Source organism: Lepus europaeus, chromosome 6, assembly GCF_033115175.1.
Source record: "Lepus europaeus isolate LE1 chromosome 6, mLepTim1.pri, whole genome shotgun sequence".
Lineage (NCBI taxonomy): Eukaryota > Metazoa > Chordata > Mammalia > Lagomorpha > Leporidae > Lepus > Lepus europaeus.
This window is the reverse complement of record NC_084832.1, coordinates 113,916,257-114,161,560: the sequence shown is the minus strand read 5'-3', so window position 1 is coordinate 114,161,560 and position 245,304 is coordinate 113,916,257. Positions and strand designations below refer to the sequence as shown.

At 40.8% G+C, this 245,304-nt stretch overlaps 1 protein-coding gene across 5 annotated transcripts; it reads left to right on the top strand.

Annotated features, from left to right (window-relative positions):
• Window positions 1-88,727: 88,727 nt before the first annotated feature.
• ABCC9 (ATP binding cassette subfamily C member 9) lies at window positions 88,728-242,785 on the top strand. 5 transcript variants are annotated; one of them, XM_062194922.1, is made up of 41 exons: window positions 88,728-88,811; window positions 89,944-90,048; window positions 92,920-92,975; window positions 95,003-95,164; window positions 98,086-98,227; window positions 104,210-104,331; window positions 127,047-127,213; window positions 128,209-128,451; window positions 131,255-131,449; window positions 134,146-134,298; window positions 134,748-134,903; window positions 136,736-136,870; window positions 139,167-139,329; window positions 143,843-143,883; window positions 144,787-144,929; window positions 150,593-150,701; window positions 156,739-156,846; window positions 162,903-162,975; window positions 165,385-165,490; window positions 177,955-177,993; window positions 179,296-179,397; window positions 181,318-181,402; window positions 183,365-183,445; window positions 192,526-192,663; window positions 192,808-192,933; window positions 198,481-198,577; window positions 198,937-199,166; window positions 199,774-199,922; window positions 200,136-200,205; window positions 202,174-202,331; window positions 205,748-205,840; window positions 213,786-213,888; window positions 224,555-224,656; window positions 225,361-225,481; window positions 226,642-226,772; window positions 227,850-227,928; window positions 230,049-230,157; window positions 231,359-231,462; window positions 233,959-234,092; window positions 237,109-237,171; window positions 241,327-242,785. In XM_062194922.1, exons 4-41 carry the CDS (start codon window positions 95,023-95,025, stop codon window positions 241,462-241,464), a joined length of 4,650 nt encoding a protein of 1,549 aa, XP_062050906.1. In that variant the 5' UTR covers window positions 88,728-88,811; window positions 89,944-90,048; window positions 92,920-92,975; window positions 95,003-95,022; the 3' UTR covers window positions 241,465-242,785. The 5 variants fall into 5 exon arrangements, with proteins under 5 accessions (XP_062050906.1, XP_062050903.1, XP_062050905.1 ...); XM_062194919.1 differs by lacking the exon at window positions 88,728-88,811 and adding an exon at window positions 89,425-89,599; XM_062194921.1 differs by lacking the exon at window positions 88,728-88,811 and adding an exon at window positions 89,425-89,603.
• The last annotated feature ends 2,519 nt before the right edge of the window (window positions 242,786-245,304 follow it).

Sequence of the window (245,304 nt, the reverse complement as noted above, 5' to 3'; positions counted from 1 at the left end):
ACTCATTCAATGTCCTACAGGCGCTTTAAACCCAGTATCTTTGGAAGCTCAACTCTCTGGGCCCAAACTGCTTTTGTCTCTGTAGCTCGTGTCTCGATCCCCAGCTACGCAGCCGCAGAAAACGCTTGGAAGTCAGCGTTGCTGTTCCTCTGCGAGGCAGTGCACACCTGTTGCCCTTAGACTTTTAATTTTTTTATCTGCTAAAAATCTTTTCCTTGCAGGAATTCTTGGTGAGGCTGTTACCCATATCTGTTACCTTGTAATACCCAAGCCGGTCCAAGTTACCTCAGCCTTCTGAACACAGCTGTGGTCTTGGGACAGCCAGTTGGACTCATTTCCAGAGATTCTGGAAAGAAAGGCTCTTCTTTCCGCGGTTCTGGGTGCTGAGGCTCTCATGAACCTGATATCTCAGAACAGGGGGCAGGAGGGTGCCGCTGGTCTCAAGTGGGCTGGGACACTGATGTGCACCCTGAGGTGAGCCTCCCTGCAGGACCCAGGCATGCAGGGAGAAGAGGCGACAATGCACCCATGATTCACAGACACACACGAGCATCTCTCTTTTCTATAGCTTTTGAAGCAGGTCAGCATAACACGCGTTTTGATTTTTACCACTTTTGCAAGCTTGTATCTGGCAGCGGAAGTCCGGCAGGCATGGAAGGTAGTGCATAGGCTTCTCTTCTCAGTGGGGGTAAGGGCCTTTCCCAAGGGGGCAGAATAAGCCTTGTGTGTCTGGGGTCCACAGAGAAGGAGAGAGAGAGACACAGACAGACAGAAACTGGAAATACACGTCTTTGCCCATGAAGTCACTGAGGGCCCAGCTCTCCCTGGGGCCGGCTTTGGGTGATGGTGTTTCACACAGATATGGGGAAGGAGAAGGGTGAGTGGACACAGCGTGGGGCCTGGACAAGGGGGCCGGCACCGTGAACCACCCAGCACCGCAGGCCAGGGGGCAACTTGCTCCCACACATTGGCTCCTTCGGTGGGGTCTTTGCAGGTGCAAAGTCCCAAAGACGTGGACCGTGATCTTTTGGTAACCTGATGGGGGAAGGTGCCTGCTCCTTGGTGCACACCCAAACCTCCTTTCCTGCCTCCCCTGCAGCAAGAATCTTGGTTCCCACTAATATTACACCTCCTGCTCCCCACGCCTCACGGAGGAGGCGTAGTGGGTCCCTGAATGCTTTGAGTCCTGAAGCATGTTGGTGACCTTGAAGCTGGCGACAGAACAAGTTACACCACTGTTGCTTATCCAATGGAATTTCAGAAGTTGCCATAAATGCTGCAAGACGGCACGCTCCTCCAAGGGAGGGACCGTTCCTTCCCTGTGCTCGTTTCGCCCAGAACAATGCATGGGTCATAGTACAAACCTTGTGAATGGCCTCTCACATTGCCTTCCCAGCCTCTGCCCACACGCCCTTTTTTATATATTTGCAATCCTGTGATAATAAAACATTTTGTATCTGTTGTGTTGTTAGTGCACGATATTTTGTTAGCCTTGACAATGGCAGATCCCCATCTTGGAGGAGGAGGGAGGGTGGGAGGGACAGAGGAAGAGAAAGTGTGTGTGTGGAGAAAGAGAGAGAAGTAGAAATGGAGTGCGTCAAGTTCAATCCAGGCAGTTCTGTCTGGGATGGATGTCTTAACCACTGTGTCAGAATGCTTGCCTGCTAGATGACTCTTTTTTTTTAAAAAAAAATGTATTTAAGGTCCACAAAGTTCATGTATTTCATCGATGCAGATTTAGGAACATAGTGATACTTCCATCCTATCCTCCTTCCCAGCCCTGTCTCACCCTTCCTTCTGCCTCTCCTGTTCCATCTCTTAATTTTTACAGTGATCTACTTGCAGTTTACTTTATATTCATAATATTAACCGTAGAACATTCTAGACTAAGAGCAGTACTGTGAAGGGCACAGAGGAATGATAAAGTGGGAAACTTGCAGTAGGTCACTGTGGCAGAAGTCAGACGATTCTGGTTGGACAGCGGAACTAGCTGAGAGTATAGAGTACCGCACTGGCCAGGTTATGTCACATTGAAGGTTAATGAGCTCAGCTTTCTCAAGGAAGGTAGTGAGCTGAATAGGACGTGACTCTCTTCATTCTTTCAGCGTTTTGACTGTGTGACTACCGGGTGTATCCTGATACACACTGAATATGAGGGAAAGTGTTCAAAATCTGGATACGTCATAAACACATAGCTAAAGAGAATCTCCAGCAGTCTCGGAGGGAGACCCAAGTGGTATTAAGATCTTTGGTCTAACTGTTGCGAGCTGGGGGTTGATACTAACTGAGGTAGAAAAACTATCAGGGGCCAGCGCTGTGGCACAGCAGGTTAAAGTCTTGGCCTGCAGCACCAGCATCCCATATCGGTACCAGTTGGAGTCCTGCCTGCACTATTTCCGATCCGGCTCCCTGCTAATGCACCTGGGAAAGCAGCAGAGGATGGGCCAAGTGCTTGGGCCCCTGAACCCTTGTGGGAGACCTGGAAGAAGCTCCTGGCTCCTGGCTTCAACCTTATCTAGCCCCAAGCGTTGTGGCCATTTAGGGAGTGATCCTGTGGATGGAAAATTTCTCTGTCTGTCTTTATCTCTCTCTGTAAATCTGCCTTTGAAATAAATAAAAATAAATCTTTAAAGTAAAGAAAAGCTATCAACTAAGTTTTGGAGACAGAATTAGGAATTCTGTTTTATGAGTTTCATGTTTTGTTGCAGGGGTTTGGAGTTGGTTCTTTGTCTCACGACGATGAAGAATTATGATGTGGACAATAAAAGATGGGTGAGTAAAGCAACTGAAAGTAGGTTTTATTGAGAAACAAAGACTTCTGCTTGTAAGAAGGGATCCCCAAATCCCCAAATCTTTAAAAAAAAAAAGATTTTTATTTATTTATTTATTTGAGAGGTAGAGTCACAGACAGTGAGATGGAGAGAGAGAGAGAAAGCTCTTCCTTCCATTGATCCACTCCCCAAATGGCCACAATGGCCAGAGAAGTGCTGATTGGAAGCCAGGAGCCAGGAGCTTCTTCCGGGTCTCTCACGATGAGGGTGCAGGAGCCCAAGGACTTGGGCCATCTTCTACTGCTTTCCCAGGCCATAGCAGAGAGCTGGATTGGAAGAGGGGCAGCTGGGACAAGAACCTGTGCTCATATGGGATACCAATGCCACAGGCGGAGGATTGACCTACTGCACCACGGAGCCAGCCCTGATCAATTCTTCTGTGGCATTCTGATCCCTGGGTTTTTACACGTGTTATCTCTTTTCATCTGCACAACAACCTTAATTGCTGGAAATCAACCCCAATTACAGACAAGAAAAGCCTGATACAGGCCGGAATAGGTGATAAGGAAGTGTTCCAGCTGGAACCCTCTGAGATGCAGTGACACAGGGGTGTAGTTTCGGATCAAAGGGTGGAGAGAGGGGGTAGTCTGAGCACAGTTTTGTCTCCAGATGTTGCCTGGGTGCAGAAGATTGCTGCTAGCCCAGTCACACAGAGCCTAATAGACAGGGGCCAGCCCCATTCCTGAAGGAATCCTCGGGAGAAGGAGGCTCCGGAAGGAGGGAGTTATCTAAAGGGGCTATCACTAAGTTGCCGTGCACCTGCTGTACACAGAATGGGACTGGATAGGCCTGTTGCTTTCAAGCATGTAGGAGTCTATGACCCTGGGAGGAAGCCCGAAATACCAGAGTGCCTCAGTTAACACAATGTCCATTTCTCCCACTGCCATAATGTGGGATGTGGGCAGGGTTCTGGAGGTCTTTCCATGGGATAAAAGGATTCTACAAGAAACAGTGTGTGCTTCACACGCCTTGTACCCAATGGCCTGTGTGTTCTCACTGATCTTGGGGCAAATTGCTTATATTCTAGAAGTGTACATTTTCTCATTCATCCCAGAAATATGATTCTAATACTGACCACAGCATAAGGTTGTTTTGAGGACTGAGTGACAATGCATCAAAAGCATTTAACATGGAAAATATCATATAACAAGGGTGCAATACATGGAGGTGTTAAAGTTTCCTATGTAACCCTAAAATGGTTAATTTATGAGCAGGTGCAAACTATCATACTTCATAAAAAGACAACAGAAGGTTTTGTTTTTTAGCACAGTGCCTAGAGAGGCCCTTTGGGTGGGAAAAATGGAAGCCATCGTATGGATAAAGTGGAATTGGAGCATCTGAAGGTGTTCTCCCTGCTCTGTTGTGGTCCATTAAAGCACCTGTGGCTTCCTGCCTACTGCTGTAGCCAGGCTTCCACACGGCCTCTGTCGGGGCCGCTTCTGAGTTAGGGGAGTGCAGTCCTCAGGGTCCCATCGAGCAGGTGGAATGGGACTGTGAATGCAGCAAAAGCAAGAACTCAGAAGTAGGAACGAGCAGGAGAAATGCAAGTCTCCTTGGAGTCCTGGGAGCAGTGGGGAACATCCAACTATTTGTAATATCAGAGTTTGGGAAAGTTTTATTTAAACTGTGAAGTGCGAGATAGACACAGTACGCTCAAGAACTTTGAGGACTTATTCTCAGCTGATAGCTTAGGTTACAACGATTAGTTTGATTCCAAACAGAATTGTGTTTGTGAATGATTGGCAGAAATGGTGTTACATCCTGATGTCCTCAGTGGACTTTGTTTTCCTGAAGGCATTTGGGTTTTGCCGAAGGATCAGTTGAAATGCTAAGGCTTAGAACCTGTGAGTGCTCCCTTTTGTGATAGGAGGGGCAAGTCAGTGAGGGCTCTCCTCATGAAGAGCAGCTCCCTCCTGCCTTATGCAGGTGGGGGCAATGTAGTCACCAAGGTCTTTATAAGAGGGAGGCAGGAGGCCTGCAGTCAGACGGGGAGGTTGTTTGGAAACAGGGGAATCAGAAAATGCCACGCTTTTAGCTTTAAAAGACCCAGCAAGGGAGCTGAAGCCAAGGGATGCAGGACAAGGTAAGGTGATGAGCCTCTGAAGGAACAGAGGCTGCCCAGGCCTTGGTTTGAGCCCAGTGACAGTGGTGTTGGGCTTGTGAGCTGTCGGTCTGTAGGAAAATGCACGTGAAGGGTTTGCAGCCCTGACCTTGGTGGTACTGTTACAGCAGTGGTACACTAACGTGCAGTGGGGTTCTGAGTGTTTGGCTAGGGGTGGGAGAGTGCAGAGGGGCGGTGTGGTGGCTGTCCACTGCCAGCCCATGGGGGCTGGTGTCCAGCCTGGGAGAGGAGGAGCCGTCGATGGAAGACGTAAGGTCTGTCGTTGTGAAAGAGAGCTTGAGGGGTGAGGGCAGACGCACCAGTGCTTAGGACTGGGAGCGAGACAGCGTGACACAGAGCAGGGCAATAGAGAGCTCGCGTCGCTCGTAGACCACGAGACTTCTGCTCTGCGTGGAGAGAAGCTACGGAAGCCATGATGGCTGGGGGCTGGGGGCACGGCGAATTCAGGAGAAGCCCCGGCACCTGTGGGATGGACGCGTTTGGGCCTCCGCAAAGACGAGAGCCGTGTTTCAGCAGAGGGCCAGTTCTTCCCGAGGAGGGAACGGGCGTTTGTGTGATCCTTGCTGTTTCTTCGTTTGGCCGAGAATCTTGATTTCAAGAGCGTCTTAAGAGCGGTTTTAAGAATCTTGATAGTGCAAATTGCTTTGCAGGATTAGTGTCCGTGGTGGTGGAGGTGCGTGGTCGGCCTTTGCTGCAGGCCTTTCCGAGGGGGAGTGGTTTTAGACCACAAATTGAAAGCGTGAGGATGTATCCTGACCACTAGGTGGCCCCATTCCCAGAGGCTGGAGAACCTATTGATTTCTACACCCCAAAGGGCTTTAACACATCGTAATGGTTTGCCAGGGCAATCACCTGGGGACTTGGAGGCTTTGGGTGTGTGTCTCTCTCAGGTTTATAGGGTTATATTAATAGAGACACTCCTCCTTTTGCTTTTTAAAATTTTTGTTTCAATTTTATTTAAGGTATAAAAGTTTCATGAATTTTATATATACAGATTTAGGAACACAGTGATAATTCCTATCCTACCCTCCACCCACCACACTCCCATCCTTCTTCTTCCTCCCTCTCCTATTCTTGATGTTAATTTTTACTAAGTTCTATTTTTAGTTAACTTTATACTCGTAAGATTAACCCTACATGGAGTAAAGAATTTAACAAATAATAGGAAAAAAAATACTGTCCCTCAACTGTAGAGACGTGGGCTGTAAGCAATCCTCGAATCTCAAAATGTCCATTTCACTCCTATACATTTTTTTTTTTTTTTGACAGGCTGAGTGGACAGAGAGAGAAAGGTCTTCCTTTGCCGTTGGTTCACCCTCCAATGGCTGCCGCGGCCAGCGCACCGCACTGATCCGAAGCCAGGAGCCAGGTGCTTCCTCCTGGTCTCCGATGAGGGTACAGGGCCCAAGCACTTGGGCCATCCTCCACTGCACTCCCTGGCCACAGCAGAGAGCTGGCCTGGAAGAGGGGCAACCAGAACAGAATCCGGCGCCCTGACTGGGACTAGAACCCGGGGTGCCGGCGCTGCAAGGCAGAAGATTAGCCTATTGAGCTGTGGCGCCAGCCTATACATTGCTTTTTAGGTACTGTATTAGTTACCACAGGTCAGAGAAAACATGCGGTATCTGTCTTTTTGGGACTGGCTTATTTCACTAAGTATAATGGTTTCCAGTTGGATCCATTTTGTTATAAAAGACAGGATTTTTTTAAATCATTGAGTAGTATTCCATAGTGTCTACACACCATCATTTCTTCATTTAGTTATCAGTTGATGGACATCAGAGTTGATCCCATACCTTAGCGTTGTGAATTGAGCTGCAATAAACATAAGGGTACAGATAACTCTTTCATATGCTGTTTGGACCAATTCCCAGGTCTCTCCTTTACTTTCCAGTGCTTGGTCACCTGTGCCATAAGTAGGGCCCTCTTATCTGTGAAGTCATGCTGTTCTAGATTACCTAAGAGGACTGCAATGAGGAAGAGGAAAGAACAGCATAGAAATTCTCTTTGACCAAAAGTTTGACTTCTTTCTCATCTTTAGAATGATGGAAGGACAGGGTTTATAAGGACTTAACACTGTCTTTTATTTTGTGTGTTGCTGGCTACAGTTCATTCACGCATCTCTTCAACATTTGTTGAGGGCCTATTCTGAGCAAAATCTGAACACTGTGGTGGGTTATATAAATCTAAAAAAAAAAAATCACAGGTCCAGTTAAAAGGATGTTAAGATTTCATGGGTGAAAATAGATCTGGGCCGGCGCCGCGGCTCACTAGGCTAATCCTCCTTGCGGTGCCGGCACACCGGGTTCTAGTCCCGGTCAGGGCACCGGATTCTGTCCCGGATGCCCCTCTTCCAGGCCAGCTCTCTGCTGTGGCCAGGGAGTGCAGTGGAGGATGGCCCAAGTGCTTGGGCCCTGCACCCCATGGGAGACCAGGAGAAGCACCTGGCTCCTGCCATCGGATCAGCGTGGTGCACCGGCCACGGCGGCCATTGGAGGGTGAACCAACGGCAAAGGAAGACCTTTCTCTCTGTCTCTCTCTCTCACTGTCCACTCTGCCTGTCAGAAAAAAAAAATAGATCTGTAACTTATTAAATATGACATGCTAAAATATATACTATAAACTATCTTCAACCTCACACCTTCATATAGATTTATTATTTCTACATGGGGTACATTATCTTTGATTCAACCAACATTTATAATACTTTTTTACATTAGGAGAATGAGTTTCCAAGAAATGGCAAAAATGTACTCTTTTTTTTTTTTTTTTTTGACAGGCAGAGTGGACAGTGAGAGAGAGAGACAGAGAGAAAGGTCTTCCTTTTGCCGTTGGTTCACCCTCCAATGGCCGCCGCGGTAGCGCGCTGCGGCCGGCGCACCGCGCTGTTCCGATGGCAGGAGCCAGGTGCTTCTCCTGGTCTCCCATGGGGTGCAGGGCCCAAGCACTTGGGCCATCCTCCACTGCACTCCCTGGCCACAGCAGAGAGCTGGCCTGGAAGAGGGGCAACCGGGACAGGATCGGTGCCCCAACCGGGACTAGAACCCGGTGTGCCGGCGCCGCAAGGCGGAGGATTAGCCTGTTGAGCCACGGCGCCGGCCAAAATGTACTCTTAAAACACTATTTTTTTTTCAAAAGGCAGAGTTTATTCTATCTGCTAATTCATTCTCCAAATGCCCACAACAACTAGGGCTGTGCCAGATCAAAGCCAAGACCCTAGAACTCAGTTAGGGTCTCCTGCTTAGGTCTCCGGGACCCAAGTACTTGAGTCATTATCTGCTACCCGCTCGGGTGCATATTAACAGGAAGTTAGAATCGGGAGCACAGTCAGGACTCGAACTTGATGTACATCAGCACTCTGATAAGGGATGCTGGCATCCCACATGTGTTCACCACCATGCCGAACACCTGCCCCAAATGCAGCCGTTTTAAATTTAGACCCGTATTCTCAGAATTTGGAGAAATAATGAATATTCATGACATTGTTCTGAAATACATTGGAAAGTTCAGGACATGGAGGGAAATGAAGAATCGTATTAGGTCCTCTTAATGCCCAATGATAATAAACTTACTTAGTTCTATTGTAATATTTTTTGAAACCACTGATAAGCTTGAAAAATTTTAGTGTATTATCCAGTTGTCCTTTCCTACGTTCAGTAAGTCTTCGGTTTGTTTTTGCTGTTGTCATTGGTTGAGGAAAGGCTCCCCTGTACTGTATTTTGCTCTCCTTTCACTCTTAATCCACACTTATTTTCCCTCCACTCTCACAAACACTTAACCCTAATGTGTTTGATTCGTGTCCTTGGCTGTGCATGTACGTGTGGGGGTAGCCTTGCCTTGTGCTTGCATTTTAAGTATGCTATGTACTATAAGAAAGCTCCTTTTCCCCCCGCACCTCTTTTTTTTTTAACTTCCATTTGTTTGAAAGGGAGAGCAACAGGGTGGTAGAGGGGAGACAGAGTTCTTCCAACTGCTCATTTATTCCCCAAGTGGCCATGATTGCCAGGAGCTGGGCATGCCATGTGTGAGACAGGGGCCAAGTACTAGGACCATCTTTTGCCTTTCTAGACATCCTAGCAGGAACCTGGATCTGACGTGAGGCAGTGGGGACTTGACCTGGCATTTTGATTTGGGATGCTGGTGTCACAAGCCACGGCTTAATCTGTTGTACCATACTGCTGGCCCTCACTTAATTTTGTCCTGAATGGGTGCACCAGTATAGCACAGGAGTAAGAATAGCAGATAAGCTCGAAGATTGCAAAAGCAGCAAGCCCCAGTGCCACGATCCTAAGCAGAGGCTGGGAAGATGGAAGGCCTCGGAGCTGGCCCGGAGCACTGGGCTGTTCCGGTAGACGGGGGGAGAAGAATCTCCAGGATGTGTGTGTCCGGGCAGAGGGGCCCGGCATGTCACACGCTGTGGCACTCCCAGTGCAGTGTGGGATCTCCAGGATGTGTGTGTCCGGGCAGAGGGGCCCGGGACGTCACACGCTGTGGCACTCCCAGTGCAGTGTGGGGCACAGCCAAGTGACTTCTTGAGGTTCCCTGATCAGGTGTCTTCATAGGGCGGGACATGAGAAGACAGGGAAACATTGAGGACGTTGTTGCCCACCTGACTCAAGATCCCACCTTGTCCCATTCCTACTCCTCCTCCTTTGCTTCCAACCCCAAGGTCAATGCCAGACTACTAGGTTTGGGTCTCCCCAGCAGTGAGACAGCTCCACCTCAGCACTGCCCCATGGGTCCATGGGGGAAAAGGGAACTGAGGGAGTTGATGTTTTCTCTGGCCTTGGACTCTGGGTTGTGCCCGGTCATTAAGTGGCTAATGGCTTAAGTCATTTGGGGCGGATTGCTTTACTCAGTTGCTCTGACATCTGGCCAGTCAGCTCTTGCTTCCCACTTCATTGATCTCCTGATGCAGTGAAATTGATCTTAGAATTCTGCTTGCCAGAATTCGGAGAGAATACATTGTTGTTGTTGAAACCACCGCATATGTGTAAAATTACAGCATCTGTAGGTAACTAATTCACCAGTGTTTGAGGCTTTTTGTGTCTGATCTCTAGTTTGCTTATATACCTTTGACTGATTCTGGTGTTCAACTACTACTAAGGGAATGGAAAGAATTAGGAAATTCTCCACTTTTTTCTTTTTAAATAAATGATAAAGGATTGGATTCTTGAAGGATTCTTTCTGGAAACATTGAGCAGAGTTTATTGGTATAATCACCCATTCCTGGAATTTTCTTTGTGTAAAGGATTTAATACAAATTCAATCTCAGATTTTAAAATATTTTTTTCCATTTCTATAAGGTGAACAAATTTCTTATGTTTCACATATAAATACTGAAGATCATAATGATCCTTTCCACCCTACCCTCTCTCCTACCCACGCTCCCACCCCTCCTCCTCCTTCCTTTGTTTCTTTTTCTTTTAATTTTTACAATGACCTACTTTCAAAATCAACCAGATTTTCATTTCTTGAGTCGGTTTTGGTAGTGTCTTTCTAGGAGTTTGTTTTTCAATGATTTACAAATATGTTTTTATTGAAGTTTTCTTAAAGGTGGGATTTTTAATATAAATATTCTGTTTGCCTTTTGCTGATTACCTTTTCTGAAATCATTTTTAAGTTGATGTCAGTTTGTGAGTCGCCTTACTTTTATCTTCTACATCGCTCATTATGTTTTCAGCAGTATATATTCTTGTGCTGCTTCCAGCTCACTTTTGTTCTATGGATGATTTTGTGTTTTCCCATTTCTGATTTCTCCTAGTTTTTTTTTTTTTTTTGACAGGCAGAGTTAGAGACAGAGAGAGAAAGGTCTTCCTTCCATTGGTATACTGTCCTAATGGCCGCCATGCCTGGCACTGCGCCCATCCAAAGCCAGAAGCCGGGTGCTTCCTCCAAGTCTCCCATGCGGGTGCAGGGCCCAAGCACTTGGGCCATCCTCCACTGCCTCCCTGGGCCACAGCAGAGAGCTGAACTGGAAGAGGAGCAACCAGGACTAGAACCCGGGGTGCCGGCGCTACAGGTGGAGGATTAGCCAAGTGAGCCACGGCACTGGCCTGCATTTTTTATTTACTAGAAAATCATGGGGGTAGAGAGAGAGGTGGGTGGGTGGGGAGAATCTTCCATCCACTGATTACTTTTTCCCCAAATGGCCACAAGAGACAGGTTTGTGCCAGGAGTTGAAAACTTGGTTTGGTCCCCCATGTGGATGGCAGGGAAACACATACTTCAGCCGTCACCTGTTGCTCCCAGGTTGCGCAGTAGCAAGAAGCTGGAATCGAGCAGAGAAAGGACTCCATTGGGGATGCAGGCTATTCCCTTACTGCTGCACCAAAGGCCTCCTCTCGTGGTAATGGTCAGATACTCCCTGGAGACGGCAGTCTGGTGAGTGTCCCTGATGGGTCAGTTGATTTCCTGTTACTCTCCTTTCCTCCCTCTCATTCTTAATGTCTCTCCTGTACCTTTTTCTTTTTCTTTTTTTTTTTTTTTGGACAGGCAGAGTAGATAGTGAGAGAGAGAGAGAGACAGAGAGAAAGGTCTTCCTTTTTGCCATTGGTTCACCCTCCAATGGCCGCTGCGGTTGACGCATCGCGTTGATCTGAAGCCAGGAGCCAGGTGCTTCTCCTGGTCTCCCATGGGGTGCAGGGCCCAAGGACTTGGGCCATTCTCCACTGCCTTCCCGGGCCACAGCAGAGAGCTGGCCTGGAAGAGGGGCAACCAGGACTAGAACCCGGTGTGCCGGCGCCGCAAGGTGGAGGATTAGCCTGTTAAGCCACGGCGCCGGCCTGTACCTTTCTGGGGATCCTGGAGCAGGTTTCCTGCTTAATACTCATCACAGGGGCCAGTGCTGTGGCGTAGCAGGTAAAGCTGCCACCTGCAGTGCCGGCAACCCATATGGGCGCTGGTTCTAGTCCCAGCTGCTCCACTTCCGATCCAGCTCTCTGCTATGGCTTGGGAAAGCAGTGGAAGATGGCCCAGGTCCTTGGGCCCCTGCACCTGCATGGGAGACCCGGAGGGGTCTCATGGCTCTGACTTTGGATGTGCGTAGCTCTGGCCATTGCAGCCACTGTGGAGTGAGCCGGTGGATGGAAGACTTTCTCTCTCTCTCTCTCTCTCTCTCTCTGCCTCTCCTCTCTCTGTGTAACTCTGACTCTCAAGTAAAGAAATACATCTTAAAATACTTGTTACAGCTCATTTCCTCTAGATATTTACAAAAACCTGGAGTTAGGAAGGGCCAAGGTTTTCGTGGCAAAATAGCAGGATAGGCAACCTAAATTTTGTTGGTTTTTCTTAGCAAGGTAAAATCTCGACTCCATTTCCACAAGGAAATCTTGCTTCGGAAGCAATGGCCTCAGTGTGATTGCTCGTTTGGCTTTGCCTGCTCCACTACAGGAAAACAAACTGAATTGTTGCCGCTAGGGCCTGCTTCCTGCCTTCCTTTGCAGGCCAGGGACAGGCATGCCTGCCCCGCAGGCTGTGGCCCTGCGCTTGCTTTGGCTCCTGCTGAAATGAACAGCAGCGGCATTGTCTTCTCTGACTCTGTGCCTGCTTGGCCTGCTTGATTCCCACTGCTTGTGGAAGCTCTCCCACCTACTTTGTGGTTTGAAATTTTAAATGTCTTCTAGTTGGGTCAAAAATAGCTTAAGTATTTGTTCCTCTTGACTCCTTGATTTTTGGGTGAATTCAGGAGAATTGAAGAATGCCTACTCTGTACCACTACTTTGAAACAATAAATCTTGATTTGAATTTGGTCACTATATTTTTTGCCTTTGCTTTTCTTTGATTTCTTTCTTACTCTACCTTCTTCATAGTGTCAGATATTCAGAACAATGTCTAAAACGACTGCACCAAATTACCCTCCCTCCTACTACAGTCTTTGATTTTCTTGCCCAATCCCGATGAGCGTGCCTCATTCAGAGTTAGCTTCCTTTAGTCCCTCTGTTCAAGCTGTGGGTCAGAAACAGCCTAGGTTCACCAGCACAGAGTTAGCTCTTCTATGTTGCATAAGCTGACGTCCAAATATTCTACCCAAATGAAGTTACCTGCTGTCTTCTAAAAAGCAGCAAAAATTAATCTCATTAATGACTGACTTTACCTTTTATCCTTTACCTGGTAGTTATGTATTTATCAGTACTTGCTAATGTCATAGCTTTCAAGGTTCTGCTCTGCAAGTTTAAAAATCATTTTTTGCATTTACATTGTAAATAGTTAGAAGGTACACAGGTATGTTTTGAGATACATGCATACTGTTGGAAACATTGAATCAAGCCAATTCCGGAAGCTGCTTCATGAGGCTGTTTTAAAGTATCCATTTGCAAGTCACGTCTTGCCTATACACTCATCCTTCTTTTCCTTTTTAAAAAGATTCTCTCATGCTCTGGCTTTCAAATAAGTGTGTGTGTGAGAGAGAGAGAGAGAGAGAGAGAGAAAGCGAGCACAAGTGCTTTGGAGCACTTTGACTACTGGTTCACTGCCCAGATGGCTGCAGTGTCCAGGGCTGGGCTAGGCAGAAGCCAGAAGATGGTTGTGATTCTCCCACATGGGTGGTAGGGGTCCAAACACTTGGGCCCATTTCCTCTGCCTTCCCAGGGTATTAGAAGGGATCTCGATCAGAAGTGGGGCAACTGGGATACGAACTTGGGTCCTTTTGGCATGCTGGTGTGGCAGGTGGTAGCTTTCCCCACTAGGCCACAATTCTGGCCTCCATTCATTATTCCTTTGTAAAAGCTTCTTTATTCTACACACATTGCATGTTGTGTATTATCTTGTGATTTCCTAGAACACAGGAGCTGTGCTTTCTTGAGCTTAGATTACTCACATCACATAAGTGGCTTCTTAAATAGTGGCCACCATTCTGTAACTTGAATTTAAATAAGTTGGGCTAACAACTATTTGTAGTTTACATATACAAAGAAACTATTTGATTTAGAGTTCTAGAGCTTGATAAGCTGATGGATCATAAAAACACATTGGATTCTGCCTGGCCTATTGAATGTTGGATTGAGATTGACATCAATGCATACTTCATTTCACTGCATATTCACGTAGTCCTAATAACTAGGTTTCTAGCACAGTGACTCACTGGATTGCTGTATCTATTATTACTGTCTATTTTTCAGCGAGAATATACTTTAGCATCTCAACAGTTCTAAGTTTTATTGCGGTATGCTGGGTATACAATGCTAGCACATATGTAAAAATTGCTCGTATTCCTGTATAGATTTTGCTGAATTTAGATATGTGCATAAACTTGTGATACTGTCATTAAAACTAAGGTAATAAATCTGTCACCTCAAAGTGTTCTGGTGTTTCGGTTTTGGTAGGAGCACTTAACAGGAGATTGATCTTAATATATTTTAAAGTGCATACTACCCTGTTAGTAACTACCTTGTATAAAAGGGTCCCAATACCTTCCTGTCCTTTTAGTATTTGTTAGATTTGTTACCTTTTTAAAAAAATCTAACAGCCATCCTAACGGGTATAGAGTGATCTCTCCTTGGAGTTTTGATCTGAATTTCTAGATGATGAGTGATGTCAAACACCTTTTTATGTTTATGTTTCCTTTGGAGAATTGTCTATTCAAATCATTTGCTCTTCCAAAAACTGTCATTTTTTTCCTAAAAGCCTTAAATATTTTAGATATTAACTCCTTATGAGATCCTTGGTTTGAAAATACTCTCTGCCCTTCGGTAGCTTGCCCTTTGATTCCTGAAGGTTTTCCTTGGCTGTCGGGCTTTCTAGTCTGATGTGGTCCTACCTGTCATTTTCTGGTTCTCTTGTCTGTGCTGTTGGTTCCAAATCCAATAAATCATTAACCACATCAATGTCAAGAGCCTATTTTCTTTGTAAAGTTTTATAATTCTATGTCTTACATTCAAGTTTTGAATTGATTTTGAGTTGATGCTTGTGTGGTAGAAGATAGCAGTCCAATTTAATTCTTGTGCATATGGAAAAGGCAATTTGTTGAAGAGAATAACCTTCCCACATTGTGTGTTCTCGGCACTCTGATTAAAGATCAGGAGATGATGAACAAAATTGGTGTAGTAAGCCTTTACCTGTCAATTACATCAAAGGTAAATAGATTGATTTCACCAACCAAAAGACCAAGAAATATCACATAGAGCAAAAAGAAAACAAAAGCTCAAGATGGTGCTATATGCTAGCTATAGGAGAGAAATTTTGGCTTTAAGGACACACATGGGACCAGGTGGGGAATGGGCACAAACACTCTATGCACATGGTAAACAATAGGGCAAGACTGGCTATGGGTCAGAGAAAAACAGGCTTTAGGAAAAAGCTGTCATAGGAGACAGAGAAGGTCATTATATAATGACAGTGTCAGGAAGACATAGGTACATGTATTGTTACACTTTATAACACCAGAACATCTAAATAAATAAAGCAAGTATTAATAGGACTCCAGGAAGAACTAGCATTTGCCATGGGATCTTTGGTTTTCTGTCTGAATGATCTATTCTTTTTTGCAAGCAGAGTAACCAATGAAGAAACATTGGACCTAAACCACACTTCAAATCAAATGAACTCAACAGACCTACACAGAAAACTTCATGCAATAGCAGCAGAATACATATTGTTCACATGGAATCTTCACTAGGAACAAACACGTGTTTGGCTATAAAATAAGTCTGAGAAAATGAAACAAAAAGAAATCCTACCAAGTAACTTTTCTAACAACTTTGGTATGAAATTAGAAGTCTTCTGTTAAAACAGAAGGAGGATGAAAAAATTCACAGGTGAGAATCAAGTAACACGGTCACTGAATAAAAATCAAAAGGCAGTAAAAATCCCTGAGATGAAGGAAAACTGAATGCATGATACACCAACACTTACAGTACAGAGTTAAGTATTACAAAGGGGGAAATGGTTAGGGTTAAATGCATACATCCTGCCGGTGCCATGGCTTAATAGGCTAATCCTCCACCTGCGGTGCCGGCACCCCAGGTTCTAGTCCCTGTTGGGGTGCCGGATTCTGTCCCGGTTGCCCCTCTTCCAGGTCAGCTCTCTGCTATGGCCCGGGAAGGCAGTGGAGGATGGCCCAAGTGCTTGGGCCCTGCACCCGCATGGGAGACCAGGAGAAGCACCTGGCTCCTGGCTTCAGATTAGTGTGATGCGCCGGTTGCAGTGCGCTGGCTGTGGCGGGCATTGGAGGGTGAACCAACGGCAAAGGAAGACCTTTCTCTCTGTCTCTCTCTCACTGTCCACTCTGCCTGTCAATAAATAAATTAATTAATTAATAAACAAATGCATACATCCTGAGAGAAGAAATCTATGAACCCAACTTTAAATCTCAAGAAAATAGGAAAATAGAACTAAGCTCAAAGTTAGTAGAAGAAAGGAGGTGATAAAGTCAGAATAGAAACACTAAAACTATAGTAAAAACAAAGAACTTGTTTTTTTCTTTATTTTAAATATTTATTTGAAAGTCAGAGTCACACAGAGAGAAAGGGAGAGGTCTTCCATACGCTGGTTCACTCCCCAGTTGGCCGCAACGGCCAGAGTTGTGCTGATCTGAAGCCAGGAGCCAGGAGTTTCTTCCTGGTCTCCCACATGGGTACGGGGGCCCAAGGACTTGGGCCATCTTCTACTGCTTTCCCAGGCCATAGCAGAGAGCTGGATTAGAAGTGGAGTAGCCGGGTCTCTAACCAGTGCCCATATCGGATGCCAGCACTTGAGGCTAGGGCATGAAGCAGTTGTGCCACAGTGCTGACCCCAACACACATTAATGTTTCTCAAACATTGTGGCATTGGCTTCATAAAATACCAGAATAAAGTCAATAAATTCCCAAATACTGGGATTTAATAACTATGAATATTTTCTTTTTTCATGACACATGATCTCAATCTTTATCACCAAATTCTTATGATGTAACTGGATATTAAAATTTTAAAGGTTACAAAATGTAAACAAATGTATACCCACTGGAGAATATAAAATGGAGGAAAATGTTATGACACTTGAATCCCATTGCCAGGTGTTAATTTGCAGACAACACCAATCAAAATATTTATTATCTGATCAAACATAGGAAATAACCAAATTTACGAGTCTTGCTTGCTAAAAGTTTAAATAGAAATTAACTTATTGCAATATGTGATTAGTGAGACTATATAGAAGGTATATTCAGTATAAAGGTGAGAAAGCGCTTAGGCTAACAAGCTGATACAAAAGTCAGTTTTCATCCACATGCCACCTAAATCAAATACATTTGATTCATTAATATTTATGAGTGACATGCCAAAATATATATAGAAATCATACTTCATTATGTTATATCCATCAACTTGGGGGGTTTGCTATTTTTATTTGCTCTTGGAAGGCCTAATAGAGAAGAAAATCAAATGACAAAATAAGTTAAGTTCCTACATTTAAAAACTACTCAGTGGAATTGTTGGAGCTCTTAAACAGCGATAGTTACACATAATCTTGTATTAAAAAAATTAATGAAAGAAAAGGCTGTTTATGTAAGATTAAGATTTTGTTCTTAACTCAGAATACTTTGATCCTTGCCAAAGCATTCAGAAAAAACTGCCAATGGCATTTCGTACACGGTTGGCAGTCTTAGTCATCCCTTCTCTCTCTATGGAAGAAACTCGGCGTGTCAGGGTTCTCCAGGGAAGTAAAACCGATGGGAGATTCATTCCAGGAAGCGGCCCATGCTTCCGTGGAGGTGGAGAAGATCTCTGTCAGCTGCATGCTGGAGGCTCAGAAAGACTGGGGATTTCCTTCAAGTTCAAATCCAATGTCCTGAGAATCAGGAGGCAATAACACAGAGAAGTCCCCTTCTGAGTGTTAAGACCAGAGAACAAGAAGCACTGATGTTTGAAAGGACAAGGTCTCAGCTCAAGCAGAGAGCACACTGACTGCTCCTCTGCCCGTCGGCTGTGTTTTTGGACCCTCAGTGTATTGGATTATGACCACTCTCATTGGTGAGGGCAGTCCTCTTCTCTCTCTGTTCGCCCATGCACAAGGTTTTTATTTATTTGAGAAGCAGAGTTACAGAGACAGAGAAAGGTCTTCCATCTTCTGGTTCACTTCTCAAATGGCTGCAATGGCTGGAGCTGGGCCGATCCAAAACCAGGAGCCAAGAGCTTCTTCTGGGTCTCCCACGTGGGTATAGGGTCCCAAGGACTTGGGCCATTTTCCACTGCTTTCCCAGGCCATAGTAGAGAGCTGAATTGGAAGAGGAGCAGCTGGGACTCAAACCAGCACCCATATGGGATGCTTGTGGTGTAGGCAGAGGCTTAGCCTACTATGCCACAGTGCTGTTCCCCAAGGGTGGTGTTTTAGGCTTTCTATTCAAATTCTAAATTGTTCTGGAAAACCGTCACAGACACACCCACAGCTAATGTTTTACCAGCTCTCTGGGTATTCTATAGCTTGATAAGAGCACATAAAATCAACTATTCACGTGGCATCCATCAGCATCTCTTTAACTCATAGTTAATCTTCAAAGACAATACCATGGTCCTAATTTGATTTCACATGTTACAAATACTCTAAACATGAACAAGAATATAGTGATCTCCCAAGATTGAGAGAAATTAATCTTTTATTCTATTACTTATATACAAGTACTACAGAGTAAAACTAATAATGCTTAATGTTGGTAAAAAGTGAAAACACCTTGCTTACATGTTAAGGCAACAAGAAGGGAAAGAAAATTAGAATATTATATATGTGTGTGTACATACATATATATAACTAATAAACTAAGTATGGTTGCAGTTCTTGCTGGTCATGTGGTTCTAGTAGGAATTTGGAATTATCTTCTGCTATGTGTTCTGTATTTACCTTGTCTGCAGTAAGTTCTCAGCTGGTTAGGGTTCTTTACCTGGTGAGGGACTCAAACCATTATTTCCCAAGGGTCTGGGACAATTCATAATCCTGCCTGGATTGTGTTGTAGTTTTGCACTGTTCTTAATCACATACCATTGTTCTTCATCTTATACCAAGATACTCTAAGGGCTCTCCTGTACTCCAGAGTAATCCTCTTTGTTTCCGTAATGAGTAGCAGTTTAATCTCGCCCTTGGTCATCAGGATCAATCACCCTAGACAACACCATAAACCCTGTGCTTGACTGTTCATTCAGAGGAATGAGACTCCTTAAAGTAGCCAGTGAGCTCATAACTTCAATTTCATTGAAATTATTATGCCTCTTGGTAACAGTCTCCTCCCTCTATAACTAAGACCTACAGGCCAGTAGAGTTCCTTCTCATGGGAACAGGAAGCAAACCTTTTATTAGTGGGTCACAAGGAGTTAGAGTGAGTAGGTCCATTCCCATTTCCACTCCTTAGTTCCTGGAGCCATGAATCCTGGCTACGGTGGAAACAACACTGCATATGGTATGATGGTTCATGGTATGTACAACTTTCTGCAGAAGCTTGGCTCAGCCCTGCAAAGCATTGCCAATGCCCAGTTCTTTGCACTGGCAGGCTTTTCTTTCAGCATTGTCCTTCAGGGATGTCCCTGAGAGGGGCTATAGTCCTGCAGCTGTCCTCTTTTCATTGGTGTCTGTATATGACGAAGAGCCATCTGTGAGCCAGACCTAAGCCTTTACATCCGTTCTCAACTGGTTGTAGAGAACAAGCCATAAGGGCACAGGTGCTGTCTGGGAAAGAAAAGGCAGAATAGCAGGGGAGGGATCATGGTGTTTGAACCACTTATTACCGTAACTTACTTATTCTAACAGGGCCTTTCTGGGCCTGAACACAAACATACCACTGGCATTTGATGCAGGAATGTTGCTGTGTGCGTTCAACTTCAAAGCATGGTGGATCAGATAACACCCAGCTCATGTTGGGAAGCTCAGATGACAAGTAAGTTGGTGGTTTATGGTTAAACATTGAGTCTCTACTAAGGTTCGGTAGCAGTGGGGACCTTTCTAAACAAGGAGAGTAGTTATTTGTGGATGATGGCAGAGCATCCTTCCAAAGTCCTACTGGCCTGCACTGTGATTCACCTGTCAGGACCTGCCTAAGACTGCCGATGGTGAAAGTTACTGGTAGCCGTCAAGCACCATTAGCTCTGCTGGATGCCATGGCCCAGGTGGCAGAGCAGCTTGTTCACAGTCTGGACCTGTAGCACATCTCTTCCCGTTCTGGGCCCTGTTCAAAACCAGCAGCTTTGCAAGCCACTCAGTAAATGGGAGTAACACACTTGGTGAAAATATGCTGCCTACCAAATCTGAAGAGATTCCCTGGGCGTGGTCTCGCTCTCTGGGTTGTAGGTAAACCCAGATGCAACAACTTAACCTTCACCTTAGAGGGGGTCTATCCTCATGTCCCATGTTACTAATCCCCCCCCCCCCCCGGGAACTTCACTGAGATTGAAGTCCCCTGAATTTTAGTCAGATTTAAGTCTCACCCTCTGACATGCTAATGTCTTGCCGCTGTCTGTAGTAGTTGCTGCCACCTGCTCATGAGGTCTGATCCCCACGCTGGCATTGGCTTCAGACCTGAGTGGTAGCTTGGTGGGATGAAGAAGGTAATCAAGATCCCTATGAACTAAAGAGGATGGAGGGCTGGAGAGTTGGTACATCGGCCTTCAGGAAGGTGTCCATTTTGAGTGCTTTGGGTTCTAGCACTAAACATATTTATTCTAAAATTCTGGATTGCCTCCATAAGTGACCACATTGTAACTTGCCTGTTTCCTTTGAAGTTTTGTTAATTTAGTCTAGACACCTTTTTAAAAAAAAGAAATGCAGAGAAGCCTTCCTTAGAGATAACCACACAATGTCATTATTGAATTATGTTCAAGTTTTGAATGACATGATGGGTTTTGTAATTCATTCACTTTCCCGAATAAAGCAAAATTGTGCAGTTTTTTTTTACCCATTTGGTATGTGTGTGTGTGCTTTTTTTTTTTTTTTTTTTTTGACAGGCAGAGTGGACAGTGAGAGAGAGACAGGGAGAAAGGTCTTCCTTTACCGTTGGTTCACCCTTCAATGGCCGCTGCGGCCGGTGCACTGTGCTGATCCGAAGCCAGGATCCAGGTTCCTTTCCTGGTCTCCCATGAGGGTACAGGGCCCAAGGACTTGGACCATCCTCCACTGCCTTCCCGGGCCACAGCAGAGAGCTGGACTGGAAGAGGAGCAATCGGGACAGAATCCGGTACCCCAACTGGGACTAGAACCCGGTGTGCCGGCGCCACAGGCAGAGGATTAGCCTATTGAGCTGCGGCACTGACCCATTTGGTCTTTCAGACATAAATCTTCTGGCCTCACACCATTTGGTGTGGGTGTTATCTCTTAGGTTTTAGATGAACAAAGAATTTTATTCAAAACTAACTTCTTTGGTAAGTGTTTGTGACTTGAAGGTGAAAGTTCAGTAACCTGGAAAAGGATTTTATTTTATTTAAAGATTAGTTTGGGGGCACAAGAGCATTCAGGAAGTGAGTTTTTAAACTTAAGGTGACGGAGTGGGCATTTAGCTTAGTGGTTAAAATCTGCAGATTCCATATCAGAGTGTCTGGGTTCAAGCTCTGGTGCTGATCGCAGCTCTGGTTCCCTGCTAATGTGTAATGGCAGGTGGTGGGTCAAGTGGTTGGGTTCCTGTTACCCAAGTGGGTGATCTGGATGAGGCTCCTGGCTCCTAGCTTCACCCTGGCTCAGTCCTGGCTGTTCCAGGCATTTGGGTGTAAGCCAGTAGATGAAAACTCTCTGCCCATCTTTTTCTAAAAATAAATATGTGTAAAAGGATCCCTTAGAATTTGCAGTAGAATAGCTTATATCCTGGAGCATTTTATTAACTACATGTACATGTGTGAAGTACATTTGGCATATGATTTATGGATATGTGTGCATATATAAACACACGCATGATTTTGAACTGAATACTTCTGTATTCCAAGTTTTATAATGACAATGTTGGTGAGCAAGGCAATTTGATTTGTGTGAGTAAAACGCAGTTACAGGTGGACTAATTAGGAGTTTTTAGGTTTTAATCTCAACAATATTTATCAGGCTCATATGAATTGTATATAGAAGACACTGACACAAGAGGCAGCTTTTGTCCTTAGGGAACCTCTGAAGGTGGGTGGAGGAATGCGAGTACCAACAGAAAAGTTGGAAATTTTGGATGTGTAAGGGGAAACAGATTACAGGTGGCTCTCCACGTGTGTCAGCGTATTCATTCAACTGCAGATTTGAAAATGAATTTTTGTAAGAGTTGCATCTGTACTGAACATGTGGTTTTCTTGTCATGGTTCTAAACAATAGATTAGGACATCTAATGACAGAGCATTTACCTAATTACGTTGTATTAAGTATTGTAAGTAATCTAGAGAGGATGTAAAGCATAAAAGAGGAGAGTGGACATTGAGTGTGGTGGTTACAATGCCATTTGGGATGCCTGCGTCTCATATCAGCATTCTGGGATCCCTCCTGATTCCCGATTCCTGCTAATGCACACGGTGGCAGGCAGCAGGTGGTGGATCAGGTACTTGAATTCCTGCACCCATGAGGGAGATCTGATTCAGTTCCAGGCTCCTGGCTTCAGCTGAGCACAGTCCTGGCTGTTACAGGTCTTTGGAGAGTGAACCAGAAGACGGGAGATTGCTATCAAGTAAATAAATTTTCACAGGAGTGTTACATGGGTCAGTATGTAGGTTGTATGTTAATACGATGACATTTTATATATCCATAGATACTGTAGATGTTGGTGTCTACAGGGGGGTGGATGTCCTAAATCCAGTTCCTGGGAATGCTGAAGGACAATGGCACAGCCAGTTCAGAGGGTCAGGAGAGATGCCAAAGAGCGGATGATCTTTCCAAATGGCCCTGCAGAGGAACGGGAGTGTTAACAGAGAGTGATGAATGGGACAGGAAAATGTGGATCAGAAACCACCAGGGTTTCTGTTGCAGTCTCCTCAGTACCTTTCTGTCTCTGATCCTCCTCCTACAAGGCCTTTTTTTCTGTGCTTCGTAATGTGACACAGGTGAAGTTAAGACCTTGTTTTTCTTTGCAACACAATGAAATACTAACATGGGCTGAAGAATGACGTAAAAATGAAATACAAATCTACCAGGAACTTCTGCATATGATTTTTTGCTTTCATTCTGCCATTCTTATTTCTATGATTCATACTTGGTTGCGTGAGGCCAAAGTTTGCCCATCACTGCACACCATAGCTGGCATAAAACAGAATCAATGAATGTTTACTGAATGGCTGAACAAGTGCAGAGAAGGAAGAGAAGAAAGCATTGGGATGTTTGCATTGTAATTTCTTCATTGATTTTTTTAAAAAATTAACCTCATGTCTTTAAATTTTAAAAAATTCTTACATTTATTTGGAAGGCAGACATATACACACCCCTGAGAAATCTCTGTTTGCTGATTCATCCCCCCACCAAGCCCTCAACAGTGGGGACTGGGTGTCAACAGGAGCCAGGAACTCCATCTGGGTCTGCAATGTGGGTGGTAGGGATACAAATACTTGGGCCATCACTGGCTGCTTCCCAGGGTGCACATGAAGGGTAAACTGGACTCCAGAGCAGAGCCAGGACTTGAATGCAGGCACTGCAGGTGGAATGCAGGCATTCCAAGTGGTGTCTTAACTGCTACATCAAATGCTTGCCTCTAACCTCAAGTCTTTCAAATTTGCCATTTGTTATCCCATAAACTAGTTGCAGAATAAAGCGTTGATGGCTGTGATGACCGTCTTTGTATTGATGCAGAGGCTTGACGCACAGAGGAAAGGGGTGGTTGAGAACCTGACTGTATCCTGCATCCCCTATCAGCGTGCCTGGGTTCAAGTACTAACTTCATTCCTTACTTGATTCCTCTGCTAACGTGTGCTCTGCGAAGTCATAGGTAATGCCTCATGTTATTCAGCTGCTGTCATTCACGTGGGATACCTGGCTTGTGCCTCTGGTTCTATCTGGCTCCTTCCTGGCCGTGGTGGGCATTTGTGCAGCGAACCACAGGATGGTTCTTGACATATCTTAGTCAAGTTTGTCCATTAATTTTAGCAAATGAATAAAATATTTTTGTGTTTATTCCAAAGAGATTATAAATAAGGGAAAGTATATAGAGGAAATGTTGAATATGATATTTTGTTTCAGCTCATAAATATTTGAATTGAATGATAATGTTTGGATTCCGGTCAGCTCATTGTCTATCAGAAATGAGAAGAGCGTGTACAACAGAGTTGTTAACTTTGGTCCCTGCTCTTCTCAGTGTTCCGTTTGCAGGCTGACCCCGCATAGCTCTGCTTTGTGGACAGTTTCCTGTGAAAAATGGCTTTCATTTGTTCATACCCAGCTTCATAGATGAGATTTTTCCTTCATTCCAATGTTGTCCTGTGGGAGGTTACATGAGGATATTTTCTGCTTATTTCACTAACTCCATACAGCTTTGAGTTGCTGTTACCTTATTCCCTGGAATTGCTTTTCCAATTTAATTGAGCTTTATAAATATATAGTTGAATCTACCAAGCCGGGTCTATTTAAGGAATCCTTCTATTTACTCTTTCTTAGTCTTGCCTTCCTTCTGTAGGGTACTACTTGATAGATGAGAATGTATGTATACATATAAGATAAAAAAAATATATATTTCTGCCTTTTCCTAGATACATGATAGTTTATACACACAATTTTCTACTGTATTTGAATATACCTTAGGGATGATTTTATAACATAATGAATGTGAATGTTCAATAAAATGATTATGGAAAAACATCTAAACTTAGATTTCAAATAAAATTAATGGCTAGGAAACTTTGGAAAGTATATGAGTGATTAACAAATGTTTGTATAACAGTTGTTTCTTATTACCAATTAATGGTTTTAATAAAGTAAATTTTAAGCAAACACGTGCTATAACAGGACACTCATCTGCCTATTTATAAATGTGCTTTAGTGCACTTGGTACATTTTTTAAAAATAGGGGTTTTGGGTTGATGAGTAATGTTACATTTTTGCAATAAGGAAAAAATATAATAGAATCTCTAGGTTAGTGTTGTCACATATAATGTCAGATTTCTGGAGAGTTTACTGATGATCTGAGGAAGATACCTTTTTTATTTCTTTACTGTAATTTCCAGTATGAATCATAGTGTAATTTTACTATCCAACAGTAGATGGCACTGTAAGTATGTACTCATTTTGGGCCAAATTATAATAAACTGTAACTCATAATTTGTATTTAATACTTAAAAAGTGTTTACTAAATATTGCTGAAAAAGAATGGACAATTTCCTGAGGCCTAGAAACCTGTTTCTGATTTACTCAGAACCTCTATTGAAAATTTGCTTGAAATAATATCAGTTAGAACGGTTAAGGGTTGGGTGTGTGTTTGATAAAAACGGTGTTAGTGGTACCACAACAGTGAAGTGTACACTTCGTTGTAATTCAGTGTCATGAGTAACTTTAGCAAGTTAGTATTTTAGCACGATTATCCGACACGCAGCCCATGTTCCTTAGGTACCGGCAAATGAACAGTCATCCTCCTTTTGAAAGAGCCTTTAATATTTTAAGAAAGAAATCAAAGGAGGTTCTGTGTCAGCATGAGGAGTTTGTTGGGCTTCCTTAAATTTATATCATGATTTTCAAACATTTATGTTGAGTTGTTGCTGGTGCTTTTTGAAAGTTGCCGATGACTGCATGGTAGCTAAATCCAATTTTCCATTCTCAGGCCTCGTTTTTGTCTGATGTAGCAGAAGTGTTTCATGTGGCCAACAGGTTCATCTTGACTCCTGATTAGCTCTTGGCTAACTTCTGTTTCTTAAGGGAGTGTGAGTATACTGTCTTGCTGATTTCATCCAGGTTTATAGCTTTAAAAACAAGTGAAGTTTCCACATTTAAACTGGAGTTCAAAAAAACGAAATTGTGTAGAGAGGAACTGCTGCCCTATTTCCAGGGTAGCCCAATGCAGAAAAAGAACACTGGTTGCTAATCAAGTTACCATTGAATTTCACAAAATCGTGGCGTGTGTGGGTTCTGAGGACCATCTCCATGGCAACCATGCACATTTAAAATATGCGGCCAGACCTCCTCTTTAAATTCCAGACATGTATCCCACTCCCTGTTTCCCAAGTCTACTTACATATTTACTACACATTGGAAATGCGCCCAGATGTTTATCCACACCCAAACCTCCACCACCACGGTCTTAGTTCTAGTAGTGTCCACTCCACATCCTTTCCCTGGCTAAGATGGAAAACATTGAAGGTGTTCCTGACTCCCTCATCTCCAACTGTCAGCTGTAGGTTTAACACATACCCAGAACCTGTTACCATCTCCTACCCCTTCCACTGTTGCTGCCTTCCATCGAGGCTTGAATTGGTGCAGTAGCCTTCCAACCATCTGTCAACGCCATTCTGACTGCCTGGCACCCCGCTTTCATTGGAGCTAAGCGGTCTTGTCCAAATGGCAGTTTATCTCATTCTGCTGCTGAGAACCCTGTAGACTTCAGTTCACTCAGTGAAAGTCAGTGCTTCGAGTACAGGCTAAGGCCGAATACAGCGAGACCCCCGTTGAGCTTGGCTCTTGCTTCTCTCCTCTGTCTCCACTCCAGCCACACTGGCCTCTCTTGCTGTTCGTTCAACAAAGCAGCAGAGGGCCAGGCCTTGGGTGGCATCATGAAGACCCCATATCCTGTCTCAGGGTGCCAGCTTAGAGTCCCTGCTCCTCTGCTCCAGTCCCCCTTCCTGCTAATGCGTGCCCTGGGAGGTAGCATGTGGCAGTTCAGGTAGATGGCTCCCTGCCACTCCAGGGGGACACCTGGGTGGAGTTTCAGCTCCTGCCTTTGGCCTGGCCCAGCTCTGGCTCTTGTGGGAATTTGGGTACTGAACCACCAGGGAGGATCTCTCTGCCTCTCTATGGGGGGAGCGGAGGGGTAAAAACCAACAACAAAAATAACTTCATAGAGGAGTCCCTGTCACAGGACTCTCCCAGGAGTACCAGCTGCTCCCTCCTCCTTGACCTGGCTCGCTCCCCTCCTTGTTCGCTTCACTTCACTTGCACTGAGGGGTGCATTGAAGCTTATGTTACTGTTCCTCTCTTTATCCCTGGCCCAGCATCCCATCTCTTAACCCACTCGGTTTTTTCCCCATTACATTTTTGATGTAATGGATCCATCAGATAGAAAAGTCATTTTACAAGGTTGTGGAAAAATGGAGTTGAAAATGCAAAAATTTTGAAATCCGTTCATCTTTTTGTTGTCCCATAATAGGCATTTGCCACAAATTATTGAAGATCTTTCATATGCATTTATAAACACTTATATTTATTTTATACAAAGTTGTACAGATGAACTCTATGGTATACTTAAATGGTAGAAAGCACTAATTATTTAGTAATTATTTCCTGAATCAAAGTATAAGTTTGACAGGAGTAGAGATTATGTGATTTTTGAATCTCTTCTCTATTGGTGCTTAAGAGTGCACATTCTAAGTTATCAATAAATGTTAAACGATGAATGAATAAATGAATAGTGGGCAGACTGTACACTACAATCTTCAGCATTTAGGGTGTCTCAAGGTTATCAGTATTCATTTAGAAACTATCATTCATATCTTTAAGGATGACTGATGGTCAGTTTTTTTCTCTTAAAGCTGATTGATGGGCACACTAGAATGACATTGGAAAATACTGCTTAAGTGGCCTAGTTAAAATAGAATGCACATAATTTAAGGTATGATCACTAGGTGCTTAATATTTGACCATCTGCTGCATAGGTAGACCACCTAGTGAGGAAGATAATGACGTTAATTGGGTGACATACACATGATCCTATGTCTTTTACACGTATATTATCATTTATTCTTTGCAGCTCTGTGGCATAGAAATGCTCTGATTTTGCAGACTTGGAGATGGTGGTTTGGGAACATAAAAGTATGTGAGCAGCATCATGTGTTTTCTGGTAGCTCAGTCAGGGTTCAAACCCAGGTTTAACTCCTAAGCTCATGGTCTGTTTGCGACACTCGACATCATCCTACCTCCCCTGTTATTGTCTTTAAAATTATTCTACTGGAAAGGCAAAAACACACAGAAATGGAGATAGGGAGCAATTGTCTATGTGTGGGTTCATCTCCCAGAAGCCAACAGCATGCTGAGCCAGGCCACTGCCTGGGTCAAGGGGTCGAGAACTCATTCTAGATCTTGCATGTGGGTGGCAAAGACTTGAGTACTTGGGGCATCATCTGTTGGCTCCCAGGTGTGCATTAGCAGGAAGCTGGAATTGGAAGCTTGAACCCAGGCACTCCAATATGGGATGTCAGTGTCTCAAGTGAGTCTCAATTACCACACCCTCCACCCTACCTCTTCCTTACATTTTAATGGGAAATTTATCTAAATATTAAACAAAATTAATCTGCTGTACCAATAACGTGTATAAGAAAAATCAGGAAGCCGAGTGATTTTGAACATTGATAGCCCAGAAATACTTCAACCACTCTACTCATTTGCAATCTGAACCCTCATCCAGGCTCTATTTTATTTTATATAAAAGTGGATTAAAAAGCAGGCCACTGTTAGGTCCCCCACGTATTCTAGATTTGGATAAATGAAGGCAGGTGTCTCAAGTGCTACTGTACATTTCCATCATCCCTTCCCAAAGAATGAAGCAATTTCATCCATACAATCAAATTGTCCTGACCAGCACATAGTCAAACTAACCACTCAGATGGCCAGTTTAGATTTTTGTTTTGATTCCCATAAAAAATGAACCTATCTCCTGTCCTAAATTTGGATGGGGGAAAAATAGAATGAGCTTCTTTCTGATGTGGACTCTTCTTCCGCTCCCAGACCCTGGCTGATAGGCTGAAAGGCCAGAGACATAGTGCAGGCAAGGGTCATGTGTTGTTATGAACCAGAATGAAATCGCCTAAGCACACAGGGGCTCCCTCACCTGGACCCCTGCTGAGCTAAGGACCACCCACAGCCCAATGCTCCCCACTCCCCTGTGGAGCAAACCCATTGGCAAAGCTGTAGCTCAGAGTCGCACAGAGTTCTTGGCGCTCTCATGCCCTGCTGTGTGTTGAGCGACTCTGTGGGCCTGGGGATGTTCCGCAGTGCTCTTATTTGGGGTCACATGTCTTGAGACAGCTGGGGAGTGTTAATGGCCAGGCCTCGGCGCTCAGGTCTGCACGTCCACTCTCGTCTTCTCAGAACAAGGGAAACTTCCTGGGACGTGGTTCTCACAACACAAAGGAGACACTAAAGCCTCGGAATAATCCTCAGTGGGAGAGGAGCTATTTTTCCATTTGGCTCGGGACCAAGGGCTGAAAAAAACGTGAAACCATTGATTACACATTTCTCCTTGTGGCCAAAAAGTAGGAATTATACAAACACACAGGAAGAACTTATTATGTTTTTCCCACATTCTTTCTTTTCCCCAGATATATTGTTTAAATTTGAAAAGTCCTATGAAGATCCCGTGGGAATGACGCTTCCCACATGAACGACTTCCTTGCATATAAAGAGATGCAATTCTGGCAGCGGAGGGGCCAAGGTTATGTAACACACCCCCAGAAGTCCTTCCACGCCTTTCTGTGAGGCAGGGGAGAAGGAATTGTACATTCCAGCCCCGATGAGTCGATGACAGATGGCTCTCTGCAACATTCAGGTTGGCATCCTCTTTGTGCCATTCCTGCGCAGGCCAACACGAAGGTCTAGTGAGTCCAAGGAACCAGCAACAAGGACTTGAGAGATGGGACAATGCCAGGCACACCAACGCCCGCGTATTGAGATCGGTAGTCTCGGAGCTAAGCTGCAAAGGCACATTACATTCAGGCTTTGCCATGAACTTTACGGTCTAGCAGAATGGGCCAGACTTTTTAACCAGGCGCCCCACAAACCAGAAGCAAGGATCATACCCAGGCACGGGCATCGTAGTGCAGTGAGCTATGCTGCCACTCGTAAATGCCAGGGTCCCACACTGGACAAAGGTTGGAGTCCTGGCTACCCCGGTTCCAATCCAGCTTCCTAGTAATGTTCTGAGAAGGAAGTGGGGCGTGGCCCAAGGACTCAGGTCCCTGCCAATCATGTAGGAGACAAGAACGGAGCTCCTTGTTTGAGTCAGGCCTCACTCAAGTCATTGTAGATATTTGGGGAATGAACCAGCAGATGGAGGGTCTCTCTCTTTCTCTGTCTGTCTCTATTGATCTCCCTCTCTCTGCCTCTGCAACCCTGCCTTTCAAATGAAAAATAAATAAATCTTAATGCATGTTACGATATAAAATTAGATGTTATACGTGCATGCATGTAAACCCACACAATTCACCTGTGTACAGATCCATATAAAATCACATCTGTTACATACACATGTATGTGGGTTATTCAAAAATTTGTGCAAAATTGACTAAAATGTGTATTTTGGTGGAAAAACATGAAATCCATGCCATTTTTTCATAATATGCATTTTCTATGAACTTGTAGAAGACCGTGTGTCTGCCTGCCTGCCTGCCTGCAGGTATTTGCATGATCATTGCAAAGACGGAAAAATCTCAAATCAACTTGGTGCCTGTCCTGGATTAGCAGTGTTTTTAATACCCTCTCGTGCTTACAGGAGAATACTAGAAACAAGCTCAGTTTCTGCTCCCTGGTTTATAAGATGTATTTAGCTGGAGCTTTCTGGGTTTATGTCTCGTTTCACAGTTTCCATAGCATTTGGAGAGAAAAGAAACTGCTTTTGAGGTCCTGTAGCTAAGACCACCTGTATGATTCCAAGGCACGGGGAAAGCAACCATTTATTGTCATTTTAATAACAGTGGTGACATTGATCCTTTGGTACAGTTCTGTGTTTTCCCTCCCAGAGATTGCTCCGTGCTATTTACATTAAGGTAAGAATGTCCTTTCCTTGGTGGTACAGCTGCCATGGGCCATGGCTGCAGACTTGCCGAAAGAGCTGCTTCACCTGTGGTGGCCTGGAATTCCTGGTAGTAGTTCCCAAGGGTCCTGGTGCTGCTCTGACTCCTGGTTTCTTACCACCCGGCTCCTTGTCTTTGATCCTCTGAGCTGTACCAGTAGCTTTCTGATAACCAACATTGCCTGTTGCTGCCATTGTTGTAGTTTTTGCTGCAGAGTTGCTAGCTAAACCAGGTGTCCTCGTCTCCTGTCCAGCTTGACATTGATCTCACAGCTTGATTTTCTACTTCACTATTGTTGATCATGGGGGCAGTGCAGTCCTCCACCTGGGTTTGCTAGAGCTCCCCTTTTACGTCTGGCTCCTGCAGGGGTCTGCTCAGGCAGTGAATAAGCAGCGTGTGCAGAGTGGATTCCGCTTGGCTCTTGATCATGTCTGAAAGCTATGCAATGACAGCGACCTCTCTCTCTGCCCAGCCCATCCTATGTGATGTGTACTTGACACTCCTCTTTAAATGCCCATGTGCCTTCAAAAACCTAAAAGTGCATCTGAAGACTCAAAACTAACAATGACAGAAAAGTGTTCAAACGTACTGCCTTTGTCAACCTTACCATTGAGTTTCTGTACCTGTGAGGTTCCAAAGTCTAGGGGAGGGGTTCTGGGTGGTGGATGGTGCCTTCATCCTGATTCGTCACATGGCTTTTTGTTCTAGAACTGTGAACACCTGTGTTATTCTAAGGGATTACAGATATTATCCTTCTAATTATAATGGTAGCATCAATATTTTAATATGATTGGATGCTTTTTTTTTCCTAAAGACTTATTTGTTTTTAAAAAGAGGCATACAGAGAGAGGGAGAGACAGACAGATCTTCTATCCAGTGGTTCATTGCACAGATGGGCACAACAGGCAGGGCTGGGCCAGTTCAAGGTCAGGAGATTCCTCCAGGTCTGCCTCATGAATGGCAGGGGCCCAAGTACTTGGACCATCTTCTGCCACTTTCCCAGGCCATTAGCAGGAGTCTGGATCAGAAGTGGAGCAGCTGAGACATGAATTGGTGCCGCTGTGGGGTGCCAGCATCACAGGTGGTGGTTTCACCTGCCATGACACGGCGCTGGCCATGGTTGGGTGTTTTATCTCCAAGAAACTCTGCTGTGATATTTACATTACACCACAGTTAATGCCACATCTTGGAAGAGGGAGGAAGCCACCACTTGCTAGTGTCGGGGTGAGCTGCAGGAAATTAGAGATTCGGTCCACATGGGCAACTGTGAGTAGAGTGGTCCTCACACAGGTCACAGAAGAGGGTCTGAATGCTTTACTGCAGAGGCTTTTACCATGTGTTGCAATGATTTCTATTTCAGTGTTTGGTAATGGGCTTTAGTAATTTGGCAGATACCATTTAGGCAAATGATGGGCTCTGAAAGGTAAAATGATATAGCCATTGCAAAATGAAATCCTTAGTTTCTAATGACCAGAAAAGCTCATTGAGCACATGCAATTTGAAGCAAACATTTGTTGACATTTACCATCACTGCCTGCATGGAAGTCAAATGACATGATCTATTGAAGGAGCACCGGCAGCTGCCTCAAAACAGCATCATTTGACAAAATCAGCTGTAATGGTCATTGATGCTACTTGTTCAGCTCAGATAACTTCTTAGTTTTTCATCCTGTTTTTGATTTTGCCAGTTGCCTTGTACATGCCTGAAAAGAGAAACAATAGTAGATGCTAACAACGTTTTTAAAGTAAATGATTTATTTATTAACAGAAATGAAAAGAACATTCATATGAGGCAATAAGAGACACTAAACCTTAATAATCTGATGTATGCTAGGTATTTAACAAATAAATAGGTATTTAAAATGCAATAGGGATTCTTTGATTTTTTTTTCCTTTTGTCAATCCTATTTTATTGACTTGAAAATTAAAAATTACACACTGAAAGATCTTAAGTTTTTTTCTTAGAAATTAAGATTCTCAACATGCAAATTAATTCCTAATTTAATCACTTTGTGGGTTCCTTTACGTATTTTTTTGCCAGTCATTGAGCAAAGAATTAAGATAGAATTTGTCTCTTTAAGGATTGTATCCAGGCTTGTTTTCATTCCTAGTTCCAAAAAAGTGTCATATTCTCTCTTGCTCTCTTATACATAATGTCAGACTTTAAATTATAAATCGATCTTAACAAACTAAGGTGAATAGGACTATGTTGGGCAATTTTCCTGCAAATTTAGTCAGAAAATGGCTAAAGTTGATAATTAACAGATAATTAATTTCATGATTAATGGCTCATGGTTCTTCCTGTATTACCTACTTAAACCTCCTGACAAAACTTCATCAAGATTTATTACTTGCCAAGATTTCTTACTTGCAGGAATATTAGCGAGTTAGGCTATGACAAAGGGGCCTAGAGTACCTAATTAAAAAAAAGCAAATTTAATGACGTGTAAAGGCAAGGATGCATTAGAGGAAAGCAACCAAGGGAAAGAGAATGGTGTTAGGGCACAAAAGGGAAAAATACAGGTTTTAATAGAAATCAAAGATTGCGGTGTGGCCACATTGTTCCCCAGTACCCTCAACCAAAGACAGAACTGAGAACCCAAAGGGAACTGCTAAGATTCTAAGGAATATCACCAAAACCCTACAGTTTGGAGAGAAGCTGGCATAGGAGGGGAGAAGACAGGGCGAGCAAAGAGCCCATGAATACATTAAGTAAGGTGAAGAGCGACTTCCCCTATAGCCCATCTGATGCCCTCAGGGGGCTTCCACAGACCGAAACTAAGATGGAGCAAGGGAGTGACAGTTCCAACAGGTCCCACACTGTCTGATGGATGATGTGTGGCAGAGGATAACTGACTGCATCTTGGAAGACAAAATGGGACCTAGGTCCTTAGCAAACATTACGTTGAGCTCCAGCTGGGTTCCTCTCCTTGAGATGACAGCAAGCATATAGACCATCTACTACTGCATTTGCAGATAACAGGGGGAGAGGTGGTATGGGGTAACTGGGAAGTGTAATTTTACTCCCTCCCAAGAAAAATTGCGAAACTGATTGCTTATGAAAATGTCCCTCGAGTGGACAAAGCTTTGGGGTTGGCTTCCGAATCCATTTCACATGGCCACATGACCAAAGGAAGAATTTTGGCATTCATTTTCCAAGTGTGTCAATACAACATGGCTGTGTTTTCCTAATCCCAAAGAGTATTAACACTGTTTCCCACAGTAGCTTTGACTTTTCTGATGTTTCATTCTAATCAAATTGTCATTATCATCCTTCTTGAGTAATGAGACATTCCCACGGTAGCAAAAACTGATGATTTTTTCAGATGGAGAAAGTATCGGAAACACATGAGAGGGAGAAGACAAACCAACAACTCGAACATTCTTGATACTGGAGAGGGAAGAACCTTGGCCAATTAACATGAATTTTACTTGGTGGAGAAGAAAGTGAGGGGAAGAAGGATGTACTCTTCATGGCTGCTTCCTGGGAGCTGAAAGAAAGGAAGCAAAAATCAAAAGACCACCAGCAATTCGGTTGTTGTCAATGCATCCTCAACTCATTCTTTCTCATTGCCCTTCTTCCAACGGAAGGAGCCTTTCAGATTAAGACTTTGTTACTAGTGGGTCTTTCTAGCAAAAGCAATATGGCAAGACAAATGGTTTTTTTCTTAACAGTCCTAGTAGAAGATGAAGCTAGGTGTCAAAAATGATTGGACAATAACCAGTGTTCTCCTCCTGGCCTTTCTCTTTGCTGCTGTAGCGATTTAAAGGCTAAACCTATGGGTAGTTTCCATCTCCACTGATGCAAATTCTTACCCATTTCTGTCACCAAAAGAACAGAAAGGGGCAGTGGCCGCAGAACTAGCTGTCAATATGTTCTTTTTATACAGGTTCTTTGTATAAACAAGTGCCTTCCTCAGGCCCATCATGTATGACTTACGGCTTCTTTAAAAACCACATGATGATACTGCATCCAAAATAAGTGTGCTACACAAAAGGCAAATGAATAGTTTAGCAAATGCTTCCTCTGTAAATGTTCTGAGATGTTGACTGCAACTCAACAGTTGTAGAATGATGATTTTTAAAAATAGAGGGATAGGCATATGGTACAGTGGTTAAGACCCTGTTTGGGCCATGGGCATCCCATGTCACAGTGCGTAGGTTTGAGTCTTAGATCTAATTCTGATTCCAGATTCCTGCTAATACACACCCGGCTAAGCAGTGAGGGGTGGCGCAAATACTTGGGTCCCTGCCACCCATGTGGGAGACTCAGATTGAATTCTGAGTTCATCTCTTGGACCTGGCCCAGTCCTGGGTGTTGCAGGCATCTGGGGAATGAAGCAGTAGATCTCTCTGCCTCTATTCTACCAATTCTCCCTCCCTCCCCTCCCTACCTCATGTCTCTGTGTCTCTGCTCTTCAAATAAATAAAAATAAGTAATTAAAAAATAAAGTATTAGAAAACAGTTTCAAAGATATAAACTTTATTTCTCTTATTTGACATGCAATTCCTCTTAATTATATTCCTTCATTTATATTGACAGATATTAGGGACTGTTAATTTCTGTTAGACACTGAGTATATATAAAGAGTGCTGAATAAAACAGAGTGTTTGAGCTCATGGAACTTCAAGTCTGCTGAGAGAAATGAAAATCAAATTGTCATGCAAATAACTATATAATTAACATTTGATAATTTCAATTATTCTAGATGTGTGAAATTTATTTGTATTGGTAGCTGTGCGTCTGAGATAAAATTGATTAAAATCTATTTCTACCTCATGTTGTATGGACCATCACTATTCCTTATTTTAAATTTAGGACAATGATATTCACCATGCATTATATTTTTTAAAGATTTATTTATTTGTAAGAGTTACACAGAGAGAGAAGGAGAGTCAGAGAGAGAAAAGTCTTCGATCTGCTGGCTCACTCCCCAGTTGGCCGCAGTGGCTGGAACTGTGCTGATCTGAGGCCAGGAGCTTCTTCCAGGTCTCCCATGTGGGTGCAGGGGCCCAAGGACTTTGGACCATCTTCCACTGCTTTCTCAGGTCATGGCAGAGAGCTGGATTGGAAGTGGAGCAGCTGGGACTTGAACCAGCGCCCATATGGGATGCTGGCACTGAAGGCAGCAGATTTATCTGCTACACCACAGTACTGGCCCCGGATCATCACTTTTCTTACCTGTCTAGGTACCATCATGTTTGTATCATCCCCTTAAGCCTGCTGAAGTTTTAAGTAGTGTATCTCAGGAGAACGCTCTCCCTCAGTCAACATCACGCTCCTTCCTTTTGATTTGACTATCTCAGAATCCAGCTGCCTGTGGCTTACCACAGAATCTTCAGGACATGTTGGCCAGGTCCTGCAGCTTCTTTGGGTGTAGAGTCCCTTTTCTTCCTCATTAGGATGTTTCAGCTGGATCATTATTGTCCTATTGGCCAAGAGTACAAGTGGCAGCAGGTCCTGACTGTGGCTCATACCCCGTTGCAGGGGACGATCTTTGCACTGCCTTCCAATAAAGGGGGAGCTGAGACATTAATAGGGAGGAGTAAGCACTTCTGAGGCTCACAAGACAGTGGAGTGTGGCTACTCAGGAATTTGAGATGTCCTGGGTCTCTGTGTTGGGATTCCATTCTTTTCCATTCAGGGCCTGATCTTGGCCACACAGAAGGCATAGTAGCAGCAGTGGGAGTTAAACTACTCTTATGTGCTGGCCTTGGTCCTCAACTTGTACTGCCTACAAACTAGACCATATCAGAATCTCCTGTAAGCTGCAAGGGGAGTCCTCTGGCTTACAGATTTAACTTTTAGTTGACAATTAATATCTTTGATCTGTTAATATTTGTCCAAAATATGACTGGAGTTTGACATCCGATTTTCCTTTCCATGTGGTTATTGCTTAACCTATGCTTCTCAAATGCCAGAGAGACCACACAGGCTCGTTAACTTTCACCAAAATGTTGTTTCTCTTTACTAATACTGAAAATTTTAAAAGTTGCATGGATGTGTTATACTAAGAATTATTTATGACCCAACCCCCAGTGCTAAAGTCTTCCTTACCAGATGACTGGTAGGTAATTCAACTCCAAACTGGATTTCTGAAACAAATTGTGTGTGGTTAGTTCCCAAGAAGTCTTTTGGAGGTTATGGAGCAGGAAGTTGAGTAGGAAAAGCTCTTGGGATCATTCTCTATGGAAGGGAGAGAGAAGAAAGAAAGATTGGGCACAGTGATAAACTGTGCTGTGCCATTGTCTCAGCAAAAGCCTCAAGTGACCCCATGTGGACTTCTGAAACTGGCATGGTTCTTAGGGAGGGGGCTAGGCTTCTGTGCCTCCGAGGCAGCCAGTCAGTGCACATGGCTGCCCTGAGAAGGAAGGCTGACCTTGGGAAAGGAAGGGTTCTTCAACAGAGGCACCCGTCAAAAAACTCTGAGACCTGGGGCTGTCTGCTGGGAGTACTTCCAGCATTTCTGGAGATAAATCCTTAACTCATGAAGGGTATAAAGGTGGTACATCGTTTCTGTTGATGACAGAGTGAGAAGCTTCTGGACTTAACCCATTTCATAAAGGAATCTGGGCAGAGGCACTGGAGTAGCTGGGGATATCTCCAGTATGCTCCCTGCTGAACCAGTCTCCAGCTCCTCTGCTGTAATTTCCTCATAATGGCAAAACAGTGTCTGTGTCCAAGAATTGATCTCCTCTTAGACTAGAAGATCCATTGTGATCTGCTAATGATCACCTCAAGGATACTTAAGGAGCTGCTATTGTAGCACAGCCAGTTAAGCTGCTGCCTGCAATGCCAGCATCCCATACTGGGGCACTGGTTCAAGTCCTGGATGCTCCGCTTCCAATCCAGTTCCCTGCTAATGTGCCTGAGACTGTAGCAGAAGATGGCCCAAGTACTTGAGCTATTACCATCCACACAGGAGACCCGGATGGAGTTCTGAGCTCCTAGTGGACGTTTGAAGAGTGATCCAGCAGATAGAAGATCTCTGTTCTTCCCTCTGTCTGTCACTTTGCCTTTCAAATAAATAAAATCTTTTTTTTTTTTAAAGAATGCTTAAACAGTTTTCAATCCTGGGAAGGAAGAACTTGTACATCCACCTTCTACCTTTCAATCTGTCTTGCCTTCTTTTCTGGTTGGCAGCTTTTTTTTGTGGCACATTTGGTGAAGTCTCTTCGCTCTGAGTTGTGGCATAGGTTCGTTGTCAGTGTACCAGGCTTGCTGTGTGACCTGTAAGTGGCATTTTGGAATTTAGAACTCTATTCAGCAAGTCTGACTCTGAAAGCAAGACTCGGTAGACAATAAACAAAAGAAATCGAATTTGGCAATCAGAGCTGAGAGGGAACATTATGGTTCCCTACTGCTCTGAAATCCACTGTCCCACAGGATGTAAAATCGCATAGAATCAGTTTAAATGAAGTGAACACACTTGTGCTTCAAGTTTTCTTAGTTGTGTAGTTGCTCCAATAGAAATGTTGCATACTTAATATGCATATATACTGGCCAATACACTTAAATTTAGACAATCATTTTTACCTCTGCATTGTTTTCTATGTGCGTTGCATCCTCTGTCCCATTGGTATGAACAGCATCCTATATGCCCTGCAATCCAGGATTGATTAGGTACAGTGTATTCCAAATAAGCCAGGTAAAATGCTTGGAGAGATTTGTAAGGCAACAAGCAGAAAGAAATGTTGAAAATGAAGTTTCCATTTGCAAAATGAAGGGTCCATTGAGAGAAAACATCAGTGAATTTGGATATGATGGAAATAGGATGACTTAAAGCAGTTTTCATGAATACATGGATATGAGATTAAAGAATGAGATACATTAGCCTCAGGGAAAGAGATAAAACTTTGACCAGATGAGAGAAGGAAATGGAGAGGGTATTCCGAGATCTTAGAACAAGTTGGTTTCTAAGAAAAAATTCTTCCCTACTTGCTGTTTTTAGATATCATTATTTGAGAATGAGGAAGGGAGAGAGAGCTTCAATCGGTTTTTTCACTCCCCCACATGTCCACAATGGGCAGGGCCAAAGCTGGGGTTGGGGAATACCATCCAGGTCTTCGATGTGGGTGACAGGAACGCAATTCTTTGAGCCATCATGCTGCCTCTCAGGATCTGCATCAGCAGGAAGCTGGAGTCAGATACGGAACTCAAATACTCCACCATGAGATGATAGCCATCTTAACTGGTGTCTTAAGCACTACACTAGATGTCCAGCCAACTCTTCCTGCTCTTTGAGTGCCTGTTTGCAAGTACTGAAGAGTGGATAGCAACCATTTTCTGGACTCCTGAAAGTGGCCTAGGAGACCATAAGCCTTGCAGAGAAGTTCTTTGTGAAATACTGAACCTTGGAGGTGGATTAGCTGTGATTGAGTGAGGTCATTGGACTGGTGGGCTTGAGGGTGCTCCTACGTAGTCCCAGTATCAGTTCTGTCCCAAACCTGACCTATGCAAACACACACACCCAGCTCATCCCCAGATATCAGAAACATTTCCCAGTCCATCTTAGATGAACCATTATCTAACATCTGCTTATATTCCACTGGCTAGAAATAGCCACAGGCCACACCTAGCTGTACAGGAGATGTAGCCTTTACCTGAAGAGTTTGCCATGTTGAATAAAAACCAAGGTTATTTTAAGAGAGAAAGGGAGAGTGGATATTAGTGTGCATAATAACCATCTCTGCCATGAATAACCTTTCCAATGGCATGATATTTACAACTGTGGAGGGTCTATTCTTGAGTATATAAAGCCTGAATAAGTACATTCTTGTGAGGCTGAGAATCATCTTTCAATGTAGTTGGAAGTGTGATGGCGGCTTTTGGTGGGAGAGGCTGGAGGATGGGACTGCATTACTGTCCAAGGTCTAGCTTTTGAGTGGTGGATTGGAAAGTGTATTTTGATTGCTAAAAATTGTAACTAGCCAAATGAATAGGAGCAGAAGTGTGTATCATGAATCAAGATTTGTTACTAATGCAATATTGAATTTATAATTCTTTAAATTAAAAACTGATTCTAAAATTGATTTGAGGGACAACATGGGTGAGAAAGCTATAAAAAATGGATAAAGGAGAACACAGGGAAAAGGTTGACTGTCGAATGTATTTTTACAGCACTTTAATTAAACAGTTTGGAAGGAGAGATCAGATCCTACTCACAAACCCATAGTGTCACAGGTTCATGAGAGAGAGCCTTTACAGATGTTATGGGGTTGGAGTTGGAAGGGATTCGGCATTCACCCTTCTGTGCTAAGGAGAGATGATTACTGTTACGCGTGTTCTGCCACTTTTCCCGTGACTTACCTAGGGGCTTCTAGGTGTAGGTGTGTGTGTGTGTGTGTGTGTAACACCATGTCATTATCACCTGCTGCAGCGGTTGTTGGTTGCCTGGTTTAACCTCTGTCCTTTCTCTGCCTCGACCTTGCTGGGAAGCCTCCATGCCGTGGAAGTGGAAGCCTGTAGCTTCTGGGAAATCGTCAGAGCGGACAGCTGCTGCAGGCCCTTTGGCCTTCCTGCCACTTCCTTCCTGCTGCTGCAGATGCAGACCTGGAGAAAGGAGTTGTAAACACGGAGAGTAGGAGCGCTCCGCTCCGGGAGTCCGCGGTGTCAGGCTGGGCCGTGCCGCTGGCCTTCCTTAAACCCTGGTACATTTAACCTTCCTCAGTAGGGTCTCGGTTACATACGCTAAACTCAGTCTTAATGAAGACACTGTCCACATCTTGGTTATATGCCAAGCGGTTTGAAGAAGCAGCCACAGGATCCTAGGAGCAGAATTTTAGGCAGAATGCACTGTTTTTATTAAATTCTGGTGGGGAAGATTCTTTGTCCTGTGTGTTGGAAAGCATGGTGTCCCTATGACACACATTCATTGTATTTTACTATTACATTCTTACACAAAGGGAAATTACTTCTTCGAAACTAATCTCTTTCAGCCTGAGAAATTTATAGCTTCTTAGACTAGCACATAAAAAAATTGTATTTAGAAATATAAAATGGTATTTACAAACCAAAATTGTTTGGGATGAATTAGTATGATAGTTAAATTTTTAATGTAGAAAGCCTGTCTGATGACAGTGAGACACAGAAAACTATGCCATCCCTAAATGTTTGTACTTCAGCAATGTTTTTGAAATTTTGTGTTATTTAGTGCAAGAAACAACCTTGTCTGATTTTTTTTCTATATGGATTACTATCCTGAAAGGTGGGAATCCTCCATTATACTTGTTATCTTGTCTATCTTTCCATACGTTCTTGTGATGAAACTGTTAATACATTGTCATACTGTAAACCAGTTGCCCATGTGAGTTAACTGCACCTGCCAGAACTTTGGCTGGCCCTCAAAGGAGTTTTTATAGATAATAGAAAGAAGACTAAGAATCGGTTATTTGCTTCCATAATTTAGGGCGGCATCGAGAGTCTCATTAAACCTTACTTAACCATGCAGCGCATGACCAGAATAGAAATTACCAGAGGTGTTTTCTTCCTCGGGGACGGAAGAGACAGAAATGCTTTTTTCCTTTATTTCCCTTCCCTGACTCCAATAGACAGCCACTTATGTGATGGAGAAGACATTTTAACATTTGTGTGTTCTTAACCTGACCCTGACTTTGGCTGACCTAAGGGATACTAACTGTCACATTTCCTCTCCTTTGCCCCTGAGGATGAATCTACTTTTGCCACATGGGTTTTTCTGAGCTTTGTGCAGTCACAAGGAAGGTAGAAAGGGGCAGGACAAATACAGTGCAAGACGGAGGAATGGGAGAAACGGGTGGAAAGCAAGGATGAGGCTCTGCATAAACTTCACAGTGTTTGTGAATTACAAGTGTAGACACTGAGATATTTTGAATGTACTGTTTGGTAGCTGGATTGTGTAATTGTGAGCTGTCATTCTTAGACTTCAATAAGGTCATGGACATAAGCCTCCTCACCCTTTAGAGAAGTCCCTGTGAAATAAACCCATTTTTCTTCACTACTGACAATCCACGGATAAAAGATGATTTCAGGATCTCTCTACTTCCGGGGATTCTGTCATGGCTGTCGAGAGCATTCGCGCATTAGCTGAGGCGATTTTCTCAAAAAATACTTCCTGTGCATTGTAACATTAATAAAATGATTCTTAGAAATATCGATTTCATCTTTTGAGTAGTACAAGACCTCTCGTGCCGGGAAGTTGATTTCTCTTCCTGTCACTGGTGCTTCACATGGAAAATCCTGTTCCAAATCCGATGCCAGTGAGAGAGGAGAGTGAGGGGATGGGAGAGATTGAAATGCGTTGTTTCACTCTGAGGGTCTGAGCCAACAGGCTGGGACTCAGAGTGAAACAGGGACAACTGGAAGATGGAGCTGCCTGCAACTGAGGGGGCTCGGGAGGAGAAGGGGGAAGTAAGGCCAGGCCTGGGGGTGTGTGGTGCAGTGGTGAGGGTCCTGCTCAGCATGCCTGTATCCTGTGTCAGAGTACCTCAGTTACGGTCTGGCTCTGCTGGCCAGTGCAGGTTCCTTCCAATGAGCACCCTGGGAGGCAGCAGGTGATGGCTCAAGTAGCTGGGTTCCCTGTGACCCATGTGGGAGACCTGGATTGAGTTCCAAGCTCCTGGCTTCAGCCTGACCCAGTCCTTGCTGTTGTGGGCATTTGAGAAGTGAACCACCAGATGGAACTCACTCTATCTTGTTTTCTCCCTGCCTTTCAGATAAATGAAGTCAATCAACAAACACATTTAAAAAACAAAGTAGAGACTGGAAGCAAGTGGCCAAATGTTTAGAGGAGAGTTCAGGATAATGTTCATTGCATAAAACAAGCTTTGCTAGCAGCTGTCACCAGCACTGAAGGATCATGGGATTCATGGAAGTTCGGTAGCTCTAGCCTGTGGCTTGCAGAATTCCTCAAAAGCACAGGGCACAACGTCCAGGATTGCTGTGATGTTGGAAACTGCAGAGTGGCTTCCTTCTAAGTGTATTTGATTGACAAAACTCATTCTTTGAAAGAATATAAAAGGTACTAGAGAATAATTGCACTTTCTAAAGCTAATTAAGTAATACAGTTTTATGATAAGATGTTTAAAAAAATTGTAGGGTCACTATAAAAGGCACATCCTAAGTTTAAAATGCATATTTAATAATTTATTTTCCACTCTGTGTATTCCAAAGCGTATTTGTAGGAGACTGGAGCACTTGCTCCTGCAGCAATGAATGAGAAGAATGCTACCTATGATGTGTGGAGATTTTTTTTTTATTTTTTTGTTTATTGTTTATTGTTTTTTTTATTTTTTTTATTTTTTGTTTTTTTTTGTGTAGAGATATTTTTAATGTGTGGATACTATAATCCTTTCTGTAGCTACTTTTTCTATTAGGTACTTTGTAGCTTTTTTTTTTTTTTCTTTTTGATAGTTTCATGAATATCTAGTATCTTAATTCAGCACTAGGGGGAGCAACGATGCAGAAGAAAAGTTATGAAAATGTGAATTTCACAATAATTAGAGAAATACCCAAAATCTTGAAAATTCAGACAGTATGGCTGAGAAGCAGGTAGGATATCTGATAGGAAGCGAGCGTGAGTGACTTCTCTAAGTTCCTGGCGAAACACCTTCTAAGTGAGGGTGGTGAGTGGAAGCTGGTGATGACGCTTGGGAACACTTGAAGTCTTTTTGAGGGAGCTTGTTCTAAGCCTGGGACTTGAGGTCTATCATTCAACAGCATCCAGGTGAACAGGGCCCATCACGCAGCAGGAATTCGCTGCCAGACTTGTCAATCAGCAGAGAGAAAGCAAGAATAGTTTTTGGCCACACACATTACAATATTGACCTGGATTCAATCAGACACCTGAAAGCGAATGACTGTTAGAATGAATGATAATCATATAATGCAGAGAGAACATGCCATGTTGTTTTACCCTGGGAACATTTTTGGGGAGGGGTTGTTTTGGAAAAGTTCAAGAACTTTTAAATGAAAGTCAAAAAAGTATGGGAAAATTGCAGTATTGAGGAGAGAAAAATAGGAACATGTCCTTGTGCTTCATGCAAGTTTTCACTGGACTCTGCCCCTAACAAAGTAAGGAGTTCCTAACACATTCCTCAAATCAGGAAACAGGCTCAGGTAATTAACTATCTGATCACTACAGCACACGTAATATTAAATATCAGAATTGATATAAATCATGGGGAACTTTATGTTTTGATTGAATACAGATATTCAAAAGTGTGTATTATTAAAGAGAAGCTTGTAAATTTTGGCTTTTTATCTTTAGAAGAAAAGTGAAGCATTCAAAAGAGAATTATTTACTGGGACCAGTGTTGTCACAGTAGGTTAAGCCTCCACCTGCGATGCTGGCATTCTCTATAAGCACTTGTTCTGGTTCCGGTTGCTCTACTTTTGATGCAGCTCCCTCTTAATGCACCTGAGAAAGCAGCAAAGATGGCCCAAGTACTTGGGACCCTGCACCCATGTGGGACATTGAAGTAGAGCTCTGGACTCCTGGTTTTAGCTTGGTCATCACTCAATGAGAAAGCATAGGTCATATGGTTCTTGACTCAGATTAAACGCTGTAGTAGCTCTAATGTTAACTTACTTGAACTGAGTTAATAAATACAAGGTTTTATTTTTAGAAGTTGCTGGTCTCTTAATCAAGTCCTTATAGTTCTTTGTGCCAGTGCAGACAGTGTTGATGTCACTTTGTTTGGACAGTTTTGTGATGGGAACCTGTTGATGTGGACAAGGGGATGAGCTATATTAACTCGGGTCCTGTGCTGCTTCCCTGGTGTTATCACCAGGGGAGACTTGCGCATTTATGGCTGAGAACACAGAATGCTGGGAATTTACCTTTTAAGCATGAAGAATGTCTCTTGTTTCTGCTCCTGCAGTGTGGCACACTCTGCCATTGGTTTATACAGTGGTGGGCTCCCACCACACCCCAAAGGGAAAGAGAAAAGTGATTGCCTTCCTGTGTGCAGCATTCCTGAAGCATGTAACTACCCTTTGCCCCCAGGCTGGAGGAGGCCCTAGACTCGTCTACTTAGAAATCTGAGAGGTTCTAAACATTGGAGAATGCCATTGACTCTTCATCTGGAGATTCTCGAGGGCAGGAACCCCATGATAAGAGCATGCAATGAAGCAGAGAGCCAGCAGGGGCCTGAGTGTCCTAGTGTGCCTGTGAAAGTCACGAGGGAGGAATGGAATGCTCACAGAAGGGTGTGTGTACCACTGCAGAGGGTCAGGGGGTGATGGACACTGGTTAAAAATGTCCCAAATGCCAACTGTATTGAGACTCCCACATCAGTGGAGACAATGGACATCAGAGTAAATCTGAGAATAAGCAACCTCTCACATCCCTTTGAAAGTCCCTGACCATGGATTTGTCTTTGGCCAGGAACCCCAATTCTAGGGGCCAGTGCAAAGGATGGCATTAGTGGCAGAGGCTTACGGGGAGGACCAGGATTAGAGGTGGCAGAGAAAATCGGTGAGACAGAGAAGGACCCTGTGGGAAGATGGCTTAAAACTGGGCAGTGCGTGTCTTTGTAAGATTAGCAGACGACTCTCGGCGGGTGGGATCAGATTCTTCACGGAGGGCTGAAGCATGGCATAGAGGTTAAAACACAGGCTGTAGAGCCAAACTCTTACCACTGAACCCTGGCTCCTCTGTGTGCTCATTTTGTGACCTTGTGAAATGAATGACCCTGGTACCAAGGGTTTTGAGAGACTTAAATGGATTAGGACAGTTGGTTGAATGTAAGAAATAATAAATACTGAATAAATTTTGAGTTTGTACAGAAGTTCCAATGCTTGATCCATGCCTATTTCCATGTTTATATGAAACATAAAATTGATTATTAACAAAATGACCTTTACTAGCTGTACAGGTTATGCAGTCCAAAAGCTTACTAAAACTAAGTGCATAGAAATAAATAATTACTACCCAAGAAGTTGTTGTTTGCAAACAAAATGGGAACCTTTTTACTTCTCAAATCAAACCCCAAAATGAGATTTAAAATTCCCCCTTTGCATTGAAACATGTGCTCATTGTACACACTGTTACTTGGAAGATGAAATGTTCGCTCTTCTGCATGGCTGCCAGACTCTTCAGATCTGGTCGCTGGCTCTGTCCTAGACAGTGGGAATATGATGGTGAGCAGAACAGAGGAAAAACTGCTCTTGTGGAGTGTAGGTTCTGGAAGCTAGCAGCTTTTACCATCCAGTGATACACATGTCAGTGTTACTCATCTAACCTATTCTGTGACAACTTCCATTCTCTTGCCTTTTTATGGGATCAGGTTTATTGCTTGGGTAAGCTCACACAAACACACATACACACACACACACGTTTACAGCAGGCAACCTCTTCTGTCCTACCCAGGTATAATTGCAAGCCTTTGTGCTCCAAGATGCCTTCCATGAACTGCTTATTCACAGATTCATCCTTTTAGCAAATATCTCCTGAACCCCTGTGAAGGCATGGTTCCATGCTCTTGGAGTAAAGTGATGAATGAGATAGACAAGCATCTGTCTCTCAAAGAAGTGGCATGCAAGTGGGAAGAAACAGAAGATAAAAAACAGTAACATCGACATTCGTGTCAGTGTTCAGAAAAGATCTTGTTGGTTGATAAAGTTGCCGGCGACCAGAACCTGCACTCCACCACGGCAGAGATGTTTGTCCAGCATTGCATGCCCCATGCCTTGCATAGTACCAGGAACACCACTGATTGTCATTAAACTCTGTTCTGGTGCCAACATGAATCCCTTGAAGAATCCTGGAAAGTAAGGCGAGGATATTCCAGGCAGAAGAGAGGTCTTTGAGGTGGAAGGGGGTTGGCATGGCTGAGGAACTCAAGGAAGGCCCAGGAGCCAGAGAAAGAGGGGCAGGAAGTCTGGGATAAGATAGGGAGCCTAGCTTTGGTGGACCCTGGCATGGAAGACCACAGGAAGTCACTAAAGATGGCGGGGAACTTGGGCATACTTTCCTCGTAAATGTGATTCTGTTTTCTGATTTCTAAATCCTCTTCTTAGGATTTGTTGTCTTAATATGGTTATTGTTTTCTGCCTATATTATTTTAAGAAATCTTACCTTCTTTGTATTTATTCTCTTTCTCCCACTTCTGATTTTACCACTTGTTTACTCATTATTTTCCCATATTTAATATGTGTACATACACTACAAAAATGATTTAAGTATTTCTTAAACTTCATACCACTGTATTTCATAGGATATAGTGTTATATGTTTATATGATATTTATATGTAGTGTTAATATAAAACAGTGTGTTTTTATCTTAATTTAGATTTGTCTGTTTTAAAATTTTTTCAATTTCTAAATATACAACTATTGGTTATTCTGTTTTAACTCTTAGTTTTGTTAAAATAAGAAAATATGAGTCCGAATGACACACATTATGTGGTATTTGTTGAAACTTATTTTTATAGCCTAATAAGAGATCAGTTTTTCTATGTATCCCAAATGTGTTTTAAAATATATTTCCTAATTATTATGTATATTTATGTGTAGTAAATCAACTATGCTAACTGTGATTGTTCACATCACCTACATTTTTAGTTACGTTTGTCCTGTCAACCACTGAAGAGCAGTTCTAAAGTTTACCATCATGGTTATAGATTTGTTACATTCTTGTAATTATGTCAGTCTTTGCTTTTCATATAATTGCAATTGATATATATCATTAGACACATCTACAAGTTCAGAACTCATTTCTCTGATGAGTTAGTCCTGTTACTACTGTTGTGTTGTCACACCTTCAAAATATAACAGTGCTTCTTCCCATCGAGTTATTTTGTCTGCTACCAATATCACCACATTAGCAGACGCCAACGCCATCATTCTCTTTGTGGATTTTTTTTTTTTTTGCATCTTGTGTTTTACTGTATGTTCTTTGCTCTATTCCCATTGGATAAAATTTTTTAAAAAGTTGCCTTTTATTCTTTTATTATTATAGGGTACAAATGCATTATTTTTATGCATTAAGTAGTTTATATCTTTACTTTGGTTTCAAGCAATATTAAGTTGATAAAACTTAGTTTGTACTCCTCTGCTTTCAATTCATATATCATTGCTTCCAAAATTCATCCTGTTTAAGCTCTCACATCCCCCCAACTAAGCATTTTTGCTGTGGAGTTTGCTTTGGTTTTTAGTTCATTGTGTTTTTTTTAGTCAATGAGAATTTAGTTAAGCCCACATTTGTTTACCCATTTTATGGTTGCTGTGTTCTCATTGTTGTGTCTCAGAACTTCCTTCTGAAGTCAATTTCTTTTTTCAGTAAAAATTTGTTAAAAAATCTTGCAGGCATTGTCTGAAAATGTCTTTATTTTATGCTCATTGAATGATATTTTAGTTTATGTTGACTGTAATTTTCTACTCTAAAACATATTTATTATATTTTGGAAAGGCTGACAACACTACCCCTCCTCCCACGTACACACAGGCAGACATTGGAGAGATACATTCTATCTGTTGGTTCACTTCCTAAATGTCTGCAATAGCCAGGGCTGGACCAAGCTGAAGCTGGGAGCCTGGAACTCAGTCCAGGTCACCCATATGGGTGGCAGGGACCCAACTACTTGGAGTCATTACCTTATGCCTCCCGTGGTATGTGTTAGCGGGAAGCTGGAATCGGAGCCGAGTTGGGGCTCCAACCCAGGCATACCGGTGTGGACCGTGGGCATCCCAAGGAGTGTCTTAATGGCTGTGCCAAGTGCTTGCCCCCAATTTTTTCCTTTGAGAATGTTGCATTGCTGTCCTCTGGACCTTGTCATTGCAATGACAGCACCTTCTGGCACTCTCACCTTTGTTTCTTTGTACATGGTCTATTTCTCATGCGGTTGCTTTTACGATGTTCTCTCTACATTTGTGCAATGTCTCTTTCACAGACATTGAAATTTCTTTGCCTTATATAAGAATTGTGTGCTGTTTCCTGTCTTTGCTGATACCTGTGAACCACTGGAGATGTTGCTTCAGATTTTCTCTCTTCACACCTCTCTGCCACCTTCTTGGGAACAATCCAATGTGTGTCAAATATTACCATTGTGTCCCTGTATCTCATAAATGTATTATACCATGTATCTCTAGTTTTCTCCTCTGTATCCTGGATAATTTATATATGCCATCAAGTTGTCTGTCTGCTACATGAAGTTATTGGTTACAATAATATTTCAGTTATTGTTTTGGTAGACTGTTTCCTGTTGAGTTTTGTAATTTTTTCCTAGAGCATTTGTCTGTAGAGGTGCTTGTTTATTTCCCAGTGGGAATTCCATGGGCGTGTGTTGGGTCCTTTCCTTATCAGCGGACTCGGGAGACGAGGATTCAGGGATGGTGTTTGCTGAGGAAGTGTGAGTGGAGTGGGGGAAGCAGGACACTGTAGGGTAGGAAGCCAGGCAGGGGTGTGAGTGGCACAGTGGTCTCAGCCTGATCCTGCAGAGGGGTCTGCAGAGTAGGTTATGCCTCAGAGTTGTTAGTGTGGAAGCCAGGGGGCTCATGAAGTGTGTGGGGTGGCAGGATGTTTTTGGAGGGTAGTTCTCTGACAAAGGAGATTCAGGAGGTGCTGGTTGTTGGATTGGAAAGCACAACAGGGAGGGAACCCTGCACCTTGTTCCCTAAAAATGGCTCCAGGAGATCTGGGTAATGGACTTGACATTGACATTATCTGCTACCATGCCTCCCTGGTATCATTTTGCATTTGAATCTGCCAGGGGGGTTCTGATACCATGTTGGTTTTTATGTCAACTGAAAAATGCAGGCTAGTTTCCCACTTAAAACTTACTGTCAACCAAGATACGAGTCAAAGTGAGATTGCAGGTAAGGTCCTGGGCTGCTGAGTCAGTTTTTTTCCTTTCTTTCATTTAAAAAATAAATTTGATAAGTAGAGAGACAGAGATACACATAGGTAGAGATCACGACCTTCCATCCCAGCTCAAACCTGGTTTCCCTTGTGAGTGGCAGGAACTCGGCTGCTTGAGTCATCACCACTGTCCCCCAGGATGTGCATTCGCAGGATGCTGGAAACCAGAGCAGAGCTCAGACTCAAACCCAGGCACTCTAGGATGGGATGTGAGTGTCCCAAGCAGTGTCCTAACCACTATGCCAAATGCCCACCCCCATAGGAATCTTGCATCTCTCTCTCTATAGCCTAATGAAATAATGTCTTTATCCTGCATCTAAGGTTTCCCGCAGGGGCCTGCATTGTGGTGTAGCAGGTTAAGCTGCCACCTGGGATGCCAGCATCCTATATGAGCACTGGTTCAAGTTCTGGCTGCTCCTTGCTAATGTGCCTGGGAAAGCAGGGGGAGATGGCCCAAATGCTTTGACTTCTGTCACCCAGGTGACCTGGGTGGAGTTCCTGGCTCCTGGCTTTGGCCTGGTCCAGTCCCAGCTGTCTTGGCCATCTGGCGAGTGAACCGGTAGAAGGAAGATACCTCTCTCTGCTTTTCCCTCTCTCTCTCTCTCTCTCTCTCTCTCTCTCTCTCTCTCTCTCTCTCTCTGTAACTCTGCCTTTTAAATAAATAAGCAAATCTCTTTAAAACTACAGTTTGCAATTTTGGGTGGACACAGGTTCAGACATTGCTTGGGGCTCACACATTCCATGTTGGAGCATAGTTCTAATTCTGACTCTGCTTCTGACCCGGCTTCCTGCTAATTCATCTCAGGAGGCAGCAGGTGATGACTTCAAGTCGTTGGGTCCCTGCCACCCATGTGGGATATCTGGAACGAGTTCTGGGTTCCTGGCTTTGGTCTGGCCCAATTCAGGCTGTTGGAGGCATTTGGGGAGTGAACAGTGGATGGACATGAAAATCAATTTTTAAAAGTTCTCAATTTTAATCGAACCTGTTTTACCTCTTATCTTTTCCACCTCTCCTTTTCAGATCCTCCCAGAAATATTGTTAAATCGAATTTATTCTGGCTTTAATTCTTTTATAGTCTCTGCTTAGCTTATATCAGTCCTTTTGTCTTAGTGTTGTTATTGAACTAAATGTTTCAGTGATGCTCAGCTTTGCAATGGTAGAAATTGAAGCAATATGCGTGGAGTTAGCTATTTATTGAATTAAGTGCAAATTCTGAACTTCATATGATCCATTGGTCAATTTACCTGGCATTTAAATGCACTCCCATGGTTTTGTTATATTTAGTAACAGTCACTATAACCAAAAGTGTTCGGTGCCATTAACACCAAAACAATGAGTTCCCTCTCTATGCTAGAAAAAGCTCAGGGAGTGACCCTACATTTTTTTTTAGATCTTATTTAGTTATTTGAGAGTTACAGAGAAAAACAGAGACAGAGAGGGAGAGAGAGAGTGTCTTCCATCTGCTGGTTCACTCAGCAAATAGCTGCAGTGGCCAGAACTGTGCTGATCCAAAGCCAGGAGACAGGAGCTTTTCAGTCTCCCACATGGGTGCAGGGGCCCAAGGACTTGGCCATCCTTTGCTACTTTACCAGGTGCATTAGCAGGGAGCAGGATCAGAAGTAGAGCAGCCAGGACTCAAACCGGTGCCCATATGCAATGCCGGTGCTGCAGGCCAGGGCTTTAACCCGCTATTCCACAGTGCCAGCCCCAACCCTAGAGGTTTTCACATTGGTCTGATGAGAGATTCTGGCTATGTCTGTATAAGTTCTCTTCGTGCTAATCCTTTGGTTTTCTGCTAACTTAATCCTTCCGTATTGGGTCTCCTGTCTCTTCCCTCTTTCCAATGAGGCGATTTTGTTTTGGTGGGAAGGAGTTCAGATTCAAAGTGGCAGTGACATTCCTGTCCTTCTCATCTGAGTTTGGACACTGGCAATCTTGCGAAACCTAGGTGGTGTGGCTGTGGAGGCAAGCGATGGAGGAAAGCTGGGGAGAGGGTACAGAGAGCGTGGGGGATCAGAGTCCTGGGAAGTGGAGTGGAGAGAAGTGGATATCCTCAAGGAGGCTAAGCAGGAAGCGCACATCAGCACCGCCAGCAGAAGAGCAGGTGAACGAGTCTGTGCTCAGATGTGCTTCCCTTCACTAGCATGAGAGTGAGTAGGGAAGCTCTTTGTTTTTTTTCCCTAGAAAATAATAAATGATTCTTAAAATAGTCGAAGGAAATGCTGAAATGCTACTTTGCTCAGTTTTCATTTTATCCCAAAGAAACTGCAAATTTCCATCTACTGAATAAGTGACCAGAAATCTGATTTTTTTCTCCTGTAAGGCTAGCATAAAGCATTGACAGAATCCTACCCTTCCAAACAGCTAGTGAAAATTTGTCTTATGTGTTAACAGCCCACATACAGCTGTCTGAGAAGTGTAGGGTCCCAGCAATGGAAGCATTTTCTTAAAAAAGTTTGATTCATGTGCTTGCAAGGCAGATTCACAGAGAGGGAAAACCAGAAAGAGATCTTCCATTCCCAGCAAGTAAAACTGAACAGGTGATTCACATGCTAACAGCAGGACTGCTAGTGAACTCTTCAAGCTACGGTTCCAAAATAGGAAGCGTGATTTTGTCATTCTTAAATACAAATAGTTGAACTAAAAACACTGTTAGTGTGACTGTTCCCATAATAGAATCAAATAGTTAGAAACCTCAAGACTATCTCTAGTGACTGTAATATGCTGATTATGCCTAATTTGAGCAAAAATCATGCATCAATAGTAGGTTGTGAAACCCACCATTTTTTCAGGCTGAATTCTGTAACTATTGTTAAAGACAGAACAAGATTTTTGGGGAATAACTGTTCACCCTTTAGGTAATAGTTACATTCAGGTTCTTGTAGGGGAAGTTAAGCAATTCTTCTATAAAAGTGATCAGCTTTTTCAGTTTCTTTGTGATAATAATTTCCCAATCCCTAGGAATTGGAGAAAGTGGTTATTTTTTAACCTTCACATGAACATGAAATACCTATGTACTGTATTGGAATTAGCCCTTCCATTTCTTTGATCATAGACCATGGTTAATCTACTGATCTTCAGATGCCTGAACCCACACCTTTGCCTACAGTATTTAGGTTCCCATTATCAGATCTTGCCTATCTGCTCACCCTTCCAGCCTCTCATTATCACTTCTTCAGATACATACTGATTGTATATATGTGTGTTTGTGTATACATATATGTTTGTGTATACACAAACATACGTATATATGTATACATATATATTTTACTTATGAGCAAAAGTATGCCACACTTGACTTTTTGTGACATGCTTCACTTAGCATAATAATTGGAACAAACCCTTAAGTAAAGGTAGCAGGTGTTTCAGCCTGCATTTATGAGTCTTGACCATCCTAAGTTTTAGAATATCTGCATAAATCGAGAAGATCAAGGGTGGGGCCAGAACGGAAAGGATCTGGTTTTCTACCACGAAAGAACTCGCTCTAAGGAAAGAGAAAAACACAGGACAGAAGTTGTTCAAATCCAGTGTGTTAGTGCAGAAGAGAGAGCATTGGCATTTGTCACTTAGGTTCCTGAGCAGTCTAGCCAGCCTCAGTCTGAGAGTAAGGAAGTTGTACTGAGAAAGTCAGCAAAGTTACAGCAAGTTGTTATTCTCCAGCCTTTATGAGACATTGAATCCTTCTGGGAAAAATGGTGTCAGTGATACAGGGACAGAATATTGGCAGCATTGACAGTAGCTCATTGTTGATAGGTGTGATGGTAGAGTGCTGGTTGCAGTCCCTTCTTTTCTCTGGGTGTTTTTACATCAGAGCCCCTGACTAGAAAGCAGAGCCCTTGGTCTTGGGCTACTTGGTATCACCTTTATGACTGCATGTAGGCAGTGACACTGTTAATGGGCACAACGGTATAAATGACACCCTTAAGTTGGGTACAATTACACGCATTGTCATGGTGATGTAGACCACAAGATAAGGGAATTTGCAGTATAGGTTCCCCCATGGAAATCAACAGAATGCTATTAGAACTTATGTGAAATACCTGCTGGATATAATTTAATTTATTTGGGAAGAACTTCTGTGGAATATTTATTGAGGAGTAAGTAGGATTGCAGATGTATTCTCTTCAAAAATTGTTTTTGTAATCTTTTTACAATCAAAAATACTGTGACTCAGGAAATGTTGGTTATATACAGCTTGCTAGGAAAAGTTCATGGCAAATAGAGTTTTAAAAATAATTTTGGTACAACAGAAGAAATGTGTACATACACACACACACATGTATAAGATTTGAGAGATGGGGTGAAGAAATGGGAGAGAGGGAAGGAGACAAGAAGGAGATATCTCATCTGCTCGTTTACTTCCCAAATGCCATGGTTCTGGCCAGAGCCAGGAACTCAGTACAGATACTGCCCATGGGTGAACCCAGGTATTTAAGGCATCACTGCTGCCTTCCAGGGTCTGAACTGGTGGGAATCTGGGGTCAGGAGTCCTAGCCAGGAGTCAAACCCAAGTACTCTGATGTGGGATGCCTACATTGTAACTGCTAAGCCAAACACGCACTCTTTTCTCAGCTTTTGAATGGAAGTCAAGCTCTTCTTAGCATGACCCTGCAGCCAGTGACTGAGCAGAACGATGCTACAAGGTGGCATAAGCAAGGGCTTGGCTGTGGGCAGTCTTTGCTCTGGAGCTCTCTGCCAGCTTGGCAGAAACTTGGTCAGGTCTATGTCATGGTTTGACTGCTCCCAGTCCTACTTCTTTCCTTTTGGGATGTTAACTCCGAGTAAACCTTTTGCACTCTTAACTGACCATGGATTCTACTTCTTAGTGAGTCCAGCAGGAAGGATGTTATCGGTTGAGTGAGATTTGTCTCCCCAAAACTTATGCAGCTGTTTAAATTCTGATTTTTAATGTCACTGGTTGATGAATGAAGGGTGGAAATTTGATCTAATTCTGAGTGTTAGGAGGTGGGGCCAATAGGAGGTCTGTAGGTCATGGGTGGCATGTCCTCAGCAGATGATTCACAAGAGGTTGACTATTATTGGAGTTCACTTTTAGCCTACATTCTCTCTCTCCTTCCTGGCTCACAAGTGATTGTGCCTCTGTGCATTAGACACCACACTACAGGGCCACTTGATCCTGTAACCCCCAACTGTAAGCTGAAATAAACCTTTGATTTACTAAAGATGCTCCTCTCAGGTTTTTTAGTTAAGGCAACAAAAAGCAGGCAAGGACAAAAAGATAGCCTGCACTGTCCTCATTCCCTCGAGGTCTGTGTTAGAATGTTCTACACAACATGAATCCTTCTGCCCTGAAACCCTTGTTCTTAATTGTTTCTCACATAGACAATCAAGTTGGTACTGAGAAAAGAGACCCAGTTTTGGATTCAGACTGCTGTGGGTTTGAATCCCAACTCTGCCTTACACAAAGAATATAAATTGGACCAAGTGTTGATTTCCTTTGAGCTGAATATTTTTCACCCTTCCAGTTTGGGGCTGAGGTAGAAACTGATGCCTCATTCAATAGAAAGATAGATGCTTACACTTGATGTGCAAGACAATTAAGCATACTCGTCCTTGATCCTGTGACTTATGTCCCATGTTTTTCTTTGGCTGCATGGATTTATGGTTCCATATCTTTTAAGTTTTTCTTGTCCTTTATAAGAAAAACTTACCACCAACATGTATTAAATGAATGAAGCATTATGCTTTCCTCTTCTAATTGTAAACAAATTTCATGCCCTGTTAAATCTGCTTGCAAACTTTGCCCTTTCCCCAGTGCCTTTCTGGCTGCACTGTGCTCCTTCGTGGTGCACTCTGGGCTGCTGCTGAGAGATGGCCTCCTTTATCGCCCTCCAGCCCAGCCATCCTGATGATCTTCCTGGACCACATATGATACTGGGATATTTTCCAATATTTACAACATCTGGGCAATTGCCATTGGCTTGTGCCTGGAGGTAGAGGGAAAGATAGTCCATGGGGCAATAGCTGAAAGTCACAGTAATCAGTGATTGCAATATTGCCACGCATCATCACATGTAGGAAATCTTCACAAAAGACATCTGCAAGGAGTATGTCAAAGATGTTAGGAAATAAATCAAAGCAAACTTGGTAAACAGCAACCAGAAAGAGTAAAAGCCCTTTATGGGAGGAGCTCCAGGACGAATCGGTTGTATCTTAGCTGATTTCAAAAAGTGCCAGTGCTTTACTGGCAGGAACACGAATCCCGATGGCCTGGTTGCTCTTGGTGGACTATTCGAAGATGGTCGTACCTTGTGAGGGGCATTGTGAATTGCTTCTAGGGTGGTTTAGAATCTGTCACAATGCTGTCACTTGTGATCCATATAACACCAGCTCCCAGACAAATAGGACTGATATTATCTTGAGCTCTTGAATTATTTTGATATTGATTTATTTGAAGTAGAGACATTGTTTTCAAGAAAAAACATGTAATATTTGTCTAATAGCAAAAATGCATTTAAACCCATTTGAGACCGTGGCTCTTGGTTTAATACATATTTCAGCTAAGTCCATCTGGTAGTATTTCTGGAGAATCTAGAGTGTTGCTGATTACTATCAGAAAGTGTAAGACTGTTTTCAGATAAGTGCTTCAGTGAAAACTGCTTCTGGAAGTGGAATATCAAAACTCTTCATTCTAACTTGAAGTAAAGGGAAAGACAATGTTTAGAGTGGTTACAGCATTTGAAGCCGATCTTTCCCCAGAATGAGCTTATGGTATTGTACCAGAAATAACTGTACTTATTTGCAAGTCTGTCCCAAAATGATGTTTCTGAGATTTATTTATTTGAGAGTCAGAGAGATGGGGAGGAAGCATCCTGTCTGCTGATTGACTCCTCAAATTCCCATAATGCCAAGTGTCAAAGTCTGTGGCTAAGAACTGAATCTAAGTCACCCATATGGGTAGCACAAACTCCATCACTTGAGTCATCACCATTGCCTCACAGGAAACTGGACTCAGAGCTAGAGCCAGGTATCAAACTCAGGCACTCTGATACGGGACATGGGCATCCCTGCTGATGTGTTACCTACTAAGCTAAATTCCCTCCTCTGAACTGGATCCTTTTATGTGACACCAGCTACAAACCTAAATGGTGAACTCTGGAAGAGAGTACACATTTGACACACAAAATGTTGTATAACTTCCTGTCCTTTGACTAAGTGTTTTTATTGTAATTACTTCTATTTTCCAATGAGGAAAGGTATGAGATATCGGCTTTTATAATTAATAGGTCAATTTTTAGATGTGGATTTGTCCATTGTAGCACTTGCTGTGTTTTGAACAGACATTCCACTCAATTTAACTTCGTATTTTCTTTAAGATAGTCACTTAAAGTGTTTTCCTTGGTGCTGTTCCATAGAAACAAAAAAATATGGGGAAGAATGGAAAGAGGAGATTTGTAGAAAATATTTTTTAAATTTTTTTGTTTTAATTTTTGATTAGTTTTTAACGGGTTTAGTGTGATTTGCAGATACAATCCTAAGAACATAATGATATTCTCTCCTTCCTCCCTCCCTCCGCGTCTCCCCTCCCACCATCTTGCCTTATCCCTTTCTTTTTTGTTTCATTTTGTTAATGAAATAACATAATTTAAAATGAAATTACAGTAAAAAGGTTTGATACTTCACCAAATAAGAAGTTTAACAGGTAAAAAGCAACAAGACCCTAGTTTAGTAGGAATATAGATCATGGTTCTAAATAATTTAATGGGAAAAATGACTGTTCCACTCATACAGTAAAGTCATTGCAGATCATTAGAACTATTGTAATAGAATATTCTTAATTGATTTGACAAACTTATAAAACAAAGTTATTAAATATTTATTTATTTGTGAGGGTTAGAGAGGGAGGGATATAGACAGATCTTCCATCTGCCAGTTCACTCTCCAAATGGCTGCAACACCTGGAACTGGGCCAGATCAAAGCCAGGATCTAGGAGCTCCATTCAGGTCTCCCATGTGAGTGCAGGGGCCTAAGCACCTGGGCCATCTTCTACTGCTTTCCCAGGCACATCAGTAGGAAGCCCAAATGGGATGCCAGCCTTGCAGGCTGCAGCTTAACCCATCACGGTACAATGCCAACCCCAAAACAAAGTTTTACAAAACTGAATTTGCAACAAAACTTACACATTAATTTCTTTTCTCTCTTTTTTTTAATTTTAGCTCCCATATGTAAGGGGAACACACTGTTTTCGTCTTTCTGGGTCCAGCTTATTTGACTCAATATGATGTCCTCAGTTGCATCCATTTTGCTACAAATGGTAGATTTTCATTCTTTTAACAGCTGAATAATATTACAGTGTGTATGTACCACATTTTCTTTATCCATTCATCTGATGGTGGACACTTTGGTTGGTTTTGCTGTGGTGAGCAGTGCTGCTATAAACTTGTGGTGCAGGTATCTCTTTGATACATTGTGCTCAAGTCTTTTGGGTATATATGCAGTAGTGAGATGTCTGGGTCATATGGTAACTCTATTTCTAGGTTTTTTTTTTTTTTTTATTTGACAGAGTTGGACAGTGAGAGAGACAGAGAGAAAGGTCTTTCTTCCATTGGTTCACCCCCCAAATGGCTGCCATGGCTGGAGCTACGCTGATCCAAAGCCAGGAGCCAGGCACCTCCTCCTGGTCTCCCATGCGGGTGCAGGGGCCCAAACACCCGGCCCATCCTCCACTGCCCTTCCAGGCCACAGCAGAGAGCTGGACTGCAAGAGGAGCAACTGGGACTAGAACCTGGCGCCCATATGGGATGCTGGCACCACAGGCGGAGGATTAACCTAGTGCACCACGGCGCTGGTCCCTATTTCTAGGTTTTTAACAAACCACACTATTTTCCACACAGGCTTCGCTAATCTTCATTCCCACCAATAGTGTATAAGTGTTCCCCTTTGTCCACATCCTCATCAGCATTTCTTACTGTTTTGGGTTTTAGCCACTCTGACAGTGGCGAGGTGTTATCGCATTGTGGTATTGATTTGCATTTCCCTGAAGGCTAGTGATGTTGAGCATTGTTTCATAGATTTGTTGGCCATTTGTATCTCTTCTTTTGAGAACTGTATTTTGAGGTCCTTTGCCCATTTCTCAACTGGATTTTTTTTTAAGTTGCTTATATATTTGGAATACTAATCCTTTGTTGGATAGGTGGTTTGCAAATATTTTTCCCATTCTGTTGGGTGTTGCTTCATGCTATTGATCATTTCCTTTGCTGTGCAAAAGCTTCTGAGCTTGATATAGTCCCATTTGTTTAGTCTTGCCTTTGTTGCCTGTGCTTTGGGAGTCTTGTCTGGAAAGTTGTTCTCTACACCAGTGTCTTGGAGTGTTTCCTCTCCATTTTCTTCCAGCAACTTCATAGTTTCAGGTCTTAAATTTAAGTTTTGCCAGCACCATTTGTTGAAAAGATTATCCATATTCCACTGTATTATTTGAGGACTTTGGTAAAAAATCAGTTTTCGGTATGTATGTGGATTAATTTCTGGACTCTATTCTGAACCATTTTTCTATGTGTTAATATTTATGCAGGCACCAAGCTGTTTTAATTACTACAGTTTTGTAGCATCCTTTGAAATCAGGTATTGTGATGCCTCCAGCTTGTTTTTTCTTTCTGAGGATTGCTTTGACTATTTGGGGTCTTTTCTGATTCCATATGAGTTTTAGCATTTTTTTTTCCAACTCTGTGAAGAATGCCATTGGTATTTTGATGGGGATTGCACTGAATCTGTAAATTGCTATAGGTTATGGAGACATTTTGATGATACTGATTCTTCAAATCTATGAGCAAGGAATATCTCCATTTTTTGTGTCTGATTTCTTTGATCAATGTTTGATAATTTTTGTTGCAGAGATCTTTACCTTCTTTGGTTAAATTTATTCCTAAATATTTGATTTTTTTGGTGACTATTGTGAATGGGATTTTTTTCTTTCTCTTTCTATGAATTCTTCATTAGTATACAAAAAAGATACTGTTTTTTGCATGTTTATTTTGTAACTTGCGACTTTACTGAATTGGTTTATCAATTCTAACAGCTTTTTGGTGGAGTATTTAGGTTTTTACATGTACAACATCATGTCATCTGCAAATATAGATAATTTACTTCGTCTTTTCCAGTTTTGATGTCCTTTATTTCTTTCTCTTCCCTAATTGCTGTTGCTAAAACTTTGAATACTTAATTGAATAAAAGTGGCAAAGGTGGACATCCTTTTCTTATTACAGAACTGAGGGGAAGCACTTTCAGTTTTTCCCCATCCAGTGTGATATTGGCTATTGTTTTGTGTCATATAGCCTTATAATTTTGAGGAATGTACCTTGCATACCTAATTTGTGGAGGGCTTTTTTTTTTAATCATGAAAGGGTGTTGAATCTTATCAAATGCTTTCTCTGCATTTATTGAGTTGACCATAAGGTTTTTCTTCTTCATTCTATTGATGTGATTTTGACATTTATTGATTTGCAATTGTTGAACCAGTCTTGTATTTCTGGGGTAAATCCAACTTGATTGTGATGTATGATCTTGCAGATCTTTTGGATTTGATTTGATAGTATTTTGTTGAATTTTTGCATCTGTGTTCATAAAGGATAGTTTTTTTTTTTTTAATGTTGTGTCTTTGGTTTTGGCATTGAATAATTGCTGGCCTCATTAAAGGTTTGGCAGAATTCAATCCTGTTCAATATTTTAGAATAGTTTGAAGAGTATTGCAGTTACTTCCTCTTTGAATGTTTTGTAGAATTCAGTAGTAAAGCCATCAGTTCCCAAACTTTTCCTTGATGGAAGACTTTGGATTACTGCTTCAGTCCCATTGCTTTTTATGGGTCTGTGTACATTGTCTATATCTTCTTGATATAATCTTGGTAGGTTATATGAATCCAGGGATTTATCCATTTCTTCAAAGTTATCCATTAGCATACAGTTCTTCATAATAGTTTTTTATGATCCTTTGTATTTCCATGGTGTCAGTTGTAATCTCATCTTTTTCATCTCTAATTTTGAGTTTTTTCTTTGTTAGTCTTGCTAGAGGTTTATCAATTTTGTTTATCTTTTTTAAGAAAGCTTTTATTTAATAAATATAAATTTCATAGGTACAGCTTTTGGAATATAGTGGTTCTTCCTCTTATATCCGCCCTCCTACTCCCTCTCCCGTATCATTCTTCACTAAGATTGATTTTTTAATTATCTTTACATACAGAAGATCAACTCTATACTAAGCAAAGTTTTAAACAGCTTGCACCCACACAGACACAAAGTATAAAGTACTGTTTGAAGACAAGTTTTACCATTAATTCTCATAGTACAACTCATTAAAGACAGAGGTTCTCTATGGGGAGCAAGTGCACAGTGACTCCTGTTGATTTAACAATTGACATCTTAACTTATGATGTCAGTGATCACCCGAGATTTTTGTCATGAGCTGCCAAGGCTATGGACATATTTTGAGTCCACAAGCTCCGTCATTATTTAGACAAGGCCATAATCGGAGTGGAAGTTCTCTCCTCCCTTCATAGAAGGTACCTCCTTCATTGATGGTCCCTTCCTTCCACTGGGATCTCACTCACAAGGATCTTTCCTGTAGGCCATTTTTTTCCTGCAGTGTCTTGGCTTTCCATGCCTAAAATGCTCTCATGGGCTTTTTAGCCATATCTGAATGACTTAAGTGCTGATTCTGAGGCCAGAGTGCTGTTTAGAGCACTTGTCATTCTATGAGTATGCTGTGTGATCTGTGTCCCATGTTGGATCATTCTCTCCTTTTTTAATTCTCCCTTCTTTAATTGTTATTAGCAGTCTTATTTATGTGATACCTTTGACATTTATTCCTATATTTATGATCAGTTATGCACTTAAAATAATCACTTTAACACAATGGCATTAGTACCTGCCAACTTAATGGGATTGTAGTCCCATGGCAAGTTTTTAGCTTTACCCTTAGGTGTAAGGTCCTAGGAATATGTGCTAAACTGTGTATCTCCTCCCTCTCTCATTCTCACTCTTATTTTTTACAGGGATAAATTTTCAATTGGATTTAAACACTTAAGAATAGTTCTGTGTTAAAGAGTTCATTCATTGGAATTAAGTAGAAAAAGAAAATACTAAAAAGAATAAAATAGTAAGCTGTTCCTCAACAGTCAGGACAAGGGCTGATCAAGTCATTGCTTCCCATAGTGTCAGTTTGGCTTCTACAGGTTTCCTTTTAGGTGCTTAGTTACTTTTCACAGATCAGGGAGAACATACGCTGTTTGTCCCTTTGGGACTGGCTTATTTCACTCAGTATGATGTTTTCCAGATTCCTCCAAATCCCAAATTATGGGATTTCCTTTTTATTGCTGTGTAGTATTCCATAAAGTACATATCCCATAATTTGTTTATCCAGTCTTCTGTTGATGGGCATTTAGCTTGATTACATGTCTTAGCTATTGTGAATTGAGGTGTAACAAATATGGAGGTGCAGATAGCTCTTTTATTTGCCTATTTAATTTCCCTTGGGTAAATTCTGTGGAGTGGGATGGCTTGGTCGTATGGTAGGGCTATATTCATATTTCTGAAATATTTCCAAACTGTCTTGGATAGTGACTTTGCCAGTTTGTATTCCAACCAACAGTGGATTACTGTGCCTTTTTCCCCACATCCTCACCAGCATCTGTTGTTTGTTGATTTCTGTATGAAAGCCATTCTAAACGGGATGGGGTGAAACCTCATTGTGGTTTTGATTTGTATTTCCCTGATGGCTAGTGATGCTGAACATTTTTTTCATGTGTCTGACATCCATTTGGATTTCCTCTTTTGAAAAATGTCTGTTTAAGTCCTTGGGCCATCTCTTAACTGGGTTGTTTGTTTTGTTGTTGTGGAGTTTCTTGATCTCTTTGTAGATTCTGGTTATTAATCCTTCATCAGTTGCATAGTTTGCAAATAATTTCTCCCAGTCTGTCGGTTGCCTCTTCACTTTTCTGACTGTTTTGCTGTACAGAAACTTCTCAATTTGATGTAAACCCAGTTGTTGATTTTGGCTTTGTCTGCCTGTGCCTCTGGGGTCTTTTCCAAGAAGTCTTTGCCTATACCAAAATCTTTCAGGGTTTCTCCGATGTTCTCTAATAATTTGATGGTGTCGGGTAGTAGATTTAGTTCTTTAATGCATACTGAGTAGTTTTTTGTGTAAGGTGTAAGGTAGGGGTCTTGCTTCATACTTCTGCATGAGGAAATCCAGTTTTCCCAGCACCATTTGTTGAATAGACTCTCCTTGCTCCCGGAATTGATCATTCCTAGACAAAGTTCCATGCACTGCTGAAAAGAGTTCTGCAACTGTAGGATGGTAAGTTCTATAGATATCTGTTAGGGTCATTTGATCTATAGTGTCAATTAAGTTTGCTGTTTCCTTGCTGATTTTCTGTCTGGTTGATCTGTCCATGCTGAAAGTGGAATATTGAAGTACCCAATACTATTGTATTGGAGTCTAAGTCTCCCTTTAAATCCCTTAACATTTCTTTTAAATAGTCAGATGCCCTGTAATTAGGTGCATATACATTTATAATAGTTACATCTTCCTGTTGAATTGATCCCTTAATCATTATATAGTGCCCTTCTTTGTCTCTTTTTTCAGTTTCTGTGTTGAAGTCTATTTTGTCTGATATTAAGATGGCTACACTAGCTCCTTTTTTTGGTTTCTGTTGGCATGGAATATCTTTTTCCATTCTTTCACTTTCAGTCAGCGTGCATCTTTGTTGGTGAGATATGTTTCTTTTTTTTTTTTTTTTTTTTGACAGGCAGAGTGGACAGTGAGAGACAGAAATAGAGAAAGGTCTTCCTTTTGCCATTGGTTCACCTTCCAATGGCCGCCACGGTAGGCGCGCTGCGGCCGGCGCACCGTGCTGATCCGATGGCAGGAGCCAGGTGCTTCTCCTGGTCTCCCATGGGGTGCAGGGCCCAAGCACTTGGGCCATCCTCCACTGCACTCCCTGGCCATAGCAGAGAGCTGGCCTGGAAGAGGGGCAACCAGGACAGAATCCAGTGCCCCGACTGGGACTAGAACCCAGTGTGCCGGCGCCGCAAGGCGGAGGATTAGCCTAGTGAGCCACGGTGCCGGACGAGATATGTTTCTTGTAGGCAGGAAATAGATGGGTTTTGTTTTTAAATTCATTCAGCCAGTCTGTGCCTTTTAACTGGGGAGTTGAGACCATTTACACTCAATGTGACTATTAATAAGTAATGACTTTGCCCTGCCATTTTTCCAAAGATATTCCTAATTTATACTTTGAATTTCCTTTGTTCATTACTGATTTTCTTCCTTTACCTTGTTTTGTATTGTTGACCATGTTTCTGTGTTTCTGTGTGCAACACATTCTTAATCATCTATATACTTTCCTGTGCTCTGTCTTGTAAGTCTTATATTCTCTTCTCCCTCACCTATTCTGTTTTTAAAGCTCTCAACTGCATTTTTAAAATTTTTTTCTATTGAATCCTTCATTTCATTTTGATTTATCTTTAACATCTCAATTTCATGTTCTATAGAATTTGACATTTTGATTCCTCTTTAAGATCTCAATTTCAAGGAAGAAATTTTCTTTCATGTCCTGCATGGATTTTCAGTAGTTCACGCATTTGCCTTTGATTGCTTCTGTGTAATCTGATGATGAATTTTTTGAGTTCCATCTCTTGCATTTATTCTATCTCATCGTCTTAACAATCTAGTATTGAAGTGTTGCTTCTTTTGGGAGCATCATGTTGTCTTCATTATTCTTGTTTCTTGGATTGGTGTATTTGTTGTTTGGCATTTGTGGAGGTACATGTTTCTTCTTGTTCCTCTTCCTCTTCTTCCTCAACCTTTCTTCCTCCTCCTCCCCCTCTCCCCTCCCCCTCCCCCTCCTCTCTTCCTCTCTTCCTCTCTTTATTTTTTTGTGCTGTGGCAGCTTTTATTGTTGTACTGTGACACTATAGATATGTGGAATGTCTGCTTTCAGTGAATCTCCAGAAGCTTGTAGTGGATTTGGCCAGAGTGCTCTGTTCGTTCTCCGGGGTTAAGGGTGTGCCTAACGTGACAGATCCAGGTTTGGCATGGTCAGTATTTCACTTTTTTAATCAGAAGGGAAGTATATTCTGCTCAGCTGAGCTCTTCTCCTCAGTGGATCCAGTACCTGAGCACTGGTTCCAGTGGGTATAATATTTGTCCGCTTGGTTCCAAGCTCCACACAAAGGATCTGTGCAGTCCTTAGTGTAAGTTCAGATTCCACGGCGATGTCTCTCACCAGGTAACCAGGAACCCCTGAGCTTGTGGAGTCTACTGAGTCTGCTCAAAGTCCCAGCCGCACTGTGATTCCTCCCACACGCCCTCAATTTTTTTTTCATAGTTCTGGTTCAGAAGCTTCACTCAGTCACAAGTCCTAGCTCCCTGTTATTTCTCCCCACCGAAGTCAGAATTCTCCACTTGGCTGACTGCCTAGTGCAAACATGAGCTGGCACAGGTGTACGTATGTCCAAAATGGCGCTTGCTCTATTGGCTTGTCACAGTACACCTTTGTAAAGTGATCGGAGAGAGAAAAGTGTTTGTCCTATTCTTTTTTTTTTTTTTCCTACTCTAGTTTGGCTGGTACACTTTTTCCCATGGGGCTTCAAGCCTCATTCCCTTTAGGCTCTTCCTGCTGCTTTTTTTCACAGTGGCTTGGGCTGCTGAAGTCTGGTCTCACCTCACTTTCCAGTGCTGGTATATAGGTTCTCAGCTGTTTGAGTCCCGAGCCTTGGGTGCCCACATCCTCCACATAGGTCTACCATGCCCCTTTAATTTCGGTAGAGTTTCCTCTGCCATATTTTCCCTAACTCTTCTCTGAGACTACACTATCTCCATTTTTTAAAAATTGTCTTCTGGGCTAGAGCAGGAAGCTTGTTCCCTACTCTGCCATCTTGGAAGTCTGCTATCTTTTCAAAGAAGCCAACTTCTTGTTTTAATCTTTTATATATTTTTTAGTTTCAATTTCATTATTTCTGCTCTGATCTTTATTATTTCTTGCCTCCTGTTGATTCTGGATTTGGTTAGTTCTTGTTGTTCTAAGTCTTCAAGCTGTATCATTAGATCTTTAATTTGAGGGATTTCTGCTTTTTTACTATAAGCACTTAATGCTGTAAGCTTCCCTCTTAACACTGCTTTTGCTGTATCACACAGATTTTGAGATGTTGCATTTTCGTTTATTTCCAGAAAGTTTTTGATTTCCTTTTTAATTGCTTCAATGACTTCATTGATTGTAGCATGTTGTTTAATTCCAAGTATTTGTGAGTGTTCTTTTCTTTTTGATTTCTTGTTTTATTCCTTTATTCTCTGAGAAGATGCATGGTGTGATTTCAGTGTTTTTAAATTTTCATAAATTGATTTGTGGCCTAATAAGTGCTTTATCCTAGAAAATGTTCCATCTGCTGATGACAAAAATGTGTATTCTGTAGCTGTTGGGTGGAATGTCCTGTAAATGTATGTTAGGTCTGTTTGCTCCATAGTGTATTTCTAGTATAATATATTGTATTGATTTTTCTTTTGGGGTCTGGATGATCTGTCCATTGGTGAGAGCAAGGTGTTGAAGTCACCCACTATTATTGTATTGGAGTCTATCTTTCCTTTAGGTCTAATAGTATTTTCTGAATATATCTAGGTGGTCTTGTTTTGGGTGCATATATATTATTGTTATGTCTTCTTGCTGAATTGAGTCTGTTTTCAAAATATAATGTTCTTTACCTCTTTTTACAGTTCTTTATTTAAAGTCTGTTTTATCTGATATCAAGATAGCTATGTTTGTTAGCTTTTGGTTTCCATTTCCCTGGTATACCTTTTCTCCAACCCTTCACTTTCAGTCTGTGTGTATTTTTGTGAAGTGAGTTGTAGGGAGCATGTAGTGGGGTCCTGATTTTTTTTTTTAATCCATTCAGCCAGCTTAAGTCTTTAGTGAGTTTAATCTATTCACATTCAAGGTTAGTCGACCTGTCATTTTGTTGATTGGATAATGATTCTATTTGCTGTGTTAGTGAGCTTGCGGTCATGTGTTTTCCTGATGCTCACGTTGAATGCAGGAGCCTTTCAGAATTTCTTGTGAGGCTGGTTTGGTGGTGGCGAATTCTGTTTCTGCTTATCTGGAAGATAATTTATTTTTTTCTTCAATTTTAAAGGATAGCTTCACCGGATCTAATATTCTTGGTTGGAATTCTTTTTCTTTTAAGACTTCGAATATATCATCCCACTCTCTCCTGTCCTGAAGGGCTTTTGCAGAGAAGTCTGATGTTAATCTAGTTGGTTTTCCTTTATATGTGGCTTGTCACTTTTCTCTTGGTATCTTCAGGAGCATATCCTTGTCATTAACTTTTGATAATTTGATGACAATATGCCTTGGAGAAGATCTTTTTTGGTTGAGTCTGCTTGGGGTTCTTTGAGCTTCTTGTTTTTGGATATCCATGTGTCTCTCAAGACCTAGGAAATTTGCAACAATTACTTCATTTAGCAGATTTTCAATGCCTTTTTTCTTTTATTCTCCAGGAATGCCTATCATATGAATATTTGGTTATTTAATGGTATCCCATCATTAGCATAGGTTTTCTTCATTGTTTTTAATTCTTTTTATTTTTAATCTGATTAGGCTGTTTCAAAATTCTTGTCCTTGAGGTCAGAAATTCTTTCTTCCTCTTGGTCTGTTCTGCTATTAAAGCCCTCAATCATTTTTTTTAATCTCACTGATTCATGATTTCATCTCCAGAATCTCTATTTGATTGTTTTAAAAGATTTATTTATTTATTTAAAAGTAAGAGTTATACAGAGAGAAAAGGAGAGTCAGAGAGAGTGAGATCTTCCATCCACTGGTTCATTCCTTAATTGTCTGCAGCAGCCGGAGCTTCTTCCAGGTCTCCCACGTGGATGTAGAGGCCAAAGGACTTGAACCATCTTCTACTGCTTTCCCAGGTCATGGCAGAGAGCTGTATTGGAAGTGGAGAAGCCAGGACTCAATCTGTTACCCATATGGGATGCTAGTGCTGCAGGTGGCTGCTTTACCCAGTATGCCACAGCGCTGGTCCCTATTTAATTTTTCTTAATGAGTCCTATTTGTTTAGTAATATTTCCATTCATGTCACTCATTGGTTTTCTCATTTCTTTAATCTGTCCACTTGCATCTTGTTGAGTTTCCTTACAATCAAATTACTTTGAATTCTGTATCTGTCATTTCCTACATGTCCTTCAGGTCAGGATCTAATTCTGGAGGATCCCATATCTCTACATTGACTTCTGACCATCTGTTGTATTCATCCCTTCTTTATGGGTAGGTTTTATTGTCAAAGTGTTTATGGTTTAGCTGGAATGCCAGGTATCATTTGGCTTGTTGCTTTGCTTTTGGTTCTAGGTGAGTCTTGGCTGTACTCAGGAGTACAGTCTCTGAGTGATCTTTTTTGTCTTAATAAGTCAGCTGTGTCTATAAGTGACACAGTGGACTAGTTTGCTGCAGAAAATAGGGATAGAGTGTGGTTTTGTGATGAATAAGGGTTGCATTGGGTGTGTATCTTCGGTCTGCTGAGAGTTCTGTGTCAGTCTTTCTGGTGAAGGTGATAGCCTGGGCTTTGTTCTTGGTGCTGAGGGGGACAGAGGTGGCTGCCCCTTGTCCTAAAGGCAAGCCCAAGTGCTGTGGGTATTTGTGGCACCAACTGCTTTGGCTCTAGGACTGTGTGATACAGACGGACCCTTCCTCAGGTCCTGCTAGGAGAGTATTACTTGTGCTCTGGCTTAGGATACCAGTAGCCCTGTAATACCGGCTGGTCCCTGTTCTAGTCCTACAGGGTGGCTATAAGGTATACAGGAGATTTTACTCTGGAAGGTGTGGGTCCAGAGAGGGTGGAATACAAGTAGGTTCTTCGCTATGTTTACTGGGTGGATTCCGGTGGCACTGAGAAATTTAGAAAGCATTGTCAGTCTTGGTGCTGCAGGGTATAGCAGGGTCATTACCCAGATCTCCCAGAGTGAGAGTGGATTTTTTATGGGCTGCTTCTGGTGTTTCCTCCCAGCAGCTAAGGTGAATCCTGCTTGCTCACACACAGTGTATGAGTATAGCTCTGGGGCTAATGCCCCAAGGCTCGCACAGCTGCTGGATGCAGGGGATCTGCCCTTTGTACCACACTGCCCAGACTCTGTGTGATGCCGGTAGGAGAACAGAGCTGTGTTGTGCGACTTTGCGCTGCAGAGTGTGGTGCTCTACGGGGTTGGTGGGGGCAGGGGAGGGGGGAGAGGAAGCAAGCTGGCTTCTCTGCTCCTAGCTGCGCAGTAGCTCAGTCCGCAGTCACTCTCCAGGCTGACGTCAGTGGGTGTCTATGGAACTTCCTCTCGGCTACAACTGTGAGCAGTAGGGCATGCTGTGATCTCTTCCTACCTTGACGTGTTAAGAAGGCAGCTCAACAGCCAGCAACTGGTTGTGCTGCGCGGCTGGCTGCAATGGTGTCTCTGTCTTCTCTTATCCCATGGGGTTTTCATTGTTGTTGTTTTTTTTTTTCCATTTCTTCATTGAAAATTTCCATGGGTCAGTCAGATCCTTGGAAATGCAATTCTTCCCTTGCTCGCTTCATATCCCAGAGCAGCTCACATTAGTGTGGCCATACCCTCTTCAGCCATCTTGGATCCTGATGTGGAAAATCTTTTAAGTAAATTTATTTTTTTTAAATGCTTTTCACTTTGCTGGCCAAGTTTAGACTAATGAGGTCATGACTAGAGAATAAATACAGGAAAACTGCAACCAAATGGAACCTGGCCTAAATATGGTTACACATTCCTAAATTATATTTTGAGAAGGGATCTTTGCAATGTGGTAAGTATGTATAATAAATAATCACCGAACAATATGAATGTCTTATAATTTTATGGTGATGTGCGGTTTGCCAAGGGCTTTAACTTTCTCATTTTAATGTTGTATGAAAATACCCAAAAGGCTAAACAGTTCTTTTCAGAGTTTCCAGTCATCCTTTCCTGCAGCAGAAACATAGAAAACCGAAAAGAAATGTATAACAGGAATGTTAAAGTGCATCTGGCTCGAGACACTAGGATAGCTAATCTCAGAGATACCATATATCCATGGGACAGTCCTGCCCCAACTTCTGGGTAGGAGTGCAACTCAAGAGAAATAAAATGAAAAAGACAACAAGATGAAATAGGCACAAGGAAGCTGAGTGTTTGGTGCAGCCGTTGAGACACTACTTGAGATGGGCACCTCCCATATCAAAGTGTCTGGGTTCAAGTCCCAGCTGTGTTCCTGATTCAGGCTTCCTGCTGATGTACATTTGGGAAAGCAGCAGAGGATGCCCCAAGAACTTGGGTTCCTGAATCCCAGGTGGAGATCTGGATTGAATTCCTGGCTCCTGGATTCCACCTGGCCCAGCTCTGACTGTTGTGGGTGTTTGGAGAGTAAATCAGCAGATAGGAGCTCTGTCTCTCTGCCTTTCAAAAACATAAAACAAGCACACGGATGGGAGTGAAGAGAGAGTCCTTCCCAAACAATATTCCTTGGTCCAGCCACTCACCCTTCAGATATCTTGAGCATATTGTAACGTTTGTCCACTTTGTCTCTGAAATTGCTGAAGACGTGTGCTAAGGACATCAGCTGGCCTCCAGAAATCCCCTCTCACGTTGTGTGGGTGAGGAGAACACTTCTCCCAGCTCTTCACCTTTGGGAGAGCTCTACTTAAGTCCTCTCTTCATAATCCCCTCCAGAGATCATTCTCTACTTATTTCTCTGATTTGTTTCCTTGTGGTCAAGGAGACTGTGAATTAACTAATTAGTTTTGGCCACCTCAATTTCATTCTGCCTCATTGCGATACCCTGTATCTGTTGGTCTTAGTGAAAACTTCTGTTGAGATAGTCCACTACAGGTGAATTTTTGAAAAAAACAGTGGCAAACATGCACTGCTTACACAGATGAGTGTGTATCAGGAAGATTTCCCACCCCAAAATTCATCCTTGCTTTTAAATGCGTGGTTTCACATCTCACGAGATCATCACTCAGCATTCGGAGTGACTATTTACATATGAACTAATATATGACAAAACTTAAAAACATTCACTGATGAGCATCTGGGTGCCAACCCTAGAGAAAACAAAACGTATTCCAAATATTTTTTAAACATTTAAAAGTCACATTCAATAGTCACGTGAGAAAAAAAAAACAGCAACACAGGAACTCTTCCTTATGTTTTTTTTGACTTCGAGTTGTTCCTTTGTCTTGGACACACAGCCCAATTATGTCTTCTGGCTTCATTCACAGAGAAGCATAACTGTGTGTCTAGCTCACCCCAGTGGAATACCTGTCGCGTCAGAGACATGGTGTCTGGGGGCGTGTGCGCCTACTTCACGCTCTTCCCTGTGCTTACATGGATGCCACACTCCTAACCCAGACATTCTGGTGTAATTCATGGACATTTTGAGATTCGATGATGGCTTATAGCCCTTGTCTCTACTGGTGAGGAATAGTGGTTTTTTGTTTTTTTTTTTTTTTCATTCATAACGTTTGTTGAACTCTTTACTTAGCGTAGGGTTAACTTTATGAGTATAAAGAAAACTGAAAATAGATCTTCGAGAAAATGGAGAATGAGGATAAGAGAGGGAGGAGGAAGAAGGGTGGGAGTGTGAGCAGGAGGGGAGGGGAGGAGAGGGCGGGGTGGGAAGTGCCACTGTGTGCCTAAATCTGTAAACGTGAAATACGTATACTCTCAATAATGGAAAAGTAAAATTAAAGTAGAGTCTCAAAAAAAAAAAAACCCACAGAACTTCATAGGCGGTATAACCTCTGCGTCAAACTTTGCGAATTCCCAAGTGATTGTAATGTGCACGAAGCTTGGGAACCATCGTCCCGGGGGAGAGCAGAGCTGACCGCTGGAGGAAACCTGAGGCCCTGAGTCATCCCAAGGAGGGAAGCCATCTGTCCCTCAGCAACAGAAGCCTTGAGTTATAGTGGAAATGAAAAAATAAGGCTTTGAACTTTATTTTTGAGAGAGTATCACCCTACTTAATAAATGAATATATTTTTTTGAAGCAGAAGTGTATGGGAAAAGGCACACCGGAGGTTACAGTGCAAGGGCTAACTCATGTGCGACTGTTTGCATTGCATTTGTGTCTGAAATGCTGTCTCTGTATTAATATAGCGTTGAATGAAGGAAGGTGTTTCAGCTATTTAAGGTAGTGCATTCTTAGTAAAGTATCAAAAGGAAATTCAATACTAGAAAGTAGTTGTGTAAAAGATGCATGTATAAGCTTCTATCAAATGAAATGTTCATCTGTTAGGTGGACATATATTGGCTTTACACTAAAATTCAAGATCTTCATTATTACCAAAGCACCGACTCTTAAGTCTCTCTCTCTCTCTCTTTTTTAAGATTTATTTATGTATTTGAAAAGCAGAGTTATATTGAGAGAGAGAGGGAGAGCTCTTCCATCTGCTGTTTCACTTTCCCAATGGCCAGAGTTGGGCCAATCTGAAACCGGGAGCCAGGAGCTTCTTCCAGGTCTCCCATGTGGGTGCAGGGGCCCAAGGACTTTGGCCATCTTCTGCTGTTTCCCCAGGCACATTAGTAAAGAGCTGGAAAGAGCGGAAGTGGAGCCGCTTTGGCACTCAAACTGGGGCCCATGTGGGATGCTGGCACTGTGGGTGGCAGCTTTTATGCAACGTTGCATGACATCCTTATGTGTCTTTTTACCTCTCTCTCCATTGTACCAAGCTTCAGCCACTGCCCTTCATTGCTGCTTTAAAGACACGGAGCCCCTGTTATCACAGGGCCTTTGCACAAGTTCTCTGGGCATAGTGTGACTATCTTCCCCAAGTCCTCTTATCTTTCACTTGGATTATTCCTTCTTATCTTCCAAGCTATAGTTGAAATGTCATCTCCAGGCCGGTGCCGCGGCTCACTTGGCTAATCCTCTGCCTGCGGTGCTGGCACCCCTGGTTCTAGTCGCGGCTGGGGTGCCGGATTCTGTCCTGGTTGCTCCTCTTCCAGTCCAGCTCTCCGCTGGGGCCCAGGCAGGCAGTGGAGGATGGCCCAAGTCCTTGGGCCCTGCACCGGCATGGGAGACCAGGAGGAAGCACCTGGCTCCTGGCTTCAGATCGGCGTAGCACACCAGCTGTAGCGTCCATTTGGGGAGTGAACCAACGGAAAAAGGAAGACCTCTCTCTCTCTCTCTCTCTCACTCTCTCACTGTCTAACTCTGCCCGTCCAAAAAAAAAGGAAATGTCCTCTCCATAAGAAAACTTTGCCAGTTGGATCTGATCTTGCAAGGTTACAGTCTCATTGCACACTTTCTCCTTATGGTACTTAATACAATTTTAATTTTTAAAATGTTGTTATTAATGGTTTTCTTCCCTGTTAAAAATTGTAGGAAGATAAGAACTCTGTTATTTAATGCTATTTTCTCCTTTCACCCTTGAGGCAGTTAGTAGCCTTCCAAACATTTGTGGAAAGAATAAACTCACTCAAGTCTTAATATTTTTCTTTCAAGAAATAAATGCTTTGTTTGTGGCTGAAAGAACTGGAAACATTATCCTGTTGATTTTCATCAAGACGTGATGGACTGGACTTTCTCTGACTTCAGACGGCTGTCTGTTTTCCAAAATGAATCATTGAAAAAGGAAGTGCACTCTTGAAACCGTTCACATTTGCAACAGAACAAAAAATTGTTACTACGTGACTGAGCAGTGTAACTTTCAGTGCTTATCTAAACTTATTAAATGCCCTCAGGACCTATTTCCCAGATTAGCCTCTGTGATCTGCTATTCCAGGAACAACGTCATTTTTTGTTGTTGTTTATTTTGACTTTAACCTTAAGTCCTTTTATAGCGTTTCCTTAGGAAGCCCATCTGTATTCACATCCTCAGTAGGAACTTCTGAATATTCAGTATTAAATGCATGTGGATTCCTCTGTCCTTTGCAGACTGAATGGAGACATGACAATGGGAATGTAAATCTTATTTGAGTTTTCTGTTCTGTATAAATATTATGAATATCTTTCGTTTCTACCAACTGTGATCATTGGGGAAGCTTCTCCAGTTCGTACTGCTAGACTGACATAACTATAATATGATTCAGAATAAAGTTCACTGCTTTTGGAACAATTTACTGGAACGGACGTTTGTCCTAGTGGTTAAGATGCTGCTAGGGACACCTGCATCCTGTATCCGAATGCCTGGTTTCGAGTCTTGCCTCCACTCCTCATTTCGGCTTCCTTCTAATGCACGCCATGGGAGGCGGTAGGCGATTGCTCAAGTAACTGGGTCCCTGCCACCTCTGTGGGCATTCTGAATTGAGCTCCCACTTCATGGCTTCAATGCCAGCCTGACCCTGGCTCTTGTGGAGAATGAACTAGCAGGTGGTTACTCTCTGTCTGTTTATTTTTCTTTTCTTTTTTAAAGATTTGTTTATTTACTTGAGAGGCAGAGTTAGGGAAAGAGGGAGAGACAGAGAGGTCTTCCGTCCACTGGTTCACTTCCCAGATGGCTACAACTGCCATAGCTGAGTTGATCCGAAGCCAGGAGCTTCTACTGGGTCTCCCATGTGAGTGCAGAGTTCCAGGAACTTGGGCCTCCTCTGCTTCTTTCCCAGGCACAACTAGCAGGGAGCTGGATTGGAAGTGGAGCAGCTGGGACTCAAACCTGCACCGATACGGGATGCTGGTGACACAGGTGGAGGCTTAACCTACTATGCCAGGGTGCCAGCCCCTTCTGTCTTTCAAGCAAATAAAAATAATAAAACCAATACACTGGGCTCAGAATGCTATTGGACTCAAGCCCACTAGTATCCTGCCTGATAATTTCTCCAGAAACACTGCTAATGGCCATTCATATCCATGTTTCCCGTGACTGCGATCTGCACTATCATTTAAAAGAGACTTGAGGGAAGGGGAATATCTACTTCTCCGTGGAAGTTGCTGTGCGTCTTTGGGAGCCAAGACAGTGTGCAATATGGTGGGAGACTGCTTGCTTGATGGGAGTCCACTGGCTTTCTTGTTGTTGTTGCTATCCTGTGGGGTGAGCTATGCTTTGTATTTGAAGGGAGTAAAGGAGTTTCAGCCAGGAAGACAGCTGCCTTCCAGGCTGTCTTGATGGGTGAGGAGTCTGCTGCCTGGAAGCCGATCCGAGGCTGCATGGGAAAGTACTGTAAATCCATGTATTTTTTTAAAGATTGATTTTATTTATTTGAAAGGCAAATTTACAGAGAGGGAAAAACAGAATCTCTGTCCACTGGTTCACTCCCCAAATGGTCACAATGTCCAGGGTTGGACAAGGGTGAACCCAGGAGCCAGGAACTCCATCCAGGTCTCCCATGTGGGTGGCAGGGGCCCGAGGACTGGGTCTCCTGCTAATTTCCCAGGCACAGTAGCAGGGAGCTAAATGGGAAATGTAGCAGCCTGGACTCTATCGGATGCTGGCAAAGGAAACTGTGGCTTAACCGCCTGCACCACAACACCAGCCCCTGCAAATCCACGCTGCTGGTGGTGCAGCAATTCCAAAAAGAAAGGGTGAAGCATCACTTTAATTTCTGCCACGAGTGGCTGACACTACTAAATCTGTATTTGAATGATGCAGAAAATGAAGCATCTGAGAAGAGCTGTGACACAGGACACAATTCAGAGGTAAAAAACCACCAAAGATTATTGAGGCAGATGGACGAGCCAAAGTGAGGATACTTGAGTAGTTGGAGCAGGGGTGCATCAGGTAGGTATGTAGTAGAATTTGGTATGAGGCAAACTTTGGTGAGTAATTTAAATGGCAGAGTGACAACACCAATGCTCACGGGAGTTTTGTGTGTGGTAGACCTGTAATTGTAGATGTATTTTAGAAAAATAATACGTATATATAAAATGGTTCATTTGGCTGGAGATTAATTATAAGGTTGATCCAATAACCAGTGAGAATCTAAGGTAGGGAAGGGAGGTTGGGGACAAAGCAAAGGGAGAGAGCTGGAGGCAAGGCTTTGCTGAGTGCAATACAAATGATTTAATAATTGTGAATGGGACTGGCACTGTAGTGCAGTAGGTTAAAATCCTGGCTTGCAGTGCACGCATTCCATATGGGCACTGGTTTGAGTCCTGGCTCCTCTACTTCCAATCCAGCTCCCTGCTGGTGTCTCTAGGAAAGCAGCAGAGGATGGACCAAGGCCTTGGGCCCCTGAACAAATGTGGGAGACCTGTAGGAAACTCCTTGCTCTTGATCAGCTCAGCTCCAGACATTGTGGCCTTTTGGGGAGTGAACCAGTGGGTGGAAGCTAACTCTGTCTCTGTCTCTGTCTCTCTCTCTCTTTCTCTCTCTCTCTCTCCATCTCCCTTTCTGTAACTGTTTCAAATAAATATTTTTAAAAATAACTGAGAATGGAGAGAGGAAAGGTCAGAAAAAAATGAGTGTGGGTTCAAGGCTAACAGCCAGCAAGGCCTGAAGTTTGAGTTACCAGTGCAAATAAAGAGAGAAGTTGGGAGGTGGAACCAGTTGAGGAGTGGGAAAGATGCAGAGGGATAGAAGAGCTATACTCTGGATAGTTAAAAATTTTGTTTTTCCTGCAGGGTACCCCAATACTATAAACTTCTTATTTTAATTAAATATTTGTTGTATAAAGTACTTGAAAGACAGAGGAGAGGATGTTCTTGTTGGCCAAGTCACAACATAGCAGAGAGCATCAAGTGGCAAACAGCAGCACGTATGTGTCCCTGTCTGTGGTCCTTTATAAAGTCGCCAGAATTTAGTCATGGGGCTCTGCCCTAGTGACCCAATACAATCCAGTTACCTCCTAAGTGTCCCACCCTCAAACACCATGATTGGCTGAAATTTCTTTTTATATCATGAACATAAAACTATAGGGACCAAACCTTTTATACGTGGGCCTTTGGTAAAGTCTGTATCCCAACTATTATCCCAAACATAGCAAATACAGTAGGGAATCCTTGTGTCTCCACACACACACAAGATAAGAAGGTTTTCTACCCTTTTAGCTCCTTCTACAACATTATATGCCATATGGTGTCATTTCCTCACAGTTTGAATTTTTGCTTAAGTTATTGATAAGTGATGATGGCGGCTTCAGTTTTCAACTTCAGAGTGTGGAAAAAAAGTACTGAAATGATCTGCAGAATGAATTGAAGCATTAACCACATGTTCATCGAAAGCTGGTGTTTGACTGTCAAGATGGTAATTTCCCTAGTGGATGGCCAACTGTGTATAGAAACAAAGATCAAAGCTAAGCTACGTCTACCTTGATCCAAGACCTACTTGGCACCATCACTCAGCATCATCACCTGCATTTAAAAGTATTTCTGGAAGTTATCCAGGTAAACATGCAGATATGAGGCCATTATGCCACCATGGTTGTAAATTGGGGTGTGAACATTAGAGAACTGACACAGCAGAGTAAGCATGATAGATGTCCTGGTGCACTGATTTGAGCTCAAGACAAAAAGACGCATTTTTTTTCCACACTCAAGGCAACCTTGACAGATTCAGTCATCAATGGATATTTATTACATTTAGGCAGAATGTCAGATGCTAGGAAATTCTGATTAGAAAACAAACACGTTTCTTCAGTGAGGATGATGGTGAATTATAGGCCAAAGAGTGAATTCTACATGTGTTTTTAAACTGAAAAACAGGATGACAAGAAATTTTGATCTGAGGTGTACTTGTTGGGGTTAAAATGCTAAGTCCACAGAGGTGTACATTCCTTCTCAAATGTTGGGGAGGGAGACATACGGGAGGTGGAGATGCGTTAGTGCAGCCTGCATGGATGTATTTACCAAGCAGATGCAATAGTGCTGTCGTCCCTGCTCTGCCAGGGAGCTGCCTGACTGTGAGCGCTTGGCTGTTGTTAGTGAGCGGATACCATCTTCACTGAAACCAGTGATGGATTCCTGACTTAGACAGTGCTCTTGGCTTGTGGCCTCTGAGCACTGGCAGTGCAAGAATGACTTTTTTTTTTTTTTAGGATTTATTTATTTATTTAGTGGTGGAGTTACAGGTAGGAAGAGAGACAGACAGAGATCTTCCATCCACTGGCTCACTTTCCAAATGGTCACAATGGCTGGAGTTGGGCCAGTCCAAAGCCAGGAACCAGGAGCTCATTCTGGTCTCCCATTTGGGTGCAAGGCCCCAAATACTTGGGCCATCCTCTGCTGCTCTCCTAGGCACATGGCCAGGGAGCTGGATAAGAAGTGGAACAGCCAGGAAGTGAACTGGTACCTATAGGGGATGCTGGTGTTGAAGGCGACAGCTTAACGTACTATTGCCACAGCACCAACCCCGAGAATGGTCTTTTTTTTTTCATTTGTTTGTTTTTCCTGATGAAAGTATGTTTATTTTCCTGTATTTATTTATTCATGTAAAGAGAACAGATTTTATATATTTTGTATATGCAGGTTTAAGAACATAATGATACTTCTTGCCCTCCCTTCCTCCCTTCCTCTTTCCCAGTCTTCATCTTCCTTCTTTTTCTTTCAATTTTTGCAGTGACAAACTTTGAATTCATTTATAATCATAAGCTTGTGTTAGGAGTTCAAGTAGAAAGTTGGAAGGGGTTGTGGAAATATCTTTTTATCCATTTGCTTCTCCTATACCCTGAATCTAAGGCCTGGTTGGCTACACAGAAAACTGCCTTAAATACTCAGTTTAATTTTACCAGCTGTGTGTGACGTGCATGGTATAAAAAAGCACATATGCACAAAATACACACCTGGAGTTTTATATATACCTAGATGAATCTAGGAAAGGGCCAAAAGTAGTGTTAAACTTGTTTAAATATCTTTTCTAAAATTTGGGCAATTATACTAGCAAGCATCAATGAGAAGTTACTTTTAGAATTCTTCCTATAAATTCTTAAACATTTGAATGTGTTAGAGGAAGGTCCAGTTTTGATGAAAAGAACTGAAAATTTTATGAAGGAAAAAGCTATTACATAACTTTTGTTGCTAATTAGTTTAATAGTAGTTTAACAGACTATGTGAGTAATATTTGTAAATAGCATATCAAGAATTAATGTTTCAGTTGCAGTACCTAAGATAGTTTAGTTTTTTGATTCATGTAATTAACACCCTTGAAATGTTTATCTTAACATTTCTGATGAAATACTATCAAAGACTCCAAATGTAGATCATGTAATGCAAATAATACCCACATTTTCAAAAACCTAGATTCATTTATTTTTATTAGAAGTGAAAATTGGTTCACTATTTTTAGTCTGAATAAATAAAAATGTGCAGTTTATTGAGGTATTTGATTTACCACCAAAATTTGATTTAACTGACAAAAATGTAAATAACAGTGGGAGTATTCATATTTTCTAAAAATCGCTGTCCTTAGTACATTTGAAGAATGTCGAGGTCAGCCTAGCTTCCTTTATTTTATAAATATTTTAAATGCCTTTGTTACTTGTGCAAGTTCATTATTTGTGATGCACACAATGGGTTGACAGTGGCTTCCTCTGATGTGGGAATTGAACAGGTAAGCTGCGGAGAGTTCAGAATTGATTTATGTTACCTTCACAGCTGGTGTTGAAGACCTTAACTTGAAGCAAATGATCTTCAAAGCAATGCCACTGAATGTGGCCAGTGCGTGGCTCATTCTACCTGTGAAGTCTAACAGTTGAAACAGATTCCGCAGCTGTTATCTCTTAACATAACATCTTTTAAGCCTGGCTGGAAGAAGTTGTTCTACTGTGCACATTGAAGGGGCCATGTACATGACTTTTACTACTTGATGTCATTTGCATGGAAGGTTCCCTCACTCCCCTCTTCTGCTGTCCCACCAGGTCAATACTGAACTTGTGACAAGAAGTGAACGTCATATCTGGATTTGCCTGGGTCAAAGAAACCAATGTTCATGAAGCCATAATCATGAAGATTTACCAAAAACCAACGAACAGAACATGTGGCTGTACTCTAGGTATGAAATCAGTGGGCACTTGGATGCTGTTGCTTCCTGATGCCCGATTGTTCACGGAGAGGCACCTGAACGTTGGTCAGTATGGTCGTTGGGAACCCTCCAGTTGCAGGAGCCTATGCTACAAAGCACAGACACTTGGACACATGGAACACAGTTCCTTGCCGTCCCACAGGGATATACTTCCACATTCTATTCCTTTCTGAATCACTTGGCCTTTATTAAACCATAGCAAATCAAATCTAAAGGAAGGACAATTGTGGGGGAAACTCAGATTCCACTTGAACTCATATTCATTGATTGACTTTCCAGATAATGCAGTAGATATTAAAACAACAGGGTTGAAGAAGACATAGTTGCAGAGCTCAAAAAGAGATTTGTATTGTGTTTACTTATAAGTTTTTATAATAACTGAGAAAAATGAATAAATATAATACAACAGGTGTCTCAGAAAAAGACCGAGACTGAGACACATGTTGTAATATATAACTGATATAAATGACAAAAGTGTAAATAACAGCGGGAACATTCGTATTTTCTAAAAATCGCTGTCCTTAGTACATTTGAAGAATGTTGAGGTCAGCCTAGCTTCCTTTATGTTACAAATATTTTAAATCCCCTTGTTTGTTACTTGTGCAGGTTCATTATTTGTGATGCACACACAATGGGTTTGACAGTAGCCTCCTCTGATGTGGGAATTGAACAGGTAAGCTCAATCCCATGGCCCACCCTCAGCTCTTGTGGTCATTAGGAATGTCAACTAGTAGACAGAAGGGTCCTTTTTTTGTTTCTTTCTACATTTCAGATAAATATTTTCTAAAAAACCATAGGATATTTAAACTAACACAAGGAGAAACCAAAAATCTGAGTATTTACTTATCTAATAAAGAAAATATGTTGTTAAATAAAAGCAGTTCTCCATGGAAAACTCTAGGCCCACATGAGTTCAACACTGAATTCTAACCAAAATTTAAAGAATAAATAATATTTTTAAAAAATTATTTTAGAAAAAGACAAGAGAACTGCTCTGAATTCATTTTATAAGGTCAGCAAAATTCCAACATAAAACCAAAAACAAAGAGTCCATAAACTCCCCCCAAAACAACAACAACAAAAAACTGGACAGATGTCCTTCATTAAGAAATATGTAAACATTCTAAATAATACATTTGTAAGTCGAATCTGAAGATAGATAAATATTGCATGACCTTGGGAAATTTATCCTTGACTTTATCTGGTTTAACAGCTTAGTTTGGTTTATTAAGAGGATAAAGGAGAAAAATGTGATCTGAACAATAGATGCAGAAAAAACACTTGACAAAATTCAACCTCCGCTCATAATAATAATTTCTTTCAGCAAACTCTGAATAGCAGAAAATGCCCATGATCTGATACAGATGGTCTATTCAAAGCTTGCACATGACTTACATTTTTTGACAAAGACTAAGTCCTTCCACACTCAGACTGAGACTAAGTCAATGAAGATCACCTTTATTCTTCCTGTTTAACACCCTACTGGATATGCTCACTGGTGCAATAAGGTAAAAAAAAAAAAAAGTGATAGAATACAGATATGGAAGAAAGAATTAAGGCTTCAATTAAAAATGACATGATCATGAACATAAATCTTTACAGAAGTACTAGAATTTATAAATAAACTTAGCAATGTTGCCAGATACAAAGACATTTCTATAGAACATTAGTGAACAATTAGATGATTTTAAAAATGATTTTAAAAATCATTCACAATAACATCAAATCATAAAATGTTAGGATTGACTTAGTGGCCTGTAGGTAAGATCTATTCATTGAAAAAATTTATTTGACAGATAAAAGAGGACTTGGATTAAATAGAGAGGTATGGTGTGCTCAGTGATTGCGAAGATGTAATGTTATTATGATTCCAGTTTTCTACAAGTTGACTTGTAGATTCAATACAGTCACAATCAAATTTTCAGTAGAATTTTGTAGAAATTAAAGGCTAATGTTAAAATTTATAAGAAAATGAAAGGTTCATTGAGCAGTTCAAATCTTGAAAATGAAGATCAGATTTGTATAAATCAGACTTTCTGATTTCAAGACTTACTATAAAATGACAAAGACAAAAGACTAGTGGGGATAAGTAGAATAGAATGTGAAGTTTAAGAGTAAATCTACACTATGGTTAAATTATTTTTGACAGAGATGGTAAGGTAATTCAATGGGGAATAGTTAAATTTGTCCATTTAAAAAAAACTCCAGTCTATATCATACAAAAAAGTAAACTCAGAGAAACTGATAAAATTAACTTCAGAAGAAATTGTATGACCATATATTTCTAGAAATAGATGGAGGAGAAACTATTCATGATGGTGTGATAGACAAAGATTTCTTAGGAAAGTTAATGCATTAATTATGAAAGAAATGGAAACTGGTAATTGGAATTGATCAGAGTTAAAACATTTTAAAGACAGCAACAGGAAAATGAAAATGCAAGTCATTAGCAGGCAAGGAGTATTTTGAGTATATATGGCTAGCAACTGGATATTCAAAATATAGGAAGAAAGTTACAGTTCAGTAATACAAAAATAAAGGTAACATATGAACAAAATGACCAAAAGCCTGAACAGACACTTCACAAAAGAAGTGCATTAGTTTTCTGTTGTTTTGTAATATATTGCCATAAACTGAGGGGGTGTATGACTACACCCACTGATTATGTCTTGGTTCTTCAGATCGGAAGTCAGGTGGGCCAGACTGGGTGCTTTGCTTAGGGTCTCTGAAGCAAAAATCAAGATATTGACGAGTATGAGTTCTTACTCGTAGGGTTCATTTTTGAGTTGGAAAATCCACTTTTAAGTTCATTCAGGTTGTTTGTTGTGGTTATAGGAATGAAGTCCCGATTTTCTCTCAGTTGGCTGTTGGGGGACCATGGTTGGGTTCCTGAGGCCACTCTGAATTCTTTGCCCTTGGTCCTCTTAACCCTCAGATCAAATATTTATCCATGTTCACATTTCACTTTCTCTTCTACCAGTAGCCTGAGAAAACCCTGCTTGTATAGTGTTCATGTGTTTACGTTAGGCCTATCTGAATAATCTAGCTTACTTGTTTGTGTTACTTATGTATTTTGTTAGATTATTAGGTCTTATTAGAATTGTGGATGCTCCTGATCGAAGATTCCTGCTAATCACACTCTGGGTCCATGCCTCCTATGCAGGAGATGTGGATTAATTTCCTAGCTTTTGTGTTTGGCCTGGCCCAGCTGTTGTAGGCATTTGGGGATTGCACCAATAGGTAGGAGGTCTTAATTCATCTGTCTCTCTGCCTTTAAGATCAATTAAGTAAATATAAAAGCATACATATTTCACATGTACAGCACAATGATTTGAATGGTGACCCTATTCAAGCTATTCAATGCCTCTATCGCCTCACATAGTTACTTTATTTTTTTCCTTATGGTGAGAACACTCAAGATCTGTACTCAGCAAATTTCAAGTTTGCTATATGGTATTATCAACTGTGGTCATCATGCTGTAGGGTATGTCCTCAAGATTTATTCACCTTAAAACTGAAGGTATGTAACATTTGAGCAACCTCTCTCCTTCCCACCCCTCTACACCTTAGCCACCAAACTCTGCTCTGTATCTCTGAATTTTGCTTTTTTTTTCTTTTTGGATTTAACAAAGTGTCTGCTTAGGTATCATACATTATTTATCTGTCTTTGGCTTTTTATGATTAGCACATTTCCCTCTATATTCCTCCACCTTGTAGTTGTGAATTATAGGATTTCCTTGTTTTTATCTTTGAATAATACTCCATTGTGTGTACATATAATATTATATCATGCCTAAATAATTAAATACTTACTAACCTAATAGTTTAATAAAATAAGTATGTATTATAGATCAGTGATTAAATATGTAATGTTACAAATAGGCCACATTCTCATTATCCATTTTTCTGTCAGTGGACACTGAAGTTGCTTCTATAGCTTGATCATTGTAGATAGTGTTGCAGTGAACATGAGAATGCAGGTATTGTCTCTCCACGACACTGATTTTTTGTTTCCTTTGGATTTATACTCAAAAATGAGATGGCTGGATTATGTGATAGTTCTATTTTTAATTTTTCAAGGATGCTCCACACTTGTCCATAATGACTGTATTTTTCCACTAACAGTGCTAAAGAAGTCCCTTTCTGCACAAATATTTTCACTAATTCTGTAAGGTGCATCTTGATCTTGTTGACTGTTGAACTTTTTTGTGCAGAAGATTTTTAGTTTGATGTTGTATTACTTGTTTGCTTTTGGTTTTGTTGCCTGTGCTTTTGGTGATAATAGAAAAAAAGCAACGTTAAGAAGATTCTCCTCTGTTTTCTTGAAGTATTTTTATAGTTCCATGCCTGGCATTTAGAATTCAATACACTTTGAACTTATTTTTTGTCTATGTGTGACATTGGAGCCTAGTGTTAGTTTTTTGGATATGGGCATCTAGTGTTACTAACACCACTTATTAAATAAACTTCCCCTGTTGTGTGATCTTACACCTTTGTCAGAGGTCCATTGACTGGAAACATTTCGGTTTATTTCTAGACTCTGTTCCATTGACCCATGTCTGTCCATATGCCTGAACTATATTCTTTGCTTTATGATAATTTTGTAATATGCCTGGAAGTCATGAAATGTGATGCCTCTAGCTTTGTTGTTCTTTCTAAATATTGCTTTGGTTATGGGGTTCTTTTGTAACTCCATGTGAATATTAGAATTTTCTCAATATCTGTAAGACAAATGCAGCCCTGGTCTTCAACACAAAACCACATCCCCTGAGGGTGTGTTGAGCAATGTCTATAGCAGCCATGGCTGTGGGCTACTTGAGAGTACCTTCTGAAGCAGGCTGTTCTACTGAGTGCCAATAAGCGCTGCAGGCTGTCTGCTGTGGATGGTGCTGAGGTCCTCAGTGCTAAGCCTACTGGGATCCTGCAAGGAGCCAGCTGCTGTGGACTGAGGTCATCCACTGTGTAGCTGATTGGGATAGCTCCTGCCTTTCTTTGTTCCTGACCATCTGTAAGCATTGCTAAGCCAAAATTCCCAGAGGCTCCTCTGTGCAGTTATTCTCCTTTATTTTGCTAGTGCACGGTTATCCAGTTGTTTTTTTTAATTAATTTATTTGAAAGGAAGATTTACAGAATGGCAGGGAAAGATATCTTCATTTGCTGGTTCATTCCCCAAATGGTCACGAGGGCTAGAGCAGGGCCAGTGTGAAGCCAGGAATCAAGAGTTTTTTTCTGGGTCTCCCACATGTGTGGCAGGGGCCCAAGGACTTGTGCCATCTTCTACTCCTTTCCCAGGCACATTAGCAGAGAGCTGGATTGGAAGTGGAGCAGTCAGGCCTTGAACTGGTATCCATATAGGGTGCTAGTGTTGCTATTGTTTGTTTTTATGGGGGATAGGTTGTAGTTAATATCCTTTTTGTGATCCACTGTGTTGATGCTACAAGTTCTTACTTGGATTTCTGAGCTCTCTCAGGACTATGTTTATAGGTGGATAGCTGCATATATATATATATATATATATATATATATATATTTATTTATTTTAGTCTGGGGAGATTAAGGCTAGTTCCTTCTATTCTACCAGCTTGTAGAAGTCACTCCTAATCTGCCTGTTTTAAAGTCAACTAATTAGTAACCCTAATATCATCTTCAAAATCTCTTTGCCATGTAAACATAATTACTATCATGTGATGATGACAATAAAGCATCACGAAGCTCACGTAAATCACGTTAGAGTTCTGACTTCCATAAGAAGATAAATGGATTACAATAAGCACATGAAAATCTATGCTCAGAATCATTAGTCACAAAGCAACTTCAAATTAAAAGCATATTCCAGAACTTGTTCATATCCAGTAGAAGGACTAAAATAAAAAAAAAAATGCTAACTATTGGCAAGATAATGGAACTAAAATGGTTAAACATTTGTAGAAGAAATGTAAAATGCTTTTATAACTTTGGAGAATATTTTCATAATTTCTGCAAAGTTAGGTGTATAATTGCCACATGACTTAGCAAACCCACTGGTTGGCACTTAAGCAATACAAAGGGAAAAGCTATGCATACAAAACTGTTCACTGAAGCTTTAGTCATCACCCTGAAAGCTAAAAAGAATCTAAATGTTTACAGACAAGTGAGTCACAAACAGATTATGCTCTATTCATATAATGCAATTTTTCATCATCAAAGAATAAGGCATCAATACATACAACACCATGGATGAATCTCAAAAAGCTGTTTAGCCAAAAAGCCACACATAAAGGAGTATGTACTGTATGACTCCATGGATGTAACATTTGTGAACTAATCTTTAGTGATAGATATCCCATCAGTGGTTGCCCTAGATGGTGATAGTTAGATTGACTAGTCAAAGAATTTCCTAGGGAGACATACATATTCTATAATTTTTTGTAAATAATGATTATGCCAGAATGCCTTGAATTTTGTGCATACAATGTGTCATGTAAATTACAGTTAAAAATATTGACTTTATATTGTATATGTTTCTGACAGGAGGAAGGATACTTTATCTTCATCGTTATTATCATTCTGGAATTCAGAGGTGATAATGGAGACAACATAAAAATTATATTTTAAATTGGGAAAGAAGTGGATCACTATATACAGATAGTGATGGTAACGTGGTGACAGTACTGGGATTATTAATATTATTATTATTTTTTGACAGGCAGGGTTAGAGAGAAAGGTCTTCCTTCCGTTGGTTCATTCCCCAAATGGCCGCCATGGCTGGCGTGCTGCGCCTATCTGAAGCCAGGAGCCAGGTGCTTCTCCTGGTCTCCCATTCAGGTGCAGGGCCCAAGCACTTGGGCCATCCTCCACTGCCTTCCCAGGCTACAGCAGAGAGCTGGACTGGAAGAGGAGCAACCGGGACAGAGTCCGGCACTCCAACCAGGACTAGAACCCGGGGTGCCGGCGCCGCAGGCGGAGGATTAGTCAAGTGAGCAGCAGCGCTGGCCATTACTGGGATTATTGAGAAACGTTAGTAAACTATCTGGACATAAGATAAATATATCATGTACTAGAAAATATACACAAGTAATACGTTCTTAACAATACAAAATGTGAAAACAGAAATATGAAATTTGTGTGATAAACCTTTACAATAAATATATAGTTTTATAAAATTTAACAATAACATGAAAACATGAAATTTCTTTGTAAATTGCTTTCTAGATTTCATGAAATTCCAATGAAATCTCCAAAAGAGAATACCTAAGATAATTTTGCAAAGAGTAAAAATAGGACTGGCACTACCAGGGTTAAAATATAATTTAAAGCTATAGTAATCAAATAAGTAATAATTTTAATAGAATAAAAAAATTGAAAACCAGATCAGTCGAGCTGACTAGAGAGACCAGACAAGATCTTTCAGTGAAATCAGTATGTTGGTGGGATAAAGATGGCATTGCAAGCCAGGTTAGAAGGAAAGGGTTATTCAGGGAAAGCTGTTGGTGTCATGAATAAAATATTAACTGAAAGTCTCATCCATGACACATGCCAAAGTAAATTTCCAAACCAAATAACAACAGCAAAGACCCTTAAAAAAATGAAGGTTAATATTGATTAACCAAAACATTGGAATACGTGACAATAATAAAAAGCTGTTGATTTACGTACAAATAAGTTTCCTGTAGTGGAATGCTCTTGAGGGCAGAGACCTTGAGGGCTGCCATCATGGACCCTCTGTGTCTAGCGCATGATGCACACTTTAATACATTGTTAAAGGATGAATGAGAACGTCTGTATTCTCTAAAGGCAGCATTCCTACAATTTTAATGACTAATTGAGAAAAGATTTGTCACATACGATGCAGTATTAACATCCTTGTTAAGTTTACACAAATGATAAGAAACTTCATTAAGACCTGTTACATGGACAAGTATGTGAACAAACTCACCTACGGGAAGCACAGAGATGAATGTTGGGAAATGTTGAGTATTAATGTTGGAATTCCATGTTATCTGTCAAATTACAGAATTAAATGTAATAATGTCATACAGTTAAGGGGAGTTAATACAAACTTTTTAGAAAAGTAACTTTTACATACTTTATCCACAGCCTTAAAAATATTTAGCCTGTTTGAACATGTGATTACTTTTCAAAGGATTTGTATTAAATTTCCTGCCATAAAGATAAAATTAAGCCGAGAAGTCCACCATAGGATCAAAATTTGGCAGCTACATGTCCAACAATAGGAAAATGGATTTTACAGATATAGTCACACCATGGAATACTATGCAGCCATTTAAAACATTTCTATTAAGAGTCTAAAAACCACCTGAAAATAATTATTTTTAAAGGCACTATGAGGAGACGAATTATGTTGTGATGCCAACGATGTTAAAATATACGCGGGAGACACGGAGTGAGGCTAACAGGCTGAGGTGTGTGCGGAAGGGGCAGTGATGCTCTGACTGCACTGGGATGACCTCGCTCAGCACCACGTGCAGCCCGTGACGCCTCAGGGCACAGGGGAAGGGAGCTGATGTGCCTAGAAGTTGAGGGACTTGGCCAGTCATTCGCGAGGGCCAAGGTTTGATGCCAGTGAGGCTGCCTCCCCGCTCTGCGACATTAACCGACCTTTGCTTAAAATACACCACCATGTTTTCAGTAGCTTCATGGCTTGGGGGGGCCTCGCTGGTCTCCCTTATAATTTTTCACATGTTGCAAAGTTTGTACAATAAGCATTTTTAAAAATCATTATAAATGACCTTAATTATAGTCATTCTTTTAAAAATCTCCAATTTTATTTTGTGTGGTCACAATGAGAGTGCCCCTGTTTCCAGCTCTGTCACCCCCAGAAGCCCTGGGACCCTCTCTCTACTCCCCATTCTGCTGCTGCCCCGGGGGTCTCCCCGGCTACCAGCTCCAAGGCCAGGTCCCCCTTACTGTAGCCCCTCTGTCTGCCCTCAGGCGCCTGCGTCCTGGTTCACAGCCCCACGATGCAGTCTGGGAGACCCCTCCTCTCCCCCACCGCACGCCTTCCGGGGCCCCTAGCGGCCACGGGTTCAAACCCCAGGCACGGAAGGGGGCCTGGCATTCTAACGGGAACACAGAGCTCTTTCCAGAATGAGGCGCCCGCCGGGAAGTCCCCTGGGGCTGCGCCCAAGACAGGGTCTCCGCAGCCGGGAAGCCGGGGTTCCCGGTCGGGGTCTGTCCTTAGGGGTCGTGCGTAGAGGCTCGGAGGAGCCCCCGAACTGTGGACCCTCCCCCATCAGATCACCCTTGCTGAAAACGGTACACATGTCATGTCTTCTCAGTCCTGGCCCTCGGCGTTGATCAAAGGGGATGGCTAAGCGCACTGGTCAGGGCTGGCATCCCGGGCTGGCCACGGAGCTCCTGCCGGGTCATCTATTTTTAAATACGTTATGCGGAGAGTTGGGGGTGTCTCAGGCCGGCGGGAGGTGTAGGGGAGTGGCCAGCAAAGGGGGCACAGTTGGCGCTGCCCTGGGAACCGAGGGCCGCTTTCGGGAGCGGCCGGCAGGACGCACCAAGTCTCCCCGGCGGCGTGGCGTGAGCCTGCCTGGCTGCTGCGAGCCCTTGGCCTGCAGCCGCCGCCTCCCTTCGGAGCTCGGGTCCGCTCTGGGGGGCCGCAGCGAACCCCTTGAACCCGCTTCCTTATGTGGCCAATACAAGGGCGCTTGGAGAGCGCGGGGAGGAAAAAATGTCCGGGCGAGTACCTTGCGTGTTTGGACGTTTGCAGCCCCGACTCCCTCAGCCCCTGCACTGCGGAGTCTCAGATCCTGAGCACGCTCGCTCGGGGCCGCACCATCCCCTGGGGGTCGGCTCCGGTGCGGGAAGCTGGGCCCTGCGGCGCTGGGGAGGGTCCCTGGTCTCGGGCGTTGCGCGCGGGGCTTCTGCCCAGTTTCCTGCCTCGCGCAGTCCTCGTGTCCGCCCCAGCCCAGAGCCGTTTGTGCAATTTGGAAACTCGATAGGAGGCAGCAGCTGATCTCCCACTACCCTAAAAATAATCCGCTCCGGCGCCCTGCGCGTTCCGGCTAGCGGTCGAAGGCGCTGTCCTGCCAGTGAGTGAGTCCGTGTCTTTTCATGAAATATCGCTAAAAAAGGTTTCAGGAGTGGCTGCGAGCCGTGGATTTCGCTCGAACGTCGCGGCCAGCCCAGGCGCCGCCGGCGCTCCTTCCCCCTTGGCTATTTCTGGGGGGGACCGGACAGGGCCTGGCCCGGGGAGACAGGGCTTGGAGTCAGGTTTCCAGTTTGACTTCCAAAACTCCGAGGGCTCCGGCTGGAAGAGGACTGGAACCGCCCGCCAGGAGGTGTTCTGATTGCTTTCTCCCTGGATTACGGCTCCTGTATTATTCACGAAGTGGGTTTCTATCTCCTTGATCCCTGTCGCTGTTTGCTTTTGTAGGAGTTCTGCGTGCTGCTTTGACAAGACGGGGTAGGAGGTGGATGTTTGGAAGGTTCCACAAGAGCGTCCGCAGGGGTCTGAAGCATTGTCAAGGTGTTGCCCCAGGTATTTATCCGAATTTTTGCTTTATTTGTTCGGTTTGGGATTTCTAAACAATTCCCCTTGCAGCGTCGGGCTATTTTAAGGAAACCCTTTGGTGTGCTAGAGCTTTACAGCCCCTGAAGAGAGAGAGGGTGGATTCAGTTCAGGCACTAAATCAGAAGTCAGTGAGCATTTTTGCCTGCGAATTTCCTACTTGGAATTATCACGGCTGGACATCCAGTCCTGATTTTGCGAGCCACGGACTGAGTGGCTTCAAAGTTACTGTAGCGTTTGTAAAGATCGGCACCCTGAAAATGCTCTAGATGAAGTCCTGGCGTGTACAATGCCGCGCTTCTGTCCTGTAGCACAATGCAGGCAATGTCTAAACAACTACAGAATGAATTGTCGAGGGTGTGTGTGAGAATGAGCGCTTTGATGTTGCACGTGGCGGGTTCCCGTGTAAAGTAGTCTAAGTCCTCTGGTTCAGCTCTTCTGTCAGAACTGACGCTTTGAGCAGTAAATGGGAGTGGTAGCTTTCAGTTCACTTTGCTTCTGAAAGAGGAGTGGCAAAAAGCAGTGGTGTGCCGGACCTGATTTCAGATTTTCATATATTCTTAGAATTAAACCAGCTATTGATCATTGCTTTCTTACAAAGAAGCCAGCAGAACTGGCAGGTCACTTATTGTATTCATCAACTGTATCGGGATTTTCTAAGTCCTAGGCAGTGTGGAACGTCATAGAATGCATTTGAATGAATAAGGAATAGAGTGCTGATTGCACTGCTCTTGTCATGAAATCCTAAGTCAGATCATCAAGAAATATTTTCACTTCGTGTTTTCTGTTCTGTAGACCACCCCTACGAGTAGAGTTTCACTTTTACTCTTTGAAGTTAATTCAGTCAAGGTCTCCAACCTTACTGACTGTCATAAACGCTTGAACGTACCTCTGTGGGTTTACCCTGAGAGTGGACAATGTTACAGTCTTCCTGTCTGGTCTCTTCTCCCTCTTCCTGGGCCTCTGTCACTGCTCAATTGAACTGCATGGCTCCAGAAGGGGCTGGGCTGAAGGATGTCACATGATGGAATGCAGCCAATAAGAACAGTGATTGATCGTGTTCCCAAAGCATTGCCAATTTACCTTGGGTTCTGGGAGGGAAACAGTGAGTGGCAATTGGAAATTCAAGAATTAGCTAGACATTCAGGTTGAATAAACACAATGATTATCAAGTAAGGTCACCTCCATTGGGTTTGAAGGTGGGCTGGCTTTAGTCTATGTCTCTGGAGGTTGGGCATCGATTAGAGAGCAAAGCTAAGGGTCAGGTGAAAAGGACAAAGAGGAGGTGGAAGAAAAGTTACAAGGACACTTGTGGTCAGGAGTAGGGACAGGGTAGGGGCTGGAGGAGATATGAACTGAGAGATTCTGAAAGAGAATTCATTTTAAATCTTTTTCGCTTAGGCGTGGGGTTACAGAGAGAGGAACTGGAGGGCTCCACACAGAAAGGTCAGGAAGTGGAAGGGCCAGCTGCCTGGCTGGATTGTATGTAGGTATGTATGTAGGTGATAGGTTGGTTGCACTGTACCACATAAAAATGTACAGTGTTGCATGTTAATAAGAAATCAAAAAATTTGTTTAAGAAAAGAGTGGGACTTGAAGTTGCCTTTTATCATTTCTATTAATTAATGGAAATAGTCCTTAAAATTCCATTGCTAGCTGTATTTTTAATTTCAGTTATTTATTAGGTAGAGAGAGAGTGTGTGTGTGTGTGTGCGTGTGTGTTCTTGATTTCTGGCTTATTCAGAGAGAGAGAGAGAGAGAGAGAGAGAGAGAGAGAGAGAGAGAGAGAGTTTTCTTGATTTCTGGCTTATTCCCCAAATGCCCACAACAGCTGAGACTTGGCCTGGCCAAAGCCAGGAGCTGGGAACTCAATCCAAGTCTCCCATGTGGGTGGCAGGAATCCAAGTACTTGAGCCATCACCACGGCTTTCTGGGGTCTGCATTAACAGGAATCTGGTATCAGGAGCTGTAAAAAGAAATTGAACTCAGGCACTCCATTGTGGAATGTGAATGTAACAGACACCTCTAACCGTTATGTTTCAGTTTTTTTTTTTTTTTTCTGACTTCAGGAGAAATGCATCTAATATACAAATATGAATTGGTCACTTCCATTAGACAGTTATTTTAAAATTGCAAGTTCTTTTCAATGATTTTATTTAACTTAGAGTCTTTATGGCAGTTCATAAGGATTTACCAAGTATATGATTTCATCTTGGGTTTCGTAAAACTATAACGTTTATTTTTTCTTAAAAAGATAAGATCTCGGCCGGCGCCGTAGCTTAACAGGCTAATCCTCCACCTTGCGGCGCCGGCACACCGGGTTCTAGTCCCGGTTGGGGCGCCGGATTCTATCCCGATTGCCCCTCTTCCAGGCCAGCTCTCTGCTATGGCCCGGGAAGGCAGTGGAGGATGGCCTAAGTGCTTGGGCCCTGCACCCGCATGGGAGACCAGGAGAAGCACCTGGCTCCTGGCTTCGGATCAGCAAGATGCGCTGGCTGCAGCAGCCATTGGAGGGTGAACCAACAGCAAAAAGGAAGACCTTTCTCTCTGTCTCTCTCTCTCACTATCCACTCTGCCTGTCAAAAAAAAAATTTTTTTTTAAAAAAGATAAGATCTCAACTATAGACAGTATATCAATGATTTATTGAAAAAGGGTTTATCAGAAATAATGCTCTGGGTGGATTCCATATAAGCATTCCAGCATTTCAGACTTAAATACACAGGTTCTGCTGCTAGTTGTGTGTCCATGTAATGTTATATAGCACCTTTGCTGGAAATTTAATTCTGCGATAAGTTAACCTACTATAGTCAATGGTTTCTAACACTCTGTTTTTTTTCCAGGAGAACTTTTGCTCATGCCCATTGTTTAATCATCAATGAAAGGAAAGAGACAAAAGGTACTAAGTGAGTTAATAGGATTTTCTGCCAGCCTTTAAACGAGCTCAGAATTCAGAGTGACATGAATGTGGGAAAAAAAATCCAACAAAGTCTAGTGAGATTAAACTCTGACACTGCTATTCGATTGAATAGGAATAGATATTTGCTTTAAAAACCAGCTTGGGGGTTGCCTGATGCAGTGAAAAGAACATAGTTTGTAAGTTAGACACATGGATGCGGATCCCACCTTCTCTACTGCTTGGCAAAATACTGAGCTGATCTGAACCTCTGAATTCTGTGCTGTGAATTGCAAATGACACCACTAACCTTAGGTGGTTTTTCTGAGGACAAAAGATAATGCATACAGTGTGTCCAGAATGGAGCAGGTGCTAGATGAGCAGTAGGCATTGTTGAGGTTTTCTGAATGCTAAAGCTCTTGCTGGCATTTCCTGATGGTATCTGATGGGGGAGACCCTTACTGCTCTTCCATGTGGTCAGCACAGCAGGGAGAGGGATCCATTCAAAACCTAAGTCAGAGCACACAGCTCACAACCAGAGCTCCATTTCACTCAGAGGAGCTGAAGTTGGAACTATGACCTGCAAAGCACTGTGTGATCTGGTCTGCTGTTTGCTCTCTAACCCATCTACTTCTCCTCTAACATAATACAGATTTCCAATTGAAAGACACCCTGTCTTTCAAAACTTGAGTAGAGTGCGTTTCATTGAACAATGTTTCTGACTATGAGACCTTGATAGTTTCATTAACTTGTCACTTGAGTTATATTTAACTTGTCTTAATATTTGATGTTAGCATTCTTTTTTTTTTAAGATGTATTTATTTGTGGCCAACACTGTGGCATCATAGGTTAAGCCTCCACCTGTGGTGCTGATGTCCCTTATGGATGCCAGTTTGATTCCCAGCTGCTCCACTTCTAATCTAACTCCCTGCTGATGGCCCGGGAAAGCAGTAGAAGGTGGCCCAAGTGCTTAGGCCCCTGCGCCTGTGTGGGAGACCCAGAAGAAGCTCCTGGCTTCATATGAGCCCAGCTCTGGCCATTGCTGCCATTTGGAGAGTAAACTAGTGGATGGAAGATCTCTCTCTCTCTCTCTGTCTGTAACTCTGACTCATAAATAAATAAATCTTTAAAAAAAAAGATTTATTTATTTGAAAGGCAGAGTACAGGGAGGAGGAGGAGGAGGGAGGGAGGGAAGGAGGGAGGAAGGAAGGGAGGGTGGGAGAATAAAGAGAGGGAGAGAGAAAGCAGCTTTCATCTGTTGGTTCACTCCCCAAATGGCTACAACAGGCATAGCTGAGTCAGGCTGAAGCCAGGAGCCAGAAGCTTCATCCAGGGCTCCCATGTGGGTGCAGGGGCCCAGAGACTTGGGCCATCCTCCACTGCCTTCCTGGGCACATAGGTAGGCAGCTGCATCAGAAGTGGAACAGCTGGATCTTGAACCAGCACACATACAAGATGCCAGTGTTGCAAGCGGAGGCATACATGATGCCACAATGCCAGCCCCAAGGTTAGCACTCTTCAGAGAAAGTGTGACCACGTTGGTTCCTGTGTATTACTATTTCCCGCAGTTAGTGAAATGTTTGGGTAAACTGTGCCCAGCTCCAGTTGTTCAGTAATGCGATTCTCAGTAAGTGAACATGGGCAAGGACTTGCTGTTGCACCATTTTCTGTTTTCAGCCATTGGTTTCAGGTTTTCTCCTCCTTTTTCTTACACATCACAATTTCGCTTCTTTGACATCACTTTAGTCAAACTTTATTTTGAAATATCACTTTAGGTAGATATTAGTTGTATATTTTCCCAAGTAAAATAAATGATTTGCTTTTAACAAAAGCTATGGAAAAGACAACCTTACAGATGGTATAGGTCTTTATAAGAAACCACCAAGTTGCTTTGGCATGAAGTTTTCTGCTTCTTCATTGTAAAATTAAGTGGGCTTAATTTTTCTATCATTTCCTATTTAAGGCCATACTTTCATGAAAGAGAGTTTAATAACAAGATGATCTCTCTTTCCATTTTCTCTCCCTTCCAGAGTAAACCATATAAGAAGAAATGAGCCTTTCATTTTGTGGAAATAACATTTCTTCGTATAATATCTACGATGGCGTATTACAAAATCCCTGCTTTGTGGATGCCCTCAACCTGGTCCCACATGTCTTCCTGTTGTTCATCACTTTTCCAATATTATTTATTGGTAAGTAATCTAATGTCATGTATTTTATTACTAACTATTTATACGTCTTATTAGTGGCTGAGACTTAAAACAATGTTAATGCCTCCAACATGAAAGCTAATGTGTAAGAAAAGAGTAAGCAAGTATTTTGTGTTTTCCAATTATGTATTTCTGGCATGTGATGTTCTGTAGGTACAGCCGTGGTCACGTGCTTGTGTGAGAATGGCCCTCAGGTAGCAGCAGTAGTTTTTGTTTGTTTTAAAGAGAGGGAAAGACAGTTCCATGAGCTAGAGTATTTGCGTGGACTCAGTAGAGGGAGTAGAAAGTGGGTAAAGCAGAGCACTTGGCTGCAGGGGCTGGTGCAGGGGGCAGATGTGTCAAAGTCGAGAGGAGGGACTGCACCGTGTGGGAAGCCTATATTTGCAGGCAAAGGATCAAACTACTTTGACCATTAGTCCCCTAGAGAAATAACTTCTTGGGGCTGGTGGGGCTTGCATAGAGAGTGACACCGTTGGGCACTGGAAAGATGGGGAGCATGCAAGTTAAAGTAGGCGTGATGGGCTGTGCTTTTGCTAGAAGGAATCCCCCTGCAAACATCTGGAAAGGGGTTAGTAATACAGTATCTCCTGTTACCTTACAGTTTACCGTATCCAATTTTTTAGGGCAATTGTGTAAAATTTCCCTTCCATAAAACAAAAGAACCCTTAACTTAAAAATTATAGAATGTTTTTGATTTGTGAAATTGTGAAGATTGATATAATAAATGTGTATTAAACCTTTCTTGCATCTAAGACAATATAATAGTAAGAATAAAAAAGGACTCTGTGTAATGTAGAATGGTCCCACATTCTACATTAGAATCCAGGAGGGAACCACTATTTTGAATTATTTGGCGTTTAATAGTCTATGCATGATTTTGTCCATAAAAATCAGAAAACTAATATATCTAAACAAGCTATATAATGAATATTTTGGACATAATTTAAATATTATATTGAAAATAATTTATGTTTTATCTATTTAACAAATTTAATTGAGTGAGGATGGTATCACGTGTTACCATATCCTACCTGAGATAAAAGGATTTGATAACGCTTAGTGTATAGTAATTTATGTTAAACAAAAGTATAGACACTAAAGATCTGAGGACCCGAATGACCATTTGTAGAAACACTAGTCATTATTTATGTCATATTATTTTTAAGGCATTAAGAATATCCTTTGGCCAAAATTAGCAAACTGATTGTTTTAAAGCCTTTTATTCTACAATCAATAATTCATTTTAACTGAAATTTTCAGTGAATCACTCATTTTTGACATCTGATCAGCTTCCTGAGAGTTAAGTTGTTCCTTTTTGGGGTCCCTGGCATCAAGGGTATTTGAATAGAGTGGAATTGGAGTGAACACTGCTGAGGGAAATAGAGAAAACTGGTGACTATTCCAGGACAATATTGGCTCCTTGAGTTAGCAGAAATCATGAGTAAATCTCAAGGAAGTATCAGGTACTAGAAAAATTACAAAGTTGGAAAAAAGACTTGGTCTTTGTATAGTACAAATTCTGGTGGCTGTATTCAATGTAGTGGACCTTCCAATGATGAAATACATTTGGAAACAACCAGGACCTGAATCTTAGCTTTCTTTTCAAGGAATGCTTCAAGGTGTTCTCTTCTGTCCATATGGAAATTCTTTGTGGCAATATTTCAAACACTAATCATCATTCATTCTTGAAGCATGTAGAGGCTTTTTTAAAGTGAAAAAAAAGGAAAAAAAAGTGATTTCCTTTCCTAACACACCATATACAAGTTGGCGTTAACCCTACCTGCAGTTTTGAAAGGGAACCACTAAAAAGTATCCTGAGTTGTTGCTATAGTGATACCCTGAAGATGAACCTAAAATGCACTCTCTCTCTCTCTTTCAAAGATTTATTTACTTGTTTGAAGGCAGAATTACACAGAGACACCACAGCTGCTAGTTCACTCCACAAATGGCTGTAACAGCTGAAACCAGGAGCCTGGAATTTCTTCTGGGTCTCCCATATGGGTGGCAGGGGCCCAGGCACTTGGACCATCTTGGGCTGCCTTCCCAGGTGCATTAGCAGAGAGCTGGACTGCAAGTGAAGCAGCCCGGGCTAGGACTGGTGTTGTATGCAATGCCAGTGTTGCTTGTGGCAGCTATCCTTACTGAGCTCTAATGCTGCCCCCCACTGTAATGTTCCTGATCAAATTCAGAACTCACATCACTGAACAAAACTTGAGCTTGCTTTGAAAAAGATGTCAGTTCCTCTTGCTGACTGGTGCTGGCCCAATCAGGGGAAGGCATTTTTGTTGGAGGATGCACAGGTGACTCAATGTGGATGCTCTGATGAATTCTGTGTTTCATTTTGAAAAATTTAAGACACCAAATTTCTTTTGTCATTATAATTATTAACATTTCCTTTTGAGTGAATTGGAGGGCTATCAGTATGAGCTTCTGATAATGTGGGATAAAACCATGTGGTCCACAGAGGCATGATAAATGTTTAAGTTATGGGAGATGCTAATCACTCTGATTCGATCATTATGCATTGTATACTTGTATGAAATTATCACACTGTACTCCCAAACTATGCACAATTACTAAATATCAATAAAAATAATGAATAGACTTAATACTGTGTTGGGAAACAAAGCAGAATAATGTATTTATTTTCATCCACAATGGGTGTTATTTCTGAACAATGCAACAAATACTGTTGTGTTAGCCTGGGGAGTTTTGTAAAAATATAATTGCAACTGCTATTTTTAAAAACATGATGAAAATAGACCAGAATCTCTGTTGCTACCATAGAAAACACTAAGATTTCGGAAACCCCAGGAAAGCTTATCACAGTGTAAATTATTTCCATCATGGGAAAACTGATCCTTTCTCTCCTTTTGACTTTCCTCTTCTTTTTTTTTTTTCAGGGTGGGGAAGCCAAAGTTCAAAAGTCCAAATTCATCACAACACATGGCTTCACTTTCCTGGACATAACCTGAGATGGATTCTTACTTTTGCGCTCCTGTTTGTGCATGTCTGTGAGATAGCCGAAGGCATTGTTTCAGATTCGTAAGTGGCTGGCCTGCATGGTACCCTTAAAGTGGACCAGTGGGTGCATTATTATGGACAATAGCCAAGAGTACACAAGATCAGGTGTAACTTTTGAAGCATAACTTAGGAGTAACAGATATCACCTATTTTACCTGATAATCGTGTTTTGTTCATGGTTTTGTGTTGCTCCATAATTTCTCTGATTACACAGGTTTGGATTTCTGGACCTTGTACTCATTTAAGTACCTTATATTTCTTTGTTCCATGTTCCATGGAGCCCTTGCAGGAAATTCTTCCTCTCTTTAAAAACTTTGATGTTTGTTGTAGCTTTGAAAAGTGATTAAATAGGAAAATTATCACTGTTGATATATAGGTCTAATACGTGTAGCTCTGTGTTAACATATTAATTAGTTCTCAGTTCATTTTTGTTTGTTATTTATAAATGCTTTCATTTATTTCAAAAATGAGCAAAGGCAAATGAAATAGGCTTTAGGGAAGTTTGGGTTCTTATAAGGATATATGCACAAATTGAGATAAGACATGAAATAATTTTAAAATGAGGATTCTTTATGAAATCCCTGTTTTTGAAGGAATCTTGTTGTTATCAAAGAAAGTTTGTATTGGACAGTCAGAGTACAAGGAATTCTATTTATGAACTTAAACTTTCTCTGGAGGAAGTTCTTATCCAACAGTAAGAGAAAATTATGTAGTGAGTAACTTTTTATCATGAAATTATGCTAACTGATACACCTTTCATTGAAGAACTTATGTGAAAAGGCCTTAAAAATTTTGTAAGGAAAGCTCCGAAATAATTTTCCTCTTATCTCATAGAACCTCCCTGACATCTGTTTATGTTTTTCTGTTGCAATTAACAAGGAATGAAACATGTAAGCCACTGTCACGGAGCCAACTATTTTGTAATGTTCTACAGCAGTTCCTTGCCGATATGGACATGTCTTAATTTCTGATAAAAAGAAAAATCAAAATCATTAATATGTGCTATCGCTCCAAATATTTAGAAACTTAGTTGGCTGTTATCTTATTGATAACTGTTTAAACCTTTTGGTGTATTGCATTAATGTAGCCAATTCTAGTCTTAATTAATTTACTTCCCTTAACATACAGGCTGACTGTATACTCACATGCTTCTGTGTGTACGTGGGAAGTGGAGGTTACATCAGTCCAATAGTTCTCAACAACTTGACATTCTGACATCGCGTGAGCAAGAAGGACTGTTTCCGTCCTCGTGGTTGATGGATAGATTGAGTCAGACAGAAAATATGCTCTGAATGATGTGCTAATGGCAAAGACTTGTTTTATAGTAGTAATGATATAAGAGGCTCATCCTAAAAGCAGATAGGCAAAAATATAACCCTGAACTTGCGCTATTCCACTTTTCAGCTACAAGCTTATTCATCTTATTCTTTTTATCCAAGCTTCTCAAAAAGTCATCTTTCAGTTGCTTCTAAACCAAATATTTAGTGTCTCTCTCTTTCTCTCTCTCTCTCTCTCTCTCTCTCTCTCTCTCTCTCTCTCAATTGCTTCTACAAGAAACACTTTGAATTTTAATGACACCTTAATGGACACCTTTTTGTCTTTGTCATAATGACCCAGGTTATCTTTCCTTCCTTCTTGCTTTTTTTTTCCTTTAAATATTTATTTGTTTAATTGAAAGTCAGAGTTGGAGGTGGGTTCTATTTTTCCATCCACTGGTTCACTCCCCAAATGGCTGTGATGGCTGGGGCTGGGTCAGGCTAGAGCCAGGATCTTAATCCGGGTCTCTCACACAGGACACAAGGGACCAAACACTTGGGGTATCCTCTGCTGCCCTTCCAATGCCATTAGAAGGGAGCTGGATTGGAAGTGGTGTAGCTGGCTTTGCAGGCAGTGGCTTTACCTGCTAGGTTATAGCAGCAGCCCCTCTTACTTCTTACAGCAGGATCTTTATGAACTGTTCTTGACTGAAAATATAATAAATGCTCATTAAAATTAGTGAAACAATGCAAGGTGTTCCTAATTGACTATTTGATTTTGTTTTTTAGCAACACAACATTTAAAGCTATTACTTTTTTTTTGGGGGGGGGGAACATCTTGGTCTTCAACTGTTTTATGTAAGCAGAATTCTCCTTTGTGTTTATTAGCCATTTGTGACTCCAGCTTTAAGATAGGAATCATTTTCAGCTTGTTCTGTGGCTTAAGTTAATTATATTATTATTAAAGCATTGTTTGCAAAGTGATTTTTTGAATAATTTATTATATTTAATATGTATTAGAATATTTTATAAACATACTCAAACACTTTGTAGGTAGCAAAATTTATTGAGTTCACTGATTACATTATCAAAGTCCTATGTGTTGATTTTTTCCATTCCTTTTAATACATTATAAAAGCAGTGTATTAAAATCTTTACTGTGTTTTTGTTTGGACTGTTTCATTTTCTGTTTAGTAAATTATTTTTTCACCTCAGTGATGTAATGCTCTTGAATTTCCTTTCTAGCCTCTGATGAAAGATTTTCTGCTATAATAGGATTTGTTTTAAAAAGTTCATGGAGGAGCGGTTGTTCAGCCTGGTAGTCAACGTGGCCCATCTTGTACTGGAGCACCACAGTTCAGTTCCCATCTCCCACTCCAGCCTCCAGTTTTCTGTTAATGCAGACCCTGAGAGGCAGCAGTGATAACTCAAATAATTGAGTTCCTGCTAGCAATGTGGGGGAGGCCTGCATTGGGTTCCTGGCTCCCAGCTTCAGCCTGGCCCAGCAGTAACCATTGTGAACAAAGTGCTTCCCCCCAACCCTATCCCCCTTATCCAAAATAAAAGTGTACATAAGTTATTTTAAAGTTTGTGGAAAATGTTATTTACTTGATAAGTTTATTTTTGGTACAAAAAGTTTCAAAACCCACACATAATTTTCTGATACCTTCTCCGTAAACTTTTTGAAGACCCCTTGTATGTGCTCATACCAAGCCATTGAGGCTTGCCAATCATACTCTAAAAATAGCGTAGCTTATGGGAACAGCAAGGTTGAGTGATCATTCAAAATTTGTACAGTGTTGCAAATGAAGAAATAACAAAAAAAGTCTTAATAAAAATATAAGCATGCTTAGAAGATACGTTCAATCCCTAATAAAGAATGACAGAATGAATACAATCTTAAAATAGGTGCTGTTATCTTTATTAATCTTTGTTTTTGCTTTCCTTTCTTTAATGATATTTTTTCATTGCTTTCTAACTCATTGATTTACTTATTATGTTTTTTTTTTAAAGATTGGCTTATTTATTTGAAAGGCAGAGTTAGAGAGGGAATGAGAGAGAGAGAGAGAGAGAGAGAGAATGAGAATCTTCCAACCTCTGGTTCACACCCCAAATGGCCACAATGGACAGGTCTGGGTCAGGCTGAAGCCAGGAGCCAGGAGCTTCATCTGAACCTCCCATGTGGGTGCAGTGGGTCAAGCACCTAGCCCATCCTCTGCTGTTTTCCCAGGCACATTAGCAGGGAACTGGATGGAAAGTGGAACAGTGGGGACTTGAACTGGTGCCCACATGGGATGGCAGTGTCATAGGTGGTATCTTAACTCTTAGGCCACAACACTAACCCCGTGATGATTTCTTAGTGAATTTATTTAAGTTTATAAATTTGGTTATGAGTATGATTGTGATCACATTTTAGAAACTTGTATAGGGAGTATGCTCATTTTTAAATTTCATAAATATTCTGTAAGAGATTTTAAATTTTTTAATTAAATAATGGGAGAGTATTAGAACCATACCCTAACTTTTTAAAATTTACTTACTTTCATTGTATTTAGTAGGTGGGGGTGGAAGGAGACATGCATCTCCCATCTGCTGGTCTGTTCCCCAAATGCCCACAACGGCATGAGCAGGGCCAGGTCAAAGCCAGGAGGCTGGAACTCCATCTGGGTCTCCCTGCGTCGGTGACAGGAACTTGCACTGTCACTTGCTGCCTCCCAGGGTGCACGTTAGTGGGAAGATGATTTGGCAGTGGTGGGGCTGGGATTTGAATCAACAACTGTGTCCAGGATCCTGGCATCCCACGTGACCAAGCACATGGATCACATTTCCTAATTACTGATAAAGCACTGTGTTCTACCTTTTTTCTTTGACTCTTTTGAGCTATTTCGGGGAAGTGGTGGGTGGTGTTTTATCACAGTAGTTTGATATTTGCATTGTTGTGTCTATATGGAGGATTTCAAATGATATCACTAATCATATTGTAAATGTCTACAGTTAACTCTTAGTCTCTTTTGCATGGTTTTTGACACTTTGACAAATAGTAACAACTGAAACTTACTAGCTTCCCCTCAATCTGCTGGTCCTGTTAGAAATACTGTCTGGTCACACAGGTATTTACCAAGAGGAATTATTTTATTGTCTTCCTCTCCTTTGTTATCACCTTCATATACTAACACAGTTAAAGTCCTGCCATCTTAACAAAAAAATGTATTATTTCCTCTGGGTTACTCCTGCCAAAACTTAGGTCAGGCCTTAAAAATCTGTTACCTGACTTATAAGCAGAGTTTCCTAATTTCTTTCTCTCCTTCTATTTCTCCCCTCTTCCCCCTCCACAAATCCACACATTACCTAACTCCGTCATCCCCATGAGTACCAGTACCATCTCTTTAAAACACAGATCATCCATATCCCTTACTGGTTAAAGTATTCTAATGTTTTGCAAGGTGAGAATCCAGCCCCTTACCTTGGCATAGAAAGCCTTTTATAATATATCCCATATCAATCCATTTTCTGTTAATGTAACAAAGTGCCTGAGGCTAGATAACCTGGAGAGAAAAGAGGTTTACTTTCATAGTTCTGGTTCAAGTACATCGTGCTGGCGTTGGCATGGCTTGGTGTGTTGTTTTGTTGTTGCATCCCAGAACCTAACACAGGGTCTGGGTGAGTAGATACAAATGCACTGAATGAATGCAATGGAGAAGTATGGGGTGGGTACTCAGCCTAGCAGTTAAGATGTCTACCTTCTACATTGGAGTACCTGGGTGTGATTCCCAGCGCTCCCTCCTGGTTCCAGGGAGGCAGCAGTGATGGCTGGAGTAGTTAGCTACTTGCCACCATCATGATAACCTATATTGCTGTCTGGTTCTCAGCTGCTGTTTTCACCCAGCTCCAGCCATCGTGGACCTTTGGAGAGCAAACCAGTGAACAGGAGCTTTCCCCTCTGTCTCTGTCTCTCTTTCTGTCTGATACATTTTGAAAAATAAAAAAAAATAAATAAATTAAGGGGCTAGTGCTGTGGCATAGCAGGTAAAGGGGCTCTCTGCAGCACTAGTATGCTACATGGGCACCGATTGAGACCGGCTGTTGCACTTCTGATCCAGCTCACTGCTAATGTGCCAGGGAAAGCAGTGGAAGATGGCCCAAGTCCTTGGGCCCCTGCACCCACGTGGGAGACCCGGAAGAACCTCTGGCTCCTGTCTTTATATCGGGCAGTTCCAGCTGTTGCGGCCATTTGGGGAGTGAATCAGTTGATGAAAGATCTCTGTCTTTCTCTTTCTGTGTCTCTGCCTCTTCCTCTCTGTGTCTATGCCTTTCAAAGAAATAAATTTTCAAAAAAAGGGATGAAATATAAAAAAATCAATTCACAAAATTTGAGAAAACATTGAAGACCATAAAATTTAGGAAACTATCAAAGGAATAAACACCAAGTTTAAGTTCAGATTTACCTACATTCCCTTGCTTTAATTATTAAATTATTCAGCATTTTGCTCTACTAAAATAATTTATATTTCATTTCTGTAGTGATAGCTATGCATTTGTTTACGACAGGCCTCTGTGTTTGGATAAATCCATTTAATCATTATTCTGTCACCCAATCAACTCTTCCCTTACATATTGTCTTAGCAAACTATTGCCCGCTGTGTTTTGAATGTCTTACCACTGAGAGAGTTTTAATAAACACAATGAAAACCAAATGAGAAATGGGGAACCATCACCTTTGCACACTGCCCTTGTCTTGCTTTTCCAGACGGAGGGAGTCCAGGCATCTCCACCTCTTCATGCCTGCCGTGATGGGATTTGTTGCTACGACAACATCGATAGTCTATTACCATAATATTGAAACGTCCAACTTTCCTAAGTTACTTTTAGGTAAGTATGATTAATTTTTTTTAAAAAAACGATTTGATTTTCTTTTACTGCAGAGTGAGTTCTGCAGAGCGGGTAGAGAGCGGAAAGCACAGGAGAATTAAAAGAACTAATTTTTCTACAGTCGCCTCTTACAGGTGGAGTCAAAGATAAGCTGAGGTCTAGGCTGTGAAAATTCCACTGCCCCAGGACATCTGCTCTCAGATAAATGACCCTCGTGAGGTATCTCGAGATATCGGAGTGTGGGGGAAGCAGATGGAGGGAGTATGTTGAGTGGGGGCTCCCAGATGTATACCCAAGTGAAGGCCAGCGTTGCTCAGGAGCTTCCCTTGCCTCCCCGTCAAGTGGAACTGGAAACTCGTAGTGTATTCCTAACCTCACTTTTGCCTTTGGCTAGAATAACATCACTCATCTGAGTAGTTATGTTCAGTAGCTTGGCCAGTCCTTGTTTCCTGGGTGTACACTTCGCTCATGAGAGCTGCAGTTACATTGTCAGACATGGATCGGGGTGGCCTTCAAAGGCACAGGAACCTGCTAAAATTCTAGGCAGAGTGACGTGTTTGCGTGAATGCCTGCTTTCAACTTGCTAAGGTTAAGCTTTCATTTGTTGGATTTTTAAAAATTTTATTTATTTTCATATATTTCAAAGACCAAGATAGAGTCAGCCAGTCAGGGAGCGTTGATCTGTTGTTGGTTCGCTCCCCAAATGCCCACAGCTACTGACACTGGGCCAGACTAAAGCCAGGAGCCCAGAATTCAGTGTTAGTCTCCCACCAGGAAGCTGCAATTGGGAGTGGAGCCAGGAACTGCAAGCCTGGAGCCCTCTGAACTGGGATGCAGGTGACCTAAGCAGCACCTTCCTGTGTGAAACACCTGCTTTCACCTGATTGCTACGTGATAGAAATGAAATGGACTACTGATGAAAATTAGGAAGTAATCAAAGCATACAAGCAGTGTTTTGTATTTGTGTACAGAACATTGAAATTTAAAGTGAGTGCCAAAGAAAATACTGATTATTTAACTATGTTGTGCCATATTATGTGATTAGAGAAAAGCAATCTAATAAAACATATATTAATTTGAAAGACATAATGAAATCTGAATTATTCTAAGAAAAATCTCCAGTACAAAATGGCAGGCAGACATCATCATACAAATCAAAATCTGTCAGAAAGACTGAAAATTTCCAAGTAGTGACCGCCAAAAAGAAATGTATTGAGAATTTAGTAAGCTAGATATACATCCCTGAAAAATTGATGATAATTTATGTAATTAGAAAGGACATTCTCATCTTAATTTGAAACTTCGGTTCTGGCTGTCATTGTTATGTAGATATAAGACAGAGTGCAAAATTTGATCATTTGGCTAGAAGGACTTAGAAAGATGAGAGATAGTCTAAGTTTTTGGAGGGAAAAATTGGCTCTGGGAAAGCTACTCGTGTTTGGAGATCACAAGCTAGTAAGTTTATCCCAATGTTTTATTATGAAAATGACCAAATACAGAATTGTGTTAATATTCTTTCCCTCTTGTTTTTATTTAAAAAAAAAAAAGCTTTATTTATTTGAAAGGCAGAGTTACAGGGAGGCAGAGGCAGAAAGAGAGTGAGTGAGTGAGAGAGAGAGAGAGAGAGAGAGAGAGAAAGTCTTCTATCTGCTGGTTCACTTCCCAAATGGCCAGAATTGCCGGAGCTTAGCTAATCCGAAGCCAGGAGTCTGGAGCTTCTTCTTGGGTCTCCCAGGCAGGTCAGGGGCCCAAGCACCTGGGCCATCGTCGACTGCTTTCCCAGGCCATTAGAGAGCTGGATCAGAAGTGGGGCATCCAGGACACGAACCAGCGTCCAAATGGGATGCTGGCACTGCAAGTGGCAGCTTTACCTGATACACCACAGCACCGGCCCCCTTCCTTTTCTTTTCTAAAAAGATTTATTTATTTACTTATTTGAAAAGCAGTGTTACAGAGAGAAATCTTCTGTCCACTGGCCCACTTCCTAAATGATTGCAATGGCCAGGGCTGGACCCGGCCAAAGCCAGGAGCTAGGAACCTCCTCAGAAATCTCACAAGGGTGGCAGGGGTACAAGGACTTGGGCCATCTTCCGCTGCCCTGCCAGGTGCGTTAGTAGAGCACTGGATTGCAAGTAGAGCAGCCAGGACTTGAACCGATACCCATGTGAGATGCTGGCTCTGCAGGTGGTTGTTTAACCCTACATGCCACAGTGCCAACCCTTCCTTTCCATCTTTGAGGCATCCATCAATCCATGTTAGTTTTGCTGCATTTTAAATTAAGTTGCTTTACCTGAATAATTCTTCATGCATACTATTCACTACAGTTAAAAATGTTTGTGAGATTTACACACTTAAAGTACAGAAATCTCAATTTGCTAAGTCCATTACACCTGTAGAACTCTATCATAACATTGCCATCTTCCTCACAAGTTTTCCTAGACTCCTTCCCAGTCTCCACTTTCAACTCCTGTTTGCATCCATCACTGATTAGGTTTGTGAGTTCTAGAAATTTGTATAAATTGACTCAAAAGTACACACTGTTTAAAGGAAGACCTTTTTTCTCTCAGATTAATTATTGGAGGTTCATTCATAATGTAGCATCAATTAGTATGTTGTTGTCATCATTGTTAGATGATATTCCAGGGCACAAATATCTCACAGATTTCCAGTCTCTTGTTTGATAGACACTTGCATTGTTTCCAGATTTGGGCTACCATTTAAAAAAAAGCTGCCTGTATAAATATTCATATACAAATCTATTTGTAGATATATATATATATGTATATTTCTCTTGGTAAACACTTAGGATTGGAAATTCTAGGTCATGAGTTAGATAGGTATAGTTTAAGTATTTGTAAGAAACCAACAGAGTTTGCCCCAAAATTACTGTGCCCTTTTGCATGCTCACTAACAATAGGAGGGAGATTCATTATTTCAGATATTCAGCAATGTTTGGTGATCTTGGTCTTTCTAATTTAGCCACACTGATGGGTGCATTCCAGTAACACCTTGTGGTTTTAATTTGTGTTTTCCTAATGACTAATGATGCTGAATACTTTTTGATGAGTTTATTGATCATTTGTCGTCTTTATGAATTGGCTACTTGTTGTTTTTGTGAAGTGTTTATTCATATTGGTTGCCCATTTTTAGTGGCATTTCATTTTAATTATTGAGTTCTAGGAATATTTTGCAAACTAGTATGTCATCAGATAAATATTTTCTTCCTAGTCTGGGGCATGCATGTCCAGTGGTTTAACAGGACCTTTTCATGATGTGTGACCTGTTTTAAACTGGTTGTGTATACGGTGCAAGGTAGATTACAACATTCTTCCTCCCCCGGCCAAAATGATATCCTTGTGTTGAGCAGACTTGATATTTCCTATCAGATTGTTTTGATACTTCTGTAGAAAAATGAGATCAAATGACCATTTAAATGAGATCTATTTCCTGACCCTGTTTTCAGTTTCTTTGGTTTATACCACTACCATTCTGTCTTGATCACTATCTCTTTTGAAGATCTTGAAGTCTTCTATTATAATTCATACATTTTCCCTTTATGTTATGGTTCTCAGAATAGAGGTCTTACATATCTTGTTAAAAAATTTATTACCAATGCTTTATCCATTGCTGTAGAAAATGGAGTTCTCTTTCAAATTTCGTTTTTCCAGTTGTGCCCTTTTTTAAGTTCTTTGTAAATTTGTTTTTATTTAAGGAAAATTTCCCATCCATTAGATTTTCAGGATCACATCAAATGCTTGATAATTACTACAATTTGATTGTTTCAGTAACTGTATAAAATACAATTGATTTTGTATATTGATCTTGGATCTTACAAGCCTTGGAAATGTACTTACTGCTTCTATGTCTTGCTCTGTAGGGTTGTTGATTTTTACATATAAACAAACATGTCATCTGCAAATAGAGACAGCTTTTTTCTTTTTAATCATTTTTTTTATAGTGCTTCTTTTCTTGCCATATTGCCTTAGTTAGGACTTCCAGAAAAATGTCAAATAGGCTTTGTAAGAGCAAAATCCTTGCCCACTTCTGGATTTTAGGGGAAAATTATTAGTCTTTCATTATTAATTATATGGTAGTTATGGAGTTGTCATAGAAGACTTACTTGGCGAGTATTCCTTAGAACTATCTCAGGATATTTTCTAAAATCATGAATAGATGTTGAATGTTAACAGTTTTTCTGCATCTGTTGAGGAAAATTTGTTAGTGTAATAAATTGGAATAGTAAGTCTGCTAGATTGTATTTGTTATATCTCAGTTTATGTAGTGAAGATATTGATCTGTGATTTTTGTGTCATGTCTTTGTCAGATATTTTTATATGTTGGATTATCCTAGTTTTATAAATGTTCTTTCTCTGTTTTCTCAAAGACTTTGTGCAGATTAGTTTTATTTCTTCCTTAAATGTTGAAAAGAATTTCACCAGTAAAGTAATTTTGGCATGAATTTATTTCTTTATTAGATTATTTATTTGTTAGATTATTTATTTCTTTATTAAATAGACTGTATTTCTGTTTAGTTCAGTTTTGGTAAGTTACAGTTTTCAAGCAACTTTCTATTTCACCTAAATTTATAAATATATTGTCATGAAGTTGTTTATGATATTGCCTGATTATCCTTTTAAAGGATGTAGGAAGTGGAAGATAGTTCCTCTTCCATTCCTGACATAGTAATTAATGTTTTCGATGTCTTCATAAGTCCAGGTAGAGAGTTAATCATTTTGTTGATATCTTTTTCAATCAAATTTAGGCTAAACCTTGTTGACCTAATTGAGTTTATTCATTTTCTGTGTTATTGCTTCTTATTATCTCTCTGCTGTTTTCATCCTTTTGTCTATTACGTTGTCTTTCTTTTCCTAGATTTTAAAGTGGAAATGAAGATCATTGATGTTGGATCTTTTTTTCCAGAAATATCTAAAACTATAGAGCCATCCTCTGAATCTTTTTTGAGTTCAATTCTTTAATTTTTTTAAAAAAGGATTTATTTATTTTAAATATCTAGATCTCACACGTGGGTGCAGGAGCCCAGACCCTTGGCCATCTTCAACTGCTTTCCCAGGCACATTAGCAGGGAGCTGGATCAGAAGCAGAACAGCAGAGACATGCATAAGTGCCCATATAGAATGCTGGAGCTGCAGGCGATGGCTTTACTCACTATACCACATTGCTGGCCCCAATTCTTTGAATTTTTAAATGTGTAGTATTTTCATTAGAATTTAGTTAAAATATTTTCAAATTCCCTTACTGATTTTTTTCTTTAATGTGGATTATTAGAAACATGATATATCACCATGTGGATCCACTACCCAAAGGTTGCCTCCATTGTCTCTGTGCTTGGTTCATTCCTGTATGATCTTCCCATCCTGGTAAAGGTGGGCCTGTGCCTTGCTTCTAGCAATGCAGTCTGGCAAGGATGAAGGTCCCAAGTCAGTGGAGTGTGTTGAGACTGTAGCCCCATTCAGCACCTGAGTAGGAGCCTGATGAGACCCTGATCAGTGAAACCAGAGGACCCACTGGAATCCTTACCCACTGAACTTGTGAGATAATACATTTGTGCTGCTTCCTCAACCCCCTACCCCAACCACCCATTTATTTGAGAGAGAGAGAGAGACCTTCTATTGATTTGTTCTCCTAAATGTTTGCAACCGACCTGGAATGGGCTGGGTTCATCCGGGGAGCTGAGATTTCAATCAGGGTCTCCCATGAGGGTAGCGAGGACATAAATATTTTGACCTATCACCTGCTGCCCTCCAGAGTACATATGAGCAAGAAGTTGGAATCAGCAGCTTCGAACCTAGGCACTCCAATGCGGCACTCTAGGCTAAGCATCTACCCCCATTTGTGCTGTTTTTTAGTTCTTAAGTATATTACAACTTGGTAATGTGTCACATAAAGCCAACAGATAAACTTCTCTTATATTTTAAAATTTCATTTCATTTTAATCTGACAACATAGTTTATATTTTTTTTATTTTAAATCTGTAGCTCTTTGTTTTATGAGTGAATGTATAGTCTGTACTGGTACTATATGAATATAACAAGAATGTATATTCTGAAGATATTATATATGTTTTTATAATGCCAAATATCAATTTTTTATATATATATCAAATCATATAAGGGGCTGATAATGTTCAGATCTTCAAAGTCTTTACTAGCTGTATGCATATTTTTATTTTGCATCATTCTGAAAATTTTTATTTTTTTAAAACTTTTATTTAATGAATATAAATTTCCAAAGTACAGCTTATGAATTACAATGGCTTCCCCCCCATAACTTCCCTCCCACCCGCAACCCTCCCCTTTCCCACTCCCTCTCCCCTTCCATTCACATCAAGATTCATTTTCAATTCTTTTTATATACAGAAGATCAGTTTAGTATATATTAAGTTAAGATTTCAACAGTTTGCCCCCACATAGCAACACAAAGTGAAAAATACTGTTTGAGTACTAGTTATAGCATTAAATCACAATGTACAGCACATTAAGGACAGAGATCCTACATGATATTTTTTTAAAAAATTGATTAATTTTCTATGCAATGTCCAATTTAAAACCAAGTTTTTTTTTCATTTTCAATTATCTTTATATACAGAAGATCGATTCAGTATATACTAAGTAAAGATTTCATCAGTTTGCACCCACACAGAAACACAAAGTGTAAAAATACTGTCTCAGTACTAGTTATAGCATTACTTCACATTGCACAACACTTTAAGGACAGATCCCACATGAGAAGTAAGTACACAGTGACGCCTGTTGGTGACTTAACAATCTCCCTAGGCTCTAGTCATGAGTTGCCAAGGCTATGGAAGCCTTTTGGGTTCACCAGCTTTGATCTTATTCCGACAGGATCATAGTCAAAGTGGAAGTTCTCTCCTCCCTTCAGAGAAAGGTACCTCCTTTTTGATGGCCCCGTTCTTTCCACTGGGATCTCACTCACAGAGATCTTTCATTTAGGTCTTCTTTTTTTTTTCTTCCCCCAGAGTATCTTGGCTTTCCATGCCTACGATACTCTCATGGGCTCTTCCGCCAGATCCGAATGCCTTAAGGGCTGATTCTGAGGCCACAGTGCTATTTAGGACATCTGCCATTCTATGAGTCTGCTGTGTATATCGCGTCCCATGTTGGATCGTTCTCTCCCTTTTTGATTCTATCAGTTAGTATTAGCAGACACTAGTCTTGTTTGTGTGATCCCTTTGACTCTTAGACCTATCAGTGTGATCAGTTGTGAAATGAAGTTGATCACTTGGCCTAGTGACATGGCATTGCTACATGCCACCTTGATGGGATTGTATTGGAATCCCCTGGCATGTTTCTAACTCCACCATGTGGGGCAAGTCCGATTGAGCATGTCCCAAATTGTACATCTCTTCCCTCTCTTACTCCCACTCTTACATTTAACAGGGATCCCTTTTCAGTTAAATTTAAACAGCCAAGAATAATTGTGTGTTAATTACAGAGTTCAACCAATAGTACTAAGTAGAACAAAAAAATAGTAAAAGGGATAAAGTATTAAATTGTACATCAACAGTCATGTTAAGGGCTGATCAAGTCACTATTTCTCATAGTGTCCATTTCACTTCAACAGGTTTCCTTTTTGGTGCTCAGTTTATTATCACCGATCAGGGAGAACAAATGATATTTGTCCTTTGGGACTGGTTTATTTCATTCAGCATGATGTTTTCCAGATTCCTCCATTTTGTTGCAAAGAACCAGATTTCATTGTTTTATACAGCTGTATAGTATTCTATAGAGTGCATGTCCCATAATTTCTTTATCCAGTCTACTGTTGATGGGCATTTGGGTTGGTTCCAGGTCTTAGCTATTGTGAATTGAGCTGCAATAAACATTAATGTGCAGACAGCTTTTTTGTTTGCCAATTTAATTTCCTTTGGGTAAATTCCAAGGAGTGGGATGGCTGGGTTGTATGGTAGGGTTATGTTCAGGTTTCTGAGGAATCTCCAGACTGACTTCCATAGTGGCCTAACCAGTTTGCATTCCCACCAACAGTGGGTTAGTGTCCCTTTTTCCCCACATCCTCTCCAGCATTTATTGTTGGTAGATTTCTGAATGTGAGCCATTCTCACCGGGGTGAGGTGAAACCTCATTGTGGTTTTGATTTGCATTTCCCTGATTGCTAGTGATCTTGAACATTTTTTCATGTGTCTGTTGGCCATTTGGATTTCCTCTTTGGAAAAATGTCTGTTGAGGTCCTTGGCCCATCTCTTAAGTGGGTTGTTTGTTTTGATGTTGTGGAGTTTCTTGATTTCTTTGTAGATTCTGGTTATCAACCCTTTATCTGCTGCATAGTTTGCAAATATTTTTTCCCATTCTGTTGATTGCCTCTTCACTTTCCTGACTGTATCTTTTGCAGTACAGAAACTTCTCAATTTGATGCAATCCCAAGTGTTAATTTTGGCTTTGACTGCCTGTGCTTCTGGGGTCTTTTCCAAGAAGTCTTTGCCGGTACTTGTATCTTGCAGGGTTTCTCCAATGCTCTCTAATAATTTGATGGTGTCGGGTCATAGATTTAAGTCTTTAATCCATGCTGAGTGAATTTTTGTGTAAGGTGAAAGGTAGGGGTCTTGCTTCATGGTTCTGCACGTGGAAATCCAATTTTCCCAGCCCCATTTATTGAATAGACTGTCCTTACTCCAGGGATTGTTTTTGGATCCTTGATCAAATATAAGTTGGCTGTAGATGTTAGGGTTGATTTCTGGTGTTTCTATTCTGTTCCATTGGTCTATCCATCTGTTTCTGTACTAGTACCATGCTGTTTTGATAACAACTGCCCTGTAGTATGTCCTGAAATCTGGTATTGCGATGCCTCCGGCTTTGTTTTTGTTGTACAAGATTGCTTTAGCTATTCGAGGTCTTCTGTGTCTCCATATGAATTTCAGCATCATTTTTTCCAGATCTGAGAAGAACGTCTTCGATCTCTTGATTGGTATTGCATTGAATCTATAAATTGCTTTCTGAAGAATGGACATTTTGATGATATTGATTCTTCCAATGCATGAGCATGGAAGATTTTTCCATTTTTTGGTATCCTCTTGTATTTCTTTCTTTAAGGTTTTGTAATTTTCATCATAGAGATCTTTAACGTCCTTGGTTAAATTTATTCCAAGGTATTTGATTGTTTTTGTGGCTATTGTGAATGGGATTGATCTTAGAAGTTCTTCCTCAGCCGTGGCATTGCCTGTGTATACAAAGGCTGTTGATTTTTGTGCATTGATTTTATATCCTGCTACTTTGCCAAACTCTTCTATGAGTTCCAACAGTCTCTTAGTAGAGTTCTTTGGGTCCCCTAAATACAGAAACATATCATCTGCAAAGAGGGATAGTTTGAGTTCTTCCTTCCCAATTTGTATCCCTTTAATTTTCTTTTTCTTGCCTAATAACTCCAGCTGAAACTTCCAGAACTATATTGAATAGCAGTGGTGAGAGTGGGCATCCCTGTCTGGTACCAGATCTCAGTGGAAATACTTCCAACTTTTCCCCATTCAATAGAATGTTGGCTGTTGGTTTTTCATAAATTGATTTGATTGTATGGAGGAATGTTCCTTCCAGGTTTGCTTAGAGTTTTCATCATGAAAGGGTATTGTATTTTATCAAATGCTTTCTCTGCGTCTATTGAGATAATCATATGGTTTTTCTTCTGCAGTCTGTTAATGTGATGTATCACATTGATTGTTTTGCAAACATTGAACCATCCCTGCATACCAGGGATAAATCCCACTTGGTCTGGGTGGATGATCTTTCTAATGTGTTGTTGCATTCTATTTGCCAGAATTTTATTGAGGATTTTTGCATGTATGTTCATCAGGGATATTGGTCTGTAATTCTCTTTCAATGCTGCATCTTTTTCCGGCTTAGGAATTAAGGTGATGCTGGCTTCATAGAAAGAATTTGGGAGGATCCCCTCTTTTTCGATTGTTCTGAATAGTTTGAGAAGAATTGGAGTTAATTGTTCTTCAAATATCTGGTAGAATTCAGCAGTGAATCCATCTGGTCCTGGGCTTTTCTTCTTGGGAGGGCCTTTATTACTGTTTCAATTTCTGTCTCAGTTATGGGTCTGTTTAGGTTTTCTATGTCTTCATGGTTCAATTTAGGTAGATTGCATGTGTCCAGGAATCTATCCATTTCTGATAGATTTCCCTGTTTGCTGACATAGAAGTCCTTGTAGTAATTTCTGATGATTCTTTTTTTTTTCTGTGGTGTCTGTTGTTACCTTTCCATTTTCATCTCTGATCTTATTGATTTGGGTCTTTGCTCTTCTTGTTTTAGTTAGTTGGGCCAACGGCGTGTCAATTTTGTTTATTTTTTCAAGAAACCAGCTCCTCATTTGGCTGATTCTTTGTAATGTTTTTTTGGATTCAATCCTGTTGATTTCTTCTCTGATTTTAATTATTTTTCTTCTCTTACTAGATTTGGGTCTGGTTTGTGGCCGATTTTCTAGATCCTTGAAATGCATTGAAAGCTCATCTATTTGGTGCCTTTCCAATTTCTTGATGTAGGCACCTATTGATGTAAACTTTCCTCTTAACACTGCTTTTGCGGTATCCCGTAAGTTTTGGTATGTTGTGCTGTTATCCTCATTTACTTCCAGAAAATTTTTGATTTCTCTTTTAATTTCTTCTATGACCCATTGTTCATTCAGGAGCATGTTGTTCAATCTCCATGTATTTGCGTATGCTCTAGGGATTCCTGAGTTGCTAATTTCCAACTTAATTCCTTTATGGTCTGAGAAGCTGCATGGTATGATTCTAATTCTTTTGAATTTGCTGAGACTTTCTTTATGGCCTAGTATGTGGTCAATCCTAGAGAAGGTTCCATGTACTGCTGAGAAGAATGTAAATGCTTCATGTGGGGGATGAAAAGTTCTGTAGATATCTGTTAGATCCATTTGGGCTATAGTGTCGTTTAAATCTACTGTCTCCTTGTTGATCATCTGTCCCGTTGATCTGTCTATTTCTGAGAGTGGAGTACTGAAGTCCCCCAGTACTATTGTATTGGGGTCCAAGTCTTTAAGTTCCTTAACAAATCTTTTAAATAAACCGGTGCCCTGTAATTAGGTGCATATATATTGATAATCATTATATCTTCCTGTTGAATTGATCCCTTAATCATTTTATAGCACCCCCTTTGTCTCTCCTAACAGTTTTTGTGTTAAAGTTTATGTTGTCCGATATTAAGATGGCTATGCCCGCTCTTTTTTCATTTCTGTTGGCATGGTATATATTTTTCCAGCCTTTCACTTTCAGTCTGTATGTATCTTTGTTGGAAAGATGTGTTTCTTGTAAGCAGCAGATAGATGGGTTTTGTTCCTTAGCCCAATCAGCCAATCTGTGTCTTTTAACTGGAAAGTTTAGGGCATTAATGTTCAGTGTGACTATTGATAAGTAGTAACTTTGCCCTGCCATTTGCCAAAGTTATTTTCTAATATATGTTTTGAACTTCCTGTTATCTTTTGCTGTGAGGTTTCCTTCCTCTACCTTCTTTCATATTGATAACCGTGTTTCTGTGTTTCTGTGTGTAACACATCTTTAAGCATCTTTTGCAGGGCTGGACAAGTGGCGACAAATTCTTTCAATTTCTGTTTGCTATGAAAGGTCTTTATTTCACCTTCATTCACAAATGAGAGCTTTGCAGGATGTAATATTCTGGGCTGGCAGTTTTTCTCTCTTAGTACCTGGGCTATATCTCACCATTTCCTCCTAGCTTGTAGGGTTTCTGATGAGAAGTCAGCTGTGAGTCTAATTGGAGTTCCTCTGAGAGTAATCTGATGTTTCTCTCTTGCACATTTTAGAATCTTTTCTTTATGTTTCACTGTGGTGAGTTTGATTACAACGTGTCGTGGTGAGGATCTCTTTTGGTCATGTTTATTAGGGGTTCTATGAGCTTCCTGTATTAGGATGTCTCTGTCCTTCTCCAAACCTGGGAAATTTTCTGCTAGTATCTCACTAAAAAGGCCTTCTAATCCTTTCTCCCTCTCCATGCCTTCAGGAACTCCTAGCACCTGAATGTTGGGTTTTTTAATAGTATCCTGTAGATTCCTGACAATATTTTTTAGATTTCTAATTTCCTCTTCTTTTCTTTGGTTTGCCTGTTTCCTTTCCTGTTCTCTGTCTTCTAAGTCTGATATTCTCTCTTCTGCTTCACTGACTCTGTTTTTAAGGATCTCTAATGTGTTTGTCATTTGATCTATTGAATTCTTCATTTCATTATGATTTCTCATCACTATCACAGTTTTTGTTCTAGTTGTTTCATTTCATTTTGATTCCTCCTTAATATTTCATTTTCATGAGAGAGATTTTCTATCTTGTCCGTTAAGTATTTCTGTAGTTCAAAAAATTGTTTTTGAGAACTTCTTAATGTTCTTATCAACTTTTTGAGATCCGCTTCTTGCATTTCTTCTATCTCTTCATCTTCATAATCTTGAATTGGGGTGTCTTATTCATTTGGGGGCATCATAGTGACTTCCTTGTTCTTGTTACCTCGGTTACTGCGTTTGTTTGACATTGTGGAGGTATTCTTTGGTTTCTTCGCTGTAGTGTTTTTTCTCGTAATACTATGAGTCTAGATTAAGTGGACTGTCTCCTTTTGATGGATCCTTAGAGGCTGTGATGGGTATAGCCAGAGCTCTGTTTGGTTCTTCAGGGTTAAGGGTGTGCCAAAGGTGACTCACCCAGATTGTTCTCTTGCTCTCTCTCTCTTTTTGACTCAGTTGGGAAGTAATTCTGCACAGCTGAGTGGAATTGAGGGTAGTTGATGTATGAAATCTGGCCCCTGTGAGTATTCATCTGATCTACCCCTGGGACCACACAGAGAATTTATGCAGCCCTCAGTGTGGTCTCAAATTTCTCTGCACTCTCACCTGGTTGCCAAGCTTACCCAGTTTGTGTACTTAGTGAGTTCTCTCGCTGCCGCCCCACCCCCCCCAGATTTTCACTGTCTCAGTTCATTAGCTCCACACTTTCACTAGGTCCTAACCTCCTGTTATTTCTCCCCACCAGAGTCAGGTTTTTCTGCTTGGCTAATGGTGGGTGCCGCTTTACATACATAAAATGGCGCCTGCTCTTTGTCTTGCTTGGCTTTGTAAGGTGAATGTAGAGAGAGGCTAGTGTCCATGTCGGTTCCACTTATTTATTCATTTTTTTCTCTCCTCTAGTCAGCCTGGTGAACTTTCCCCAGTGGGGCATCAGGCCTCGTTCCCTCTAGGCTCTTTCTGCCTTTCCCCACCAATGTCTCGGGTTACTGAGGTTTTTGTCTCACCTCCCCTTCCAGTGCTGGCGTGCAGACTCTGCGGCTGGGCTTCCACGTGGTGGGCGACCTTGCTCTCCCCGCAGGTCCTCTGTGTCACATCCACTAGATCCGGAAGAGTTTCCTCTGCAGTTTTTTCCTGAGGCTACAGTAACTCCACTTTTATTAAACTATCTTTTTCCAGACTATCGGTGCATGCCCTCACTGTTCCGCCATCTTTACATTATCATCATTCTGAAAATTTTATCCTTTCATCATTATTAAATTTTTGTTTTTTCTAAATTTAATTTTTAATGATTTGAATGAGAGAGTCAACAGATTTCCAACCTATTATTTTGTTCCCCAAATGCCGGCAACGGTTGACTCTGGGCCAGACTGAATCTAGGAGCCAGGAACTCAGTCTGGGTCTCCCAGATGAGGGACAAACTACTTGAGCCATCATCAGTGCCTCCCAGGATGCATCAAGAAGCTGGAATTGAAAGCAAACCCTGGACCAGAATTCAGGCACTCAAATATGGATGCACAATAGCTATATCAAACATCCATCCACACTTCTATCACTATTAAGTATTTTTATTTCTGATTATTCTGTTTTGAAGTCTGCTTTGCTTGATACAAATTTAAGTGCTTCTGGTTTTTTAGGCTTACTATTTTCTTTGTATATCTTTTTCTATCCAGTTGTTTCCAATTTACTCTCTTTAAAAAGGATATTTCATAAAGCTTATGGGAATTGGAATTAAAATGTTTATTTTGTTTTGAAATTCCTGCATATATTTTCTGTAATATTCAATATCCATGAACTCCCTAATGAAAAAAATGTGCATGATTTCAGATACTTTGCATCAAAATAAACTTTTGTTTTAATTCCATTTTCCATCAACTATTGGAAAGAACCCCATATCTGAGGTACATCTTTTTAGATAACATTTGATTTGGTATTTTTTCCTTAATCAGTGTGAAAATCTTTTATATTTTTAGCTAAAACAATGTATGTTGAGTTCATATGCCAGTGTTTGATACTTTTTTTTCTGTATTGAAGAGTTGTTTGATTTTCTGTTTTTTTTCCTATACTTTTTTCTTTTTAAACTGTAATTATTTTACCTAGAAACCTTTTATTTAAGGTATACAAACTGCATGTTTTTCATATATACAAATTTAGGAACATAGTGATTCTTCTCACCCTATACTCCCTCCCACCCACACTCCCACCTTTCTTACTCCATTTTCTACTAGTCTCATTGTTATTTGTCACAAAGATCTATTTTCAATTAACTTTATACACGTAAGATTAACTCTACACTAAGTAAAGAGTTCAACAAATAGTTTGAAAAAAAAGAAAGACTGTTCTTCAGCATTCGAGACAAGGGCTGTATAAAGTCATTGCATTTCAAAGTGTCAATTTTACTTCTCTAGATAAACTTTCAGGTATTCTATTAGTTACCACAGATTAGGGGGACATATGGTATTTAACCTTTTAGGTATTCTATTAGTTACCACAGATCAAAGGGAACATATGGTATTTCTCCTTTTTTGGACTGGCTTATTTCACTAAATATATTTTCCATTTGAATTCATTTTGCTGCAGATGACAGGATTTAATTTATTTTTTAGTAGTATTCCATGGTGTACATATCTCATAATTTCTTTATACGGTCTTAAGTTGATAGAAATCTGGGTTGATTCCATATCTTAGCTCTTGTGAATTGAGATGCAATAAACATGGGGATACAGTTAACTCTTTCATATGCTGATTTCATTTCCTTTGGGAAAATTCCCAAGAGTAGAATAGCTGGGTCATATGGAGGTCTATATTCACATTTCAGAGGTATTTCCAGAATGTCTTCCACAGTGGCTGTTCCAGGTTACATTCCCATCAACAGTGAATTTCTCCCAAAGTCCTCACCAACTTTTGTTATTTTTGATTTCTATATGAAAGCCATTCCTTTTTAAAGATTTATTTATTTTTATTTGAAAGGCAGAGAGACAGACAGACAGACAGAGATTCCATGTGCTCATTTACTCCCCAAATGGCTGCAGTGGCCAGAGCTGAGTCAGTCCAAAGCCAAGGGCCAGAAGCCTCATCTAGGTCTCCCATACAGGGGCAGGGACCCAAGGGCTTGGGCTATCTTCCACTGCTTTCCCAGGTGCATCAGTAGGGAGCTGGATCAGAAATGGACTTGTACCAGCACCCATATGGGATGCCAGCACTGCAGGCGGCAGCTTTACCTGCTATGCCACAGTGCCAGCCCTATAAAAGCCCTTATAATTGGAGTTATATAAAACCTCATTGTGGTTTTGATTTGCATTTTCCTGATGGCTAGTGATCCTGAACATTTTTTCATGTGTCTGTGGGTTATTTGAATTTCCTCTTTTGGAAAATGCCTGTTCAGGTCCTTTGCCCATTTCTTAACTGCATTGTTTGTTTTGTTGTTGAGTTTCTTGAGCTCTTTATAGACTCTGAATATTATTTATAATAATATAAATAATTTCTCCCATTCTGTCAGTTGTCTCTTCATTTTGCTGAGTGTCTCTTTTGCAGTTCAGAAGCTTCTCATGTTGATGTGATCCTGTTTGTGAATTTTTGTTTTGATTGCCTGTGCTTCTGGGGTCTTTTCCAAGAAGTCTTTGTATATGCCAAGGTCTTGCAGGGTTTCCTCCAATGTTCTCTAAAATTTTGTGGTATCAAATCATAGATTTAGGTCTTTGATTCATTTTCAGTGGAATTTTGTGTAAGGTATAAGGTAAGGAACTTGTTTCATATTTCTGTATGTGGAGATCCAGTTTTCTTGGCACCATTTGTTGAGGAGAATGTCCTTGCTCCAGGGATTGATTTTAGCTCCTTTGTCAAAGACAAGTTGGTTATAGATGAGATGAGTGGATTGATTTCTGGAGTTTCTATTCTATTCTATTGGTCTATCCATCTGTTTGTTGCCAGCACCAAGCTCTTTTGATTATAACTGCCTTGTAGTATGTCTTGAAATCTGGAATTGAATTGCCTCCAGCTTTGTTTTTGTTTTATAAGATTACTTTAGCTATTTGGGATCTCCTGTGTTTCCATGTGAATTTCAGCATTTTTAATAGATCTGATAATATCCTTGATATTTTGATTGGAATCTCATGAATCTGTATACTGCTATCAGTGGTATGGATGTTTTGATGATATTGATTCTTTTAATCCATGAACATGGAAGATTTTTCCATTTTTTTGTTCTTTTTTCTTTATTTAATGTTTTGTTATTTTCATTGCAGAGATCTTTGACATTGTTGGGTAATTTATTCCGAGATCCTTGATTATTTTTTTTTTTTGCAGCTACTGTGAATAGAATTGATCTTAGAAGTTGTTTCTCAGCCATGACATTGTCTGTGTATACAAGGCCTATTGATTTTTGTTTGTTAATTTTATATCCTGCCACTTTATCAAACTCTTTTATGATTTCCAACAGTTCCTTAGTGGAATCTTTTGAATTCCCTTTACATAGTATCATGTCATCTTCAAATAGGGATAGTTTGACTAACTCCTTCCCAATTTGTATCCCCTTGATTTCTCTTTCTTGTCTAATGGCTCTGGCTAGAATGTCCAGGACTGTACTGAATAGTGATGGTGAGAGTGGGCATCCTTGTCTGGTTCTGGATCTTAGTGGGAATGCTTTCGACTTTTCCCCATTAAGTAAGATGTGGGCCATAGGTTTGTCATAAATTGATTTGATTGTGTTAAGGAATGGTTCTTCTATACCCAATTTGCTTGAAGTTTTCATCATGAAAGGATGTTGTATTTATCAAATGCTTTCTCTGCATCTATTGAGATAATTATGTGGTTTTTGTTCTTCAGTTTTTAAATGTGATGTATCATATTTATTTACAAATGTTGAAGTATCCCTGCATACCAGAGATAAATCTCCCATGATCTCTGTGGATGATCTTTCTGATTTATTGTTGGATGATTGGATAATATTTTGTTGAAGATTTTTGCATCTATATTCATCAGGGAAATTAGTCTGTAGTTCTATTTCTGTGTTGTATCTTTTTCTGGTTTAGGAATTGAGGTGATGCTGGTATCATAGAAGAAGTTTGGGAGGATTCTCTCCATTTAAATTGCTTTGCATAGCTTGAGAAGAATTGTCTGGTAGATATCTGGTAGAATTCAGCAGTGAAGCCATCAATTCCTGGGCTTTTCTTTGTTGAGAGGGTCTTTTTTTAAATTTATTTATTTATTCATTTTTTTTTGACAGGAAGAGTGGACAGTGAGAGAGAGAGAGAGACAGAGAGAAAGGTCTTCCTTTTACCGTTGGTTCACCCTCCAATGGCCACTGTGGCCGGCGTGCTGCAGCCGGTGCACCGCACTAATCCGAAGCCAGGAGCCAGGTGCTTCTCTTGGTCTCCCATGTGGGTGCAGGGCCCAAGCACTTGGGCCATCCTCCTCTGCACTCCCGGGCCACAGCAGAGAGCTGGACTGGAAGAGGGGCAACCGGGACAGATCCGGCGCCCCCACAGGGACTAGAACCTGGTGTGCCAGTGCCACAAGGTGGAGGATTAGCCTATTGAGCCGCAGCGCCTGCTGAGAGGGTCTTTATTACAGATTCAATCTCTGTCTTGGTTATTGGTCTGTTTAGGTTTACTATGTCTTCATGGCCCAATTTAGATAGATTGTATGTGTCCAAAAATCTGTCCAATTCTTCTAGGTTATTTGATTCGTTGGCATACAGCTCTTTGTAGTAATTCCTGATGATTATTTTTATTTCTGTGGTATCTGTTGCTACAGTCCCTTTTTCATCTCTGATTTTATTGATTTGGGTCTTCTCCCTTTTTCTTTGGTGAGTTGGGCCAATAGTGTATCAATTTTGTTTACTCTTTCAAAAAGAACAGGTCTTTGGTGATATTTTGTTTTTCTTGGTTTTAATTTTGTTTATTCTCTAATTTTAATTTTCTATCACTAATTTTGGATTTGGTTTGTAGTTATTTTTCTAGGTCCTTGAGATGCATTGATAGATTATTCATTTGGTGCCTTTCAAATTTCTTGATGTAGGCACCAATTGCTATAATCGCTTCTCTCTTAACAATGCTTTTGCTCTATCACATAAGTTTTGATACATTGTATTGTTTTCATTGATTTCCAGAACTTTTTTGATTTCTCTTTTGATTTCTTCTATGACCAACTGTTCATTCAGGACATGTTGTTCAGACTCCATGTGTTTGCATATATTTTACAGATTCTTGAGTTGTTGATTTCCAGCTTCATTCCATTGCGGTCAAAGAAGATGCATGATATGATTTCAGTTTTATTGAATTTGCTGAGACTTGCTTTATGGCTATCATGTGGTCTATCCTCGAGAAAGTTGCATGCACTGGTGAGAAGAGTGTGTCTCCTGGAACTGTAGGATGAAAAGTTCTCTAGATAGCCATTAGCTCCGTTTGGTGTATACTGTCAATTAAATCTCTTGTTTCTTTGCTGATGTTCTATCTGGTTCATCTGGCCATTGCTGAAAATGGAGTATTAAGGTCCCCCATTATTATTTTATTGGAACCTATGTCTCTCTTTAGATCCATTAACATTTCTTTAAATAGCCAGGTGCCCTATCATTGGGTGCATATAAGTTTGTTATAGTCACATCTTCCTATTGAATTGATCCCTTAACCATTACATGGTTCCCTTCTTTGTCATGCAACAGTTTTGTGTTAAAGTCTATTTTGTCTGATATTAAGATGTTTACACCAGCTCTTTTTTTGGTTTCTGTTAGCATGGAATATCTTTTTCCTATCCTTTCACTTTCTGTCTGTGTGCATCTTTGGTGTTGAGATGTGTTTCTGTAGGCAGCAAATAGATAGGTCTTGTATTCATTCAGTGAACCTGTATATTTTGATGAGAGAATTTAGGTCATTTACATTCATGGTTATTATTAATGAATAATGACTTGGTACTGCTATTTTCCCATAAATATTCCTACTATTTACTTTGAATGTCTTTTATACTTTTACTGGGAGATTTTCTTCACATTTTTTCATAGTGATGACTATGTTTCTGTGTGTAGCACATCCTTAAGCATCTTTTGTAAGGCTGGACACATGGTGACAAATATTTTGAATTTATGTTTTCTTATGAAAGGTATTTATTTCACCTTCATTCATACAATGAGATTTGCAGGGTATGGTATTCTAGGTTGTCAGTTTTTTTCTTTTAAGACTTGGAATATATCTCACCACTCTCTCCTAGCCAGTAGGGTTTCTGATGAAAAGTCAGCTGTGAGTCTAATTTAAGATTCTCCAGAAGTAATCTGGCATTTTTCTCCTGCACATTTTAGAATCTTTGATATTTGTTTTACTGTTGAGTTTGACAACAATGTGTCGTGGTGAAGATCTTTTCTGGTTGTGTCTATTAAGAGTTCTCTGTGCTTCCTGTACTTGGACATCCCTTTCTTTCTCCAAATTAGTGAAGTTTTTAGTATTTCACTTAAAAAGCCTTCTGATCCATTCTCTCTTTCTGCTCCTTCAGGAACTCCTAATACCTATATGTTGGGTCATTTGATTGTATCCCATAAATCTCTAATACTGCTTTTAATTTTTCTAATTTCATCTTCCTCCTCTTCCTCTTTTTCCTCCTCCTCTTCTTCTTCTTCCTCCTCCTTTCTCCTCCTCCTCTTTTTCCTCCTCTTCCTCCTCCTCCTCCTCTTCTTTTCTTCTTCCTCCTCTTCTTTTTCCTCCTCCTCTTCTTCTTCTTCATTTGACATAAAATTTTCAAAGATTTATCTTGTAGCTCAGATATCCTTTCTTCTGCCTCATTGAATCTGCTGTTGAGGTTTTCCACCATGTTTTTTATTTGTTCTGTTGAATTCTTCATTTCGAATACTTCATTTTGATTTATCTTTAAAATCTCAATTTCTTGGGAAAAAATCTCATTCATGTCATGTATGGATTTCTTTAATTCATGGAATTATTTCTGAATAATCCTATGATTACTTTTTTGAATTCTATTTCTGGCATTTTAATAGTCTCTTTATTTTCATATTCTGGTATTGAAATGTTTTGTTCCATTGAGGGCATCATGTTGTCTGTTTCTTGTTTCTTGAATTTCTGAATTTATTTTTAGGCATTTGTGGAGATACTTGTTGGTATTTTTTACTCTTATGCCTCTTATCTTGAGACTATGCCTCTGTATCTTAGTGGAGTGTCTGTTCTTTCAATGAATACCCAGAGGCGTGTTCTGGGTGTGGTGAGGGAGCTCTGTTCAGTGCTCCAGGGTAGGGGGAGTATTCAAGAGAAACCCAAGTTGGACTTGGTAGATCTCCATTTTTATCAGAGGGGAGTGTTTGATCAGCTCTGTTGGTGTAGTTTACCCTTACCTCCTCTTCTCCTAGGTGACCAATGCTGGGGTGCTAGCCCCAGAGGGTGCAATATTCATCTGCATTTCCACAAGAATCACACAAACGATCTATGTAGTCCTCGTTGTGAGCACAGATCCCAATGCACTGACCCACCCCAGGTCATCAGCAAGCCCAGAGTGTGTGAAGCCCCCTATAGTGACTGCCCAGAGACCCAGTCATATCCTGTACCCTCCCACACAGCCACAGTGTTTCCATAGTTTCAGCACACAAGGCTTCCTTCTTCACGGGGTGCTGTGTGAGAGGTAGAGATGTTCCCAGATCCAACTACCTGTGGGTACTCTGCCCAGGCAGCCTTAGTCCCAGAACTTTTGATGTGCTGGGAGACTGGTGGCACCTCATAGCCCTATGTGGACACCCTGCTCCCTGCCAGTCCTCCAAGCCAGACTCAGGAGTCTCCTCTCTGCTGGTTGCTTGGCACGCAGACACAAGCTGGCACAGCTGTTCCATATGTCCAAAATGGTACATCCCCTCTCTCAGCCAGTTGCAGGGCATCATTGTTGTGGGAATGGGGAGAGAGAAACCTGCCCTTTTTTTTCCTCTAGGTTGGCAAGTTCGTTGTTCCCCACAGGGTTGGAGCAAATTCAGGCCAGGCTCTCCTTTCTCACAGCTGTATCGCCAGTGGCTTGTGCTGCTGCAGTCTTGTCTGACCTCACTCTCCAAAGCTGGTTTGGGACTCTTGGATCTGGGAGCCCGTGTTGTGTCTGTGCTGCATGTCCACACCTCCATGCAGAGCCATAATATCCCTGTAACTTGAGTAAAGTTTCCACTGCAGTTTTCTCCTTAATTCTTCCCTGAGATTGTACTGTCTCTGCATTTTTCTTTCTTTTTTTCTTTTTTAAACTATCTCCCCATAGCCTAGAGCAGTAAGCTTCCTCCCTATTCTACCATCTTGGAATCTGATACTTTTTTTAACTAAGCAAACTCTGTTCACCTTTAACCTTTTGTCTCTAATAGGGTTATCCAAACAGGATTTTCTTATTTATATGTGTTTCAGAGTTCTTCTTTATTAGTCCATATTCATCTAGTCTACTTTGCACTTTGGATAAAGCTCCTCACCAGAAGATTTCTAGGAAAATCTCATGTTTGCTGCATAATGCTGGCTGTGGTTTTGAGATGGTATAGATCCCTGCCTTTGTACTCTGACTACCTGGCTGGTGTCTGACTTGACTTGGTAGCTTCATTCCTGTCTGTGTTGTGCAGATGGAATGAGAAGACTCATTTGTTGTATGCATGTTGCTCTGTGAAGCAGAAATCCTGTTCCATAACAACAAACATTCCACGACAGTTCCAGGGTGATTCTGACATACGCCCTGGGGAGCTGACACATACTTAGCTACTGGAGACATCACAAAAATATCAACTTGTGAAATCTTCAAGTAATCAGGGCTCTTAAAAAACAAGACCAGAAGAGAAACCTCACCCCATTTTTTAAAAAGATGTATTTATTTATTTGAGTTGGAGAGTTACAGACACCAAGAGAAAGGTCTTCCATTGCAGATCCACTCCCCAAAATGGCTGCAACGGCCAGGGCTTGGCCAATCTGAAGTCAGGAACCAGAGCTTCTCTGGGTGTCTCACATGGGTGCAGGGGCACAGGCACTTGGGCAATCCTTTGCTGCTTTTCCAGAACATTAGCAGGGAGCTGGATTGGAAGTGGAGTAGCTGGGACAAGAACTGAAGCCCATATGGGATGCCAGCGCCACAGGTGGAGGTGTAGCTTACTATGCCACGCACTGGCCCTGAGAAACCTGCTTTTAAAATTGAAAGAATCACACATGAATCTGAGAAGTGTAGATCGCTCTCATTACATGTTTCCTTGTATCTTCCTGTCTGTCTCACACAATTAAAGAGAAAAAACCCAATCTTTTAAAGTTGATATTCTTTTGATTCAAAACTCCAGAAGTACACTCAAATATGTTATTTTCTAGTCAAATTATGTGCAAATAGAGTACTTAAAATTGCCTTTGTTATTAAAAATTGCTGTATTTATATTGAACTGTTAATGAAATTTGTAAAAATATCAGGGAAAGATTTTATGTTATTCTTTTATTTTATTTTCCCAGCCTTGTTCCTGTATTGGGTGATGGCTTTTATTACAAAAACAATAAAATTGGTCAAGTACTGGCAATCTGGTTGGGGGGTGTCAGACCTGCGCTTCTGCATCACAGGCATCATGGTCATCTTGAACGGGCTCCTGATGGCAGTGGAGATCAATGTCATTCGGGTCAGAGTAGGTATCTAATAATCTTTTGTTTGATTGGATGGATTCAGGACCCCAACATTAAAGATCACATTCAATTAGAAGTCATGAATACTTAAGAGAGTGAGCAAATGTATGTGATCTAAGTGTGTAAATCTAAAGTTGAACTAATATGAGAAGTCTCAGTGTGCTCCTAGAATCTCTTCATTCACAAATAATAGTTGAGTGTTTCTTGAGTGCCGAGTGCTACGCTTGGTTCATGTTACAGATTAACCTGTTTTTCTCAGGAAACCCATCATTCACAATTGTTCCTGATCATACCTAAGTTAAGCCAAATAATACATCTCCAGAAGTTTAAGACTGAAAAGAAGATGATGTAATACAGTGTGCTCATTTTACTGATGAAGAAACTCTAAGGAGCTAGCCTTAGTTGTAGGTCCAGAGTAGTATGGTCAAGTTCCATTCATGGTCTGTAGTCACAGAACCACTATGCTTTTTACCACATCACCCTATCAGTCATGTTGTGTGAGATATTGGTGAGTGATTTTTCAGTTTTCATTTTTTATAACACAAAACTTGAGTTTGCTTCAGGTGTGGTAAAATAAAAGCCACAGTGAGGGCAGAGAACAGTCCTTCAGCATCAGTGAAGCCACACATAAACAGCAACTCAGCAATGACATTGCTAATGTGTTTTAAAATCTAAAGAATGTCGATCTTGACTTACTCTACCAGAAGGTACTATAAAGATTAATTCTCAGTAATACTAACTTTGAAAAGGTCAGTTGATTCTTTTAACTTTGGCCCCATGTGTGTTAAATGTGAAAAGCTGTTGTTTAACTAGTTTATCTAGTTAACTAGTCACAACAAAAGGGGGATATTTCAAAAAATATTTTAGGAGGGGATGGAAGGAAGGACTAAAATGCAAATTTTAATGGCCTGAAATGAAAATATGGTGAAGACTGGAATTTTATTTGTAATACGTGGGGAAAGAATTAGACTAATATGGTGGAACTGTCTTGCCACAGAGATACGTATTCTTCATGAATCCTCAGAAAGTAAAGCCTCCTGAAGACCTCCAGGATCTGGGCGTGAGATTTCTTCAACCGTTTGTGAATTTACTGTCCAAAGCCACATACTGGTGGATGAACACACTGATTATATCTGCTCATAAGAAGCCCATTGATCTGAAGGCAATTGGGAAATTGCCAATAGCCATGAGAGCAGTAACAAATTATGTTTGCCTGAAGGATGCCTATGAAGAACAAAAGGTAACTGAGTGTGTGTCTTCCCTGTCCATAGCTTTAGAGAATGGGTCTATTATGTATGAAGGTACCAAGCTCAAATAATTTCTGTCATTTAAGAACAAATTTCCTGTCTTACCTAGTTGTTTTGACTCCCGTTCATTGGGCTGCTGAGGAAAGACTCGAAGAGCCAGTGAGGTAGAATTATGTTATTTTGCATTTGGAGAGTAAGAATTAAACTCAATGATACTGTGTATATTCCATATTACCATTAAAAAATACATGGCATTTTTATTAAGTATTTTCTCAAGCATCATGTGAATACTTAAGTTATATCTAAGTTATACAGATCATACTCACTCTTTGTTAAATGAAGGATTTTAAGTAAATATTTTAAATAAAATTTTTAATTCAAAGTTTTAAATAAAAGATTTATTTCCTTATTTGAAGGACAGAGAGAGGCAGGGAGAGAGTGAGAGCAAGAGCTTTTTATTCCTTGGTTAACTCTCCAAATGGCTACAGTGACCAAGGCTGGATCAGGCCGAAGTCAGGAGCCTGGAACTCCATGTAAGTCACCTACATAGATGGCGAAGGCTCAAGAACGATCTTCCACTACTTTCCCAGTCACATTAGCAGGGTGCTCGATCAGAAGTAAAGCCTTTGGAACTTGAATCAGTGCTCATATAGGGTGCTGGTGGCACAGGCAATTTGCTTAATCTTCTGAGGCACAATGCTGGCCATGATACTGACTTTTAAAAATTAAAATTCTTAATTACTGACAAAAATTTGGATACTATAGTTTAAAATTGGGAGTCTAAATTTTAAGTGTCATCTTTGTGTCATCCCATTTACCTTCTTTAATTATTTGAAGATTTATTTGAGAGAGTTAGAAAGAGAGGGAGAGAGAGAGAGAGATCTTCCATCCACTGGTTCACTCCCAAATGATTTCAGCGGCCAGAGATGGGCTAATCCAAAGTCCAGAGCTAAGAGCTTCTTTGGGATCTCTCACGTAGGTACAGAGGCCTAAGGACTTGGGCCATCTTCAGCTGCTTTCCCAGGCAATTAATGGGGAACTGGATCAGAAGTGGAGCCATCGGAACTTGAAGCGGTGCCTAAATGGGATACTGGCATCATAGGCGGAGGCTTGACCTACTATGCTATGGTGCCAGCCCCATCCTGTTCACGTTCTAAAATTGGTTTCCTCTGGTACTTTCTTTGAATATTAAGTATTACTTTGAAAGTGCCAAAGATAAAAATCTGGAAATTTTTGGAATGGTCATAGTATTAGATGTGTTTTATATTGCAATCTTCTTCAAATCCCAGAAGACTTAAAAAATTTTAGTATTCACTACTATCCTGGAGAGAAAGTAGGGTATGGTGAATCAGTTACAAGTTATTGGCTATTTTAAGTCAAGATCAACAAAGCTTTATGGTAAATGATGACACTGACTTTTGTTTTGTGGTAAAAATGAGTGTTATGAAATTAACATTGCCGGAAATGGTTACTACGAATGAACCTGAGTCATTTCTCTGGTTTCACCTCTGGGAAAAACATTGCATCATATTTTAAAAACTTCTTTGCTGAAGCAAAATTTTGCAGTATGGTGTAGGCATAGTTTTAATTTTCTTGGTGCTTTTTTACAACATAGATCAGGTTGAATTTGGTACACTAATGTCTTTTGTCAGTAAACTTTGGAAAATAACTTAGTCCTCTAACAGGAAATACATTATGAAGCACAATTGAAGTCCATCCCATTGAATTGGTTCATTGTAAAGAAAAACTGTATCCACCTCGTCCCCAAATTTAGTGATGGATATCATCCAGGTTTTGAGATCTTTACAGTTAACAGCTGTAAAGATGTGAAGCCATGAGTTAATTGGAGCATTTTAGGCATCCTTTATTTTGGCTTTCTTTTGGGAATACCTAGAACACACAAAATTACCATAGTTTTTCAAAGTGTTGACTACCATTCACAGAGATGGACAAACTGGTAGGAAAAATAATTTGAGGTTGGGAGGATTCAGTTTGTTTAGCTTGTAATAGTCTGGTTGATAAACCTCTGATGATATACTTACTTCATAAATCTTAACCAGTGTGTCCATAACCTCAACTTCTACCATTGTTCCCTCAATAAAGGTTAACAGACGGTATTATTTAATGTCTATGAGAGACACAAATTTTCCAAGCCAAAAGAAATTAAAACTGTATGTAGTTTTAAGTCTTTTGCATCATCTTTTGACAACTGAAAATAATAGAATCTCAGAAATTCTGACCTGTTTTCATTCTGTTGATTTCATTGAAATGCATTTAATACCAACTCTTAAAATGAAAGAATACATGGAATTGTGTATACTATACTGAAAAGGACTCATTAAAATTTCTCTAAACTTTAAGTTGTCTTTTTATTTATGTATGTATTTACTTGAAAGGGAAAGAGGTAGGGAAGGAGAGAGAGAGAGAGAGTTATTGATTGATTGTCCATCCACTAGTTGACTCCCCAAATGTCTACAACAGTTGGCTGTACCAGGCTGAAGTTGGGAGACAAGGAATCCTGCTGGATCTCCCACAGAGGGTAGCAGAAATGAGTGTATTTGAGCTGTGAGTGCACACTCTGGGAGCCAGCATATATCAGGTAGCTAGGTTAAAAGTGGGGCAGGGATGCACACCCAGGCACTCTGATATGAGATGTGGGAATCCTCACCCCGGACCCAAACACTTGCCTCTCTACGCTTTCAAAGTATTTTCAGGACTCTTATAAGGAATATGCATAGTTGAGATTAGTTGCTGCCATAGAAGATTTTACTTTGGTTTATCTGGTTTCACTTTCAGAAAAAAGCAGCAGATCATCCAAACCGGACTCCATCTATATGGCTTGCCATGTACAGAGCTTTTGGACGGCCGATTCTGCTTAGCAGCACATTTCGGTATCTGGCTGATTTACTGGGATTTGCCGGACCACTCTGTATTTCTGGAATAGTTCAGCGCGTGAATGAAACCCAAAATGGAACAAATAACACAACCGGAGTAAGTTTGTGATACTTGTCAAAGGAAGCGTGTTACTGGCAGATGTTGTAATGGTCACTTTCCATTAATACGTTCCTATGAGTAGTTTAGGCAGTCTTATTGACAGTTTGAATGCTTATGTTAAGACAAAAATAATCATTTTTCTTGCATAAAAAGTCGTGTGTCTGTGTATTCACTGAAGGTAGCTGGCCAACAAAATTATTTCGTGGATTCAATGCCCATAAATATTTGGTGAACCTCTGTATGCCAGAAATTATGCCCAGAAATCCTGCATTCTTTGGATCTTTATAGTAATCTTTTAAAGAATTTTCAGCATGAGGAATGGTTGGGGCATATATTTAGAGGCCCATGACCAATGATATTAAAATGTGATTTATAATATTGTACATTTCTGGCCGGCGTCATGTCTCACTAGGCTAATCCTCTGCCTGCGGCGCAGGCACTCTGGGTTCTAGTCCCAGTTGGGGCACTGGATCCTGTCCCGGTTGCTCCTCTTCCAGTCCAGCTCTCTGCTGTGGCCTGGGAAGGCAGTGGAGGATGGCCCAAGTCTTTGGGCCCTGCACTCTCATGGGAGACCAAGAGGAAGCGCCTGGCCCCTGGCTTTGGATCAGCGGTGCAGTGTGCTGGCCGGAGCAGCCATTTTGGGGGGTAAACCAGCGGAAGGAAGACCTTTCTCTCTGTCTCTCTTTCCCTCTAACTCTGCCTGTCAAAAACAAAAACAAAAACAAACAAAAATATTGTACATTTCTTTTTTCATATAATAAAATTCATTAACCTGTTTGCTAATTTGAGAAGTAGACTTGCAGAGAAGCGGAGGCAGAGAGAGAGAGAGTCTTCCATGTGCTGGTTCACTCCCCTAATGGCTACAATGGCCAGAGCTGGGCTCATCTGAAGCTGGGAGCCTGGAGCTTCTTTTGGATCTCCCATGCGGGTGAAGGGACCCAAGAACTTGGGCCATCTTTTATTGATTTTCCAGGCCATAGCAAGGAGCTGCATTGGAAGTGGAGCAGCCAGGACTCAAAGCAGATGCTCGCATTGCAGGCGGTGGCTTTACCTGCTAAGCCATAGCGCCACCCCAAGTTATATGTTTAGATTACATTTATAACAATAAATGTATAGTACATAATTCAGTCAAATTTGTTATGAATATGTAACCTTTTATATTCCATTCTTAAGAAGGTCTGGATCATGAGCATCCTAGTTTAAAATAATTTATTTCCCTAGTTTCATAGATACTAACTCCAGCCCAGATTGGTTAACTCTCACTTTATATTCCCTCAATCTGATTGTCATTCTCATCTTTCCATCTGTTTAAATTTTGTGCATTATCAAAGCCTGTGTTAAATGCTACCTCGGCAGCAAAGCCATTTTTCTGATTATCCTATTTGGAATCTGATTCTCCTCAGTACTCGCCCAACACTTCATTAACTTTACGTGGATACTTTCCGTGTCTGCTGTCTTCATAATAAACCATGTTACTCATGGATCAGCTCACCTTGTTGGGTTGTGAGTTCTTTGAACAGAACGATTGAACTAATCACATTTATACCTACAATTATCAGCCTAGATTCTTGCACACATTAGTGTTTAATTACTATTGAAGTGAACCACATATTTTCACTGCTGAATGCATTTTTGCAATGTTTGGCCCTGCTACCCTAATTAGATAGATATCTAAATTCTGTAGAGTGCTGCCACCATCCTTGTCTCTTACACATACTGACCTTGTGTTTTTCTGAGACACGGTAGAACTTGCGCCTTTATATGCATCTCCATGACACAAGTGTGAGAAACTAGAAGGAGAATACTGGAAGTAGAGGTTGAACTTTTGGTGTAGAAAATGAGGAGTATCCGAATGGCCATAATGTGCTTAGTTGACTGTTACCTTTGCCTTGCTTCTAACAAACATGTTTCCATATAATGCTATCATTAGAAACAAAAATGAAGGGATTTTGTATATCCTTATGATTAATTTAGTCATATTCCTACTAAAATCAACTTTCCTAAATTGTGTTTGGCTATGAAGAGTTGCATGGGTAAAGTCAGTAATCTGATATTTTATACTTTATAACTTACTTCACTAATATAAATTATGATACGGAAGAATTGGGAAAAGTCAACTTGTAGAATTATTCTGAAGTAGTAAGGTTGTGGAACTTGTATTTTATTTCCATTGATTTTACTGACAGCTCTCAGTTTTGTTGTTCCTAGTTCTACATTACAGTGTAAACTAAATTCTGCTTTTATTTTTCCTGCTTCTCATTTAGCTTAGGTAGAATATGAAGCATTTTCCAAAAGTTTATGGAAAATGTGTTATAAAAATCTCTGCATAGATGTCAGTGTTTTGCAACCAAATGGATTTCTTTTCTAAATTTCAGTTTCCCGTGAACTTTTCAATTATCTTTTCTTTGCAGGGCAATGCATGCAAATTTTTAAAAATATGCATTGCCCCCTTTTCTACAAAAGACATTCTAGCCACCTTAAGTCATTGGGGATTTTATTCATCACTACTTTTTTATATTTGTGTACATTCTAGGGGAAAGCCAAAATTGCCTGTTGCAGCTCATTCTACTTACATTATGATGACATTGAGTATTTATATGTGAATACCATATAGCTTTATTTAATGTAGACTGTAGACTTGGTTTACGAAAAGACTTGTTTAAATTTGTCTCTTTTTTTTCTTTTGGGACAAGATTTCAGAAATTCTCTCATCCAAGGAATTTCTCGAAAATGCTTATGTTCTTGCAGTTCTTCTCTTCTTGGCTCTTATTCTGCAAAGGACGTTTTTGCAGGCTTCCTACTACGTAACCATAGAGACTGGCATCAACCTCCGAGGAGCTCTGTTGGTAGGTGCAAGCTTTGATTGGTCTTTGTGTCTCAAAAAGTCCATATCTGATCCAGGGAAAGGAACAGCAGTAGCTTCACTTTTGCTTTTTCATTCCACTTGTGCTTTGATATTACAACAGCAACATTGGCAGGATCTCCTTGATGGAAGAAATATAGAGCTAATTAGAGTATTAAAAATAACTTATGTTAAGAAAAAATTATTAATTCTTGCATTTACTCATCCCTGATTCTGTTTGTTATTGAGCTTATGTTTAAAGTTGAATGTATATTTTGATGATATTTCTAGAAAAATGTATTCAATTGAGGACTAACAGTATACTAAAAAAGTAGACCTTGAAGCTGGGTGTACAGGACTTTGTTATTTTTCAAAAAGTTTAAAATGTCTTTGAAAATAAATAACTATAGTGTTGATGTTTAGTTTTAAACTGTGTCTTGTTTTTCTTTGCAGGCCATGATATACAATAAAATACTCAGGCTCTCTACATCTAACTTGTCCATGGGTGAGATGACCCTGGGACAGATCAACAATTTGGTTGCCATTGAAACCAATCAACTCATGTGGTTCTTGTTCCTGTGCCCCAATCTGTGGGCTATGCCTGTCCAGGTAGATCATGATAACTAAGATTCTCATTTGCAGAGGAAAAAAAATAAAGAGCATGACAGTTAGCTCAGTGCTGATATACTCCTTGAATGTGCTAATATTATGTTTGTTTTTTAGATATATAAGCTGAGACTCAGAAATAGGTTAAGAAGGTACAGTTAGGAATTTTTGCACTACTGTTGCATTGTACAGTACTTAACCTCTCAAAGCATCATTTCTGTAATTATAAAATTTGAATAATGATAGTATCTGCTTTGCAGAGTTGTGGAAATTGTCAAGATTTAATATCAGTATGTGTAAAGCATTTACCAGCAACGCCTAGCATTCTGTGGTGATTGTTCCTAGTTGGTATTATTGTGTAAATTCTTGCAAGTCACAGATTCAAGATTTGGCCCCTTTCATTTTCACAGACTCTCTTACAGCATTGCTAAACTGGAGCAATTGATTTAATCTACTCCATAGCATTAATAGCTAGTACATTTTAAAATATCAAGTTTTTTAGGTGTTAGGAACACTGACAAACCAGAGGACTATTTAGGTTTCTCCTTTGTAAAACAGCATTTAGTAAAGACATGCGGTTAATCCCCCACCTCCAACTGGATAAAAAGGGCAAAATAAATGGATTCCGTTTTTTCTTTACTGTCACCTTAAATATTTTTAGCCATCTGAAGCTTTGCATTCTGTAGATGGAGCTTAAACTGTAGATGTATTTTTGACAGAGTCTGTCACCTGTGTTCCTGGGTATTACATTTATTAACAATGTATAAAATAATTAAAGAGATATGCAAGTTTTTTAACTTACTGTTTGATTTTTTTTTTCAAGTGGAAAGAGGAGCCAAGTAGTGTAGCGGTTGGCACAAAGTGAGAAGATATGCTTTGTTTTATCAAAATATACTTACAGGTAGTCAATGAAATAGCTGCCTGTGTTGTATAATTAAGTGCACTGAGAATCCCACAATGCATTGAATGACTGCTTTTGTGAGTGACTTTAGGGGGGGACTTTGTTTTGATGAGAATTCCCCGCGTACCTTATTGACTTGCTAGTAAACCTGTGTCCTCGCCACCAGAAAGCAGTTACCATGTTCTCATGGCATAGAGTATGTGTTTGAACTGTGTAGCCACAGTTCACGAACTGAGCTTTTGAGCCATGATAAATTGAGCTCTAGGGGAAAAAAAAAATATTTCCATGGTAGCAAAATTAATTCTTGAATTTTTAAAGGGATAAAAGGCAAGTGTCAAACCAAGGAGAGTAGCCATATGGTTTAGGCATGGATTTTGGTAAATAAGTGTAAAAAGGGAAGTGAGACAGGAAGGTATAGCAACTTTGGGTTCTTAACAGATCCAGTGAAGCCTTGCCTTCTTGGCATGATGTGATGATTGGATTGCAGATAATTCTACCAGTCAACAAATAGGCATCCTGGACACAAATGATGCTGCCCTGCACCTTCGATTCTCCCAACCTGGAAAAGTTAGGACAATTCGAAGAGAAAATAGAAAGTTGAGTTCATGGTGGGTGACAGCATTTTCAAGAAAAAAATGCTCTGCCATTTAAAACATTTTAAGTCTGCTTTAGAAGGTCAGGAGCACCACAGGCACAGCCTGCAACTTCATACGATAAATAGATTGGACACCAGTTGCGCAGCTCATCATACTAAAAATAAATTCCTAGTGCTTAGCCTTCCTCAAATAAAACATAGTTAAAATCCAGCTGTCACAGTTGAGTTGACTTCCAAATAAACTTAATAATTAAGAGGTACTACATTTCCATTAAAAATATGTCCTTTGCTGCAGCGACTCCCACAGTCTTATTCGTGTCCATGTGTTTCTCTTGCTAGATCATAATGGGAGTGATTCTGCTCTACAATTTACTTGGATCCAGCGCATTGGTTGGTGCAGCCGTCATTGTGCTCCTTGCACCAATTCAGTACTTCATTGCCACAAAGTTGGCAGAAGCTCAGAAGAGCACTCTTGTAAGTGACATCTCTTGGAAACTTGATGAGGAAGCTACAGTAATGCTATTTCATTTTTCAAATATAGGACGTTCATACATACCACTCAGGACAATTTGGAAGTCATTATATTTCATGTTAATCCTTAGGCAGCGAATGTGTGTTTCTAATGTTGCAAAAATAATTTATAGAAGTGGATTGGAAATTTAAGACTTGACAATCTGAGAATTAAAATAGCCGATTCACAATTTCTGCTGTTTTTAAGCGCAGTGAGGTGATGAGACTGAGGATCTCTTTAGATTTCTTGTTGACAGAATACAGCTAAGTGTAGTTGGAGGCCATTGTATGTCAGTTACTGACATGGAAGAAATGGATCAAGAGCCTAGTGAGGGGCCAGAGATGGAATTTCCCCAGGGGACTTAAGCCACGTGGTGATCTACAGAGTGACGTCGACATGTGTCCGCAGCAGCTGCTGTGACTCAGTGTGTTCGTGGTCAACTTGGCGAGCCAGGAAGAGCCAAGTTTTTGACCCTTTCTGGCTTCAATTTGCCATGAAATCATTTTATTTGAGCAAGAATTGGCTTCTTTTAAAGAAGTACTTGCAAATAACAAATTGTTGACAGCATGTTTAGAAATAAAGGTTGATTAAATATGAGCAAGAATGTGTGTAAATCAGGCGTAAAATGCAGAGATGTTGCCACTGATGGAATGGTCTCTCCAGTTGGTGTTTCCACTGTGGCAGTGAGTTGTCAGTCACACACTGGCTTTTACCATGTTTTTCTCTGCTGCTTCGAATGAGGCTGCTCCTCGTTGCTGCCTGAGCCAGCTCTGCTTTGTACTCCAACAGACAAGTACAGGAAGGTGTGGAAAAGGGGCGCAAATGGAGAGGCAAATGTCTTCAAACATCTGTCTCTCATTTCGCCACTTAGGCCATATTCATTCACTCACCCAACCATCACTTGATAGACACTTAAGACCTTGAAAAGTCAAAAAGATGGAAAAAAGAAAAGAAAGAACTGAGGCAGTTTCTGCTTTTGCATTCCCCTCTCTCTTTGTGGCCCCTGCATTGCCCTTGTGATAGTTAATGAATCATATTGTACCTCGCTAGCAAGAACTTAAACAAAATGTGCTAAAATCTCTTGAAGTTCAAGGTAATAGTCTTGATTTCGGCAAATGTATTATGAAACTACAGTGTGACTGCACACAATACTTTACTCTCATGTTCCCAGATCAGGAGCAAGCTAACTCTACTTAAATTTACTTTTTTTTTTCTTTTTCTAAGTATGATTGGTCATGCTGAGGAGAGAATAAAATGATTTGGATATTAGGAGCCATTGTAGGTTCTCTATCATTTCCTTATATTATGTCCATATTATCTGCTGACTTTATTCAAGGAAATCATGTGAAACTTAAGATTCTAAAGCATAGCAGCATAGACACACCAGCTTTTAGAAGGCAATAAATTTTGAGGCCATCTAATTAAAATCTTCACTTCAATACACTTGTTTTTGTTTATTTGAAAGACAGATAAGGAGGGAGAGGGAGAGCTCTTCAGTCTGGACTTCCCAAATGCCAGCAACAACTGGGGCTGGGCCAGGCTGACCCAGGCTGAAGCCAAGAGCCTAGAACTCAGTCTGAGTCTTCCACATGGGTGACAGGGACCCAAACACATGAGCCATCCCTTGCTGCCTCCCAGGGGCACAGCAGCAGGAAGCTGGAATCAGAAGCAGAGCCGAGATCTCAGCACAGGCACTCTGATATGGGATGTGGGTAGCCCTGCTGGCAGCTTAACTGCTGCACCAAATGCCTGGACCTTCAACTTTTCATTTTAAAGTAGAGGGGTGCAGAGTCGACATGGTGCAGCCAGATAAGCTTCTGCTTGGGATGTCCACAACTCACACAGGAGTTGCGGTTCTCCTGGCTACCCTGCTTCTGATCCATCTTCATGATAATACATCCTAGGAGGCAGCAGATGATGGCCCTAATGCTTGGGCCCCTGCCATTCACAAGGTACCTGGATGGAGTTCTGTACTCCTGGCTTCTGCCTGGCCCAGCCCTGGCTGTTGCGGGCATTTGGGGTGTGAACCATTGTATGGAAGATGTCTCTCTCTGTTGCATTGCCTTTCAAGTAGATGAAAATAAATAAACATAAAAAAGTTGATAGAAGCACATAGAATTTACTTCTCCTGGAAATTTCACTGCTAGTAGAATTGAGCCTATCAGAAATCAAGATCTCAATTCCTGTCCATTAAGCACTCCTGCCTTTCTGATTTACCTGGATATAGTTTGCATTTATATGTTTTCTTCATTTTTATAGGATTACTCTACTGAAAGACTGAAGAAAACAAATGAAATATTGAAAGGCATCAAACTTCTCAAGTTGTATGCCTGGGAGCACATTTTCTGCAAGAGTGTAGAAGAAACACGAGTGAAAGAGCTATCCAGTCTCAAAGCGTTTGCCCTGTACACCTCACTTTCCAGTAAGTTCTGCTGCTCTAAGAGCAGGCAGTGTTAGCAGTAACCAACAAACACACAATTTATTCAGTTAAGATTGTGATCAGTGAGATGTTCTAGCCACTGAAGGAGGGCTATTTATTTCCTACACGTGCATTCTTCAATAGCCAGTACCCATGCGAGGTTAATGTTTAAATACCAGGAAAAACACAGGTCTAAAGTCAAGTAGACCTGAATTTGCTTCCTTACAAAGTGCATCTCTTTGGTCTTGTGATTTTGAAAATGGATAATCCTTGATTTCCTCATCTGTAAGATGAAGATGGTAATGATTTTATACCTGTAATTGAAATGCTTTTCAGTTACAATTAGGCTAGGTAGCTGGTTTCACTGTAAATTTTCTTTAAATTGATTTGACTACATTACTATTGATTCTATCCCCAAAGACCCTGTAAAATTACCTGCAGTGTTTTTAACTGTCTCTTGGAGAGCACATATTAGAGTATTTGAAAAAGCTTGTGAAAAATGGAATTAAAAGTGTGAGTTTATTTTGGTGCAAAACAGTTTTGAAATCCATTAATAGCTTTTTGTAGTATGCATTTCCCATGTATTACTAAAAGATTTTTTTGCTCCAAAATAAACTGCATTTAATTCCATTTTTCATTGACTTTTTGACCCTCCCTTGTGTTTTCTTAAACATTGTACAGGAAGTGCTGCTCTTGAAAATTGAGGGGAAAACATCATTTGCAGGTGAAAGAAGCAAAACTCCCTTCTCATAAACCTTCCTTTCTAACACATTTCAAGAATTTTTGAATACTAAGTGTTATTATTTTCAACTCTAGCTTTTGAAAAAAGCAATTATTACAGAAATACTGCTGGTTTTTCCCCCCTCAGGGAGTACTTTTCCCCTGAGTACTCTCAAGGATGATGAGTTTGTTAGTTTACTGCACATGAACTTAGCCTAAGTGTTCCCACTAATATTTGCTTATCAATTTTGTGTGTCAGTTTTGCTTATCTCTCTTCTAAGACCTTCAATAACTTATCATTTGGGATATGTTATATATTTTCCCTTAAATCATAAACCTCTTTGGATCTTAGAGATGATAATCATTTATTTTGTGACATAGATTTAGAGAAAATAGTAGCTTCTGTAGCCTATCTCTTCTAGCCCTAATAGTTGATGTACCAGAATTAGGAAATTTTGTCTTCCAGGTGGGCATTACTGCTAGTGTGGCATCAAAATGCTACAAGGCAGGATGATTTAGATCCACTTGCTCATATGAAGGGACCTCAAAGTTTGTGAAAAATGGAATTCATAGAGAAGTTCATTTTGGCACAAGAAATTGTGAGAGCCATGCTTACTTGTATAGGAGTACCCTAAGCTGTGGCCCCTTCCATATGCCTTTATCTACGGTGGGATGAAATTCCCATGGGGAAGATGGATGCGGCCAGATATAATGACAATAACAGCAGTAACAACAACAGTGGAAATACAGAGTGTATTCAGCAAAGAAGCTTTCATACGTCATCTCATTTAATCCTCACAACAGCCCAGTGATTAGATTCTATTACAAACCCCAGTTTATAAGTCAAGAGACTGAAGTGTTAACAATTGAAGTAACTTAAAGTTCCTCCAAGTCATCCAGGTACTAGAGGGCAGAGGTAGAATTTTGTTTTATACTGAAATTTTATGTCTTTGAAAGGCAGGGAAGGAGGGAGGGAGGGAGGGAGGGAGAGAGAGAAAGAGAGAGAGAGAGAGAGAGAGAGAGAAAGAGAAAGAGAAAGAGAGAAAGAGAGAAAGAGAGAGAGAGAAAGAGAACACATGCCCATCTGTTGGTTTACTCCCCAAGTGCCTACAGCAGTCAGGGCTAGGGTAGGCTGAAGTCAAGAGCCTGGAACTTGGTCCAATCTCCCACATGGTGATAGGGACTCAAGTACTTGAGCTGTCACCTTTGCCTCCCAGAGTGATTTACTGGAAGCTGGAATCAGAAGCAGAACTCAGATTTGAACCCTGGCACTCTTAGAAAAGATGTGAGTGTCCTAAGTGGCATCTTAACCATTGAACCAATTGACTGACCCTAGAGGTTGGCTGTTAACCCAGCTTGTCTGTCTCCAGAGGAAGACTTGGGTTAGTTTTTGAAGTTGAGATGTAAGAGGAGCAAGGGCAGACAAAGTCTTCCTCGTGAGGGAACAATAAGGTACCATAAAGGTGAAAATCTATGTGTTCACAATAGGAAGCAGAAATTGTGAGTCACTGACCACAGCAAGCAAAATGATTTCGTCAAAGACGGTGTTCTTGATGGTTGAGAGCTTGAACCATGGGAGTTGAATAGAGCTGGCTGCAAATCCCAGCCCTGCTGCTTGGTAGTTGTGTGGCCTTGTGCCAAATATTTATATCCTTCTAACCTCAATTTCTTCATCTGTAACATGGAATAACAGTAATGCCTCCCAAGGAGGATTCCAGTAAAGATTAAAGTGGTTAGGAATGACACAAACGTTTATTGAGTACACACTACATTCCTGGAACTATGTCAATTACTTCATACTTAGGATCTTGTTTAAAGCTTCTGGCTAATGGGCTAGTGCCCAGTAACTTCTATTCCTCAGTTTCCTCCTTTAAAAAACTGGTACATTAGAAATATGCTGATCCCAAAATCCACTGAGGAAGTGCGACATTGCTCACAAATATCAGAATAATATTTGTACGGCACTATGCAGAGACTCTCTCTCACATGAGGAAGGGGTTGGAGGAGGACTGTGCACCATAGTAGTTACTGTCAGATCCTAGAGGGTACGCTGACCAGGAGGTTCTGCAGCCCGTCAGCTGTCCACCTTGCTCAGTGATGACTTGGGAAAGTCTCAAGTTCCTCCTCATTAATGTAGAATGTACTAATGGTACTTTGGGAAATTAAATAAGGTAATGTTTTTTACGTGGTATCTACAGATTTCATAAAGCAAAGTCAGAACAAATCCTATAGAATTGAAGATCCATTTCTATTTTTATAACTGTACTTTCCACTTGAGAATATTTGAAGGGAAAAGAAATTTTTTAAAAAATACTTTTCTAGTCTTCATTGCCAAATGGTGATGAACTGTTTATGAGTTCAATTCATGGGTTAAGACAGAAAGACTCGATTTTATTTTTCTCTTCATTTTGATAGAGTTGTATAAGGAGAAATAGAAAGAACTTGAGGCTTTTGAACTAGAAAGTTGTGGGTATTAATCCAATCGTTATCATTTGCTACTTTGGAATCTTGTACATTACCTACCTAGGAACATGGTCTTTTTTCTTTCTTTCTTTTTTTCTTTTTTTTTTTTTTTTTTTTTTGACAGGCAGCGTTAGACAGAGAGAAAGGTCTTCCTTTTCTGTTGGTTCATCCCCCAAGTGGCCGCTACGGCCGGCACGCTGCACAGATCCGAAGCCAGGAGCCAGGTGCCTCTCCTGGTCTCCCATGCGGGTGCAGGGACCAAGTACTTGGGCCATCCTCCACTGCCTTCCCGGGCCACAGCAGAGAGCTGTACTGGAAGAGGAGCAACCAGGACAGAACCGGCACCCCAACCGGGATTAGAACCCAGGGTGCAGGCACTGCAGACAGTGGATTAGCTAGTGAGCCGTGGTGCCGGCCCATTACCCACCTAAGTGGATTCCTCCTTGCTGTATGGAGTGTTGTAATCATTGCATATGAGAATGTGTATGAAATTCTATACTTCAGTAATTACAAGCTGTTGAGTAGGAGTTGAACAAGATGGTGGCACAGGCTGGGGAGCCAGGCTGCATGGGTTTGAATCCCAGCTGTGTGGCCTTGAAATTCCCATTCTCCATCTTTCTTAATGAGCTAGTAAGAGTGTGCATTTCCTGGTACAGATTGCTATATAAATGCCTTCTAATTAAATGGCAGGAGTAGTTATCTTTCATCAAGAGGAAATTGCTTGAAGATGTAGAATATAGATAAATTCGAATGAGAAGAGTGAAAGAAACACACACACACAGACTTAGAAAATAACCAAAGGAGAAACTCTGGGGCAGAAATGTGGCTGCTCATCTATGTGACGCTCAGATCAGTGTTGGGTTCCTAGCTCTGTGTGAGAATTGATGTTTGATAACTGAATCGCATGTGGACCTGCACAACCTGATGCTGTTCTGTGTGCCGAGGTGAGGGTACTTGCTGAGGAGGGACGATTTTGAAAGCCTGGCCCTGTGATGTCAAGAAACCAAGGCTCCAGTGCATACTTTGTCAGGACCTGGCTCCAAGGATTATTTTATCTGGACTGTTGTTTGTAACATTTAACAAGAAAAAAAAAAAACCCTAATTTTTGCATGAAGAAAAAACCAGTTTCCAGTGAAGATTGATCCGTATGTGGATCCCATATGACTGTGGAGGAGATACAAGTGGGAAATTTTTCTAGACAGCAGACAAAATCTGATTTAACCCACTTTGTCCTGTCTTCAAGGAAAGTTAAAGTAACGATAGACGATTAGCTGAAGTTTCTGAAAATGTCTCCGTGGCTCTGTGAAACTAACATGTTGATTTCTTTCCACAGTCTTCATGAACGCAGCAATTCCCATAGCAGCTGTCCTTGCCGTAAGACACGTTTTCTTGCTTTTAGAAACAGAACCAAATCACTGTTTATAAATGCTTTATGAGCTAGGATCTGTCGGTGGCAATGTATGTTGCCTCACTTCTTCCACCTCCCTCTCTGTGGTCTCCATCGTGATAGTTCTAATCCATGCTTGCTTCATGGCGAGCCTTTGGAGGTTGGGGTCCAGATATTTCTTTGTTGTAGGTGGCTACTTCCAGCACTGGGATGTGTAGTAGCATCCCTGGCTTCTACCTACTCAAGCCAGTAGCACACTCAGTCATGACAATCAAAAATATTCCCTGACATTGCCAAATATCCCCAGGAGGGCAGAATTAACAACGGTTGAGAACTAACCTGGTTCCCAGGCATTCAGACAACAGGATGGGCTCGATCAGCAACCAGAAAATGTGAAGTAATTACGTTACCTTTCACACTAAAATGGCAAGCCTCACAGCTGGCATTATTTTTAGAAACATGAATATGTCTTCCCTGGACACCAATTATAATTATGTGATAATTATAATTATAGTAAAGATCTATAACTGAGACCCTAAAGCAGTAGACCGTTCTCTCTTCCCATAGAACATTTAGTATTGGTCAGAAAGAGCCTGATTACTTGTTAAGAACTTCGGGTTTTCCATCCACTTATTCCCGCTACTCAGTCATTTGACAGAAGTCAATTTCCTGCTCTGTTCATGGAATCTGTTCTGTCTCACAAGTCTGCTGGGCTGGCATGTAAGCCAATAACTCGCCCAGAACGAGGACTGTCTTAGTTTGGATGTCTTGGATAAAACAGTTGTGTTCGTAGTTGCAATGGATATTCTGGCATAGAGAAATACATTCGGTGTGTAAAACTGAATAGAAGGCCAAGTGTCACTTTCTCTGACGACTCTCTTCCCGTGCAGACGTTTGTGACCCACGCCTATGCCAGCGGGAATAACCTGCAGCCTGCAGAAGCGTTTGCTTCACTGTCTCTGTTTCATATCCTGGTCACACCACTCTTCTTGCTGTCCACGGTGGTCAGATTTGCAGTCAAAGCCATCATCAGGTAAGCACTGAACTATCTTGGAATTGTCTATGGATTGGTCATGGAAATAATGCATAATCAAAGTAGTAAATTTTTTAAAAAGTATGTAAAAGATCATTAAAGTCACTATGTAGAAATAATCTGTTAAAATTTTGGTATACTACCTCCCTTTTACTTACTCCATTTAAAAATTATTATTTTGAATTTAGGTAGCTTTTGACTCCTTGTTTCACTTGTTTTTATTATTGCCTCCTCATTAATATCTTACAATACATGATATTTACTGGCTATGTGATTGGCCATTGTCAGCAGTGTTCTAATTTATTTAATGATTACTTTTTTATTAGACATTTAGAATGTTTGTTTTGTCCCTAATATACCTAACATTGAAGTAAAGCCCTTTGTTTATCTTTGAACTTTCCTCTGATGACTTTCTAGATTTTGTTTCTAGAAGTGAAGATATTGGTTCCAGCAGAATGCACATCTTCAAGGCTCTTGATGAATATGGCTATGTTGCTTTTCACTGATGCTGTGGTCAGTCAAGGGATATACATTTTTAAATATGTTTTTATGAATATGGCCATAATGTTTTTCAGTAAAACAGTACCCATTTAAGTGTGCGTCAATGATGAATGAAAATGTTCATATCAAATGCATTTTCTGTTTTAATTTTAATTCAGCCAAAAAAAAAAAAAAAAGAATCCAGGCTCATAGTCTCTGCAAATGGAAACATTTGCAAGACGTAGTATGTTCCTCATTTTAATATATATATGCCTCTGTAGTGTTTCTAACAAGTGTAGATTTTTCTCACTTAAAACATCCCGGAATGTCCCGTAGGTGTTGGTAAGGTGTTCGATGGAGCAGCTCAGATGCCAGTTGGGAGTGCCGGACTTGACTCCTGGATCCAGTCCTGACTCCAGCCTTCTGCTAATGCAGACCCTGGGAGGCAATGGTTTTCCTGCCACCCGCACAGGAGCATAGGTTGATTGCCCTGGACCTTGGAGACTTTGGCCAGTAAAGAAGCAGACTGGGGACACTGCCCCTCTCTGCCTCTCAAATAAGTGAATACAGATATTAAAAAATAGATATGATATAGTAATACCATTTCCCCATCACACTTAGTAACACCAGGACGTTCAAGAATATTGTGGGGGGAAAAATTGAACTAAAAATGGTTTATTTTGATGTAAAAAATAAATTTACTCGAAATATCAGATGTATTTTGAAGTCCATGCTCATCTGTGTCTTTGAAACGTTCATGGAAAATGCATATTAAGAGAAAATTACACCAATTTCAAAATGATTTTGCCTCCAAATAAATTCACCTTTTAATTCATAAACTTTTCATGGACTTTTTGAAGCGCTCTTCTATCATGTAAACAAGTGTGTTACCAAGCCGCATTACACTGTACTGTTTATACCATATTGTATCATGTCCTAGACTGTATTATAAACAAGGCCATTTTGAAGTAGTATTGGCTTTTGGCTATATGATCTGCATAAACCTTATAAAATCTCAGCATGTTTCATAGGCAGCCATTATTACCTTTATATCTAATAATTGAAAGAAATGCCAACATGTTTCAATAATGAGGGAAAATTGAGGCCAAAAATATATGAAGTAAAGTATTGCCATTGACAGCATCATAAGGCTTTTTACAATGAGATAATTTTCCCTATGTCTAAGTATTACTGAGAAAGCTTGTCTTCAATGTTCCAGTTGGAGGCAACAGCTCACATTGGCTTTCCCAATGGCTTAATACCAGAAAACATTAAAAGGCATATGAATTATCTTACATAAATCCAGTTCTGATAGGATAGATAGTATCCTAATACAGTTTCAGTCTTATTCCCTAAAGCATGTCATTACTAACCAGCTTGCAAAAGTTAAGGCCCTCCAGTCTCATCTGGCCACATTTTCTTCTCTTATTGTCTTGCCTTTGGAAACTGCTGTTCAAATACCGAGTTTTGAAGCACCGCTTCCAAATTAGGCAGTGCCCTGGAAGGGAAGCTACTCTAAACAGTAAAGTTGATAAATGACCGGAGTCTGCTATTTCGGTCCTTATTTTCATTTTCTCCACTTAACGACTGTCCCTTTTGTGGCAGCACTTTCAATTGGAATTTGACTTCGCACTCTCAGCCGAGAACAGAACGTGGTCGATAACTTAGAACAGATAGCTCCTCTGAAATCAAGATGTTAGCACAGGGCAAAAGGACAGTAACAGTTGATTTGAAACAAGCAGACATCTGAGAGTGGTCCCCAATCCACAGTGACTAGTTCTGCTCTGATAGATCCTAGGATGGTTGAGGGTAAATAATATCCCCTCCACGTGTCCACGTAGCACCCTGTCTTCCGTACATCTCGGGGAAAATGCATTTGCTAGTTTGATAGCGACCTGATTGTAGGCTCAGTTCCACATTTTCCAAGCCCTAGGCTTAGCATAGCTGGTTTCTGTAAAATGAGTTTCAAAGGTAGATTTGTGGCTCCTACAGCGATGGCTGGTTAACAGCAGCGGCCAATCCCTTTTGCATCGTGTGCCAGTTCCGGGAACCCATGGGAGTGTTTTCCCAGTGTTGATGGGGCTCTGCATTCTTCTCTGTGCCTGGGAACCCATGACCAGGCTGTGATGCCAGTTGGCCCACAGCGAGTTGAGCAGGCTGTTATAATCGGAGACTTTGGTCATCTGATTTTTAAACCTCCTCTTTGGCACGAGGAAGTTCTAAATTTGTCCCTGCCCTCTTTTTTTTTTTTTTCTTTTTAAAAACATCTCTTTTTATTTTCATTTTTTGTTTGAATGGCAGAGACACAAATAGAGATCTTCCATCCACTGGTTCATTCCTCCAGTGTTCACAACAGCCAGGGCTGGGCCAGGCCAAAGCAAGGAGCCTGGAACTCCATTTAGGTTTACTAAGTGGGTGGTAGTGATTCCAGTACCTGAATCAGAAAGCGTTGCCTCCCAGGGTGCAACTTGATGGAGAACAGAGTAGCCAGGACTCAAACCAAGCAATCAATATGGGATGTGGGTGTCCCATGTGGCATCTTAGCACTGCTGTGCCAAATGCCAGCTCTCCCCTGTACTCCTGAATACACTCATCCATTTGGTGGGTTAGAATGGAATGCCATGTACTCCCGAATTTTTATCACACATGCGTGGGAGGGACTTGTACACTTCTCCACTGGAGGAAAATTCTATGCCATGTAAAATTCTCTGTCCAGGAAAAGGCTGTGCTTTCTTCAAAAAGACTTAGCTGGTTATCCAATGTTGCATTCACAGCATTCAGTGGATTGGACCACTTCTACTCATTTAATAAAATGGAAGAAAGAAGCACATTGTCTCCTTCTAAGTCTAGTACTGTGTGGAGAAAGTGAAGAAAAGTCACTGTTATTGAAAACCTTAAATTGAATAAGAAGGATTTTTTACAGGGTCTTGCCTCATATCTCCACTTTGGATTATTCATAAAGAAATAGCTTATGTGTCTTTTCTGGAAGATACCATGTTGAATTATTTAGAAGTAATTTGAGTTGAGGTAGCTGATGTTTGAGGTATGTGTGTCTAAAGGCATTATTTGCCAAGGAAATAGAGTGTGCTACTAATCCCTCACTCTCTCGGGAAATTTCTTTGTGTCCTCTCCTGTGGACCTCTTGGAGGAGTGCGTGCTTGGCTATTTCCACTGCATTTCCTGCAGGCAAATAAGTTGTCTCTGCTATCTATCATCACACCTACTCACCCTTAGGCCTTATCTCTGTATTTCAGTTCACAAAATGAACTACCAAAAAAACATGGCACTACCAGGAACAAAATCGGCTATTTCCAATTAATACAACACCTCTCCAAGGTACTCGGGCTGTCTAGACACCCAAAGTGAAATTTCAGAAGTGGAAAAAGAACACATAAACCGAAACCTTAACATTTTTGTGATTCATCTAAACAAATGGGAAATTCACAAGATACTGAGCAAACAGAAACGTGATCAGGATCAGAGATAGTTGCTTTCAACCCCTAGCCCTGTGATACTCATTGTTCAACCTCCAGCCTGTTACTCCATGTCACTACAGCTCAGCTTCCTCTCGTGAAAAAAGGACACAAGTAATACCATCTGCTTATGATGGCTAAGAAAATTAAATGAGATGATACATAAAACTGCAAAGCCTATTGCCTAAGTGTGCCTTTTATCAATACCTATTTTAGTAATTTATCCTCACTTTATGCTTCCCTGTTCCATGCCTCAGATAATCTTCTGTAGGTCTACATTTATTTACTTTTATTTATTTATTAAACCTCAGTCACACTGCTAGACATTAGGGATTGCAAAGGTAGACGTAGGTTCATATAGATCCACAGTCTAGTTGGAGAGATCAGGAAGGGAAATGAATTACAATATGGTGTGTGCCATGCTGGGAGGATGCTATCCACAAAATGCCACGGCCCATGGATGAGGACTCTTGAAGGTTATTGAGAAACTAGGGAGACTGCCTGGCCAATGAAGGTTTGAGGGAGGTGATTCTCCTTTGTATTTATTAAAGAAAAGGCAGTGCGTGGCCCATTGGAAGCAAAGGCGAATCAGGGAGAGCAGTATGTTCAAGGGAAAGGGATGAGTCCGTAGGTGAAAACCTTGGTATTGTTAAAGAGAATAAAAGTAGTTCTGTGTAGTTGGAGAAATGACTCTGAGGTGGAAAGTATCAAGGGATAAAGCTAGAGAATATAATCTTAACCAGCTGGTTTTTAAAATAATATTTATTAATTTGAAAGGCAGAGAGTCATGGAGGGGGGAGAGAGAGAGAGAGGTCCCTCATCTGCTGATTGACTCGCCAAATGCCTGCAACAGCAGAGGCTGCTCCAAGCTGACACCGAGATCTGGCTCCACTCCCCATACAACTTTCTGCTACTGCACATCCAGTGGGTCAGGGGTGGGGCAGCAGGTGTGACTCATGGGCAGAAGTCCCAGTCACCCACAGCAGAGACCTGGATTGAGTTCCTAGCTCTTGGCGTCAGTTTCCCTTCATTTGTAAAATTATAATAAAAGTTACTTCCCTCATTGGTATTATTTTTAACCATCCTATTCCAGGTTCCTATCCAGTTCTGCTATCTTTGACAAGGAGTATATTTGCAAAAGAGAAAAATTACAAAGGAAATGCCATGTAGTTTAGGATGACAGATTGTCTTGGTATTCCTGAGCTTTTACGATCTTAGCACTGAAAGGTTTATGTCCCCAGAAACCCTCAGTCCTGCGCAATTCTGGATGTTTGGTCATCCCAACTAACTTCCAAGTTGGTCTTGAAAAGTGACTCTTGGGGGCTGGCATTGTGGTGTAGTGGGTTAAGACACTGCTTGCGATGCTTGTATCCCATATCAGGCACCAGTTTGGGTTCTAGCTATCCCACTTTCATTTCAACCCCCTGCTAATATCCCTGGGAAAGGAGTCAAATGCTTGGTCCCTACCATCCACTTGGAAGACTCAGAAGGGGTCGGTGTCTGTCTGTCTGTCTGTCTCTCCATCTCTCGTGTGTGTGAGTGTGTGTGTGTGTGTGTCTGTAACTTTCAAATAAACTAATCTTAAAAAAATGGCTCTAGGAGGCAAGTATTCACCATAATAGTGAATGAGGGAAATGCTTATTCCTTTGGTTAATTCTTGGTTGGTGGTGGTTCTGCTGTTAAACTTTATTCTGTGTTTGCATTTTGCAGTGTTCAAAAGCTCAATGAGTTTCTCTTGAGTGATGAAATCGGTGATGACAGTTGGCGAACTGGTGAAACTTCTCTTCCTTTTGAGTCCTGTAAGAAACACACCGGAGTTGTAAGTGCTCTTGCTCATTATGGGAGCTGTGAATAGAGGACAGTCTGAACAGAATGGATGTTTAATAGGGTTGCAATCAGAAGAAACCGTAAGCTTTATTTTTGAACCCACATGGAGAAAAGTTGCTTGCTGCGTCTACAGCAAACTTCACAAATCTGAAATCCATAAACACACGTGTAAGGCTGATTCTTATAAATTATGAAAGAATTATCCCCCAAAAGGGATAATGCATGTTCATTGGAAAAAGAAATTAAGTTGTTTACCTCAGGCTTTATGTAAAAATAATAAAAAGCAAGTTTACTGCTCTTTAACCATAGTTCAGTTACATTACACTTTTTTGGTTTTAAAATGTACCAGCTAATGTATTATGTCTTTTTTTTTTTAAAGATTTATTTATTGGGCTGGCGCCATGGCTCACTTGGTTGATCCTCTGCCTGCGGCACCGGCATCCCATATGGGCGCCAGGTTCTAGTCCCAGTTGCTCCTCTTCCAGTTCAGCTCTCTGCTATGGCTCAGGAGGGCAGTGGAGGATGGCCCAAGTCCTTGGGTCCCTGCACCTGCATGGGAGACCAGGAGGAAGCACCTGGCTTCTGGCTTCGGATCGGCACAGCACCAGCCGTAGCAGCCATCAGGGGAGTGAACCAATGGAAGGAAGACCTTTCGCTCTGTCTCTCTCTCACTGTCTATAACTCTACCCCTCAAATAAATAAATAAATAAATAATTTATTTATTTGAAAGTCAAAGTTACACAGAGAGAGAGAGGTCTTCCATCTGCTGGTTCACTCCCCAATTGGCCACAATGGCTGGAACTGCGCTGATCCTAAGCCAGGAGCCAGGAGCTTCTTCCGGGTCTCCCACATGGGTTCAGGGGTCCAAAGACTTGGCCACTTTCTACTGCTTTCCCAGGCCATAGCAGAGAGCTGGATCAGAAGTGGAGCAGCCAGGACTTGAGCTGGAGCCCAAATGGGCTGCCGGCACTGCAGGTGGCGGTTTTACCTGCTACGCCACAGCGCCGACCCTGTATTATGTTTTTGATCCACCTGTCATTATTACCTGTCCTTATTTTCTGACTGTACATATTGAGTTTGCTGCCTCTGTGGCTTGAATAAAGTCATGAGATTAGAAATGAGCAGAGCTAGAATTAACACCTGAGTCTTAAACTTGTAGACCATTGCATTCATCCATGACACAAACATTTACTCCTAATCTACATGAAGTCTGGAAACATGGTCAGTACTACTTTATCATATGTTATGTGGTATATGATAGACCATTTATTTTGTATTTCCTGTTGTTTACTGACATATTGGCTACTCTGTACTTTGTACCAAATCCTAGGGATTTGTGGCTGTGAACAAGGCACATGAGATCCTTCCTCTCATGGAATCTGTTTTCTTAAGATAGGAGTCAGGTGCAAAAAAAAGTTTAAAAAAATTTATTACAGTACATTTTAGGTACTCTGTTACCCCAGATCAGGGATATCTGTCCTTTTGAGACTGGTTTATTTCACTAAGTATAATGGTTTCCAGTTGCATCCATTTTGTTGCAAATAGACATTTTAAGATTTGATGATTGTTTACAGCCCTTGTCTCTTCTTTTGAGGAGCAGTTATATTTTTTTCTTCATGCTATTTTTTGAACATTTTATTTAGTATATTGTTAAACTTACAAGTATTAAATAAACTGAAAATACATTTTGGGAATAGGAGAGGAAGGAGGAAGAAGGATTGGAGAATGGGCAGTAAGGAGGGTGGAGTGGGAAATATCACTATGATCCTAAACTCTTTGAAATACCTGAAACTTGTATAACAAATAAAATTTTAAAAAATAAAGATAATTTCACTGCATGAAGAAGACATAAGAGGATACTGGAGAATACATGTGAAGCTTAAAGCAGGGTGGTCATTTCCCAGAGGTTCCCTCTGAAGAGCAGCCTTTGAGCTGAGCCATGAATGAAGAGATGGTACACATCCTGCAAAGATCTGAGAGAAGCACACTTGAGGCAGGAGAACTAGAGATGTGACGACCCCGAGGTGGGAAGTAACTTGATATATTTGAGGGACAGAGGAGCATTATGACTGGAACCTGGCAAGGAAGGGGACGATTAGGTGGGTAATAACAGGTGGAGAAAAGTTTGGATTTTCTTGACCTGCAGCAGCAAACCATTGGAAGACTTTAAAGTATGAATTAATGTAATTTTGTTTATTTTTTTAAAAAGTTGCTTTGGCTACTGTGGAGAGAAAAGTCAGTGGGGACAAAGAGTGTACCAGGTCAATCAGTAAAGAGGTCATTATGATCATGTAGATGGGAGATCATGATGGTTAGAATTAGTGTTTGTTATGGATGCAATAGACATTGTGAACAGGTGAAGTTACGCTAATAAAGACTTGGAATAGTTTGTATGGAGGAGAGGAGGGAAAAAGAGAATTCAAGGAAGAGTTGTGGGTTGGTTGTTGGCTTAACTATTGGGTGGATGGGTTAGCTGTGAACTGAAATAGGGAGGCTGAGAAGCAAGTAGATTGGTGGTTAGGTTAAATCAAGAGGTATATTTTGCACATGATAAATTTGAGATACTTAGTGACATCAAAGAAGAGACATCGGCAATGGAAATGTAAATTGATGAGTCATTAGCCATTAGATTATTATTTACATCAGTGGAACTGTGACTGTCCTGGAATCCATATCTGAAAAAGTCCAAGGAAATTCTTTAAAATTAGCATGTATCTTCCTAGCAGTAATGTAGAAAGATGCACATTCCAAAATGAGTCATGTAATAAGTTAATAATTGTTCATGTTACTATTGGAGAATGATATGCGATCCAACAAAAATGCACATACAATCTTCTAACTGGAATTGATTGGAACTTGGAAAGCCTTACCAGGAATTCAGTCTATATTAAATTTTTCATCACATCATGTTTAAAACTACTAAAAATAGTTAAACCAAACACTTGGCTATATTTAAACTACTGTTTTCTCTTGATTTTCTGGAGTTATGTTTTTACTCTCAGTTGTTTTATTAAGCAGGTGTGGTTGTGTCTGAGAAAGAAGTACCACCCAAACTTCTACACACTGGAGTATCAGTATCTTACAATGCTGGCTTGCTATTGTGTGGGTAGGGACCTAAAGGCAAGAATATATTAAAGACTATCTCTATTTTTAGACAGCCAGAAAATCAATATTTTATTAGAACCAGCCTTGTCACACGTTAGAAAATTCTAGACTACCAAAGAACACATGAGATCATCTTTCAGAGATGTGTGGATGACCAGAGTGAGTGACCTCAAGAAAGGAGATGCAGGAGGTCAAGTTCATGGAGTTAGATAAATCTGAAAAAATTTTCATACGAAATAAGGGATAGCAGAAAAATTGAACTGAGAAAAGGTTTTTGGAAGGAAAAATGGATCCCCTTCAAATGCATCCAATATCTTCAGGGTTATTGAAACCAGACTGGACTTGTGATGTCTTTTAGGGTCATTCATCACTGCTGATGGGCCAAACCACAAACGACAAACTTTTTTAGATGGAGTGAAAAATGCTGTGTGTTTGAAAATAACACTCATGGAAACTGCTTCTTGAGATGCTATGTATTTTGTAAAAGCTTAGAGTTAAGTGGTTTGGCTGTAGCATCTCCATGGAGAATTAGTGACAATCTAGAGCCAACGTCTCTTCAGATTACATCTGTGGAGCTCTAGCTCAAACCTCTGTCAACACATCTCCTCTTCCCACCCTTTCCTCCGTTCTGTGAAGAGCATGAGGTCATTCCTTTTGGACCTCTGGGCAAAACTGCTATAGAATTAGACTCTAGAATATAGTGAATTTTTTATTTATTTATTTTTTTTGACAGGCAGAGTGGACAGTGAGAGAGAGAGAGAGAGACAGAGAGAAAGGTCTTCCTTTGCCGTTGGTTCACCCTCCAATGGCCACCGCGGCCAGCGCGCTACGGCCGGCGCACCACGCTGATCCGATGGCAGGAGCCAGGTGCTTCTCCTGGTCTCCCATGGGGTGCAGAGCCCAAACATTTGGGCCATCCTCCACTGCACTCCCTGGCCACAGCAGAGAGCTGGACTGGAAGAGGGGCAACCGGGACAGAATCCGGCGCCCAGACTGGGACTAGAACCCGGTGTGCCGGCGCCACAAGGTGGAGGATTAGCCTGTTGAGCCACATCGCCGGCCTAGAATATAGTGAATTTTTTATGTGTAGGTGTAGACCTGTTCTGTGGAAGATATACCTATCCCCAAGAACAGTAGCTTTCCACAGCATCTCGTGTGGGGTACTTCCAAGGATGTCTGAGTGCTGTGAGAAGTACAAAGAACACATACTCTCTGTTTTTAAGGTAGAATGTGTTTTGCATTTTCTATGTGATAGAACCACTGCTAATACTTTTTTTCCTATTTTCTGATTGACTTTTTAAAATCTGTGCATTTAGTTGTGTGGAGCCTAGGAATGTACTATTCAATAGTTTTTATTTTCTTTTGATACTCCAATTGTTAGAAATTAGAAAAGCAATTTCTTATTTGGATTAAATTATTAATGATTCAAGGACATTCCTAATTTCCATAGTAGATCTCTGTGGATTTTTAAAAAGCTAAACCTCCAATTCCAGACCCCCTCCCAAAAGTTTTATAATCCTAGAATCCCTTTTGCTTTTCTAGGGTGTTTAGCAGTTTTAAAATGCATCAGTATTTAGCCTTCAAAATTTCTCTAATGTATTTAAGGCAGACAGATAATTACATTGAAATAGTTATTCACTAGGTTCCTGAACAAATTCTGATTATATTTTTTTTTTCAAATTAGAGGTGTAGAGAGCTAAATTTTCTTTTCTTTTTAAAAAATTTATTTGAAAGGCAGAGCGACATAGGCAGAGAAGAGAGAGAGAGCGCGCACGCGACCGACCGAGAGACCAAGAGATATCTTCCATTTTCTGGTTTACTCCCTTGATGGCCTATGCCAGGCTGAAGCTAGGAGCCAGCAGCTTCATCCTGTTCTCCCAAATGAGTGGCAGAGGCCCAAGCACTTGGGCCACACTTTGCTGCCTCCTGGGAGCACTACCAGGAAATGGAGTAGTAGCTGGGATGCAAACTTGTGCTTTAATGTGGGGTGCTTATGTCACAAGCAGCATCTTAACCCACTGCACCACAACGCCAGTCCCCAGAGCTGAAGTTTCTGTATTCGCCTTCAAAATGTATCTCCACGTTCTATGTGGAATTAGACTCAAAATTAGAAAATGACAAATTTCTAGTTATAGTCTAACTTCACTTCAAATATGTGAACAGTTGGCATCCTGCTTATGATGGATGAGTTAGTCTGTTGACAAGGAATAGAATTAGGACACTTGAGATAGAATCAATCATTCCATAATACTTATGATGTACATCATTGGCCAGAAAATCATAAATGTTGATGTGCTTGTCAACCTACAGTAGATTCTTGAGTGATGTGTAGCTTACTATGATTTCTGTGAGTGTATCATGTTCAAAAATGCTCATAACTCAGAACATGATGCATAATGACGCTAGAATGTTTATACATCCTCTCATTTAACAAGTGAGTTAACCTGATCATCTTTTGACAGGACATAGATGTTTTAAAAATAGTTAGAGATTTTCAAAAGTGGAGGAGCCCAAAATCAAACCAGGCACTTAATATATGATGTGAGAACCCTCAGTGGCATCTTAACCACTACACCAGATGCCCATTTTTTTTTTTTTGCTACCTGAATATATTCACTTATATCACTGGAAAAAGCATATGCAAAGTTTAGTTTTGGAATTAGTACTTTAATTTCCATCATGTCTTCCTATTTTCATTTTTCTTAAGAGACATGTGACTTAGCTTTAAAACTATAACAATATTTGTTTCATTGTGTATTTTTTCTTTGGAGAAACCATTGAGACGATTCAAATACTACATCTACTTTAACTTTACAATTTGTTCGTGGAATTTAAGCAGAGAATTAGCAATGTGTGTTGATGTTCTCTAAAATCAATTTGTCTCATAAAGCTTCAACTTGCGTTCTTTTCCATTTGGAATGCAGCAACCAAAAACTATAAACAGGAAGCAGCCTGGAAGATATCACCTGGACAGCTATGAACAGTCCACACGACGTCTGCGTCCCATGGAGACGGAAGATGTTGCGATAAAGGTTACTTTCTTCTGGATTCTTAGATGGGTAGAAATAGAGATGGCATTAGTTTATCCTGAAGTTCTGCAGAAGAAGCCTAAATTGTGTCTTCAATGTCACTTTACAGTGGTGCTTAATTCTTAAGCCCATCAGAATGTTTTTTAAATGTTTTATCATTCTTGGTTCTTCCTCATCTCCCCACCACAGTTTTTGCTCCAGCAGTATGAATTTTTCCTCTGATTCTTTGTTAGAAGCTGAGATCCAACTAAGGATTTCCGCAAGTCCACTTAGGTTGATCTATTAGGTAAATGGATTTATAGAGAGCACCAATGCTATAAATCCAATTTTTAAGGAAATAGATATTAATTATTTTGAACCTAGAAAAGCTTAGACCAATGCATTCACTGAGCTTCCAAATAACTGCCTTTGATCTCATTTCAAACTTGATGTACATGGTCTTGATACTTGCAGAAGCCAAAATCTCTGGACATTAATGCCACCATTAGAAAAATGAGCTACAGTGTCTACTCCAGGCTCCTTAACTGCCCTGCATGCCCTGGGCCACTCAGCGGCAGAAGAAGACTTGGTGGTGCATGTATAGTAGAGCCAAGAACTACTTTTAATTCTCTCCTTGGTACCTGACACAATGCCTGTCCCACACTAGCCATGTCACAATTGAGCAGACTTTTAATTGGATGGAATAAGTTAGTGCTAGCCCTACAGCTGCTGGTAACTGGATATGTGAACTTTGGACAAGTTGATTTCCCACCCTGCATCATGGTTGGTAGATGTGCCTTTTTAGTATGGCCGTTTGGAGGATAAAATGATACAGCATATGTGAATTAAATGGCGCTCTCGTGGTCCTTAACTTTGGCTGTACATTAGCTTTTCAAATATGAAACTTAGGAACCATTTTTAAATAGGTCTAGGAGCGGGCATTTAGCTTAGTAACGAAGATATCCACGTCACACATTGGAGTGCCTGGGTTCAATTGCCTGCCTGTTTCTGGGTCCAGTTTGCTGCCATGCAGACCCTGGGAGACAGAGATGATGGCTGAAATAATTGGATTCCTGCCACTCATCTGGGAAACTTGCACTGAATTTCTGGCTCCTGGCTTTGGCCCTGGTCCATCCTCTGCCATAGCAGGCATTTGGGGAGTGAACACCTCTCTGTACACTTGTGTGTGTGTGTTCGTGTATGTACACATGCGTGGCTCTTAAATAAAAGGAATATAATGGTTCTAATAGTTCCCTAGGCAATTATAATGTGTGAACTGGTGTGAACTACCAGGCTGTGACAGTTTAAACAAGAGGACACCTGCCTGTCAAAAAAAAAAAAAAAGAGACCAGAAAGCATCCTCTATGATGTTACTTCCTAAATATGCCCAGATTATATAGTAGTAACTATATAAAAAAAGCATAGTTCCTTAATATTCATACTTTATGATATAGTAGGAATCTAAAAATGTTTTCTGTATGTGTCTTTTTAAATTGATGTTTACTTGGAAGTTAAAAAAGACTCGTTTTTTTCTCTAGCATTGGCCCTTAAACACAAAACAAAAGCAACAGCTGCTTCTAAGTGGCCTCTAGCTTGCTGTGCCTCGGAATGGCCTCCACATTTCCAGGGTCACCTTGAATTCCAACTAATGCTTTATTTGTGGCGATAATTCCAAAGCTGTTAATGACATAGTTACCTTTTTAAAACATATTTTACTGTGAAATAATCATGGTACATAAAATACATAATTATATTGCTAGCTCCTTTAGAAAACGTCCCCAACAACCACATTCTCTGCTCTCTTCTACCTTTCTCCTGGGATATAATTGCCACCTGATTTTAAGATTTTTATTTTTTTTAAAAAAACAGAGAACATCCATTGGTTCACTCCATAAATGCTTGCAATGCCTGGGGCTGCGCTGGGCTGGGGCTCAATCCAGGCCTCCCAAGTGGGTTTAGGCAGGAGCCTAAACACATCCTGTTTAGTACCTTAGCTGAAAATCCACTAATGCACCATCGCTCCATGTGCACAGCTGCCCCCCCTTCACACTTGGTCACCACTGGAAATTGCTCCTCCCCAGAGATCTTATTCCATTATGAGTGGGTCACTGATGACACAGTGCTGATCGCCTGGCTTTCTCAGGCATCTGCCTTCATGGTCACTGTTGGTTTTAACCTTCTTGAAAACTCCAGTGTCTTGAGTCCCTTCTTTTTCTCCCTATCCTCCAGTCTTCAGCAGATCAGCCTTGTGTGTTCTAAGACCGGGCTGCTGAGTGGTGTGGAGAAAATGACCCAATGGCAGGTTGGCATACCCACAGATGTATCATCTCCGACCTCAGCTGACCTGTACCAGTTCTTGGCAACACTTCTGCTTGCCTCTCATTGTCATTATTTTCCATCACCTGCAGTAGCTGTCCCACCACCAGCAGTCTCTTCCTGCCTTCAATGTCCCCTTTAACCTCCTCTTTCTGTGGATAACCATGGTCCTATTCACTGAAGACTTTGAGGCCCTTTCTCAATGCCATGCTGACCCTCTTCCAAACTCAACTATTCTTTGACTCCTTCATCCTCTCTGGGATCCTTAGCCTCTCGGGCTGTATAATTTCTGCCAGTGTCATTTGCCTTTTAGCCACAGTATCTTAAGCCTCTGCCCTGGCCAGCTGTGTTCATGACTTCCAACAATATATTTTATGGTTTCCTGGTCTTGGGCCTGTTCTCACTCTAGCTCTTTATGCAGCAATGCCTTTACTGATATTCAAAATCTAGCAAAAAAGGCATTTGCTTCCAAAAAGTTTTTAACTTAGTCTAAAAAAAACTGATCTCCCTTCCGAGCTGCTATAGTATGTATTGTCTGTTTTCTCCATCTGTTTTGGTACTTTGCCAATACTGTCTGTTCTTGTACTTACCTTTAACAGTGGGATGCAGTCCAGAAAATGTGTCATGCCATAAGGCACTTTTGTCTATGATTGTAGTAAGATCATAGAGTGTGCTTACACAAATGGAGAGGCTAGGATGCCGTGAGGCTATATAATCCTGAGAGGCCGCTGTTGGGTATGTGATCTGTCATGGACCAAAGCATTGCTATGTGGCACATGACTGTCCTTCTTTGTGTGGTTTACTGACTCAAGTGATTGCCGACTCCAGGGAAGTGGGGGATGATGGATCATCCATTCTTTGTAGTCTACACAAATCCTAGCACAATGCCTCATGGGGAGTGGGCAGACGTTTGTAAAGCAATTGCTAATTCTGCCCTTTCATGCCACCCTCTTTCCATGCCTAACTATGAGATGGAAATTGTTAAATATTAGGCCATACCTTTTACAAGCTAGAGAAAGCCTACACACATGGAAGAACACAGTCTCACTCTTTCAAGCAGAGTGTTTCACTCTTTAAGTTGTTCATTCAATGGACAGCTTTCTAAGGGGTGTATGTAGTTACAACACAGATGTCACCAATCCATCCTACAAAACTCCTAAATAATAATGAGCTTAGTTCATCACTTGTGGTTTTGAAATGAAATGTTAACTTCTGAGGAAAATGTATCTTTGTATTCTTCTGGTTTTTCAAGCCCCTTCCCTCTCTGTAACAGTGTCTATTCCATCCTCCTAATTGTTGGGTTCTGCTTTCTTTTCATTTCCCATTTTGGTAAGTCTTTTTTTTTTTGGGGGGGGGGACGGGCAGAGTTAGACAGTGAGAGAGAGAAAGGTCTTCCCTCCATTGGTTCACCCCCAAAATGGCCACTACGGCCAGCGTGCTGTGCTGATCTGAAGCCAGGAGCCGGGTGCTTCTCCTGGTCTCCCATGCGGGTACAGGGCCCAAGCACTTGGGCCATCCTCTACTGCCTTCCCGGACCACAGCAGAGAGCTGGCCTGGAAGAGGAGCAACGGGAACAGAACCAGCGCCCCAGCCGGGACTAGAACCAGGAGTACCATGCCATAGGTAGAGGATTAGCCTAGTGAGCCACGGCGCTGGCCGGTTTTTGTAAGTCTTAAAACTATCAAGGGCTGGATGGTTGATGCAGTGGTTAAGACACTGCTTGAGACATCCAGACCAAATCTGTGCCCGAGTTTCAGTCTTGCCTCCACTTCCTATCCAGCTTCCTGCTAAAATGCACCTGAGAGGCAAAAGCTGATAGTCCTGACAAATGTAGGAGACCTGAGTTGAATTCCAAGCTCCTGACTGCAGTCTGGCCCACTGATGGTTGTTGTGGGCTTTTGGCAAGTGCAGCAGTGGATGGAAGTTTCTGTCTCTTTCTCTCTTTCTCTGTGTGTGTGTGTGCCTATTTCTTTGCCTTTCAAATAGTGAAAATAAACGTTTAAAAAGCTCTCAAGTCCACTTGAAGCCCATTAAAAGAATAGATTGCTTGGCTGGTGCCGTGGCTCAACAGGCTAATCCTCCGCCTTGCAGCGCCGGCACACCGGGTTCTAGTCCCGGTTGGGGTGCCGGATTCTATCCCGGTTGCCCCTCTTCCAGGACAGCTCTCTGCTATGGCCCGGGAAGGCAGTGGAGGATGGCCCAAGTCCTTGGGCCCTGCACCCACATGGGAGACCAGGAGAAGAACCTGGCTCCTGGCTTCGGATCAGCAAGATGCGCCGGCCGCAGCGGCCATTGGAGGGTGAACCAATGGCAAAAAGGAAGACCTTTCTTTCTGTCTCTCTCTCTCATTATCCACTCTGCCTGTCAAAAAAATAAGAAATAAAAATTTAAAAAAAAAAGAAAAGATAAAGAATAGATTGTTTGGGATAAATTTAGCGTCTATGACCTTGACTGAAGGCAGACAATCATGGCAGCACATGTTGCTGCGCCTTTGTTTTATTTTTCCCTCCCCCTCATTTTTTCTTTTACCTTCAATGAACAGTGATACATCTACACAGTTAGGAAACTCATTCATTACTAAATCTTCCTTCTCGCTTAACAAAGTTATTTTATTGGATTAAGTTAGTAGTTATTTCAGTTCTTTACTCGTACCACCAGGATTCTGGAAGCTGTGAAACGCTAATCAATGAAGCAGTAAGCAGCTATCAATGTTGGGATATCAGTGGGAAAGATTTGAGGTGACTACTTTTGAAATGGGCCCATAGATAACTGATACAGACTGGGGAGGATTGCTGTGATTTTTGCATTGTTCATAGTAGCACTAATGAAAGACAGTCCTTTCACTTCCATTCTTTTTCAGTTTTCATGTATAACACTGAATAGTTATAATTCTTTTTTTTTATAATGTATCATTTTTTATTCATCAGGTTTTTTTTTTTTTTTTGGACAGGCAGAGTGGATAGTGAGAGAGAGAGACAGAGAGAAAGGTCTTCCTTTTTGCCGTTGGTTCACCCTCCAATGGCCGCCGCGGTAGTGCACTGCGGCCGGTGCACCGCGCTGATCCGATGGCAGGAGCCAGGTGCTTCTCCTGGTCTCCCATGGGGTGCAGGGCCCAAGGACTTGGGCCATCCTCCACTGCACTCCCTGGCCACAGCAGAGAGCTGGCCTGGAAGAGGGGCAACCGGGACAGGATCGGTGCCCTGACCGGGACTAGAACCCGGTGTGCCGGCGCTGCAAGGCGGAGGATTAGCCTAGTGAGCCGCGGCGCCGGCCTGAATAGTTATAATTCTAAAGGAGAAGTTCACTGCTGTATGTTATACCTTGCACTGAAAATCTTGCCACACTTTATTTATTTACTTATTTTTTTGACAGGCAGAGTTAGATAGAGAGAGAGCAGAGAGAAAGGTCTTCCTTCCGTTGGTTCACCCCCCAAATGGTTGCTATGGCTGGTGTGCCAGGCCAATCCGAAGCCAGGAGCCAGGTGCTTCCTCCTGGTCTCCCATGTGGGTGTAGAGCCCAAGCACTTGGGCCATCCTCCACTGCACTCCCGGGCCACAGCAGAGAGATGAACTGGAAGAGGAGCAACCGGGACAGAATCCGGCGCCCCAACCGGGTCTAGAACCTGGGGTGCTGGCGCCGCATGCGGAGGATTAGCCTAGTGAGCTGTGGCACCGGCCCACCACACTTTAAAAAGAAAATTTTTTTGAATCAGAATTATTCTCTAATACCACATGCATGATTTAGTTTCTGTAATTTTCTTCTAGGTTACAAATGGCTGTTTTTCGTGGGGCAGTGGTGCAGCTACTTTATCCAACATAGATATCCGGATCCCAACAGGTCAGAATCATTTCTATTGCAATCTTTTAATTAATTGTCATAACCATAGTTTTCCAAGATAATAGAACCTAACAAAAGGAAAAATAGTTTTGTAAAGACATAAACCTTAGTTATGGTTATTGATTTGCCACATATTGTTCATGAGCCACTGTGTCACTGTGGGAATTGCTGGAAATGTTCAGGTTAGCCTTTCTCTGCCTTTGCACAAGTTATTTGCCATCCACTTGATGATTTGTGCCATTTAAATAATCGGGTAGTTGATTTCTCATTGTGTTTGAGAAAGGTTTTGCAAAAAGAGTATATGATGAAATTATATTCTCTTCCTGAATACTGATGAAGTTTTTAAGATACGTAAAGCTGAAATACAAGGTAACTCAATGTATTTATTGATTGTCCTGGTTATTTTAAAGTTTTACTGAGGTATAGATTGATGTACCACAAATTGTATCTATTGAATATTTATATTTTGAAGAGTTTGAGCATATGTGTTCCTTCCAGATAACACTACAACAATCAAGGTAATACGTGTACAGTCATTTCTAAACATTTCTTTAAATTCCTCTTTTGTGGGAAAAATGCTTAACATGAGATACATCCTGGACATATTTTAAAGTGCGTCATTGTTTATTCTGTAGGTACAATGCTAAACGACAGGTCCTTAGAACTTGCTCGTCTTACTTAAGTGGGATTTTTTTACCCATTAAGTCACAACTCCTCAATTCTCCTTCCTTCATTCACTGAAACCACCATTCTATTTTCTGTGTCTATGAGTTTATTTTAGGTACTTCATATAAGTGGGATCATACAGTATTTTTCCCTCCATGACTGGCTTATTTCACTTAGCATGATATCCTTTGGGTTTATCCATATCGTTGCCCATGGAGGGCTGTCCTTTTTAAAGGCAGGGTGGGGTGTACCATTATAGGGATATACTCTTTATTTTTTTCCATTCATCTGTCAATAGACATTGGATTGTTTCTATATCTCTGCTATTGTGAATAACACTACATCGAAAAAGGGAGTATAGATATCTCTTAGAGAGCCTGGATGTAAAATTCTTTTGTATGGATACTCAAAAGTGGGATTTCTGGCTCATTTGGTAGTTGCAGCTTCAATTTTTTGAGGAAACTCCATAAGGTGTTCTATAATGGCTGCAACTATAATTAGCAACACTGTTGAAGGGTTTCAGTTTTGCCACATTCTCACCAATTATCTATTTTTTTATCATGACTGTATTAACAGGTATAAAGCGATATTTCATTGTGTTTTTAACTACATTGCTATTATGATTAGTGCACTTTTTAATGTATCTGATAGCAATTTGTACGTCTTGTTCAGAGAATTAGCTATTCAAGTCCTTTGCCATTTTTGAGTTGTTTGTTGTTGCTGTTTTTGCTATCAAGTTATAGATTATTACATATTTTGAACATTAACCCTGTATGAGATAAGTGGTTTGCAAATAGTTTTACAAAGAGAGAAAGCTTCCATCTGGTGTTTCACTCCCCAAATGGTTGCAATGGCTGGAGCTGAGCCAGACCAGAGCCAGGAGCCAGGAACTCTATCTAGAGTCTCCCATGTAGGTGGCAGGAGCCTGGAGCTTCTTTGGAATCTCCCACATGGGCACAGGGGTCCAAAGACTTGGGCCATTTTCTGCTGCTTCCCTGGGCTCATTAGCAGGGAGCTGGATCTGAAATGGAGCAGCCAGAACTCAAACCAGCTAGCACTGCAGGTGGTGGCTTTACCCATTATGCCACAGTGCTGTCCCTGAAGAAACTGAAAAATTGAAAAGAATGTATTATGGAAAGAAAGGAGGAAGGAAAGAAGAGTGGGAAAAAAAAGGACTATCATTATGTTCTTAGGCTTGTATCTACAAATCTAACTGAATCTGTTAAAAGTTAATTAAAATAAAATTTAAAAACAGAGAGGAATCTTTTTTCCCAAAGAAACCTTTTATTTTATGAGTACAAATTTAATACGTACAACTTTAGGAATATAGTGATTCTTCCCACCATACCCGCCCTCAGGAATATCTTAATGCCTTATCCCAAATAACTTTCATATTAATATTCTATTTTAGTCAAAATTGTTTTTTTATCCTGGGTGAGTTGAATAATAAAAAATTAAATAATAAAAAAGTTAAAACTGTGTTCTAGACAATATTTACATTGCTCTAATATTGACTATTCTGTTTTAAAAATAATAAATGATTTCCTAAGTTTTGTCATTTTTTCCTCTCTATGTTCAAAAAGACCTATGTATCAAGAAAAGGAGCTGTCTAGAGTATCTTATGCTGCAGACCCCAACTGGGCCACTGACATCAAATATTAGGTCTTTCTAAATTGGTTTTGCTTTATTTCAGTGAGAGAATCCCATCTCCTTCTGTTAATATCTCTTGTTTCATTTGTCTAGGTCAGTTAACCATGATCGTGGGCCAAGTGGGATGTGGGAAGTCCTCGCTTCTCCTTGCCATCCTTGGTGAGATGCAGACCCTGGATGGGAAAGTTCACTGGAGCAAGTAGGTAGAGTTTTAATTAACTTCTGTTGGTAATTATCTGGTCATTTTCCAAGGAAACACTTAGAGCAGTATAGTCCCATGTGATGAGTCTGAGCACCTCTTAGAAATGAGGGCAGCTTTTTTTTTTCTCTTTTAATTAGTGTAAACCTTACATGTCATAAATTTTAAGAACTATAAAACAATTGATTTGAGTGGTTTACAATAGTATAAACTAGCATGTTGCTAAGATAAAAGTAAAGTTGTAACTGTAGAGGTACATTTTTCAAACTTAAATGGGTAACACAAATAAATAACTTAAAAATTCATTGCATAATTTGTTTATTTTTAAAAATTAATTAGTTAACTTTTGCAAGACAAAGAGACAGGCAGAGATCTTCCATCTACTGGTAAATTCTCTAAATGCCCACACAGCCAGTACTTGTTCAGCAGCTGGGAACTCGATCTAGGTGTCTCATGTGGGTGGCAGGGACCCAAGTACGTGGGCCATGACCTATGACCGCCAGGAGAGTGCATCAACAGGAAGTTGGAATCAGGAGAGGAGCTGAACTGTAACTCCAGCACTACAGTGTGGCGTGCAGACATCCCAGGAAGCATCGTAAGCACTATGCCAAATGCCTGCCCCCTAAAAAATGTTACGGAGAACTTGCATTATGTAATGCTTGAATGCAAACAGAGCCTAATGGTTCAAGATTCAGGAGAAGAAATATCAAATGACATTTTCCAAGCTTTTCCTAAGATTCTGAAAAATCTCCTTTTTCTCTTTGTGTCTATTGTAAGCTACGCACTAGAAGTCAGTAATTAGAGATGGTCAGGTCAGCCTCGTGTGTTGTGCAACTCTGCATACATGGCAAAGGGAGTACCTAGTATGCTGCTTTTTCTAGCTATTGGAATGGCTGCTTTGTGTTCTTTAAAGCATATTGCCATAATAAAGTGATTCTGAGCCATAAAAGTATACAAGTGAGTAATAAGGCAGAAATTGCATTTTTTTAGGTATGCCAAGCTACTAGCCCCATGAACAATTTAATAAGTCAAGTAGTTATAGCTTATCTAAGAAATTGAACTGCAGACGTGTGATCCTCAAGTAGGTGTGACTTCACCTGTGGGGAACATTTGGCAATGTCTGGAGACATTTTTGGTTGCTATGTAGGGAAACTGGGCTGCTACTGACCTAATTGATAGAGGCCACAGATGCTGCCTCCAATGCACAGGACAGCTCCCCACAAAAAGGAATTATTTTTCCTGAAGTGTCAGATGTCCTAAGGTTGGGAGATCTTCTCCTAGACCTACAGATTTTTTTTTCATTGAATGTTAGTTATTTTGCTTTTGTTTGGAATGCAGAGAGTGAGAGAGAGAAGGGGAGAAGAGAGTTTGAGTGTGAGAATGAGAGTGAAAGTGAGAGGTCACCCATCCACCAATTCACTCCCAAATGCCTTCAACAGCCAGGGCACATTCAGGCCAAAGGCAGGAGCCAGGAGCTCTAACCAGGTCTCCCGTATGTATGCCAGAGAACCAACTATGTTAGCTGCTACCTGCTGCTTCCCAAGGTGCTCATTAGCAGGAAGATGGGAATGGGAGTGGAGCTAGGACTCAAACCTCGGCCCTCCCACCCTCCCATGTGGGATGAAGGCATTCCAAGCAGCATCTCAAGTGCTGCACCAAATGTTCGCCCCTGAAGTTATTCTTGACTATCATCTTCCACCTTGCATCGTGAGTGTCGTCATGACTGCTGTTTATGTACACTGACATCTCTCCAGAATGGCGACTATTTGTAGGCCTTTTAAGGTTAGACTGTGTATTAAACTCCAGTTAAGTGAAGTAAATATTGGATGTGTAAATTTTAGCTGGAATTGGTAGAACTATGAATCCAGTATCATTGGCAAAAGAAGGGGGCTGAGAAAAGTGGAGTGTACTTTGCAGCCCTCCTGTTGGACGCATCTACCAAGGATGAAGAATGAAGAATGAATGTTCCCGTGGAGTCGGCTGTGACTGTTGTCTCACCCTGCTTCATGGCAGGTGTCTGCTCATCACATATGGCAGACTTTGTCTACACTGCCTTTAGCACCTTCAACCTGGATAAAGTGGATTTGGTGGAGTTTATACTGTTTGATAGAACCAAAATTGAACTATCTGCATTTTGTTTAACAGAGAGAAGGCATGAGAGACACTGACAGGAAACCTTGAGATTTTAGTTTCATACCTCCTGGAAGTTGTCCTAATCCAATCTTCTCCAGTGTTATTTATTTAAGTACTTAGAAGCTCCACTTGGGCCAAAATGACCCTAATATTATTACTTATCATTCCCTTAGTGGATAAATGAATGAGATTTCTGAATTTCACAAAACTAAGTTATTTATTCCCTTGCTTTTCTAACCATATATGCCATTAATATCATGTGTTATTTCATAAAGATTGCAATTTCTTTAAAATTACATAGTTTAGTGAAGCTTAAAAAATAAAGGTAAAGAAATAAATAAGCAAAATAATGTTTGAATAGTTATCTGAGAAGTTAATAGAAACGCATGCCTGGGAGAACTACATAATTATACAGCATGGGTCACAGATTCCTCTCTGAGCTTCATGGAAGCAAGGCACAGAGTGTGGACCAAGATGAAAGCATATTTTACTCATTAGGGATTAGGATTTTTTTTCTTTTTGGAAAGAAATCCCTCCCATGTGCCATAATTTTTTTAAAAGCCAGTGAAAGATTATATAATTCCCAACATCCCCAATATTCCTAAAATGTATTCAAAAGCCAATCCCATATGTCCATGTTACAAACAAAAAATGAGAGCATACTATTATTTAGCAAACGTTCTTGGAGGATTCAGAGGGCCAGTTGGAGTGGGATAGGTACTTTTGAAATAGTAGCCCAAGCATGGACATCTTCATCTCACAGATCCAGGAACGAGATTCAGCACATTTGGAAGAATGGGATCATTTTATATGTTCAGTATGTTAACTGCGCATATGGGCAATTTGTTTCTTAATGTTTTTCTTTTTTCCATTCAAAAAACATGTATTGAATGAAACATTTGAAACATTGAGTAACTCATTTTTGCCTAAGACTGAACTAAAGTATGGAGGATTTAGAAGTGGGCAAGACCAAGGCCCTGAACAAGTCTAGCACATGGCCTGTAAACAAGTAATTAACAGCAAAGCTGGATAATAGTAGCCTGTGATTCATGCTGTGATGACAATAACAAAATGGCCAAATGGTAGAAGATGGAGGATAAAGAACACTTTACAGCTGATTTAAGGAGAAAAAAAAAAAAAAAAAAAAAGGAGGAGTTAACATTTGAGCTGAGCCATGAATGATTCTGTGGGGCCAGCCCAGCCAAGAGACTGTATGCAGGAGCTGGCATAGTGCAGAATGAACTCATGTGGGAGGATCAGAAAGGGGACCATGATGGTTTGTGGGTAGTGACAGGCAGGCAGGTACGACCTGAGGTTAGCTGAAGAGGAAGACAAGTGGAATGGGGACGACAGGGACTGAAGGTTTTGTTCTTAGTGGGAAGCCATTAAAGAAGTTGAAGTAGAGGGGCACTTTGTGTTTTGAGAAGATACGATCTACAATTTGTAAAGATGATTCTGACTGTTGTGTGAATAATGAATTGTAGAGTCCCGAAGGGAAGTGGAGAGGCAATTTAGGAGAGATTAAGACAGCTTTAATTATGGTAGCTGTGGAGATGCATTAAAGTGAATGGAATTAGCCTGTATCTTGGAGCAGCCAAAGCCAATAAGATGAAGATGTGATAAGGGAGTTAATATAATTGAGCACTTTTAAAATCTTTATAATTTAAAAATCATCTTTTGTGAACATTGGTTCTAATTGACAATAACTGCATCTTTTCAAAAAATACTTGGGGGTGAGCATTTGACATAGAGGTTAAAATGCCATTCGGGATGCCCATATCCCGTATAAGAGTCTCAGTTCTATGTCCAAACCAACTTTCTGCTAGTACACACACTGGGAAGTAGCATATGTTGGCTCAATACCTGGTTCCTTGCCACCCATGTGGGAGACCCAGATGGTGTTCTTGGCTCCTGGTTCCACCTGGCTCAGCCCTGGCTATTGTGGACCTTTGGGGAGTAAACCAGTGGACTGAAGATCTGTTCTCTCTGTCTTGATTTCTCTGCCTTTAAAATAAATACATAAATAAATACTTTTAAGAAATGTTTGTATTGGCTCCAACCAATAAACAAGTGAAAAACGAAGCCATTAAGAGATTGAATTAGTTGATGTAAGTTCATTTTGTTTAATTAAAAGAATTACATCATTTTCTTGCATGGTATCCTTAATATGTGATCAAAATATTTTTAGATCAAGAATGTGGAGAGAACACTGACCTTCTGTTAAAAAATTATTTGTAATTACTTTTTGCATTCCAGAGAAAAAACTATGTGCCCAGTCTAATTAACAAAGGCATGTAAATATTAATTAAAGCAAATCTATTTTAGAAATTGTCTATATTTATGGGTTGATGATGTTCCAATATTGAGAAGTTCTTCATTTCAACATATTGAATTGTTCAATATATTTTTAAAGCTCAAAATAAAATAAATCAGAAACAATAAAAGTTATGGGAGGGCACCAAGTGCCTTGCTGTCATTCTTCAGCCACTGCCTGTACTCACATCACTGGTTACATAAACTTTATTTTTAAATGTGTCCTCATAAACTGGCATGAGCAAAATCCAGAAAAGTCTTCTGACCCTTAGCAGGGAGAACTATTTGCTTTGGGAAGGAGAGAGGGCACTGCTGTCCATCCAGAGCACATCTACATGGTAGAGCCTGGTATACGAGGACACTGATAGACATTGCCTTGCTAACGTTGTCCTAGCCTACATGTTGTAACCCAGCCATGAAAGGGAGAAGAGAACAGAGAACTGAAATGTTCTTCAAAATAGTCAGAATGCCAATTTTCATATCAATCTTGTATCTAAAAAGTTCTGCCTGACTCAAGTGGTCTGTTCCTGGTTGTCAAAGTTGTCAAGATAAACAACAACTTTGTCTGAGATGAAGCCAGAATTAAAATGCCTTAACTGATGGGTGGTTCCAGTGAGAGGGCCAGGAATGTGTGGAAACTGCAGTGCTACGTGAGAAATGGCTGTCATTTATCTTTGGCTCATTCCTTTCCCTTTCCCTCTCAACCATGCCATCAACCAGCCTACTCTTCAGGCCTCATCTTTCCTGATGTTGTATCTTCTACCGTCCTGGTAAAATCAGCTGTATGCCAGTGGCCCAATTATTTGAAGACAGATGACTTGAGTTGTTCCTTTTCATGTGACTTAGCCTGGAATAAGGAAAAAGAACACATTGAGTCAGCTTTTCAGGATCAGATGTAATATAGCATGTTTGTGTTGACATCTAGCTTCCTTTATTCCAAATACAGTTCCTGATTTAAACAAAAAGATCACTTTTTCCCATTCCCTAATGTATCTACCATAATACTTGGAAGTTACTGTTAGAGGAAAATACACACAAAATCAAGAAGGCTTCGGAAGTGGAATCTTAGTCTGTTTCCCAGAAGGGGAGCCATCTGTCAACTTTCCTTTCTCTTGTTGCCCTCAGTGCTGTGCACTACCACGCTGAGTGGTGGAGGAAGAGCATGGACCAGGTGGTTTTTGTGTAATCAACTAAAGTATGGTATAGGAATGCAGAGTTCAAATTTCTTTAATGCTAAAGAGAAAAAATAACCTTGCATGATGGAATTGGTTATTCTGTGAGAGAGTTGGAGTATGTGATCTTTCAAAGTTGAGGACTGTTAGGTTACTCATGGAAAATCTTAGTGAAAGAATGGGATAGCTTTTCATTTGCTCATGGAAGATGACTACCTACACAGATCTGTATCTTTGTTTCCTTTATTACTCTGAAACTAATGCATTTGTAGTGTATTTTCTCTGCAAGAAGAACATGCTTAAATCCTTGAAGGAGATATCCTCAGAAGTAAAGATACCCCATATGCTGTCCTGTTTTTTCAAGACCATATCTCATTAATTAACCCCTCTCTCTTACAAATGTCTTTATCTGTTGCACTCCATACTCCATTACCCTCCATTTTCAAAAAAAGTGGACAACCTCAGAAACTACGGGAACATTTCTCTTTTTAAATGAGTAGTTCACACTCCCACACATCCTGCTTCCTTTTCTTTCACTCTGAGATTGCAATCTGGGTGAAAAGTTCTCACCCATAGCTACCTAGGCTAAATCCCTGTGATTAGTTCTTAATCCTACTTAACTTTTACATAGGTTTGGAAACTGTTCACCACTGATGATGCCCTAAAACTAATTCATTTCTTGGTTTACATGACACTTTTATTTAATCATTTATTGAAAAATTTTGACATCACACTTTTTTACATACAACCATTGTATTAGTTGTTGGGGAATAAATAAGTGAGCAAGGAAATACAGTCTCATATTTTCATGAAATGTACTGGTGAGCAGGGTCAAGACTATGAAGAGGTAAGAAAATAGTTCCATAATTAATTATTTGATTATTTTTATCAACACCAGAAAAGAGAAATATAGGGTTTCCATAAGAACAAATTGCAGGTGGCCCGAGTCAAGTCAGTGGGTCAACAAAGGCTTCAAGGGGTGGTGAATAAATAAATGATAATTGAGCTTCCATTTTAAGGATAAGCTCAAATGAATGAGTCAAAAAGTCAAAAGTTGCACTAAGTGGAGATGGAAGGCAGGGAAGAACGTTGTAATTCTCCTTTAATCTCTCTAACCGCTCTTGCAAGTCTACCAGAGGATCTTTCTGCTTTACTTATCCCTTCAATGTTTTTGACTTCAGCTATTCTCTAAGCACCTGTAATGCCTCCAGTGTACTTTTATGGCCAGTATTGTTCTTCTGCGGATTGAACAGCTCCTCCAAAAAGTCTTATACATACCATTCACTCTACGTTTCTCTGCATTTCCAGAACCTGCTGCTCTCCTGTACCGTGGCAGGAGTGTATGTCCATCCCCTGAAACTAGTTGGTAGGTGCTCAGGTCAGAGCTCCAAAATTCAACCATCGACACTTTTTTCTCCATTATCCTCAAAACACAACCAACAATATCCATTGTTATAATTTCTTTTGCCTGTCCTAATAATTCTGTCTTTTTTAATGTCCCTGATTGAGGTATTTAGCACTCGTGTAGACTACTCTACCAGGGCCTTCATTCTTCTGCATATTGTTGCCAGACCTACCTTTCTGGCATGAAAACCTAATTACTTGCATCTTTGATGTAATTTTTGAATTGGCTGACCTTTGCAAGCTACATCAAAGACGTTAGTGATCTGGTCCCTGTTTAATTCTTTAAATGCATATCCTGCTGTTCCACCGTCTCTGACACTGTGACCCTGTAACCCTGAGCTGCAGGGAGTCCTCCCGTGAACACATTCCCTTGTAATGCCTTTGCCCAGCTGGGTGGCCTCACTCTTTCTTCTAGAACCAACTCGGAGGCTATCTCTTTGCAAAAGCCTTCTCTCACTCTCTTGGATCTTAAATGTACCTTCTCTGCTGGTCCCTCTATACCTTGTGAACTTTCTAGTAGGGATTGTTCTCTTTACTCAACAGTGAGATCCTAAAGCCAAATCATGCAATTCTTTTTTTCTTTTTCTGATTTACACTTAATCCAGCCCCCAGCTTTTCTATTTGTAGATAAACAGAATTCCCTATCAGTCAATCTCATCTGAACCCATGGCCATCTGGTTTCTACCCCTACCACTCCACTTAAACTGTTCTTGCCAAAGTCATGAATGGCATCCAAGTTATTAAATTCCTCAGATGCTTTTTGGTCTTTATCTGACCACGTGACCCTTTCGCCCATACCTTTCTTCCTCAGAAGGTCCCCTTGCTTAGTTTCTAGTAAAACTCAAAGTCCAGTATACCAAAGTCATTGGTATCTAAGATACACATCATGCAGAGAAATCACTCCAAAGTCTTCATTTCCCAACTCTTTTCTGAGCTTTCAATTTAGATTCCTGGCCATGGTCACTTTGATATTCCTTGGGCAGCTCCGACAGAATGTGTCTGATGCTTCTCCTATCTGTCTGTCTGCTCCTATCGTATATATGTCCTGTGTTCCATTTCTTTCACTCTCTTGTCTTCTGAATCCCCTCTGCTCTGGTCAGTCACACAGTTCTGGCTATCCTTGTATCTCTTTATTTTCATTAATTCCCAGTTTCCCTAATTCAGGGCACTGCCTTCTTATCCCCATAACTCTTGTAGTGTCCGGTGGTCTCTGTATCACCTCCAGCCTTGCTCTCTCCAACCCTTCGTTTTGTTCTGTGATTACAGTGGCATCTCATTTTCAGTGTTTCTAGGACACTGGGAAGAAGTTCAAGCTCTGTAAAATGGTTCATGACCTTACTCATGATCCCTCTGTGCATACTTTTGAAATTCATCATATCCTTTTCTTCACTATCTATCCCCATATTTCAGCCATGCTGAATTTATGTTGGATCCTATATATCAAGATTACGTCATGATCATCCAATTTGCATCTTCTCTGGTATAAAGTACTCTTGGATTTTTCTTAATCTAGCTTAGTTTTTTTTTTAAAAAAGGATTAGTTTGAAAGGCAGAGTTACAGAGACAGAGAAGGAGGGAAGAGATTTTTTTTTTTTTTTTTGACAGGCAGAGTGGACAGTAGAGGGAGACAGAGAGAAAGGTCTTCCTTTTGCCGTTGGTTCACCCTCCAATGGCCGCCGCGGTAGCGCGCTGCGGCCGGCGCACCGCGCTGTTCCGATGGCAGGAGCCAGGTGCTTCTCCTGGTCTCCCATGGGGTGCAGGGCCCAAGGACTTGGGCCATCCTCCACTGCACTCCCTGGCCACAGCAGAGAGCTGGCCTGGAAGAGGGGCAACCGGGACAGGATCGGTGCCCCGACCGGGACTAGAACCCGGTGTGCCGGCGCCGCAAGGCGGAGGATTAGCCTAGTGAGCCGCGGCGCCGGCCAAGGGAAGAGATTTTCCATCATCTGGTTCACTTCAAAAATGGCCACAGAACTAGAGTTAGGACAGGCTGAAGTCAGGAACCTGGAACTCCTCCCAGGTCTCCTATGAAAGTACAGGAACCCAACCACTTGGGTCATCTGCTGCTGCTGCTTTCCCAGGCACATTAGCAGGGAGCTGGATTGGAAGTGAAACAGCTGGGATTCAAACTGGTGCTCACATTGGATGCCAGTGTCACAGGCAGGTGGCAGCTGAACCAATTGTGCCACAACCCCTGCCCCTGTGACTCACTCTTAATTGTCCCACTGGCAGCGGTTCCACTGCTGACCCTGATTTGCAATGGGTGGCATGGGTGTTCTGTATATTTAAAACAACCTCACTTTTCTTAGTGCTTATTCCCTTGTCTGGTTCTTAAAAGGTTGAAAGCAGCATGAAAGAATGGAGGGATGATCTTCCTTGTTCTTTGGTTCACTAGTATTTGCTCTAAGAGGTGATTAATAAATATTTTTCAGTTGATATTGAACAAATATTTAATCAATTGTTATTGAATAGACACCTTCCAAATTCTATGCCCACTTTGCACTGATATTTTTAGATATCTACTCCACATTTCTACATGGATGGCCAGTATGCAATGAAGCCATTGTCTCTGCCATGTTCACCTGCTCTTCCTCATTTTGGCTCTCTCTCCTTCGATTCACTAAAACTGTTAAGTTCATTTATTGTCTTTTTGCCACTAAAAAAAGTAAAGGCTGTATTCCTTGCTATCTAAAGCACATTCTATGGCAAATATCACTTGGGAAATTGTGTACCTCATAATTTTTAAGAGTAACTTAAAATTGGGGAATAATTGTTATTGAGAGGGAATTTTAGCTTGAGGTTGTTTTTTTATAGCCTCTGTCAATCATCCCAAGTTGCAGCTAGCAATGAGAAATAGTGAAAATAATCCTTAGTAACTCTAATCCAAATAGCACTAGGTAATAAGTAAATTTTCTCCACAAAAGCATACAACTCTTTCCAAAGTAAAAATAGATCTATTTCTGGAGTCCCAATAAGCTTTAATTAGGTGTATGTATGGCTACTGAATCCTTGTCTTTTAAAATGCAATTCTGTTTTCAAAAGAGGAAATCCAAATGGCCAACAAACACATGAAAAAATGTTCAAGATCACTAGCAATCAGGGAAATGCAAATCAAAACCACAATGAGGTTTCACCTCACCCCGGTGAGAATGGCTCACATTCAGAAATCTACCAACAACAGATGCTGGAGAGGATGTGGGGGAAAAGGGCACTAACCCACTGTTGGTGGGAATGCAAACTGGTTAAGCCAATATTAAGTCAGTCTGGAGATTCCTCAGAAACCTGAATGTAACCCCACCATACAACCCAGCCATACCACTTCTTGGAATTTACCCAAAGGAAATTAATTTGGCAAACAAAAAAGCCATCTGCACATTAATGTTTATTGCAGCTCAATTCACAATAGCTAAGACCTGGAACCAACCCAAATGCCCATCAACAGTAGACTGGATAAAGAAATTATAGGACATGTACTCTATAGAATACTATACAGCAGTCAAAAACAATGAAATCCTGTCATTTGCAACAAGATGGAGGAATCTGGAAAACATCATGCTGAGTGATTTAAGCCAGTCCCAAAGGGACAAATAGCATATGTTCTCCACGATGGGTGACAACTAACCAAGAACCAAAAAGGAAACCTGTTGAAATGAAAGGGACACTATGAGAAACAGTGACTTGATCAGCCCTTATCATGACTGTTGATGTACAATGTAATACTTTATCCCTTTTAGTATTGTTTTGTTTTTTTTTGTTCTAGTACTATTGGTTGAACTGTGTAATTAACACACAATTATTCTTAGGTGTTTAAATTTAACTGAAAAGGGATCCTTGTTAAATATAAAAGTGGGAATAAGAGAGGGAGGAGATGTACAATTTGGGACATGCTCAATCGGACTTGCTGCACATGGTGGAGTTAGAAATGTGCCAGGGGATTCCACAATCCCATCAAGATGGCATGTACCAATGCCATTTCACTAGTCCAAGTGATCAGTTTCAGTTCACAGTTGATCACACTGATAGGTCTAAGAGTCAAAGGGATTACACAAACAAGACTAGTGTCTACTAATACTAACTGATAGAATCAAAAAGGGAGAGAACGATCCAACATGGGAAGCAGGATACACAGTAGACTCATAGAATGGCAGATGTCCTAAATAGCACTCTGGCCTCAGAATCAGCCCTTAAGGCATTCAGATCTGGTTGAAGAGCCCATGAAAGTATTTTAGGCATGGAAAGCCAAGACACTCTGGCAAAATTTAAAAAAAAAAAAAAACCTAACTAAATGCAAGATCTCTGTGAGTGAGATACCAGTGGAAAGAACGGGGCCATCAAAGAAGGAGGTACCTTTCTCTGAAGGGAGGAGAGAACTTCCACTTTGACTGTGACCTTGTCTAAATAAGATCGAAGTTGGCGAACTCAAAAGGCTTCCATAGCCTTGGCAACTCATGACTGGAGCCTAGGGAGATGACTGACACCGTAAACAAGAGTGTCAAATTGTTAAGTCAACAACAGGAGTCACTGTGTACTTACTCCTCATGAAGGATCTCTGTCCTTAATGTGTTGTTCAAAGTGAATTAATGCTATAACTAGTACTGAAACAGTATTTTACACTTTATGTTCTGTGTGGGTGCAAACTGATGAAATCTTTACTTAATATATACTAAATTGATCTTCTGTGTATAAAGATAATTGAAAATGAGTCTTGATGTGAATGGATGGGAGAGGGAGCAGGAAATGGGAGGGTTGCGGGTGGGAAGGAAGTTATGGGGGGGGGGCATTGTAATCCATAAACTGTACTTTGGAAATTTATATTTGCTAAATAAAAGTTTTTAAAAAATAGGAAAATGGATCTTCAGATGTTTTCCCCCATAACATGGAGGTAATGAAACGTAATTAGTCAAACTCTATTTCTTACATAGTCTTATCGGTCAATAGATGATTAAACTCAGATGTCACCATTACCACACGTACTGAAGACCCAACTAAGTTTGTGCACCTTTTGAATTCAGACCTCAAAAAATATATCTTCTGTTCATGCCTTAGGTTGGTTAACTAGAAATTTAAGTAGATTAAAATATTAAACGTAGGGAGATTTTGGAAATATTGAATGCTTAGGAAGCTAGGAAACTACATTCTAGAGAAAGTACCTAATAACACGGTTAGTTACAGCAGAGGCGGGGCTAGAACCGAAGTTGGTGTGTGAATGAAAACCGGGTATGAAAGATAACATCACTGTCTTTTGGAAGCTTACTAAGTGACTGTTTCTTAGCAGATGAAAACGCAGAGAATATTATTTAGTTTGTCTTTAAAGTTAATATCAGAAACGATTTGGAAAATGTAGCTGTTGAAAAATGTCCAGTGTTTATCTCTTACCTGATATGTACACACATTCATTCCATATTATTCATAATTAATGAACATTGTTTGCCATACTTGCAGTGTAAATGAATCTGAGCCTTCTTTTGAAGCAACCAGAAGGTATTATTTCTATTTTAACCTGAGTTTAATAAGAATAACTTCCTTCCCTCCAGACTTTAATCTCCTACTCCTAGTCATCATTTTCATGATATTCAATTTATTAAAATGTACTAGCATATTTCCCATAGCAGTGGTTCGCAACTTTTGCAGGCTGCTGGAAGAATTATTTGCCAAACAAAATGGCTCATTGTGTCAACTGCCATGAGCCACACGTGTCTCAACTTTGCCTAGGGTAAGGGATTCCACAAAATAAAAATGCAAGAATTATATATTATACATTATAAAGGTTTTTTTAAAAAAGTTAATGGAAACACATACTCCAAAGACATTTTGCATGGATTTCAAACATTTTTTATTGCATCTAAAATAAACTTGCCTTTTAATTCTGTTTTTCCCCCACACATTTTGAAGAACCCTTCTGTATTGATTGTGAGTTACAGACTCACAGGTTGAGCAGTTACAATGATGGAATCTGCCTGTGAGGTGGAGAGGGAGAACTAAGTACTTTATCTACTAAAAAAAAAAAAAAAAAGTTATGAAACAACAAAAACTAAACACATGACCATGACGCCCAGGAGGAACATGAAGCGGAACTGTCAGGGGTTGGGAACCACTGTTTGACTGCACATGTGATTATCCCAGAGATAATCCGTGCATATTCTGTGCTACCCTGTCTCTGTTTCAGGATGATCATTGCTAACAATTCTCTCCTACTATCTTAATCTTTTAAACATTAATTCCTTAATTAGTATTTACAGATCCTGAACTAACTGTGAAAATCTGACTTCTAAGCTGACCTGCCCTCCCCCACCCCACCCACATCATCCTCTCTGTCTTCAGTTTACCTGTATTTTCCTAATCGCTAAAGATTGCAGTCTGATATATGGACATCTGGTAGAATTTGCAAGCCAAAACAATGGAGGGGGGAGAGGAAGTTATCATTTTTAAGAAATAAATTATTTCAATATGTTTTGAAATACATTTATCAATTTATCATATTTAAATTATTTTTAAGGAGAAACTTATGATTAATAGTTCAGACCTTCAAATACTTTTGGAACCCAACAAAATTTGATGTTATACACTGTGTGACTTTTTGATTAAATTTTAATCCTTTTCACCTAAGTGGCATATTCAACCATTTCGTAATCAGGTAGGTGGTCTTTAAACTGGTCCCTTTTGGAAGTTTTCCATTTCTCTATTTGAGATATGTCATCAACTGTTATTTTCCATTGTTATACTGAAGTACACACCCAGCATAGTGCCTAATTCCAGTGTATTTGTTTCTTTTTCGGTCTACAGTAGGAACAGGTATTCAGTGGCCTATGCAGCCCAAAAACCCTGGCTATTAAACGCCACAGTAGAAGAAAATATCACCTTTGGAAGTCCTTTCAACAAACAGAGGTAATTTTGAGCATATACAATGTGGAACTGAAATGGCACCTATTTCTGATCCATGGATTTGGTCCATTGTTTCTGGAACCTGCTCACCCCACTTTAATGCCCATCACTAACGGTTTTTTGTTTTCGTTCTTGATATCTTCAGAGGCAGGGAAAGGCAGATACATAGGGTATTGTTATTCATGGTGTTACTATCCAAATGCTTTCCATGGGCCATGCTGAAGCCTGGAGCTGGGACCTGAGACCGGGTTTCCCATAGGAGTGGCAGGGACTACTTAAGCCATCCCTACTGTCTCCCCAGGTCTGCATTAGCAGGAAGCTGGAGTCAGGAGCTGGATGTGAACCCAGACATTCTCATAGGGGATGTGGGCATCCCAAAGGGTGCCTTAATCCCTGTTCTAAATGCCTGCCCTCACCGAGGGTTTTTGAATCAACAAAGCATATAGTATGGGAAGAACTTGGATTGCATGGGATTCTTTGCAGAGTGGGCACAGGCAGAAGGGAGTCAGAATCCTGAAATCGGGTCACGAGAGGGGGCCCAGTGGGATTTAACTGTGCATTCTGGGGCAGCACTCCAGATGTTAGAGACAAGCATAGCAAGGTAAACCCGCTAATCTGGAAGTAAAATCTCATGGTAGTTTATTCTGAGTTGAGAGCGAGGGGACCACTAGGAGTGAGTCAGAATAATGATCCAGGCATATGGTGGTTCTCGCTGCCCTTGGGGTGACAGCAGAAATGTAAAGGAATGTTGAGGAAGGAAAACCTTCTGGAGTAAGAGGACAGATATGAGTAGGAAGGAGTCAAGGATAACGCGAGTATTTCAAGTCCAGGTGACGAAGGAAACAGAAATACCTGGTGTTTCTTCCCGGTCCCTTCAATTCCTATGCTTCCCTATGCTCATACTTCCCATGCATCTGATTTCCACTGCCGGCCTCGATCAAGTTGAGTACCATCAGCCTTCATCAGCTTCCACGTCCCTTCCCTTCAGCATGTGTGATAGAGTGCAAGGACACCTATGTTACACGTTACCCATAATGAGCCTACTATGGTCCGTCACCTCCTGGAGACGTCTCCACCTCCTGCAGTTCCTTTTTTTTTTTTTTTAATTGGACAGGTAGAGATATAGACGGTTTGAGAGAGAGAGAGAGAAAGGTTTTCCTTCCGTTGGTTCATTCCCCAAATGGCCGCAACGGCCAGCACTGTGCTGATCCGAAGCCAGGAGCTAGGTGCTTCCTCCTGGTCTCCCATGCGGGTGCAGGAGCCCAAGCACTTGGGCCATCCTCCACTGCCCTTTCGGGCCACAGCAGAGAGCTGGACTGGAAGAGGAGTAACCGGGACTAGAACCCGGTGCCCATATGGGATGCCAGTGCCGTAGGAGGAGGATTAACCAAATGAACCATGGCGCCAGCCCTCCTGGAGTTCCTTAAGCTGCCCTTGTCCTCATTTTTCTTCCTGGAGAATTACTCCTCACCTTGCTGGATGCAGATTTGCCTGCCCTGCAACTTCCCTGAGTGGTCCTTCAGTGCTTCTGTATTTTAGGCGAACTTTGTACCCACCTCTCACTAGAGCACCTCCAAAGGCATGTTGTTGTTTTTTTTAATCAGTCTTCTCCACATACTATCATTTTCCTAAAAATTTTAAATTCACAGATAACATTGTATGTATTTATCATGTCTAACATGCTGTCTCAAAGCCAATATACATAGTAGAGTATCTAAATTAGCATCACCTCATATGGCTATCATTTTTGCAGTGAGAAGAGTGGCAACTCTTACCTGAATTTCTTTGTATCTGCATACCTCACGTTATATTCTAAGTTGCCCAGGAAACATGTTTTCAGCCCTCAAGATACTGCATCTGGGGCTCAGTTTATGGGCAGTGTCTTAGTAGGTGTCTAAAAATTCAAAATCCTTTCTTCCAAAGGTACAAAGCTGTCACAGATGCCTGTTCTTTGCAACCAGATATTGACTTATTACCATTTGGAGACCAAACTGAAATTGGAGAGAGGGTAAGCTATGTACAGTTTAAGTAAGCATTGAGCACAAGTCTAGAAAAGTCTGTAGTCCATGCCATTAGAAATTCTGAGAGCTTAGTAGTTGTAGCTTGTGCCTAGTGACAAGTTCCAGAAATGCAACTGGAGACCTTTGATGTAACTCTCCTTGATGTATTTATTGAATAACTAATGTCTCCTTAACAGTGTGCTTGTCACTTGGGAGTTGTCAAGGAAAGTAAAATGTAGTCCCTGACTTTGGTGTAAATATATATTATGCTTACCATACTTGATTGGGAAACTGATACGGCTTCCAGCAAATTCTTCCACTTTTGTCAGCACCTATTTATTCTTAGTAAGGTATTCCTTTTTTCTTCATAAGAACAAGTTTTTATATTGATGTCAAACTACTCTGACCAGCTGGAAAAGGTTTTTAACTGTGATTTTTTATTAAAATAATGATAATTTTTAAAAAGATTTTATTTATTTACTTGAGAGGTAGAGTTACAGACAGAGGGAGAAACAGAGAAAGGTCTTCCATTTTGTGGTTCACTCCACAATGGTCGCAACAGCCGGAGCTGGGCCAATCTGAAGCCAGGAGCTTCTTCCCCATCTCCTATATGGGTGCAGGATCCCAAGCACTTAGGCCATCTTCCACTGCTTTCCCAGGCCATAGCAGAGAGCTGGATTGGAAAAGAAGTAGCTGGGACATGAACTGGCACCTATATGGTATGCCACAGCACCACAGGTCGCAAAATAATGGCTATAATTTTTTAAACTCTAATAGGTGTTAATTACTGGGGAAAATCATTATATGCATTATCTGTTTCCACAAGAATTATATTATGTGTTATCATAAATGTTGTTATTATGAGTGTTACTACAAATGTATTATTAGTATTCTTAATATCTGCATATTACAGCCAAGGAGACTATGGCTGAAAAAAGCTAATAAACATGACCAACTGTAGAGTAGGTGATGGAGCCAAGATTAGTCTGACTGTATAGTCTTGTTTTTTTTTTCCTAAAGAAAAAAGAAGTATTTTAAAAGAAGATAATGAGAAAGAAATAGACAACAATCTTCTGTCCATTGATTCACTTCCCAAATAGCCACAATAGCCAGGGCTGGGCCAGCCCCAGTCAGGAGCCTGGAACCCTGTCCTTGGTCTCCCCTGTGGCTGGCAGGGACTCAAGCACTTGGCCATTATCTGCTGCCTCAGCACAGCCAGGATCTGAACCTGTCACTGCAATATGGGATGTGGGAATCCCAAGCAATGACTTAACCACTGCACCAAACATGTGCTCTGCGTAGACTTTGTTCTTCGCTGTTCCTCTTTGCAGCATAGTATAGTTGAAGAGGATGAGATCAACTTCTCTGAGCCCCAGTGTCCATATATATAAAATGAGAAGGACACCTATATAGTGAAATTGCTGTGAATAATAAAGGAAATAATAAAAGAAATAATAATAAATAATAAATAAAAAAATAATAAAAGAAAGTTAAAGCCGTTGACTCAAGGTTGACACATACTAAATGCTTAAGTACAACTTCTTAAAGTAATAACTACTACTAGTTCATTATAAGAGCACCTTGTATAGTTCTGTTTAGCATAACTTGTAATATCAAATTTAAGAGGTTTGCATTAAGTAAACTGCACACACAGTTCTGGAACTAGAAGTCTTGAAATTGCTCACAGCTGTATAGCACTCACCAGATGTTTTGCTTATTAATACCTCTGTATAGCAGAGTAGAGTTCTCTGTCACACTGAAAGGTAGATTAATGTTATCAGCCAAAAACACTCTTGGTAAAAATAGAATATTGACCAATAGATTGTTTTCATTTTCTTTTACCAATGTTATGTTTAAATAATAAATTACCAGCAATTGTTATTTTAAAGAAATCAGTATTTTAAAGCTATTTTTTTAATAAATAGATTTACTAGTGGAAAAAATGGCTGACTTGGGTGCTTCTTCCCTAGGGCATCAACCTGAGTGGGGGCCAGAGGCAGAGGATCTGTGTGGCACGAGCTCTCTATCAAAACACCAACATTGTCTTCTTGGTAAGAAAACGGCCTTGACTTCCATTCTGACCTCATTTTTCCCTGTGGACTAATGAGTTCTTAAAAAGACATGTCCGTCAGTTCAAGGACACGTTGTTTAACTTGTAGAATCAGAGCGTTTTTTGGGAAAACAGATTAGTAGCAGATCCAAGTAAGAAATTCAGAGTCAGAACTCCAGGTTGGTGTCCAAGAGGCTGAGGTATTCTGTATGCCTGCTTAGCTGAGTTTGTTTCTTCCTTTCTTTGCTTTTTTTGTTTGTTTGTTTGAGAGGCAGAGAGACAAAGACAGAGACAGATCTTCTACCCACTGGCTCTCCCCACAGATGCCCACAAGAGCCAGAAATGGGCCGGTCTGAAGCCCGCAGCTGTGAACTCAATCCAGGTCTTCTACATGGGTGACAGACACAACTACTTGAGCAATCATCAGCTACCTTCCAGGGTACACTTTCAGGGGAAGCTGGAATCAGGAATGTAGCTGTGGCTTGAATCCAGGTACTCTGGTATCGGCTGCAAGCACCCCACGTGGCATCTTACCCGCTGTGTCAAACACCTGTCCTAGTGGAGTTGCTTGGCCAGGCGGATTGTTAATGAGGGCGTGTGGATGGTGTTGGATTGACAGGGCAAGATCACAGATCTTTTGATTTATATTTGACAACAAAGAAAAAGGGCCAGAAAACACAGTTTTGGTACACATAGGAATTCTACTCCAGTGAGGTGCAATTCTCAGCCTGCGGATAAAATATCTGTGATGCTTCCTGAAACTGCAGGAGTCTTGGTCCTAGCCTAGACCCAGTGACTGTAAGAGAGGCATCCAGAATCCAGTGTTCATAAAGCCCTTTGATTATTTTCATGACTATCCTGGGTTAATGCCTTGGCTCTACCTGTGGATTCACAAATAACATTTGATAATAATGTTGATTATGATTTTGCCTTATTTTGGTAAGGGGTAGCCTAAATAACCTACCTTACAAATCAACACTGTATTAAAGGCCATCAGGGTATATCAATACCTCCTCCCCTGCCTTCTCCTTCTGTGAAACTATCAACCATTTATAAATCTGGTTCCCAGACATCCACTGGAGTCTCTACTCCATCTAATGTGCAGAATTACTTCAGAAGGGAGGTTGATTTGGGAGTATCCCACTAAATTCGGATCTATAACTGGGCGCGGTGGAAGAATTTGGACATACTAGGAACTCATTTCAGGTTAATGTCTCTGAGAGTATGTGTCTCCAAAACACACCAGATAAGGCATAGCAGGGGAGAGGCATTCGGTGCAGTGATTCAAATGCCACTTGAGATGCCTGCAAGGCTTATCAGAGTGCCTGGCTTCCAGTCCTGCCTCTGCTTCTGACTCCAGCTTCCTTACAATGCACACCCAAGAGGAAGCAGGTGATGGCTTAAGTGGTCATATGCTTTCCACTCATGTTGAAGACCAGGATTGAATTTCTAGCTCCTGACTTCAGCCTGGCTCAAGTCCAGCCACAGAAGACCTTTGGAGAGTGAATTAGAGAATGAGAATTGGAAGATTTTCTTTGTGTGTGTGTCTCTCTCTCAACCTTTCAAATAAATAAACATATAAACATACTTTTAAAAAATTTAGAAACCCATAGCAAGATCTAGAAGTAATCTGTGTAACTAGAAATCTTTCCTATAGCAGATGGACTCACAATTAGAAATGACTTCTCCAACCTTGAGGACCGTGTGACTAGGGACTAGGGACTCTGGAAGGGACCAAGGTCTGCTGCCCTGGGTGTGCTTTTCTATGCCAGTCCATTACACAGCTGCAATTTAATCATCCCAGTGTACATTAATGTAAAAATTACGACATTCAAACAGGTCATAGTGTTAACTTGTTGTGGATTCCTTCTTGTTCACTACAGCTTTTGATTCTGCACCACATCTAACAGCTTCTTGATGCTCCTGTCTTAACATGCTTACCTTGAAGACAGCCTTTTCCTTGTTGGACAGAGTATAAGTTTCCTATTGCTATTAGAACCATAATTAATGACTTCAACATAAATTTATTATCTTACAGATCTGTAGACTAAATGTTCAATGAAGTGTCAGCAGAGCTGTATTTCCTTTTGGGAGTTATAGAGAAGAATCAATTTCCTTGCCTTTTCTAACTTCTAGAGGCTTCCAGAGTTCTTGTCTCATGGCCACCTTCCCCTATCTGCAAACTCAACAATGTGATGTCCCCATGGTCATTCCTATAGTCATCTCTCCCTATCTTCACAGCTCAGAGGGTTCTCTGCTTAAAAGGATTCATGGAATTATTTTGGGTCCATCCGGGACATCTCCCTATCTCAAAGTCTTTGATCTGATCAGAATCATATCTGCAAAGTCCCTCTCGGCATGTAAGGAAGCAAGTCAGAGATTCTTAGTGTTAGGGCAAAGTCATATTTGCAGGCCATTGTTTTGCTTTGCACAGACAGCTCTTTGTATTGGAAAGTTACATGATTAAAATTTGCTTCTGTGTATTTTCCTCATTCTAATGTAGCTACAAATATACAGCCATAGTTCTGTATTTTAATATTATTGTTATAAATTAATTCACATTTCTCTAGGCTAAGTAAGATTAGTAACTACAATTTTTGCACAAATGACACAATTTGTATAACTTTTCTTAATCCTGGTTGCAGTAGTGTTTGTCAGAGTCCCTTTGAAAAAGTATGTGCTCAGTGCACTCTGATCAGACACATAACCTTAAAATTATTGGACCCCATAACCTAAATATTATAGTTACTTCATTGCAACTTCAAATAGAAAAATGCTTTGGCAGCAATGGAATGCTATTGGTATGTTTTAACAATTCTTCAAAAAATGATAATATCATATGCTTCTATGCTTAAAAATACACAAAGCACTCTGAAGCACGAGGTTTTCCATTTGATTCTCGTGACAGTGCTATGAAGGTGGATGGTGTCCTCATGTTAGCAAACAAGAATAGAGAGGTCAAACATCTCCCTCAAGACATAATGACTAGTGAAATGGAGAATCTGCCTTTTGCTGTGGTGTTTGCCATCAGCTAAAATTCCCTGGCGTTTTCTGAAATGATTGTTAAGTTACTATCTGTGTTGTCCTTTAATCTCCCATCTTTTTGCCTGCCCCTTCCTCCCTCCCTTCCCTCTCTCTTACTGCCTGCCTCTTCCTCCTCTTTCTCCTTCCCTCCCTCTATGCTCCCCTCCTTCCTTCTTTTTTTCCATCCATAAGCATTTAATGATGTCCCAAGTGTCCATCTTCTGTACCTGATAGACTAAACAAAGGAAAATGGCTTTGATGTGATGAATGTTTAAGGCTTTTGCTTGTACACATAATTAGTCATAATTCTGTGCCTTTACATTTTACTGCAAATAAGCTTTAATTGCCATCAAAGTATCAAAGCCAAATGAAGAGATCTTCATGATGTATCAAGAATATTCATTGCTTTTGAAACCTTAAGGCATCTCCAAGCATACTATGTGTATCAGCGAATATATTAATAAGAAGTTATTTCCAAAAACACATCCATACAAAGAATGTAGTCATTGAATATATATGAATTATAATGAAGACTCTATATATGAAAAAATGTTCTTTGTTATTGACAGTTAATCATACCTCTTTGTGGGGGATAGTGATTTGGGGACATTGATTCATTGTATGTTGATCAAGTCATGATACTTAGGTTTTCCATCATCTCAAGCATTAATCTATTGATTTGTCTCCCCCCACCCCATCTATTTGAAAGGTAGAGGGACAAAGAGATGGGGGTGGATGTAGGGAGAGAGGGAGAGATCAATCTTCCATCCCACAGTTCATTCCCAAAATGGTCACTGCAGCTGGGCCACACTGAAGCCAGGAGAAACAACTCCTTGTGGGCCTTCCCTGTGAGTGGTAGGATCCCAAGTACTGGGACCATCTGCAGCCTGCCTGGTAGTTCAGCAAGAAGCTGGTTCAGAGTTGAGGTGGGACTCGATCCTAGGCACACTGAAGGAGACATGCAGGCATCCCAAGCAGAGGCTTACCCTGCTGTTGGATCAGACTGCAGTCATTTACTCACAGCCAAATAAATAATAAGTCCTTTAAATGAAGAACTGGTCATTTCTTGAATTGGCTATCTAGCAAATTACCTTGCCTTTTTTAAAGGAAGTATTGTCCCACATTGTTAATGTAGAAACTGAATCTTGAGCCATGATTCTTATCCAGTCAAGCTTCAGTTTTGATTAAGTTCTATACATTTCACTCTAACACAATGATGCCTCCCCCAGGGAGATCAAGGCATAGTAATGCTAGCAACCGTTATCAATGACTTCATATGGCATAGGCATTTTCCTAACCCCTGATGCACTAAATTCTCGAAATTATAGGAGGCTTGGTGTTGCTGCAGCCATCATTGTTGTCATCACTGCTCTTCATAGATGACGATCCTGAGGCTCAGTGTGTGGCTTACCCAAGGTGATGGAGACAGTGATTGTGGAGCAGGCTATCAAAGCTGTGGGGCCCGATTCCATAGCTTGTGTTCCTAACTAGCACGTTCTTCCTTATTAGGATTCCTGAAGGGTGCTAGACTCTCACTGTGGTACAGTGAAGGGATGCTCACAATATGAATCCCCTACAGCTCTAGGTATGAGGAACAAATAGTAAACACACCTTTTTAAAAAAAGATTGATTTATTTACTTTGGAAGGCAGAGAGAGACAGACAGACTGACTCTTGGATCTGCTTGTTTGCTCCCCAAATAGCTGGAATAACCAGGGTTGGGCCAGGCTGAAGGCAGGATCCTGGAGCTCCATCCAGCTCTTCCATGTGGATAGCAGGGGCCAGAGCACTTTGGCCATCACTCTCTGCCTCCTTGGTGCATTAGTAAGAAGCTGAATTGGAAGCAGACCAGCCTGGACTCGAACCAGTGCCCCATGTAGGATGCTGGTCTTGCAAGCATCAGCTTAACCTGCTGTGTCCCCACACGGGCCACAAACAATACTTCTGAAATATTTTACTGTAAAAATGTAAATGTAAAAATAATTTAGAGACTTTCACTGCATTGTTTCTGTTGGATCTTTGCAGAAATATGTTCATTCTGTGTTTTACATTTTTAATCTTGTATCTGAGAAGCAGAGAAACAGATACAAATATACATACAGAGAGCAGGGCAGAGGGAAAGACAAAGATAGAGTTAGAAAGAAAGAGAAAGACCTCCCATCTGCTGGCTCACTCCCCACGTGCCAGGAATGATTGGGATTGGGCCAGGCGGAAGTTAGGAGATAGGAATTCAGTCCAAGTGTCCCGTATGGGGGACAGGGATCCAACTATTTGAGCCATCTGATATGCATTCTTTTTGTTGTTTCTTTTTAAACAATTTTTATTAGTATAAATTGAAAATGTTTTGTGTATTTTATATTTATAGATGTAGGAGCACAGTGATACTTCCCACTCTACCCTCCTTCCTGCCCATGCTCTCACCATCCATCTTCCTTCATTTCTTATTCTTTAATTTTTACAATGAAATAATTTCAGTTTATTTTATAATTATAAGATTAATCCTCTACTAAGTAAATAATTCAATAAAAGGTGAAAAAACACTGTTCCACACAGTAGAGCCAAGAGCTATAAACAATAATCAATTCTCAAAATGTTAATTTTATAAATATATGTTACATTTTTTGGTACTCTTAGTTACCACAGATAAGAGAAAATATGGTATTTGTCTTTTTGGGAACAGCTTATTTCACTAAGGATATTGGTTTCCAGCTGCATCCATTTTGTTGTGAGACAGGATTTCATTCTTTTTTATGGCTGAATAGTATTCCACCGTGTATTTATTCCACACTTTCTTTATCCAGTGATCAGATGAGGGACTTCTGGATTGATTCTTGTCTTAGCTATAGTGAATGTAGCTGCTGTAAACATGGAAGTATCAATAACTCTTCCATATGCTGACTTCATTTCACTTGGGTAAATTCCCAAGAGTGGGAATACTGGGTCATATGGCAGATCAGTTTTCAGATTTTTGAGGACTCTCCACACAGTCTTCCATAATGGTTATGCTAGTTTACATTCCCGCCAATAGGGTACCTTTTCTGTAGATCCTTACCAGCATTTGTTATCTTTTGACTTTTAGAGAAAGCCATTCTAAATGGAGTGAGGTGAAATCCCACTGTGATTTTTACTTGCATTTCCCTAATGGCTAGTGAGCTTGACCATTTCTTCATGTGTCTCTTGTTCATTTGTTTTTCATCTTTGAAAAATGTCTGTTCATGTCCTTTGCTGTTTTAAAACTGGATTGTTTGTTTTGTTGTTACTGAGTTTCTTGACCTCCTTATATATTCTGGATATTAATCCTTTTTCAGATGTATAGTTTGCAGATTTTTTTTCCCATTCTTTTGGTTGCCCCTTTATTTTCTTGAGTGTTTGCTCTGTAGTGCAGAATCTACTTAGCTTGATGTAATCCCATTTCTCTACTTCTACTTTATTGCCTGTACTTTTAGGGTCTTTTCCAAGAAGTCCTTGCCTATATCAGTGTCTTAATGTGCTTCCCCTGTTTTCCTGTAGTAATATGATGATTTGGGGTCTTAAGTTTAGATACTTTTTCCATTATGAGTTGATTTTTTCATAAGATGTAAGGTAGGGTTTTGTTTGTTTTTGGACAAGTAGAGTTATAGACAGAGAGAGAGAGAGAGAAGTCTTCCTTCCATTGGTTCACTCCCCAAATGGCTGCTATGGCCGGTGCTGCGCTGATCCAAAGTCAGGAGCCAGGTGCTTCCTCTTGGTCTCCCATGCGGGTACCCAAGGACCTGGGCCATCCTCCACTGCCTTCCCGGGCCACAGAAGAGAGCTGGCCTGGAAGAGGAGCAACCAAGATTATAACCCAGCACCCATATGGGATGCCGGCGGCGCTGCAGGCAGAAGATTAACCAAGTGAGCCATGGCGCTGGCCCAGGGGGTGTTGTTTTATACTTCACGCAGAGATCCAGTTTTTCCAGCAACATTTGTTGAGCAGTCTTTGCTTTCTCTGTGGTGTGATTTTAGCTTGTTTGTCAAAGAGTAATTGGTTGTAGGTGGGTGGATTAATATCTGGGTTTTCTCATCTGTTTTGCATTGGTCCACATGTTGTCTTTTGTGCTATTACCAGGCTGTTTTGATAATAACTGCCTTGTAACATCTCTTGAAGTCTGGAATTGTGATGTCTCTGGTTTTCTCTTTATTATTTAAGGTTGCCTTAGCTTTTGGGGTTCTCTTGTGTTTCCATATAAAGTTCTTTTTTTCTAGATCCAAGAAAATTTTGGTTGGGATCAGATTGAATCTGTAGATTGCTTTACATAGTATGGGCATTTTTATGATATTAATTCTTCAATCCATGAACATAGAAGATTTTTCCAATTTTTGTATCTTCTGTTTCTTTCCTTAACATTTTTAAATTTTCATTGTTAGATCTTTCATCCCCTTGGTTAAATTTATACCAAGGTATTTAAAATTTTCATAGCTATTGTGAATGGAACTGATCTTACAAGTCCTTTCTCAGTCATGACATTGTTTGTGTATACAAAAACCATTGATTTTTGTGTGTTCATTTTATATCTAGCAAGATTTTTGGACCCCCTATATATAGAATCATGTCATCTGCAAACAGAGATAATTTGACTTCCTCATTCCAATTTGTATCCCTTTGGTTTTTTCTCCCCAATGGCTCTGGCTAAAACTTCTAGAACTATATTGAATAGCAGTGGTGAAAGTAGACATCCCTGTCTGGTTCTGTATTTTAGTGGAAATGCTTCCAGCTTTTCCCCACTCAATATGGCACTGGCTGTGGTTTGTCATAGATTGCCTTGACATAGACCAATATCCCTGGTGAACACAGATGCAAAAGTGCTCAACAAAATACTGGCTAACTGAATACAACAGCACATCCAAAAACTATATCCACTTGGACCAAGTGGGATTCATTCCAGCAATGCAGGGCTGGCTCAACATATGCAAATCAGTAAACGTGATATAACACATTGACGAATTGAGGAATAAAAACCATAGGAGTTTCTCAAATAGATGCAGAGAAAGCTTTTGATGAAATACAACGTCCTTCATGATTTAAAAGAAGTAAAACAAATTAGGTATAGAAGAATGTTGCTGCTAAACCAACCCCTAGGCTACCCTTGTGATACTGGCCCAATTTTATAAAGTCACTATTTCGCTATGAACTAAATCTTGGTAATTATGATCTTGGTGCACTATTGTAGATAAAAGTGCAGACATCTTTGTCAATATAATCCTTGTATCAGTGATTTTTTTTCACTTCTTTGGAAATTTTACTTCATCCCATTCAGGCTTGAACTTTTATTTTTAAGTATTTCTGAAGTTCCATCATAACTTCTGTGTGAAAAGAAATTCCATATTTTAGCAGGAGAATTTGCTACTACTTCTCCATAATCTAACCATTAGAAAATTCAACTTAAAATAATGTGTCTGAATGATTCTGAAATATTTACTATGTCATCCAGGGAAATTTCAGGATAATCATAATAACTATCTTAAGCTCATTCGTTTCATTACATTTTTAGTACACACACATTTACACATATACACATATACACACTCTGTATACACATATACAGAGTAAGATATGTGTGTTATTTTTGTAGGTAATAATATTAAAAGTGTTCATTAGGTCCCTGATAGAAATGAATTACCGCACTCAATCATGACAACATGCCTAATAATGTAAGTTACATTGTGATCTAATCAATATTATCTGTGCCTGTTTTTATTAACTAGAATTCAATTACTCCCATTATCTTCACTTTCTTTCTTTGAACCTAATGTTATGGCTTACTGAGTATTGTTGGTTTGTGAATTTAAAGAATCTCCAAGAATTCAAACCATTTTCAATATTGTTGGTTGCCTTTTAAGTAATTTTGAAAGAGGAAGAAACAATTCATCTTTAAGCTAATTCTCTTGCCTACAGCTTGAAGTTGTACAGAGTCCACGTTATATATACACAAATTGGGGTGATTTGTGCTGAGCCATTTGTCTCTCTGCTCCAGAAGAAGCAAGTGACATGAAGAGTGTGAAACGCCGTTGTCTTGTTCTCTCTCACCGTCCGCAGGACGATCCCTTCTCTGCCCTGGACATCCATTTAAGTGATCACCTTATGCAGGAGGGGATTCTGAAATTTCTTCAGGACGACAAAAGGACACTCGTTCTTGTGACTCACAAATTGCAATACCTGACCCACGCTGACTGGGTAAGTGGAGAGGAAGGCTTTGTTCACTTTTCTGCCACCCTATAAATCCTCATAGGTAGAAACAGTAACAAATGCTTCCTAAAGGAATTCATTTGGCCCAGTAGGGCTGTTTGCCCCATTTCTGCTAATATATGCTTTTCCTAGATCATAGCTATGAAGGATGGAAGCGTACTCCGAGAGGGCACTTTGAAGGACATTCAAACCAAAGATGTCGAGCTCTACGAACACTGGAAAACACTTATGAACCGTCAGGATCAGGAATTAGAAAAGGTGAATGTTCATGGTTTGAAGGAGTCCAGCCTGTGCTAAAGAACCACCAAGAATGCTTTCAGAGTTTCACATTTAATGCTTGGTAGTAGAATGGTCCTCAGTGGAAGTGCGGAACAATTTTATCTTGAGATAGCATTGATGATCAGGCTCGTCAGAACCCATGATCCTAGTGTGATCTTGTGGATGAAGTGCTGCTGGGCTTCTACAGGATTCTTAAATGAATTTGACCAATATTGGCAATATTCTGTTCATCTAAGACGTCAGACAAACTATTTGCTGAAGGGTCATGTTTCCTCATTTTTGCTATTTCTAACTTACTTTTCTCATCTGTAATATGAGAATATTTTTTGCTCTTCGCCTACTTAACAAGAGGGTCATGGACAAGACCAGCATCAAGCAAATTTTGAAAGACTGAAGAGCTGTGGTTGTGAAGTTAGAATTCATGTGTCAGGGTGGAGGGTAAAGGCAGGAAATCAGAAAGAAAGAAAGAAAAATTTCACATTTGTTCAGCTGTTTGTAGAGTACATAAATTGTTTTTTTTTTTACACAGTCTTACTTAGTTCTTTGAAAATCCATGAGAAATAAGCAAAGAAAATATCTCACTTTTACAGATGAGTAAACAGAGTTACTTAAGTAATGTAAGCTTTGACTGAAGTTGCACAATACCTCTGATAAATGGTACCATGGAATTTCAACTCAGGTCTACATCCAGTGTTATCCCAGTGTAATGTTATTGCATTGAATGAGGTGATAACAGAGTTGAAAACTGGACTGAGTATGACTGGTGGTTGAGAGATGAAATGGTAAATTTTCAAAATGTTTGTTCTTGAGTTCAGATAAGAAAGAGACCAAAACTTGGTATTCCTGGCCAGGAGCAAGCATTATAAAATGAAATGTTTGTGTCAGCAAATTTCTAAAAAAAAAAAAAAATTGGGAAATTAGAGTATCCTGTTTTAGAGAGAGAAAAAAGGATCTATGTTTCCATAGAGAGAGAAAGATTGAAAAGCCAAACATATCCGGGAATATCTATATCTTCTGTGGTTTGCTGAAGATCTTAAAAGCAAACCACACAAAGAAAAAAAGACAGATGAAAAAAAATCTGTGAGTAGTGTAGGACAAATCAGAGAACTGTTGAAAGGAGGCTGTTTGGCAAAGAAAAGCTTTACAAGGTACGTTCAGCAAGTGCCCACTGAGGAATTGTGCTGTGGGAAGCTTGATTATAAACATACTGGAGAAGGCTCCAAATGACATTTTTTCAGTGATCTAAATGCCAGGGACAAAAGAATATGATGTAAGCTTAAGGAATGGGACAATTTATGGTTTACTTTGGAAAGAAAATCTGGAAAAAAATGAGAGCTGTTGGCTCAATATTATAGTAACACCGTTAAGCAAGCCAGGAAGAAAGTCCATTAAGTTGTATTTAGAAATGAAGTGATCACTTGAGATAGCATAGCTCTATAATTAAAGACACATTACTGGGTTGTAAATCAACAGAAGGAGATGCAGAGCAACTTATGGACAGGGTAAGTCAGTTGTGAGGTAGAATGGAGCCAGAAGAAACCAGAATGAATCTAGCACCTGCTGTGAATTCTTTTCTGGGGATGGAAGGAGTTACTGACACCTGTCACAAAGAAGGAACCAGATTTCACCTGCAGCAGGGAGTCACATTGGAGTAAGAAAACTAGAATACTTAGAGGGAAGTCTCTAAAAATTGTTTTTTAAGAGGTAAAGTTGGGGGAGGGAGGAGAGAGAAGGAGGGAGAAATCTTACCTGCTGCCATGGCTAAGCCAGAGCTGGAGCCAGGAAAGCAATCCAGGTTTTCCATATGGGTAGCAGGAACCTAGTGACTTGAGCCGTCATCCCTGCCTCCAAGGGTCTACATTAGCAGGAAGCTGTAGTCGGGAGCCGGAGCTGGGATTCCAACCTAGGTGCTATGATGTGGGAAATGGGCATCTCGGTGAGCATCACCACGGCTAGACCAGATGCTCACACCTGCTGTGGACGTTTTTGTAGACACACATTTCTGTTCAGTTTATTTTGACAGGACATGGTGTTTACCTCCCAATCAGGGCCATTTCTGCCTCCTGGAGAACACATAGCTGCATCAGCTGAGGGCTGACTGTCCCACTTGGTGCCAGGGATGCCCCGGGCTTGAGTGAGTAGGGGAAGGAATGCTGCCCCACTTCCTGCAGTACAGAGCGCGCATCCACAGCACCCAGGCATCCGGCTCCATGTCACTAGCACCAAGGCCAGGAGAGCCTGGCTTTGAGCCAGAACAGATCAGGCAAGTGGAGGAGGAGGACGAACAATGAAGAGCTCCCAGACCTCCTGTGTCAGGGCTTTAGAGAGAACTGTCACTTCAGGGGTTAAGGAGTAGGTGGGGAAAGTATGTTTAAAAAAAAAAAACAGGGGCCAGCGTTGTGGTACAGCAGGTTAGGCCTCTGCTTGGGACTAGAACATGTCACATCTGAGTGCCAGTTTGAGTCCCAGCTCTTCCACTTCTGATCCAGCTCCCTGCCAAGACACCTGGGAAGGCAGATGACCCTGCCACCTACATGGGGGACCCAGGTGGGGTTCCCAGTTCATGGCTTCAGTCTGTTCCCACCCTAGATGTTGCAGCCATTGGGGAGTGAACCAGTGGATGAAAGATTTCTCTTTCTCTCTCTCTCTCTCTCTCGCTGTCTCTCTCTCGCTGTCTCTCTCTCGCTGTCTCTCTCGCTGTCTCTCTCTCGCTGTCTTTCTCTGTCTCTCCCTCTCTGTCACTCTGCCTTTTTCTTAAATAAATAAATAAAAAACCTATTTATTTATTTATTTGAAAGGCAGAGTTATACAGAGAGACGAGAGGCAAAGAGAGGTCTTCCATCCGATGGTTCACTCCCCAGATGGCTGCAAATGCCAGAGTGCCCATCCAGAGCCAGAAGTCAGGAGCTTCCTCTAGGTCTCCCACATGGGTGCAGGGGCCCAACGACTTGGGCCATCTTCTACTGCTTTCCCAGGCCACTGCAGAGAGCTGGATGGGAAGAGGAGCAGCAGGGACTAGAACCAGTGCCCATATGGGATGCTGGCGCTTCAGACCAGGGCGCTAACCCACGGTACCACAGCACTGGCCCCAAATAGATAGTTTTTTAAAAAGAGACAGTAATGGAAAACTGCAGATAAAGAGATAACATTTTTAGCTGATTTAAATATTAAGGATTGTAGTTTGAATGGCATTAACCATTAACTTTGCAATGTTATTCAGCAGAATAAACCAGTATTGTTGTATGCTCTGCACTCCTCTGCCTTTACCTTGGCCTGGCCTGGAAAATACGTATTGGATAAATGGAACTAAGTTTGTATTTACTTAATTAAATATGAACACAATTTAAAATACCTGACTTATAATGGGGTTAATGGAGCATTTATGTTTAAGAAATATTGCTTTAAAGATTTCTACTCCCTCACCCCCCACCACCAAAAAAAGTCTCCATGATATTAAATTTTTCACTTACAGCCAGCGCCATGGCTCACTAGGCTAATCCTCTGCCTGTGGCGCCGGCACACTGGGTTCTAGTCCGGTTGGGGCGTCGGATTCTGTCCCGGTTGCTCCTCTTCCAGTCCAGCTCTCTGCTGTGGCCCGGGAGTGCAGTGGAGGATGGCCCAAGTCCTTCGGCCCTGCACCCACATGGGAGACCAGGAGAAGCACCTGGCTCCTGGCTTTGGATCATCGCAGTGAGCTAGCCACAGCGCACTGGCTGCAGCAGCCATTGCAGGGGGTGAACCAATGGAAAAAGAAGACCTTTCTCTCTGTCTGTCTCTCTCTCTCACTGTCCACTCTACCTGTCAAAAAAAGATTTTTTTTTTTCACTTAAACCATGGGCTGTTGAACCAGAACCAAATCTCTTTTTCATCCTATTACATGATACACAAAATGGATCCTTCTTAATTTCCTGTTTTATGTAGTCTCCTCCACTAAAGTTATCCTGTTCTTAGGCAGTATTTAAGACTTGTGTGAAATTGTCTCTGTAAAATGCTGTTCAGGAGTCATTTTTACTTTTACTTTTGTGACCAAGGATCTGGAAGGAAAAGAGCCTTCTAGAATAGCAGGTCTCCTAAATCACACATGATGTATGAGGCACAAACCAAAAAGCCAACCAGCCACCGAACTCACTACCTAGGGACTGATCACCAAAGTTGTATTAGTTTATTGATGCAACAGTCAAACTGTGGCTTTGTGGAATTTTTTTGCATTGGCAAACACGGGAAGCTCCCAATTTACCATAGATTCCAAAAGCTTGTGGGTCGGTGGCTTGGAACGCCAGTGCATTTCCCCATGGAAGCAAGTGATGGTTAGTTTTCCAGCCTGGCCCGGAGAACTTCATGTGGTCCACAGTGCAACTGCACTGATGCTACTGCTCCAGTTCTGAGGTCAGGAGGGGACCGAGGTGCTGGGAGCCAGGGCCTGGAGAAAACCACAGGCTTGGGTAGGCGACAAGTCTGCAGAATCCCTTAAGTCTTTGAGACTTGTTCTTGCCATGTTTCCTTTCTCTGTCAGCACTAGAGGGTGCTTCAAAAACTTCATGGACAGGAATTAAAAAACAATCTATTTTAGGGAAAAAATATTTTTGAAATCCACACATACGAGGATTAGTCAAAACTTCATGCAAGTGCATACTATGAAAATCTATGCATGGTTTTCAAAACTGTTTTGCACCAAAATAGACCAATCTTCTAATTCCATTTCTCCAGGAACTTTTCATGGCCCCTTGTATTGCCTGGTCCTGGAGGTTTCTCCAACACTGTTAGGTACCCTCGCAAGTACTGTTAATTGCCTCTCCTCTTTAGAATGACCTGCCTTCCATTCAATTTTTTTTTTAGATTTATTTACTTATTTGAAAGGCAGAGTTATGGGGTTGGAGGATCTTCCATCCTCTGGTTCACTCCCCAGATTGTTGCAATGGCCAGAAAAAAACCCAGAACTCTGTGTTTCTCAAAAAATTTATCTATGTATTTACTAAGACACAGAGAGTGGGAGAGTAAGACAGAGCTCTCATCTGCTGTTTGAGTCTCCAAATGCCCACCACAGCTAGGGCTGAGCCAGGTCAAATCTGGAAGCTGGGAACTCACTCACTTGAGTCATCACCATTGCCTGTGTGGTGCATCTGTGTGCATTTTTAAAGGAAGGTATTTGTTAACATAAATGAATCCTAAGTTAGAAAAGTACAAAGAATATCTGAAAGTGACATGAGAATAAAAGAAGTAGCATTGAGTTAGGGTTAGGGTTGGGGGAGATCTCTTCCTGTCCCTGAGGTCACCCATGTCACCGGGTTGTTGGTTTTCCTGGCTTCTTACTGCCTTTACACCTCTGAGCACCGAAGCATTTCCCACACACCTAAAGCACTCTCCCCACAATTGCTCCTGCAACAGGATTTGTAGATCTTTAGAGTGAGCAGAGTGTCCTTCATCCTGGTAAAGATAACTAACCGCTGGTACATGAGGCTCATCTACTGTTAACTCAAAACCCTCCTTTGGCTATGAGTACCTTCAATGACAGCGTGTTTCCTGTAGGATATGGAAGCTGACCAAACCACGTTAGAGAGGAAAACTCTCCGAAGAGCCATGTATTCAAGAGAGGCCAAAGCCCAAATGGAGGATGAAGATGAAGGTAGATCTTTTCCATGTATCTGAAACATTGTGTTGGGATCGTAAGAGGTTTTATTGACAATACAATTCTTTCAATAGCTTCATGAATTTCACGTCTATATTTGCAGTCCATTTGATCTGGAAATCAATCAATAATCTCATCCAGGCATAAATTTTATATTTATTTTTTCATTCATTCATTCTTCACCTATTTTAACAATTGTTTTTGAGGTTTGCCCTACTAAAAGCACTTAAATTTTTCAGCACTAATAGTTACATTTCCGGAAGTCTGAAAGTGGTGGTATTTTCTTTTGGGGGAGTGATAAAAATTGGGCCTACCCGGTACCCACCTGGAGTTTCAACACATTTTTCTGTATGTAGAGGAAGAGGAGGAGGAAGATGAAGATGACAACATGTCCACTGTGATGAGGCTCAGGACCAAAATGCCCTGGAAAACTTGCTGGCGATACCTCACTTCCGGCGGATTCTTCTTGCTCTTCCTGATGATTTTCTCTAAGCTTCTGAAGCATTCAGTGATTGTGGCCATAGACTATTGGCTGGCCACATGGACGTCAGAGTACAGTATAAACAATACTGGGAAAGCTGACCAGGTACAATGGGCTTAGTTATGTGTTTAACCCATCAAGTAACTGTGGAGGTTAACGGTGGCTTTCTCTTACCTAGCAGTGCTAATAGTCAGGACACTTCTTTGACAATTCTGAAAATAACTGGAACGGGACCTGAAATAGAATAAACTGTCAATATGTTAAAAATTGTATCTATTATTTTATTTTGAAAAGTTTATCCTAAGAAACATTTAAAGGTAATATTTGGATTGGGATGAAAAGGAATCACATCCGTGTTTTATACATGTTATAGATATGTTATACACAAATGTCTACCCATATACGGCTCTTTAGTTATTATTCTAACAGTATTTGATATTTAAGTAGCTGCTCTACAACATAGAGAGCCAAGAATATGCCCCAAACCTGACAGCAAACAGTATCCCTTCATTTGCCTGGAGGCAAACCTCGAACACAGTGGAGGAAGTGAAGTAGGGTCTTGGATACTGCCGAGGTCTCCAAGAGCTGCACCTCTCCTGTTGTCTGTGTGCAAGATAAGGAAGTTAGCAATGTCGTTGACTTTGAGGCTTGGTTTTCTAGTAAGAAAAACCTCAATTGGTAATTTCCTATGTGCTTCTCGATTGCTTCGCAGACCTACTACGTAGCTGGATTTAGCATACTTTGTGGTGCAGGCATTTTCCTTTGCCTTGTGACATCCCTCACTGTAGAATGGATGGGTCTCACTGCAGCCAAAAACCTTCACCACAATCTCCTCAACAAGATAATTCTTGGACCAATAAGGTAAAAAGTAGTTATTTCGCACTCCCACACACAGAATCATGGAAACATGCATTTTTAAAATTGCAGTGAAATGCGCAAGTTTGAAGAATTTGTTTGGTTCTTGAGAAACTGAATAAGGACCTTCCCATTTTTGGACTTTACACTGTCCATTAGCAGTACTCAGGGTCCAGATAGTTGAGGATTATCGTACATCTCAGTTTCTTTATTTCCTAGGTTCTTTGATACCACACCTCTGGGACTGATCCTCAATCGATTTTCAGCTGATACCAACATCATTGATCAGGTGAGTTCCTGAGTTACTTCAAAATTCAGAAATTGCTCAGTATAAAATAAATATAGGTGTTTTAAGACAAAGCATGGTTTCTATTACTAATAGAGGATTGCTGAAATTTAAATGAAAGCCTGTTTGCTTTCAAATCAATGTATTCATGAAAATGATTACTTAAGGGAAAAACTTTAATTCAAACTAATTTGTATATGTAGAAGAGGATAGTTAAAGAATTAGCATGAAGTAAAGAGAAATAGTAAAGAATGAATCAACATTTTTGTTGATTCAACAAGTTTTTGATTATAAAAAGGAATGGTTTTGATTAGTGTATATCTCCATCAACAGTATCAAGTTCACAAATCTTGAGTAAAATCCATTCAGAGTATCTCCCAGAATAACAGGTTGGGTCTTGAAGCTTTAGATGAAGCAGTGTTGATGGAGAATCCCAAGAATGCTCCATTTAATCTCAGATCATAGCTCTCCAGAGGTTTGTCTTAAAAATGAAGACGGGAAACTCTGAAATTGGATCCCCCCACCCTCTACAGTAGAATCCTTAGGACAGTTGAGAAAGAAAAACCTGTCACTTCCAGCTTTGGCCTTTTCTGACTTGCCAGAGTGGTATTGGGAACACGTAAATTACCCCCAGTTTTTAAAATGAATGCTTTTGATGCATGCAGCTGACTAAAGAACTCGGGGAGAAATTGTGATATTTTCACAGGACTGGTGTTAGGTCACAGTGCCCTTAAAGTAATTTTAAAGGACTATATATTGGAAGAGACAAAACAGTCATTATTTAGCAGTTGATAGGATTTCTTTCCAGAGAATTCAAAACAAATAGTAAAATTGAAATCCAGTTAGAAAGTTCAGGAGAATGTCTTCAAAGAACACATCATGTGAAAATTGTTAATTTCCACTCTGCCAATTTACAAATTGAGTGAAAAATAAATTTCATTATTAACAGTAAACACTACAAAAACAGAAATAAACCTAATACTACAAAAAGATAACCAATAATCCCAAAGTCAGAAAAATGCTACACAGAGAGAATTTACCTATAAGATATCCAAAAAATGTTATCTTCTATGAGCCACACAGTATATTAATAAAATGAGTAGATCAATAAAAAGAATGGAGAAATCAAAAGCAGCATGAGATACAGAAATTTAACATAGGGTGAAAGCATACTGCATGATAAAAAAGAATAATTTTCAAGCAAAGACATTGGACAGTTAGCTATCCATAACCTATAAAACACACACAGAGTAAAGATGACCATATAAAAACAACAACATGGAAATTAAATTGTAGGAGAATAGTGTTAGAAACTTGAGGTGCGGAAGGTCTTCCTAAGCAAGGCACAGAATTTCAGGAAAAACAAGGGAAAAGGCTAACAGAAATGACCATATGGAATGTTAAGCTTTGAGCTAAAAACACCAAGGACAAGTTTAAAATGTAAAAGAAAGACAATAATCATAATATATAAACAGCAGCCAAAAATCAGCAAGGAAAAGATGTGATCTGATCAAAAACATTGAAAGGATATGAACAAGCAATTACAGAAAATTAATTTAAATATCTTACAGTCCAGGAATATATGTATAGATTCTTTTTTAATAGTATGCAGCTACTAAAACGATACAGACTTGTATCTGCTGACATAGGAAGATATGTAGTCTGTATTGTTCAGTAAAGTCAAAGAAGCACATGGAAGAATGAGATTTCTAGTGTAGTCATTTATATATAATGCCTAAGATAAATGGAGAGATAGCTAGGTAAGTAATCAGTAACACCTTGGCTGATAAACAAATACACTAAACTAAGGGCAATGAATGAAGAATTACTTAGAATGAATATATTTGTGTACCACTTTTATAATTAACTACCTAGCTTAAGATTAATTTTCTGATAAGTTTTTTTTTTGCATCCTAACAATGTTTGATGTGAGCTAAAATATATTTTCCTTTCAAACCACCTTTTCAATAGCATATCCCTCCAACTTTGGAATCTCTAACTCGCTCAACACTGCTCTGCCTGTCCGCCATTGGGATGATATCCTATGCTACTCCTGTGTTCCTGGTTGCTCTCGTGCCCCTTGGAGTTGCCTTTTATTTTATCCAGAAATACTTCCGAGTTGCCTCTAAGTATGTAAAACAGTGTTCTATGCCTTTTCAAACCCCTAGCTATTGATTCATTGTGAACCGCATTTGCTATAGTGTTTTCTCAAGGTAAGGTGTGGAATTTAGAAAGGCAACCTACTTTTAACATGATGAAGCCAATCATTGGAAGTTTTCTTATAATCATCGGGTAGTTGCTTGTGTGGGCCTTCCATAGCCTTGGATGTACATTACATGCAGAATGACTTATTGGATTTTGAGTCCAAAGACCATGACAAGTTTGTCATTTCATGGTCCTTTGTCTGAATGTGACATTGGCAGACAATGTAGAAAATCAAACATACTCCCAAAGAGTAAGTGATTGATTAAATACTAATATATCCCACAAGTGAGAAAAAAATGGGTTAAACTTTTATAGCTCCTTAAAATACATTGTGTGAGATATTAATAGAAGTAAAAATGATTGAATAGCAAAATCAGAGTGATTTTTATACAGTTAGATAATCTTGAATGTCTGATAGTAGTGCTGTAATTTTCAGAGTTGCAAGGTTTCAGATTGGACCATATTGTGTGTGACCTTAATTATCCAAGCAGATGAATAAAAGGTAGCCATGAATTTTAGGTCTGCTTGTTAATATTGAATGTGTCATTTGCTAAGATGTTGAAGAGTTATTTAACACAAGTTTGAAATTTTCAGTTCAGCTTTGAAGCATTGTGTTACAAAATAATGTGCTAAACCACGTGACAGATGAAAAGATCAGTGCTACAAGAACCTGTTCTCAAGAAGCTAACGGTCTCTTGGGAGGATAAAACAAATGTAAAACAATCCTACTGTACATATTCAGTGCTAGATTAGAACACAAATGCTGGGCTGATTCAGGAAATTGAAAATATATAACATGAATGGAGGGTAGGGAAGATGGTGGAAAGTAGGGAAATGTAAGAACAGGGAAGACTTACAATTAGGAATCTCTGAATCAATTATGTAACATTTCATAATTTTACGAAATGGTTGTTTTTTTCCTCAAGATTATGAATTAGAGTCCTTCCAGTGTCAGGGACTCACATTTGATCTGAGCCAAAAGACCAAAAGCAGTAAATGTCGGGATCTGTATTAAATCTGGAATGTTTCTTTATGGTCAGCTACCCATCAAATTAACTTTTTCATTCTTTTCTATTATATTACTACTGATATTGCTGCTGGCTAGAGAGGCAGAGACATTCCAAGTTATTTCATTACTGCTAGCTATTTCCAAACCTACCCTTGCCTTCTCATCCCTAATAGCAAACAGTCGTATCTTATCCATCACATACTCATTTACCCTTGAGTGGTAAAAATTGAGGACAATGCTTGGGTAAATATTCCAGTCCATTCCAATTTGTAAACTGTGAATTCTGCTCATTAGCAAGAATAAGCTGTGAGCACTGGTAGTGTGTAAAATATGAAAGAGAGTATTGTTTTTAAAGAGTTCACGTTGATAATGGATTATATGTCAGTCTTGTTTGAAATCCTCTGAAAGTTAGCAAATATGATTGTACTATTAAATCTGATAGAGAAGAGGAACTTTTTAAATGTTGAGGCCCTTCAGCAATCCCCATGTTAAAAAGCTCAGACAGCTTAACTGATAGTTTTGTATACATCAAGAAGAATTTAAGTGGGGATCTAACTACAGGAAATGCCTTGGAATTGTAATATCTGTCGATATGTGTTTCCTTCTTAAGGGAATACAAGATCAAGCTGTGCTCTCATCTTTTTGGTTTCACCAAATTGGTTCTGTAAACAGAGGGTCCTCCTTCCTCATTTTTTTTCCTTCACCACAAACCTCAATCTAGTAACCACCTGTTGCTTGTGTGGGACTTTCAAGTAATTGATGTGATGTTTAAAAACAAGACACTCCACATTCCTTCCTGTTCGTTCTCCTGTTTCCTTATTTCCTTCCCTCCCCAAGCTCAACATCTGCAACTTCTGAAATAAGTGAATTTGTTTTAGAAACCCCAGGTTGAAAACACTTTGCATTTGCCTTGTGGGACTACATAGGCAGCTCAAAGTGGCCTGAGATATTTAATGAAGGTGATGTAAGAATTTTTCAGTTCAGTTGACCCTGGCAGGTAAATGGGAGTTCTGTTTCTCTAATTCCTTTAAGGCCAGACACTAGAGATGTGTAGGGAAAAAAAAAGAAAAGAAAAAAGGATGCTTTGAAACGTGATATAGCTTTCACTTCTATAAATGGTAGCTCATGTGGTTTAAAGAAAAGTTGTCATGAGTATGCATCTTTATCAAAAGAATCAAATTCAGGTATTTCCATTCACTTAGCATGGCATACGTATGCAGATCCTTGGAAAAATCTAAGTGGAAGCTCCTTGAAGGCAGGGATTCATAATCATTGAGGCCAAAGTCAAACTCATAACCTTGGCTTTAAATTTACCCATTCTGTCTGTACCCACCCTCCCTGAGACACAGCACAGTTATCCTTCAAGTCTGCCAGGCTAGTAGCAACCAAAGCATATCTGACACTGACCTGTTAGGACGATTAATCCTTCTAGTTTACAAAGCTGTCTCTGGTATACTGTTTCACAATCTCATCTTTCAGATCTCAACAACATTACACTGTAATTCAAAATTTTTAAAACTATTGCCTCTTCTATCATCCTAACTGGTCCTTACCCGTTCTCTTTCATCCTTCATTTTGTTTCTCAGGTTATACTGACTGAGCACAGCTCTGATAACTTTTAGTCTTCGGTGATTTTTTTCCCTGCAGACCATTAAGGGCCCTCTACAGCCAGTCCCACCTCCAAAAGGCTGTTCTTTTAAATGGCCTTTTCCCACGACAGTACTCCCACAAGTTTCTGGACACCAGCTACATGGAACTTGTTGGGTTATTGGTACCCATTAGCCAGAATGCTTATTTTTTGGCCCATTTGACCAAAGCCTTCATCATGCCTAAGTTTTGGTCTAAGTTCTATTTGCTCAAAGATAATACCGCCAATTTCCTATGTACACACTTACAGCTTATTTCTCTGTGTTCCTATAGCAGTGTACTTCAGCTGACAGGGGTGGGGAATTTCTGACCAATGGGACGTATAAGGCACATGGCATCATTTGGTCTTCCCCTGCCAAGGAAACCACAGGCTAATTTTTAATTTCATAATTTTGTATGGCCAGTGAATAATGTTACTAATAGCCAAATGGTCTTTTGCACAAAAAAGGTTCCCCACCTGTGCAAGTTTAGCAGTTACACAAGGCTGAACCTATATTCCTTACATGCCCATCTTGTTCTTCTGTAGATTGTAAGCTTGGAAAGATTTTGTTACTGGAGTGCTAAGGGAAAGTAGTTACAGAGGCCATTATAATACACCATGGCAGAGCAACCTTCATTTAGAATGAACCTGGTGCTCTTTGAGCCTTTATGCGTTGAAGTTTATTTTTGCCCTTCTCTCTCCAGGGACCTCCAGGAACTTGATGACAGCACCCAACTTCCACTGCTTTGTCACTTCTCAGAGACAGCTGAAGGACTCACCACCATCCGGGCCTTCCGGTCAGTACACATGCCTTCATTTTGCTGGTTAGGTAGTTATATCATCGACGAACATTCATCTGAAAATAAGTGACAATTGCTACCATTTTTTTGGATGCCCTTTGTACCTGTGTTCTAAACTAGGAGCAAGAAAAACATGGTCATAAATGACCAAAGTTTCAGTCTCACCATCTGAAATGTCAACAAGAGAAAAAGAAGACGAAGCAACATTTTGGAAAAGTGCTAGCCCTATGACTTAGATTATATTTTAAAATCCCCTAGCCTCAGTCTGCCCATCTGTGAAATAGGAAAGTCAATCTTCATCATCGAAATTATTTGACTAATTGAGCTAATGCATGTAAAGGGTTAAACAAAGTGACTATTGAAGAAGCGCTCAATAAACAAATTAAAGTGAATGTATACATAGTAATACTAACCAAATAAATAGTTACTGCAAAGTTATTTTGGAATTTAATCTGTTTTTTTAATATTTGTAAACAGAGTAAAAACCTAAGCTTTAGATCAGGAGTGTTTTATTACCCTTCAAGCAATTATGTATCCCTGTTTTCTGGTTCAAGTATGAACAGAAAAACAGGTGATATTACTGAATATTTCATTTAATCTAGAAAAATAACCAGTTAAAGTGTTAATATCGTTCTGTAATCATAATTGCAAGTGTGTATTGATGATAATTGGAAGTTTTTCTAACTTAACATATTTTAAAAACTTAAAATTGAGTCAGAGAATAAAATACAAGGATACAATTACCTAGAACATTATGTATACAGAATCTGTACAGAAACCTTTGTGAATTTCCTCATGAAGCATTTGTCGTCTCTGCACCTGGATGTTTTCCCTGTGTGCAGTGCCTTCTTTGAGGAATGTCAAGGCTATCCGTTGCCATTCAATGTACATATTAAGATAAAATTTATATTCTAGGAGTAGCCATAATGACCAGAAGTCTTAATAACTATACGATACTAAAGATTACTTTTTTTTCAACACAACAAATCTTTTCAAGATAATGTATTTAGGAAAGCCTTATTTGGGCTTTGAATGCATGCCTGCTGCGGCTACACAGGACAAAGCTGCTTATTTCCTTCCAGCTACAGGTGGCTTCATCCGCCCCCTCCTTCCTGCCAGGTTGCCCATTGACTTCTTTTGTGGCATTTACATCTGAGTATTTTTCTCTCTTTTATATTACTTACATGTTTCTTACTTGCCCCTTCCAGTGAGACCATCAGCCCTTTAAGAGCAGACTGTTTCTCACTATTTTGTCACCAGTATCTGGGAAAATGCCTGGCACTAAGTAAGTGCTCAAGAAAAATGTACTGACTACCTAGCTAGCCTGGACTCTGTTCTGCGGTGCTGACAGCCTAGTAGGAGAGAAAATTCCACAGGAAAAAATGGCAATGTACTGAGCTATGTCTGTCTGTCTGTCTCTCTCTCTCTCTCCCCCTCTATATATAGATATAGATAGCTATAGATATATACATACATACATATATATCACAAGAAACAACTATATCAGAAAAAGCAGGGTAGCATGAAGTCTCCAAGGAGTCAAGAGATAATTACTGAAGAACAAATCTTAAATGAAGAAGAGTTGAGAAAGAAAAGGATTAAGTATTGAAAGTAGAAGTCATAGATGCACAGAAGCATGAAGATTGCCACTTTATAGTGCAATCCAAAGAATATGGTATTGTTGGAATATAGGGTAGGTACAAAGAAAGTGGCTCTCAGGACAAAGCTTGAAAACATCGAGGCCAGAACAAAAGGGATATGGGTATAAGTTCCTTTAAAGAAGTCGAACTTTATTTTTTCTATGTTAGGGATTCACTGAGGATTTTTTACAGGAAAATGACATGATTGGAGTCTTGATCAAGGGAATTCAGTGTACATTGATAGTTGAATTAGGAGTGGTTGATGCTAAAGGCAAGAAGGCAGGTGCAGTGATCCAGGTGAGACTACAAATGCATGCTGAAGCAGGACTAACGACCTGGAGAAAACATGCAAGTCTTGGGATTATTTAGAAGTAAGACCAATGAGATTTAAGGACCAACGGAAAGTGAAGAGTAAGGGTAGGGAGAAGTTGAAGATGACTCTGGGTTTCTGATTTTCGTGAGTAAACACAGTTTTCCAAGTTAGGAAGCTGAAGATGATACAGATTATTGGGAAGGGATATGATGAGATTGGTCATCAACAGATGGAAGTTCTGATGAGATACGCAGTTGGGAATTTTGGGGAGCCAGTTGGGCATATGGATCTGATATCTAAGATTTCTCTCAAGGCAAAAGATAAGTTTGGGTGTCATTCTCTTAGGGTTATTAGTTTTTAAAGGGCCTGGATTTGGTTGCCAAGGGAGAGAGGGTACACTCAGAAGAGCCTGGACACAATTTTCAGATTACCAGCACTTTATGAGCAAGCAGACAGAAAAGATCCCATGGAAAACACAATCTTCCAGGTTCTCCCAAGTTAAAGAAAGTTGATCTACTCAGGTTTATGCTTCAGAGTAAGGCAAGTTGTATTACAAGTCCCTCGAAATCCCCCTTTATATCTGGATAACCAGTGCTTATCTCATTGCTAAAATATCAGTCCGTGGTTATCATTCCACTGTGAGAAGTCTTCCCAGAATGTCATAGTGCAGATGCCCTTCTTAAGATCTCCAGGTTCACCTGTATTCTAGACTTAACACATGGTGTCAGAATCACTGGTTTGTGTGTTTGCATTCCTTCACAAGACTGGGAGCTCCTTAGCAGCTAGTAGCATACCTCCTACCTTTATCTTCAGAACATAAGTAGACTTAGGCATACAATGGCTGTTCAGTTTTGTGAATGAATTGAAAACTGCTGTACTATTCAACCTGCTGCTTCCTGCTAACATCTCTGTGACTGCTTTGTTTCACCTTCTGCACCATGCTTCCAGTGCTCCTCATTTGGGAAGCCTGTTGGAAGTCTGTTGTCTAGCCAACATCATCAGAAAAGGAGAAAGGTTGTTGTGGACCTTGTCATGGCTTTAATCTTCCAACTAAAAATCCTCTTGACCTTCTCCTGACCCTAGCTAACCATAACATAGGTCAGACTGATGCTATCAAATCCAGACCAATGCCCTGGACAGAAGGATGATCCTAGCCTTAGCAGCCTTGATCTTTTGATTACTATTTTAGCAAGTTGATCTCCGCAAAGCCCAACAGTTGTATGAGTGAGAAGTTAGCCATGGTAAACACCAAATTCACTGAGGCCTCCTCTCATGCTGTGTATCTACTCTTACACAAGTATGAGAGGCCAGCGTCCGGGCATTTTGCCTCCCTGGTGGCTATCAGATGCCCTTAAGTAGTCACCTGGCATTTTTGATATCCCATCATATGAATTATATAAGCAAACACTTTAATATCTCTACCTAGATCAAACACAGAGCAAGAAGGACTAAGGGTCTGTCTGTAGGCAACATCTTTGGAATGGACCTTAATTCAGGCTTGTCTTACTCCTCCCAAGATTAGATTATAATAACGTGATAGTGACAAATGTTACCACTTAGCACGGCAGACCTCGTATTCCCACCAGGGAGAGGAATTAAAGTCAGTTGAGAAAATAAACCATCTAAGAACTAGGCAAAGAATCAGGATTCTGGTATTGTTGAAACTAAACAAATGAGCATTTTTATGAAGAATTTGAATGATCAATGGCAGTAGAAACATAAAATAGCTTAATTGAAAAGGACTTAAACGTGTCCATTGGATATGACTGCCATGAAGCAATTGGTGATGTTAGCAAGGGCAGTAATGGTAAAGTGGAGAGGACAGAGCTCAGAATTCAGAGCACTGAAGAATTAACTAGAAATTGGAATATGCAAATAGCAAGGAAAGGGTTCAGTAAGTTTCACTGAGGTGTAGGAGGGAGTTGAGAGAGTGGAGAAGTGTTTTAAGAGGGCAATGGGATAGACACTTCTAAAGACTGAGGGAAGAAGTGGAGATAGAGGCCAGGTGGGACAATTCATGGATTTTCGTGTAAGATTAGCAGGGATGCATTCAAGTGCCCAAGTGGAGAGACCAGTGCAGCTTGATCAGGAGGAACTGATTCTCAGCTCCTCCATGAAGGGTAGGGAAGGGAAGGATGCAAATGGACTCAGGAAAGCTGGCAGGTAGAGCAGCAGCCAGTGGGTGGATTCAACAGCCAACAGCCTCTGTCTTCTCCCTGGAGGGCCACATGAGGTCATCTCTCAGAATGACAGGGATAAGAATTGCTAGAGCATCTTGAAGGGAATGAGGGTTTTTTATTAATTAACCCAGGAAATTAAAATTTCCTGGAAATTAACCCAGGGTCAAGGTTCAGATTTTCCAGTTACCTTCTTCACTGGACACATGGGTAGAATTTTGCATTATTATTCCTAGTTTTATGTTAGGAAAATTATCAGTAGCTGTAACAAGAATAAAAATACTACATCAAGCTCCAATGCTTGACGTACGGTTGGAAGAAACAAAAGATGGCTCAGCTTCTATGTAGAACTACCCACGGGGTGGGTGCTGTGGCGTAGCAGGTAAAGCTGCTGCCTGTGGCACTGGCATCTCATATGGGCACCGGTTCAAATCCTGGATGCTTCACTTCCGATCCAGCTCCCTGCTAATGTGTGTGGGAAAGCAGCCGAGGATGGCCCAAGTCCTTGGGTCCTTGCTCTGACGTGGGAGACATGGAAGAAGCTCAGCCATTTGGGGAGTGAACCAGCAGATCGATGACCTCTCTGCCTCTGCCTCTCTCTAACTCTGCCTTTCCAATAAATAAATAAATTTTTAAAAATAAATAAATTATTTGCATCCAGATGTAGCTTTTCCAGAGTTCATATTTAAAGTAAATATCATAAATACCATAAATAATAGCATTTTATTTTTTAAAGAGTTATTTATTTGAAAATCAGAGTTATACAGAGAGAGAAGGAGAGGCAGAGAGAGAAGTCTTCCATCCGCTGGTTCACTCCCCAGTTGGCTGCTGGCTGGAGCTGCGCCGATCCGGAGCCAGGAGCCAGGAGCTTCTTCCAGGTCTCCCACATGGGTTTAGGGGCCCAAGGACTTGGGCCATCTTCCACTGCTTTCCCAGGCCATAGCAAAGAGCTGGATCAGAAGTGGAATATCCAGGACCTAAACCAGTGCCCATAGGGGATGCCGGCACTGCAGGCGACAGCTTTACCCGCTATACCACAGCACCAGCCTCAAATAGCAGCATTTCCTAAAATCAAAAACAGTCTTGAAACTGTGGGAACGGCCCTGCTGTCATACATAGAATTCTAGAGTCTTTACATTTGGTACTTGTGCTCAGACCATGTTCTTTTCCGTCCATCTGTTCCTTTCTTCCAAGCTACCCAGAGTCCCCAGAGCCCTGAGCCCTTTCGGAAAGTTAATATTTACTGATGAGACTCCGTTTCCTCCTCGCATCCAGGGTTCATGGTGTACTCACATGAAGCCATGAACTCCCTCAAGTAGTTGACCACAAAGCTTCACAGTTAAATTCGACTGGGATTCCTGTGACCTTTCCTATTTTTATTTTTTTGTCTGACAGAATAAAGGTCTAAGAATGTTCAGAAGATGAGCTGGATGCGGATGAAAAGATACAGACTGAGTGTGTCAAAGTTTCCATTAGGAAAACACAAGGTTTCTTGCCAAATAGAAACACACAGAAAGAATGTTCGCTGCATTTCACCCCTCCCTCTCCCTGCTGCTCCACATCATTGCCAGCTCCATTTACAAACCCTTTAAGAGCTTATCTGAAAGACTACCCCAAAGGGAAGGGAGAGCAAAGAGGAGTCCAGGCAAGGCACTGTTTCAGGATCCAGTGTGTGGGCGTCCACTGGCTGTGGTCCAGCTGGCCCCATCTCAAGTCTCTCCCATACCTGAGTGCTCTAAGGACAGGGATCTGTCTCAAGCCCCCTAAACATGTTGGGCTTTCTCACTTTTGTGCATTTGCTCATGTTTTTCCCACTACGTAGAATGCTTGGGTCACTTGAAAAATTGAGTTCCTCCCTTGAAACCTCACTCGGACTATCCTCCCTATCCTCACCTCACCCTCTGCTCCGTTCTCCCTTTCCCACTGACTTCTCTGGGTCACTGGAAGCCATCCCCTGCCTTCACGTGCATGTACCACTGGTGCATAGGGTCGTTAGCACTCAATCCTATGCTGCGCTGTGCCATCCCTGCTTGTTAATACAAAGGGCTTCCTTCCCTCCCCGGACGGTGGGCTCCTCAAGCGACGAGGTTACATCGTGTTCCTCTGTGTAGCCCCAGGGTCTAGCACGACATCTCGCTTACAGCTGATACTTCATAAATGTTTCTGAATGAATGGATAAAAATCTCCTTAACCTATACCTACTGAGTCCAGAAAGAATCAGCCTTTCATGTGTATATCGCAGTTCATGTCTGCTGTCTCGGGAAATCCAGCAGATCCTTCCTGCCTTTTGGTTAATCACTATATTCTTCCCTGAAAGAATCTGGAGGGAAGCAAGCTCCTTGGACATCTTAGTCTCACACCAAAGCATTGTCTGTCAGCACAGGTCCTATGTGCGTGGCATTTGGTCCAAAGCTACACACTTCCCAAGTGATATAATTATTTGGATCTGACTGCTGATCCTTCGATAATTATAGATGATCAGGTGTTGTTGCTGTCTGAAGAAATTATTTCTCTGACTTGGAATATTGGAATGATCCCATTTCTTGGATAAATATCAAGTATCTGCTTTATGCTGGCCGGTATGGATTGCTTTAGTGGCCATGTGCACAGCCTACCTAGGACTTCTTCACTCTCTGACCCAAGGATGGTTTATCCTGAAGTTTTGCAGTTTTATTTGAAGATGTGAGGGGATTGGGACAGTCTTTTCAACTAGGAGTCACTTCTTGGCTGTCACTGAAACTTGGCCATTCCTTATAAGCATAACTGATAGATGGCAGAGTCTATGTGAGACAAACCATGGCCACAACGAGCGAATAATCCATATTTTGATTCAGCATTTCCCCAATATTCAAACTAGCTATTTTGATTAAATTAGCCAGGTTTCCATTGTTTCTGTTATTCCAGGGGTAGTAATCAAGAAGTGAAAGAAGACTATTTTGGGGGATTTAGAAAAAAAAAATGACACTATTTGTCATGAGCTGCTGTGAGATGGTAACCCACATATTCAAATATACAGGCTTTTATTAACAGCTTCATTTAAAAATAAGTTACACAGAATTGATTCTGATGATGTTGAACATGAAGAATAAATTAATTTGTCAGGGATTAGTGTTCAAATTGTATGTATCCTAGAATCCTGTTGGACCATGAGCTCCTTTTGTGCAATGACCATCCTTACGAACAGCTGGGAGCTTTTTGGCTATAGATAGCTTATAAGAGCAGTTGACATCTACAAAGCTCTCTATCCTCTATTTCTTGCCACCCCAATTTCCATCTTTGGTTGTCAGAAACACCAAGCAAAAATAAAATTTTAAAAGAATATCTTTGCCACTGCCCTATGCAAAGTTTCCTGTCCTCCCCAATTCTCCTCTAGCACCTCCCACCCAGTTCTTAACTCTGTCACTTGGGAAAGTAAAATAAATGCCATCTTAATCAGGTAAAGTCTACTGCACATTGCACTTCTCTGCAACTCACCCTGCTGATTGTAAGGTCACTGCAATGTTAGCCGAGCTTCTTTTCATAGCTACCATAATGACGTGGAAATTTATGAAATCATATTTAATAGACCTTGTTGTCAGGAAGACTCCTCTTCCTAGTAGGGATGTGAGAAAGGAAAGAAACACTTGACCCCAGCTTCTCTGCTGCAAATGCAGCAGAACAGTAGCAGCTGCTCTTTATTTCGAGGGAGGAGTCCATTTCAGCCCATCAGTTTGTCACTATTTGTTGAGTAAATAGTGTAGCAGCAAGTGTGACTGTTTTTTATTACTTCTTGTGTTGTGTGGCTAATATCATCATACTTTTGTTTTCTGCAGGCACGAAGCCAGATTTAAGCAACGTATGCTGGAACTGACGGACACAAACAACATTGCCTACTTATTTCTCTCGGCTGCCAACAGATGGCTGGAGGTCAGGACGGTACGTTCATTTCAGGATTTCGAAATGGAAACCAAGCAGAGAAGGGGCCTGCAGCGAAGAGGCTGGGAGTTGTAAAAATGAGTCTTCCACTGGGATCCAGCACTAGCTTCGCATTTGCTGGCCTTTAAAATAGATCAGGTTTGTTTAGGTCACGGATGAAGTCTGTCATAATGTTTTAGCTAATGGCAAGACAAATAGCCTGAAAAGAAGAAATTCATTTTGTGTTCATTAGTCTGTAGACTACATAAGTTAATGGAATGGCAAATATTTGTATAACTTCAGCTTTTTTCTCCAAAGAGCAAATTTGACTAGTGGATAGATGTACTCATTTCCTCCACTGAGCTGGACAGACCTGAGAGAGAGAGAGAGAGAGCAACTTTTGGTGTTTTAAGCCAGTGAAAGATCACATTAGCACAAAAGGTAAAAAAAAAAAAGTGATTGATCATCTATTGCTTCTTCCATTCCGTACAATAGAGAACAAGCTTTGACACTGTGTGGACTAGGTCTAACATGTGCGTTGCTGTGATTCATAGTTCTTCAGTGATAAAATAACAATATGTACTTATTGAGGGTATTACATTTAAAAATAATATCAGTCCCCTAGTACTACAATTTATAAATGCATTCAAGAAATGCCTTTTGAATGGTTGAATGAAAGAATGAATGAATGGAAATAGTTCCTGCCCTACTGAGTGGGTGGTAAGTCAACCAGCCAGACTGAAGTTGGAGGTAGATGAGCTAGAGGTCCTACAAGGGAAGGGATAGATTTTTCTGGGGCAGGTGTTGTGGTGCAGTGAGGTAAGGTACCACCTCAATGCCCACATTCCCTATCAGAGTGCTGGTTCCAGTCCTGGCTGTTCCACTTCTGATCCAGTTCCCTGCTAATGCTCCTGGGAAAGCAGTGGGAGTTGCCCATCTCCACCTCTACTCCCCATGTGGGATACCTGTATGGCATCCCAAGCTCCTGGCTTTGGCCTGGCCCAGCCCTGGTCATTGCAGTCCTTTGGAGGGTGAAACAAAAGTCAAGTCATTGATTAGTGGAGACAGAGTAATGTGGAGGCTTGGACACCCTTGTGAGTCTTAATTATGATTTCTCACTAGTTTGTTGAGATTCAAAGCTCACGAGAGTTGGGGATTTATCCTCATGGTTAAAGCACCAGTTAAGATGCCTACATCCCACATCAGAGTGTCTGGACTGAAAACCTGGCTGCAGTTCCTGAGGCCAGTTTCCTGTTCACGCAGACCTGGGAGGCATCTGTAGTGGCTACGGTACTTGGGGTCCTGCCACCCAGCATGGGAGACCTGGACGAAGTTCCTGGCTCCAAGCCTTGACTAATGAGGCTGGGCTTTTTCCATCATTTGGGAAGTAAACCAGCAAATGGAAAAGGATCTCCATCCATCCACCTCTTTCTCTCTTCTCTCTCTCCTATCTCCTCTCTCTCTCCCTCCCCCAAATAAACATTTTTTAAAATAAATAAATCATGGGCATGGAATTGAATGACAATTTTATTTTGGTGCCAAAATGTGTTGAAATATCTGCATTTTTTTTCATAATAGGTATTTTCCATGAACCTTTTGAAGACCCTTAATATACATAGATTTCAAAAATTTTTTGTACCAAAATAAACTTACCCTCTAATTCCATTTCCAACCACATTTCAAAGTACTCTCATATTAGTGAGTATGTAAAAAACTTTTCAGCAATACAACATAATTCTATTTCACAAATTCCTGAGATACACATTGATGGTTGATAACAAAATCATTCCCAGTAGCTATGAGAATTGGAAGGAGAGTGAGCAAATAATTTCAGGAATTATTGTAGATAACATAAAGGCAAACACAATGTTCTTGGGATTTATAACAAAACCATATCCAGATCATAAATCCTTACTTTTTTAAAAAAGATTTATTTATTTGAAAAATTTAGAGGAAGAGACAGAGACAGAGAGATCTTCCATCAGCTGGTGTACTCCCAAAATGGCTACAACGGCTGGGGCTGGGCCCAGCTAAAGCCAGGAGTCAGGGGCTTCCTCTCTGTCTCTAACATGGGTGCAGAAACCCATGCAGTTGGGCCATCCTCCATTGCTTTCCCAGGCACGTTGAAAGGGAGTTGGATCAGAAGTGGAGCAGCTGGGACTCGAACTGGTGCCCATATGGGATGCCAAGGTCGCAGGCAGCAGCTTTACCTACTCTGCCAAAATGCCAGCCCCAGTCCTTGTTTTAAGCTTCTCTTTGCTTAAGGGTTTTTAATTTATATTTTTCTCTAGGGAATATAATGCTATCTGAATAATAAATTAATGATGAAACAGCTTAATGAAAGAATGTCCCAAAAACATAAGGGGGAAATGGTGGTAGTTACCTTTCAATCTGATGTTTGCAAACTCGAAGTTGAAGGGTGTCCTTCGGGCTGCTTGTGTTTGCTTTGGACTTGGGGTGAGTACCTGCGACTCCCGTCCCTGCTCCTCAGCCCTTCCTACCGTCAGGCTGAGGACAAGTGTGCGGCTCGCATCTTCGAGCAAACCATGTGTTCTGTCTGCATAGCCAGAAGACAAAGATTGTGGAGGCTCGTGACTGCCAAGAAAGGGCAGGTCAGGAAACATTAGGGAGGAAAAGCTGCCAAACTGAGTGATTTCACTGAGTTTGTCCCCAAACGTTCACACACACAGGGAAAAAGCAATTGATTCTTCCTACATAGAAAGCAATTCTAATGCCACCTGCTGAGAACCAAGGGAGATACTGACACTCTAAAGACAATGCCCTTCATGCTGTTTCTTTATAATACCTTTCTTGTGACCTCTTCTCTTTGCTTTCTGTGTTTTGTCATCCTCACAAGATTTGATGTATAGTCTCATAACGGCCCCCTCTGACTCCATCTAAAAGCTAAGAGAAAACTGAGCCGTTGTTTGCTCCTATTTGGAGGGTTCATTTTAAGTGGTGGTAAGAAACTTTCATTGGCTTAGTGCAAAAATGCCAGGCGTGTCTGCTGACCAAGCCAAGGGTCAAAGTCCTTTGTGTATGGTTTGTCTCTGTCGCTTGCACTTATGTGGCAGTAAACTCATACACACACACACACACACACATCCCTCTCAACAGTCCCAGAAATCCAGCACAGGACTTCTTGCATTCACTCTCACTGTATTGTGAGTCCATAGACTTTTCATAGTTAGGTACGTTTAAATACAAACGCTGTAATCCAAGAACGTATGCCACAGCAGGAGTGCTAAATAAATTAAGGAGATAACTCCTACGGGGAAATACTCTACCCTCCCAATTGTACGTGTAGCAGTGACCTCATTATTACCGTGCTTCTGAGGCGGCATCCACAGCACTGCAGCCACACTCTCCGTCATGTTGAGCTATAGGGCCTTGGGGACTAGGGTGTGAACTGTTGTCTGAATCTCACAGCTGCACATACTCTGCCTTATCAGTCATTTTTAAAAAAGTAAGCAGGGAGACATCTATGTGGTCCAGGAAATCTGCATTGATGTTATCTGAAGCTTTAACACAGCCCCCTCCTTTCCCTGTCCTTTGCCATATGTCTCAGTGACTTCACACCCCACATCTGCTAAGAGCAGAACCAGGATTGGAGTGGTCTAAGGAGGGTCACTGCCTTGGAATTCAAAGAAGCAGCAAGTAGGATTTCCTAAAGCAGATCCAGGGATTTCACCAAGTCTTAAATCCTGAACTCGCAGCCTTCGCGGTAAAAGGAGAAAACTTGAAGGCATCGCTTTCTGTGGCCGCTTTGCCGTCGCTGACTGTGCAATGATGTCTTGTTACTCACAGAAAAGCCCAGGAGAGGGACAGGAGGGAAGCCAGAGTAGGAACACCTCATGCGGTGTTTGGGAGGGGCCCTGAGCCACTTCCAGTTGTGGTTTATTGTTTGGGTGGGGGCTCTCCTCCTTGGTCCGTCGGTGCTCAGTAAGTTGACGGTCCCGATGCATTCTTTATCTGCGTAGGCAGCTTTTCTATGGAACGTCAGCCTTGCGTACTCCATGCATCTCATACTCACTCTGAATTGAGGGAAAAAATAAAGGTTGTAAGCGCTCACATCTCGAAAGGACAGGATAAAAGGATTTGGCTGGTAGGGACACAGTGAGAGCGTGGCCACCCGGCTTGCTCTGGCAGCACAAGGGACTGTGTGTCCTCGGGGTGCCAAGGGCAGCGGGCCACGGCCGTGTGCGATGTGTCACTGCAGCCTGCTCTCGGGTGCTGCTCGCACACTGTGCTTCAGCGCGCAGTGTTTGCTCTGCACTAACCAATTCCAGTTCTTTGGCATTGGTGTTGCCATTTGCGAAAATTGTGTAACTTTATCTAAAGGCCGTCTTTCCAAGGCTTTGTCTTGCTGTGTGGTGAAAGGATAAAAGAAAATTCACATCAGGAAGCCAAAAAAAAAAAAAAAAAAAAAAAACCTGACAAAGAGGCCTCGGAGTCAACAGGCTCGAGACAAAATGGTCTTGGGGCTGAGCTTGTGACAGCCCTGCTTTGTGAAATAGCACACTTCCGCCAGAGCCAGGTGTGCACTGGTCATCATTTGCAAGCCCTCATAGATTCTCCAGGGCACTCAAAGGTGCCACTGAGGGTTACATGAAAGACAAACATCAGTTGCTATTAACTTTTTTTTAATTCTGTTTTTAAAATTTATTTGAAAGAAAGAGGTAGAGACAGAGGGAAGGAAGGAGAGAGGGAAAGAGAGAGAGAGATCTTCCATCCACTGGTTCACTCCCCAAATGGCTGCAACAGCCCGAGCTGATCCGATCTGAAGCCAGGAGCTTCTTCTGGGTCTCCCACATGGGTGCAGGGGTCCAAGGACTTCAGCCATCCTCCGTTGTTCCTCCAGGTGCATTAGCAGGGAGCTGGAGTGGAAGTGGAGCAGCCAGGACTCAAACAGCACCCATGCTATTGACTCTTCAGTAGTCTGATTCATAGAGAATTACAACTTTGATTAGCATTCCACACACAGACAAATAGAACTGAATGGCTAGAAATCTGACGGAAGCCCTTCAGGAAGGAACCGTTGAATGTACCAAATTGTTGTATGGTAGACTTCAGCCTCGTCGGAGAAGGTGCCCCATGGTTGGGCTCCTGTGAGAGTGGTTAAGTCGTATGTGCAGGTGTTTGAATCTCTCATTGCAGTCTGATTTCGCACAGAACAGTTGTCTGGGATGTGTAACGCCCTAGCAGTAGGATGGAGGCTGTTCGAGACCCCTACAGCTGTCCTGTGTGTTTTGGACCATGTGCTTTTCCTTTGTTCCTGTACTGCTTTTAAGCCACGTTCCTGTTCACATATGGCAGAGAGTGGGAAGAAAGTGTAACTGAAGTCCTTACATTGAATGGTATAGGAAATGGAAAATGGAGAGCTAATAGAAGCTTTGATGTGCTCTATCAATTTCACATTTCTACGTGATTATACCCTTTGAATGGAAGTAATTGGAATTTGCTATGAAATTTCTTGAAGCACAATGTGCACAAAGTTCTCTCCCTATGCAAGATCAAAGTCTGATCATATACCTGCAAAAACATTCCAGTTCCTTAGAAAAACTTATTTATTTATTTATTTTGACAGGCAGAGTGGACAGTGAGAGAGAGAGTCAGAGAGAAAGGTCTTCCTTTTTGCGGTTGGTTCACCCTCCAATGGCCGCCGCGGCTGGCGCACTGCGGCCAGCGCACCACGCTGATCCGAAGCCAGGAGCCAGGTGCTTCTCCTGGTCTCCCATGGGGTACAGGGCCCAAGCACTTGGGCCATCCTCCACTGCACTCCCTGGCCACAGCAGATAGCCGGCCTGGAAGAGGGGCAACCGGGATAGAATCCGGTGCCCCGACCGGGACTAGAACCCGGTGTGCCGACGCCGCAAGGCGGAGGATTAGCCTAGTGAGCCGCGGCGCCGGCCTGAAAAACTTATTTTTGAGCAGTGGTAATAATCTAGCATAATTAAATAATCTAGTATAATTAAAAGACATGAATAGCACTTTAAAAAAAAAACAGGTGTACAAATATGTTTGTGGAAGTAAAATAATAAATATTATAGCTATTAAACTAGCTTGAAAACTAGTATATGTATTTGAATTAACTATTTCTCAAGTCCTGATGTTTTTATTATAAAATGTACCTCAAAAAGCTACAGTGGCTTCTTTTGTTGAAGTGTCAGAAACATTATCTCAATAACATTATAGGTGACTTTGAATATATTTTTAGTTACTGGACCAATGATAAAGTATAATGACCATATTGAAAATTTTACAAGTATTTTTTTTAAAGATTGGCTTCTTTGAAAGAGTTGGAGGGAGTTACAGGGACAGATGTTCCATCCTCTGGTTCACTCCCTAGATGGCCACAATGGCAGGCACTAAGCCAGCCTCCCACATGGGTGGTAGGGGCCCAAACGCTTCGGCCATGTTCCTCTACTTTTTCCAGGCATATTGGAAGTAGAGCAGCCAGGACACGAACGGGCGCCCCTGTGGTGGCTCTCTCTCTACTTCACCATGCCTGCCCCTCGTATAAGTGGTTTTGAAAATATGAATCATGCAAAAGAAGCCCCCCAAAATACACTGACTGCTTGTTGGTCAGCCTCTCCCTTTGCTCCTGTCATCGGCACTTCTTTCTGTTTCTTTCTTTGCAGCTCTTTGGCCAGGATTTGATGACCTACCTGCTACCAGAATTATTTAAACTAATAGAAAGAGGTTGAAATTATTATTTAATTAAATCTAGCATTTAGTTCTATATAGTGTGAGTCCTTGAATCCAATACAGAATACACATTTCCATAGTAAGCTAAATGATAAAGTATGTAATGTCTCATGTTTCCCATATTACGTTGGTACCAGGACTGCCACTGAATGTGCACTTATTCAGATACAGTGGTAATAGTGTCCCAGATGTGGCCTTGTTGTATTTTAGTGCTGTTCAAATCTGCTGTGTGTAGAGGAAAATGCAGCAATGTAGCATTGTATGGGTTTCCTCCACACAATTGAAATAGTTTAAAAAAAAATTTGGAACTGAATGATGAAGTTCATGGCTTAGGTAAGAGTGTAAGAGTGCTGTTCACTTTAGAAAAGACAAACCCCTGACATTTATATATAGCAAAGCATTTAAAAAGACAGTCATATTACAGTTCTAAATGGGGGATTAATCGGTCGTAAAATCCAGTGCTGGACTTCCCACTTTATCAAATATGCATCCTTATAGTCTCTTGCCATGTTCAGCTCTTAAAAGCTGGACAGGAGATTGGTGGAGAGCTAAATGATTCATAGGCATCCTAAAGGCAAAGTCAGGAGAAGTCCTAATTTAGAAGATACTTGGCTCATAGGAAAACTCAGTGAATGTTTTATGAGAGGGTGACTTTATCCAGTCACTTACTCCATAAAGAATCCCTGAACCCGTACAGTGGACTTGGCTCGCATCATTCCTGTTAGGAGATCATAGCGGTCAGAATTCAAAGACTCTGTCCTTGTGGAAGTGGATGCATAATGAACAGGGAACGAATGACAAAGAACAGTGCAGGTAACGCTAAGCGCTTTGAGGAAAAGCAAGCAGGAAAAATGGGACAGAGAAAAGCTCCCTGGCTGGGATTAGAAGCCAAGAGAAGAGGGCACGGTAAGGAGGTGATTTTGAGTTGCGTTTCAATATTGAGAAGGAACTGAAGCCGGGCATCAGAAACCTGGGGACTGCATTGTAGGCTGTCAGTGGCAAACAGAAGCTGATTTGTTACCAGAACAGGAAACAGGCTGCTGTGACTGCAGGGGAATGAAGAACCAGGAATGGAATCTCAGATACGGTCAGCATCGGCAGGGTCTGGAATGCACACATTGTGTCACATGAGGCTTGGTCGTCTGTCCGCGTTTGAACTTACTGTAAATGCAATAGGAACATGATGATTGTAGTCAGGGAAGTTATACAGCTTGATACTTTTAAAAGAATGTATGAATGATGCTTCTCTTTCCAATGAAGTCCACTGGCAGAAAGCAAAGAATAGAAATTCATTGTTCAGAGTGTCTTGCTTCAAACCCTTAATGTATACATAACTCAAAGAAACTTCTCAGAAGCCCAATGACATATTTTTATATCAAGCAAGGAACAGTTTGCTGGAAGAATCCCTTGGTTTTAATTTTACTTTCTGTAACTTATTACAAAAACTTTGGTTAATATTTTTCCTATTTGAAGAAAAATTTATTTAATTGAAAGAGAAAGAGCAAAAGAGATCTCATTCACTCACCATTTCACACCTCAAATTCCTGCACTAGCTAGAACTGGGCAAAGCAGAAGCTAAGAGCCAGAAACTCTAAATAGGTCTCCCATGTGTTAGCAGGAACCCAAGTACATGAGCCATTACCTGCTGCTTCCTAGGATAAACGTGAGCAGATTGAGGGGATGAGGGTTTAGCCCAGTGACTTAGACACCAGCATCCTACATTGGAGAGTCCCTTGGGCTTGGTTCCCAAGTACCTGGCTCCTGACTTCAGCTTCCTGCTCATGCACACTCTGGCAGGTGGCAGTGATGGCTCAAATTAATTTAGTTCTTACCTGCCCTGTGGGGGACCTGGATGGAGTGCTGGGCTCTTGACTTCAGTCTGATCTTATCCTGGCCCGTTGCATGCATTTTAGGGGGTGAGCCAAAAGATGAGAACTCTCTCCCCCTGGATGTATGTCTGCATCTCTTTCTCTCTCTGCCTCTCAAATAAATAAATAAATAAATTTCTAAGTATCTGGCATTTGTAAACCATAAAAGCATAGTCCAGACTAGTTAGATTCTATATCCATTTAGTTATTGCTACAACTTGAGCAGAAAAGAATAAGAATTAGCAGGGTAGGATGTGAAAAGCTGTTAACAAATGGATATACCAGAACAAGCCATCAAAGAAGGATTTACTACCTCTGGAATTTATTGCCTCGAGGGATTTACTTTACATGGTTTCTTTATTCTTTGTAAAGATTATGGGAATCAATATGCAAGTAACTTTTAGTTTCTGACCTTTGATGTTTTATGATGCACACAGATTTTAAAGCTTACGTCAAACATTTGAAAATCACCCAAGGGGAAAAAAAGACATCCTGATATGGGGAGATGGGGAAATTTAACTGACATTTTACATTTTTTATTGCTTTCAAAATCTCAATGAATTAGGTATCACTTCTGTTTTTCCAAAGAAGAAATCGAGTCTCAGAGGACTTTAAATTACTTGTGTAATCTCACTAGCCAGTAATGGGTAAAGCAAGCATTCCAATCCAGATTGTGATCCCAAGGCTGTGCTCACTGATTGCTATCCAACAGTTTGATCTTTGGAGCTGTTTTCAAAAGAACCAGTAATGTGCGCATGTGAGCTGATCTGAGAAATTTCGTTGACTTCAGCATGTTAAACTCTATTGCTGTCACTAAAGTCTTGAAGTCCAGTTGCTAGGGTTTTTGATTTGTTTTGTAATTGTTGTTTGAGGGACAAGCACTATCTAGCTAGAGAAGGAGTTGACCAATGGGATAGAATGAGATTGTAGAAGTACCCATGCCTGCAATTCTTCCTGCTTTTGGGACAAGTGCTACGTCAGAATGAGAAGCTGTTAGGATTTCTTCATCCTGCAGTCTGTATTGCCTTACTATAACAAAATAGCTGAGGCTGGGATGTTCTAGGGCCCCATCTGGCAGTGGCCTTTCTGTTGGCAGAGTCTCAAGGTGGCACAGCATCACATTGCATGAGACAGAAAGCGTGCATGTGTGTGTCTTCTGGTTTCTCTGCCTCTTATAAAGCCACTAATATTCAGTCATAGGGGCTCCACCCAGATGACATCTGATCATGTTCATCTCCCAAAAGCCTCACCTCTGAACACCATAGTTGAATTTGGTTTCCACCCCACTAAAGCTTCATGATGGGGTTATATGTCAATCCGTGAGCCCTCAGGGGACACATTGAAACCATATCCCTAACCCTTCAAGAACAACACCTAAGAATATTGGGAAATGGAAAAAGAACAGGGTGTTAAAAAATGAGCAGATGTCCCTTGTCTCTCATTGGAGTCTGTGGCTGACATCAATGAATTTTTAAGTTTGCAAAAGAGTTTATCATTGAGCAATAGAAAATTCAGATACTCTGACATGTCCATACTTATAATTTATGAGCAAATATAATTCTTCTTATTTACATGAAATCTGTAGATTTAATGTCCCAGACCCTGAGCCCAGATAGTTGACAAAGAGTTCAGATACAAATCCTAACAAATTAATCACAGGCAATTTCTGCAAGGACTTCACTATAGTCCACAGGGGAGTTATCGTAATCCCAACATGAGCGCACATGAAATCTAAGCTAGAAAATCAGGTCCAAAAGTAACTGGTTGGCTGGCTACACAGTGCAGTAGAAATTAAAAACAAAGACAGAAAACTGTACATCTGATCCTTGTCATGCCACGAATTACAGCCTGTCTTTGAGCGTAAGTACTGTACCTTCCTCTGGGCACAGATCTTCATGTATATACTGAGACTATATTATTCCCTGTTCCAGCCTAGTGTTGTGAGGGATGTCTCCACATCCTTGGTATCCTCTCTGTGAAATGTACACAATTCCAGGACACACATGGAGTGACCCATGTCCTCTTAGTGGTCACCTCTCTAAGTAGATTGAGATATTTGGTTTAAGAATGTGGGAATAATATTTTCACACTTTCCCCTTTATCCTTTTTAGGATTATCTGGGAGCTTGTATTGTCCTCACTGCCTCAATTGCATCCATTAGCGGGTCTTCCAATTCTGGATTGGTGGGCCTGGGTCTGCTGTATGCACTCACGGTAGGTATGGGTGAAAAATACTGATCTCCGTGCAATGTTGGAGGTGCTTTCTATAGCTCTTATCAACTGTCTTGCATGAAATGTTGGTAAATAATAATAAATAACAGTAAACTTAGATCCAAACCTAGCCTTTTAGGACAGCTTAGGTTCATCTCTGTCAACCAATTTTTAAACCCTCTCTCTGCTTTCCAAATGCCCCAAAAGCCAGAGCTGGGCCAAGTCAAAGCCAGAAGTCTGGAACTGAATTTAGGTCTCCTACATAGTGGCAGGCACTCAAATGCTTGAACCATCATCTGCTGGCCCCTCAGAGTGCAGTAACAGGAAGCTGAGTTGCAAGCAGAGGAGCCTGGATGTGAACCAGGCACACCCATAGGGGATGCAAGTGTCCCAAGTGGCATCTTAACTGCTGTGCCAAATGCCTACCCAAGGAAATACGAATTTAAAATAGATAGATGCAGACATAAATATGGGAAAATTGAGGACAGTTCAAAGAACGGTAACATTTGAAGACCCCTGAAGAAGGATAGACACTTTGCCGCCATATCTCATGACATATTCTGGTCTTAGATAACTGGTAGAACTTAAGAATTGTTCACATGATGTATGCTAACTACCCAAGTCATCCTATTCTCCAAATATCCAGTCATTATGAAAAGTTCTTACTTCCAAATGTGTTATATATCTATTTTTGTCCTCTGACACAGATAACCAATTACCTGAACTGGGTGGTGAGGAACTTGGCTGATCTGGAAGTCCACATGGGTGCAGTGAAAAAAGTGAACAGTTTCTTGACTATGGAGTCTGAGAACTATGAAGGCACCATGGGTACTGCTCTGAGTCTCATCCGGTTCCATTGAAATGTTCATGTCTATCAAATGGTTGTTCTCGGTTTTGTTTTCCACTTCCATATCTAGAGGGCTTCCTCTCATCGTGGCTGTGCATATGTACACCTGAAAACAATTCAACTCTTCAGGCCTAAAACATCTTGGCTAGAACCAGAGTCCAGAGAGATATTATTTAATAATATTTAAAGAGTTAGGAAAATATTAGGGCTTTATCACATTAGTTGCCAGCCTAAGACTGTGAACTATCATCTTTTCTTTCTCAAGCCCTTATAAATTTAGATGTCAAGAAATTTGAATCTAAAAGTATGGCCTGGGACTCTCAGCTTATAGGAATTAAAATGGCAGGAAATTCAAGACTGAGAATGGATTAAAATGCTTTGCTTTGCCTAAATTCTGCAACAGTTATCTCATGATTCAAGGACAAAATCAAGGTAACTTAGCCAGGACCACTAGATCCTTCATTCACAGCCCTTGTCCACATACCTGGTATCATTTCTCATCATCCATCCATACTGGCACGATGAACAGGCTAGACTGTCTTCTCATCTTTGTGTATTGAAAACAATTTTGCCTCTCTCTCATTCCTCACGATCCATGTCAGGCACCACCTTCTCTCGGGAGCATCTGAAACGCTCAGGTTACCGCGATGCCTCAAGTCCAGCCCCATCCGATGGCTCTTCATGTACTACAGTGGCTACTGACTGACTTGTATGCTGCTACAAGGATGCAGCAGGCAGCTCCAGTTAGCACTTTTGTCTCCACATTCTTAGCACCTTGCAGAGTACCTCACAATTTAAGCACTCACATGGTGAAAGCCCAACTGACTGGACAAGCAAATCAATTCACAAATGAACTATCTTTTCACCTTGAATACCAGCTGAGTGCTGGAATGCTGAAGATGAGCTAGTTCATGTTCCAAACATGTGCACACACATGCACACAACTGCTTTAAAATTTCGTAACCAAAAGGCATTTACTTGAATGCAATTTAGATGTTAACGCACAAAATTACGTGCAATATTACTTTAAATTTTTTAAATTATATAGAAATGTACATGTATAAATGTGTGTTTCTATATCTGTTATCTTTCATCAATCAATCTATTTATGAGTCTGTCTTTTTCACATACCCCACCCCAGATCCTTCTCAAGTTCCTGAACATTGGCCACAAGAAGGAGAGATCAAGATTCATGATTTGTGTGTCAGATATGAAAATAATCTGAAACCTGTTCTTAAACATGTCAAGGCTTACATCAAACCCGGGCAAAAGGTATGGAATTCACTATCATTGGATTTGCTTTATGCATAAAACTTCTGATGGAGCCCAGGCTATTTTCACCCAAGCTCTTCAAGCTTAGTCAATTCTACTGCCATCTAAGCTCTTCAAATAAAGTAGTTAAAGTCTCACCAGGCTCACACAAGATCCACTGAATTATAAAGGTCAAATTATCTGCAGAAAAGGTAGAGACAGGATCTGTGTACAGTATGTGTTTTCTAAGTCATTTTGTGATTCATTAATCTCCCATAAAGATGCAAAAAGTCTACACTAGATGTGCTTTATTTTTTAAAGATTTATCTTACTTATTTGAAAGACAGTTACAGAGAGAGGTAGAGACAGGGAGAAAGAGAGGTCTTCTATCTGCTGGTTCACTCCCCAAATGGCTGCAATGGCCAGAGCTGGGCCGATCCAAAGCCAGGAGCTTTTTCTAGGTCTCTGACGTGGGTGCAGGGGCCCAAGGACTTAGGCCATCATACGCTGTTTTCCCAGGCCATAGCAGAGAGCTGGATTGGAAGTGGAGCAACCAGGACTTGAACCTGTGCCCACATGGGGTGCTGGGGCTTTTAATGCACTGTGCCACAATGCCTGCCCCACTGACTTGTTTTGAAAACTTTCTGGTTTCAGGCCCATGGCCATCTCAGACATCCCATGAGTACTGTTGCATTCATTCCACCTCTAGCCCCACAATGACTTCTTTCGGTTATTGTCAACAGAAGAAATGAATCCACACACACACAGACTCATTCTATTTTTCTTTATAAGCCAATGCTTTTAAGATACAGTAGACTTAATTATCAGTCCAAAAATATACTAAATGTAAAAACTTAGGCCATGAAAGGAAAACAATACAACCACATAGAAAAGGAGTAAGAATGAAACCACTGAAGATTTGATGAAGATTCCATGTGTTTATCTTGATGATGATAATTCATTAAGGGAGGCTGAAAACAATGATTGTAATGTAACTTTTGAAATGTAGGTGTGGTTTTATGTTGGTTAACATGCTTGTGCCCATTCTCTGTGCTTTGTCTGAGTTCCCCTCTTTCTGAGTCACTGTTGCTTTCATAGGTTGGTATATGTGGCCGCACTGGCAGTGGCAAGTCATCATTATCCCTGGCTTTCTTCAGAATGGTTGACATATTTGATGGTAAGATGTGAGCTATAATCTTTGACAATTTTTCAAAACAGTTTAGACCATGGGGTGCTTCACTTAAAAAATACGTCAACTTCCTTAATTCTGCAGAAGTGAAAAGTAAGTATTTACAAGGACTTTGTCCCTACACCTGGTTTAAGGCAGTTATCCCACGTAAACAGGCCAGCAGTAAAGAAAGAGCATAGAATGGGGGGCATGAAATGATCAGGTCTAAAGTCAGGTCTGGAGATTATGGCTAAAGAGTTGTAACTACTGGGGAGATGAATAAAAGGCTAGGACCTTGCCCAGCAGAGGGTGGAGACTGGCATCTCAAGAGGAATTAAGAGAAGACGGCCTTGCTTCCCTCACACTATAAATAGATCTTTTTTCCAACAACAAGGAGATCAGTAATCTGCATGGTAAATACTGGAGCATGATTCTTGACAACCATCTTCTTACGAATGTTTGATGGTCTTGAGTTTTTCCCAATGGGGCAACCTTCTCTGTAAAGTGCCAAGCTCATGTTAACAATATCCCCAAATATTTATTCACCCACAAAACTGTTAATATGATAGGTAAAAGCATAGAACTCACTGAATCTGTGTGTTAACAAAGCAAAGTCACATTATTTAGTCTATCAAGTATCCTATAAATAGGCCAGGACATAAGCCATCTTGAGAGTGGGTTTAGCCATGAACTACAAAACCAGCAAAAGCAAGTACTTAAAATTACTATCTGTGATGATGATGATTAGCACTTTCTATTTTTATTGCACTTGAGAGTTTATATTCTTTGACTTACTTGAAAGCTTTGTGAGATAAAGAGTTTAATTTTTCAACAAAGCTGAACTATGGTAAGTGCACTGCTTTGCTGTTAAGATTCAGAAATAGGGTAACAGCTATCCGTGGGTTAGTGCTTGGCTTTCCCGTGGCTAATGATAATATACGTAACTTTTTAGGGACATTCTACTGGCCTTGCATTATAAGACGAATACATGATCAAAAGACAGCTGGAAAACTTTTCATCTAAAAATTGATGTGGTTATGACATTAGCTTAGTCCTCATGAGTTCGGAAACATGATTTCAGGCTGCATGTGAACTACTAATGACTTGTTCTCTGTTTTAAGATTTTAAGAGATAATGTACTTTCTGAAAGACATAGTTTAAGTGAATTACCCTTGCCTGCTGTTGAATCTAAACTCACCTGGGGAAGGACTGCAGCTGCCATTTTTAGCCTAGCTTGCTGAGATAATACTCAGTGGCAGGGTATTGTCTTTGCACAAAAATAAGATGTCAGATGAATCTTCAAGTTGAGGAAAGAACAATGGGATTGCATACATCTTTATATGGCTGTACACAGTGTAGAGAAATTTGTTAAAATATGATGTATATTGTAAGATTCCCTTTTTTATTTGCTAAGTACTCTTAAATCAACGTAGAAATGCATGACAGACAAAAATCCTCATCATCAAAGAACTTATTTTCTAGTTGGAGAAGGGATAATTGCAAAGATAAGTAAATGCATATAGAATGTGAAATTCTGATAGATCCCATGGAGAAAAAAAAAAATAATAAAACAGGGAAGGGGAGGATAAAGGAATTCTAGAAGGAACTCAAAAGGAGCAGATGTAAACGACAAAACTGAAAACCCATTTAAGGATATGTGCCTAAGAAATATAAACTCTCACTAACATGTATTTTTCTTTCTAAAATTCCATCCACAGTTCACACACCAAATGCCCACAATAGCCAGGGCTGTGCCGAACCTAAGCCTTAATCCTGGGACTCAGTCTGAGTCAGCCACGTGGGTGTCAGTGATTCAAGGACTGGGGCCATCATCTGCTGCCTCCCGTGGTGCACATTAGCAAGAACCAGGATCAGATGTTCAGTAGCCAAGACCTGAGCAGGGCACTGTGATATGGGATGTGAAATGGCATCCCCAGTGGTAACTTAGCAGCTGCACCACACACACACCTCTAAAATGTGTATTTTCCTAGAGACACATCATGACGGGTCTGATACTGAAATTGAAAACTCCTTTTCTTCCTTGAACCAGGAAAGAAGTTGTCATTTGTAACCAAATGAGATTTTATTTGATTTTACTACATGCCTGTAATTTTGGTTTCTTCTTACAGGAAAGATTGTCATTGATGGGATAGATATTTCCAAACTACCCTTACACACACTGCGTTCTCGACTTTCAATCATTCTGCAGGATCCAATACTATTCAGTGGTTCTATTAGGTAAGTGACAAATGCAGCAAAATTTTGGGATTTACTCTTTGGCCTTTAAGAAGGATTTATTTTAAGAATTGTTTTTCGAGTAGATATGAAATAGCACTATCAAGATGGTAAGATCAAATACTAGGGAACTTCAAAAGTTTGAGAAATGACATTCTAAGATGAGTTTATTTTGGTGCATACTTTGAAATTTATGCATACTTTTTCATAAAACATGTTCGTAGGAGCTTTCTGAAGACCCCTTATATTCTGACAATTGAGATTGGGAGACCCTAGAAGTGCTGATGAACCCATAAAGCCTAATTCCTTAAATTTCCAGATGTTCCTCCCTTTCAGTTTGATTCTGCAGAAGCCACTATGTCTCTGAAGCTGGAACCGGTGATTTTGGGCCATTTCTGATATATTCTATCCTATAGCCACCTGCCAAACTCTTGGTCTCTGGCCTGGCCTTGGCAGACATTCTGAGTAGACTCATCCTTTTGCCTAACTCTAATCTCTGAGCTTTACTTTCAGTCCAAACTACTTCGGAGAAGCTGCTCCAGTCTTTTCTAGTCCTGATTCTTAGTCCCCCTCCACCCCACCTCACAAAAGAAAGAGGTGTCTATTGCTATCTGCTAAACTTTAAATATATGAAATCCATACATAGTCATTTTTTCAAAATGTGCATTTTTCCATGGACCTTCTTAAGTACTCTTGTAGTGTCTGATTAAATTCTCAAAGCCTTAAATTCTGTAAAAAAAGTTCTGGCTTTATCAAGCTATTTACCAACACCATCGTTAATTCCTATCTTTGCGTATATTTGTGAATACTACTGCTGTGGTTCATGCCATACATCGTACCTAAAAATAACATAAATTTTCATGTAAATCAATGTATTGTGAATCACTTGCACAGAAATATGTTAACAAGACACTGTTCACGTTATACCAAGCATAAAGAAGGAGTGGTTGGATTCAAGTAATGAAATTGGCCCTATCTCATGTATATAAACTTCCCTATTGATGCAATCAAAACCATCTTTTTATGACATTAAGGTCATTCCTTCATTGATCAAGCATGAAATCACTGCCTATACTGTTCTAAGTGTTGAATACACAGCAAGAACCAAACTTATGTTTCAAAGAAAGAAAGAGAAACACAAGAAGCAAATATACATAAAAGGTCACCTATCTTTGTTCCCTAATTAAGTGATTTTTCCTTACAGATTTAATTTAGATCCAGAGTGCAAATGCACAGATGACAGGCTCTGGGAAGCTCTAGAAATTGCTCAGCTGAAGAATATGGTCAAGTCTCTATCAGGAGGTCTAGGTATATTTCTAAGTCATACACTGATCACTTTCTTCTGCAATGAGTTCTGCATATTTCTATCTACATTTCATGCTGAAATCACTGAATTCTAGTGCTTAGTCCCCTTGTATTTGAAATAGTCTCTTAAAGGTCGATAGAACTTTTCAGAATTTAATGATTGCCCATGGGGTGGGAGAGGATGAGCAAATCCCATTCCTTGTGAGCGCTTGAGAATACTCCAGGTAATCCCTGTATCTGCTCCGACTTCTCCTGCTGTGGGGACAGGCCACTGTAATCTGATGTTTCCTTGAATTCATTGCTGCTCGGCTCACAGACAACACACTTACTCTCGGGAGGTGGAGGAGCCCCTTGCAGAACGGCCAAGGTTAGGAGTTCTATGCACCGTTCAGGAAAAGACAACTTCTCCTCGGTGGGAGCCATTGTCCATGCTGTCAGGAAATCATTTTCCTATTATTGATATGGCACAGTTGTTAGTTTATTTGGAACAATGGCCTACTCAGGCATATTTACATCCTATGATTTTTCACTAAGTCCCAAGCAGAAGACACAACAGAAACAAAACTTAAGACAGTACATGTTTAAGGGAAATAATTATATTGACCTTGCCAGGGTCAGGTTGTAAGAATAATTCCTGGCCGGCGCCGCAGCTCAATAGGCTAATCCTCCACCTTGCGGTGCTGGCACACTGGGTTCTAGTCCCGGTCGGGGCGCTGGATTCTGTCCCAGTTGCCCCTCTTCCAGCCCAGCTCTCTGCTGTGGCCCAGGAGTGCAGTGGAGGATGGCCCAAGTGCTTGGGCCCTGCACCCGCATGGGAGACCAGGAGAAGCACCTGGCTCCTGCCTTCGGACCAGCGTGGTGCACCAGCTGCAGCGTCCATTGGAGGGTGAACCAACGGTAAAGGAAGACCTTTCTCTCTGTCTCTCTCTCTCGCTGTCCACTCTGCCTGTCAAAAATTAAAAAAAAAAAAAAATTCCTGAATTCTGGATGAGTCTTTCCCTAATAATTTTTTTGAATTTTTAAAAATTTATTTATATAAAGAGGAAAATTTTCATATATATGGTTTTTTTAAAGATTTATTTATTAGTTGAAAGTCATAGCTACACAGACAGAGGAGAGGCAGAGAGTGAGAGAGAGACAGCTCTTCCATCTGATGGTTCACTCCCCAATTGGCCACAATGGCCAGAGCTGTGCCATGCTGAAGCTAGAAGCTTCTTCTGGGTCCCCCACATAGGTGCAGGGGCCCAAGGACTTGGGCCATCTTCCACTGCTTTCCCAGACTATAGCAGAGAGCCGAATCGGAAGTGGAGCAGCAGGGTCTTGAACCAGCGCCCTTATGGGATGCTGGCTTTTCAGGCCAGGACGTTAACCCGCTGCGCCACAGTGCCAACCCCATCATATATAGAGTTTTAAGAATATAATGATACTTCCTACCCTCTCTCCTTATTTTTCATTTTTGCAATGTCTCTAATAATTTTTGATGTCTCCTGTGGTCAGCCCAGCTGATGTACTTGAGAAATTGGTGCGTGCTTGTAGACCTTTCTTTCTTGGCATTTGAGGTTCCTTCCCTGCCCATTAATAATTGGAAAACCCCTTCTCCATAGTCCTCTTCACTCTTGTCAGAAATGTCTGCACTTGTTTTAATTGTGGGGCTAGTGCTTAGAGTGCATGGAATGTGGAAGCCATAGGGGATGGTAGTTAACAGTGTGTTACTGGCTGAACACTGTGCTCATCATTTTGACAAAGATTTACAGCAATTGCTTTGGGAAGATCTGAGTCAGGTCCCAGTACCTTTCTTCTTTACTCTGTAAACTACAAGTTGGAGAAGAAATGCTTAGCATTTAAGCATGAGAAGTTATAAGAATTAGGGGAATAGAATTTCATACAATATATATAATTAGGTACATATATGCAATAGAAATTTCTCTTGGGATCTTACTCAAAAGTGTCTGAATTTTAAGATATTTTGGAAAAGGAATTTATCTTAAACTCATAAGAGTAACTTATAAGATGCAGATGGCAACAGGAAAAGGAATGGCTACTGCGGACATATGCATTTATCCCTACAACAGTGTTCCATTTAGCTACTGTGCCACACACCAGTATACTGGGGAAATTGAGCAAAAATCAGTCCAATCATTACCCATGAAAGCTTATAGTCTAATAGGATGGTATCATGGATACCATATTCAATTTCTTAAAAAATTCTTTTCTCTGGACCCTAGAAAAGGATATTAAATGAAAATTATATAAAAAGCCTCCAATGTCTTCCTGTACTCAAAATGCTTGAAAATAGTGTACATCCCATCAGGAGGCAATTCACTATCTGTTGTCAAACACAGGATGATCCAGGGTCATCCTAATTTTCCCAAAGTCTTGCTTATCCAGGAGGAAGTCCTTGTACCACTGTTACACACACAACCTATTTGTTCCTTCTTTCCCCAAGGAAAGTGGCAGCAGCATTACCTTAGTGAATCCTTGATTCTTCCTCTGGTTTAGATGCAGTTGTCACTGAAGGTGGGGAGAACTTCAGCGTTGGGCAGAGACAGCTGTTCTGCCTCGCTAGGGCCTTCGTCCGCAAGAGCAGCATCCTCATCATGGATGAAGCGACGGCCTCCATCGACATGGCCACAGTGAGTGCATAGTCTGTACTGTACGCATTGGACGGCTGGGGATATATGCATGGCAATTACTACTTATGCTTCCCGGATATGATTCTGAATCCTCAGTTCTATTGTTTTGAGTGAGTTCTCAATTCCCTCCTTGGTCAAACCATTGAGAAATGATATATGCTTTAAAGGAGTTCCCATTACTAATAATCAAAAAAGGAAATTTGCCATCACTTTTCTTCTCTCATTTTAATTTCTTCGTAAATTCAGGCCTGCAGAAATATTCTAAGGAAGGTAAAATTCCAAAATTATTTTTAACTTTTAGTTGGAAAATAATTGCATGTGTTTGTGGGTTTGTAGGAGGATGTTCTGATCCATGTAAACACTGTAGAACGTCCATGAAGTCAGTCATATCTATCACATCCGTGATTTGTCATTTTTTTTTTTCAGCAAGAACATCTAAAACCTATGTTAGCAACTTGGAAAGTGTAATACATTATTATTGACTATGGTCACCATGCAGTCCAATATATCACTAAAACTGTTGGCTATTGGGCTGGCGCTGTGGCTCAACAGGCGAATCCTCCACCTTGTGGTGCCGGCACCCGGGGTTCTAGTCCTGGTTGGGGAGCCGGATTCTGTCCCAGTTGCCCCTCTTCCAGCCCAGCTCTCTGCTGTGACCCAGGAGTGCAGTGGAGGATGGCCCAAGTGCTTGGGCCCTGCACCCCATGGGAGACCAGGAGAAGCACCTGGCTCCTGCCTTCGGATCAGTGCGGTGCGCCGGCCGCAGCAGCCATTGGGGGGTGAACCAACAGAAAAGGAAGACCTTTCTCTCTCTCTCTCTCTCTCACTGTCCACTCTGCCTGTCAAAAAAAAAAAAAAAAAACTGTTGGCTATTACCAAAAGGCAAAGATAAGAAGCACTGGCAAAGATTTAAGAGTGTAGATTAGCATGGCTGTTGTGGAAAATAGTGAGAAGTTTTTCAAAAATCTGAAAATAGAATTACCATCTGATCTGGCATTCTCGCCTCATTATTTATCAAAAGAAATTTAAATCAGTATTTCACGGAGATACCTGCAGCTCCATGTTCATTTCATTGCTATTAACAAAAGCCAAGATATAAAATCACCCAAGTGACCATAAATGAGTGAATGGATAAAATGTGGTGTATACACACCATGGAATACTATACAGTTTTTTAAAATATGAAAATCCTGTCATTTACAACAATATGAATGAAACTGGAGGGCATTAGGCTAAGCAAAATAAATGTCTAAGGTAAGCAAGAAAGACGTCAGCTGTAAGTTGATCCCAGAAACAGGATAGAAAGGGATAGAAAGGTGAGCACAAGAAGCAAGGGACTGAATGAGAAAGGAAGACATTCATCAGTTTCCATTAGGTTGAAGGAACAAGTTTTAATGATATGCTGCACTGCATCTGAGCATCACTTGTTGAAAAATGTTCAAGACAGTAAAATTTCAGGGCTCAGTTGATCAAAGTCCTGTACCATATCCTAGTATGATACTATGAAAGTTCTAGAATACAGTATGTAAATCTTTATTCAGCTTTAATGATGACCAAAAGCTACCATTTACAAAAGCAATTTGAGGGAGGTGGATTTGCTAGGATTAATAATGAGCTTTGTGTTTTCATGATTAAAAGGCAGAAACTTTGCCTGTTGAAAGAAATTATTTAAAAGTGTCACATATGTCCAAGACAGCCTCGTCTGGAAAAGTGTGATAAACTGAAGAAAATGTCATGTTAAAATGCAAATTGTGTATGGGCTAAGAATTAATGTTATTCTTTTAAAAGTTAATTTGAAGTTAAAAGTTTGGCATCAGAAAGCAAAGAACAAAAAAAAGATACCCACACACATACTCGACACTGTGTCAAACTATCCAACCAAAGTGAATTAAGTCCAAGACAGTGAAGAGACTATTATAACTGAGATACTAATTTGACATCATTTTTCCTATTAAGAATTCTAATCAAAGTGCCTATGCAAAGTAATATAGCCTTCTCAAAGTCAACATAATTTAAAGCAATAAAATGGTCTCTCGTCAAGCCATTTTATCAAGTAAATGGAAGTACATCAAGATTAATGTTAATTACAAAGATTTAGCAATCCTGGGGTTATTGTAAGGATAATCCTGCTGGGGCACAGGGAGCAGAGAGACAGATTATTAATTAACTGGCACGGAACCATTTGGAAGAAAGAATGAACTTCACATTAAGACTTAACTAATGCAGTTTTCTCTAGGAAAGAGATGGAAACTTTACCCAGAATATCTTTTAAAATATATTTTAAAAAATGTGCTAGGAATAAAAATGGGTCCTGCCTAGAATGTTCTTTTTTGGATCAAAATCCAAATTTTTGGCCTGGGTTTGTTTTGCCCTTTTTGGACCCAAAGGTTAATACCTTGGGTTTTGTTGATTTTTGAATATTTGTAGTATAGTGAAAGTGAACATTTTTAAAGACTACATTAGTCATTTAAGCAGCAGAGAGAGACTGGGAGAGAGAGCTCCAATGCACTGTTTTACTCCCCAAATGCCTGAAGCTTCCAGAGCTTGACCAGAGCTGAAGCAAGGTACTCAATCCAGGTTTCTAATATGGGTGGCAGGGACCGAAGTAGCTGAGCCCTCAGTGTTACCTTCCTGGGTCTGCATTAGGCAGGAAGTTGGCAGTCAGAAGCCAGAGCCTGAAACTGAACCCAAGCACCCTGCTGTGGGTGTGGACATCTTAAGTGCTAGGCTAAATGCTCACTTTGGCAAGTCAACATGTTGATGCTTCCTCTTTTGGGTTCCCTGGTACAACATCTTAGTCACTCAATGCTGATCACTGAGTTTCATTTGCACTTTGGGGACACCGATCAACTCCAACACGAGCTTGCTGCTAGGGACTGCTCCCTCTGTGTCTTCCACTGAAGATTCGGGAGTGAGAGTACTCAGAAGGGATTTGACATGTTTGAGGGACACAATGTTGTGGCAAGAGGAAAGTAGTCCCAAGAAGGTTGACACTTGGTTGATGTTTTTTTGGCAGGAAAACATTTTACAGAAAGTGGTGATGACAGCCTTTGCAGACCGCACCGTGGTCACCATAGCTGTAAGTATGGGAGCACGGTGGTGTACTCCACTTTGCTGATTGTTCTAAGGTCCTATAATCTTTATGATGGAGCAGTTAAAATATATCTATGACTATTTACATATTTCTCTGCTAGTATTTCTATGTCTGTACAAAAAAGAAAAAATACAAGCCTATTTGGAAAGCATTGTTCTTTTCCCAACTATCTGCTCTACCTAACTCCCTCAATTCCAGTCAGACACCTGAAATCTAAGGGTTCCAGAAGGTCATGCACCAGGTACAGAAGATAGTTCACATGGAATAATTCTCTTCAGTATTCTGATGGTCTAACGAACAATTTCAAATGAAAAATTTCTCGATTATCAATTCTGCTACTATCTATACTTAATTTCTCTATTCATTTTGTCTTCTTTAAAAAAAAAAAAAAAGACTGAGATACCTCACAGCAGCAGCAGGTACTTTATTTGAGATGGTCCCGACCCAATGGAAGAATTGCTTAAATCCCTGTAATTCATGTGACGGCTTACTTAAAATAGGCAACGGTGTCCCATCTCTTCCTCTTTGTCGAGAGGCAAATTCTTGCCCACTCTAGATTGACTGCTGAACTAGTTTTTAATGGATCTCTTGCTCATCCTTCCTCTTACTGATTCTCTTCTCTCCATTTCTCTCTCCAGCACCGTGTCTCTTCTATTGTGGATGCAGACCTTGTTTTAGTCTTTTCTGAGGGTATTTTAGTGGAGTGTGACACTGGTCCAAACTTGCTCACCCAGAAGAATGGACTTTTTTCCACTCTGGTGATGACCAACAAGTAGACTGTCGTGATCTACTCTGCCAAGTATCCCATTCTCTGGTAGTTATCTTAGTGGCATCCCCTCCCTAAGGAAGGGCTAATGCTGTGATTGATGGGGAGGGCCAGGGTGAGGGAACTAACGGCAGGGTGTTCTTACTCAAATCAGCTCAGTGGGGTGCTCCCCTTATGCCTAACACTGAATGTTAAATGTATAGGTGCATGAGGTTATTTATGAAAGTAGAGAATGGGTTTACCTCCCCCTTAAGGACCAGTTTCATTGTTTCCTGAGGCTGTTTTGTAGGCATCCTTAACCAACTACAGCCATTCCTTACCTGCCCTGAGGAATGCACCATTTGATTTAAATAATTACTTAACTGTTGAGAGTTGTATACCATGTGCTTGCTCTGGTCACATTGTCTGGTGAGTGCTGTGTGGCAGAAGAGCATCCTTTGAAGTGCAACATATTCATGATAGCGGAAAATGATGTCTGATCAATGCCCACTTTCCCCTGCTTTCTCCCATTCTCCTGGTGAACTCTGTGGTTCCTCTAGCCTGGAGGGCAGTCATCAAAATAAGTCATTTCAATAAGGCATAAATGATTTAAGGGTTGAGAAAATTGACTAATTTGAAAAATAGTTCTCTAATAGTTCCAGAATTTTGTAAATGTAGAAGAAAGTGAGATATGTTGGATAACAGAGAACTTTCTGTTGCTCCTATGTGAGTTCGGGCAGAGGGAGAAAGCAGACCCTTGTCTACTCCATAGACTGATTTTTTCTTCACTCTGCATGAAGCATGGAGTGCTTGGATGGTCTTTAGTGTGCATCTAAAAGATTATTTGAGCACCATTTATAATTTTGATCAAAAAATTATATCCTGTTACCCGACTTCTGCTCTACTTTCACTGAGTACTTTTCCATTGTCTTCTGCACCTTTCGCTCACCCATTCTTTATTTCAAGACTACTAGGGTGAAGGTGGCCACTAGGACACCTAGAATTCCCCTATTCACACAATCCAGAGGTGAGGGGAAGAACCATGGTAGGATTCTTCTGAATCTGAAAACTCCTCCTCCTCCTAACAGGCTCATAGAAAGAGGGACCACTATACACTTACACTCCTTGTAGAGCCATCCTCAGCTCTGTTAAGAGCGATTGTTTTTCCCTTGTAGTCTAAAAGTTGTTTTACTTGTGCCAACTTCTGCTGAAAATTGTGAAATGTCTTTAAAAGATCATTTCTCCAGCTTCTACAAAGAAGCCCTCACACACCACAGCAGCCCACGGTCTTCATTCTTAGTGAAATTTTAAAAATACTCCAGATGAACTAATCTCATTAACAATTACAACTGACACCATACTTTACTCCACTAATACAGTTTTTTTTTTTAAACACCAACCATATTTCTGTTAGTCAAGGTTTTCCCCCAATATTTTTAGACTATCAAGGCAATATTCATAATGCTGCAGTTAGAGACATAGAGGCCAAATTCTTTTTTCCAAGGCATGATAGGGTTATAAAAGATTTAATAACTTCCTGAAGGGAAAATGCACGACACCTAGTAAATAGTCTGTTAAGTATAATTTATATTTTTCTAAAAGCTAATCATTATCCTTTGTTCTGATACTTCCTAAATAAGTATCAACTGTTACCACTATTCAGCTTGTCTGTGGGGGCCAAAATAGTGGTGCAGGTTGTGGGCTGGCACCATTAGTGAGCTCCATCTGTGTCTCTTTGCCCCTTAGCTATGACTGCTTGCTTTTTTGAGAGCATCAACACCAAAACTGTCCCATCGACAGGACCCAGGCATGATGCAGGCCTTAGCCTCTGGAGACAGCTTCAGGTTGCACTTAGGAAGACTTTATGTAAGCACAACAGATGCATGTCTAGGTCTGGAACTCTGGAGAAGGACTCCCGTCAGCGTGCTAATATTTCAATGTGCGGGGTCAAGGTCCAGTATAGCAACCCCCTCATCTCATACTGAACACTGAAGATGTGAGCAGTCCAAATGAAGAAGTGTTTTAACATACATACTGGATTTCAAAGACAGTACTAATAGAAGAATGTAAAAAAGCTCATGAATAATTACTATATTGGTTCCATGTCAAAATCAAAACATTTTTGATAGATTGGGTTATACTATATTATGAAAACAGTTTTCACCTGTTTCTTAAATTTCAAATATGGTTCCTAGAAAATTCTAAGTTACACATGGCTCAGATTGTATTTCAGTTGGACACTGCTAATCTTAAGAGCAGAAAAAGGCCTGCCACAGATTTTACTGTTCTAGCTTATAAAAGGAATGCCAGTCAATGTCTATTCCCTCTTTGTGCACATCGCACAAGGGGTAGAACTGTTTTAACAAAGATCTCATTTGATCCTCTCCACCAGTCTGTTGAGGCAGGGACACTTTTTACTGCCCATGGTTAAATGTGAAGCGGGAAGCGTGGAATGTTGGCTGTAGAACCCACAGGCAGGCCAGCCCAAGTCCGAGTCCCGTCTTACTTGAGAGCCTCCACTGTTAACCCGAAGGTTAATCATGACAGGCGAGTGCTCCTTTTAGGTACCAGGTCCCAATGAGAGAATTTAGTCAGTGGGTGAGTATCTCCTATTTTGAAGTTAGTGAACCTGACTCTAATGCTGGTTCTATTCCTTGTTTTCTATGTGATCTCTTGTTTTCACCTTATCTCTGTAAACCCAAACGGTTTCTCCTATATAGTAGAGAGCAACAGTTTCCACAGTCTGGAATGTTCTGATGACTCACAAGTATGTGTGTGGAGCACTTTGTATTTGGCAAATGCTCAACAAGTGGTTGGTTTTATTAGTAATTACTAACAGCAAAGCATCTCTCTAAGGGTACCATGCACAAATAAAGAACAGGTGCATGGCAGAGATCTCACAGGACTAAGAGATGGCATGGGCATGTTTTGAAGTGCTGGATAATCCATATACTGCTGCATGTTGGGATGGACTTCTCCATGTTATCTTTCCAGAACTGAACTGCTTTCCAAGGCTCTGCACTTGGAATTTACCAACTCATACAAATTCTCCACTAAGATATGTGGGAACAAAACACAACCCAGCTGGTTCCTGATGACCTCTCAGCATTTACATATTTGACAAACATTTATTAACCTCTTAAGTTTCTGTGGAAATGACAACACTGCTATGTTAAATATATTCAAGATAATGCAGCTCACGTACTATCTAGCCATACTGGCCAGTTGTAAAAGTATGTAAACAAATGACACTTCAGATAAAAGAGGGGATTGGGTTTCCTGCCTCTCAAAGGCACACCATGAATAATCCAGGAAATGACCTAGGAAATAATAATTCCGGTTTTGGCTTGCAGTCTGAACTCTCTAACAATGCCATGTATTCTTTGCACTTACAGCATCGGGTTCACACCATTCTGACAGCAGACCTGGTGATTGTGATGAAGCGAGGAAACATCCTAGAATATGACACGCCAGAAAGCCTCCTGGCTCGGGAGGATGGAGTATTTGCTTCTTTTGTTCGTGCAGACATGTGAAGGGTTCTTAAAAAGAGGCATGTATGTACAACCACGCAGTTATAACCTATTTGTGGATTATATAAGCTTGACCCTCATAAAATAGCATCTTAAATTTTTACAAATTTTGTATAAGCAAATAAGTTGATATTTCTCTATTCTTTAAAATGGTTTTCCAAAGTGTTACTGTTGAGAATGTTCATTACTGATGTTTTTCTACAATAGCAGCTGTATTAAAACATGTAAGCTATTCTAGGTGGTGACTCTAGGAAAATCTGTTGCAGCTGTGTGTCCAGATGAGGTGACTGTGCTTTTACCTGAATCCAAATACTTCTGAAAAGTTCTACAGAGATGGACAAAAATGGTTCATGGCATTTAGATTATTGGAAAAAAATAGTGTTTCCTGAAAGTTAAACGTAGAATAGGGTCAATACCCATTAATGCAATCTTAAAAATAACTTTCTAAAAACTGACCCAATCTCCTACAATATTGCTGTCATGAAATGTTTCATAAGGCTGCATATGCATAATGCTTGTTACCGTTATGCCACATTCCCTCACAGAAATGAGTTTTTCCCCATAGTGATAATGAGTGAGGATATTTTAAAATCATATTTCTACATAGCCACTAAACTGAAAATCATGTTTACCATTCTTACACCCAAGTGTTGGCTAGGGCTCATAACTTTGTTACTTGAGTAAATGTTTGTTTACAAACTAAATTGACTGAATAAAGTCAAGGATGATGACTTTACATAATTAACCACTTAGTACATTATATATATTGTTGAATATAAAGGTTCACCTTGAACTAATATTTAATATATAGGTACTTAACCAAATTTTACGTTTGATTAATCAAATTTTGCTATTTTCAATTTTAAATACTTATTATAAATGCATAATGCTTTATTATCAAATAACAGGGTTACTGAAATCATGGAATGCAAAAATACTTATCTGAAAGGCTCTACTTTTTACTGTTCCTCATGATTCACTGAGAGTTTGCTTCACTCTAGATTAGAATCGTGAGACTTGTCTGAGTATCTGGTATCTGAGATCTGGGACCATGTCGTCTTTGTGCTCCTAACACTAAATCTAAATGCTCAGCCACAGTCACCCCTCATAAATATAGCTGGCTGGTCCATGGACTAGTTTTACTGCTAGCCGTGTACCTATAACTGTGGGTTAGTCTCTACTCTCCTGTGTTGTGTGTATTCTATTTATTCTCTAGTATGTATGAATGTTTTTATTCTCGACAATAAATGTGTTTATTCTATATGATATATGAAAACATATTGGATTGCTATTACCTAATAAATTACTCTGTTGCACAGTTAAAGAGGGTGATTATTCCATTGCATATCTACCAGGACTCAGCAATAGATCTAACTCAACACCACTTGCCAGCCAACGTCTGGTCTTGCTTGGATGATTTTGTTTCATGTTTACCAGAGTCATGCACGTCATTACTTTTATAGATCTAGGCTCTAGGGAATAGTCCAGTAAATGGAGTAACTAGGTAAATAATTTAACATCTCTAATTTCACAACTAGATATCTGGACTTTTCCCCAAACTTTACTGATCAGTTATGGTAGTCTTCCAGTATAGCTTTTGTCACACATTCTTTGAAGTTCTGTGGTTTACAATGCTATGATAATTCCCTTATTCACCCATTATCTACACTTAAATGCAATTACCTAAGCTTAACCTCGTAGCCCAAGAAATAAAAGGCGGGGCCAGTCCTGGGGTGCAGCAGGTTAAGCTACAATTTGCAGTGCTGGCATCCCATTTCGGGCACCAGTTAAAGTCCCACTGCTCCACTTCCCATTCAGCTCCCTGATAATGTGCTTGGCAAACAGTCGAGAATGGTCCACATCTGTGGGCCCCTACATCCACATGGGAGACCTTGAAGAAATTCCTGGCTTCAGCCTGGCCCAGCCCTGACTATTGCAGCCATTTCAGAAGTAAACCAGAGGGTAGAAGATGTCTTTGTCTCTCCTTTTCTAACTCCACCTTTCAAATAAATAAAATCTTTAAAAAAAAAAGAAAAAAGGCTGCAATAGCCAAGATGTATCCTGTAACTTGTGTTTCATTGTTTTCTTTAGTGACTGTGTACTATTTACATCAGTTTTTCTCAAGTGATAACAGGTTTCTCCTGGAACAAACTCTCCAATCAAAGTTTTAATCTGTATTTCCAGTTGAGAGTCATAATTAACCAAGTTGGGAGCTCATCAATGCTATGCAGTTATTAGGCTGCATACATACATAGCATGGACCATAAAACACTGACAGTGACTTTAACGTGCATCCTGCCGTGGCTGACACTACCGCCTACTGCTAAGTGCCTCTCAGTCAATGGACAAGGTGCCTCAGTTCATTAGAAAGGAAACCTTGCTTGGTGAACTGAGTCTAAGCTCAGACAATATCCAGAGGGACTCAGTAAACTGTTTTCTTGTTCTGTCATTTACTCAGCAAAAAGTGATCTAAGGATAAAGTTTGTTGGCAGAGATAAAAAGCCTTATTTTTCCAAATCTGAGCTGTTGAATCATTTGCACAATATTCTACTCAGTTTCAGTTCATATTACCATGTTTAGCAATACACAAATGTGGTGAGTGTGCTGAGGTTTTTCTACTGATTTTGCACGCTATGGAAGAGAGGACAGTGATCTGTTATGATGATTCTGCCTCTCACCTTCACATTTTAAAACATTATTTATCTGGTGGACACAGATTCACTCCCCAAATTCTTAAAACAGCAACGCCAGAGTCTGGAGCCAGCAATACTAACCCCTATCTCCCACGTGGGTGGCAGGGACCCAACTACTTGAACCCTCACCTGCTGTCTCCCAGAGTGTGCATTAGCAGGAAGCTAGGATCAGGAGCAGATCCAAGACCCAAACCTAGGCACACTGATTTAGGATGCACACATCTCAAGCCCCTTCTTAACCACTGTGCAAGCACCCTGCCCCTACTTTCACATTTTTCCTGCAGGCATCAGCACTGAAAAATGCACATTGATATAGTCCATCTACATACCTAGTAAATGAGATTTAAATTCTTTTTTATGCATAGTAGCAAATTGCCCCTAGCCATTTTACTAAGGTCAACAGTACCCTCCCTACATCCAAAATAACAAAGATCAATGAAGCCCTAACGAATTAATTGACTAAGTTAATTGGCTCTAAGAGAAAAGCATTCTGTGACTCAGTGTCACCAATCACCATGAACCATTTCCAATTACACACTCCTTATTAATGACCAATTTTTAGACTGCTAGTTTTATTACTTAACCTGCCCATTGAAGGTGTGAACAGTGCAACTTGGATACAATAGTTTAGTGCTACTTTATTCCCATTTTTCTTTAAGAAATGGCTACTCGATGCTGTTCATGTACCTTATCCATTATCCTTAAGTAAAAGGTTATTGAACTTGAATATTATCTAAACCAAGTGGATCTGGGCCAATTATTCCATATGTAAGGATTTGCTCTTTGACTCACAGTAGTTTGGGCTTTGTTCCAATACTAAAGTAATTTCAAAATTCCTGATCTCTTTCAGACACCCAGAATGTTCATCAATCCTTTGAACTTAGACATAAACAGAATTTCCAGTTATTTGAACCCATGGAAGTATACAGTTTCCTTTCTTTTATAGGTTATGACCTATCCATCATCCCCTCACGTACACATGCATGGGTGCACATACACGTACACAGTCACACTTTACCCTAACTTGCAGGCTTAAAGAAGCATACAGTTGCTATGAATATTTACAACACATTAACACAACGCAGAGGTAACTCAAATGCAGGTAGTTGGAATGGATGGCATAGAGAAAAGTTCTTAGAATCACAACAAT

Bases quoted from the DNA above. Each gene is read 5' to 3' on its own strand.
- ABCC9 (XM_062194922.1), top strand. From the start codon at position 95,023: ATGAGCCTTTCATTTTGTGGAAATAACATTTCTTCGTATAATATCTAC. The intron at 181,403-183,364 runs GTAAGCTATGTA...CTTCTTCCCTAG, and splicing joins AAACTGAAATTGGAGAGAGG to GGCATCAACCTGAGTGGGGG. The intron at 183,446-192,525 runs GTAAGAAAACGG...CACCGTCCGCAG, and splicing joins ACACCAACATTGTCTTCTTG to GACGATCCCTTCTCTGCCCT.